General features: G+C 42.6%; 6 protein-coding genes across 11 annotated transcripts in view; 2 read left to right on the top strand and 4 right to left on the bottom strand.

Annotated features, from left to right (window-relative positions):
- Nucleotides 1–93,957: 93,957 nt before the first annotated feature.
- On the bottom strand, nt 93,958–176,219 carry XYLB (xylulokinase). Of its 5 annotated transcripts, none has more exons than XM_021555296.3 (19): nt 176,084–176,207; nt 173,424–173,506; nt 172,558–172,627; nt 170,677–170,757; nt 169,360–169,446; nt 168,106–168,234; nt 166,782–166,847; nt 163,862–163,934; nt 158,487–158,605; nt 157,269–157,350; nt 156,302–156,342; nt 155,780–155,895; nt 153,720–153,835; nt 151,366–151,439; nt 149,940–150,036; nt 108,115–108,173; nt 104,215–104,302; nt 101,956–102,050; nt 93,958–94,242 (listed from the first exon to the last, which is right to left on the bottom strand). In XM_021555296.3, the coding sequence occupies exons 1-19, from the start codon at nt 176,126–176,128 to the stop codon at nt 94,159–94,161; spliced, it is 1,605 nt and encodes a 534-aa protein (XP_021410971.2). In that variant the 5' UTR covers nt 176,129–176,207; the 3' UTR covers nt 93,958–94,158. The 5 variants fall into 5 exon arrangements, 4 of the variants coding, with proteins under 4 accessions (XP_021410971.2, XP_021410974.2, XP_077645553.1 ...); XM_021555299.2 differs by lacking the exon at nt 176,084–176,207 and adding an exon at nt 175,069–175,097; XR_013341327.1 differs by having other exon boundaries at nt 94,231–94,242; nt 104,215–104,314; nt 108,116–108,173; nt 176,084–176,219.
- A 13,325-nt stretch (nt 176,220–189,544) lies between these two features.
- On the top strand, nt 189,545–195,333 carry C1H9orf152 (chromosome 1 C9orf152 homolog). The gene is made up of 2 exons (XM_021555303.3): nt 189,545–189,915; nt 194,624–195,333. Exons 1-2 carry the CDS (start codon nt 189,687–189,689, stop codon nt 195,193–195,195), a joined length of 801 nt encoding a protein of 266 aa, XP_021410978.1. The 5' UTR covers nt 189,545–189,686; the 3' UTR covers nt 195,196–195,333.
- Nucleotides 195,334–198,467: 3,134 nt separating this feature from the next.
- On the top strand, nt 198,468–212,064 carry NUB1 (negative regulator of ubiquitin like proteins 1). Its single transcript, XM_021555291.3, has 15 exons — nt 198,468–198,615; nt 200,694–200,811; nt 200,898–201,059; nt 202,304–202,362; nt 202,901–202,971; nt 203,712–203,894; nt 205,407–205,495; nt 206,516–206,622; nt 207,493–207,679; nt 208,021–208,128; nt 208,287–208,439; nt 209,310–209,456; nt 209,740–209,835; nt 210,578–210,770; nt 211,395–212,064. Exons 2-15 carry the CDS (start codon nt 200,695–200,697, stop codon nt 211,556–211,558), a joined length of 1,836 nt encoding a protein of 611 aa, XP_021410966.1. The 5' UTR covers nt 198,468–198,615; nt 200,694; the 3' UTR covers nt 211,559–212,064.
- A 2,046-nt stretch (nt 212,065–214,110) lies between these two features.
- Nucleotides 214,111–235,657, bottom strand: WDR86 (WD repeat domain 86). 2 transcript variants are annotated; one of them, XM_021555293.2, is made up of 7 exons: nt 235,490–235,657; nt 234,842–235,126; nt 232,058–232,199; nt 230,172–230,604; nt 221,508–221,643; nt 217,154–217,257; nt 214,111–215,244 (listed from the first exon to the last, which is right to left on the bottom strand). In XM_021555293.2, the coding sequence occupies exons 2-7, from the start codon at nt 235,002–235,004 to the stop codon at nt 215,026–215,028; spliced, it is 1,197 nt and encodes a 398-aa protein (XP_021410968.1). In that variant the 5' UTR covers nt 235,005–235,126; nt 235,490–235,657; the 3' UTR covers nt 214,111–215,025. The 2 variants fall into 2 exon arrangements, with proteins under 2 accessions (XP_021410968.1, XP_021410969.1); XM_021555294.2 differs by lacking the exon at nt 235,490–235,657 and adding an exon at nt 235,326–235,457.
- A 15,841-nt stretch (nt 235,658–251,498) lies between these two features.
- Nucleotides 251,499–259,471, bottom strand: CRYGN (crystallin gamma N). The gene is made up of 4 exons (XM_021555301.2): nt 259,451–259,471; nt 258,745–258,993; nt 256,878–257,023; nt 251,499–251,725 (listed from the first exon to the last, which is right to left on the bottom strand). The coding sequence occupies exons 1-4, from the start codon at nt 259,469–259,471 to the stop codon at nt 251,590–251,592; spliced, it is 552 nt and encodes a 183-aa protein (XP_021410976.1). The 3' UTR covers nt 251,499–251,589.
- A 6,931-nt stretch (nt 259,472–266,402) lies between these two features.
- Nucleotides 266,403–288,358, bottom strand: part of RHEB (Ras homolog, mTORC1 binding) — a 38,431-nt gene continuing 16,475 nt past the window's right edge. Inside the window, exons 2-8 of the mRNA XM_021555255.2 lie at nt 286,791–286,862; nt 280,501–280,568; nt 277,427–277,509; nt 273,185–273,241; nt 273,037–273,084; nt 272,427–272,508; nt 266,403–267,408 (exon numbers count right to left, since the gene is read on the bottom strand). Coding sequence (XP_021410930.1) covers nt 267,316–267,408; nt 272,427–272,508; nt 273,037–273,084; nt 273,185–273,241; nt 277,427–277,509; nt 280,501–280,568; nt 286,791–286,862 — 503 coding nt within the window. The 3' untranslated portion in view covers nt 266,403–267,315. The remainder of the gene's footprint in view (nt 267,409–272,426; nt 272,509–273,036; nt 273,085–273,184; nt 273,242–277,426; nt 277,510–280,500; nt 280,569–286,790; nt 286,863–288,358) is intronic.

Below are 288,358 nucleotides of genomic sequence, written 5' to 3'. Positions count from 1 at the left end.
CCTAAGTGCTTTTCCTCTCAAGAGCCTTCCCCTGAGTATCCTTTCCTTTCTGAAGTTAGGCTTACTACCATGTGAGGTCACCTGAGTTTGGAGTTTTTCAATGCAGTTTCAGGTGAAACTCAGGACAACATAGTCCCCCTCAATACCCAAGTGGTGTGGACAAAGACTTCTCTAAACAGCTCTATCTACCTCCTTTCTCCGTGGTTAAAGACATATAATGCCCTACCTGTGCAGAAATCAGAAGACAGTGTCCACACCTCTCAAGAGAGAGACAACAGAATTCAAATAGGAATAGAGGGACAAATTACCTGCATACTTCCAAGCTGATGCATGATCCATTCTACAGAAGAATTTGCATTCCTTGCTGAATATTTGATGAGTGAAACCTGTTCTCAGTTGCCTGTGAGAATCTACAATTTAAATTTCCCATCCTGTCCTTTAGTTCCCATCAAAGCTGGTCATCTCAGGTACCCCAGGCTACTTGGATAGCTGCCATTCAGACTTCCCATGCTTCCCATAGCTAATTTTGGTCAATATTTCAAAATAATAAGGCCTACCAAAGCTGCAGAGAAAGTTACAGGTCCAGAGACATGGTTTTATATTGAGCATGAGCCCATTAAGGGCTGTATTGGTACCAAAAGCAACATCACCCACAGTCCCCATGTCTCCTTGCCCAGCCATCCTCTTCCTCTGCTTCACCAACTGCTTTACAAACATGAGGTTCACCCCTGTGTTCTCAGCCAGGTCATGAACTGGGGCTTGCCTTCACCTGGCAGTGCAATTACAGCTGTCAGGGCAAAGGAGGAGGCAAAAGCACATGGCCCAGGATGGTGAGAGGGGCAGATGCCTTTCCAGCTGATGGAACAGTCTTCAAGCTGCTCAGGGAGCAGTACCTGTAAAGGTGCTGCATTCTGACAGGGCTGTTCTCTCACATGAGATGTGAAAACAGAAGCCCTGACCTCTTGTGGTCATTAAACACCACAAAAACAGTAAATTGCAATTTTCTTAATTCCTTAATCTCCTGTCTGAGCATTTTGTACCATACATGGTCAAAACTCCAGCGGCTGGATTTACACCAGGCAAATCTTGCTGGGATGGCACCAACCACAATTATTAGCACTTTCTCCAGCCCTCTAGAAATCTTGTCTCATAGGTAGTTCTGCCCAAGAGTAGAACCAAACTTCCCTCTGCAAGTATTAGAGAGCTGCCTGGGCTACAACATCATTTACAATTTCAATTGTTTTACAGACAGATAGCAAACCACGTAAGTAATTCATGGCACGTTTGGGAAAAGTTAAAGATGAACTTACATTTAAAAGATTCATACCTGCTTCAGATGCCTGGGGCTGGAACCAAATAAAATACAGTCTCCTGGCTTATTGTACATGGTGAATGATGAATGGTTGTTTCAATGGTAAGGAACTCATTGGGACAGAAAGCAAACCAGCAGTGCCAGAGTGTGAGGTTAATACATATCAAGAGGCTGCTGCATTCCCTGAGGTCAGAAAAATGCTTAAACTGGAAGATTGCTCCACCTGGGCAGGTGCAGAGAGCAGATAGAATGCAAAGGGAAGCCTACAAGCACCTGTACCACTCCAAAATTACCTAAAAATTTCCTGATGGTTAAATGCACCACATTCTTTCCCCTTGCTATATGCTGATTCCCTTGGTGCAAGAAGTGAACAGCCAAAATAGCAGAGAGCATCATTAGGAGCATCTTGCTGCACCTCCTGCAGCCAGAGCAGCCTCCTCAGGGCAACCTCCCATCACAGGCTATTGCTGAGATAATTATTATTGGTGACAGAGTGGGAAACCACACTGTGTCCCTCCAGAGAGGTGGAATAAGCTGTAATGGCAGAGTGAACGCGTGCTGCATGCACAGGAGCCCTCTGTGCCTCTGCAGCACACACTCTGCCTCCCTCCTCACCCCGTGGCACCAGAGGGGCTGGAGTCCCAGAGAGCCAAAATGGGAATTAGCCAAGGCTCCTGTCAGCATATACCCACCCAGTTTCAGCCACTCTTCAGCCATTTAGGTTGATGCTTGTGCAGAGCCACAAAGGGGCCTGAGCCAGGATGAGGCCTTGTTCTCCAGGAGCAGCAGAGAAATCTTAAAACCACAAAACATAGTAACGCTTATTTTACTTCTGCAAACACTGCAAAGAGCCTTGATGACAGTACATTTCATTACCAAGCTATTAGATAACATAAACACATTTTGGAAGCATCTAATTTTGCATGTTACTCATTAAAAGTCTTTCTTTCCACATGGCTTTTCCTCCTAAAGAACATAGAGTGTATTTACGAATAAATCGCATTTCAGCTGTTTTCCCTGAGAATAACAAAAGCTGCAGTTGTGTTGTGATGCTCCCCTCATCAAGCAGGGTGGAAGGAGCAGGATGGAGCCTTCATCCCCCGAGCTGCTCCTCTCTGCCCAAATACCCTCTGCCTCTGCACCACCCAGCCTCAGGCAGGGCACAGAAATCCACACATTTCTGCCTCTCCCAAGCACTTGTGTTCCCTTGTTGGCTGTTTTCAAGCACTCACAAAGCCCTTTCTCTTCACAAAAAATAAAGAGAAAAGGCGTGAGAAAGAAAGAGCCTCCAGACCCCCCAGATCTGGGGCAGTGGCCTTGCCTGTGTTAACGCTCAATTCCCACCCAGATTTATTTTTGTGCTGTAATTCTTGAGGAGACCCATCGTTTCAGATATGGGGACACTGAGGCACAGAGTTGGGAAAGTGTGGAGCAATGGTCATTTAGGTGGGACTGCACTGAGTTCTTCCACTCACACAGCTACATTGTTGGAGCTAAATGAGCTTTAAGGACCCTTCCAACCCAAACCATTCAAAGATTTTCTGCTGGCAAAGCTGCAATGGAAGTGCAGGTGATTTTATTAAGGATTTTCCCATGGCAAACATGTCAGTGTTGTTACAAGCCACATGAAGGTGACCCCTGTCAGTGGAGTAACAGAAATCTTCACAGGGAAATAACCACAGATCCTCCCAAAAATCTTCAGAAAAAAAAAACAAACAAACAAACAAACAAAAAAAAAAAAAAAAAAAAAAAAACAAAAAAACAACCTCTCCTGTGTCTGTTTGGGTTTTTTTTCCCCTGATTTCTCATAATGTTTGACCAAACACAAATCCCCTATTAATATCCCAAAGATCTCTTGCAGAGTAGGGTCCATTGCAGGTTTGTATTAAGCATTTTTTGATGTTTACAAAACCCAAATAATTTTATGCATTTGTGAAGGCCACGTGGCACAGCTCACAAGACCCCTAATTAATGCCAATTACTTTTCCCATTGAGCTGCCTTGACTCTGTCCTTACTGTGGAATGAAACAGGAGATGTCATAGGGGACAACCTCATTGGCATGGACCAAGCCCATGTCACCAAGCCTGGTACAATGCTGGATGACAGGAGGCTGTGGGCACCCCTGGACCTCATTTTGAACCCCATGCTCAAAGGAAAGACATGTGTGTTACAGCTTGAATCCATGCTCTAACACAGACCGAGGTGCTGAAGAGCTTTTCCCACTGTTGTAGGAGGAGGTAAATGCACACAGGCACCCAAGGAAGAGCAGGATGCACGTGTGTGGGTGCGTGTGTGCACAAGCACATGCAAAAAGACAAAAGCAACACAAATCTCACACTGAAAATTAAAGTCAAGTAATTTTCTGGAGGCATTTCTGCCCTGTCCTCTGCTGTGGGAGGAGAAGTGGGGCTGGTGCTCCAGACAACCAGTGTGCACAGCATGGGAGATGTGGTCCTGTCAGAATCTGTGGCAGTGATGATTCCGAGATTGTAGAAAGTCTCTGTCTGTCAGCCCCTCTGCCAAAGCAGAAGCCATAATTGGTCTGTGCTGATTTCAAGGTTGTTTATTCTGTTTATCTCTCACATGTTCTGCTGCCCTGCCCAGCTCTGTCCTGCAGGGCAGCGTGTGGGGCTCTGCCCTCAGTGGGATGTTACAAACATTAAATACCAGAAACTCCCTGGGCTGGATTTACAATAACGTGCCAATATCTGTCACCTACGTTGGACAGTGTGTCCCCAGCCTGAACCAACAGAAAAATGCCAACACCACAGTGAGACATGGAGGGCATGAAGAAGGAGAAAAAGGACAAGGCACACCCAATTTCCTCCATCTTGTTCCCTTTGGACCCCTAATCTAGAATCCTAAATTTTTACTTGTGCACCTGTGCCACACTTAATTATTACTTATATCAAACAGAGCTGGTAATTAATCCTGTAAGATTGAAAACTCTTTTGCATGGACAGAGATCACAGACAGTGTCTCTGGGGGCTCTGTCCAGGGGGGTTCCTGACCCCTGCCAGAGTCCCAGACCTTCCAGGGCAGCCAGAGGGAAGCCCTGGATTCCCACGTGCTCCCACACACCAAACCACCCAACCATTCTCTGCAACGTTCTCCCCCTGGCAGAAGGGCAAGGCTCCAGCATTCCAGCTTCTGCTCTGCGATGCTGGGCTCTCACCAGGATCTCTCTTTCCCAAACATATGATGCACTAATGATGCCACCCAGGAATGACAAGTGGCTTAAGAGCTGGCTCTACCCTCTGGACACCTGGCATGCTAAACCATGTAGCAAGTGGCATGTGCTGGCTTGGGAAAAAGCCATCCCCACTTTGGAAGCCACCGGGCCCAACTGCTAATGCAGTGCCTTCATCTCCCCTACTGTCAATAACATAAGAAAATAAAGGAAAAAATCCAGGAGGAACAAATGACTTGACCACTGAAGTTGTACATTACTGTTTCAAGCTTCAGATGATGAACCATGATAGGACAGCATAAAATAATGGTGAATTAAATCAGGGAAAGCTCATGTAATATTTTTTTATGGTAGAATAGTCATATCCACCTTCAAATCAGATCAGATTTTATTTTCTGACACTTAAAGGTCAAAACTTGCCATAATGTGTAGGAAAATGTGTTGTTTCTCCCAGGTAGCAAGTGTTAGGACAACAGAAAAATGGCTCCAAGTTGCACCAGGGGAGGTTTATTTTGGGTATTAGAAAAAGTTTCTTCACAGTGGAATGAACTACCCAGAAAAGTGGTGGAATCACTGTCTCTGAAGATATTTAAAAACCATGTAGATGTGGTGTTTAGGCACAGTTTAGTGGTTGTCCTGGTAGTGCTGGGTCAGGAATTGGACTAGATAATCTTAGAGGCTTTTTCCAACTTTAATGGTTTTGTGAGTCTTTAAAAGGTTGACACACAGCACCCAAAACTGGACTCTGGTGCTGAGGAGCTGCTGCAAGAGGAAAGTGCTGGGTCTGCCAGCCTGAGCACTGCCAGGGCAGAGGGACCCAGCTATGCCAGAGGCTGTCCCCAAGGAAGCTCTTCTTGGCTCCCACCAGGGCTGGAATTGTGTTCCCCCCTCACAAATGTCATTGCCCTTATTTTCACAGTCTTAATTTAGTGTTCAATTTGGCATTGCAACAAAAGCTTTCCAGGAGAGTACAAAATCTAGACAAGGGTCAAGAAGAGCTGTTAGGAAGCCCTTCCTTCAACTCTGAGGGTCAGGAATTTATATTAGCTTAAACATTGACTTTTCCTGTTCCTCTAGTGAGGGCAGCTTAATCCTTTGTTATTTCCAAAGAAGACTAACACCTGCACATTGCACCACCTCACCTACAGGGAGAATTGGCTCCTGCAGAATTTCAGGACTGCAGAAAAGATTAAAAGGAAAAGTCACAAGATCTGAACAGGCAGAACAGGGTGATGGAGGACAATCCTTACACTGTTTTCTCCATGAAACAGAGGCAGAGGGCCCTGGAACATCTCTTTTTCTTAAACATACAGCTATCCCTCCTCCTGCTGTGTTGGCATTCAGCATGCCTCTGCAGAGCCACCCAGAGACACCGCACACTGAAGTGATAAAGAGCAAAGGCTGCATATTCATCAGAGGCATAATAGCAAGGACCATCAGCTTTTATATTTAGGTTCTACCTGTGCACAGAGAGTGCAGGTAACTGTTCCATGCAGCTCCTCAGGTCAGGCACAAAGCAAATCCTCTTATATCACCAAAGTCATCCATGATGGTGCAGACTGTTCTGTCTTGTTCTGTCCATGAGTTATCAGGAGTCTAAAATAAAGTTCAACTACATACCATGTAAAAATAAATAAAACAAAGCCCTTTTCTAATTAAATAAATTATGAAAGGAAAAGCTAAGTAGCAGTGCAGCTGGAAATCCTTTGAAATAATTAGATCTACCTACTTTGCTCCAAAGTTTTTTTACTATCAGGAACAACAAGAAAGGTGTCAGCAAAAGACCTTCTCATTTCTTAGGTGAACAACACTGAGGGATTTAAAACCTATTGAGAGAAGCCTGGGATTCTTTAAGTTCACTGAAGCCAAAGTAATTCACCCTGAATGCAGGCCCTGAAGGTGACTGTGGAGCTTAGAATAAGGATGTCAACATGGTGCTTTCATCATTTGCTAGTGGAGCTGGTACTGCACATGGAGCTTGCCTTGACCATTTAATTAATAAAGGGACCCACGCAGCTGGAACTAATGTGAACTTTCAAAGCATCAAAAAGTCTAGCAAAGGATCAAGCTGATATTTTCATTTATATATATTAGCTTATTCTGGGCCATTGTTGTTCTCCTCATTCACATGATACAGCAGCCTCTTACTCACACACACACCCTTACATACTTCCTTTCATTTTACCTCCACTGTTCTTCTGTGTGATGGGGGCTATCACCAATTAACACTGACAATGGCAGCTGGAAGAGAATTTTAGCAAGCACAGCAGGGTTTTTTTCTCCCCAAAATCTTTGAGGAAAGGGATTATTTCCCCCCTGCCCTCCTCCCTCCAAAAACGGTGAGCTCCATGCCAATGTTTTTCTCTGATCCTTTTTTTCTATTCTTGATTTTATTCTGTCTCTTTTCCTTTTTCTTTCATTTAACACCAAACTATAGCAAGGACAATCCTTCAAAAACATTTTCATTGTAGTGTGTTGAACAGAACTGGCTTCAACCCTGCCAGGTCAATATGGTCACTCCACTCCTCAGCTCTCCACAGGGTCCTATAAATTAGCCTGTGAGAATCCAGAATTTGTGCTTCCCCCAGTCAATGTAAATACTGCCTTTCCTGTTCTTCCTATGCCAAGAGGCAAAGGTTTCAATCAATATTATCACAAAATAATATTTGATAGAATGTTGGTCTGTTTGCAGACTCATTACTTCCTTTTTCACTCCAGTAATTCTCAAGCAAGGTGGGACTTCTGGTTAAATCAGTCCACAAACAGGGGTGATGGGGATTTTGAGTCAACACAGATGGTCTGATCAAGCATAAGACCTTGGGCTTGGTGCAGGCACCACTAGATGACTTTTTCTACTTTGTATGTTCATGAGAAAAGAACATAATAATCTAATTATCACTTCTGGTCTTGTATCCTACTGATTTTTGGTATCACGAGTCCATCAACTATGGTGGCTTCATGGTTAAGCTCTGCAGATAATCACCATCAAAGCCCCAGTGGATCACTATCCCAGATACTGAGGAAGCATGAGCTTTAATCTGCCACAAATCTTCTAGTTAGGTGGCAAAGCAAGGAGAAATGGCTTCATATAAGCCCTTTGTTCTAAGGAATGTTACCTCTTTAAAATTGATATCATGTCCAGTTTTTAATTAAGCACCCACTGAGGCCATTGCAATTATTCCCTGTGGTGGCCTCAGTTTACAGAGCAAGAAATTGCCTCCCAAGCAATGCCTGTCCTTTGGATGAGACACAAAGCTGAGATTGTGAGCAACACTGAGCACAGCAGAACAGTTTCTCAAGAGCAGGACAGCAGTCTTTAGTGTCCTCAGCAGTCTGCTTGCACTGAGCTCCTCTCAGCTTTCCAGGTGGCTGTCATTTGTGCTTTCCAAAGCCATCAGCCAAAGCCCCACCTCAAGGCCAGGCCATGCCACATCACTGCTGCTGCCTGTGTGCTCACCAGAGCTGCTGTGCTCCAGCACAGAGTCGTGGATTCATAGGTAGTCAATAGCCTTTTGTGCAGTAGCCTCATTTTTGGGAATCATCCTAAACATTAGGATAGTGGGGGAGTTACAGAAAGATCCATTTACTGGCAAGCAGTTGACACCAAGAGCTCTGGGGGAGGTAGGAAAAATGTGATGTCTGTGGTATGTGAGTGTGGTAGCAACTGTCTGTGAGTGACAGAGGGAGCAACTGTCAGGATACCTCCCAGTGACATCTTTCCAAAGGGGAAACACAAGGAAATTTCTGGATTTAACACTACTCAGTGTTGAATGCCACTTCGGTGTCTTTTAGCAGAAACCCAATGTCTCTCGGAACGCCTCGGTTAAATATTTTGGTAGCTCCTCTGGCTGTTCCTCTCTACAGCCTGACAAACATTTCACACTGGTTGCACAGCTTTTGGTTGGAAGGAATCCCAGCTTTGTTGACACTGACTTTAGTCAGCTTCAGAGGGCCTCTTAACTCTGCTTTGGGGCTTGTCAACACACAGCGGACTGAGACACAATTCCAGCAGGCAGCTCCTCCTAGAAAACATTATTTGAATCCAAATTGTCTTCCCGGCACTTTTTAAAAAAATTCTTATTGTGTGAGTTACATGCTCATCAGAAGAAAAATCTGTGTTCACCCCTCATTGTTTAAATTTACAGAAGGGCATCTTCCCATTGCTGCACCAGCAACCCCAAAAATATCACACCCTGATCAGTCAAATGTCTTTCTTATGGCAATGTACAACCAAACACAACTCAGTGCTCCCAAATAATAACCATATCTGAGGAGAGACAATCACAAAAGCACTTGGACATTACTTATACTTAGGAAAATACTTCATGAGAGGTAATTTTTAACTTCTTTTACATGTATGATCATTTACCATTATGTGAAAAGCTTCCACTATCCATTCTACCTGTGATCTCCTTCAGCAAAAAAACACCTCTGCTCTGACATGGATATTGTTATATTTAGTTCAGTTCAATCAATGCACTCCTGGGGTTCACAGAATCACAGAATCATTGTTGGGATTGGAAGTGGCCTTTAAGATTGTCCAGTTCCAACTCCCACTCTGGCAAGGACACCTTCCACTATCCCAGGTTGTTCCAAGCTCCATCCAACCTGGCCTTGGACACTCCCAGGGATGGGGCAGCCACACCTTCTGTGGGCAACCTGTGCCAGGGGCTCACCACCCTCATAGTGAAGAATTTCTTTGTAACATCTATTGTCTTTCAGTTCACCCTATTTCCTATCTCAATAGGCCATGATAAAAAGACCCTCTCCATCTTTTTTGACCTTCTCATCAACAAACACTCCTAAGTCCTTCCCTGCAAGGCTGCTCTCAACCCATTCTCCACCCAGCCTTTCCTTGAGCTTGGGATTTCCCCAGTCTGGGTGCAGGACCTTGCATTTGGCCTTACTGGACTTCATGAAGTCCCCACAGCCCCACCTCTCCACCCTGTCCAGGTCCCACTGGATGCCATCCCTTCCCTGCAGTGTGTGACTGCACCACACATTTTGGTTCTCAACTCAGATGTCTTTAAAAACACTCCACCACCTGGAAAACAATCAACCTGCACAGGAAGCAGCCCTTGTACTTTTCCCACTTTATTCCAAGGAGAAAACAGAGAAATAGCATCAAAGAGAGAACTTTTTTCGTGACTCAGTAAGATCAAAGAGCTGTTTTATTACAAGCCCTGTTTTACTAGAAGATATTTATGAAGACATAACTGAAAATGCTGTAGTTTATAGAAATTAGAATTATTTACTTGTATTAAGGAAGAACCTAGAAACCTTTAGAAGGTTAAAATTCTCTTACACTGGTCTTGGTGCTAACAGTTGAAGACATCTAGAATTTTTAAGAGGTTCTGCTCCAAACAGTCGAGATGAAAAAAATTTCTTTTCGCCTCCAACATAGGTGAGAAAAGAAAGTAACCAGAGAAAGTAATCAAATCCAAGAAATAATTTAATCCAAGTGCTTAGAGAAGTCAAGAATAAAATTACTCTTTCTGCCACAGCACTTGGTGCACTCACAGGGTGGATAATTGTGAAGGAAGACTTTGGTTTTGATCAGCAGTTTAAATTTACCTCCTGATTCAGTTAATTCAACCTCAAATTTTAATTAACAAATTCTAAGTCCAGCTGGGCTGGGGAATGGTATGTTGGTAAGAAAGAGCCACCAAGCTCCAACATGGGAAAGATCCATCCTATCATTAAAAATAAAGGTAGGAGAAGGAGAAAGGTTGTACAAAACAGACTAACCTGATCTTATCCCTCCACCCTCTGTCAGGTGGCAGCTCAAGTCTTCCTGAGCTGGAAGTTGGGTGTGAACCATCATGTCTAAGTCATCAGTAACGACATTTTTCAACACTTAAGCATTTCAAGAATGCTTAAACATTTGGTTTCTATAGCACCCAGAGGCAACAAGTTTCACAGGTTTCCTTAGATGAAAAATATTTGTTTGTTTCAGGTGTACCACCTGATTATTTCACTGGATGAAGGTGGGTCCTGCATTCTGAGAAAATGTAATTGTTTACTTATTGCTTCCTCATTTCCAGTCCTGATTTTGATGCCTCCTAATTTTTTCCCTCATCTGCTTCCCAAACTGAAAAGCCTGGCTTATTCCACCCACTTTTCCTTGTGAGGGAGAACAGGGCACATGCAGGAGTTGTCATCTCCTTCCATCATTCAGCTCTGTTTCACCAGTAACTTCAAGCACTGCCTTTAGTTCTGAGCACACCCAAGGAGGATGGAGGTCATGAAGGTAAATGTCAACCAGGCTGGGGGAGCAGGATAAGAAGAATTAGAAAGAATGCAGAGCTCTGAATATTGTCTGCTTCAGATGAAAAAGCCCTTCAAGTTATTAAATGAAGAAAAAAAAGATTTTAAAAAGTAAGCATTCCTTACTTTTATCATAAAAACCCAAAGCTTCGAGGCTTTCGTCCATCATGAATGAACAGAAAATGGGATTTCAGTTTGCAGAGTGTTTTGAAATTTTCTAATTATTTTTCATTAAACAAGGTCTGGAATAAACTGCTGTGGTTTCTCCCCACACTTCAATTTCCCTTATGTCAGCTTCGTTTTTGTCTCCCTTTTTCCCAGCCATTTCAAAAATATCTGGAGATCAAGCAGCTGAAATTGAAAATGAAAAGGATAGGATGAAAGAGAAAAGAAGAAAAAGGAGAAAAGAAGGGAATAAGGGAAAGCTTGAAAAGACTTTCTCCAGAATGCAGATCATGGGTATTTTCAGTGCTCTTTGGAAAGGTCCCATCAGGTTCTCATCTCAGCCCCCATGGCTGTGCTCTGGGAGCTCTTTCCTTTTCCCCTTTGTTTGCAGCCCGCCAGACTCAAAGCACCATATGGAAATGACTCAGGTAGCTCTGGCCACAGATTTGGGCCATGACCACACTTCCCTGAGCCTCTTCAGAGACCTGCAGAAAGCTTCTTCCTGTGAGTGCCAGCAGGTCCCTACCTACAAAGCAAACAGCAGATGCTGCAACCATGGGCAAACATCCAGGTACGTAAGACAACACTAATTAAAAGATGTTTTCTCATGAAAAGCTGGAGGTTTTTAAAAAAGAGAAATGCTTAGCTGGGAAAAAACCTCCATGCTGCTGTGCTGAGTGTACTGTATTACACCAGTAAGAAATGCAGATGTACTTTTAAGTTGCCTAATGGCAAGGTTACAGCATAATCTGTGATTACTTGCTTCATGTTGTCAGAGGCTATCAGTCACTCCAGAAGAAATCTGATTTCTGCCTCTTGTCCTGTGTCTGGCAAAGTGTCATGTCAGGAGGCTGTTCCCATCCCAAACAGCCTTCAAATCTCCAGTTCCTCCCAGAAGGATTTTGGGACCCTGGATCCAGTGTGTGCAAAGACAATATCTATCTAGTTCTGCAACTTTTCTGCTAGGAAAAATGTAGTTTAAAATGTGCAATTTGTTATTTACTCATTGAAAACAGCTCCCCCAGCTCTTAGAGATCTCTGCTGAAATGGATTTTTTGCTCCAGTGGACTCCATTATCTTTTTTCCATGATTTTGCTCACCTCTGCTAATGGACATGGTTTTTCACTGTAATTATTCAGTATGCAGGATGTGCTGATGACTGCTTTCTGTCTCAGGACATTTCCTTCCTAATTTGGAGTCAGTCAGGGCCTGAAGATATCAATAAATGTCTGGGGACAGAAACCAGGGTATTTGAAAATTCAGTGCAAGACAAACTTCTGTGCTACCAGGTATGATGATGCAATATTGCAAAGATCTCCATCAGCACCTTCTAGCCTTCACATGGGAGAAGTGAGTGACCTAAATGTGCCCAGTTTAAACATCAGACCTGCACTGACACTGGGAGCATTTTTAAAGAGCAAGTATTTTTCACAGCACAAAAAATCTCCCTGAAAATACAAAACACCTTTTACAAGCTTCAGGCTGGTATTGTACAGACATAGATGATTCAGTAAGTTACCCTTTGGAGTGATTCAGTGATGAGAGGAGAGGGCTGGGAGTCAAGACTTCCCCATTTCTTCTTCCATTTACCTTTAAACAAATCCCTAGTGGGATTTCTGCTTTACATAGACATCAAACATCCACAGCTCCTCCACACGTCAATCCAAAATGCACTTTTTTAGCATCTCCACAGTGTAGACCTTCTGTCTCTCTGGACATTAAATTAGTCAGTGTCAAGATAGGGTTAATGCTACTGACTTTTGGTGCATTTTGCACTTTTGTTTGCAGAGCAATTTGAGATCTTCAAATTGGCTGTTCCAGAGGTGCAAATATATTGCAGTGACCCTCCTAAACAAACCCTGTGATTGTCATTATGCAGAGAGTGCTGCCAGCTCCAGAGCTGGGGGAACAAAGGTGTCCACAGCCATGGCGACAGGCAGCCTGGAAGGTGAGCTGGAAACACAAGCAGGAAAGCTTTTTTAGCACTGTTTTACCCCAAAATCAGTGATAAATTTTAAAATGACAGTTGGAGAGGCTCAGCCCATTGCTCTGTCTCTGTGCACTCACTGCTCTCTGCGCCAGTGGAAGCAGAGCCTGTGCTCCCATAAGCAGGTGACAGAAGAACAGAGATTTGATTTGAGCCACAAAATGTCAAACCTAGAGGGTTCTAGAACCAACAGCAAAAGGGTTCTGCAGTTTCCTGTGGGGCAGAAAAACTGGGGAAAATTATCAGCAAGCCAAATGCAGCAATGGTGCAGAGGCAGGGCTAAGAGTTCTCTAGAGAAAATGAATGTGAATGGAGAGGGTGGGGGGACAGACAACAAGAAATTTTAGACTATTGCCTTTCATTGGCCTAACTAGCAATAAAAAACATTGGGCCAGCTCCAGAGAATTGCTCTTGGACAATCAATCAGAGATAACAGAATTAAGCAGAGGCACCAAGCAAGTGACAGGATGTTAATTCAAGTTAGATTTTTAACAGCCCTGGGTGAATAATTCTCAACAAAGCATTTCTAGCTGAAGTTTATGTACTTTTCTATTTTTCTAGGCCTTTTCTTGCCACGTGGCCAAGTGCAGAATACAGTCATCTCCAAAATTATTCCATGCTAGGGATTCTACATTTCTTTTGTCTCATATTCAGGACAGCTAACATTTCAGCAAGGACATCTGCTGTCAGGTCTGGTGCTCACCTCCTGCAGTGAGGTTCACAGTGTGGCTGAAGGAGGTTGAGAGTTCTGCAGAAAGAGCAGTGCAAGCAGAACAGCTCCTCATAAATATTACTAAATTCAAATATCCAATGTTTTAATCCCTGCTGCAAACTTATTCCAACAGATCCTGGTGGAAATAGTGTGATAGCAAACTCCTTTCTCTGTGCAGTCCATGCCATAAAGGCAGTGCATTCACCACACTGGCCAAAAACCCTCTCACACAGATTTTTCCCAAACCTCACTCTTTGTGTACTCGCTCAAAAGCATCCTGCTCCTGGCACGCTTCTAGCAGTGCTCCTGTAAAACCACAGCTCACAAACACTGTTGTACTCACACTAATATTTCTTCTTCACAGCTGGAGAAAGTCTGATCTTAAAACTAGTTATCCGCTGGGAATAAAAATAGTGGCTCTGAATATTCAGTGTTTGTTTATATCTCGCTGCTTCCACTAACATTCCTGCCATTTAATTTGTTTGGAAGACGATTCAGAGGAAACTAATAAGTGGTGTGAAGACAAGAAGAACTATAAACCACTGAAATCTGAGAACGCGCTCAGTGACGTTATCCACATTATTTGCCTGGCTCTGTTATTTAAAGTTCAAGTCAAAGGGGAAGTTTTGTTTTTAAAAACAAAGACTTGCACACGTATGGACCAAATCTCTTTTCCTGAGAAGCTCTGCCTGGATCAGACAGGATCAGCAATCTGCATAAAAATAAAGAGCAGCAATATTGCACCTGCAATTAGGCAGATTTAGCCCTGATGCAAGGACAGAGAGCACAATTCCCTGACTTCAGTGGGAGTTGCTCCAGGTTTGAAGACGCTTGTAACTTTGCTAGCCTGTGTTATCGATTTCTATTCTTTTTTAATAGCTGCTTATAGAAACACCGACTTGCATTTGAAGTCTTCAGGTTCTGAGATTTTAGGCAGGCAGCATTTTCAAATATAAAATCACCCCTTTAATATATGACACAGAACAAAGTCAAGTTTTGACTCAAGTCAAATGTAAAAATGACAGTAGAAATACTAGAAAAGAGAATTTATGTACCAGTGGTCGTACATGATACAGAATCACAGAAAAAGCTGAGTTGTAAGGGAGAAACACATCTTGAGCTCTGTCAGGCTGGTGCTTCAACCACTGCCCTGGGGAGCCTGTTCAGTGCCCAACCACCCCATGGGTGAAGAACCTTCTTTAATATCCAACTTAAACCTCCCCTGACACAACTCCAGGCCATTCCCTCAGGTCCTGTCACTGTCACCACAGAGCAGAGATCAGTGACTGCCCCTCCTCTTCCCCTCCCCAGGAATTGTGACTGCAGTGAGGTCTCCCCTCAGCCTCCTCCAGGCTGAACAGACCGAGTGCCCTCAGCCACTCCTCACATGGCTTCTCCTCAAGACCCCTTCATCATCTTCATTGCCTTCCTTTGGATGGCCTCTAATGGTTTAATGTCTCTCTTGTCATGTGGTTCCCAAAACTGTCCCCAGGACTCGAGGTGAGGCCGTCCCAGCCCGGAGCAGAGTGGGACAATCCCTCCCTGCCCAGCTGGCACTGCTGGCCCTGCTGCTCCCCGTGACTCTGGTGCCCTCCTGGCTCCAGGGCACTGCTGATCATATGGAACTTGCTGTCAACCAGGAGCCCCAGGTCCCTTCCCAAAGCCCTGCTCTCCAATATCTCATTCCCCAGTCTGTTCCCACACCCAGGGTTGCCCCATCCCAGGTGCAGAATCCAGCACTTTCCCTTTTTAGACACTTTGCTGTCCTGCACCCAAGTTATTTATGAGGATGCTGAAGAGCACAGGACTGACCCTATGGAGCCCCACTGTGGGTCTCAGACCTCAACAGCAACACCCCACTAGTGATAGTGTATGTCACCCCAAACTGATGTCACCCCAGTCACTTTGTGCCCAACCTGTCACCCATCCCATGAGAGATTTATCCTGGACATTGTGTCCAGGAGGATGCTGTGAGGGACAGTACTGGGTGCTTTACTGAAATCCAGATGACACCAGCTGGCTTCCCTTGGTAACCGGGTTTGTCACTTTGATATAAAAGGCAATCAGGTTTGATAGGCAGGACTTTCCTCTCACGAAGCTGTGCTGGCTGTGAACAATAACTGTGTTGTCCTCCAGGTGTTTTTTCATATCCCCCAAGACAATCTTCTCCATAACTTTACCAGGCACAGAAGTGAGACTGATGGGCCTGTAGCTGCCAGGATCCTCCTTCTTGATCTTCTTGAAAATCAGGATAACATTCACCAGCTTCCAGTCAGCTGGGAGCTCTCCAAATTCCCAAGATCGCTCAAAAATTGTCCAGAGAGGTTTTGGATGACATCAGCCAGCTGCCTTAAATTACAATTCTGAGTTGGACACAGTGGTTCCTGAGGATTATTTGCAACATTAAAATATATAACATTAATATTGCATGACCTTTCTTTGGAGAGAATAAACAAACAGAGCATCTGAGCTTCAAGTATCTATTATCTCTGATTGGCTTGTAATAAAAATTCCCTTTTAAAACTGAAACAGACAAATCAAAGCAACTTTGCTAAGAATGTGTGTTAACAAAAAAAAAAAAAAAAAAAAAAAAAAAAAGATTCCCTAGATAGTGTATACATAAATACAAGAGATTTTAGCATTTTAGCTTAACCTTCTGGTCTCAACTTTTGTATCTCTCTAGTGGCTGCTCAGAATGGGCATTCTATTGTGTGTATTAACTGGAGTGGCTAAGGCAGGCCCAGGGCTGATAATTATAGTTTGGTCGCCCGGATGATTGAGAAGCCTTACAGAAGACTGCACAGTGCAACTTTAACAGCCCTTCCCGATGCCTAACTAGAAAATCTGTTTCAAAGGGGCTCCGTGAATTGTAGGGTACAGTCAATTAACTTGAATATTAATTATCTATAATGAATGTACCCTTCTTCGGGGCTTGAAAAGAAGCAAATTACTTGGAGAGGGACTAATTAAGATGATGTAATCTTGACCATGAAGAATAATTCCTTCCTGGTGACAGAAATGATCTAATTGAAGTATCTCATTAATTAATGTCTCATGAAATTGACTGATAAAATGCCTCTATGAATGCCTCCTGAACTCGGGGCCGGCAGAGCATTGTCGCGCATCCACTCCCGCTCCAGACCCTATCGCTGACAATATAATTAGACCTTGGAAGCATGCTGTGCTCAGAAGGATTTATAACTCTGCAGTGTGGATAATCTACAAATGCAAAGTTAAGACAATGCAGCTTGCCACCGTGAGATTTCTGAAGTCAATGAGTGAAGCCATAAATCAGGTATAATCCAGCAGATGACAAGTGAATCCCCCTCCTGCCAGCTCTGCCAGCCTGCATCAAGACCAGCCCCACAACCCGCTGATAACCCTGTACCAGCCCCAGGTAAATAAAATCAGAATAAAGGCATTTTATTCTCCCTTTTCCACTAGATTCACACCTGTGGATTTTAGCTATCAGTTCTTCAAGCCCCTCAGAGTGAGGGGCAGTAGGAATACTCTTTCCTTGCTACACTCCTCTTGCTGAGGAGATCACTCTGTGTGATCAGCAGAGCTTTATCAAGAAGAAAGGCTTTGAGGTGCTGGAGTGTGTCCAGAGAAGACCAGTGAAACTGCTGAAGGGTCTGGAGCCTTTTGACAGGTGGCTGAGGCTGGGGGTGTTTGCTCTGGGGAAAAGGAGACTCGGGGGGAACTTCCTTTCCTCCATAACCTCTGAAAGGAGGTTGTATCCAGGTGGAGGTTGTTCTCTTTTCCCTAGTAATAAGCAATAGGACAATAGGGAATGGCCTCAAGTTGCACCAGGGGAAGTTTAGATTGGGTAATAGGGAATCTTATTTCACCAAAAGGGTTGTCAAGCATTGGAACAGGCTTGCCCAGAGAAGTGGTGGAATCCCCATTCCTGGAAGTGTTCAAAAAAACATGTGGCACTTGGGTCATGGTTTAGTGGTAAACATTGGATTAATGGTTGGACTCAAAGTTCTTACAGGTTTGTTTTTTTTTTTTCCCAATCTAAACAATTCTATGATTCTAAATTTTGGGGTTATTTATTCTGGCCAGATGACATAATTTGTCTTAATCCAAGTTCTAGATGCTTTATTTTGATTGCCAAACTACATCCTTTCAAAGCTTTGACAATAGTATTTTTCCAATTTTTCCTGTCCCACACTTCTTAAAATCTTGAGCAAGGTACTCCAAAACTGGCAGAGAGTTCCTAGGTTCCAGTGAAACACGTTAAGTGGTAATAAATGGACTGTGGCTGGTATAAAGGGAAATTTGAATCTCAGAACTAACAATGATCAATTTATGACAAGCCTGTGGGAGCTAAAAATCATATAAGGAAACTGTAGAAACACAGAAGCCAGGCAGGCAAGCAAGATGAAACTAGGACAGTCCAAGGATGCAATATTGTTATTTGTTTACAGCTTTTCTGTTAAAGTGAATTAAATGGCCACAGCTGATAAAAGGTTCATCTACCAGCACAGAAGCTCCTGAGTATCTCACACTATTCCAGCACTAATTACATTTCATAAAGCTACCAAATACACCATAACTAACATTTATTGGCCAATGAAATGTTGCTCTAAAATAATAATTACAGATATATGTAGACAATAAAAAGTGAAGCATCAGCCTGGACGCAGGAGGGGAGATTAAATGCTTCTGCTTTTACTTAGTGCTGCTGAGAGGCCAAATTTATGATCAGAGGCAAGAGTACCCCAGGAAAGCCTGCAGGAATAGAGGAAAAAACACCTTAACTGGAGAATTATGCAAGAGAGGAATATTTATTGAACCTATTTCAGATTTTCCCAACACTCTGATACCAGGGGTCCCTTTTTACTTCTAAAAAGAAGCTCAAATGGAGGTAGAGTCTTGTGCTTACACCCACAAACTCCTGCAGCCCTAATGACAGCTGCAAGCACACAACTCCAAACTCCTTCCAGAGCCTATACAGAGTTTGTGCACAGAACCAACATTTCTCTCCTGCATTCCCAGTGCTCCCCTTCCACCTCTACTGGTTCCACAGAGATGGGTGGTCTCCTGTCTCAGGGCAGGTTGGGAATGGAAAGGAGCCTGGCCAAGCAGAGCTGCCATTCCTCCTGTAACAGAAAAAAATGTCAGATCTGCTGCAAATTTTGCCAGGAGCCAAACCAGCCTTCAGCAGTTCCCCAGCAGAAACCAGGAGGTCACCTCCTCTCTGGTGTTCCACCAGGACAAGGATGAATTTGCTTCTCAAAGCTCGTTCAGGAAAAAGCCCAGGAGTCAGAGTCTGATTGTTCCATTACTTTTCTTTACTCAGATGAATTGGGGAAAAGAATGATTAAACCAAAAGGGAAGCAGAGGGAAGAATCAGCCTCATCCTAAGTCTTTTTGTCACTTGGCTGCCAGGTCACATCTTCACTCCTCTTGATTCCCATGTAGCCAATAACCAGATCGTGGGGGTTTTCACCCTACAGTGCTTAGAGCTTTATCTGAGCTGGGCTGCTTGGGCACAGATTCTCCCTCTAAGGCTCTTACTTTCTTATGTAATGAGATTAAAGCAGACTTAAAAGAGCAGTAAGGAGATGGGGAAGGTCAAAGATGCCATTCACTATAAATAAACGCTCTGTCAGTTTGAAGGCACAGCACCATCATGGTTTGGGCAAAGCTTCACCTGGCTGAAGGTGCAGTACTGAGCAGCTGCCACTCCTTGCAGACATGTCACTGTGGATGGGAGGGCAGGCTGGGAGCAGAGGGACAGATCTCCAGGGTACAAATAGTGCAGGATGAGGTTTTCCTGCTCCAGCAGCTGAGTAGCAGACCAGGCTTGATTATTACTCCTGCAACCTTCATGGTTTTGAATAGAGAAGATAAATGTTCTTACCACCTGTTCTCACTAGAGAACTAACAAATTCCAGCCAAAGGCAATTTGGATGGTGCATGCAACATACATGGTGCAACATACTATGGTAATACAAACATAAAATTCATGGACATATTCAGACTTAAAGAGACACACCCATGAACCTAGTGACCCAAATGAGTTTTTCTGGGACAAAAATGAGCTCAGGAGAACACAAAAAAAAAAAATAGATTAAAAAATGTTTGGGGAACAGCACTTAAGAATTACAAGAAACCACCCTGTTTTCACCAACATTGTCCACTGTTAGAGCAGCAGATTGTTCAGGCCTCTGTCTAGAGCTGTAATGATGATGTAGAAAGGATACAAAGTGGGTATTTAAAAATTGAACTATTACACAGCTACAGCTGAACACTTTCATATGCCTAATAGTAGAAATATTTGGTACATCCACACCATCAGCCTGACTGAGGCTGGGCCAAGGCTTGCTCTGCCACCTGCTTTGTGGGGGACACTCTCTTTAGGACAATCTGCAAGTCTTCATCCTGGATATGCTTCTCCCAGGTAACAGCAGGATGGTCCAGACTCAGGACAAAATAAAAACTATATGTAAGCCCTCTGGGGCACAAATCAATTCCAGCTGCATATCCATGCAATTATGGTTGCAGGAGCAATCTGAGAGCAGATTCACCAAGTCCTACTCTTATACTGTGTCTCAGGGCCTACCACTTCTGCCCAGGGGCACCTCAATTTTTCCCACTGTGTTCATCTGAATTGTTTTGCTTCTGTCCAACTGCCTGTCCAGAGTCAATGAAGCTACAAGACCTCAGCATCCTGGAGGAAAGGAAGACATTGGTCACTGATCTGTGTTATTCTTGCTCATAGCATGGACATATTCATGCCTGCTTGGTAGGGCAGTTCCATTACCCACAACCCACGTCTCTTTCAGTAAGAAGGAGGGCACACAGAGATGACAGAGGGCTGATTCATCATGAGAAGGCTCCCATCCTTTTCAGATCCTACCCTACTTCTGCTGAGGCAAGTCCTTTCAAGAGCCTTCCATCTTTGTGCACATATGAATTTCCAAAGTGGCAAGATTAGAGACTGTTCCAATGGCTGAGAAATGCAACAGTATAAAACATAATCTAATATCCAAACCAAACTCCCCCCTCCCCATTGATTTTATCAAATTACTCCTCATTAATCCCCTTTGCAGCAATTACTCTTTTTCCCTGGCATGTATGATTGCTGGTGGCTGCCATAGGGCCAATTCCCTTTCACGTAAGGTTGGCATAAATATATTCTATGCAGGTGTCAGAGTTTGAGAGGTTAAGTTTTGTCTTATTTCAATTCCATGGGGAAAACATTGCAAAACTATCCAGAAGGTGCCCTACTAGCAGTGAGAGAACAGAGATGTCGTGGGCCAGGCAATGTTTTCGTGTAAGGGAGAGGGGATCTCCAGTCCATGTAACCATGGCACCACTCCGGTGTCCCAACATTTGCTTCAATCACTACATCCCCTACAATTTGCAGGTAATTTCAGTACCATAAATGATAAAACAAGATGTCAGGCATTGGGGAACTGCCTCCTGTGAATGAAAGCACATAACCCCCATTAATGTGAACGGGGGTTATGCACAGGCAATGTGCTGAGGATGTACTCTCTCCTCTGCAGAGCACACTTGGCAAGTCTGAGTAATCTGTGGTTGATCTTAGTTTTCTCCCCAGAGCTCCCAGTGAAGGGGGAGGCATGAGAAAGTTGGTGTGCAAGGCATTAGCATCAAGGCACAAGTGAAAGAACACTCAATGGGATTATCAGTGCTTACCCAACACATTAATGGATGCTGTCCTGTAGGAATACTTCACATTTCAGTGTAAATGAGGAGTGGTGGTTAAAGCAAAGGGGAACAAAGTTGACATCAGAGGAAGAACTTTTTTATTTCCCTTTTTGTATCCAGGAGAGGCTGTTCCTTGCTCCTGTCTTCACTGAACCACTGGTTGAGGTTTACCTATGTGCTCTGAGCACTCACACCCTTTTAGGTTGACAAACCACCCCCCTGCACCCTTGCTGCCAATCCAACTCACCATCAGTGCTCTAAGAGGATCTGGTCATGGAGAAACAAGAGACCCATGCAGCAAAGAGGGAGAGAACCACTGGAGATTAATCCCCACCTGCGTGGGATGAGCTGTCACAGCAGAGGATGATTGAAGCATTGAATTGACACTGGGACATACAGGGAAATTAATTCATTTTCTGTTCACACTTTAAATTAATTTGGATTATTTAATCCGCATTAGGCTCCTTTATGCACACTCTCATTCAGAATTAGAGTGCCACTAATTCAGTTTACAAAGTAAATTAAGCTCAGCCAAATTATGCTATGTTAAACTTGAATGAGGGCCGATGAAGAGATTTAATGTGTTTTAATTATCCACTTTACATATCAAAAAAGACATAAAATAACACATTAAATGACAGAAACAGTCCCTGGAGTAGAAGGGAATGGAAGCTGGGGCTCCTCCTCCCAGAAAGGACCACTGGATAACAGTAAAATGCCTTCTCCTTGGCCTGGGATAACTCCTCACTAAACAGGAAGAGTGGAAGCCTTTGAGCAGCTGGAACAGAGAAGGTAAACTTCTTTGCCCTGCCCTTTGTCATGACTGTGAGATAATTCTGGGTACATCCAGAATTGATGTGAATCAACAGGGTTGTGCTGAAAACAGCAAACACCATGCTGTGGCATGCAAAGAGCACCACCATGTTTGAGATGTGTGAAGAATACCTTCTGCTCTGTTTGCTGCTGGTAAAGGCTTCACTGGAGAACTTCTCCTTGTTTTGGCCGCTGTATGTCAGAAGTTGGATTAATGGGAGAGGAGATACAAATTTTAAATTAAAAAAAAAAATAAAAAGAAGAATTAGAAAGAAGAGAAAACAAAATCCAATCCATTACAAGAAAGACAAATATCATGACTTGTGTAGAACAAGAACAGGGAAGACCAGAGAAAAGAACATGGAAAAGTAGCAACCAGTAGTATTTGAAATTATTACCACTGGAGTGTTTAAAAAAAATTATATACAAAAGGTTTTATTTGAATTGAAGAAACATATGGATTGAGGAACTGATTAGATCACTGGCTGGTCCCTCACAGTCTTTTTACACCAAGAATTTTTAGATTTGCTCCCATTTTGGTGGGACAGTGTGACTTTGGTCAGATCACTACATTTGTCTCCTTATCAATGTTCCCATATATTCTGTAAATATACAGAAACAAACTACTTATCAATTTCCAGGAAAACAAAAAAGTAACACACCTAGAAAATTGTCTGCTCATGGATCTGCCAGGATGGAGCTGACTTCCAAAACCAGGAGCTGATCCACCCTACTATGGATAGTGACAGCACAGATCAGGGTCCTCCAACTCATTTTGTATATCTGCAGTAATGAGAGAAGAAAGGTTTTGCAGTTCAAAGCATTGTCTAGATTTCACCTTAAAGTCTCAATTCCTCAGAGAAAACGGTTGAACACATACAGTTCCTATAAAAATCCCACCCATTTGCAGCAAAGCAAGAACAGTTTCAAGACCACAGGAGTGTAGAGCAGCCACCAAGGGTAGGCACCACTGTAACATTGAATCTGCACCCGACTCTTTTTTGCTCAAAGGACAGAGAAAAAATGACTGTAAACACAATAAAAGGAATATATGTGCCACCCTCATACTAACAACCATGAACTCTGGCTGATTTTGCTTATCATCCATTAAGTGAAACAGCTATAGGTCATCTCTGTGATTACCTAACACTCAGGAGAAGCAATAAAGCTCAGCTGGAGGTGTCACACTGCAGCAAAAAGGAAAGGAAGCCCAACTCTCATTTTTGTTTTTCACTACATTACTTCAGTTAACATAGTGCACTGTTAACATTAACTCCTGGCCATATATTGCTTTATAGATAGACAATCAATACTGCAACTGAAATATGATTTTGTTAAAACATCTAGGGGGCTGTATGCATTTAGCTTTCACACTATTTTCAGAAAATGAACATCAATATAAAAATAATGAGCCTCATAAAATAAAGCCTCGTTCATGTGGCTGAGCTGGCTTTTAAGAAAGAGGGCAGAGATTTATACTAAAGGCGCCACAAAAGAAACAGCTTAGAACAACATTCAGCATCTCTATCAACCCCTCAAAGGACATTCAAGGCCAGCACTGAAACACAGTTTGCCTTTGCTCACTAGGGCATCCAGTGGGATGGCAACACTTGGCAGAAGCAGTTGGAAACACCAGCAAGAGAAAATGGCAGCAAAGCCTTGGACAGCAGTATTAAATTACCTCTTTTTTTCCAGATCATCATAATAAGTCACAAGTTTCATTTTTGTATTCAAGCTGGTTTTGGTTACAAAAAAACCCCAAAAGTTCAGGAGAGGACAGCCTGGACCCTGCAGGGCCAGCAAAGAGGAGAGGGAAGCCCATGGGACTGCAAGGGAGCTGGTACGAGTGATGGCAAAGGAGTCCTCCTCCCCCTAAGTGAATGAGATTCTTGGACAGTGGTAAACACTTTTGTCTTATCATCTGCAATTTTTCATTTTCCCTAGCGCAAAACTAGCGAGGCAGGGTTGGTTTTGAAATGTGGCAAAAAGGAGTATTTAATCTCTTTGATAGACAAGTGGTATAACATGAAACTTCACATGCTGCACCTCAAAAATTAAGGAATGTGGTCATGAAAGTGTGAGTGCCACATGTGTAAGACAGTCTGTGCTAAACTCCTTAACACATGAGCTATACATCAAAGCCAAGAGGAGTTAGGACATGCACATTGAAAATGACACTCTCTTCTTCCCATCCTTATAATTGTCAGGATTTCATACTCCTACTTTTTTTAAACCTTCCTGAAACATTTGCAGTGAATGATGAGGTGACAGAATTCCAGGAAGTAATGTTGAAAGGGAAACCTGTAAAACAGCTGAATGACAGCAACCTGAATCAAATCTGATGAGGGACAGGTCCCTTTAGGATCAGATCTCTTTTAATTTATCTGAAGCAAGTCTCCCTCCATTCCATCAAGCTCTTTTCACAGGATGTCTTCATTCAGAAATGAAGGTTTCAAAACACTTTCCTAAGACACGAACAATCATCTGTTCAAGGCTTTCCCTTTCCATTCATGGGACATCAGAGGTTGGGATGTCCCCATGGAAAAGATGATCAAATGTTCAGTTCAGTTCAGTTGTGCCATTTCCAAGTTTCACCTCCTCTGCAGCAAACTCTGACCAGCAGGAAGCAGCACAAGAAGCTCTGCTCAAGATCAGATCTGAATGGATATCAGCCCATCAGTGTTTCCCTGAGCAGCAAAACTGAGGTTAAATATGGACCCATGCCAAGAATGAGAAGAAGATACTTCAGATCAGAAAAGCTTGAAGAAAACTGATCATATCTTGTATATTGTAAATGCTCACCTGCGTTTGGTTTGTCTTTTTTCTTCTTTTTATGTGGATGGCTGATATGAATTTATGGAAACTTTAATTTGTTTCAAACGCAATAAGACATGCTATGGTATTTTAAAAAAACAATTAATCATCTTGAGTTTTCAATTAAGGATGTGCATAGACTGAACAACTTGCCACCCCAGCAAGGCAGGAGGAGATGATTAAAAACCTCCCATTCTTTTCAGGTGTTGTACAGTACCAGCTGCTTTCTTCTTGCCTCAGGGAAAGTCCTTTCATCTATCACATGTTGTGTTATGAGTGGATTATGTCATATCAAAGCCAATTACCTCATGTTATGGCAGCTCCTGACATAATGTAACAGAACATTCTTTGGGCGTGCAGCTCGATGCAGGAAGATGCAGATCTGTAACACCAAACAGGCACAGCACGGCCTGCACTGTGGGCTGGCTTTGGGTGCCAAAACACCTCCTAGCAACTCTCTGCCTTGTGTCCTTTGCAGCACACTCACTGCCCAGCCTCTGCATGGGCTCCAAAGCTGCTCTGAATAATCAAACATCACCTCCAAATCCATTTGGAGGGGAACTCTTAGCAGCAAAAGTCCCACTCAAAAATTTCAATTTTCTGTTCAGGCACAAGGAGAAGCAGCGATGGTACAGAGATAAGGGTGGAGGGAGGGAAAATGGGAGTTAGCCCAGGAACACAGGCACAAACACCTCCTTCAGAAGGCAAGCCAAGCAACAGCCTGAAGCCTGATGAAATCTGGGAGGCTGCTCTGTCTAATATTTGTTTACATGTTTCCTTTCCTTGTTTCATTTGCCCCAGAAAGGCAAGCTCCCAGGGAAGGAATTTAATCACTATCTTACTTAAGAGCATGTCAGGGGAAAAAAACTCCTGAGAGGAAGACAAGGTTTCTATCCTTTCCTGCTGTGAGCACAAGGAGTGGATTCTCTCTAATCCTCATTTTTGCACTGTGTTCTCCACCAGGCGCACGGGGACTGTGAATGTGAATCTCAGCCTCTTTCCCTTCCATAGGTCTGCCAGCTCAAAAATTATCTTTTCTTCCAGTCTGAAATCAGACTCTCTCCATGTTTCTTCTCCACACAAAAAGGTGTTAACTAAGCAGGACTAAGAAGGACTAAGTAGGACTGCACAGACCTCAGCCTGACTCCAGTGGTATCCAACTCAACACGTATCTTCCATTTTTCCTCTTCATCTTCCAGAGCTGGGTCCAGGGAGCAAGTCACTGTCTCCTTCCGAGCTCAGAGGAAGATCCTAGCTAGATCCTGGCCAGCCAATCTGCTTGTAGATTTGGGCATCACCAGAGTTTGTAGGACATTAGTGGTCTTCAACCAAAGACCCAAGGGATCAGCTCTTGGCTTGGGTGAGTTTACAATGGTAGGAGAGTAATAGTCAAGGCAGGAGTAGGTTAGAAAAAGGCATGCACCATTTTGGAGCAATCACAGGGCACTTTATCCCTCACCCCTTTGGTATTTTACTTCAATGGTCTTTAACTCATCTTATCTGAAAGGATCCTTCTGTGTTGGTCTGGAACCAGAGATGACATATCAGCTCCTTCTCATTGCCCATACAAATTCCCATAAAGTAATTCTTATTCCCTTAAAAATTACTCAAAAATTTCTTTAGTTGTTCTGCCCATGTAGGGATCTGAGGAAAGTGCCCAGAGATTGGAAAACATAATAGTTTTCCATGCAGGTTTTTCCTCCCAAGGCAGCAACCTTTGCCATGCCTTACACACCCTACACATTTTATAAATTCCCCTGGGGCTGGAGATGTGGTTCCACGTATTTGTGCAGTATATAGCCCAACATGGTACAATTGTTCCTAATTTATTCTGCAACATAAATATTAAGTAGTAATGTTATGACCTTTAGTTGATAACAATGCCAGGGTGATGAGGATTTTGGCACAGGATGAGCAATGTGTCCTGGGAGATTTTCATTATACCCTAGATATTTAAATCACTCTACACATGGCCAGCTGAAGGAATCTGATAATTTTGAAGGCCTGGACCCTTATCAAAGAAACTGAGTCTCCTTCCTCACATACCTTATACACTCATGTCCTGTTCTGGCTGTTTTACAGCCACCACTGGCACAGCTCCAGGGAGGGAACTTCAGCCCCTCAGCAAGGACTCAACTGTGCTGCCAAAGCCAATCTCTAAGTCAGTGCTGCTGGGTAAAATCTCACCAGGCAGAGGCTGGGCTGTGATGAGAACAAAGGGACAGGAGAATAACAGTCCATCTTGGTTAGAAGGTGATGTTACTGTGCAAAGATTAATAACAAAGCTCCTCCCCACAGGTTGTACAAAGACACACAAAGGTTCTGAAATGCCTTGAGGTGTATCTTTGGTCCAACATAAGATGCAAGGCAGATTTATGCAAAATTTCAAGAACAATCCATGGAAGAAGAACAGTGTAGTGAGGTTAGCATGAGACTATTTCTAATTCATTAACTGAGACACAGGTAATGACTTTCTTTAACATACCTGACTCCCATTGTTCTCTATATAGGGACATGAAGAAATAGTCTGAGTGCAGAGATTCACAAGATTTACAATCCCATAAATCACATCCTCTGTGGCATACATTGGTTTATTGAAGTTTTTGTAAATTTTGGCCAGCAGGATGCCAAAATGGGTGACTTTAGGGGAAAAGCTGAACTGGAGGTGGAGCACACCAGAAGCACACACAGGTGTTGGCAGATCTAGGGATAATGGTGAGAATACAGCAAGCTCAGAAGATTTACAGATTTGGCCTGATATCCCAAACTCATCTGACCTTGCTAATCTTCTGCATTTCCACTATCACTTATGATAAAGGGGACCATGAATTAGATGGAATAGTTTTACACACCTTTCAGTAGCAAAAGGTTCTGTAATTTACGGAGTCTTTTCCTTCTAGTGGAACAGTAAGTGGCAAAAGTATGGGGCCTTGACAGGTTCCATATAACATTAAAGCAAACAGTGAGATAATAGAAATCACATTTAACTGCCAATGAAGAAGAGAAAAGCCCAGCAGTTCTTATCTCAGCTTTATTGGTCCCTGTGCAATGCTGATAGCTTTTACTGTTGTTGATACACACAATGTCCATTCTCATAATTTGTGCTGCATCACCCAAATGAGAACATGAGAGGCATTTAGGTGCACCCAAGGCACAGGAATTAAGGCAGATGGAGAGAAAGCATCACTGCAGGAAAGCTCTTGCTGTGCATTAGAGCTGGAGAAAATTCTAGTGCTATGCTTACCTGGAAAGCAGAGTCCCTTGATCTTGATTTTGGGTACATATGTAAAAAAACCTCTGGTGAGCACTGACTGAGCCACCTCAGAGCCAGAAGCCAAAGCTGGACCATCAGGAGTGTGTGAAATAATCCTGATGAGAAATGAGATTTGTTAGATTGGGCACAGCACCACATCAAAGTGCTCTTGGATACCAGTCGGACCCCAAAGGTGCTCCAATTATTGAATCAACCTGCACATATCAGACCATGCTGTTCTGCTCAAAGGAAAAACTAAACCAGGTAAATGGGACAGGCAGAATGAAAGGAGCAAATATATCTGCAATGGCCCTCTGTTCCTGAAGGGACACAAGTGTCATGGGGGCAACTGAAGTAAGTTTTGAGTCCTCACGTAACAAAACCAACTAAACCCACCACATTAGCAGAATGAGTAGGATATTTAGGGTAAAGACAATCCTGCCCATCTGACAGGGCTAACATATCTCCACAAGGCCCTTTTTAACCTCTGCTGCAACTGGCATTGTTCAAATGGTAATTTTGCAATGGTCTCCTGAGGAGTCCCAGCTGATGGACTCATTTCCATTTAGATGCCAAAACAGAAGAGCATCTATGAACTTCATAATCTTGATCAGCTTCAGCCCAGGGAGCCAGAGACAACTGTTTCCATTCAAGCAAGAAAAACATTTGAAACACCAACCTGGGGAAAAAACTTAACTCCTTAAACTCCCAGAAAATGCCCAGTGGCATCTGTCATGTTTCACACTCTCTATTTTTAGAAATTATAGGTTGAAAAGTACTTTTTACTGTAGGAACAACTGGAAGTGCTGAAGCACTGAAACGAGAAATCTTCATTGTCATGCATACAGGACATGGAAGAAAAACAGACTGTAAGTGTTCATTTGATAGTCATTACAAAAAGCTGAAATAACCTTCCATGATATGGAAGTCTTTCTATGTCCCCACCTTTCCCCAGATCATACACAACTGTGTGGTGAGGTGGGAGCAGCTTTAATGCTTGCAGAAAATTCATGTTAAGCCACACCATGTTTTGTATTCCATGCTGTGCATTACTTACAGCATGGCACATCAGCCATTATTACAAAGTGAATGAAGTTTCTGAAAACTTAATTAAATCCATATTTGGGATCCAGAGGATTCTTACTTGCCAGGAACCATTCCAACCAACAGCCTTCAGCTAAACAGGCCCACTCTTCTACATATAAATGAGAACTAAGGCAACTGCATGGCCATTCCTGAGACTGAAGCCTGAGCCCAGGATTAAAATCCCAGCTGTGCTCCTTCACCACAGGATTCTTCTCTCTGCCTATCTCTCCTTTACCCACAGATGCTATAACCCAGCTAGTTGTGCTGGAATGTGCCACAACAGCATTTGGCACAAGGATTCAGTTTTGTGGATTAGCAAAGAGTTGGCTGTGTGTGACAGAAACCAGTACAGACCTGGAGTGTCATCCTTGGGTATTTTTTCTAGGCACAGTTGTCAGACAAATTTTTAAAAGACTAAAGAGTCAATGTGGACAGCACCTATGTGCACATTTTTGGTACTAATAAAAAGGGAGCTTGAAAGCTCCCTTGAAAAGGGAGCTGTGCTGTCTCAGTCCTCATCAGTGTTTAAGGCTTTGAAAAATCAAGTGGAAGTTGCAGGGATGCTTGAACAGCTGATTTCTGTCTCCAAGTTTACACTCCAGGGTGCTTGGATTTAGAAGTAGGTGTAGAGCAGGATTCACCAACATAAGGCACTTCTGTAATATCTCAGCACCTCTTTGCCCTGTCCCTAACCCATAGCACCATGCAACTCGTCATCTAAAGCTTTGCCAAGGCATTTGGAACAGCTACCTTCGGGTTAGCAGGAGCATACCAGCTCTGTATTGATCACCTGTCAAATATCATGCACATGTGTCTGCAACTGGTTAAGAAGCATTTCCTCTAGAAGTCAATATTTATTCATTAACAACCTTTTAGCTGGTTAATTGAAAGTGACAGGATGCATTTTGCCTAACAGATTGCATTTTACTGAGCAATTTCTAATTTACAGTAAATATGATTGAAAATAAAACTTCATTTCTGGTATCAGTTTAAAAATGGTTTGTGCTTCCAACAATTGTACCACAGGGAATGGTTTGGATTTATTTGTATGTGTGTGTGTCTGAGTTTTTTGGATTGCAGCAACTTAGTTGAGTCTGTGTCTTAATTTTGGGTATGAGAGAAAAGGTACCTTGTGGTGAAGGTGACAGCAAATTGTGTTAAAGAGTGATTAATCTGCTATTTCACCTTCTGGTCCTTTTTAAAGCAGGATTACATATTTTCTTTTTCCTTCTTCCTCCCTGTGGCATCTCTTATCCATTTAAAACCCTAAGCACCTAGGGGTTAATATGCTCCAGATAATAGTACAACAGAGATTTAAAAAACAAAAGTCAGATGCAGTGAACTCTGAACACTGTTTGTATTGTAGAAACACTTATAAATAGGCACAGAAAGGAATAGCTAGTGAAAAGAGTTTTTATTCCCTCAGTAACAAAAGCATGAGGCTTGTTACTGTGATGAGCTCCTGCCTTCCCCTCAGCTCCTCTCACTCTGGCAGGTGAAGAGCATGATCCCTTTTGCTTGAAGTGTTTGCTACAGAGCAGGAGAGAGATTGAAACCTCCCAAGCTACATTCCCAGCTCAGACAGACTCTTGTAGGGAGTGGGAGCTGCTCTGGAGGCTGACTCAGTTGGGGTACCCCCATGAACTCCATGTTATTGTCCTCTGCGGGGACACTGGGCTCCAGGATGGTTTGGGTGGATGGAGACGAGAGATCTCTGAAGGCTGCTGATAGAATATCTGGTTTATTAGAGAGGGTGAGCTGATAGAATATCTGGTTTATTAAAGAGGGTGAAAGGCCCTGCCTGGACTCACCAGACGTGACCTGTGACAGGCCCTAGGGAGTGGGGGAAGGGAGAGGCAAGGGGTAGAGGGAGATAAGGGAGGATCCCAAGAGGATGTTCCAGGAGAGGGTGGAAGTTCCAAGAGGGTGTCTGGCTCCTCAGGGACCCCTTATCAGGGGGCTTCAAGGTGGGCTGGAACAAGACTTAGGCCAATGGGGTCACAGACTCCTGATGCTTCAGGGGAGGGTTACAGGTGTGGGATGAACCATACATTGGGGTGAGATTGAACAGTCCATTTGACCCTTGGACCTACCTGTAGGTAAGGGCATTGTTCAACCAGAAGGGGGATTGTCTTCATCCTGGCTGTACTATTGTTTTCTAGTTGTTCAGTAACTAAGATTTGGTATGTCAAAACTTGTTACCATCTCAATCTCTGTATTTCCTAAGTCTTTTTCCAGGCAATCATATTTATAAGGCTTTCCTATTTCATCTTCCCCAACAGTCCTCCAACAAGATTATATCAAATGTGCTCCATTTCCAAATAAATGGAAAAGGAAGGACCTCCCCTGCACCCTGCCACCTACCTTGCAAATTCATCCTCAATTTTGGGTTTTCTATGGCTCATATATTGACAAACTAGGCCAGGCTGGATGGGGCTTTGAGCAACCTTGCCTGGTGGAAGGCGACTCTGCCCCATGGCCAGGGGGTTGGAACAAAACTATCTTTAAGGTCCTTTCCAACCCACACAATTCTGTGATTTTATGATTCTAAGAAGAAATTGTCCAGTGTTTGAGCTCAGGAAAAAATCTGCTGAGGAGGGCAGCAGTGGCCAAGAGGCTGCTCACCCTTCATATGGGGGCAGGGGAGTCCCATGGCCCAATTGACCTGAAGGAACATGGCAGGGAGCAGTCCATCTATCCTAATTTAAGTACCCAAATGTCCAACTAAGACATATTCACCCTTAGCCTCATTTACAGCCAACAGTGAAATGGAAGTGATCTCATCCTAAAATAAGTATCTAAGACAGGTCAGAAAAACCATCCTCTAGAAAGGGTCATTTATCCCCACCGAGAAAATGTGAAAGGATACTGGAGTGATTTTTCCAATGAATATAAAAAACACCCACAATTGCCAACTTTAAACTTCAGCACCACTAAACTCTGCCATTGAAAGTGTACTGAGAGCAGATAAAATGACTCCAGCTTTTAAAGAATTGATTATCCCAGGGAAGTCCTTTGAACCTGAGCCTAAATCCACCAGGCAGCTCTGGTGTGGCACTGAGCTGCAGAGGCAGCACCTGCCCCAGCTGAGGGAGGAGGCAGGTGAAGCTCTGATGACAGGTAGCACAATAAAAAGATTATATTTTTCAATGGAGATATTCCTCAGAGTCAGAGCCATGCTTTTTGTTCTCTGTAGGAATGGATAATGAACTATGAAAATAATGCATGCACAACATTTAAGTACCAGGCAGAATTTTTATGTAATTTAATTAATCACTTTGTGGGGTAATATGGAAGATATAATATAATTGCAACAGCTTTACATTTCAGTCGAGATTGATTAAAAATCACTTTTTTACACTCTTACTCATGCTAGGACAGCAAACAGGGATGTACTAGGGAACTCGATGGAAGTTGTCTATTACAGGACACTTCGTCACCTGTTTTCTGGACAGGTTTCTAGGAGTTCCCCTTCTTCCAAATGGAGAAAGTTCTGCTAACAAATCCTGGGAGCATTTTACCCTTTCACATCCCTATCACATGATCACTAATATCAGGAGTGTACCACAGCAAATACTTTCCATGTGTCAGTCCTACAAAAGGGTAAAATTCTTCAAGCTAAGTTTCCTCTTTCTCTATCGAGGTCTTACTAATTTTCACCACAAATTCCATTGACTTTTATGGTGGATTTGTCAATAAGTGAATGACAAAAATAAATATTTTCTTCCTTCCTTCCTTCCTTCCTTCCTTCCTTCCTTCCTTCCTTCCTTCCTTCCTTCCTTCCTTCCTTCCTTCCTTCCTTCTCTTTCTCTCTTTCTCTCTCTTTTTGCTCTTCCACAGACATCCAGAAGACACCTTCTGTAATTTCACCAGATCTACCTATCCTAAGGTCAATACCAAGACCTGTCCTGCCAGGCAGCAAGGGATATATGTCAGCTTTTGGGGTTGACAGTGGGTGCCATGGGATTGCTTCCACTGTGTGAATCCTTGAGATGGGCAAGGAAATCCTTCCCCATCCTGGACATCCAACCCTCTCAATTCACCTCAACTTTATGATCCTACCTAATATACTACTGAGACAGCAAGAGGGATAAATATGTCAGCCCTTTAACAAATTTATCAGCAGCTTTCCATGGCTTTTGCTTTGAAAATAAGAGGCTCCATTTCAACAGTTTGCTTCCTGAATATCTCCCCTGAAATCCTGGTCATGCTAACAGCACAAGGCCCTGCGTGGACCAATAACCTCATGCAAGGGCACTGGTAGCTTGAATAGCTCATCTTTCGGGATTGGGAGCCCAGAAATGCCATCAGTCCAGTGTGACATTACAGAGAGGGGAGCAGTATGCTAAAACAGCACACTGGGCTCCGTGGAGAGTAGTATTTCTGCCAAGTACCACAGCTCAGCCTGGAGACAGACCGCTTTTGTTTTAAATCTCTCTGGCTACACTTCCGTCGGGATGATGCAATCCTCGAGGCAAATTAGTGTACACAGGAATCTCCATTGGGCTGGAATATGTCATTAGAAATAACTGGTTTTAATGATGTTTTATCAGGGCTATGACAGAGTCAGAGAGTAATCTGAATACAAAATGTTGGTCCTCTGCAGTAGCTCAGGCTGTGCCAGAAATCCAGACCCTGTGATTAGTCTTTGAGTCTTTGTTGTTCTTTAAATGTCCTCAATATAGAAGGGGGGAAAGAAAGGGGTCAAGCTGGGAAAGTCTGTTCTGATTGCAGACCAACTTGGGCTGAAGGTTAATATTATTTTTGCACTGTTTATATTGGTTCCATTGCAGAAAAAAAAAATGCAGTTTCCCAGCCTTTAAAGAGGTTTCAATAATAGAGAAGAGTTGTTTTTTTCCTTTGAGATCTCTACACCTTCTTGCTCCAAGTCCTACAAAAAGGATTAATGATAAACCACTGTTTAGGACATGGGCTTGGAACAGGGGAGAGCAGACTTCAGTGGTTACTGTCACAGATACCCCGATGATCTTTGGCAAGTCATTTAGGCTGGCTTTTTAAGGCTGATTTCAACAGGAGGACATGCCTGGAGACCTGAGCTTCAGCTCTTGTCTCAGCTGGTCATCTCCAAATGGATTCTAATTCACCTGGTGTAAAAAAGCCACATCACAGTGCAAAAAAATGTCATGTGGTGGTCCTCCACAGGAATCTCAGCAGCCAGGTGAGAAGCAACCCCAGTGGAGATGCTCATAGCTCACACAGACTTTGAAAAAATCAGTGCAAGGAAAACTGTAGACATGTAAGTTGTGAGCTCGTGAGAGGTGGTAATTCACTCTGGTTTGTGTCTCACAGACCATCTCCAGAGTTTCCTTAAACAAGACAAACTGCTTCCCCTGCAAGCAGCCAAAAATGCTGGTTTTCCTCATGACATTGATTAGTCTCTCTAGAGCTAGGAGAGGCATCAACATATCCAGAGGAAATTAGAGGGAGGTGGCAATGTGTTGCCAACAGAGCTGTAAGAAATTAGGAAAAACTGCCTGGGGAAACAAGCTGACTTGTGTTTCTTCTTTGAAAGGTCATCAAGACTAGGAGTCTTGGGAAAGCTTCACTGAAGTCAGTAGAAAAAAGTTACAAGTAGGGAAATTAATTTGGGCAGCAAGAAATTAAACACACAAAGAAAGAAACCTCGAAGTCAGTCAAAAAGGCTCCAAGAGGAAGATGCTGGTACCATTAACCCAGCTGCAGGGGTGTGAGGACTCAGGGTCAGGGAGGGTCTCCATTTTGTGGAATAATGATGTGGAATAACATCTCCATTGTGTGGCAAGGCTACAGGATTGCTTGGAAGCAGAGCTGAAGCAAGATGGTCAAGGTACAAGCCATACCAAGTGAAACTCACTGATGAGCTGACACAGTGAAAGCCCCATGCTCAGGCTGGTGAATATATAAACATTTAACTTGGGAAAAAACTTCCTGCACTGAATGATGAGACAGGAGGTTGTTTAAAAGTCAGACAGACCAAAGAAATGCTGACTGACTTGCTCTGCTTCATCAAACTACTGAAAAAGCCATAGGTTAGGATACTGGGCTTGTGACATCTCACAGCTCAGTACAAGGTCTTGAATGTAACCCTTGCACTTCCAAGAAAAGTGTTTTATATATATGATTTCTTCGTTGGCAGGAGTCAGTATCTTCACATCCCTTTCTTATTTTCTATCATTACCTTAGGAAGCTCACCTTTCAAAAGTCTCACTAAAGTATATTTGTTCCAGGGAAGAAATTTCTTTTGAACAATGGTTGTTTCCTGAGTGGTAATTTCTTTGGAAGATTCCCATTAGGACCAAATTGTAACAGAAGTGGAGAAGAAACTGCATTTTCAAAGTGCAGACCCACTGTGTGCTTTCAAAGAGAACCCTGGAAGACAGAATTTTCTCCAGGGCTTTCACTGGACAGAGTGACCCAGGACAGAAACCTTGGAGCAATGCATCACTGCATGGTCCAAGGGTCCATTCCAGCTGGACTTCAGCTTTGCTCCCTAAGCCTACAGCAGCTCCATTACCCTATGTGGAGCTTAAAGCATCAAAAATCATAAGAATAGAAAATGACCTTAAGCTGTTCTGATTGTTTTCTCAGGAGATTGTCAGTTATAAAGGGATCATCCCTACTAGGAAATACCAGAGACCCCTTCTCCCCAAGAAGGGCAGAAGAAAACTTTCTGCTCATCCCAGGGCAGCTCCAGGTTGGAGCAGGGTGACTGACACCGCTGGAGCTGGATTTTACCAGCTTGTGAGCCACAACCATGTGATGCTCTAAGAAAAGGCACAGGTCAGACGTCTCCCCTCTTTTCATCTTTCTGATTTCTAGCACTACCTAAAAAAGAATTTGACACCAAAGAGGTGTGAGACAGCATGTCAGAAGAGAGGTTAATTTAGGACAATTTGGGCTGGATTTCTGCATATTCAGAAAAAAAATAAAGGGATTTAAAAAAAAAAATTCAAAATAAAAAAGTTGAGCTTGGTCTGTTAAAGTTTGTAGGTAGCTTTGCTCTGTCAGGGACTGTAAATCAGCCAGCAACCAAGTGCAAGGAGTGGAAAGCTCTGGCATCTCAACACCCTCTCCACCACTCAGCAGGATCAAAGAGCCATGTGCTCTGTGACCTCCATTTCCAGATCCATGTACCCAGAAATGGATGGAGCAAGCCTGGCAGAATAAATAAGAGGTTTCAATGTGTACAACAGACTTGATGCCTTCTTGTGAAGAGATGTCAGCTCTCTTCTTGGGCAACTCAAATTACCTTCTCAAATGCTTTTTGCACATCACTGTCACCCGTATGCATGAAAAATGATGCCTATGAGTACACACAGGTGGGAGCAGGGAGCAGACAGTAGAAGACTTTCCCTCCAGAGCTCAGATATTGTAACATTTCCTTGGCCTGACTCCTACCTGCCCTGAACTCTCTGGCCAGTTCTTGCCTCTGGGTACTTGCAGGAAAGTTGCCAGGCAGATCCTCTGTCTGCACAGCACCTCCAGCTCTGGTCCAGGGTATGTACAAGGGACAGGAAACTCCACATTCTGTTGTTTAGGGCATTGAGAAACCCCTGCATGCAGATCTGGGTGGCATGGTTACTTGCCATCTTCTCCTCACAAGGCTGCTGTGTGCTATAGAGTGATTAGGGAGACAAAAGTCCAGGTACCTTTGTTTAAAAAAAAGAGAACAAACAAGCAAAACTGTTTGCAAAAGCTACTTTTGTCATCAAAGAGGAACATAATTAAAATCCCTTTTATGTCTCACTAAATATGGGGAGTAAATGAGCACCTTCTGATCTCCAGACTTCTGTGTTTATTTCTCTATTTTGCTATTGCTGGGGGACAAAAGTTGCTTTTCCCAACAAGCAGGGCCTCTCACAATAGCAGGCAATTAGTCAAGGGGCCCGAAGGGATCGAATCTTGTCAAGGGAAACTCATTTATACAGTCAGGTGATTAAGGCACATGATTGTGGCTGAGCACTGCAGTGGCCTATTGAGATACAATTGCACGCTTGTCACATGCAATCGGTGGCACTGGGAAATCATTATTTTAACACAGGCATCTCCTTTTCCCTTCAGAAAACCAGAAAGTGCAGCAAATCAGTTTGTGGGGGTTGTGTTGTTGTGTTTGGGCTGGGATGGGGAGACTGGCCCTCTCCAGCTGTAGGAGAGTGATGTTGCATGCTCTGACTGGGAAGGGGAAAAGGATTTGTCAGTGATGCTCCCTGTGATGGCTCTCAGAGTAATCACCATAATGTCTCACTTTAAGAGACCTTTTCCTGGGAAGACTGAGGGTCTGTTTATAAATATTACCTATAAATAAGCCATGCTACACCATGTGAGCTGCCCAGGAGCTATAATTAGGGCTGTGATGAATCTACATTGTTATGGACGTTCCTGACACCAAATATCGGGCCTTAAATTTCCATGAGTGCCAAATGCAAACATGGCAGAGCAGACACCCTATCCCATTTGTTGAAAATAAATGTCTTATTTACGTCGTCCTGGTTGTAATCTCTATCCCCAAGCTGCTATTATTAACTACCATGAGTTTTCTCTCTGAGCTCCATTGGACAGCCAAGCAGGAGACAAAGATCTTGAGGGAGGCAAGAATGTCATGGGAGAGGCAGGATTAGGAGCACGCTTTACTTAGAGAATTATTTTCAAAGCCTGTGGATGTTTAGGCCTTTATTATCTCCCTAAGAGCAGCACGATTTCTCTCTGCCTCCAGACACTGAGGTGTGACCAGCTGCTTTTGAAGACTTAATTCCCCATGCACAGAAAGCCCAGGCAGTTCTCATGTGATCAGAGATGACATTCTGCATGTTATGTCATGACTGCTATAACTCTGCTCCCCCCATGCTGTCCATCTCCACCTCTGAGCCCACCCTCCACCCAGGCTGTCCCAGCATCGTTCTGGGTTCAATGCAGTCCTGCACTTAATCTTTGCTCCAGAGGGTTTGGCAAGGGAAGAGAGTGGACCCAAAACCCTATTCATGCAGCCTGGACAAAGGAAACCCAAGTTCAGCTCACCCTAAAAACCATGGAAGTGTCCAACTTAAGCCACCTACCCCTGGTGAAACAGCCTGAAGTTGGAGGAGACAGGAGTGCTGTCACAGCTTGTACTGCCCATGGGTCTGAGCATCGTCTCACAACGCAGACACCAGGCCTGAGCTTTGCCCTGGGGCACAAGTGAAGGTTATTTGGAGCATCTCCTAAAAGCCACTCTGAGCTTTTACCTGCTGACATTGGGAGCTGAAGCTGCAGCATCAAATGAAGAGTAAGAAATCATGCTGGAGGCACCTTCCCACCATGTGCCAAACAGACTTTCCTCCGGGGTAATTTAAAACTCAAGGCTTATTATCCTTTGCTTAGGGAACCACCCCAATTAAAACAGTCTATCAATGCAAGTTATGAGCTTCAATATTTTCCATCAGGGGACATGGCATGAGTTCTTCCTTGAAAACATTGATCCCAGGGAAGCGTTCCTGGCAAGGAGAGAGTACTGCTAAGTAAAGTCATAAAGATGGAGGAATGCAGGGTTTGAACTCGCCTTCGCCCCTGCAAAACCTCTAGCTGCATGCATAAGCACCTTGTTTGTGCAGGCAAATATGGGCTTAACATGCACAGCCAGGCACAATGAAGTAATTTTACAGTCAGTATGTACGTTCCAACCTCTGAAAATCTGTCCTCAAACACCCTTTAGATTCCAGAGTACATCTGTCCAGAAGTCAAAGCAACTTCTGTATTTGCTCTTGTCATTAAATGCCTCCTCAGCAGAAATGATGCAGAACCATTTTTTGTCTTTCCCTTCCTACTTGGCTGGATTGGGAGAAGCTTAGAGCTGCAAGTGGTGGCCACCCAGCATCTCTGAGCAGCCCTCCAGCATTGGGATGAAATGCTGCTCCAACACCAGGCACACAGATGACAGATGAGTAGCTTTGAGAAGCTGACCTAAAACCTGCCTCCACAGCCCGGGGCCCTGTCTGCTGCTGGAGGCATGCAGGTATTCCAGTGGGACGTGCAGAAATGTAGGGTATCACTGGCCTGGGGTTGGCAGGTCAGGCTGAGGGCATGGAGAAGGCTTTCTCCACAGCTCATTTTTAAAATCCCTTGTCATGCACAAACCCCTTTAGCTGTCATAGTAAGTCCCCAGAGGCCATGAGAGGCCAGGGCGGCAGGTGGGTGTTTAGGTTAAACCTATATGGCATGTTTCCATATAGTCTGTACTTTGCCTGTTCTCTCCTTTCCTTCCCACGAGCTTCCTCCTGCTCCCATCATCCTCCATCCTACTGCACTCACTGGAGAGGTTCAAGAGACTACAGTATGTCTCACCTCCTACCTTCTAAACCTCCTCAAAGAGTCACAGACAAAGAAAAATGGAGCTCAAGCTACCCTTGAAATAATGCTGCTGAGCCAAAGGCAGAAGTCTCATGGTGGAGGCTGTCAGGCAACAAAAGCCCAGCCAGCCCTGGCGACCAGCGGTTCAGGTCATGGTTAATGTAGTGCATGTCCACTGACTTTTGTGCAAGTCTTCAGCTTCTGTGCATGGTCTTCAATGTCAAAGTCACACAATATTCTCCCGTGCTCAAAAAGAAGAGGAAGAGACAGCTGATCTCGTATTGATGACCACTTATTGACCCTGAGACACTGACATCATCAGAGCATGTTATTCAGGATATTTGAGCTCCAGATAAGTAGCAAAAGGGATGGTAATAGTCCATTCTGAATTGATAAAGTCTGTCCAGTCAATGCTAACTTAGAGCTAAATACAATAAAGCTGTTTTCTTCAGCATGACTATAGCTGACATCAGGCAAGGTATTAAACACTGAGGAGTAAAACACCCAGGATACAAAGGGTACGTAAATTTGCCTGGCCCGAGTTGTTACTTTGAGACACTGGGTATGCTGCTCTGAATATGGCATGGCTTCAAATCCCAGCTGAAGACCAGAGTCAGACAAGGGGACAGAGTCAGGCAGCTCAGGGAAGTCCTCACCCCACTGCAGTCAGTGGCACATGTACTATTAACGCTGGTGGAGGCAGAATTCCACCCTTCTTCTAAGGGTTGCACTAATTATTTACAACCAGCCTTGGAAGCCCATTCATATAGATTTATTTTCTCAATTGCTGGAGTCAGAGAAATCCAGCCTGAAGCATCTAGAGATGTTTTGATCTCCATAAAACGCAAAACACCTCTCCTGGGATAGGGTCTTTAGCAGACCATCCTAAAATTAACACCACTCTGAAATTACTTCCCACCATGTCCTGCATTTTCCATAACTCTCCTCAGATCAACAACCCAATTCTCAGCAAATAGTCCAGCTCCAGAGGAAGCCAGCACATTTTTCTCCTTCCCCCGAGGATCACGCAGTCCGTGTTCAGACTGCGGCTGGTGGGAGTTTTCGCGTTTAAAAATACCCGTCCCCATCGTCGCTCACGCAGGCACGGCTTGCGCGTGATGATCATTTATTAAAGCTCCTGGCTCGGAGGCAGTGGCTGTTCCAGGCTGTTCCTGCTGATGGAGGAGGTGAGCGTGTACCCACGCCACCGTTGGAGGTGTCTGCAGAGCCGTGCCTGGCGGCTGGGCTTCCGCTCCCTCCTGGGTTCCCATTCCTTGGAGTAGCAACAAGAGGAACCTCACTGGGGTCCTGTGGTTGTCCTTGGGTTCTCTCTCCCAGTTGTCATTTTGTTTGCTGGTGTTATTCCACCTCTGAGTTAATGACGAGCCCTGACGTGGTTAAACACTGACCCAGACAGGAGTACTCACTACAGTGATTTATTTTTATTATTTCTTTTGCACGGCGCTTCATTTACAGTGGTTCGTATTATACCAGGAATCAGTTTTAAACACACTCCAGGGTCTCTTCTTCCTATTCAGTGCATCCTATTAATGCATCCTGAAAGGGATTCTCACATGCACACACTTGATGTGGTTGCTATTTTTTTTCCCTTTCTTCCCTTTACCAATCTGCATCTCTCCATCCTGCCAGGGGATTAGGGCCATTGTTGCTATTTAAAACAGCTTTGCTTTGGTCTGTGCTCTGAAGGCTGGATGCTGGCCTGTCACTTTCCCACCTGCTTGGATAGTCTCTGCTTGGGCCTGAAATCCCTCATTATGTCCTTCACTTCAATGACATGGATCTGCCGTGGAATCAGGGCCATAAATAATAGGCATCCCGTGTGGTCCTGCCTCTGTAAGTACTAAATCAGTGCAGCTTTTGAACTGATCCAGTTGGCCCACTGAAATTGAGAAATTAAGACTTTATCTCCACCAATGTACAGAGGGTGGGCTTTGTTTCTTCTCTAACTTACAGCATCAGTCCCAAACCACACACGTACCAAGAGATGCAACTTCATTGTTTGAGCCACATCTCCTCTTCCAGCTGTGCTCACCCTGCTGCAAGATCTAGGATGGGAATTCAGAGGTTGAGACTTAAGAAAACAGCAATCAAGGGAGAAGTTTAGTGCTTCTTCTATATCTGTATATCATATAGATATAAGATATGGGGAGGAAAACAACTTCTGTGCAAGTTCAGCAAGTCCAAACCCCACCAGCTGTGACTCCTCTCGCATTCAGCTCCCTCCAGCCTGCACAAAGAGGAGATGCAAATAGGATCTGCCTCATCTTTATGCCACCTGAACATTAAGATGACAAGGCAATCTCTAATTGTAAGACTAAAGCATCTCTCCATCCTTTTTAGTGTTGTAGGAGCAGTTTAGGAGACAGATCTGGGTGCTTGGGTCCAGCCCATTATGTTCAATGGAGCTGCATCCATTTGTAGCTGTGCTACATTTGACTCTTGTAAAACACATAGACATGGGGAATAAATGAGTTTATATAGGTCTTGGAGTTGTACACAAATGCACAATGATCTCAGATCCATCTGCTCCCCAAGGCCTCAAAGTGAAATCTGCTTCCAATCTTATGTTTTATGCTTATTGCTGTCATGCTGTTTATACCCCTGAATGCTGCACATTCTCGTTTTGTTTAACATAAACAACAACTATGCACCGTCTGCTGAAACTTTGTCAACTGCCTCTTCCTTCTGTCTGGATAATGAAAAGACACAATCTAACAAATGCATCTTATTCTAACTCTTTGCTTCCAGACATAATACATCAAGCCTGAAGGTAAGAAGCAAGGGGAGAAAATTAGATGGATTTGGTTTCAGTAGATGTAATTCAGCTTAGCTTCATGGAAGCCAGTAGAATGACACCAAGCAAGCATGAACCGACAACCTAAACTAGTTCTGTACCCTTTTTAATCCCATTCCCCAGCATGACAGTATGCCAAGCAGAGAGGTGCACTCCCAGGTTTATAACTCGTGTACAGACATTGGATTCAATGGGAAAATGTTCACTTTTGAGAAGCTAAAGCAAGACCTACCTGTGAGGCAACCTTCCCACATCTGCAGTGTTAAGACTTCAAACAGACATATCCTCCTGTCCAATGCAGAAATACAGGATATTGTGAACCTTTAGCTACGGGATGTTGGAAGATTTGAATGCACGTGGATTTTCTGCCCTGTGATATATCCAGTCAACACATCTGCAGTGGCCAGCACATCTGGGGAAGCTGAAGTTAGTGTTTTTCAGAATCTCTGTTATATCCAAATATTCCATGAGCCACCCTAGGCATTTTGCTCTGCTTAATTAGACTTAGCTGTGTAAATTCCTCTCTTAAAATATTTTTTTTTTTCTAAATAAATGCTCTTATGACCACAGACAGGATTTGAGAAATGATGTGGAGGAAAAAACCTTGATGATTGTCATTTTCTCTTGGCCATCTGAACTGCAACAATGTCAGTCCCATCCAAACAAAATCTCATTGCTGTTCCCTCAACAAAATGACATCCAGTTCCTCAGCTGAGGCTGCAGAACTTTTTCATGAAGAGTAACAGCAAATACAGAGAACAAGAAAAGAGAGAAGGGAGAAGAGACATTGACAAACTGGTTTTAAACTCACAATGTGAGCTACAGTTATAAAACATATGTATCATCTGAGCTTCTGTCATGCTAACTGTGCCAAATTCAGGGGGAAAAAAAATCTACTAAAAAGCTCAGCAAAGCCCCATCCAAAAATATAGAGCCTGAAAACTTTTGATTTGCCTTTTTTTCCCCTTTCCATAACTCGCTCAGCTGTGTAGCTGCAACAAACCTAGTTGCCAAAAATGATTTCCACCCTGCATTTCCCCAGCTTCCAATGGCTAAAATTAGGCAAAAGGAGATGGATTTATGCAGGTCCCTTCCCTTATTTACCCACACCTTCTTTCCCACAGAACTTTTCCCTGAAGTAGCCCTCTGTTGTCAACAACCATCCCTCAGGTCTCAGTTTCCCCCTGCTAGAACCTGCCAATCAAGCTCTGCTGCATTCCTGAGTCTCAGCATCCCCCAAAAATCAGAATATCTCTGTGACCAGATATTCACCTAAAGGACTTTCAGGTGCTCCCTGGAAGCAAATCATCAGTAAAATGCACAATTCTACAGAAGCAGGGTAAGAGAAAGCAGCATACCCAGTGTCACCTCAGTGCAGGGATCTGGATTCCTGCTCTGCCAGTGCACTGCACAAACCACTGTCTTTGGCTTGCCACAGCCTCTAGACAGATTGCAGCAGTTTAAAACACCCTCAACAGGTGGAAAACAAACAGAAATGAGCTTTCAAAATGTTTCACAAACTTAGAAAAACTCAGGAGTGATGGGAAAAGTAACAGCAGAAAGAGTCACAGTAAAAATAATTACTGCTATTGTATCAACTAAATAATCAGTAAAACATAAACCATTTACACATAGATCTTGTCTCAGCTGTTTGATCATTTCATTTCCATTTTTGAATAAAGAAAAACTTGTTTTGCTATTTCAGCTCCTGAACCAATCCAAAACATATGCAGGGATGCCACACACACAAAATAAAACTAGCACACACATCCTCCACCAGAGACAACCCGACATTTTCAAACCTAAAAAAAAAACAAAATAAACTGTGAGCTTATCCTGAATGTGGGTGAGTTCTCATTTCACTAAGACAACTTTCTGGTGAAAATGGCTAAATAATCAGCTGGGAAGCTAAAGAAATAAAGTCACTAAAAATCAGCTTGCTGAAGGGTTTCTGCCCCAAATTTGACATAATGTATAATTTTCCTGTGCATTTCACTGCACTAGTACACCTCTACAAGCCACACATTCAGGGCAGGTATGGACATTCCAATAATAAGAATGATCTAGGTGAAGATGTCCCTGCTCATTGCAGGGGGGTTGGACTAGATGACCTTTAAAAGTCCCTTATAGCCCAAACTCTTCTATGATTCTATGAACTGCAGGAGTAATAAAAGCAAGGAGTCAAAAAAGCCCTAGCAGGTCATCAGAGATATAGAACTCCTTGCTTGGAGGGATGGGGGAATAAGAAAAAAAGCAAAACAAGGATTTTGTAGAAAAGTTTCTCTGTGATTAAGTTGTTCTGTAACAGCAGGGTTTTTTGCATCTGCCCTGGATAAGAAGAACTGGTCAGGATGTGGGATGGGAATTAAGGTGGACTGGAGGACAGTCCAGCTTGATACCTTCCACAAGAAGCCTATTCATCTCAAAAGAGAAAAGAAATACAGTTTGAAGCCAGGAGCCTGACCCTCAGTCCTTCCATTTCTATTTTCTGTGTGTAAGAGTGACCCTTATTTTGGCTAAAACCTGTGATTGCTGAGAACACCCGGGAAGCTCATGGTCCCTGACACAGGATATTGCTTTGGGAGTGCAGGGACAGGCTGATGAAAGGTTACACACAGGATGAGCTCACCAGGCTACCAAGGTTCCACAGCAATCAGTGCTGTGCACGTTTGTGCCCCGTGCCCCAAATTTTGAGCTCAAAATCAGGAAACGATGAGGTCAGTTCCTGAGACAGCACCACGGGGCTGGATAAGTGGCAAGAGCTGAGGTGATATTGTCATAAAAGCTCCTGCTGGGGGCTGTGTTTGCTGGCAGCAGCACAGTTGCATTGCTCATGTCTGGGAGTGTTGAGAATGAGAAAATTTTTGTAACAAAATCCCAGCCTGAGCCAAGGTGCAGAAGGAAGAGAGAGGCTATAGGTCCAGTCTGGCAGCTGACCCACCTGGTGAAGACCTCAACTCAAAGCCAGAGGCCACAGAAGAGAGTGTGGAATGTAAGAATCAGGCCCCCACGACACAAAAATAGAAGCATTTGTGGGGATGGATGCACTAAGAAAATGCAGCCATGAGAAAGACGAGCCCAGCTCGATCTTTCCCTGTTCATTACAAGGAACAAGAGGCTGAGCAAGGTGAGCAGTGAGTGTGGAGGGAGGAAGGAAATGCATCGTAGGAGCCCCATGGAGTGAGCCAGTGTAGGTTCATTAGCTGGAGTGAAGCAATTGCTGGAAAGTCTCCTGTGTTTGTGGTGTTTTGTCACAATGAATATTTAATTAGGCCAAGGCATGCCTGGCACTTTGCAGACACATTCTTGCTGTTTCAGAGCCTCCATTGAGATGGGGGATGCACAAAGGAGTTTACAACCTCAGGCCACTGCTTCCACCCAGGTCACTCCCACAGGCAGCTAAACCCTTGACCACTCCCTTAAAAATCTGATTTACAGATGATAAATACAAGCACCAAGTAAGCAACCAAAAAGAGAGTTTCCTTAAGCCTAAGTCTTGCCAAGACTGAGAAATACTTTTTTTTTTTTTTTTTTTTTCCTGAAACAAGACACCTGTTATATCTGTGAATGTATGGCTGTAAGTATGAAGTTGGGCAAACTGCTTGCCCTTGAAGAAAACCCTCAAGAAGCTTCATTACACTGAAAACCTCATTAGTCCTTTTGCTTCCACAGTGGGAAATGTGACATCCCCGTGCAGAGCCAAGGTTAATGCTGTCCTGCACAACTAGATGTGGCTATGGGGATCAAATATCAATAGTCCCAGTAATCAGAATTCAAATCTGGCCATGGAGGCTGGTTTGGCCTCCAATGCATTCATTCCAACTTTTCACATTCACCAGCCTTTTCACATCAGGATCTTCAGAAACATGAGTGTCTCATTGTCCCCCTGGTACCCTGAAACACATTCAGCCCTGAACCTTGCAAGAGCAAGCAGCACAGGTCTGCAGCCAGCAAAATGGCATCTGGCAGCACCAAGGAGGCTGAATCCTCTGCCAAGGGCAGCTGCCAGCCCAGGGATGGTGCACTTCAAGACTCTGATGGGACATGAACATTGTCCAGGCTCCCTGAGAAACTTACTCCTGGCAAAAACAGCAGTGCAGGATAAATAACTTTACTCTCAAGGGATCAATACCTTCAGAGCAGCTCCCACAGAGGCGTAAATTTCAGACTGTCCTTTTGCTTTCTCTTATCACATTTTTGGTGTTAGAGGTGAAGGGAAGTATCTTCTTCAAGCAAAAAAAATATTAAAAATAGTCCTGATGTCGTTCTCTTGGGCTCACATCTTTCCTGTGAGCACATATACCTCAGTCATTCTGTCATTTTCATTGACCCCAATGAAAGGACGAATTAAAAACTGATCATTAATTCACAGGCTCACTCAGTCCCTCTCCCACAGAGAAACATTTGCTTATTTACTTAAATATTCCCTTTTTTTGCTACATCCTCCAACATGCCATTACACCTTAGAAGTTGAAAAAAACCTTCCAAAATCTGGGGATTTTTTTTCAAAAATAACCTGTACTGCTCCAGCTCTTGCTGGAGGCCTCCCCTCAAACCACCCCATGATCACCCTCACAGTGGGTTTCTGCTTTTCCAAACACTCAGCCCTATGATGCCCCTTCATGCCAGTTTGGCTCAGTTTTGAATTCACAGCAGGTCTTTGAAGGACAAAATTAACCTTAAGACCCTTTAACACGGGTTTGCCCATTGAGATTTAACTTCTTTTTCTGTGGACGAGCCATTGGCTTGCAACCACCTTGTGCAAAACAGCTTCCCTGCAGCATTAGACCTGGCAGAGGAATGTCTTGAAAACTGCCTTTGCTCCAAATAATCATCAGGGGAAGAGACCTCAGCCTAGCTGGGGCTTCAATGCATGGATGTGCAGCCACACTGAAACAACTCCCATAAATGTTTGCAGTAAATTTGGATCCTGACACTGACAACAGTTCACGCTTCAAAATGTCTTGCTACCTGTAGGTTAACTGCTTCCCAAGTCTTCCCTTGGCCAACAAGGGGGAAAAAGGCTGAAGTGGGGAAAATTCCCAATTTGTTTGGCCTTGGAGGCTGCATCTGCTTGTGCACAGCCTCTCACATGCTCCAACACTCTGTCAAAATGCTGTCTGAACTCTTCCACCAATACTTCATCTGGACTAACAAAGAGCATCTTCCCTCCCACCTCAGACCTCAAATATCTGCTCATCCCTCTGCTTTTCCATGGGTTTTCCAGGCAGAAAACATGGGGTGTGCTAAAGGACCTACAGGAGGAGCAGGAGGTGGTCAAATAAATGAGACAAAGTCACAGAAGAAGAGCAGCAAAGAGAAGCCACGGTCCATCTGAGGCCTCCCAGCCCTGTGCATTAACCACAGTAAGCCTTCCACTTACATCTTGTTTTATCCTCTAAATGCTGGAGGCTGTTTTGTGTCTTTTTTTTTTTTTTTTTTTTTTTTTTTTTTTTTTTTACTTTTCTTTTTTTATTTTCTGTTCAAATATTTCGCCAGCTACACTGAAAAGAGAGCTACAAACAGTAGGGGAGAATCTCTCATGGCCAGAATACAATGAAGTGCATAAGTGAGGGGGATTGCTCCTTACAATGCTTGAATCAAAGATAAACATGAAAAGAGCTACCTCCTTAGAGCAAAAAACAGAGCAAGACACCATTCCCATGGGGGGCAGTGATGTCTTTAAAAAATAAATCAGCCATCTCAGAGGTCAGAGCAATGTTGGGAAGAATATTTTTTCATCCAACATCTCACCTGAATTTCAAATCCAGGTAATTTGCTGGCAAACAGCATTTGAGAAAAACATTGGGGTGTAGGACTCACTGCAGAAAAAGTCTCTATTCCAAGGACCCCAAAACACTCCCCAAAACACTCCACAGTCCCTAAGCAAGGAAACCTCATAATACCCCCCACTACTGGCTGCAAAGCTCTTGCTCTTAAAATGATGCCATGCCTATTTTGGGCTGACAGACCACTACAAGACAACCACTGGCACAGTGTGCTCCTCAACTCCTGTTTTCCAGCCCAGAGCTGCCTTCCCTCTGGACTCTTTGGGGGCACTGTGGCATCCAGCACTGGCTGTATCCCAGAGAAGTGAGCAGATTCTTTCCCAAAAGCAAGGTACATCTGCCTTGAGTGCTTCCTGGCAGACCTGGAGGGTACAAACATACCCTATGTCCATAAAACATCCAGTCTTATGAAATTAAGAGACACAGAGACAAGGACAGGCACTCTTAAATCACTAAGGCCAAAGGTAAATCTCCCTTGATGCCCTCCAAGGGACCCCATTGTCCCATGTGGATGTTGCCAAAGCCTCCACAGCAGCACTGTGAAGCATCTGACTGAGTCTAAATCCACTTCTACAAGCCCCGCGAGCTCTTCCCCTCAACTGGGATCCACATCAGCAGCCACAGGTCCCAGGGTCAGCAGCACAAAAGTCACCCTTCAGCCCTTGGGTTGGGGTGGATCATTCCTGGAGAGCTTGGAGGGCTTCAGGAGGGGACTGCAGATCAGAGCTCAAGAGGCTGAGATCATTGCTCCACTTGGATTTTCCAGCCAAGTTATCCAAGTGGTGAGGCACTGGCATGAAGAAAAAAGAAAAGTAAGCTTGAAGTGTCTTCAAAATGAATCCCCTCTTCTTCTGCCCACCTGCAGGGAAAGAGCAGCATGTCTGACACAATTCTGTCTGATAAACCCATGCAACACCCCAAAATATGAGAGTTTTTATCTGGTCATGGGGTAAAAGAAAAAGCATCATAATAAGGGTTAAACCCCAGGCTGAGATGGAGTTGCACTACATGAAAACCAGAACAGTGCCCTGAAATCTTCAGGATACTTTTGGAGCCAATCTTGTTCAATTGCTTGTTCAAGAAGATGGAGGGCTAAATATTTACTGTCCTTTGATAAAAGCTTCCCATTGCTGACTGGTCCTGTTCACCGTGTCATCTGCCACCATCGGTTGTATATGTCAAAATTTTGACACTTACATACAGTGAAACTTCCCTCCGGCAGTCTCTAGGCACATGGGTTCTGCTGCTGCTTCCAATAATTTTATTTTAATGGGGGAATCAACACAGCAGAGGTGAGGCAGGGCCAGACTGCCCAGGACAGATACTGGGGTGGGCTCAGCTGCTACAGGCACAGCCCAGGCAGCACCAGCTCTTGCTGAAGAAAAGGATGATTTGGGGGAAAAAAAAAAAAATCTATCAGAGAGGAAGGAAGCATGAGAAATAAAATGAGCATGCATAGAAGGACTGAAACAAAGCAGAGCTCCTTCCAATGGTATTCCCCTAGCATGCAGAGGCAGTCACAATTAAGGGGAAATTGGGTGGTCGTGCCTTTCAGTGATTTATCCTTTGAGGGAGAAAATCAAATTGATGTATTTCCCAGGGAAAGGAGAAGCCTACCATCAGCACCAGAGGAATTTGATCGTAGGAAGGCTAAGAGAAGAAAACGCTTTTATTTTTTTCACTTGATTTGAGGACGTGTCTTTTCCTGAAAAGGGAAGGGAGATCATGTTGTTAAGTTACACCAATGCTCTCCTGGGGTCCAGTAAAACTTTCTGCTGGCACCCATGACCTGAGAATGGGTCATTTGGGATGCATCACAGCCCAGGGGAGCTCCCCTAGCTGGGTACAGGCCAGACACATTTGGGTACCCCATGGGACCCTTGAGCTTTGCATTTTGAGTCTGAGGAGACTCAGCCTGTGTGATTACTTTGCAGGGCTTTTTTGGACAATCTGATGTCTTTCTGTGGAAATGGAAACTTTATGTCTTGCTTCCAGAACCGGAGCAGCCTTCACTCTTTGACACTGGTTGCCTTGGTGCTTTTCTCAGAGCTCTGTCCTTGTGTGTGCTACAAATTACTGTTTATATTTCCTCTGATTTGTGGTGGACAAGGTGAGCAACACTCAGATTTCACCAAGGTGTGTAACAGAGCCGGGTTAGCACAAGAAAACTCTTCTTTTAACAACAGCAAGAAAACATCTCTCTTCTATTTTCACCTGCCTCCAATTTAGCTTTTCAAACACTAGGCAGACAAGAAAAGGCCTCTAGCAGAGGCTGGCCTGCCTCAAAAACAACTCGATTTCTGCCAGCAGTGGAAAGCTGCTTCTGAACCTTGCATTTGCAATGCAGACAAGTAACACAACAGAACTCTGAACCACCACTGAAATATGGTAAAAGGGATAAGGTCCAACATGTGCTCAAGAAGGTGTAAAAGAGTGTTTAGGTCCCAGTATAACTGGACATTGAGTCTGTGGGAATGGCTGCAAAGATAATTCAGCCAAACCACCAGGCTACCTCTTCCCCCATGCTTTCTTACCTTCAAGAAATAGAGAAAGAGAAAACAGTTTAAGTATATTTATGGCAAATTCATGGCTCTCATTAGATAAAAATCTAATGAGAGCCATACATGGGCAATTCTTACCCCATGGCTAAAACAGAAAGCTGCTGCGGGTCAGGCTGGCTTCTCATGGAAGAGTTCTGCTGAATTTGGTCCCAAAAAGGATTAAATTGCCTTTGTGCTCATTCCATGTGGATACACCCTGCTGGGGTGGAGAGAGACACTGGGCCAGAAATTTTCATATTCTGCCTTGAAATTCAGTTTTGCTTAAATGGGCCAATTTTAGAGGCAACCTGGGACCGAGCGCATGTCAGAGGCACAATTTTAGCAATGTCATCGTTTGCAAAGAGCGCTGGGGAGGCTCAGCCACAAAACACACGTTGACCCAATGTCAAGGATGCCCAACACGAAAAGCAAAGCAGCTCCCAGAAGACACCAACCTCACTTGCCTGAGGCCACCCATTCGGGCTGCTGCAGGCGGCCGGGTCCCCAAACGAGCACGGGGCTGAGGGAGCAGAAAGGATTTTGCACGGTTCACGTGTCAGCCACGGCTCGGAAAGGTCAATCAGTTTTTCAGTGGGACTCGAAGGAGAGAGAGAAAACTGCAGCTGATTAGGTGGAAGGGGGGGAAAGGGAGAAGGAATCTGCAGCCATGCCAAGACCTTTGTAAACAAACTTCGCTGCAGTGTTGCAGATGAAAGAGCAACGCCTGGCGAGCGGGATCCAGCTCCCAGGCGTAAATCAGGAGCTGCTCCAGCAATATCAAGGCAGTCACGCTGGCAGAAGCAGGAGAAGAATCACCCCCTCCTGATGCTGAACAATAGCCCTGGTCCCCCAAACACCATTCCCCCTCCGTGGTGGCACGGCTGAGTGCTGCGGGGCTGGAGCAGCCAAGGCCCCGAATGCCAGCCTGGCTTTGGGAAGCGAGGTTGCATCCATGGAGCAGCGGCCAGCTCAGGAGGAGGGGGCAGTGGATTCACCTCCAGCTTCTGGATTTCCTCTGTTCCTCCTCTCAAACAAATCCCCTGCACACCCAGGGATAGGGATGGAGACAGGGAAAGGGCGGTCGTTCCACGAGGAGAGCTCGCTGACAGCACGCTGAGGCGCAAGCCACTTTTTTACACCCTTTCCAATAAATATTAGCTGGAGGGGGCTCTGCTTTTCCCACTCTCCTGCCAGCGTGGCCTCTTATTGTTTACTCTCCCCCAGCAGTCCAGGCGTTCTTGTTAATGTGCTGTGATTGAGTGCTTGGGAGAGGATGGGGTTTGGAGCTGGCTCCTGGCTCCCTTTGGAGAGCTGTTTACTCTTCGTGGTGCCCATGGCCCGCTGAAGACAGCGCTCCTTCCCTCGCCCCTGCTGCGTCCATCTGCTTTGTCTGCCTGTTTTCCTGCTGCCACCGGCAGGCAGCTGGCCTGCGCATTTCAGCTGGCTGTTCCTAAACCCCTGGAGGAAAAAATAAAATTAACCCCGTAAAGAAGGAGGCTGGGAAGAATGGGGAGGAAGGAGAGAGGAGCGACTCTGCTGCCCAGCACTGCTCCCCTTCCACAGCTGCCTGCAAGGACTGGTGCCAGCACAGGGCTGAGCCTCAGCTGCTGACATCAGGATGCTGCTGGCACCAGGTGAGGATTTGGCTGGGGGTTTTTTGTCTTGTTTTGCATTTTCTACCTCCAGGAGACAGCATGAAAGCACAAGGTTTTAGCTCTTTCTGAGTCCTGATGCTGGTGCTCTGCAGCAGAGGGTTTCAGGCTCCATTTCTCCTGGTCTTGCTGTCGTGCTGTGGGTCTCTGCTGATTCCCTGGCTGAAGACAGCCCTCAGCCACACCAGCCCAAGTCACCAGCAGGCACATTCCCCATCCTTCCCCACCAGGAACACAAAACAAGAACATGACAATCAGACGCCATGGGGCCAGGGCTGCTCCCCCACATTCTCACCTCCACTGTACTTCTGTCAATTCCCTACCAAAATCCTTCACATTGGTGCAGCCAATTTGGTCTCAGGGACCCCCAAAGTTTTTTCAGGAGAGCTTTGACCAGAGTTAGTCAGTACAAGCCATGGGGTGGCAGTCTGTGAGAACAGAGATATCCTGATTGATGCCTTTTTAAAGCCTGTTTCTGCATCCCCCTGGAAACCAGACCCTTGGAGTTCAAGTGAGGGCCACGGTGTCTCTGTGGTTTGCAGCATCACTGGACACACCAGGGCTCCCCAGACTGTCAAGGACTGTGCTCTGCCAGCAGCCACAGAGGTTGGCTTCTGACCCATGGGGACATTTTGTGGCAAAGCCAAAGATCATATGGAGTCTCTGACTACCTGCTGACCCTGCAGGGAAGGGAGGAGACATCTGGCATAAAGATGGAGCAGTGCCTGGAGAGCCCAGTGAGGGTCCTGACTTTTGGGTACCACAAGGAGCCAGGATTTCAGCTTGTCTTTCATCAGAGCCAGAGTATACAAAACCTACAAAACCCTTTGGTCTATCCCAAAACCCTCTCAAACACAGCTTATTTCTGCACAGCCTGACCTGATCTGGGAAGTATTTAACCACTAAAGGGTAGAACTGATAAGCGAGCTAACATGATAACCTGCTGGGTGCCCACAGGCAGGTGCAAATACATACCTGTGTCCATGCTCCCACCAGGCAAACACAGCAGCTCTGGGCATAAATACATGTGTGACACATACAGAAATCCCCACAGCACTCTCCAGCTGAGGGTTACTCACACAGAGCTTTCCCCACATCTCCCTCCTCAAGCTGAGTGGCAACCGGGGCCATTCACAGCTTGCATTAGACCTCCCTCAGCTCTGCAGACATAAACGAGGGCTGCTCCTCTTTGCACACAACACTCCCAGCTAACAGGAAAAGCAAGTGGAACCAGAAGTTAGCTATAGTTGTCAAGCCAATATTATATGCTGGGGAAACCAGAAGAAGTTGCAAATCTCCAGGGAAAACTGTAAGCCCTCTTGCCCACAGACTCCTATGGATAAGTAGATATCCAGGATTGAGCATCCCCCAGGGACCTCAGCTACTAAATCTGCTCCCTGGGGATTCTTCAAAGCACATTTTCTTCTCCTTCACACCCTAAACCTGTGGGAGGCAGCAGTTTTAGTCCCTGCTCACACCTCTGCTGCTCCACGAGCCAGCCCTGGCAGAGGTTGTGCTTGGCACAGGTAAAGCAGATGCCAGGTGCACATCAGCAGGGAATTGCACCTCAGGATCTCACATGTGCTCGCTGGAGCTGCAACCAAAACCCTCTGCAAGACGTGCCCTCCCACTCCCCACCCATCTCTGCAGCAGCAGCTGGGAGAGCAAAGCTGCATCGCCTGTCTGGCACGTTTGCCCTCATATCCCTCTCTCCAGGTGTGCACAGCTTTTTTTAGCATTAAAGAGAGATGCTCTGGTGCCTCCAGAAAATAGATACCCCTCATTGTTTGAGACTATAGTCATAAAAGTCAAAGTCTCTGTAAATAATAATTTCATGGATGTTCTGCTGTTGGTCTGGGTCCATTAGAGACGCTTCTTTTTCTTATCTTCATTTCCTCCCTGTTCTTCCAAGTAATAGGCTTTGCTGGTGCTGATTCCATGCTGCTGCCCCTTGAGAATAGATGTAGGTGAGAGAGGATGAAGATGTTCACTCTCCAAAGCCTTTGACTGTACAACAAGGAGAGAAAATGCCACCTGCTACCTGATAGGGACTAATTTCCTACTAGGAAAAATGGTTGCTAAACATCTGGCCTGACAGCTGACTTCCAGCAGAGCTATAGGAGGCAGCAGAATATGCTGGACTGGAGACCCTGGCTACAGTTCAGCAGTACCAGGCTGCCCACAGCGATAGCAACAACAAAAAACTGATTTATCTTATGCCTCTGGATACCAGAATCCTCTGTAAATAACATGCAGGGAGCACAACAGGGCCTGTATGTAGAGGAACACAGCACCCACAACAATGAGGATTTTATGCAAGCCAGGACCTCAAGCAGATCTGATGGATTTTAGCCCCATCCCACTACCAGGTGCAGGATCTTCCAGTATTACCCCAAAGCTAACACCATAATAGCCACTCATATCCTGACTGCAGTGCAGTAACTCCTGAGCTGAGGAGAAGGTGCCCTGAATTTTCCTTTTTCTCTCCAGAGCCCTTTGAGTGCTAGCAAGTTAGCAGTGTTACTGGTTCCCTTCCAGGATGGCATTTGGAGTCCTACTTTCACCCCAGGCTCTATTCAGGTTGTTTATGGGAGCCCTGGCCAGTCTGATCCCAAATACCAAAGGGCACCCAAGCACCCCAGGATCTGTGAGCTGTGTTAGTGAAATAACCTAGAAAGAAAATACACCTTTTGCATTCTGGGAAACCCACCACATTTCCAAAAATGAGTCCAAAACTTAGCTATGGGATCTTTCACAGAAGAGAGCTGGAAGTAGACCTGGATGCTAGAACTCTTTCTTCCTGGAAGAAAGAAGAGAAACTTCAGTTTTGAAGTGGAAATGTCCAGGGAGCAGAAGCACCAGCAGTGAAGGGAAAGCCTCAGGGCAGAGCTGCTGTGCAGGGCAGTCTGTATTTTGCAATGTGGCTTCACTCTGAGAAATGAATTATCTTGAATTATGAATCATTTCTGGTAAGCAGTATGTTGTGAGGAGGTACTTTAGGAGAGAGGGAAGATAAGGGAGCCCTGTGCATGGCCACAGAAGAAATACAGCAGGAGAACATCTTGGAGTTCAGCCTCCTGCTTTTGCTCCTTCTTCTAAGGCACACATCAGAACAAGATACAAACTCCATCCCAACTGCAGAGACTGAGCTGATTTTGCTCATTTCTTTGGTAGTTGGGGGAAACTAAATGAGTTTTTTTAGCAGCCTGACAACAGAGACTTGGCATTGTCATCATGAAGCATGAGAAAAACCATGAGCCAGGTTTGGAAATTGTGAGATTGGCTTGAAAAGCAGAAGATCTTTTATTATTGTTATTTTTGCATCTGTTTAGAAACAATGGACATTCTTTGTCTTCAGTTACAGTTCACTGAAATGTCAGGGTTTGGCTTTTAAGGAAATCTATCTTTTTCAGCCAGAAGGAATAAGAACATTTTTTTTTCTCATTAGTGATTTTTGTGCAGTTGTATGACACTGAACTCCAGGCTTTGGGGCAGAAAGCTCCCAGCACCTTTCACGGGGCTTGCTGTCAAATTAATCAGTGAATTGACTGGTCATTGACATGCATATAAATGCAGGCCTGACTCGTGCATGTCCACTCATAGAGTTCACCTCCCATGCTGCACAAGTACATGAGCCAAAAGCAGCCCCTCAGCTGCCAGAACAAGAGACAGCAGATGTAAAATTTGGGGTCTGCCTTCTCATCTGTCTTCAGCTGTCACTAAGCAAAGTTATCCCCCTTCCCACTCCAAATTTCTAAGGTTTGACTTGAGCCTTTGGACAGAGCACACAGCCAGGGTGTTCAAGTGTCAAACACTAGGTGGTAAAACCTTTCTGTTTTGAGATAAGTCTCATGGCTTAGAGTCCTCATAACGAAATGCAAAGAATTAACCCCAAACATTTTTCTGCATGAGGAAAGCCTATCCCCTGATGCCTCCTCTTGCATGTCTGGTGCAAGCAAGACTGGAATCAGGCCATTTATCAAAGAAATGGGCAATTTCCCCCCAGTATTGCAGTGGAAAAATGGCCATCGGTTTGCATTAAAAAGAAACCACAAACTTGGTACAAAGCACTCAGCCATGGAAACGTGCTTATGTGGCTCCCATTCTCTGTCAGAATTCACACGAAAAGCTCTCTCGCTGCTTTCCGTGTCAGCATTAACTCTTCCAAAATGATTGGCATCAAAGGTAGCAAACACTCCCCGCTGACAAAAGCCCCCCTCTGCCTGCCTGCAGCAGCCCCCTGCCCCGCTCCCCAGTGCTGACAGGTCCCATTGTGCCACTGTCCCACAGCAGCTGCACAGGGAACAAAGACATCAAGGCACAGGGGCTGGGGCTTGTTGGACTTGTGGGAGGAAACACAAGCAAAGGAGAAAAGTGAGGCTGAAGGGAAGGGATCAACAGTTGGTGACTTACCAGCGCGCTCGGAACACATGAGAAGCAGCTAAAACCTAAAGGCTTTCTGCAAATGTACCTGCACAGGCATTTCTGCCTCTCATTATCCACTGCTCTGGCTTCTAACAGCACCAGAATCACTCAGCTAATTGCACTGTAAAGGTAACAGCCTATGAAATTTTTAATGGAGCAGATTGCACTCATAATTTTTTTTCCCCCTCTGTGGTTCAATATACCTCAATATCTTTTCTCTCTTCCAGCACTTGATTCAGGATGACAGTGGATTTATACATTGCCATTCTCCTCGCCATAAAGCCTGAACTGCAAGGCAGGTCCTTTTTCCAGTAGGATCCAGGTAGCTGAGGGCCACAGCTGGGTGATCAAATGTTCTGAGGAGCATTTGAAAATATGTCCTCATCACCAAATCACCAATAGATGCATGGAGCAATCACTTACCAGCAGTAACAGAGCTTGGTCATCCCTCTGCTGTGGCATAGCACAGGGTGAGGACAAAAGGCAGTGATCCTTGCTCAGGAAGACATGGCTGCTGGGCTTCTACTGCTCCTCCAGGGAAAATAGAACTGGTAAAAGGAAAAGGAGAAAATATTTGAAGAGTTAATGCCAGAGATGGAAGTAAAGCAGTATTTGAAGCAGGATGGGGGTAAATTCTAAAGGTAACATGGACCACTGTGATAGGATGCAGCAATAAGAGTACCAGTGGGGGCCAAACTCAAGGGAAGACTGTAACACCTTCCTGCAGAGCATTTAGGTCCAAAACTGCCACATCTCACATCCACTGCCAGCCCCCAAAGCTGACAACAGCCATTGGCTGGTGGGTGGCTGCACCTCTTGAGCAGAAATGAATCCTCCTGTGCTGATGCTGATGTCCAAAAGCATACAAAACATCCAGCTACAATCAGATCCTACAGACCCATTTTACCCACCCTTATTCTCAATCCCATGAAGTGCCACCTTCGTGGGATCGAGGATATAAGCACCCATCTTTCCAAGCCCACCACTCATCCATTGCCTGAGGGACACACTTGGGGCTCATTTCTTGCTTAGTGACAAAAACTCCTGCACAAAGCACAGGATCACACAAGTACACAGACATGGCGGAAGGAGGAGAAGAAGGAAAGGGATAATGTGATGCATTGGAGCTCTGCATATGGAGCAGGAGGAGCCAAGAAGCTCAGGGATCCACAGATGTTTTTCATAAGACATCAAAATGAAACATCCTCTCAGCTGTTTCATATCAATATTGTGAAATTCCTATTCCCTCTGAGATAACAAAATGGTCCATTTTCCACACTGCCTCAAAAAATTCCTGGGTGAAAAATTCCAGCACCAGTCAGTCCTAAATATTAGCAGACAGGCTGGGAATCATCTACAGACCACAGCCCCACTGGGCTAAATCCTCCTAGAAGAGATGGAATCCCCTTAGTGGACTATATAACATGAGAAAAAGAGCACAGAGAAAAAACAAGCAGAAAAAATGGAGGAAGAGCTCACACCCCAAAATTAACAAGCACCCCAAGGTGCCATAACCAACTTGGTTTCCTGACTGAGCCCACCCTGACAGTGATCACCCATGGTTTGCACCAAGCAGATCATCATCAGATGAACAACCAGTACTGCATAGATGCCACCCCCTGTCACATCTGCAGAAAGTATCAATTTTACAATGTTAGTGGGAAGCTTTGCTTAGCATTGCTAACTCACACAAACACACACACACGATTCAGATATATCCTAATAGACAGCTCTGGCCCATGACATTCCTGCAGGTCAAAATGAAAATAAAAGGCAGAGACTCGGCATGCACCTCTGGTTAGACTGCTGGCTTGCTCAACGCAGAGGCTGCCTGCAGTTAATCAGCCTTCTTTCTCCACTAACTGTCACTGCAAACAAAGGAATTAGCAGAAGGTCTTTAGGGAGCATTGAGATAATTTGGCTGGCTGAAGAAAAGAGAAAGAAAAGAGAAAGAAAAGCAAAACGAAATTACTGAGAAATTTACTTGCACTGACCTCTCCATAAATATTTAGATATAATCATCATTACCTTGGAGTAAATTAAGTTATAAACAGTCTCCACAATTGCACATGATGAATGCGTATCGGCATCAGAGAGCACTTTATTGCAAGTTAATGTGGAAACAGAACACCTCAATCAATCAGGATGCAGAAGAGCTGTCTGATCATATCAGCCCATCTCAACCTATTCATACAGGACACCGTACACTCGCTCACCCACACACGTCCACCCCCCGTTCTTATTATATTAACAAATACATATGGAGCCCCAGAAGATGGTAAGATGTATGTGTGTGGAGCTGGCTGGAATAACGAGGGATGCTCAGTACGTGCCCTCAGTCGTGGTGGTATTATTTATATCACAGTAACATCCACGGTGACTGAGGATACGGCCCCCCTGTGCTGAGCTCTGTGTACAAACACAGCCAAAAGCCATCTGGGTAGGATTCATCTGACTAGACACAGATATCCTCAACAGGGATGTTGAGCTAATCACCGTCATCTCCTTTCACAGCCAGCCGGGGGAAATCGGCACTTCCCGAGCACAACTTTCCAGACCTATTTTAGACATCCAGTTTAAGAAGAGATGAATCATGCCCTGGACTCCTTCAGCTGCCTTGGCTCCATCCCTGTAAAGCCTTTGGGAGCCCCGGGTGGCTGCTGCTGAAGTCAGCACCAACACTGCGGATGCCAGTTTGATGAGACGAGTCCCATCCGCTCCGACCGAGACTTGAGGGTTTAGGAAAAGCAGACAAACACGTGGCAGGCGAAACGGAATCGCATCTGAGCTACATTTTTGGATGTGAAACCATGTAGCCTCCCAGGGCTGATGACTTCTCTGGCTTTAGAGATGGGCTGCTGAAGAGCAGAGCAGAAGGGGGAACGTGTTGCAGAGGCCTGTGCTGCTCACGCCTCGCCTGCCCCTTCACTTTCAGTGTGAGAGCTGAGATTCAACAGTCCCTGAGCTTTGCCTTCCCTTCAAGCCACAGAGGCTCATTTCCCTGGCCCTGTCTGACCCCTTCTCTCCAGCTCCTGCCCACACCAAGCTGGGGCAGTTGTGAGTGCAGAGAACATTATCCAGTGAGCACTGCCAAACAAGGACAGGCTTTAGGAATTGACTTCTTCATGTCACCTTCCTGTCACACGTTCTATTGCCACCTCCCAGCACTCCAAAACCCAGATGTGCCACACACACAAGACTAACAAGGGGTTTTCATCCTGCAAAGAAGAAAGGGAGTTGGTCTAATGAGACAACTGATGATGAAAGCGTTTTTCAAGAGAGGAGAATGATTAGAGATTATTAAGGCTCACAGTTTCAGCTGGGTCTTTCAAGAGGACAAAGATTTTAACTGGAGGGTACAAGTGCCTAAACCTCTTGAGAAAGTCACTGAAATAGGTCCTAACACTGTAAAGTGGTGGATTCAGGTCAATTCAAGATATCAGTGCATCATTCTGTGCCAGTGGACTTAGGAAAAACTGGCTTCATTCAGTTTTCACTTTAGGGTTTTCCCTTATGAGGAAAACTTTCATATGCATTTTCCAACATGAGATGGTATGTTCACAGTTCATGTCCAGTGACAGTTATGTCCAGTTCACAGTGATGCTCAGCTTTTATCTGCCTTTACAAAACATCAACAACAATAGACAGCTCAACAGGTAAAAAGTGCCAGACAGAGAAAATAATTAAAATGCAAACCAAGTGGGCTGAGAAGATCCTTCTCGCAGGAAGGTATTTATAGCAAGAGGTGAAAGTGAGACAACATAGCAGTGACTGTCTCTACATTGTTACAAGGTGAAATAAAAATAAATAAAAATATTTCTCTTCTTTCCCTCCTTGTTTATAGCCTAAATAGAGTAAAGTAAATGTTGGTCTGTAGCTGCCTTGTTCCCCACGCTGTGTGACCTTTTAAGAAGAGGTACCACAGATGCCTTTGCTGCTTTTGCACTAGCCCTGCCAGCTCCTTCTTGGGACAAGACCCCTTGTTCTGTCAGTGCCTTCCCTCAGTGCTGCAGCACTGACCCTTAATCCGATAATTAGCTGGCCCAGTAAATTATTGCAATTAAGGCCAGTTCCCAGCTGCAGCCGAGGACAGCCTCCCGGCAGGGCTCCCAGCACAGCCCAGCAGAGAGGCCAAGCCCATTTTGCCAAACAGCATCTCATCCCTACTGAGACTTAGTCTGAAGGGAGAGAAGGAAATTGCTAAATCTTTCAGCACAAGGCCAAGATTTCTATAGATACCAAAATCTATTGACAGGCTGAGATCAAGGGCTTTTTAATTGGGTGAAGAACGTTAACTAGTAAATTTACTGACTTCTAAACACAGCAAGACCGAGGGCTTTAGATTGCCATTGTGCAAGGACAAAGCAGCTTTTAAGGTCTAGAGAGCTTTTTCCCTTTTTTTGCCTTACCCTCAACACCAAAAACTATCTCAGTAATTGTGGAGATACATGGATGGTGCAGTGGCAATCAGACACTTCTCTTTAGCTGAGGGAAGCATTCAAAGGAGTCATCAGGGATGATTATCTCTGAAAGGTGAAGAGGTCTGAAAAAATTACGAGGTGTTGCTAGAAAACAGAAAGATCAAAGTTAAAAGCATTTGGATGGATAAAGCGGTTGCAAAGATTATTACTTCTTAATATATAAATTACTCAAATCATTTCCATTTATCTGCCTTCATGACCATATGAAAGAGGAGACCAAAGGCTTAGGTCCCAAGACGTTAAATTCTGAAAAATCCACCCATGTTTTAAGTTGTAATACATGAAGCATTTTTCCTGGAAAAACTGTCTGCAGACCAGCAGCAAAGGCTTTAAAACATGTTTGTTGTGGAATCAGAAAGAGATCAAACTGCAGCAGCTCAGCAGAGAAGGATTGCTGGAAAAGCAGAAACTAAAAATGTAATAACAGGAAGATGAAGACAAGAGGAAACAGCTCACCAAAGGGAATGGCCTTGCCAGGGAAAGGCAGCAGAGTTTATGGCCCTGCTCTTTATTAGCTGAGGAAGTCAACGCGTGCTTCTGGAGGAGGAAAAAAAAATAGGAAAGGAAATAAAAAGGAGTTTAAGATTATTTTGATGGCTTGAGGCCAGATTCATAGCAGACCTGAGCTGTGTCTGGGGATCTCTACTCTCCGTCTAACATTCCCTGATGTTTTCCCATCAAATGATGGCTTGGAGGCTGGCGAGCACCATGTTTATGGTGTACCACTCTGCATCCTTTGCTGTGCACCTGCCATCCTGCCAGCCCACAAGGTCTATCCAGCAGCACTCACCAAATGTCCAAACCATCCTTAACTTTCACAGTTCCTAAACCCCTTTCCAGAGATGTGGGCAGGCCTTTCCCCAGCTGGTCACTGACACACCACGGCCACATTTGCCTACCCAGAGACAACACTTTGGCCAAACTGTGGTGTCTTTGTGGAGCACGGACAGTGCACCTTAGAAGCCAGCTGCAATTTTTGACCAGAAGTGCAAAACATGAGAAGGCTGGGAGTGCAAGGAGCCCAGGGAGGGAGAACAGGGGCTTTAGCTACAATGACACACATGCACACCACCCAGAGAGCTCTGTTCCTGGGAACAACAAGATGATATTTTGAAAGGTTTTAGAACACAGGAAAAGCTACAAATTATCCACTATCAATAGGCAGCTTTTGGACAAGTGCAGCAGCATCCTGCGCACCCAGTTTTCCCACATCTGATCAGGACAAGCCAGAATATCTTGACATGAAACTTGTGTGGGGATGTAGATAGGTGGGGGTTATGTTTCTAACTGTGTTAGGCTCTAACAGGATGGCAGCTTGAAAATCTTTAATGGCCTCAGACGGGGAGAAAAACTTTGCATTTCACTTTGTAGAGCAGTCACAGAGCAGGGAACTTAGAAAGATCTGCACGTTTGCACATTTTTGCCTGGCTACAACACATTATGCCCCTGGCCCCTGCAAGGTCAGCCTTTACAGAGAGCAGTGAACAAGGTGACAGTCCCACAGTGCTGCCTGTCCTACATGTAGTGCTTACAGCCATCCTTTTTTGCCTTGGCAAAGTAAAGCCCAAGGTGAGTCAAGATATCTCCTAAGTTAGGGACAATTTTCAGCCTCTTATTGGCAGGGTGGCACATCACTGAGACACACAGGCATTTTTTTTATTTAAATCTTTCTTAATGGGGTTTATTGTGCTGTCCAGAAGGACAGACCCTGGTGCAGCAAAAGGTTCTGCTGGCCTGTTTAGCATAACCTGGAGTTTAAATAGAGAGGCAGCATTTCCTGCGTCAGCTCACTGCTTCAAATCTCACCTGAATTCTGCATCATGTATGAGACATCTGTGCTGCACGCTGCTGGAACAAATCTGTCAGCAGAACAAACGTGCAGGGACAAGTCTATCCCTGTTCCAACAGCAACAGTGTTAAGGCAAGGGACCCTTTTTGACCTGCCAGAGTCAAATGGGACTCAGAACAAGTAGGTCCCTATATGCATCTTGGAAGACAAATGAATGACTGAAATAGCATTGGAGGAAGCAGGAGTGCCTGTTCAGTGTGCTGAGATACACTGGCTTGGCCGTGGCAGTCACACTGCATTTGGATTCAAATTACCACCAATCAGTTATGCCCTATACAAATCCATCCCTTAGTTAAAAAAAAAGAAAAAAAAACAGCAAAAACAAACCTTCTTAAAACCTATCTTGTGTTATGCCTTCAGGGCAAATTTGCTTTTATGAGCATGAATAATTCATGCATGTTCATTTATTATTAATTAATATTCCATGAACATGCATGGTTTATTCACCCAAACAAAGCGCTGTGCCCCAACACTCTCCCTGCAGCCTGGAATTAGCTATGCACCACAGCCCAGCTGACCAAGGCCTTCAACCAGTACCATTTATCACCTCTTTCTCCCTAGAATCCACCAAGAATATTTTGATCCTTCTTGTTAGTCACTTATTTTCTCCTTATCCAGGGCTGGAATAGGACAATTCAACTCTCCTGAGCTTAAATACTGGGAGAAATTGAAAACGCAAGCAAGAGAGAGGCAAGAAGAGGAGTTTGATTTTTGGGTGTGCTGTGCCAGACTGTAGCCATTTCCATTTTGGAGAAGCAATGCCATACTTGCCAGGTCATCACAGGGTCACTGGTCAGCTGGACTGTTTGGGAGGAATTATTCCTCATTCTGTGCTGTGTCACCAACAGCCACAGCAGCATTTCCCACATGGAATTGTCTTCTGTCAGAGATACCTCATTGCTGATATGGCAGAAATGCCATAAGCCATATGCCCATGCCAACCACATTTTCCTGCTGTGCTGAGAGCACACAGGGATCCCCAGCAAAGCCAAGAAACTAATGAAAGTCTCTTCCATTTCAATATAGATCCTCATGTGCATTGACTCTGGCATCAGTCTGCACCATGAAGGGGCAGCTGGATTTTTCTTCTCAGCATCCATCCTCTGAAGAGCCCAGAGTTACTGGATTTTCTCCCAGTGCTGGATCTGCACCCCAACACATGAGCAAGGCCTGCAGAGCCAGCACAAATCACAATCCATTGCTGTCCAGAGGAGCCCCAGCTGAGCCCCTTCAAGCCTGGTCAGACCTGACACTCACAGCTCTCTGCAACCATCACCATCTACAGACTAGCAATCCACATTTTTATGGGACAGGCAGAGCAGGACTACTAATTGCCTCATAAAAAATATCACCTGCAGATATCACCCACCATCATTGTCTCCACACCAGATCCAGGAGGACTTCAAGTGCAAGCAGACAATTGGGTCAAATCACACCTTGATCTTTCTTTCCCTCCCAGACAGTGCTCACAAGACACCCCATCAAGGGACATTTAGCTCTTGAATCTTCACCTGATAGGAGCAGCCCTGTCACAAAACACTCCTGGAAGCTCTGTTCATGTTCCAGGTCTCAGAACCATCCCTACACCTGCATCCTCTGCGTTATAGCCATAAGAGTGCAGGACCAGGAGCTGGATTTCCTTTATTTGGGCTAAACCATTGCAATTTCTTTATATGGTCCTATGTGAGTCTCTTCAAATCAAGAGTTAGCTGAAGCAAACAGGAGAGACACGATTTCAGCACTTATTAAAAGCAGAAGTGCAGCACAAAAAGAGGGAGAGGAGAAAGCTTTGCTTACAGGAGATGCTCACATGGTACTCAGCACCGTGGGGTACCAACCAGAAAAATTGACAGTCCCTTGGTATTTCTGGAGTGGCACATGGGAGAAGAGAGGAATTAAAAAAAACCAACCTAATCAGTTGTAAATAGTGCTGAGTCCAAACCACATGTCCAAAGCCAGATAAAGCCATTTTTGAGAGCCTGGAGCTGGGAATGGAGAACAGGCATGAAGCACCCCATTTCTCTTACTTCTCTGTAATGATTGGAAGGAAAGAACTAGGTCCAAATTCTCCTCCAATTGTGGTCATGTTTTAGACCTGGACATGAAGTGCTTGACTGTAGTGAATACCCCGGGCACTCTCCTATTGCCTCAGATTGTTTTACCAATATAGATAAGTTCAGAAACACTCTGACAGTTACAGACAATTTAACACGCAGGGGCTGCTCGGGGAAAACTTAAAACTGTCATAATTCATCCTCCCCTTCCCCCGGTCCAGAAATGAAAGTTTAAACCTAGGAAGATTTATAAAACTGACATTTTAATAGAATTTTTAGACTTTCCTTGTTAATAGTTTAAATATAATTGAATTCCATGAAAGGGAGGAATACAGGATGGAGCCAGTGTCCCCCAACAATAAGAATGTTTTAAACACTGGGGCATATCACTAATGCATAATTTAGTCCTATTTGCATGGCCCTTAGAACTGGGAGTAGCGAAAACACAAATCTAATTAACAGAGTGAAAGAAATGCCTCCACCAGCAAACTTCATCACAAGCTCCACTACCACACACCCACCCTCTGCAAGTTACAAACATGAAACAGATGGCAAGGAGGAGGAAAAAAAATAAAAGACATCACACATCAGCTCTTGGAGAGGAAGAGGGGAGAAAAAAAGAGAGAAAGCAGAAGGAATAGGATGGATAACCATGCTACTTGACGATGCAGCAATTAACTGCTGAGGGTGGAATAATTCTTGAATTCTTGCAGTGTCTCTTGGTTGGAGCACTCTCCCAACTTAGCTAAGTAGATGTACTGAGTGCAGTGGAGAGTAAACCAGTTTCCATAAATCCCAGCAGGAGTCTGTTTCACTTTATAAGGTTCATGTGAAAAATTGAAAATTCACGTTTTTCCTAATGCATCCGTAATCAGCAGGCTGAGCCCCCGTGGGTCCCCAGAGGGAACTGATCACAGCACAAAGTTGGGTTTCACAGTCATGCTGAGATTCTCCACTGCATTTTCAAAGGTTAGACATTAATTCCTGATCAATACAAGGAACAGCAGGCTGCCCCCTACCCCCACTCCCAGAATTGTCTTACATTATTACTGAGCCTTGGCTTTGTCCTGGAATTACTTAAAATCACAACTCAGAGCTGTAAGACACAGTCCCCCCAGATCCAGAGCAGAGGGGGGTGAGAAAGACCTTCCCCAGCACCTTCTTCCCCTATGCAGAGACAAATCCACCCTGTCCTAGGTCTGACAGCTGAAGGTAAACAAGAATCATCGTGCTTAGCACGACACATTCAAAAATAAACACCAGAGTCTGAAGTTTCTCCAGGTCTAATTGAACTCTGTAGAAACAGGTCATTCCAAATTAATCTTCATGATAAAGTCTCCCTCCTTTAGCAATGTGCCACACTTATTTTTGCTGGGTTTCTCTGTGCCATCACCATTACAGATTTCACTGACATCAAGACATCTCCCTTTAGAGCTGAAAACAAACTCAGTGTGTCCTAAGCATCAAGTTTTCCAACAGAGTTAAAAATAAGGACAAAAAAAAAAAAAAAAGTAAAATCCAGGCTACTCAACAGCTTTTGGTCATCAAAAATATTCTGGTCTCCTCCAGAAATGCATGTTGATCTGCTATTTGCTCTCCATTCAGGTAATAGGTGGTGGCTGCTGGTTTTGGTGCTGCAGTTTGACATGGACTAGGTCAGGGGCAGGATGCAAGCTGGTCCATCAATGAGATCTAGAACCAGTTTTTGATTACTGGTCATGCTGGTTCTTACCCTGTTTCTCTTTCCCTCTTGGTAACACTCCTGCAGATTTGAAGGCTTCAGCTGCTAACTGTAAGAGGTTCTTGGACTTCAGGCAGCATTTTGGGGAGGTTTTGGATACCTTCACAGTTAGGTTCATTATCATGTGCTCATGGTCTCATATTTTTACTGCCTCTCTGCAGGGCTCATTTATTCCAGTGAAATCAAACACAAGAATTCCCCCAAGGCATCCTTGTCAGATATGAAGTGACTGGGCTGCACGACACACTCTTTCCAGGTACTGCAGCAGGTACAGGGAAGCTTACAATGGTTTTTGGTGTCGTATCCATTCATTATTAAAGGGGAAATTGATTAATATCCACTTTTGCTGAGTTAGACTCTCCTGATGGCTAATGAGCGTGAATAAAATGTTATGCAAATTAGTGGCTGAGAAGGGAATTCAGAACTGAACTTGAATATGAAATAGGTCATTAGTACAACACATCTTTAACATCTGTTGATTGTTTCTAATGTTACATTTGCGGCAAAACTGTCCATGTTGAGATTTAGTGAGAACTTAATATGACTCCATGCTGCATGCGTGTACCCTCTGAACTCTGTGCCACACATGATGTTGGGAAGCAGGAGTGATTCTGGGCAAACAAACAGGTCCTCATTTCTGAAAAAAAACCAGTTTGTGGCCCAGATTGCTATCTGATCACCTGCTTGAGACACCTCTGTATTATGTGTGCCTAGGTGGCTGTGCAGAGTGTCTCATAAAATATGAATATTTCTTCCAGATAGGATGGTGCTTAATGTGCATTTACTGTATGAACACTTATAGGTTTCTATTATTATTTATAAGTCTACAGTGTGAGAAGCTTTTCTCTAATGCTCAAGAAGTGGCAGTTTCCCTCTTGCCAAGGACAGGCAGAGAAGAGGACACATCAAGAGAAAGGCAAACGGCAAACACCACGTATAGACAAGGAAAACCAGATTTTCTCTAAGCTATATAGGCTGTCTAGGTGCTTAAAAGGAATTAAAATTGGAATGGATTTGAGTTTTATGGGCTTGGTAGTGTAAGGTACAGTTTGTGTCTTGTCCTTTTGGTACAATCCAGTTTTTCTGGGCTCCTGCACGTGGGCTTGTTTAGGGCTTGGGGGGTTTTTTCCCAGGTTGAAGGAGGAGTGATGAAAGTCCTCAAGTAAAACAGGAAAAACCGATAATCTTTGAAGATAAGCTGCCCCAAAGGGTCTCAAACACATCACAGGAGAGGAGTGGCAAGTTAATGTTGGATATGGTGTGTCAGCGGTCTTTAAAAATGAAAAACTAATCATGTGACCAAAAAAATTACCAAAAACAAAAAAAGTGTCAAAATAAAGGAATGTTTCTTTGTGGGAAGCAGGCACTGGGATCCACAGATGTATTCATGTCCCTCACCTCCCTTGGGACAGGATAAAGATGTCCCAGGAGGGCTCAGTCTCATAGGAAACAGTCATTACAGGGTATTTTTAAATCTGGTTCTGCAAAGAAACCTTCCAGTCTTGTGACATTCAAGGGGGAGATAGAAGGGGGGACAAAAAAGAAAATTCCTTTCCTACCTTCCTCCTGCTCAGTAGTTCATGAGCTATCCATATAAAGTGGGAAAGGTGCAAGAGGAGAAAAGCAATATGTGCAACAAGCAATAAACTGTGAGCAAGGCAAGAAGTGCAGGGTGCAGCAGAGTTTCAAGCCGTGGTATTGTTGTGAGCTTCAGTTTCTCGTCTCTGGGGTGACCACCAAACTTATCCCATCTTCAGGTACTCCAGATGAGGATATTTCTCTCTAACCAGAAATTCTGCCCTTCCAACATGAACTTCCAGCTTCCATGACCTACTTTTTTGACAATCCTGTCAGAAGTTTCTACACAAAGTCTGCATAGGACAGCAACAGGCACCCCCATTCAAAGGAGGTCCATCCTCAGGAGAGGAAGTGGTAAAAAAGGTGGTTTGTTTTCCCATTATTGCTTCAGATCCAGCACTTCATTTGTAGCCCCTGTTTATAAAAGAAAAAAACAAAGGCTTGTAGCAACAGATGATCAAAGCTGACACAAGTGGCCCACCCAAGCCATTGTCTGGAATTTTAATAAGCAGTAGGAGAGCAAAATGCAAAGGTTACTTCTAGATGAGATGCATAACCAAGGAGAACACAGTCAGAGAAACTGTCCAAGCACAGAACAGACCATGCTGCTTCAGAGACAAGGCATGGAGTAGCAGGGAGACAGGGGTACTGTCTAAAATTTCAGTGAGCAGAAAGGATATAGCACAACACTTTCTGCTGAAGGGCTCTGCCCACCCCAGCCATTCTCTGGGTAGTGTCTGCACTTGCTTTTTAGGTATAAAAAGTCACTCAGTGCCTGATGTAGGAGCTTTGAAACAAGAGACTGGTGTCTCAGGACATGCCAAAGCCTGCTGTCTCACAAGACAGGGACCACAGAGCATGCCCTTTATCAGAGCAAGCCAAGGCAAAAAAGGAGCAATGCAAGTACACAGGGCTTGGAGTTCTCCAAGCAGAGGACTCAGGGTGTAGAGATCCTCATCAATGCCAGGGTGGTGATTTCAGACTTGCTCCAGATCAGAGCCACCTCTATAAACAAGGGGCAAGGAAAGACAGCAGGAGTTACATGATCCAGTGTGCACTGCAACCTTCTGAACTGGAACTCAGAGCTGGTGTAAGGAAAGACAAACCACAGTGGGGTAAAGAAACCTGGAAGCCATGCAGCTTAACCTCAGCTCAGGGACTGGAGGTGCTTCAACATCAGGACATCAAGAGCCACCAGATTTACTGAATGAGGACCCCCAGCCCTTTTCCAGACCCCTACATCCCCCATTCATTGCCTGCTCATAAGTGCTAAAACTCACCCAAACATCTTCACCTCCCTTCTGCAAACCACACTGGTGGGCTGCTACATTTATTATCCCATCACAATTAACCACTTCTGATTAGTTCAACTAATTACTGGGTGCTAGCAATTACTCACTGACAGGCTCCTCAGAGCCTTTAACAGCTGTTCCCACAAGAGCAAACAGGTGAAGGCCAAAAGCAAAAAGCAAAACAACTAAACAAGGGGGAAATGAGGGAAAGAATTAAGAAATCCCTGGGCAGACCCAGGTCCTTTGAGATCCAGAGCAGCAAACAGCCCAGCTAATTAACATGCCTGTTGCATTGCCAGCATGCACTGAAATTTTCCCTCCAGCCCTTTTTCTTGCAGAAGCTCATGATTTGGGATTTGTCCACAATACAAGCTCTAGACAGGATATGTTTGCACATTGTCGTTTCAACACTGCAATGTCTATCAAAAACGCTAAATCATGTCTGGGTAATTTTGTTCAGAGGGTGAATTTTGGATCCTAAGCCACCAAATGGAGGCATTTTCATCACTGCTGACTGGAGACCTCTGACAACAGGAGGATTAGGGGAGAATGGAAAATATGACAAAAGGGTAGCCTTAACTGATTTGGAGCACACTTCTTTTATGGATGATAGAGGAAAAAAATCCTTAGAAGGTTGCTTTACATGTTGCAATAGCAACTGTATGTTTTCTGTTTCAGACCCTGACAACAGAACTTAACAGAAAATAAGTTGTTAATGACACTCACAGAAACAATCTTTATATGTATCAAATTCTACAGTATACAGGAAAAAAAAAACAACATAGCTTTTTATCTGATGCTTAGAGAATGCTCTTGCTCCTATTGTCATTGAATTTTATGGGGTTTCCATAAACAGGAGAGCATCCAAATAGTGTCTTTTTTTCCAGGTGCTGCATGCTTCACCCCCATGGCTGCAGCAGCTGGAAGGTGTCTGCTTCCAGACATCCAAACTCTTTTGAATTTAACAATACTGACCTAACCAGCTTTAAGGGAGGATTTCAATGAGTCCAAAAAGCACTTGTGTTGACTTCCAGGTGGCTTTTTAACCAGAAGCCGGTCGGCCACAGACAACATGACCACAGATCCTGAAGTATCTCAGCATCTCAGAGACAGTCTCCAAGCACAGCTGAGACCTTATCAGGAGTCTGTAATCCTGGGGAAGCTGCTGGAGAGCAGACATTAAGCAGCCTGACAACAATAAGCCTGATTCAGTGGCTTATCCCTCCCTTGCTCAAAACATGATTTTCCAAAATGATGAATTATTGTTTTCCAAGTAATGGTTTTGCACTGGAAATGCTCACTATTTCCCAAATTGCCCTTTCAGTCTGGAATGACTGCAGTGAACACAGGGGAATGAATCCAACACTTTGAGCCTTGCTGTGCCACAAGTGATGATGGGGGGACTGGGCATGCTTGTGTGGAGACTGGTGGAAAACGATTCCCACGGTGGAAAAGTTTCCTGAGCACAACACCTTGTCCCTGGGGTGTTTGGTATCTGGGTGGGGTGGGGTGAATCTCCCTCAAAGCCCACAGATCCAGACAGGATCACCTGGACACCACAGATGGAAGGAACACCCATGCCACATGTGCATGAAATTATTACCCTAGTGCATTCCCTGCTTGAGCAGGAAAGGACAATGAGCATGGTCAGGAGACCTCTCCCACCCTGACAGACAGCATCATGCAGGTCCTTTCCCCTCCCAAAGAAAAACAGGGCAGGGAAGAGGGAGAGGGCACAGCTAAAGTTAAATTGTGCCATAAAACTTTTTTCTACAAAAAAGCAACTAACATCTGACTCTGCTATAGAACTCGAACAATGCTAAAAGCTGCAAAACGCTGTCTGAAAAGGCAATAAAAAAACAATGGTCACACAAAGAGCCCTCCCAAGGCAGGAAGGGCCCCCAGCCAGCCTCTGCCCAGTGTGGGGTGCTGTCATGCTCATGCTGAAAAGGTGCAGGGAAGGTGTTTTGTTGCAAAGTGAAATCTTTCTGAACGAAGTGAGCACTGCAGAAAGGCAAGGCATGCTATGGCATCCCCTTGTACAGGAATTACAAGAGCCCTTTGCTCAGAAACCCACCCCAGGTTCTGCTTTCTGCCCTAAAGGTGCTCTCTGCTCTCAGCTCAGCCTGGGATTCCCTCCTGTTGTGCTGCTGTGGAGGTGGGAAGCTCATGAACATGTGTGCAGCCACCTCCTGAGCTCAGCCAAGCTCCTGGACCTCTGGTTCTGCTGCATTTCTGCAGCTACGTTCAAGATATGCAACTTCCATTCTTCTATGGTTCTGGATGAGTTTTCCAGACCTCAGGAGATAATCCTGTGAACTGCATAGCAAAAGAGTAACTTTTAACTTATGCTTTTGCTAATACATTCACTGCTGTAAATCAGCTGAAGTTCAAGCAGCCCATGAATATCTGTAAGGTTAGATTTGATACTTCTAGTCAGCAATAATTTTTCCTACAGACACACATGCACATAACACTGGTTTGTTTGGGTTTTTTTTCTTTAGAAGTCCTCATACATTTTCTTCACCTTTTTGTTCTTTTCTGCTTGCTTTCTATGATTGGAGCAGACAGAACATCTCACACAAAGCCTTTTGGAGATTTCAAGAGACATGGAGCTCCTGGAGCAGCTCCAGTAGAGAGCCACTAATTTTGTCAAGGGTCTGGAGAACCTCTCTTATGATTAAATGCTGAGGGAGCTGTTCAGTCTCAAGAAGAGGTGACTGAAAGGGCACCTCATAAATGTGTACAAATATCTAAAGGATGGGTGCCAAGAAGACAGACCAGGCTTGTCTTGGTGGTGCCAGCAATAGAAAAAGAGCCAACAGGCAGAAACTGATACTGAGAAAGCTCCACCTGAAGATGAGGAAGAATTTCTTTACTATGCAGTGACCAAGCACTGGAACAGATTAACCAGAGAGTGTGGAGGTTTCCTCACTGGGAGTATTTCAGAACCATCTGGACACAATCCTATGCCCTGTGCTTTGGGATGACCCTGCTTGAGCTGGGACATTGTACCAGGTGACCACCGTGGTCCTTCCAACCTGACCTTCTGTGTTCTTGCCCACTCTCCAAAGTACAAGAGGACCAAACCTCTTGTACTTCGGAGACACCAAAAGTCCCAGGCTCAAAGAGAATTGACAATTGGACTTGATGATCCTGAGGATCTTTTCCAACCTTAATGATTCTGATTGTATGAGCAGGGCTGGCATCCAGGAGCAGCAGGCCATGACCTGGAAAAGCTGGGTGCAGGAATATCCAGAGAGTCTGCTGTCAGAAAATCAACATCAGGAAGGAGCCTCTAGGAAGGGGAAATGTCAGACCAGCTTGTCAGTCAGTAGGGAATGGCTGACAAAGACAAGGATCCTGCCATGTCTTACAGGGGCTTTATTTTTTACCTGCAAGAAGAAATTCTGGCTCTCCCACACTCACAAGAAGGCACCTACAAAGCATCTTCCACACTCCACCAGGCAGCAAACCAGTGGTCAGGTGTAACCAGCCTTGCAAGAGCCACCAAAAACAACCTCCAGCCATTGTGGGCAGGTCAAGCAGTGCAGGACAGGGTCCATGTTTGGGGCTGTGAGCCTGCAGAGGTGGGACTTTTTTTGGAAGGGATGTGCCCAAAGGAAGCCCCACTGCTCCTCTGCACCAGCCCTGAGGAGCAGGTGGCCATGGCATGAACATCCATGCTGGTCTGGGATGTTTAATATCAAATCAAGAGGGAATTCAGGTGGGTCTGTGACTGCTTTACACTAATTCTGGATGGTATGGAAATGTAATCCGCTGGTTTTGCCTTTATGAGCAATACTTGGCTTGTTCTGTTCCCGAGCTTGTTTCCTGTGCAGTGTATTTCTTGTGCTGATAAATATTTATGCTCCGTGATTTTGATTTATACAAGGGGTTTAAATATTGTAAAGCTGGATATAACCAGCATAAAACAACATAAAACAAAGCACCAGTACCTAGAATGGGGTGGACTAAAAAGGGATGGCTCCTGCAGCAACCAAATTTTACCCCAGAAATGACCTCTTCCCCTCCCAGGAGCAGCACAAATTGGCAGCATCCCCCTCTTTGCTTTACAATTGAGATTCCCAACCTGTGTGTATCAAACAGGAGAGCTGTTTGCAGTATTGCCAAGGTTACTAGAGTGAAAACATTGCAAATGGCATTTGCATGATTGTACTTTCAAATCCTAACTTGTAGCAACAGTGCATTTTAAATGAAGGGGATTTATAACTCAAACCAGAACACTAATCATATTCTGGAGTAATAGGATTTATTTGTTGGTTGTTTGGTGGTTGTGGGGTTTTTTTAAGCTCAGAGACAACAAGCTGTATGTTCATGAAAAAGGGGCTGGCTGGGTTTAAACCCTACTCCAACCACATTTTGAAAGGATTAGGAAAGAAACACGAATGTGCTCCATTTGCAATATGTGGTTCAGAGCCTATGTAATCTTTAATGTTTCCCTGCTATGAGAACATCCTAAATTGCTAAACAAGTTCAGACAATTACCATTTTAAATGTGAAACTCAGATCAGCACAAAAAAAAAGAAGGAGTCATCTGAGGATCTAGAATGGATGTTTAACAGCACCCAGATGTTCCCCAGCTATGAAATTCCTTACCCAAAGCACACTGGGCACATTCTGAAGCAATGCTCAGTCCTCCACCAAGGCTAGGATTTACAGCCCAATATCAAGACAAGCTAAAGCTGGAGGCAGCTGTCATGTTCCCCACAACACTGCATTTCTGGGACAGGCTGGAGCACCTGACTTAAAATCATGCAATATTTATGGGATAAAGTTCATTTAGGCTGTAATTTAGGAGGTGCACTAAATCTCATGGCCCATATCCTTACATGGAATAAGTGGATTAAGTCAATGCACACCACCCAAAGAGCTTGATTTTAATCTCCATGCCCGGCACACACCAGACTTACGGGAACAAAGGTGCTCCAAGAGGGTTTGGTGATTACCAGAAATAGCTCCAGAAAATTCCCTGGATTTTTGTCAAAAAGAAACTTTTCCAGACATTTCTGAAATATCTCTGTAAAACACATATTAAGGCCACCTTACAGGGCTTATTTTAATATAAAAATTTTTAGTGGTGGGCTGTTAAGCTGTCCTGTCAGACATGGAAAACCAGGAGTGCTGTGTGGTCTGTTTCTGCAGCCATCTGAAGAGATAATAAACCTCATCTGGCCACTGAGAACTTCATATAACATGTCACTTAAATTGCATGATCATAGACTTGCTGGCAATTGATTTTAGACTAGTCAAAGAGTGTCAATTTAGGCAGCTAAAACCACCACCTAAAATCTCCAGTTGTGCTTGGAAATTCTGGCCTTCAGTATATTCAGGCACACACTGATTTTATACAGTGTGTGTATATATATATATACATGTATAATTTCACACACACACATACGTACATCTATAAATGAAAAAATTAATCTGAAATATGTCACCCCACAATCTGTCAAATAAAGCTGATATAATAAATATGTCACTTTATTTAACAACTGGTGCTGAAGAGAACTAGGCAGAATGAAAGAAATGAAGACAGGGCTTAGTAAAAACACTGAGGAAGGCAGAAATTAAAGCAATCAATCACATTCTCGTGGAATGTCTACACCACTCGAAATAATATTTTATTGTCTGCTATTGATTGGATGCCACTGAACAAAATTACAAACAATGAATCTGGTGTTATAAACAAGAATCACAATAAGAATAACTTATTTCAAAGCTTTGGCCATACACTTTGTAGACTGCAGGGTACTGGGCATCTGCTTCCTATACCACCACAACCTAAGAGACATCCCTGCTCACTCACAATGGGGAGGCCAGGCTGCAAGGGTGCTGAAATAAGGGAATACTCCTATTTTGCCCTCCTTTGCATTTTAAGCATGAATGTTTAAGGCTTGCAAAATTTGGTAGGATTAGAGGACCCCATTAATCAAGACATCATAGCAGTGACACTGTTTTTTTCAAACATTGAGGTCTCAGTTTAGGAAGGAGAATACCTTGAATTTTATTCTGATGCAATCATAAGAAAAATTAAAGAAATCATGCTAAAGTTGTGGTACTCAGCAGCCAGTCCCAGGCATCATTTTGGAAAATGAAAGAAAATTTCAATGGGCCCTCCATCAGCCAGCAACCCCAAGTCTCTTGGCAGGTTCTTTGCCCTTGCTCCAGTGGGATGCTGCCACTCTGATCCATGCAGGGACAAGGGACATGGGTCAGGACACAAGCTGAGCCTGATGGAGAGAGCACAGGCCATGGTGCATCCTCTTGCTGCTCACCAAGCCACAAGGTACTCATCAAACACCTTCACTGACAGCACCAGGACAACCTGGGGAGAAAGGTGTTTATGTCTGAAAGATTCACCTCCAGAGAGGATGAGCTGACACAGCAGTGAGAAGTAGGACCCACAGCTGCTTCAAAAACCCCTCTGAGCCAGGCTTGTTGTAAGGAACAATGAATATATGGCTGGGGTTTTTGAAGCAGCTGGGGGAAAATCCTTTCTCACCTCTCTGAAGCTCAGAGGATGATAAAACAGCATTACTAAAACCTCTAGGAAAATCAAATGAGATGTTTAGGTAAGCCAGTCATTCCTGATACTATCCACACTCTAAAATAAAAGTGGGCAAATATAAAAGCAAAATGCTGGATGAAGGAGCAAGCAGAGAGGATGGGATAAAAAACACATCTCCCCTTCCTGCATTGTTCTGTGATGCCACTTGGTTTGTCAACATTAGCCATTTACAGACACATGCAAATGGCATGAAAACACTGGGCCAAATCCATCCCCAGTGAAATTCATTGAGTTCCAGCAGATCTATACTGGGTTCTAATTAGGCTTATTATGTATAACCAAACATAATTCTAATTGGCAGCTTTGATTACACCCCACATCATTTCTGCTCTAATTTACCCACATGGGGCAAGAAAAAGGTAACAGACAGGTCTGGCTCCAATGGTGACAGCAACAGGAGGAAGAGGGAAAGCCATGCCTTGAACTGTGCACAATGGCTAGGAATGGAGCTGGAGGTATTCCCACTAAAGAAACATTTATCCTGCTGCTATGCAGGAATCAGGCTGTGTGTAATTTACCTTTATGCAGCTTTACCTACCCAATAGTTTGCCACTCACCCCTGCAATACCCAACCTCTATTACTAGAGATTTTATAGAGTGGAAGTCCTTACAGCCATTTGGGGAGTAAAAATTCTGCTTGGAATGTGAGGAAGAGTGTTTGTGCATGGGTGAGACTGCAGTTCAAGGGATTTGAAGTTAATTATTTCCTCCCATCTGCCTCATATACTTCCCCTTCTTTTATAAATTTTACAAGTGTCAAATTCGGAAACAATCTCAAGCCTACAGGGAATAGCAATTCCAACTCCACTTTTCTGGGAAGGAGATGGGTTTCCAATTAATGTGGATGAGAGTTGTGTACACTCAACACACCCATCAACCAATTTGGAAGGAAAAGCTGCTGTCCTCATGAATTATAGTCACTTCAGAAAGCTTGGCCTAGATCCCCACCAGGGTGAGGTTGTCCTTGCAGGGATGGGACTGCTCAATAGTCCATAGACAGATCCATGGGTCTTGGTTAATTGATCCTGTGGATGCTTTGGGCCCAGAAAGATGATGGCCCAAAGTTGCACAAAAGCTATGGAGGTAAAGGCACAAGTGGTTGAAAGACAAGATCCAAAATGATTAGTGATGGCTCACTCCCAAACCTCCAGAAGTTTGCCCCAGATTTGGGTCTGGTCAGCGTCTTGATTGATGCCTTTGATGAAGGGTGAAGAACTTGCTTGTAAAATGCCTGGTTGGATCAAGTCCTAAAAGGCTGCAAATGTTGAAAAGGACAGGAGCAGAATTCAGACAGGCCTCAGCCTGAAATGCATCTGAAACCAGCAAGAAGGAAATCAGAGGAATGAGTCCAACCTCCTGCCCTCAGGAGGGACATCCCCAGAGCACAGGAACAAGAGGTGCTTGTTTATGGTCTGGGGGACAGGGGAAAGGGCCACAAAGAGGCAGGAATGACAGCAGCATCCCATCAGAGCTATGATCTACTGACTGCAGGGGATCCATAGGGAAGTACATGAGCCTGCCATGGCATAATGGGGGATAATCCCCAGCTGCCCTGTTGTGAATCACTATCCAAGACCAGGGCAGCCTCTGGGCCCCCTGGTGAAGACCAGGGATGCTTCCTGCTATCAGCTCAATCCCCTCCCCACAATCAGACCAATTTGCTCTTTGGCCGCTGCTGAGTTTCAAGATGCAGCTCTGGCTTTGTGACCAAGCGAGGCTGTACAGAGGAGGACACCACATGTCCACACAGTTTTCGGGGTGGCAAACAGTGCTCTGCACCTGTCTAGCAGCAGTGCTGTGTGCACACAATGAGCATTTAAGGGGTGGAAGGAGCCTTCAAGGTGCACAAAGCCAAATGTGTCCACACGAGAGTGAGGGAAGGCAGCAGGTGGAGGAAAGCCATCTGGCACCCTCTAGTGTGATGCTCTGAGAAAAGCTCCCAGCGCTGCTCCTCAGCAGCCTCTTTCCTCACCCCACACCGACCACCCGTGCCCGCAGGCTCTGTCTCATCACCCCCCTTTAATTACCATCCACTGTAGCAAGACAAAACTCATTAGTGCGAGCGGCACCTCCCCGTGATGAGCCTGTGGTGTCCCAAGGCATCCAGCGCGTGTGAGCCCGATCAGAAGGAGATGCACAGCCCAAAGAGGCTTTAAAGGAGATTTTCACAGCTCTGGGCACCAGGTGTAGCTGAGGGTGAAGAAGTGCCAATGCCAGGGCATCAGGGCCACCATCACTCGCAGCACCACATGTGCAGGGCTGGGCATGAAAACAGATGTGTCCCAGGGCACATGCTGGGAAATCAGATACGTTGCTGTTGGACAGCATTAAGCTGGGAGAGAGCAGATTCAGCTGACTGTGTGACATCTGGGGTGGGACATTTGTATTAAGAGAGTCTAAATTACAAAAACAAAACTGCCAAGGACGGGCCAGGGTGTCCCAGTCCAGCCTGTACCCAGCAGTGTAGGCACAGCTACAGCCACCCAATCACATTTCACTTTTTATGATTTGGCTCTCAAGTCGCTGGAAGGAAAAACAGCTTTCTTCCGTTCCTAATCACCTTCACTGTCCTCCAGTGAATTTTTGGGTAATGTATGCTGTGTGCATTGCTCCATGAATGGCAAACAGGCACCCTTGTATTTCTCAGGATGATGATTCCCAACCAAGGAACCAACACAGAGTACAGGCAAGAGGAGATCAAACAGCCCACCCCAGAGTGCACTGTCCCCTCCCGGGCACTGAGACAACCTCCACAAACACTTCTGAACAAAATGTCCTTCTCTCCCAGGGCTTTGAAAGCAAAAGGGTTTTGGGGTGAGGCCACATGACAATGGGACACTGGTTGGTGGCCTGACCTTCAGCACCTGTGATGGTATGGGTGGGATGTAGGTCCTAGGAGCAACTGCAGCCGTCAGAGACAGGGCAGGGCCAGGTCCCAAAAGGCCATAGGAGTGGTACAGCAATGACATTATTGTAAATGTCCCTGTTGACCTTGAAGACCTGGAATCTAACCAACCTTTGTGCCAGTGAAGGTCACCCCTGCCTGACACATCGCTACGGACATTTTGGGGTGTTGGAGGTTTCTATGGTCTTCATAGAGTTTTGTGTTTGGTTGAGGGGCAGCTTGTCACCTCAAAACAGCCCTGTGTCCTCATCCCTCATGGAATCATTTGGGTTGGAAAGTACTTCTAAGATCATCAAGCCTAAACCTCAACCCAGCACCACCAGTTCCACCACTAAACCATGTCCCTCAGTGCCACATCTACACATCTGTTAAACCCCTCCCAGGATGGTGACTCCACCACTGCCCTGGGCAGCCTTTTCCAATCCTTGACAGCCTTTTCAGGGAAGAAATTTTTACCAATATTCAATTAAAACCTTTCCTAGCAGAAATTCAGGACATTTCCTCTGGTCCCCTCAAAGACACCAACCGTCACCTCTCTACAAGCTCATGCTCTTCCTTGTCCTGTTAGTCCAACACCAAAGGACTCTACTTGGGTAGGGGTAAACCAGGGCCACGTGTCTCCTGCATCACCTCTTGCATCCTCACCGCCCTCCTCCGTGTCCTGTGCTCCTCTGAACCAGGAGGATATTTCCCATGAAAACCAGCTGCCAGTAATGCAAGCCATGGATCTGGCTCAGCGCTGGGTAAAGCTGGATCCAATATTACAAAACCCATCTCACAAGCAAGTTCATCTCCTATAAATAAACACAAAACCTGGAACATTTGCCTGGCCCCTGAAACAAAAGTAATTTTGCTACACAGCTTAAATTTTTATTGCTAGTTAGTGTAGGAGATGCAGAAACACAAAAACACAGCCTGAGCCAGGATCTGTGCAAGCTCTCACAGGCAGATCAGCCACTGTATCCCCTTAATAACCTTTAAAAAGGCTCTTGCCTGTCATGCTAAATTGTACTGCCATTTTATGATGTGGACACATGTTCACAGAACCCACCCATGGGACAGACTGATCTCAACTGATCAACATATTTTAAAAGGAGTGATTTTCCCCCTCCACCTCTTAGAGACATAAGATTTCTTCTTAAAATCAACGATAATTTTCAAACCAAAGACTCACCAGAAATGAGGATACTGAATTCAGCAAGCTAAAGGTATCAGAGGTGACTCAGGCCATGTTCAAGGCTTTTTGGGAGGCAGGGCAGGAGGATAAATATGAAAACAACTCCCTTATGTCAGCCCTTCCACTTGCAAACCACAGCTCCCTTGACATGTGTGATGCTTGAATCTTTCTGGGAACCCACAGAAAGAGAATCTTGACATAGAAACCTGACAGAAGCACTGCTTCAGAGGACATCACTTTGAAAACAGGTCTTGGTGACTCTCTATCTTGCCTGCCACAGGAAGAACCTAAAGAAGAGTAGCAAACAAGCAACTCAGTGTGTAAAATTGGATTGCATTTTCTTGTGTCCAAACCTGATACTTGATCTATGTTAGTGCAATGTCACAGTGATCCACACCCACAGCTGTTCAGTGCTGCTGCAATAGGAGAACTAATACAGTGATACCCAAATCAAATGGGGCATCTTTCATCTTCCCTCTGCCCTCCCCAGAAGTCTTGAATAAGAGCCATTAAAGGAAAACTGGAGGGTAAGCCATTGCTCAAGGTCAGTCAATGCATCTCCCTTGTGGAAATTGCTTCTGGCAAGGGTTTGGCCACAGGACCTGAGGAAGGCAACAAGGAAGGGGCTGTGTTGGTGAGAGCAGAGTGAAATCAGTGATGATGAGAGAAACAGCCTGACTGTTGTAAAACTGAGGGGCTGGAACAGTGAATGGAAAGTAAGAAAGAAAGAGAAAAGATGAGGGAGAGGGAGAGGGAGAGGGAGAGGGAGAGGGAGAGGGAGAGGGAGAGGGAGAGGGAGAGGGAGAGGGAGAGGGAGAGGGAGAGGGAGAGGGAGAGGGAGAGGGAGAGGGAGAGGGAGAGGGAGAGGGAGAGGGAGAGGGAGAGGGAGAGGGAGAGGGAGAGGGAGAGGGAGAGGAGAGGAGAGGAGAGGAGAGGAGAGGAGAGGAGAGGAGAGGAGAGGAGAGGAGAGGAGAGGAGAGGAGAGGAGAGGACACATTCAAAGACCTTCATACCCTTCTGAAATTGCAGGGCCCAGAACTGCCTACAGTGCTCCAGATGAGGCCACACCAACACTGAGTAGAGCAGGACCATCACCTCTTCTGACCAGCTGGTCCTGATGTGTTTGAGGCACCACAGAATGGATTTCATCTTTTTGGCTGCCCAGGCTCACTGCTGACTCATAGTCCACTCCCAAGCAGCATTTCACCATCCCCACATCTCAGCTGGGAAAAGAGAGGAGTGCTCAAGCAATGGCACTTACCTGTGTTTGTCCCATTAGGGAAAAAGATTTAAACACACATTATTTATTTGTTTCAATAACTAAAACAGAGATAGCTTTTTTTTTCCTCCTTTTCCCTATTATCTTATTCTTCTTGCTTTTTCTTTAGCCATTATTTAGTTCAACTCAAAGTTACTGTTAAGTGTACTCCCATCAATGCTGGTCAACAAAGCATTTAAGCACATGCTTAACTCAAAGCAGATAATTAAGGGACATTCAGCAAAACTTACCCGTTTACCTCACTTTTTTTTTCTCTGAAAGGGGCCTTCCATCATTTTAAAAGCTGTATTTCTTTTCAGCATAAAGCACCACAGCCACAAAAATCAATCCACTATGCTCCATCAGTGTGCATCTGTCACTGAGCTCCCAGCACAGGGAAAAGCAGAGACACACACAGAAAACACTCACCCAGTCCCTTTCCTTTAAGAACAGCCAAGAGTTAAAAGATGCATAATTTAGCAGAACAGTTTTATTTGTGAATCAGGTTGTTTTAAATGTCAGCTGAGGTTACATTCTTGTCTTCAGTTGCTGCTGGGTGTTGCTTTAAAGTCATTCTGAGTCAGTGCTCTCCATCTTCATCTGCTGATGGGCCCCCAGGTAGTGATGGAAACATAACTTCCCTTGACATGGATAACCTCCAATAAAGGAGCGACTTCCCTTTTGACACACTGATTAGAATGAACGAGGGGAGGCAGAAGGGAAGAGGAAGGTGACTGTAGCTCTTGAAAAGCAAAGACAATGGGCCACATCCTGCTCCCTGACTCTGTGCCATCAGATTCACTGCAAGTGATTTGCAAAACGGCAAGAAACTCATTAGGTTGCTGCTAGGACTATTGATGGAAATGCAAATCTTTACCTACAGGACCTTATTCCACAACAAATTAACAGCAGGCTGGAGAAAACCAAAAGTCAGTAGTCTCAGGGCTGAGAATCTGTCAGAACAAGTATAATCTCTATTTTTCAGATAGCAGTCCAAAAAAAAAAAAAGATAAGGTCTGACTTCCTCCAGATTTTCAATTATTTGCATCAACATTGACTTGAAAGAAATTCTTCCATGTTTCCATGAGCCTGAATAAGGTGAGGATCAGAGCCTGAGAGTTCCATAAATTGGCCTGGCACAATATGAAAGGGCTGTGCTCACAGAGACACAGCCTGGCTGGCAATTTACAAGACCAAGGGAAGTCTCCTCCAGAGTCGAGTTTTGTTTTGGCTTGACACAAGATTCTACCTGAGCCATTAATTCTTTCCATTATCTTCCATGGGCTTAGGATTAGGCTCCTTATAGGGAATTCAGCTTTGGCTGCCCAATGTGGTACCTCAAGATATCATCTAGCTGAGAAACCAGGTAGAAGGTTTTCAGAAAAATCTTGCCCTGGTCTGCCAAGGGATCCTACTGGGATGGCAACTGAGCCTTTGCATGGTTCCCAGTAAGGCTACCTGCAACCAGATCACACAGCCAGAGGCTTCAGCTCTCTAAGAAAGAGCATCAACACCTCCACCCCTCCGTAGGGCCTGCACTCACTGTCACAAGCTCATTTTCCACAGAGAGCCAAACATTGTCATTTACACCAATAAAAAGCTGAATTCAGCACTCTTTCCATAAAACGGATCGTGAACCCTTAACACCACTTGCCTCTCCTTGGAATAATAAATTATGAGGACAAATGGCAGAATCATTATCAGTTTCAATATCCAGTCATAAATAGTCTTGTAAGAACACTCAAATGATGGTGTTTTATTGCATTAGATATCACTTGCCATTAATTACAGCATGAAACTTTTGTACTTTGATGAAAAGCATTTTAGCCAGCTCAGTTATAAATTTAAAACAGTCTTAAAACAAAAGTCACCCCAAGTTGTGGTGTGGAGATTTTTTTAATCTATAGATCTGAACACCAAATAGCATTTTTGTCTTGGAATGACACAAAAGACAGGTCTTATAAAAGCTATTTTATTGCCCACTCATTCAGCCTCAGTGCTTTCAGCAAACTAACAGTACCCATGACTGTGTTTTACAATAACATTGTTGGCAGCCAGATTTCACTGCTACAGATACTTCATAGTTCATTTGGTTTAGTGGGGATTTTCTTCCTAATGATCAAGTGGTGTCATGAATCAACGTGATCTAGTTTACATTTCTGCCCTGTTTCTTTTGTTTGGATCATTTCTCCCTCCTGTTGCCATAACTTACCACGCAGGACAGAATCACAGCTGGCTGTAGAGCAAGCCTGGCACCACCAGCAGCTGCTGGATCAGTCCCCATAAAATCTGGGATACACACAAAACCTCACAGAGAGAGAAAAACCTCACAACTTCAGCCTGAGAGCTAAATTTTCAAGCAATTGTGGGATCTGTCTTCAGGTTTCCATTTCAGAGGGATTCAGGCTGAAGCAATTTACATTGCTGCTCCACGGCATCGATCACAATTTGCATTCGTTTGCAAAAGGGATTAAAGGGATTATCCCAACCCCAATCTGAGCATAGCAACCTTGCAGCCACCACAGCCAAATTCCCCAGAGACCAGGATTCAGAGCCTTTGCTCAGGTGAAGAACAGTTTATGTGTTATAGCAACACCTCTGCATTCAAACAACCATTCATGAATGCACAGTCCCAAACCCAGGTGCACTGCAGTAGTTGCACTGGATCCCATACATTCATCAGTAGATATGGAGAACACACATTGTTTTCCTTTCCCAAACCTCTAGGAGGAATTATGGGTTGACCAGTATTTAAATTATTCTCATGAGACCTGGGAGACCAAGGTTTGACTCTTGTCCTATCAAAGGTTCCCGTTTTGGCCAGGAACACGGGAAAAACACCCAGTTTCTCAGAGGTATGGTGGGAATCTGCTCAAGCTTCAGAGAGCTAAACTAAAGAGTCAAAATCCTGTGACAGTCAATGGAGATCAGGTCCCTGCATTCCACAGTGACTTCTTGGCCTTCCCATGCCTAGAAATGGTCCCCAAGAAGATTTTCTCTGTGACCTTCGTGGAGAAAATGGTGAAGCTGACCAGTCTGCAGTTTCTTAGGCCCACCTTGCTTGAGGATGACCTTCAACATCAGCCTCTTCCCCAGTCTTTGGGGACCTTCCATAATCACACCCACCTTTCACAGATCATACTGACCAGTCTTGCAATGCCATCAACCATGAACACATCCCACCTGGTCCCATGCACCCATGTATGCCCCTTTTGCTTCACCAGTCCTTAAACTGATCCTCCCCTGTGACAGGTGGCACCTGCCTCTCCTAAATCCTAGGCACAAAAATGAAGAGGTTTGGTTGCAGACCTTGCCAGTAATGACAAAGGCAAAGAGCACCTCAGCTTTCCCCACGCCCTTTGTCACTAGGTTCCAACACATTCAGCAGCAAATCAATATGTTCCCATTTTTTTCCTGGTGATTTACATATAGAAATCCTTATTCCTGCCCTTCACACCCTCACCAGTTTCATTTCACTTTTGGCTTTTTGAATTTCATCCATGTTAGATCTCATATCTGAGATCTGAGGACAAGTGACATTGGCCAAGACTCATCAGCACCTGTAAAAACAGATGTCATGGTTGCAACTTGACTGTTTCTTGAAAGGGAAAGAAACATTTGCTTTTTGACACAAAAGTGAGAAATTGAAGAAAAACAGTCTAACTGCTCATTTAAGGCAGCCTGTTCTTCCCCTTCTGCTTAGCCAGTTAAAACCTCATTTGACAATCTGAGAGTTTAGCTCCCAGTGCTCTTGCTTAAAATATAACAGATGGCCTCTAATAAGTAAATTGAAAAGTGCAAATAAGGTTAAAACAATTTTTCTTTATTGAATATCATTAACTTCAAGGCTGTCCACTTTAAATTGCTAATTAAACCTCACTTCCTTTTGCAGGGTTCTAGTGAAGAAAGATTGCCGTGAGGTAAATTCCTCTTGTTTGTAGAGGACCAGCCCAACAAATTGATATCAAACTGGGCTATTACATGTCCCAATATTAAGAAGTAGAGTTGGAAGTTTTCCATTACTTGTCCCTTCCTTACTTTTTCCTTCCCACAAACCAAACACAGTCAAGAAGGAAGAGGTCAAGTGTGAAGCCCTGTTCTGTCCACACAGCAAACACTTCCTCTAAAGGTCACTATTGGTCCAAACCAGTTTTCACACAGGATTTCTAGCACCTTTTTACACCCTACAGCATGTTGTGCTGCAGGTGTGGGGCTCTGTATTCCTGGCACTACACAGAGAACAAGAGGTCACCCCCACCTCACTCCTAATTTCCAGGGCAAATTAATTTCCAATCAGTGTGTGTCACTTGCTCATGTGCCAACACTGTTCTTTGGCTTGAAGAGCTTTCTCCACCCCCAATCTGAAGGACTTTTACTGAGTAACGCAGCAAATAAGTTTTACTGAATAACCTAACTTCTTCATGCTTCTGGCAAAGCAAGTTAAACTTTCAGCCTCCTCTCCTAGGACAGCCCTTCCCTTCCCTTCCCTTCCCTTCCCTTCCCTTCCCTTCCCTTCCCTTCCCTTCCCTTCCCTTCCCTTCCCTTCCCTTCCCTTCCCTTCCCTTCCCTTCCCTTCCCTTCCCTTCCCTTCCCTTCCCTTCCCTGATCAAGGTACCAGCCCCTCCTTCACCTATTCCAGTTTTAATTCTACTTTCTTCAGCACAAGAGAGTAAATCTGGCTGGGTCTTACCAAAGTTCTGCATGAGGCAATGCTCCATCTCAACTGGAAAGACACACAGGTGAAGTCCAGGATAACATTCACCTTCTTCATGGCCAGGTCATACTCACAGCTCTTAGTCATCTTGTGAAAATAATAGCATTTTTTTACCTTTCACCTCCTTTACTCCTGCTGAAGGTTGAACTCTAGTATAAGGCAGATCCAAGAGGGACCATGACTCAGCCCCCAAAGAGAGCCTTGTGTCTAACTGATGCAAAGCAGGCAACATTTTGGACAACAGCCTGAGGATGACAGTCTATCACTGTGAGCAGGGAGCTCTGGGTGCTCCCCCTGCCTGGTGGATTTGACTCCAGGTACCAGTTTGCAGAACACCTTTGGTAGGCTGAAGAAAGCTCAGGGAGGGAGAAAGTTCCATGTCTGCTGTGAACCTGATCTGCTGTAGAGGAAAAAGTCAGGATACATCAGGCCAGAAAAAAGAGAGCTTCTGAGTGCCAGTGTCTCCTCACCAAGAATCCTGAGTACAGATGAATTCTCCCTACCCATGTAAACATGGTTCTCAGTCATCTGAGCAAGTTAATTTACTTTGTCATTTAAAGATTCAGAGTATAAATTACAAAATGCAGAACCTGATACAAATTGCCTGTCCAGTCTCAGCTCAGTGATTTCTCATCCAGACAATCTGGCTGAACATTAGCATCCTTCACTTCAAACCACTCATACCATAGATAATCCAGCACTGCCTGATAACCCAACTCAGCAAACCTGAGTTACAAAAAAGTTTCTGGGCCAAGAGGGAAGGGAAAAGAGCCTTCTAACATTTACTCTAGTCTTCATGGGAAGCCTTTTGTCCCACAGAGGCTCATCTTTCTTTCTGTGGAAGGCCATGAACAAGGAGGGTTTACAACAGGCAGGGGCAGTTGTAGCAACACTGGTTTAACCGGTCCATTAATAAATCATGCCAAAACCCCACACAACACAGACCAACACAAAAAAAATTTGTATTCACTGGACAAACAGCAAAACGAATCTGTGCTGAAAGGTTTTTGGGAGAGCCTGCCAAACACAGAATCACAGAATGATTTGGGTAAGAAGGGACCTTAAGATCATCTAGTTCCAGTCCCCATGCCATGAGCAGGGACACCTTCCACAAATGAAAAACAGCTGTGAGCCAAGAATCACTCTAAGGAAAATAAAATACTTTCACAGCAAGGCAGGGATTGAAATGCAGGTTATTTGCTTATTCATTCAGTTGAAGTCTCTGGCTAAATCACATATTGGATTAGCTGCATTCAATGTCTTCTCTTTCCTCTGCTTGGGTAGGTGTTTCTTCTAAGGGACAGCAATTGCAGGGACCCAAATAATTTAACTTGAGAAATGAAAATTGGGAAAACATATTGTTGCCTTTCAAAAACATCTTTCTTGATCAAAAGGGTGTTTCTGCTATATGCAACTGTCCTCAAGCAGAGCAGCAACCCAGCAAAGAAATTATTCCAGGAATGACAGGAGAATGTCCCATACTAACCTAACAAGCTGTGACAGCCACGTGAAGAAATGCTCCCAGGTGGTATAAGCTGTGATAGCAAAGTCGTTACACAGCATGGCTTGGATGACTTTTTAAGGAGAATTCCATCTTCCAAAACACCAGTATTTATCAGACCTGGAAGAGAGCTGAGGTTTCAGGAGGGTAGTGCATACATGTCAATCAGAGAGTAAATAGTGTCCTCAAACAGCAAGTGGAGCAGACTTTTGTTTTCCTTTGTTTTCCTGTGCAAAGTTTGTCTCAGTCTTGAGGGAGCTGTCTTTCACTGAACCAGGGTTCTGAGCTTGCAGGCATAACACAAATGCCTGGGAGAGTCCAGCCTGAAGGAAAAAACACAAGCAAGGGCATGCAAATAAAGGAAAAAAGCAAAAATGTGAGTACCAAAGCTCTCAAACTGTGTCTGCTGGATACCTCCATGAAGTCTGAGAGGAATTGGAGAGGTCAGTCTCACGGATTTGACAGTAAAGACAGGGCAGTCCTGGAACAAGAAAGCTTTCCAGCTGTAGAGTGGTAAATTGGGACAAATCCTGTCTCCAAAGCTCAGAGAAGTTTTCAATCAAGTCTTCAGGAGTTTTGGCACAAGATAAACCAGTTTTTTTTCTGTCATATTCTCCACACCACTGCCTTTCTACTCAGTAGGGAGAAACTGCTCACTCGGGAGACGAATCACCTGATCTGTTGTAGACATCTGCCACAAGGTAAGATGAACGACAGCCAGAAACTCCTCTCCCTCGTGGTCCTCTCCTTTGATTGCTAAAGGACCCCATATGACAGCAATCAGAGATGTCTACACTGATCAGATGAATCCCACACCTCAATGACCAGACTCCTGTTTGGCTGATGAGGTGCTAAAAGTGGAATGACAACCAGATGGATGCACTACAGAGTACTCTGCCAACATATACTAAATAAAAGCATCTCAAGAATGTGTCATAAATACCTGTCATCTAAAGATATTAGAGCAAAAAACATCTCACACAATTAATAATATCCCCAGAGTAGTCAGGCTGGTGACTGAACATCATGTCTAATGGGCAAGCTCATCAGTGGATGAGGTAGCTCAGGGAAAGACTGGAGTCAGAGATTGTAGCACTGTCCATAGGCAGCGATAGCTGCTTCTTCACCCTTCCCTTAGAGTCTGTCCTTCCAGAACACTGAACCAAGTCACTGAGTTCCCACATGGGTAGAGACGTTCTCAGAAGCCTGGGATCACCACAGAAACATTGTTCTTTTTGTCAAGGCCGACTTTTAGAAGCAGCAGAGAAGAAGAACAAGAAAAGCAAAATAACTCTTGGGGCTGGAATTCAGCAAAGCGTCACATAAGAGAAGTTCTCAGCATCCCCCAGAAGTGGAAACAGCCAACAAGGTAAATCATCTACAAGAAAAGGTAATTATCTGCTGTGAAAGAGGGAAAAAAATGGTTCTAGGGGGGAAAAAGAATCTAAAACTACTACATTCTAGCAATGTAAGCTGTGATGGCTGAAAGCTAAACCACTGAATGGACCAAGCAAAGAGGTTTGATCCAGACCGCAAAGTATGGAAGGTGAGCAGGGGTTACCCAAAGAATTCATTCAGACTTCTTTCACCTTGCACATCACATAGTGCTTTTGACCTGCACAAAATGCACTGAAGGTAATGAAAAGGTAAGATTCTTTGGTGCAGACATGATTTTGTACCCAATTTGCCCAGGAGTATAAAATTTCAAGCCACATGGAATTCAGGACTACAGTCACCTTCAGAGAAGCTTCTGAGGGAAATGCTCCTCACAGAACAGTGATGCCCTGGTATCAGATGAGTGAATGTTCTACCTATTTTCCTTTGCCATTTGTTTGGCAATTTCAATTTGCATTGAAATGAAAATTTAACATGAGGGTCAAGATTTCACCAAAACCAAAATCAGAGAAGTTACATGAAAAATCCAAATTAGAAGAAAAATCCAAATTAGTCCCTTTCTCTTAAAGAGGAGATTCTAAAGTGGTCTGGCACTGATGACAACACCAAGACCAGACAGTTTAGATCTCAAAAATTTTGGTCTTTTTTTCCCCTCAGCCCCTAACCTGCATGCAGTGGTCTGGGGACAAAGGTAATAGAAATGAGGATAAAACAAAGTATTTGTTCAAAGTCCTGCTTTGGCTTTTTGTGGCTTTAGATACACATCCCTCACTGCACTGTTCTGTGATCTGTAGTGGTAGCTCGACTCCAAAGGAAAAGCAAGCTGAAAAACAAAAAGGTCCCCCTGGGATCACACACGGCAGCATTCAGCTCAATTACTTATTAAAGCACCGACACAGCATAGATTTTTTTTTCAGTACATCACTTATTCAATCAGAGCTCCAACTCTCAGACTAATCCCTTAAGAAAAAGCAAACATCTTGTTTCCAGCTGCATCACAGACTTTTAAGACTTCAGGCTGCAAAGAAAACTGTCTTTGGGTTGTTGTACAGCAAGAGCTTGTGGGTGAATCCAGTGAAGCTCTGATTGACTGGCAAGAGCACAGGGCCATTAGCTGGGAAAGGTGCTTGGATTTCTCCATGTAAATCCATGACCCACATCCAATCTAGAGAAGCTTTGCCTGTGTGGGACAGGAGCTGCAGACAAGACAGCAGTGAACAATCTCTTTGTGGCAATCAAGGGTTTGCTTTTTTCTACAGGAGGTGAGATCATTTTTCCATCAAGTTATTCTAGACTGGGAATAGTTCATCAGATATTTAGACACAGAAGCTGAACTTTCATCTAGGCAAGATGGGCATGCCATGTTGCTCACCTTGAAGAACAGTAAGGTGCCCAGTGGAGGAGGGAGGGAATCAACCTCTATCAAATATTTAGAGGTAGAAGCTGTTGCCTTGCCTTTAGATTTCTCTTGGCTAAGCTGTTGATTAAGTCATGGAATCACTGACGTTGAAAAAGAGCTCCAAGATAATTGAATTCAAGCTGATACCATAACACCACCTCTGCTCTAGACAACCAGAGTACCATAAGGTAGAGAAGCTGGCAAAAAGCCCACATGGTTTTGGAAACCAAAGGGCACCAAATCCTTCCATCACTTTTTTAAAGGGATGTGAGAGCATGATCCTGTTTCCTTGGTGAGCTACTGTACTTCCCTAGAAGGACAAAAATAAAAGAGTAGTAGAAGTCTTACAGCAGAATTTCTTCAAAGGACCTTTCAAGCAGAAGATTTATTGAGTCTTATTCTATCAGACACTAGTCAGTGAACATGTGCAACTTGGGTGAGCTAGAAAAAAAAAGAGCTTGTCTATAAATTCTTGTACTCCAGACTCTGTTCCTCAGAGGCCAGCCCTAATAAACCCAACACCACAGCAATACTATAATTCAGTGGTGGCTCACTCTTCAGAGCCCTGCATCTGAGTCTTTTCTCAGGGGCTCCTACAGCCAACACACCATGCATCAGCTGCCCTGAGGACACAGTGCTTTAGTGCTAGTGTGGGACATGTCAGAGAGCCCCAGCCCAGCAGACAAGGAAGCTTCTCCTCTCCTTATCCAGAGAAGAGCTCAGGCCCAGAAAGTAGTTAAATCATCCAGACAATATCCTACCAGCACCACATAATACTTTGCTAGGAGCCAAGATATTAACTAGAAATGTTCTATAATGTGCTATGAGCTGGGAAATGTGGGCTTTAATCTTCCTCAGCTGAGTAAGAAACTGATCTTGAGCCTCCCATTTCACAAGCAAATAAAGCCAGAAAGCTACGGGAGACAATAATCACCTCACCCTGACAAAACTAATGCGCTACTCGAGAAATTGTCACCAAAACTGCACAAAGCTGAGAGATGTAGAGAAGGCAGAGTTACTGAATGCCTTCCTTTCATCTGTCTTCACCAACAAGACCAGAGCTCAGGAATCTCTGGCCCAGGAGACCAGGGTAAACGAATGTCAAGAGGAAGACCTTCCTTTGGTCATCAAGGGTCTGGAGAATCTCATATGAGGACAGGGTGAGGAGCTGGGGCTGTTCAGCCTTGACATGGCCCAGGCTCTCCTCAGTGGCACCCGGCAATGGGACAAGAGGAATGGGCAGAAACTGATGCTCAGAAAGTTCCACCTGAACATGAGGAAGAAACTCTACTGGGCAGTGACCAAGCACTGGAACAGATCACTCAGAGAGGGTGTAGAGTCTCCCTCACTGGGGATATTCCAGAGCCATCTGGACACAATCCTGAGCTGTGTGCTCTGGGTTAACCCTCTTGGAGCAGGGAGGTGGGACCAGATGAGCCCTGTGGTCCCTTCCAACCTGACCCATTCTTTGATTGTGACCTCCCCAAACCCTTTTCCCATGTGGTTAGCTTTGACATCAAAGCAACCAGGAACCTGGCAGAACTTCAGGCTAATGATGATGGCAATGCAGCTCAAACTAGCGGGCATTGTTTAACTTGCATTAATTAATCCTTCTGCATTTCTCTATAGCCTTGCTCAATGACAAAGCAACTGCTGACAGTGGAGGCCTGCAAGAAATATTATATGTTTTAGCATTGCACCTTTGGACCCAGAATAATAAGCACATAAAAGAGATAGATGTGTATTTCTAATGCCACCTTTTAAAGCAATTGCTTAAAAGAAGCCTGCTTTAGCAACTCAGAAATGTAATTCTTGACCTTCCTGAGTAATCATGCTAATATCAGGAGAAGTTGTGATTATTCAGTCATAAAAAAAAAAAAAAGTACTGTTTGTACTCAAAAGTGGAGCAATTAAATATAAAAGAGAGACCAAAGGAGGATTGTGAGTATTCCCTGGCCACTCCAGAGGTGAGTCATGGCAAGGGGTTCCCACTCTCAACAGGATGTGGCAGGGACAGAGAGAGTGCTCCTATGCCTCCACAATGTGAAGAATATGAATTTGAGTCATCCAGCTCCAGCAGAGGCACAATCCAGCTCCCAGTCAATAAAGAGATCCTCTACTCTCTACAATTCCCTGGCTTATTCCCAAGACACATTACAGCTTCTACAGAATGGGAAGAAAGGCTTCAGCCACTTTTATTAAACAATCTGCTTTATTCCCAGGAGAAATTTTATCCTAAGAGAAAGATACCAGCTCCACAGAATGCAGTAAAGTGTTCCCACTTGCACAGGGATGTTCATTCAAATTCTGCAACTTGCACACATCTTTGCAGAAAGATCTCCTGGCTCACATTTTCTAAGATTTTCTCAGCTAGAAGCTACTTAATCTGGACTAAAACATTTGAAGTGAAACAATAGCAACAGAGCAAGACCATCAAGCTATTCTATTCAAGATCTCCAAGAAAGAAATGGGATATTGGCATTGTAAGAAAAAAAAATTATCTCCCTGCCCTGTCGAGAGCAGAGCATGACACAGAATTTCACAGCCATGAGGAGGAAGAAGGAGCCAAAGAGGAGGAAGAAAGAGAATAACCCCAAGCTGGTGTGCAGATGGACTAACTCTGCTTTCTGAAGCAGAAAGGAGGTGTATGAAACTTCCCATGTTTGGTCTCTTATTTTCTTTTTTACAAAACTGATGTCAAGTCAAACATTGCACAGTGGTGTCTGTATCACACAAGATCTCTGTGCTTTCCACAATCTATAAACCCCTGCCATATCATGTGTTATCACACAACAGGCTTTCCATAGTATCATGTGACAAGAATTTCCCTTCTCAGAGGATCCCAGGGAGTCTTTAAAGACTTTAATCAGCCTCCTCCACATATTAAAGAAAGATGAGATTAAGTCGATGTGCTTATGCTTTTTGTGTAGGCAAAGATGTAAACATCTCCAAGTTACAGATGAACAGAAAGATAGTCTCAAAACATTTAAGCAAGAGAAATTGAGGAATTAAGATACTTTGCTAGACAGGTATGCAGAGGTTGGCATGCCAAACACATGGAATCAAAGCTGACAGAGATGGGTAGAGTGACTCACATACACAAGGAACTTGACTTTGTCACCCAGCTCTTCTGAAACAGCAAGCACAGTCTGAAAAGTACCTAAGATAAATTGAGGCCACAACCACACAGAGCAATATGATGCTTTTTTAATCAGGTTTTCAATCACAATGTAATTTTTTCCCCACCAACACACTCAAACACAGACGTTTAAAAATTATTTGTCTACAAAGAGGAACAAAATGATTTAAACAGCTCCAGTAAATTCTGAGCAAATCTCTTCTGATCTTCTCCTTGGGAGTCCACTCAGACAACAAATAAATTTTATTTGCTTCTATTTCACAAGACAAGAAGAGGCTGAGTTGTAGATAACCTTCTGTTCAAGCTCAGCATATCTTTTCAAAAGTGGACGATAGAGCTAAAAAGGAAAAAGAAATAAATATGTCTCATTGAAAAATTAGATTTTTAAATTACACTGCAGTTAAAAAGCATCTTCAGACATGAAAAATGCAGCATCTTCACAGGTACCTGAAGGTTTGGGCTGGTTTTTCCCTAATTTGTTCATGAAAGTGCTGCAGAGTTTTCCCTCTTTAAATGTCACAGTCCTTTTTACCATCACCTTTACAGCTTAATTTTATGACACGCACAGCTTGTTCTTATTGTGACTGGATTCTTGCTATAAGCAGAAGTCATTACTTCCAGCAGAAGCAGCTCAGCTAAAGTCACCTCTCCCAGTGTGACATGCCCCCTCAGTAATAGCTGTGCTAATCACCCAGGCAGAACTCCTGTCCTTGCCTCCCTCCACTGCCCCAGGATGGATCACTGCCTGTCCCCTCCTCCTCTGCCTCACTAATCACCCCACTGCACCCTCCAGCTCAGTCAGGTCCTCCTTGGCCAATGTGCTGACCAGCCCTTCCAAAATGCACTTCCCACTCCCTCTCAGACTCCTGTACCTGTCTGAGCTGCTCCTCTAATACACATCTTTACAGCCACAACCTTGCCCATCCACAGTCTGCTCCATGGCCATGTTCCTTGCTCCCCAGGCCCACGGGGACAAATGCAGACCCAGCTTCTATCCACAGCAAAACCAACTATCTGAGTAGCTTGTTTGTGTTTTCCTAGCTAGAATTTTCCAGGAGTTTTTAGGTACAGTATTGTTGCAACCATAAAAAGAAGAATCAAGACTCAAATGTGTTCAAAACCCCAGGCTCAGACACATCCTGCACGTTCAGATATGGGTGAGATCCATGAGATGAGAAACCCTGAATAAATCCCTGCTCTGGCTCCAACCAAAAACTGTACTTCACCTAGATCTTGGAGATGAACCTTTCTCCTTATCTCCTCCCTCTGGTGTTAATAAAATCAGTGCTGTGACAAGCCATAGCAGCACAGCTTTGCACATTTGCTGGCTCCAGCACAAAGAAGGGAATGCCAGGAGCCAGTGCAGGGTCTGCTACAGGCTTGAGCAGTCCCTAGGAGGATTCCACAAGGTCATATCCCTGCCACAGTGAATCCTAGAGGCTGCCAGTCTGGTCCACAAGCCCCCTGCACTGACTCATAATCAGGGCAGCCTCGCTCCTGGCTCCAGGTTCAGAGAGGTTATAGAGCCATAATGAATCATGCCCAGCAAACTGAATTACTGCTCTCATCAGTAAGACAGATCTAGCATTTCAATGCACTATATCCTTTTCAGGAGAGCCAACAACAGTGTGTGCACATGTATGAAAAATTCAGGAGGAAAATGTTTCAGGTGTAAACTATGGGGATGTAGTAGGAGACCAGCTTCTTCTTGGGCAGATCTCTGTACAGTCCTGCAGTAGCCTCAGTGTCTGTAACAGCCACACTTTCCCAGATTAAAAGAAAAAGTAGAAATCACAAAGTTTTCTCTTCTAGGAAATAAAAAATGGTGGGGTTTTGTTTTCTCTTTCAAATGATGGCAAAATACCCAGTTTTTATGTTTCCCTTCTGCTAAATAATAGTTGAAGATAAACTAGTGAAAATTGGATTTCTCCCTTCATTCCCATTTCCACCTTCCACAATAGCAGGTGGAAGTGATTTAATGGACACATTCTGCAGATGGATCTAGTTTTGACCAACTCCTTCCTTTTTGCAAACCAGATGTTATAGAAATTTAAGTTTCGTTTCTACATTTCTATAACAGATTAAGTATATGAAGGGGTAGAAGAAAAGAAGCATCCACAGCAAGTGGAAAAAGACACTGTTTGTTAGCCAAGACATCAGAAAATGGTTTTTAAAGCCAACTCACAGTGACTGAGTCTTACAGTGTCTTTCTCTGATTAAAGCAGAGTCCTACTCACTCCTGCCTCTGCAACAGACTCACTCAGTGACCCCAGGTCAGGCATTTAACACGTGTGGGCCCCAGCTCCTCTTCTCCACAGGACAGTGATACTGAGATTACTGAGATCCTGGAGGTTTATGCAGATTTATGGGGTTAGGAAATAAAATGCACCACTATTATGAAATGTCACATTACTCAGCATGGTATTTTTAAGTAACTACATGAGGGCCTGGAGGGCTCAGAGAAGTATATGTATATATATATATATATTCTTTTCATGTTCCCAAAGAACATGAAAATATTGCTCCCATTTCTGGTAAATATGCACATCAGAGTAAACAAAACATTGAGCAGGCAACCATGGATAAAGTGGGAGTATCAGCATTTCAAACAAAACCAGCTCCTCTATTCACTGAAGCAACTGTAATGAAGACTGGCTATTTCTTACTTCACTATTCTGTAAATTTGGTAAGTGCTAAGTGCTTCTCAGCAAAGATTCAGCACAGCAAAGCTGCATTGGTAAGTGAGCTCAGGCACTGAGAAAGCAGGCTCCATATCACTTGCCCATCAGTATTTTTACAAAATACACACAATGCATTTACCAGAAGGCTGGGAAGTATTATTGTTAATACATCACTCTAAAGTAAAATGTGTCAAAACAAATGAACAACTACATTTACTGACACAGTTTCTTTCCCTGTTTATTGGACTTGAGCACTTAGTTTGCTAATTGAGAAAATTCAGGCATTTGCAATAAGCTTCTCAGCCATTAGTGTAAATGAATCCTGCATTATGGACCACATGAAAAAAAAATGCAAACAAATAGTTAAGAATATTTCCTGTACTCTATTCCTATTCTTTGGGGTAAAAAGCTGCACAGCTCAGAGGGATAAGCAAAGCCTTAAATTCCTCCTCCTCAGGGAATTTGGCTGTAATACCACCAGTACATCATAGCTGATAAGTGCAGCAGTACCACAGGCTTTTCACAAGCAGTATTTTTCATGCCAGCTGAGGTTTGGGGCTGGGGCAGTGCAGCTCCCATGAAACACAGAGAAGAAAACCAAAGAGCACCAACCCAGAGCATGGCCTGGTGTGCAGCCAGGTGTGTCTGTGGAAGGTGATTCTCCACATCTGTCATGACTGAAGTGCTTCCACAGAACCTTGGGCAACTCCTCCTGTGCAATTCTGGGAGTCTCTTTCCTGAGGCAATTATATAGATGTATTTTTATAATTGAGGTCCAAAGGGAATAAAGGACTCTCAATAATGCATAAAAACCCAAGGACATAAATTCCCTCTCTGCCGTAGCCTCAAACCTAATCTATCAAACCATGATATTTAATAAAAGTAATTACATGTATCACAACACAAACCTTATTATTGACCATAATTTAATTGTCCTTGCTTAATTATGGTCCTTTCTCCAGCTTATCTTTATAGCCTACTCTACAACACTGACAGTACTCTGACTGTTTCATTTACAAACCCTAAACTTCTCTCCTGGGACAATTTGGTCACATTCTGACAGTCCCACAACTAAAGAAAATGCTAATGATTAATAATACATTATAACAGGGAATAATTTAACTTGCCCTGTCTGAAAAATGCAATTGTACAATGCTGTCTTGTTCTCCAGAACAAATCAAATGTGTCATCCTGTTACTACACCTCATCACATTACCAGCCTATGTACTCAACTGGGCTTTTACTGTTTAGATTGTCCCTGCCACCTTCTAAGAGCAAAAGCAGCTACAAATTATTACCACAAGTGAAAATCCACATGGATCCTCCTATCTCCTACAATGCTCTGTTAGCCAATCACTGGAGCAATTCAAAATTTACAAATCACAAAGATGATGCTGATGATTATCTAATTTTAATCTACCCAAGTACATTTAATCTACCCTGAATAGATTAAAATTAATCAGTCTCTCACAAACACTTGCTACTTTTGATAGATTCACTTTTTTTTAAAGCAAAGTCCAATTACCCAGAGATTTGCTTAAGAAATCAAGGGTTGTTTTTATTTTTCAAATCATAGCAGTTCACTGTTCTTAACAGAGAAAGAATACTCATAAAGCATAAACAATAAAAGTGTTCAAAAAATACTCTCAAGGCTTCTCCAAGGAACCACACCTGAAACAGTTACATTCTTTACTTCAGATATCCATTCTGCAAGCCTATCTTAATCAGTTAAAAAAAACTATTGGCTACACAAATCACCTTAATCAAACTTCTATCAATACCTATTATATTTTTGTGGTTGTATTATTATTACCTACTTTGCACTAAATAACCAACCTAAACCAATTCTAGAAAACAACCTTCCCCTCCAAAATCTAACTCAACAAAATATAATTATTTTAAATCAATAAATAAGTCATTATAACCTTCCTGGGTAATAGGGTCATTTCTATAAATCCACCCACTTACAAGGCAATTCACCAAAGTCAAGAAAACCTGTTAGGTTTACATTTTCCCTTCCTGAATTTTTGCAAGATTAATACATCTCAGCAGAGTCAATAATGCAATCAAAAATCACACATCCAGAGGTAGTGAGCTGCTCTATGTCTTCTCCCTACAAAACCTCACAGGACAATATCACAACCAATCTTGCACTCTGTCACACAGCTTGCATAAACACAAGTGACCAGCTCCCAGACAATCATGTTCTCTCTCATGTTTTATGTTTGCTTAATTAACCAACTAGCCAACCATCCCTGTTTTAATAGATTACTAAAATAGATCTGAATTCTAATGCTAAAATAACAGATTATTTCTGTCTGTTAACATCTATTTATTTCTCAAGAATCTCCTGGTTATTTTTGTCATGCTCAGCGGTTCTGATTAATCATTTTCCTCAGGGAAGAGAAGAGGCCCCATAGAGGTGAAATGACTCTTTAATTTTTTGCTATTTTGAAATAAAAGGAAGAAGGATTCATCAGATTAACCCACAGATGACTGACTTGAGCTAGTGTGGTTGTGTGAGTGACCAAGGACTATCACCACAGTGGTTCCCACCAGAACACCTCATGACCTGTTCAGGCATTGACAGAATTAGAAACAAGCTCAGATTAATACCCCAGTCCTACAAAAATACTGGAAATCAGGTTCAGCTAAGAGACCTGGGGTCATGCCCACAGAGAGGGATTCATCCTCTTTGAAATGGTCTCTTCAAGGCACCATGGTCTGCTGCAGGACAAAGTCACATTGTTGCCAGGCAAGTTGGAACTTTTGAGACTTCAGTTTCCACTAACTACTGATTCATCGCCCACCACAAGCTCTGTGTTCCCCATCTTGTGACTTTATTCCATTTTACCTGCCCATCAGTTTAATTGAACCAGAAGAGCTGCTTTGTGTGCCCTGCCCTTGCTTTTTAAAATCACATTCATTATCACAAATGATCCCTCAGAAATCAAAGAAACGCTTTTTGCATTTTTGGTTCCTGGAAACCCCTGCTGTGGGCACAGGCCTTGGCAAGGAAGGAGAAGCTACATCAAACTGTCCCATCTGACCTCTGTCTATAGGAGGTTTTCCTCTCTCCAATGATCTAACACATTGTCTCCAACCTATACCAGGAAGAAAGGATGAAACCAGAGCAGATTGCTGTGTTATGACCTGTTTTTTCTCCACCCTGCCAAGATTTAGCTGTAGCTGTCCAAAAAATGTAAAGAAGCGGTTGGGGGAATTTCACATTGGTGAGCCAGACTTTTTCAGAAAAGCTCCTCAGCAAGACAGGACTTAACCTCAGGATGACTTTGAAGTTTATAAAAAGAACTATCATTTAAGTGAAAGGCTCTAACCTCAACAGAATGAAATTGGATGGACAGGGAGATGCAGCTCTGTATGAAACAGAATCAAACTGACTCGTTGCATTATGAATTTTTACTGCACTGTTCATGCTAGCACACTGTATTACTGACAGCCCCTCTGGCTTTCTGCAGTTTCACAGCTATGAAACTAGCCAGGGAATCCACCATCAACTGCAAAATTATAAGGCAGGAAGAAAAAAGAAATGGTGTGGAATATGTAATTGCAAGAAGCTGATTTTAATGGAATGAAGCTGGAAAGCTAAGCTAAAGAGCAGGAATGGTTATTCCTTCCCATGCTGTTTGGCCACTGCCTTTCTGTCATTCATTCCTATCTACTAGGGCAACAATTCACTACTGTACATCATTTAAAACCAATAAAAAAAGATGTGTAAGGAGAGCCAGGTCTAACCATGTGGAAAAGGGAAGTATTGAGAAGGAGATAATTAACTCTTTTAGCTTCCAGGCCATTTTATGAAGAGAGCAAAATAGAAAGAGGTGGCTGCATTCCCCAGTGATCTCTCCAGTCAGGTTTGCTTGGCCCCTGCAGGGGTACAAGGTGCTTGCAAGGCCCCTGTGAGTGACAGCTGTATTCTGTGCCCTTGAGTTTTATAGCTGAAGCAGCACCCAGGGGTCAAAAGCAGGTCTCTGAGCACTCCCCACCTCCACCCCAGCCAGGCTGGCAGCTTTTCAGCACACAGCATTTTTTGGGGGGAACAGAGCAGCCACGTGAGGTTGAATCAGACACCAGGGAGCTGCTCCTGCAGTGTGTTCCCTGCAGAGAGCTTTAGCTGCAACACACGTGGCACAGGCCACTGCTGTTAATTATTTTATCTTTTAAAATGAGGGGGGAAGGTTGGGTAAATGAGATCAGATCAATCAAGTTTAAATTATTCAATGTCTTAATATTTCTGAAGGGGACTTCTATTCGATTACTGAACTCCTCCATCTCAGTTAATAATTAAATAATACGCTGGCATGCACAATGCAGCATGATCATTTCTATTATTACTCATCGTGATATCTGGTGCTCCTCTACACATGTAGCTGGGAGTTAGTAGTTTTGGCAGATCATTAATTTCCCAGTTTAAATAAAAGCTTTAAAACCTTGTTGCCTGTAGTTAGGCCCCTTCCAAATCTCATAAATGGTGCAGTGTGTAAGGCTGTGCTGATGTAAAAAAGCTTTTGCACAGCTGAAGACCTTGGTGAGATTCACCTTTGTTATTTAAACATGTGTTCTCCAGGAATCTTGCAATATAGTATTGTTTATTTCTTACTGCACATTATATTTCAAAAGATGTCATAAACTAAAGCCTTTGGCTGGGAGTGAGACGTGCAGGGCTGCACTGGAGAGCCTGGGACAATGATTCCTTCCTTGGTTTTACAAGGGCTGGAATCACATAGTTACCAACAATGACCATCTCTTCTGCTTTGTCTACGTGGGCCATAAAGCACAAGCCTCACTTTCAGACATGCCAAAATTCACAGGATGGGCACAGAACCAAAGACCTGTGCCCACTGAATCCTCCCAGCTGCCATGGTTTCCAGGTAGGAGCTACCAGTGATTATATACAATTGCTGACCACTCTTTACAGACAGGAAGGATTTTTGGAGACGTTTTCCAAGAAGCCAGAAGGCACAATCACCACCCTTTTTTCCATGCTGCTTGCTGCAAACAAGTCCAGATTATTTTGTCAAGATTCTCAGTTACAACCTGACTGACCTGTATCCAAATTCAATCTATTTTATAACTTCTTCTGTCCCTTAAGGAAGACATTTTGCTGTCTGATCACACCTTGTTAGGAAAATTTATTCCTCACAGACCTGGATGGTGGGATCAGATTATTGTATCATTACAACACCAAATAACCTCTCAAAATCAAATCTGTCTTTACAACAAGGAATAAGAATCATGGAACAAAGTGTTTCCTAAATTAATCTATTTTACCAGAAGAATTAGCAAACCACTACATTTTGAGGCAGACAGGAAATGAAAAGGGAAATGGTATGGCCAAACTTGCTCACCTCCTCAGCCCCTGGGGTGGGTGTGACAGCCAATCTAGGCTCGGGTGCTAATTTCACAACATCAGCCAAGGACACATTCCTCTCTGCTACAAGCCCTGCAATGAGAATCACAATCCTGATCAATGCAAAAAAACACCATGAGGGATGTGCCTTGACTCCCTGGCAAATTAATACATTATATTGATCTTCCCTGGTCAGGTCAGCATTCAGGATTGAAGGATAAATGGCAGAAGATTTTACATTCCTATGAGCTAGCCTGGGAAGTGGGGACTCTGTGATTGAGTTTTTGCCAATCACTCAATTTGTACCCTGGGGAACAGGTAAGCAGCAGAAATGCTGCTCAACAATATCAGTAATTATTTATGGTTACAACAGTAAACAGCAATGAAAATACATGGAAGCTAGGAATTCAAGGACATAATGTGACTAAACATAAAAAAGAAGGGAAATGAAAACACTTTCAAGAAAATATGCTACAAATTATTAAATATATTTATATGTAAGGAAGCAGAATAATTGGGGAGTTCTGCTACCAGAGCATTTTGCTTTGTGAGCAAGTCACAGCATTTCATGAGCTCCCTGCACACCTGCTAAGAACCCCAGGCTAACTGGGAAACACCCCAGATGCACATTGTAATATTATTCAAGAGCTCTTGCTATCAGTATTTCATTTATATTAGCAAGTCCTCAGTTTTCCTCAATTCCTTTGCCTGGCCAAGAGTGAGGCAGCTGAAAGCATCAATCAAAAATGCCATTTGGGAACACACACAGCAAACCCCCTGGGGCTTGGCTGGCAGAGGACGTGAGCCCAGGCGTCCCTCCATCAGCACAGCATCCGAAATCCTCAAACACTCTGTCAGCCAAGCCTCCACATCTCATCTGCCAAACTGGCAGAGGGAATCCACCTCTCCCCCTACACACAGAATATCTGCACGATCTTTAGTGGCTCCACATTTCACGTGCATTCAAGGATAAGGAGCTTGCCTGCAGCATTAGGTGCTTGGAGGCTTCTGAAGCAGAAGGCAAAGTTTGAGTATAAAGAAAAACAGTTGGAAACTTGATCCACAAGGTGCAAAAATGGCTTCCAATATAAAGATAATCCAAGTGTTTCCACTGTCCTGCAAAAGCCTACTTGGCCTGACAGAACCCTTGTGCCTTTTCTGGAAATAAAGAGGAGAGAATGCTGGGTGCATTAAACACATCAGTTCAGGTTTTGGTTGTGCAATTTTCTCTGCTGTTTTCAAATGCAAGAGATTGTGTAGTCTTTAGATGCTATAATGTGACAGCAGAATTTGCTTCTAAAATTACAACTTGGCTGATTTCTTCTAATGGTTGGTGCTATCTTTTCAATGCTTGTTGCAATCCCATGGTGTTACATGAACTTGTAGAAAAGTTACATATGTCTTAAGGCCCAAATCCTAAAGATTCAAATTAAAATACTGAGGCTAACTGAAGCTGACCTAAACAAGGACTTCCACACTCCTTGAATTGTCTAGTTGTAAGTTATTAAAAACCATTTTAAAATACTTGTATAAAAATTAATCGTTGGGATTCAAGTCTTAAATAGCTGATGGCCCACCCTTAACACACACCCACGTGTATTAATTATAAGTTAATAAACATGTAAATCCTGGGGCTTGGACTGTTATATTACAGTGAGTGATGTAGTACAGCAAGCAAAATGACTGGTGAACCCAAGATTCATGCTTTTACAAGAAAAAGTGCATGGAGCTCAGGACACCTTGCATATCTTTCAACCTGATATTTAAAAGCTGGAAGATAATTATAGGTTTTATATTGGCCAGCAGTATTCTAGGTCTTGTTGTCCCTGCCCTCATTGATCTTCTTTGCTGGGATCAACCTTTTGTTTGGTTTGGCCATTTCAGCAATCCAGTTTACAGCCCAGCCCACAGACTGGGGCAGCAGGCTGCACCAGCACCTTCAGCTGGCTGTGTTCTTCCATGGATGCAACAACTCAGCACGTGAAGGTACTAGACCTTCCCCAGACAGCACCACCACTCCCCACACCCCATCCCTTGGTTGAGAAGCAGCCACCAGGTTTGGAATTACAATGTAAATTATATTCTCTGGCCTAATCTGAGCGTACTAAGAGCAAAAATCCCTCTTTGACCTGTGCGACCTTCCAGTCGGATGTGCACAGCTTTACTCCCCCCTCATGCCCAGTAACATTAATCCCAAGTATTAACCAAGTGAAATTAAATTCTCTGACTGCTCACAGGCATCTCCTGGCAGCCTTACCATGGATTGCTCTGTAAGCACTTCCCAGACAGGCAGAGTTGGCCGTGTCGATGGTGAACACGGGCGCGTTGAACACGTCAGACAGGACCTGGGAGGCATCAAAACATCCATGAAACACAAAGGGGAAAGAAATCCTTCATCACTGCTCAGGAAAACAAGCAGCTGTCCCAAGCCCCAACCAAGACTCAGGAACCCATGGAATGAAGCACTGCAGGCAGCAGTGAGACCTGAACTTGTCACACCACAGGATATGGATAATTCTGAGCTACAAATGTAAGTAGCCAGGAAATAAAGTCCTATTTCTCTCCAGATCTCTTGGTTACAGTTCAGAGGAGCCCTGGTTGAAGCATCATCCCTCAAAATCTGACACAATCAGCCCATGCTAAAGGCTCTTGTCAGGGCAAGGAGACCTGCTCAGGAACCCATGACTGGAGCCTGTTTGCCTCCATCATGGTAAGGCTGATTCCAGGGAAGGAAAGACAGAAGAACCAGCCATGGCTCCTCAGCTCTAAACTTGGGTAAAAATAAACCTTCAGCAGTATGAAGGCCTGCTGAGCCCTTCTTCTTCATCTCCACCATTCCCATCCTATTAGGATCAGCAGGGAGAACGACACAGGAGCTGATTACATAGTCTTTAAATTTACCAGTTTTCCTGTTTTTAAGGGAACCTTAGCTACGAAGATATATCAATACATTTGGCTTGAGTAATACAAATAAAACTTTACAGGCAAAGAAATTACTATGGTATCCAACAGATACTTAAAGTTATTCGACCACACATCATTCTGCATTGAAATCAACACCATCAGCACCTCATATCCACTGAATACATCTGCTCTTCCCCACAGTTTAGGTTTAGAAAAACAACACAGAATGCAAAAAATTAAGACATATTTGGATAGGGGCATAGGAGGTTTAATAACTCCTTTCCAAAAACATTGTCAACAAATGCTTTCCATTTTGGTTTCATTACTTCTAGGACTGCAAGTGCCCCTCAGGCTGAGCAATGCAAGAACCAGGAAACAATTCAGATATAACCTGTGCTGGTTTTATTACTTTTGCCAAAGGGAAGAGTGTCTCACCTGACTTAAATCCATGGAATTGAGTCTAAAATAAAGCCAGAGTGTTCAGCATTCCAAACCATTTGGATTAGTGCAAGGCAACTCTGATCCTGGAATTTATAACCCTGCTGTAGTTATAATTTCTTAGTCATCTTTTATGAAGCCCCAGGGCTTCAGAAAAGATGACTAAGAAATTCAATCCATATCACCTATAGAAACATACAGTACATGGAATTTCATAAAGGATTTTTCTTTCTCTGAAATTTTCTGGAGGATCTTCAAACAAAAACCTTTAAAAAATTACCAATTTTCACTATTTAAATGAAAGTGGCTGTTTGCTAACTAGAACCCAGTGGGAGCCTGAGCTTATACATTTAAAACTGTCTTCTGGTAAGATAAAAAAGTCAGGATTGGATAATTTCATTTGCAAGCAAGCATTGAGCAGCACATAAGCTTCAGTGCTAGAGAACAAATTAAAAATAAATCATGGTCATCTATTAAACAGTACTCTGGAAATTGTAAGGTCACAGAGTCCTAGTCCCACTGCCCATCCTACCAGCAAATGCTACCACTTTGTTTCAACACATTCCCCATCTACATCTTCACCTCATCTCCAGCAGGCATTTCTTAAGTTTAAATTGTACAATCTTTTGGGCAACAATATTTTTTTTTTGCATCTCTTAGGAGCCTCACACAATGCAGCTCTACTCTTTACTGATTGCTAAGAAGTGTTGTAACATTAAAAATAAATTTTAACAATTTAGCAAATAACATTTTTTACTACAATTATAAAATAAAAATTATTCAAAGTGCATATATTTGGTAAGTCATTTGGAACTGTGGTATCTCTCCCAAATAATTTAAAAAGCAACCATTAGAGGTTCTACTGCTTAAGAAAATTCACTGTGTTCCATGTGGTCATTAATCAAGCACCACATATGTTATAAAAAGCTTCCTGGAACTGTGAAGAAAGCTGCCCTACTAAATTTTTTTTAACAGATTTTCCTAAGTTGTCTCCTTTGTGGTATAAAATATAGGAGTTCCTGAACGTTGATTAATTAAATGATAGTCTTTTGTAGCCCTGGAACAAATTATCCAAAATTGACCATGATAAGGGTGGAAGCTGTTATTCTTTATGCAACTGATATGGTTTCTGAGGTTTAGATTAAATTAAAAAGAAAGATCCAATTAACCAGTGATTGAATTAAGTGAATGACACTGTATTGATCATATTATTTTAAGGCACTTGTAATGAGTTTTAAAACCAGCTGAATTGTTATACGTGAAGAGCAAGCACCCCAGCCACCACTCTCCCAGTCCCATGATTTTTCAGCTGTGTATGTTACAAATTATGCATTTTAAGAACATTTGTTTCTCTGCCATCATTGCACAGCAAGGAGACCCTCCTGGCACCCAAACTGGAAATACAGCTTTAAAAACAAACTCATCTGTGAATCCAATCTTTCCTGATGTACCCTTAGCAGAATTCCTCCTGTAAGGACCAATGTTTTAGGCAATTAACCAATCAGTTAATTTTCCAATGTCACATTCTTAGGCAAAGTAACCAAAGCAGATGAAGAGAAGTGACATCTGCAGGCAAAACATGCCAAATTTGCTGCTCCCCAATCAGCTGTACAAGCAGCAGTTACACACACACGTGGTTTAGCTGCCTTAGGAGAAAACAGCTTTTTGCTTTTTTGCTTTTCGACCTCCATTTAATCCAGCTCAGGTTTTGTGAAGCAGACAATTGACTGCAATTGTCAAAGAGAATGGTGTGCAGCTGAGGCTGGCCTTGACTTTCTGCAGCTTATGGGAAGGGATTGGAATCTCCAGAAAACATTTCTGGATGAAGTGATGAGACCTGGAAATCACCTGTGTTCACTCTGAGATAGATGAGCAATGTCATGGTTGACTCTCACCATTAAAAGGCAAATATTATGTGTAAGTTTTATACATTTACAGTTATGTTTTACCCCTCCTTGCATTGTTATCACAGGGTGACCTGGGTGGTCAGGGCATTTGGGAGGGTCAGCTTGATATTTTGGCAACAGCTGACCTGCAGTCAAGATGTAAGAAAATTATTTCCACCACTCAGCAGCGAAGAAGGATTGACAAGATTTTGGGAGGGGCTAAAGGGTTAAAAGGTGGAAGATCCATTGTGTGGACAAGCACATGGTGAGAAAAAATCCTTTGCTCCCAGCACGGTATGATTTTCTCTATTCAGTCTTCTGTTGTATTTTTTTATCAAGTTTTAATAAACCTTTTAAATTTTTGGAAGTATCATTTCGCACAGTTATCGCCAGTGATAAGACCTGGCCCAAGATTAGGACTTCTGGTGTACATGTCTACCTCCAGGTCAGTGTTGGAGCCTGTGGTTAAAGGGGAGCTTGTCAAGGCAGCCCCTGGAGCCCAGTAAGCTCCTGGGATTGCCCAGAAGGAGACATTACATTTGTTAAATTCAAGCACCATCCGCTTTCCTCTGTGCTGAAACAGACCAAAAAAAAAAAAAAAAAAAAAAACCTCAGATATTACGTAAGAAGTTTCTTTATTATTTCTTTGCTGATTGATTTAAGTGATGAGACCTGGAAATCACCAGTGCTTCAGATACTCATTCATAAAACCAGTCAAATGTGAAAAAAACTCTTAAGTTCAATGTAAAATTAGAACTGGTCTTAAAGGTTTTCACACTAAACATGAAGAAAACTCCAAAGACCTGCAGCAGATTCACAATTCCATATCCACACCTTCCTGTGCAGCTGCAGTGATTTGGATTCAGTACAGCAAAATAAAAATGGAGATTTAATTGCAAGCTCAGTTCAGGACTTAATTTTCTACTTACCTGTAAGATCTTCTTATTGTGGGATGCACCACCAGTAGCCAAAATCCTTGTTCTAGGCACTGCAATGGAATAAAAAGTGCAAATCAGACTGACAGTGCATATGGTCAAGATCTGTGCTACTGAACCAAGTACATTGAGAACAAGGAGGTGGGAATAAGGGTTCTCTAATTTACCTTCTGTAAAAAAGGAGGTAGCACTAATTACCCACTTTTCCAAGGCACATTAGAGCACTTCCTTAGAAGAGGCAACATAAATATTGCAGATCAATTATTATTGTAGTGCTATCAATGTCAGGGAGATTTTCAAAGGAGATACAGAGTAAGAAAGGCAGTGTTATTATATTACAGCTCTGGTTTGAGGTCAGGTTGGTTTGGCTCATAGCTGTATATATACAAACTGACAGATAACCTTTAAAATCAGCAGTATTTTCCAAACTTATCTCCTCATGACGTTCACAGCCAGAGTTCACTGAAACCTGGGCAATCCCTATGTGCTTGAATGACAAGGAGGTGTGTCAAAAGGCAATTAGAGATGGTCTAAATCACTCCACTAAAATTAAAAAAAAAAAATCTGAATCTTCACCCAGTGCAAATCCACAGCTTTGGGGGAGTTAAAAATATATCCTGTGTTCTTTAGGCTTAAAGAAACCCATCCTTTCTTCTACATTCCTGAATGTCTGCCTCACCATTTATTTGTGTGCGTGCTCCTCAGGAGCATGGCATGCAACAAGACACACAGTTATCCATAAGCACAATGCAGCTAGGCATTGCAAACATAAATAGTCCAAACATTCTCACTGAAGTTCTTCAAAGGCTTAAAACAAAATAAATGCATAAACACTTTGATGTAATACATTTTTTAAAAAAGCTAAACACTTAATTACCTTGATTTATGACAATAATGAGTGATACCATCATGTGTACCCTCCCAAAAGGGAAATTTCACTGTGGTTATTGTTTTGTTACCTTAACTTCCTTTTTAATAAAAGCTAAAGATAATTTATTTCTCGCAAGGCAAAGTTGGGCAACTTACACTGATGCCCTAAATAACTTATTGTAATTTATCCTTTCAAGTATCTTAATGACAAAAGCCCCAAAGACAGAATCAGAAATAATCAGAAGATGCAGCTCACCACACCATTTTCAGAACCCCATCTGGGTGCTCAGGTGGAGCCCAAGACCGACACAAAGCATTGCATGGGGGACCCTATTTTACTGATAAATTTAATTTTATTTTCCTCTTTGGAGGATATTCAGTGATGCACAAATTGGGTTTTAAAAGCCATTAAGATCTCTGTCAATGTCAGTAAACAAATAAAACAAACAACAGAGTGATTCCTCAGGGAAAACGAGTTTCAATTATACCAATACAGAGTGACAGATTCCTGCCAAGATTATCACAACAACATAATAGCACAGAAACCAGCAAAAAATAACTAGTAAGCCTCTGTTCCTAGAAACCAAACCACACTCTAAATTATTTGCCTGGTAGTCACAATTCTGTCTTGCTAAACCTTGTTGAGAATATAAGTTCTTCCAGAGCTACCACATCCAAGATGAAAACACCACATTTCAGAGACAGGCAGCAGGACAGGATGAGAAACAAACACACTGGCCACACTTCCCAGCAGCTCAAACCACAGAATAAGTCAGGCTTGCTCTCCAGTGCCTCTGGAAAGGGGCAGAACTCACTGCTGGGCTCCCACCATCAGGAAAGAGCAGTGGGCATCATCCAAGTGCCAAAGCCAAACAGCAACCACCCCTGTGAGCAGCAAACACAGCTCAGCTGCTTCCTGCACTGCCATCTGCACACCAGCTCTGTCCCAGGGCTTCTGTCCACAACCCCCCAGATGTTTCCATTTGAAATCCAGGAATGGATGAGAGACTTATTCTTTGCTAGGTCACAGAATCACAGAATAATGAGGTTGGAAGAGACCTCTAAGATCATCAAGTCCAACCTATGCCCTAACACCACAACTAGACTATAGCACCAAGTGCCAAGTCCAGTCTTTTTGTAAACATATCCAGAGATGGTGATTCCACCACCTCCCTAGGAAGACAATTCCAGTATTTTATTATTCTTTCAGTGAAAATTTTTTACTAATATCCAACCTAAACCTTCCCTGATGTAGCTTGAGACTGTGACCTCCTGTTCTGCCAGTTGCTGCCCAGAACAAGAGGAGAAGGTCAGAACCTTCAGGTTTTGGCTACATTATAAATTAATGCCATCACCAAAATTCAACCCACTCCTATATCAATAAGTTATCAGAAACTTAGGGGCAAATTTACAGTGCATTTGCTACTTAATACAGACCACACCCAAGTAAGCATTTACCCCACTATCAGTTGCATTAGGTGCCTTCCAAGAGGCCAAGCCAGATATCAATCATCTAAAATTATTTAACATGCTGCTATCTGCACACCCACATTAATCCAGACTAATTCTTTTGTAGCAAAATACTAAGAATTATTTCAGAATATACCTAAACTACTAGATAAAAGAAACCAGCTTAATTTACACTGTGAAGTTTCTAACATTGGTTAGACAGCTCATGTTCTAAATTGGATCCACTCATGAGTACAAACACCCAGAGACACACAGTAAAAGCACCCAAAAACCTATGATGCAGCTACATGGAGGGAAAACCATTCATTCTCCTCCTCTTTGAGTCAAATAAGATGGCTCACTGCACTGAAACACATCCCAGCAGGTTACAGCCAAGCCAGCCTTAGCCATGACTGTGGGATGACAAACTCTGAGCAGCTCTACAGGTGGGACTGACCCATCCAAACCCCATGGAAGCAAAATCTCAGGTGAATGTGGTGCTCTGCAAGTGGCCAGAGCAGAGACAAGATCATTCCTCGTTGAGTTTCAGTCACTTCTTCCAGGCAATGATTAGATCCCTAAAGAACTACTGGAATTTGCTGAATTTTAGGCTTACTTCTTATTTCAGTCTCTCTCCACCACAGAACAAGGAAAATACATTGATCACTGATTTCAGGGATTGTCTTTTTAATGCCAATATTGTGTGCTTTTCTGAAGAGTGGACATTTGCTCTGAGATGTGTAATTGGATACATCTTATAAATAAATAAAGCAAGCCCATCATTTATGTATAAAAGGCATTAACAGAGACATCGTTCATCCATCACCAGCAGTGTTCTCAGCCAGCTGTGTTTGAATCTGTCAGGAGCTACCATCCATCCCCTACAGCACTGCACAAAGAGAACTTCACAGTGTTTCTAAAAATCCCCAACAACAACTGTAGCAAACATAATTCAAGAATTAAATTCTTTAACAGTTGAGAGAATCAGATTTAAACATCTTTTAATTAAAAACTCACTGCATAGCACCTAACCAACCAGTTTATTTCCTTCTTATTGAAAAACTAATTATTTTTTAGAGAGCTGATGCTGAATTTTAACCCTATCTAGAAAGTGCTTGCAGCTGCACATGGCACAGTGTTGTTCTGCCATATGCACATCTTCTGGAGACCTGTTCTCTTCTGTGGAACGTGGTGATTGACCTAACAATATAAAATTAAAATAATGGCTCCCACTGGACAGGAGGAGGGAGGAAGACCCAAGTAAGGAAGTTTGTTTATGTGGGAAGTCTGAGCAAAAGGCACTTTCCCACAAGGCTGAGAAGGCACCACACTCTGTGCATGTTACTATGCACACAAAAATTCTCATTGTGCCTTCCACAGAGATCCAGCAAGAACTGAGTGATGTTAAAGTTCATCCCCTGTCTCTTGCTTTCAGCCAAAATATTGCTTTTATTAAAAGGTACATAGGGAAAAGATAAAAATCTGTCACTGAGAATAGAATAGAAATTGCAATGATATGTATTCAGCATTGTCAGTGGTCCCAAAAATACTGCAGTCCTGCATCACTGTATATTTACAACCACAGAGGAGGGGCAGGCACTGATCTCTGCTCTGTGGTGACAGTGACAGGACCTGAGGGAATGGCCTGGAGTTGTGTCAGGGGAGGTTTAAGTTGGATATTAAAGAAGGTTCTTCACCCACGGGGTGGTTGGGCACTGAACAGGCTCCCCAGGGCAGTGGTCAGAGCACCAAACCTGATGGAGTTTAAGAAATGTTTGGACAATGCTCTCAGGCACAGGGTGAGACTCTTGGGGATGTCCTGTGCAGAACCAGGAGTTGGACTGTGATCCTTGTGGATCCCTTCCAACTGAGGGCATTCTGTGATGAAAGATGTAGATATTAAGAAAAATAATTATATTGGCAAAAGCACGCCGGTCAGAAGGGTGACACTAAAAATTATCACCAAAATCTTCTGCCACATTATTCATACAAGGAGACTGGAGGTGGAAATTCAGCCTCCTGTCCCACCAGGAGTGGGTGAGATCAGACTGATAACAGATCCAGATGCTGGAATTGGTGGGATGACTCCTGACCTCAGGGCTTTTGGATCTCGCTGTATTTCAGCTGGACAAGAACGGTGTGTCTGTGTCACTACAGAATTTTGCTGGTTCATGCACCTCAAAGTCCAAAACCAGAATTTGACTCTATATTTTGAGGCTGAAAACCCTTCAACTTTTTAATCGAAATTTTAAGTGCTATCCAGAATCCTGGTTTGTACCCCAAACACACTGACTTTCAAAACACTTAAAAGACAATTCCAAGAATTCATCCAAACAGCTTCATAACATCTTTCTCATCACAACTGAATCCATAAATAAAACAGAACAATAGAACATGTATTCAAAAAGCAGCTGATTATGCACATGAATCCATGCCAGTTATAAGCATGATTGCAAATAACTGCAATTTACAATTTGCAAGCAACAAGAAAAGCCCCTCCTTTATTTCTCTGATTAACTTCAAATACTATAATTTTTTTTAAAAAAGTATTTGCTAGCTTTTCATTCAAGAAAAATAAAACAAAACAAAAATATATGGGTTTTTTGTCCCATTTATCAAACAAATATTCCAAAATCATCCTCCTTGCTTATTAACGCTTCCAAAATTCATGCTAATTTTCTTTATTCCTATAAAGATGCTGAAATTTAACTCTCACTATGGTAAAAGATTTCTCTTATCTAAACCCTTTTAAATATGGCCTTTTATGTCTCTGAGACTTCTAGGACTGGATCTTAAACATCTACATGAATGAGGCAAAAGTAATGGAAAATGGAATACACCCTTTTTCTCCTTTTCCTTTTTTTTTTATTTAGACAAATAAAACTGCCCAAGTAAAAGCCATTCAAAAACCATTTCTTAGAAGTGTTTCTGGCTTTCACTTTGAAGCATCAGCAAATTTATTACTGACAAAAGAAAGCCAGGTTTGCCATAGAGGATGGTTTCTTTCTAACTGGCAAGTGAAGAAGTTTTCATATATTTTGTAACATGCTTCAATTTCACTGAGGGTGGCTCAAATGCTTGTCAGGAATTTTCCAGACATGATATTTAGTCTTATTTTTTAAATGCAGTGCCCAGGGAAGAAAAACAACTTTTACAGATAGAATTTATCATCAGCCTCTAAGGCCACTGTTGTAGAGCTACCATTAAATCAGCTGTAATTCAACAGAGGGGGAAAAAAAAAACGTGGATTTTCTCACCAGCAATGACAAATATGCCTAATATTCTCAACATTTATGCTACTTACATAGATAAAGTCTCTACAATGATGTGGGGGAGACCAGGCATGATTCTTCTTGCTCACACTGCTGCAAGGCAAGAATAACACCACTAAAATGAGCAGAGGAGCAACAACAAAGTTGAATCAGAGTAGGAACAGTTTGGTAACCAAGGCTCATGTACCAATGATAGTCACAGGCCACCTTATGTTCTCAAGAAATTGTTCTTCATGAAGATGTCAAATTTGGCTTTCCTAAGACCTTATTTCAATCAAGACAAACCTGAGGATTTCAGAACCTGAATCTTGAAGACACCAAAACATTTATTGAAAATCCTCCTAGTCTAGCTCAGCTCAGAGACTAATTTAAAATTTAATGTTGACCCAAAGCCTTCTCCTTCTTGATGGATTTCACAAAGAAATAAACAAAGAAAAACATGCACATAAATTATCTCTTAAGAGCAGTTTAAATTACTGCAGATCACCCCCAAAAAAAACCACACAGCCCAAGAGATACTACTCCAGAGGAAACAAAATCTACTCAAGGTACAATTCAACTTCATTGACTGCAGCAGAATTATACTGCAGGGAAAAATTTGGTACATGAGTGGTAAAGACTTCTTTGGGAACAAGCAGATCAATAGTCATAACATTGTTATAACATATACATTGACACGCTCGCAACAAGGTTTCTGAAATATTTGCAATTCTTGTAGAAATACTGCAGAGCTGCAATTGCTTATCAATTCACAGTGATTTTTAATTTTTTTTTTTTTTTTTTTTTTTAGACACAGATCTCTATTTGGCAGAATCTTATGATGAAGCCTGGGACAAATTCCAAAGGTAAGGCATTAAAAAAAATTCCACAACTCAGCACTAGAGTTTACAGCAAAGGGGAAAAAAGAGCAGCAGAATCAGACAAAATTTGTAGATAAAGGTAGGATACTTTGGAAAAATATTTCTCTGAAGCTTTTAAGGAAAGGGATGTAAGAAATGATAGAGGGGTTGGAACTAGAAGATCTTTAAGGTCACTTCCACCCAAGTCTTTCTGTGATTCTATGAACACTTAAAATCTATTTGGACAACAATGACAAGGTATTGGGGGAAGTCCTCTCCTGAAATCATTATTACTAGAACAATTTAATGAACTTTGCTCTCTCTTGCTTGTCCAATTTCTAGGTCCTGAATCAATTAATTTAAAAAAATAAGTAACATATTTCATGAAGTAGTAAGGTAAAAAGGATTCATGTACCAATGTAACTGCTTACATCAATTTAGTTTTTTTCGTTTTTGGCCACTCAGTTTTTCCCTTTTGTTATCCAAAGTCTGGATATGATAAGAATTGTGTGTTGGGGAAAAATACTGATAACCACAAAAACTATTCAGCAGTTGTTCAAACATCTATAAAGTAGCCAAGGCTCCAGTTAAAGGCTTAACCTAACAAAGAATAACCTGCTTTGATTTACCCTGTGTTGCCAGAGTTTTTCATAAGACTTGGCAGCACCTCCACCTTCCACTTCAGAATTCCTGTCATTCAGCAAATAAACAAGAGATCTGGAGCCAATGTGACAAATTAACGATTCTCAAGAAATGTTCTGAGGCAGGTGGTACTAGTCTGTAAACAAAACCTAGAGGAGATGCAAACCAGGCATTTTAAATCTGGCCATCACATCCAGTTTTTTAATAACATACCTGCAGACAGCTCCAAAATAGTAAAAGATCAGAGTGGACTATTTGCCTAAATGAGATCACACAACTTCCACAGAGTGATCCCAGAGTCCAGATCTGTACTCACTGAACTACAGGGACCTTAAAAAGACACAGAACCTCACCTAAAAGTGACTGAAAATTTGCTGTGTCTACTGACTGTTTTCATGTTGAATACCTTTAAATAGTTGCACTCTTCCCATAATTTATGTTTTTATTCTTTAAACTTCTAGTCAATATTTGTGGCTTCAGCCTTCCAGTTAAAATGTTATTATTAAAATTAGGTTTCCCCTTCACATGTTGGCACTTTACAGACCACAATTAAATTACATCTTGTATTTTTTTTTTAGTAAGCTAAGGATATTACGTTCTGCCACTCATTAAAAGGCTTAATTTCAAGACCACAAACCACTGGTGCTTAGTGCTGCTAGTCCAATACCTTGGTCTTCACCTCTGAAACCACTATCAAAGAGAAGAGCAGAGTTGGTCAGAGCACTGAAAACGTCTGTCCCAGAAGTGTGACTGCATGTTGTCAGACTGCCTGATATTCACCAGCTTATAAAAACTCCTGATAAATCACAGAGGACCTTGCACTGGAAAACCTCCTGGGAGAAGTTTTTGGAGGGAATGTTCTGGCTCTGAATGTCTGTGGCTCCAACAGTGCCATGTGAGAGGAGTGTCCTGTGCTCCCCATCACAGTGAGCTCTGCACTGAGCTACATCCCAGTGCCTCTGGCAACCCTGACCATTCCTGCTGCTCACCTCCCAGGCTAAGGAGAGACATTCACCCAGGGACAGGCACATGCAAAATATGCTCATAAATTAGTTTTAATAAAAACTGCTGCTACCTTAGGCATTCTCCACTGATTAAAACCAACTTTTCAATACAGTCTGTAGGCAGCATTGCAGCACAGTTCAGTATCTCCTCAAAGTATTCTGACACATGAGAAACTTGTGCTTGAAACTCAGCAAAATGCACACCCACCCACGCCTATGGCAGTTCTGATGTGTGTAATGCCACATGTGGCTTTACAGATCACACTTCAGTAAATAATGCTTGTTACTGAGTTATTTTGGAAGACAAAGAACACTGTTTTTAATAAAGATTTGTCCTCATACACCAATATTCAGCCTTGAAAATCTTCTAAGGGAAATAGAAAATTACATTGGCAAATCAGCATATGACACCATCCATCGAAGGTTAAAATGAGAACAGCAAGCAAGGAGATAAATGAGCCACCCAAGGTCACCCAAAATCAGAAGAACAAGCAAGAATAGAACAAAGGCCTCCTCATTACTTAGATTACAAATGCATTCAATTCTGCATTAGTTAATCTGCAGAGTATGAACATCAGTAGCAAGACATGTCCACAGGAGAAAATATAATAATAATGAGCTGCAAGTTCAGCATTACCTAAAGCCACAGGATATAATTAAAAGGCACAGGGTGCAATGACCTGACCTTGAATGCCACTCAAGTGATGAGAAAAAAGAATGTGCTATGAAGTATTTTGATTCTAGAGAAACCCAAAGCACAACAACCCTGGGGGAAAAATCAGTTTGGGATCTAGATTTGCAAAGCAGATCTCAGATCTGCTCTGCTTCCTTCCACACCAGCCTTTGTGTCTTACCAACAACAACAACAAAAACCTCTGGAAATGCAGCAGAAAAGAGACAAGCCCAAGCAATATTTTATTTTTGCAAAGAATAAGCCTGATAAAAACCAGAAAAGGACTCCCAAAACAAGGCAATTTGGGTGCTTTCTTTAAACATTTTTTCAAAAGAATTATTACAACTCTTTTGGCATCCACAAATATTGCCTGTAGCTTTTCATCTTCTAGTCCAGGAAGGCTGGTTTGTGTTCATTCAGTGCCTGCTGAAGAATTTTTCTTCTTAATTTTTGTCTTTCATACCTCCTACTCCTCTCAATAGAAACAACCTACAGGTTGAAAAGTACTTCACAAAAATAAAATTAATTGATAGAGTGTAACCGCTCGCCAAACACAAGCTGAGGTAGCAGAAAATCTGTTTACTTTGTTTGTTCAGTTAAGTTCCATACATCAAGAAGAGAAGAAAATAAATTGAGGCAGTAACATTTTTCTCCCTAAAAACGACACCAGACCTACTCACAGAAAAAAAAAAAAATCACACTGACCTGCTCTATGTGACTGTGCTGAGTTACTTCACTCCTCTGAACTCATTCTTCCTGTACCTAAAGAACACAGCACTGGGGACCACTTGTACCAGTTGGGTCTCTGAGCAGCACTAAAGCCTTCTGTTATTAATAAATCTCCCCCTTTCCAAGTGGATTATTTATAAATGAATTCTGTGACCTCTGGCAGGCCAGAACTAAACAGAGAATACAGTTTGTTCCCATTTAACTGAAAAACAAAGGCTATGGAAAGATGAATAGAGAGAAGCAATTAATATTTCCTAATAATTGTCAGGGTGAATGGGAGAGCTGCTACGTTTCTCAGGGTTTCTGCTCAGGAAGGTTCCAGGTAACTATTCATTCACGGGACTGGGTTCATGTAAATCAGATGTTGTTGCCAAGCAACTATAGGTGCTAAGGAATGAAATACAGTCTGCAGAAACCTAATAGCCTGGAGAGAAAAAGGACTACAATCAGAGATTTATGGCATATATAAAAGGGAAAGAGTCATTCTCCCACACACAAAGAACACAGATACTTTATTATAAATGTCCTTAGCATGTTTTTCTAAGGCATAATTAAGCAATAAAATTCCCACTACACCCCAAATCAAACAGGTAAATTCTTTCTTTTTTTTAATGTTTTGCTCATTAAACTTCCTAGAAATAGATCTTGAGAAATTAGCTACCAAGACAAAAGGTAAAATTTAACCCAAAGATCTTTCTTTTGCCCAAGAAAAGTGTTAGGCATACAGATAGCACTGCAACTGCCAATCAGCTTTTCACTTTACCTTCTTATGTTTTTATACCATGCTCATTAACATTGCATCTGATCATCAGAAACTCTCTTTAAGCTTATTAAGATTTTAAAATATTTTTAGCAAGTTAATTAGAATACATTAACAGAGCTCATCTGTGTTCACCCATCATGCATATTTTATTTCATTCAGGCAAATTGCTTTTAAATGAAATATTAGATCTAGGAAGGGTACACTGTTGAGTACTGAACAATACAACCCCTCAGTACAAACATACTCCAACACACACCCTAATAGCTTCATGCCACTGAAAAGTGGGGACTTTCTGATGACAAAGGGCTATTTAAATTCCTATTCCTATTACAAACCCCTGCAGCTGTGCATCCATGGACCTGGTGCATCATCCTTGTACCTGAACCACCTTCTGCTGCCCTCACATTCCTGTACAATCAATAAAAGTTAAAGCTGAGTCCATTGCAATGGGAACCAAAGGTCCAGCTATGGAGAAGGAAAGAACATTTTCAGCCCTTCACACTGTAATTTTTACAAATTCATGTTTGATGGGTTTGTTTTTCTCCTGCTGATGGTGTCTGAGGATCTCACTTGATGTAGAGTCAGAGGCTCAAGCACAGGTTTTTGGCAGGCAGGGGTCCACATGGGCTTGGCATCACAAAGGATGAACCTGAAATACCTGAACCCTTTGCTTTAGCAATCATTGGAAATGCCTCCCTCTAATGTGCACTCAATGTCACCAAGTATAATTAAATAATCATTTCTGAGGAAAAAGGAGACAACAAAAATGCCTTGGCATGTTTTTGGCATGCAGAATTTTATTCAAGTCAGATGAAGTCCATCACTGGCCACTGAAACTTAACTACAACTCTACTAATAATAAGATGTTCCTCAAGCTCCTGATATATAGCTTCACGCAATCCAGCCAAATCAGACATCTTTGAAATTATTCCTTTGTGGCCCAAATACTTCCTATCTGAGGAAGGATGTAAAAATCACACTAATTTCACCAACAGTTCTCAAGTTAAGCAGTTACTTTTAGAGATCTGCAAAAATAAAAGGATAAACAAAGTTTGCCAACCTCATGCTTGATTCAGATTTTGCACTCTCACTGCATTTCAATTAACCTGCCACAGATTGCAGAGCTGACATATTTGATTCAGATAGTAAAGAAAACACTCTTGAAAAAACCCAGGTCTGAATCCTTTGATGAGTGATCATACAATCCATATCAAAATACACATTTAAGTCTCAGTCACCGCACATTTCATGATCTGCATCATTAACACTGTCTGGTTTGAGGGATTTTGATAATCTCTTTGACAATCCATAGCAGTTCTTTATCTCCAAGGCACTGATGCCTTTTAACCAATGATCATTATTTAGGTATGCTTTGTGCCTGTAGCCTTCCCTGAGATGCTAATCTCTGTAATTCAAGAGGCTGCTCTTTTATAAGCTGCTGCCACGTTCCCCATGTTTCCTTCCACTGACGAACCCCAAAATCAGGCATGTTTCATTTAGCATTTGGCTGAACACATCAGCCATGCTGACATGGGGATATTTTAAGCACAGCTGAGCAATTCTATGGAAAGTTCTTCCAAAGGCCAGGAGAAGAGAACTGTCTCAATGGATGGAGTCCCTTTTCTCTGGATAAATCACTATTGATTGCACTGAACCCAAACCCACCCTGCCACAATCTCTTCCTCCTATTCCTGCCTTTATTAATCAACTCACACATCAAAAGCATAAAACACACTCTGCACCTTTTTCTCAAGCTTGACCAAGCAGTTTTATGTTTTAAAGGAATTCTCAGCCTTTCACAGCTGGAGAAGAGATTTCACCTCCCTGCCATGGAGCTGGAGTCCAGCAGCTGCCTTGGCCACAGGGATCAGCTGGGATCTCTCCCCAGATCTCTCTGCATGCTGAGTAATGAGCCACACAATGCCAAAAACCTATTTGTTGGCATTTAAAAGCAAAAACCGCCTTGGTTTATTTTGTAGCATTTAAGCAGAGATATGTCCTATCCTAAGAAAAGAAAAAACGCACACAGAAATCAATATAAATTTCTAGTAGCGCCCTAATTGCAAAGAGTAGAGCTTGAATGAGCAATGAAGGCAAACCAACATTTAAATGTCATTTAGAGTTACCAAAGACACTGAAATATGTATACAATTAAGAGTATTCTCTAGATAAAGGAGGGGATATAGTAAAGTATGACTACCAGACAATAGTAAAAAAATGCAATTTAGCAAACCATGTTTTGTCATTGGCCTACCCTGGCACACACTCCGGGTTCCTACAACAGAAAAAGCGACTCATCTATCCAAGCCAGCACAATTTAAAAAAAAAAAACCTACAAAATCACTGCTAGAGCTGCATCTGGAGCACACCTATGCTCCACCTCACCTGGCTCAGGATTTTAATTTTAATGATTGGAACTCTCCACTGCTTTCAGAAACTTCTGTTAGCCCAGCCTTCCCCAGAGCAGCTCAGAGTGTGGTATCCACCCCAATCCCCACCTGCCTCTGCATCCTCCAGAGAAGTCTCAGCTATCTTCATTAAAAAGCTGAATAATTCCTCCTGTCCATTCCCTCTCTCCTCCCCTTCTCCCAAAAACACAACACAGAGGACTCATGACCAATTTTTTTCTTTGAATTTTCTTCTGCAAAGTCCAAAATCTTGCACTACCTAAAACCCAGCCTCAGCTAAGCATGAGACACCACTGAATAGCCACTATAAAATTTCATTTTTAATTTTTTTTATTATTATCATTATTGTTGTTAAAGTAAGAGGGTGCTCACATTTTCTTTTCAAATGCAAAAGGATTAGATTTTCCACTCTGAGTACATGAGATGTGGTTCACCAAAATGCAGGATACTCTGAGTCCCTTTCAACTACACCACTTCCAGCCCTCATATAAAACAGCAGTCAACAAAAATGTACAACATCTTTTCCCAGTTCCTTACAGTTAACACATTAAGTGGCAATAAAGGGTGCAATGACTTTCCAAGGGCATGTACCTGTTTAATTATTCAAAAGAAAATTGACTCAGGCACCATGGTATGAAACACTGCAATATGCAAATGAAGTAAATTATGGGGGAAAGCAACAAAAGAGGGGAAAAAAGGGATTATGGTGAGAGGAACATATGGGGGCAGATTCTGATCATCTTGTGTCTATGAGTTTCTCTGTATGCATATGTATAAGAAAGAAAGCTTGGGAAATGACAGAGAAATTATTATTTACTCATCTCAGTACTCTGACCAGGTCTTGAAACAATCTAACCATGCCTAGAATTTCCTAAGAGAGTGTTATTTTCACCTATATACATGAAGCAATTTCAGAAAAAGGAATGTTTACACCTTTCTAGACAATCAAATCTTACTGCTGGGAAAACACTTGTTTCAACACAGGCTGTAGAGAACAGAAGAAAAGATTCAGGACCTGATCCATGAGTAGGTCTCATTTATTCTAAATTAAGGGTCTGAAAAACTCACTAAAGTAATAAGACCAGGTTAACAGAAAGGTATCATAACACCAATTCTAGCTATTTGTCCATAAAATATGAATATCCCATTAAAACGGAGATCATTTGATTTTACTTTGGACCAGAGCAAATGTCTTTCCAATCAAGACATCCAGTGAATTGAATGTCTCTTGTAAGCAGGTGCTACTGTGTTATATTTTCATCCAAACTGCTGAGAATAAGCCAGAAGAAAATAACAAAGTAAATTGAACAAGAAAGTGTCTGATCTTGATGAATAATTCAATGATGCAATGCAACAAATACTGATATTTTTTTTCCTTGTAAAGGCAGTTTACAACTGTCCTTTGCTTAGAAAAATGACCTTCTGATGGTAATTATACTTTTGTCTTTAGGCACTGGATGACAGTAATGTTCATGATTCCAGTTCACAGTTCTGCTGTGGAACTCAAAGCCCTCCCTTCCTGCTGTATCATCAAATCCTTTTTTAATAACATAATCCAACTGCTGAAGAACTTCAACTATAATATCAGGCACACTGGTCACTGACCATTCTGTAACTAATCTGGTTACTTTTCTGAAGTCCTAAAAGGCAGCAGAGAGCCCCAGAGCCACAACCACAATTCCCAGAATGACCAGGTTGGAAGAGACCTTCAAGATCATTGAGTCCAACCCAGCCCCAACACCTCAACTCAACCCTGGCACCCAGTGCCACATCCAGGCTTTGTTAAACACACCCAGGGATGGGGACTCCACCACCTCCCCGGGCAGCCACTCCAGAACTTTTTCACTCTTTCCATGAAAGCTTTTTCCTTATGTCCAACCTAAACTTTCCTTGGTGGAGCTTGAGGCTGTGTGCTCTGGTTCTGTCAGTTCCTGGAGAAAGAGCCCAGCCCCAGCTGAGCACAGCCACCTTTCAGGAGCTGTGGGGAGTGCTAAGGTCACCCCTGAGTCTCCTTTTCTCCAGGCTGAGCACCCCCAGCTCCCTCAGGAGCTCCTCAAAGGATTTGTGTTCCCAGCCCCTCTCCAGCCTCGTTGCCTCCTCTAAGATGCTCTTGAGCATCTCAACATCCTTCCCAAACTGAGGGGCCAGAACTGGACACTCCCATTCCCTGAGGAACTGTTTGACTGCATGGATAAAAACAGACAGAAAAAGCCATCACTGCCACTCCACAGCCAGCACAGACAGGAGGAAGCCTGGCAGTATTAGGCTGTGACACACCAAAGTTGGACTTGTTGCAAGAAAAGGTTTTGATAGCCAGGATAGCAAGACATAGGAACACGTTAACCACCATTCCCATTCCCTGAGGAACTCCTTGACTGTGTGGATGACAATGGTGCAGACACAGAAAACCTTCCCTCTGCCACAACAGAAAAGTCACTCTGCAGCCAGGACTGCCAGAGCCACAGGTCCAGAACAACCATGGACATACAGTCTCATGAAAACAGAATTCACCAGGAAAGGGCTGAGCTGGATGCCGGTCTCTGTTCCCAGAAGTATGGATTTTTATTACCAACAATTTAAAATGGCAAGTAAGAATTCACCTGTAGCATCCAGTGATGCCTTGTGAAGGGTGACCTAGAACAGAGACTAGACAGAGCTAAAGAATAAATTTGGGATTTATTAAAAGGCCTCAATGGATCCACCTTGGGCAGCACAAGAGCCCAGCCAGGGCTGCACCCAAGATGAACCAAAATGGTCACAAAATGCTCAGCCAGTCATGAGGTCTCTCACTTTTATAAGTTCTGCTCCATTTGCATATTGGAGTTTATAGTCCCATTCCAGCTTTAGCCTAGGCAGTCCCATCCTTCTTGTTTTTCTCTCTTCAGCTGTGTGTGCTCCTGGGCCTGAGGTTTGGATCATTTGTCCTTGGTCCCCAGCTAGGGAAGGAATTGTTTTGTCTCCCTGCTCTGTGAAGAGAGCTCAACATCCCCTAATATGAAGCCTAGACTTACACACTAAAGCAGCACAGAATCTGAAAATATAAAAGCTAAAACCTGAGGCATTACCAGAATAAAGACTATGTTGGAAGATTCCCATCACTGGGGAGATGAGCTCAGCCTGGTGATAAACCAGAGAAATTTTGCCTAGGGCTGTGGCACAGCAAAGTGTACTCAGGTCTTTCTGTAAGCCATTCATGTATCAATATTAAAACAGGGACTTGTTCACTAGAAGATTGTGACTGAGAAGGGCTCATTTTACCTTTTCACATTTATTCTTCACTCACTGGGCTGTACATCTCTTCCTTGGTGCACAATCTTATGACAAAAACATACAGCAAATAATACAATCTGCAGTAGGTTATCAATACAGGCAGAAAAACAACAAAATTAAGAAAAAATTAACCCTACTAAAATCTGTCACACTTGACAAAACCCGGACTGTCTTAAACACCAGTAAGGACACAGGCACTCAGGTGCCTCTTTTCTGTCCCCTGCAATATTTCAGAATTTCTTGCTCATGAATACTCAGATTACATTGGCAAGTTGGCAGCACTTCTTAGCACCTAACGATCTAATAAAAGTGTTTTTTTTCTCTGTGCTAGACAAATCTGCCCACCTTCAACCTCTGCTACCCATAAAACAATTTATTCAAGTACCTTTACTCTGAGCACAGTTAACCTTTGCAATGTACAGAAGCTTCTGTGCCTCATAAATGAGCAAAGAGCTCCTAATGAACAAAAAATACTTTCCTGACTAAAAGTTTAATACTAATTCTGGGAATACAAAGTATAATGTTACTACCCATATATTGTACATAATACAGAATATATAGCTCATGCATCTTCTTTTAAAAGGTTTCTGTTTTCAAATTACCATTGTATAAAATTTCTATATACCACAAGGATACTTTCGGTTGCTGTGGATTTACATTGGGAAACAGAAAAAGAATGAGCATGAAAAAGAAAACTCACACTCACACTAGTTAAAAAGCCAAGGGATGAATGTCAGAGGAACACAAGATTAATTTTGTTTTCTTCGTTTCAAGGTTAAACCTCGAAGAACCTTAACATCTCACACATGGGTGTAAGATTTCAGTGCATGGTCCATGAACTCCTGGCAGCCCATAATGCAAGAGAAACACATTGGTTGCCAAGGAGACCATGCAAGAAGTCCAGTCCCACACTGAAAAATTTAGGGACCCTAGAAATTTTAAGCCTTAAAATCAATGATCAAGAGGAAAGAAAGTGGCATGTGAGTGGTTTTCATCCTCCTTTTCCCAGTTTCTTACAGGGATGAGGGATCAGTACTGGACTGGAAGGCTTGAATTCACCAGTGTCACACTTCTCTGTGAAGACATTTTACATTAAAGCAAATGCTGTCTTTAGTTCTGTATTTTAAATGAAAAACTGCACTGAATTCTACAGTAACACAACTGTTGATCACACTCTATTTTGTAACAGAAGTCCTGTCAGATATTTAGCCTTAGTTACTAAAAACTATCTTCAGGGAGTACAAACATTTCCCCTCTGGCATCCTGTCAGTCACAGCAAATCTGTAAATAAACTGTCAAACTCCATTCCAATCATTCCTGAATCTGCAAGGGAAAAAAAATAGTAAAATTGGTGCAGCTGGTTGTAGTCCCTGTAGAGAAGGGCTGATTTCACAGCTTTAATATGGTTCACTACTTCACAGCCAGTCCGATCTGATATACAGCATGCAGAAATGAGTGACACCTTTGCTAATCATTTTCTTAAACTTATCACATGTGGAGGTAATAACAGATGCAATGACTTTTCAAGGGCATGGACTGGTTAATTTTTCAACAGCAAATCGACTCAAGTTCTGCAAAATTAAAAATCCACTAAGACACACTGTCAAGCTATCTAAATTATGGAAAAATCACACAAAAAGGGAAAAACAAAGGTCTGGTCATGAGAAATACAGTGTTAGACCCTCTCCTTACACGGTCTCATGCAAAGTAGGGATATAACAGCAGCAAACAAGCCAAAAATATAAAGAGTTATTTAGTCAGTCTTCAGCAAAGACTGACTAAATAAAATGGAAAACCCTATGTACAATTACCTGGAACATATTAGCACCTTTATTCTGTAATTCATAATTTATCAAGTAATCCTGAAGGAGTTCCTCAAGATTTTTCTGCCAGATATGTTTTGTTGGACCAGAACAGCTGAGGAATTTTTCAAGGCCACATTGGAAATGTGCTACTAAGGAAAGATCATAAAGACAGTAAATAAACACTATCACCTTGTTACTTATGAACTCAGGACATAAACTCCTGATTTAGAGCAGGCATAGAACCTGAATCTGGATCTGCTTTACCCTGCAGATCTTCCTTCACTATCAAGTTAAACCAAGTCACACTGTCCCTCTGGATTGGTGAATATTTCATAAGTGGCAGAATAGCCTCCAGCTGAAGACAGACAGACTCAAAACCCAATAGCAAAGACACTGGCTTGATTTATGTTAAATTTAGGTTCAAGAATCATTTCTGTTATCACTCAAAAAAGGGATCTCAGCCTCCTAAAGGAGATGCATCCTTCACGTTTCCTCACAAAAGGCACCTAAAATGTGACTTTAACTATGAGACAGTTTGAACAGAGATCTTGAAAGCAGATAATTTCTTATGGAACAAGACCACACATGTTTGATTGCAAATTCTCCCTCAGTCTCCCTGCTCAGGAAAGCAAACTTTTCATGCTGAAATGCACCATAGGAAAGCAAAGAGCACTGAGGTCACCCTGACTGCATTAAGTTTGAAGGCAGAAAAAACTAACATCACCCCCTTAATTAGGGTTGCCATATGTTCAGATTTCTGCTTTCATGTTTCCTTTCTTAAGCTCAAATTTTGACTGGCTGGCAAGGGAGGAATACAAAATGCATCGAGGTTTACCATATGGGCCTTGGTCTCCTGTGCATCACATGTGTCAGAGATGTGACATATCAAAGACACCATGCCCACCATGCAAAGGCTACATGGCCTATCAGCTACTATTTCCTTCCACAAATTCCCAGAAGAAACCATGGGAACCCTACCAAGCATCTTCCATTTTCCTACCACATAGAAATGCAAACCATATGCTTCAAAGTTTGCAGAAGCAACAACTGCTGCTCTCCAGAACTGAGTGTCAACCTGGTTGACTCTCCTCTGCTTGTACACAAACATCTCAGCCAAGCTGCAAATAACCCTCTTTGAACCTGAAAACTTCAGTGATCCAGGCCTGGACCCTTGCACATGTTGGTGTTCAGGGTCCTTAGCAGATCTTTCATCTGAGAATTAAGCACCAAAAAAAGAAGTTGCCGGGTCTGAATCTCATTTCCCATTTAACAACTGAGGGAGTTGATAATCCCAGTCTAAAAATAGGCAATTTGTGCTCAGAACACCCTTGACAGATAGGAATTATCAGCATCCTGATTTCAAATGTGAGAAAAATAGAAGATACTCATCTAGATGAACTAGGACTGCAGGCCAAGTCTCCTGAGGGTCAAAGCAGCACTGAAATCCCCTCATGTTTTCACTGTGAGCTGCAGCCATGGCTCAGCTTGACAATCAATGAGACATAAAAATCCAGCCTCTACACTTCTTTCCATCCAAAAAAAGCAACATTATTTCAATTTCCAATAAGAAAGAAAATTGGTTTATTGGATTGTCCTTCCAGTATTCAAAAAAATATTATTTTGCATATAGAAGTTTCAGCCCTAGAGACATCCACAGTGAAATGCATCCCCCTCTGGCAGGCAGCACAAGACAGCAACTCTTGACATGAAATGAACTCTAAGATAACACCTGACAAAAAGTGGACTTTAAGTAAAAATAATGCAATTATCCCAATGGGAGTTGCTCCAGGGCACCTGTGTTAACACCCCTGCCAAAAGTATTTTGAACTCTTTAATGGTTACAGATGATAAGAAAAGTTATAATGAGAGAAAGTCTGTGAGGCAACACCTGCAAAGTGAAATATTTTTAAGCAAAATGCTTCAGATACAGAGACGGAAGTAATTAAAAACCCAAACAAAAACGTGCACCACTGTCTTTGTTTTCACCCAAGCTGAACTTCCCCTGCAATTGAATCACTGGCTCACTGGGGCAGCTGGCTGACATCCTGAGCCACGAACAGGAAAAGCTTGTCTGGGAAATCTGCACAAAACTCAGGCTTGTTTGTTTGGAAAGGAGCCACAAGTAAACAGACACACGGAGACACAGACCAAGGTCTGCAGCACAGACAGCTAGGGAATAGGACTGGGTGAAAAAGGTCCAAAATCCTCCTGCTGATTTTGCCTCAGTCAGGAATGGCAGGTCCATGAGGCCAGGAGGGAAATCCAGAGCAGAGAAAATTCTCAATGGGACAGACCAGGTTAGGGAACATTTTTATAAACAGAATGCACAGAAGTCCCTGGATGCTGAGGCAGTTGGCTTACATAATTGTGAGACCACTCTTGTATCTTTGAAAGGTCATGGCAATTCAGGGAGGCTCCTCAGGACTGGAGGAAAGCAAATGTGGCTTCTGTCTCCAATAATGGCAAAGAAGAGGACACCAGGAATTACAGGTCACTCTGCCTCACCTTGATCTTTGGGAAGATGCAGCAAAATCTCCTGGAAACCATTTCCAAACATACAAAGGATAGAAATGTGACTGGCATGAGTCAGCACATCCTTCTAAGTGAGATGACTGGTTTGATGGATGAGGGGAAAGCAGGGGATCTGTTTATCTTTTTTTTAGCAAGCCTTTTGACACTGTCTCCCACAAGATCTTCGCTGACAAGCTGATGAAGTACAGACTAGATACATGGGCAGCAAGGTGGACTGAAAATTGTCTGAACTGCTGGACTTAAAGGTTGTGAACAGTGGTACGAAGTCCAGCTGGAGGCAACTCACTCGGGGTGTATCCCAAGGGTCAGCACTGGTCTGATTCTGTTCAATATTAACAACCTAGAAGATGGGACAAAGTGAATCCTCAGCAAGTTTGCAGATGACACAAAGCTGAGGGGAGCTCTGATACACAAGAGGGCTGTGCTGCCATCAGCAGGTTGAAGGAATGGACCAGGAACCTCAACAGGAGCTTCATCCAGTTTAATAAATGGAAAAGTCCTTCAGCCAGGGAGGAAACACCCCATGCACCAACTGGCTGAAGATCAGCTGGAAAGCAGCTTAGCAGAAAAAGATCTGAGGATCCTGGAGAACAGCAAGGCAAACAAGACCCAGCTATGTGTCCTTGCAGCTCCTGGAAAGAACAACAGGATAAGGAGCTGCCCAGCACATGGGACACACATCAGCAGTACTGGGTCCAGGCTGGGCAGGAGAGTGCAAGGACATGGACACAGAGTGAGCCCAGTGGAGGAATGTGCAGATGATTCAGGGACTTGAACATCTGGCATCCGAGGAAAGGCTGAGAGAGCTGGGACTGCTCAGCCTGGAGAAGACTCACAGGGAATCTTATCAGTGAACATAAATATTTGATGAGAGACAGTAAGACAAGAGATTCTTCTCTGTACTGTCCAGTGATAGAACAAGAGGCAAAGGGCACAAAATGAAATAGAAAAAAAATCCTTTCAAACAAACTTTTTTTTTCAATTGTACAGGTGGTCAAATACTGCAGCAGGTTTCCCAGAGAGGCTCTGGAACCTCCACCCTTTGAGACTAAGGGTAGGTTTAGATTATCTATGAAGAAAAAAAATGCTTTACTGTGAGGGAGTGAAGACACCCTCTGGTTGCCCAGAAGACTTGTGAGTACCACATCCCTGGAAGTGCTCAAGGCCAGGTTGGCTGGGGTTTGGAGCAACCTGGGATAGTAGAAGGTGTCCCTGCCCATGGCAGAGAGGTGGAATGAAATTATCTTTAAGATCCCTTCCAACCCAAACCATTCTGTGATTCAAACCCAAACTGGACACAGTCCTGGGCCATCTCCTCCAACTGGCCCTGCTCTGACTAGGTAAGCTCCTAAGGTAATTTCCATCCTCTTCTACACAGCAGATTTGAATTACTCTTAGTATAACACAACACGTAACTGCAAACAGTGCAAAATATCCTAAAAGACTACTTTGCAAAATCAGTCTGGGTGGAATGTTAATGTACAAAGATACATTTTTCATCATCATATGTATCAGTCTGTACAGAAAAAAATACTAAGCTGCATGTAAGGCTCTACTTTGAAATATACAGAAACTAAATATCTGGGGAGCAAGGAGTTAGAGCAAAACAGAAATGTGATCATTTACCTCTAATTTAAAGTGCATCTTCAGTAGACTTAATGATATCAGGACAGAACAAGCTCAAGATGACAAAATTACTTAAGAAAGCACCATTATGAAGGTAATGTTTTTGACTAGTAAGTAATGACACTCTTGAGAACATCATAGCTATTTTGGAGAGTGAAAGTTTGTGAAAGTAGCCATCTCTGCTCTGCAGGAGCCTTTGACTCCAACCAAGTCACTTGATTTCAGTAAGAATTGGATGGGACCACAGCAACACAGTGCAACTTTGCAAGCTGTGATGATCTAGTCCTAAAGACTTCAACAAGAGCCAAATACTTTTAGAACTGAAGACCTTGAAGACAGCTAATTTACATTTTGAGATTGTACAATTGAGATAACTTTCTATCCCCTGTTATAAGCAGGGAACTCTTCATCATTTTCAAGGTCCTCGTGCATTTCATCAGAAAAACAAGTGGCGCATCCCAGCATGCATAATACTATGGTTTTTAAGTGAGTAAGAAGGACAGAATATGCATAAAGGACATGACTAAATTAATTTTCAGAATCTCCTGACTTCCACGTGCCTGGTATTTAACACTGTGGTAACTCCAGGGGTGGGGGAGTGGTCTGTAACTTTGTGAGGAGGAAACAAAAGGGAGCGCTTGGATGCGGCACGGAAAGAGACGGACGGACACATTTACTTGACACGCTCCCTAGAAACCCTGCAGGCTTCATCAGCTCTACTTGTAAGGCCTTTGAAGTGTGGCTGTTGCACAGCTTGTAAGTCCCTTCCTCTGGAGCTCAGGAGCTTGTGGTGTTATAAGCTACTTAAGCTCCTTAGTCCAGATCTAAGCAAACAGCTTGACGCACTTACAAGCTTCACTCCCTCTTATTCTGAAGATGTTAAGCTGCTTAGCTTACTGTCTTCAACTTTCAAATTCCTACAACCAAATCCTACCCATATACCATGAATCTGCCTTTTTTAGCCTGATTCTCCTCTCTGCTCAGGATTCTCTATGTTTTTTGCCAAGTCACTGGCAGAACAAAGTGTTCTTTTATAGCTTAGTTCTTCCAAAGTCATAGCCAATACCTGAATGCCCATTGCTTGGGTAACTACCACTCTGCATTTTCAGTATCCACAGATTACTGTATATCAACCATATTCACCTGTTCTAACAAATCTCTTTCTATTAATAAGGTCTGTCAAATATTGGTATTTTTTTTAAAACCCTCCATTCTGGTGTAACTCTCTCTTAATTTTCACTACAAACTTCTGTTTCAGTAGGAGCTGCAGAAACTCTTGGAAGAAACTCTACTTCTACATAAAAGATGTTTTCAATCCATATCAAACTGGTACCAAGCTACCAGGATTTACAATTAATAATCTTACTAGAGAATCCTTAAACTTAGAAGTAAAGTAAGGCTGGCACAAATGGACATGACACATTTTCTAGGTCTGAAATCATTAAAACTTTGTGTCTATAAATAAAAGATAGGACAGACATTAATAAATCTTAACAAGTAACCACAAAGAAGATACAATTCCATTTTAATCATAGCACGAAAATAAGCTACTGAGCCAAGTGTGGAAGTGCTGTTATATTGACACTAGAAATGTAAAAAAATAGGATAGAAAGGCTTAAAATGCCTAGTTTCCACTGAGGATATTGATAGAAGCAACACACTGGTGAAAGGCAGGCAATCATTACATGCTGTAAAATAAAAGAACAAATTATATTGCAAAGATATAGGAAAACCACAGCAGTGAGTGTTGCTATACACTAATGAAAACCTGCAGCCAGAGCAGACAAAGCAGTTATTTGTACTGACTTGTAACATAATCCATATGGTCAGAATATCACACCAATACCAGGATCATACAACAGGCTCCTTGCCCAGGATGATGGCAATCATCAAAACTCACACAAAGAGATCTCACTGACTGCCTGGACAGGCAACACAGGAACCACAGCACACTACAGTTATCCCTATATTAGGATAAACTAAGAAACTAATAAATGTTAGGCTAAACATCATGCTCACATCTGCTTTATGCCACAACTTCTCAAGAACCCTAGGGAAAAAAAAAAACCCAAGCAACTCAACTTAAGCACAAAATCCATGGGTTCAGGAGGTCAACAAGGGATGTTTAAAACAAATCATGTTACCCAAGCAAAAGTTGTGTGCAAATTGATTGCCCAATTTGTATAATGTTACCTGTGGAAAATATAAATGCTTTACACAAGCATAAATTTCCAACAGGTATTTAGATGAGGTCCTTCACCAAAGTTTCTTGTAGAAAGAAGGCTGCCACAGGACAAGAATGGAAGTGGTCTCACAAATTAATGATTGTTTTTTTAAAAGACATGACACAAAAGGTAGAAGTAAGTGATCAGTTTTCACAGCAGCTAGTGAAAAGTAACTTGGGAAAAAGCAGAGAATTAGACAACAAACCCAACACTGAAGAGACCTAAATTTGCACACCCAACAAGCTCTGAAGTATTATCTTTGAATAAAGCATGGTAAGTTTTTAAAATTTCATGCAAATACCAAATCAATACTCAAAAATGGAAAAAGCAAGTACATTAAAAACTTTTATAAAAGGAATAAAGCTAGAAACAGCAGTTTGCCACCAGTTAACTAAAAGTTGAGTCTCTGAATACTCAGTGCAGCACCACTCTTACATCTCAAAAAGAATGTAGGAGAAATGGAAACAATATAGAGAGACACAAAAAGGCTGATCAAAGGTGGGACACAGCTTCCAACCAGACTTAAGTCCTGATGACAATTATTCAGCCAAGAAAAGAATGGCTGGGGGGATACCAGGAGGCAGCCAGCAGAGCACAGGAAGTCAGAGAGGATAAATACAGAATAACTATTCTCTGTTTCTCACAGTACAAATCCTACCAAGGTGCAAATCAAGTTATCAGGTGACATGCTTAACACAAAAAAAACCAGGGACATCTCACACAAAGCACAGCTCAGGTGAAGCTCTCAATGCTGTAGGATACCATGGGTGCCAAAAACCTACATGCTTTTAAAAAGTAATTAAAGAAATCATGGGGGGAAGGTCCATCAACAAAGGTTACATAAAAAAACTGAGCTTTAGGAAGTTGTTAAGCTTCAGACCAGGAGGATGTTCAAACCTTGCATGTGTGGTAGAGACTGACCACCGTCAAAGGAAGACTTTGGCTTAGCTGTGCCTTCAGTCTGACTCAGAATAACTATTTTTGTCAGAAACAGCAGCAAAACGATTTCATCTCCAAGCACTCTTGAAAGAGCCTCTCCTTAATTATCTTTGAACAAAAGCCTGCAAATCAGGTCAAGCCAGAGGTGATCCAAAAGACTTTTCAGCTGGGAAGACACAGCTTGCACAATTTTCCTTTCCCTGTCACAAAATACATTGCAGTATTTTACATTGGATGTTTAACAAATTCACTATCAAACCAACAAATAAGGCACCTTCAAATCTTGCAAAGAAATATTTGAATCTACCAGCCCCAAAAGTCCAAGTGCAGCCATTCCCCTCCTCAATAATTTTGTTTTAAAAGCTATAAAAAGACAAAAGTCTTACAACCTTAATTATATTTATCATAATTCTGGAGATTGCAACAATCTTGACCTTTTTACCCACGTGCTAATGCAACTTCACATTAATCTTCTCTGTTTAGCAGGAGTTATCAAATGCCATATAGCATGTAAACTACATCTTGATTGCTGAGAAAACATCTCTTTGCCAAACATTATTTAGGCAGGCACTGAAGTTTCATTGACTTGACAAGTGCCTAAGCACCTTCTTGCATCAGAAATATCTGATCCTGACAGCACTGAGCCAGCTGGAGTCAAAACTCTGGACTTCAACCCCAAAACTTCAGTCCATAATAACCCACCCAAAGGGTGGCTGGTCAAGATGCTGCTTTGCCTTCTTCCACTATCATGAAGAGTAGAACACAGTGCAGATAGAAGAGAAAGCATTCTCTGCTTGTCAGAAACAATTAAACTTGTCACTGGCTTTCTGTAAAACTCAAAAGCCATCTGGGAAAAGAGCAGCATGTCTCCACATCTTGTGAGTGACAAGGTCAGAGCACCCCTCACTCCCTTGGTTGCATCTCCATCACTGACTCTGTTCATCATGCTGTAAATTAATCCATAAAAATTTGGAAGGAGTACCTACTGTAATTAGCTCTATCTGTCCAAAGAAGGCAAAATGAGGTGGGGTGGCAGCTGAGGGATCCAATTGGCTCACAGCTGCAGAGTGACAGAACTAGGTCAATACACCAACTTTATTCAGGAGGAGGACAACATAAAATTAGCCTTGTCGTGTTACATTTCCCAGACAAGGTTTCAAGACCTTCAGTTAACAAGAGCTCACTAATAAAATGTTTTATAGTTATACTCCTCCCTGTGATTTTTTTTTTTTTATATGTCCCATCAGAAACTCTCCTCTATCAGTTTATGGACATTGTTTCACCTTTTTCTGCTGTGTACTTCAGACAAGAACACATCAACAAGCTGCCATTAGCCCCCTGCTCTTCAGGCTGAGCAAGCCCAGCTCCTCCAGCCACAAGGCATTTTGGTGGCTTCCCACTGCACTTGATCCAATTTGACGATAAATTTCTTACATTAAGGGGCCCCAAACAAGGCACAGCTCTCCAGATGTCATCTGCTGGGCTGCTGAATAAAGGACAATAATTCTTCTCCCTCACAACTGCCTGGCTGTGCTTCTGTTGGTACAGCCTGCATGTTCTCAGCCTTCCTTGCTGCAAGAACACACTGCTGGCTCATTTTTAGCTAGAACTCCCACATCCTTTTCAACTGAGCTTCCCCCCAGATTCTTATCAAGGCAGGGAGTCTATGTGCCCCAGGTGCAAGACTTGACATTTTTCCTTGTTGAATTTGATGAGGCTCCCAACAGACCATTCCTCTGTTTAACATGCAACTTGCATGATTTATTCAAGTCACAAGCATGAGCTTCTCATCACCACAGCAGAGGATAAGCCTGGAGCTAGAGCTGAATGTGTAAGACAGGATTAGGTGTACACTGGATAGAGAAGTGTGTTGCACAGTTCACCTCTTTGGCCTTTTCTCATTATACCACAAGACCTCTCTCAGTGTTTGTACTCACAGTGACTGACACACTGGAGGTCTCACTGCTGAAACTTCTCTGTTCTGAGAGATTCACCTCCCTGTTTGAGGGATTTCAGCCAGGAATTGCTAAGCACACACTGGCTCACAAATGACACAACTCCGTTTTCTCAGTGGCTTTCAGGAGGAGGTGAAAATTTCAAGTTAGGAACTTAGGAAACTGCTTTAGAACATGCTTAAACCCAAGTAGCATCTTTAGTATCAACAAGTCGATGAGATGACAATGTCTTTATTTAAGTCTAGGTTCACAATAAATATTTTTTTTAATTGGACAGAATAGAGGTAAAGTCCATTTTTATAGAGATATGTACATTTCTTCTAAAGGTGCTTTCTTAAGTCACAGCTGCAATTGAAGTGTAGGGAAGCTTACACAGCTATTGACTGCACAGAACCTATTCTGCAACTAAAAAAGCAGCTGAATTTCCACCAGCAATCCTGCAGGAAGCGTGTTCCCTCTTGGTTTTGTTTGCCTTCTAGATTTTCTGTGAACTTTGAAAACATCTCAGGACTGGCTGTCTGAACTTGTAATGGCAAATGAAAGAATACAGGAGACCCATACAAGTGTGAGAGAGAAGCTGCCACTACACGGACAAGTCAAGAACTGCATTTGTTTGTATTCATGTAAACCCATGGATATTTATGGGTACCAACCAAATGTGTCTCAAGGTAAAGTAATTTCTGCTGCCAAGATCAGAATAGCAGGGATACATGTATAATTTTAAAAGCAGTTTCAGAATATTTGAAGACTGCCTTTCCACCAAAATAGACATCCCCAAATAACTTCCAGTGACTGTTTACTAAAATTATTGGTAACATTCATACACCTGGGGCATTTCCTTTGCAACATTGTCAAGACTAACACATCAGATAACTGCTGTGCTTGCAACCTAGAAGCACTTGGGCATTTCATGCATGAGCAGCACTAGGTCAGGAAGAGGTTAATGTGTGGAAACACAAAATGGATTTGGCAAGAAGGAAGAGGAAGAAACAGTGCACTTCAGCAGAAGAATGTGACATTTCAGCACATGAGGATGTGAAAACATCAGCTATTTTCTTTCTGGGCAACAAGGGATGTGCACCGCTATATGCTCCATATCTTGGCAAACTGAGCATTACAATTTCAGAGAACATGAAAGGGAACAACAGAATAATTTCTCAATACAGTGTGAGATTTGGATGAGCTGGTATCCACTAAGGATCTGGAAATGTCCTTTTTATCTCAGTCACAAAATAATATGAAACATTGCAGGGAGGAAACAGTTATTCCATTCCAGCTCTGTAGCTGAACCTAAATCAAGACCTGAAGTGTCAATTTACCCTCTAGAATCTTTTGTTGCAGTTTAATTTACTTTTCCTCCAATGTAATCCTGGTGTCACCTTACTGTTTAATATTGAAAGCTATTGACAAAGGAAATGCTGATTCATGAAAGTGAGATTTTGCTTTAATGTATTCATGTGAAAACAAATGAGCCTCTACTGCTACATGGTTCTTCCTCTTGCTCACATTTCATTTCAGCCCTGATAGAATTTCAGATGGGGTGAGTGAATCCTTCACAAATGTTGCAGTAAGTTTTTCTCAGCTGTGGGCCAACAGAGCAGAGCACTGGAACAGCTGCCCAGGGAGGTCATGGAGTCTCTCTCCCTGGAGACACTCCAAACCCACCTGGACACATTCCTGTGTCACCTGCTCCAGGTGACCCTGTCTTGGCAGGGGAGTCAGACTGGGTGATCTCCAGAGGTCCCTTCCAACCCAAACAGTTGTGCAATTTTGTGAACAAATTTTATTTCAAAGAAAAGCCTCACATCTAGTGCAATACGAATACTCCTTGTAGTATAAAAGGGCACAACCATTTACAGACTAAAGCAGAGCTGTCTCTGAACCTACAGAAGCTGTTTATCTTGCTTCTTCCTTATTCATACAGCACGTTCTGCTTCATAGATACATATTTGCTGAGGCTTAATCCTGATTAAGATTTATATTCTAATCCAGCACTACTTATCCTCACTATTCATAGCAGCTGCACTATTCATAACCCAGTGCTTTCATTGATACTGATTTGCAGGAGAAAGCAGCACAAGCTCCTGTTGTGCACCATGGTCAAACCTTAAAGGTCAACACCAACCACATTTCCTCTCTGCCAATGCTTCCAGGGTTTCTCCATAACTGATTCCCATTTAACAGTTTGCATTGAAAATAACCACTTCTTGCTCTGCCTGGGTGCTGAGATTCTCATTTTTTGCAGGTCACTGCTACCACACCATTCAATTCAATTCAAGTACAAGATGATGCCATGGAAACATGGTCCTAGAAGGCCAGAGGATCATTCTGGAAGTCTAGTTATCCTCTGACAGCAGTGTGGCAAAAAGACTCCTGAGCCTGGGAGAAGAACCTAAAAATATCTATGTGAGAGCATATTCAAAAATTTTCAAGATGAATAAGCTAAGCAATGTCAACCTCAAAACCAGAAGAGATCTCCTGGAAGACAAAGATCTTTCTCCAACCCAGAAACTCCCCTCTACACACCACCACTGTGAGGAGACACTCACTCTCCAGCTGCCACCACCCTCAGCAGCAATGCCAGCATAACATCCAGGAGGTTTTCCAGCCAGAATGGTCACATTTCTATTCCCAAGACAGATCAGGGATGACCATGGGAATCGAGTGGGATGAACATGCTACACTGAAAGATAAAAGCATTTCAGAGACTCATTCTGCAGCCACACTCCATGGATTTGTGCAATGAGGAGCATTGGAGGAAACCAAGAAAGGGAAGCATATTGCTAATTGTATGGTAGCAGTTATTGAGCATTCAAATGCACAAAACAAAGCAACATGGCAAAATATCCTTAGGGTCCTCACCATGATAGAGAAAACAGGGGATTTTAATTCTTTCCAGTAGTAAAACATTATGGTGTCTTTTAGTGACTTCACAGAACCCTTTGAATGGCTCTGGATGCAGGATGATTCAGAATTCTGAGAAATTGAAACAAGAGGAGGACAGAGACAATATGGGAAAAGGACTGAGTTTCAGTATTTGGAGTACAGTGGGCAACAATTTCTCTGGTAACTGGGAAGAAGGCTCACAAAACATCCTCAGTTCTCAATGTCTTGTCCTACTCTGCCACACGCTCCTGGTGTAGACATGAACATAACAAACAACCAAATTCCAGCACTGGAATCCCATCTCCCCAAGCCATTTAGAACTTTGAACACTCTAGCTATACCCACCACATTAGGCTAAAATACAGCAGCAACCACCTCACAAGCCTCTATCACTTCAATTCCAACAGTTATTCTGCCAGAAAAAGATTAACCATGGACTGAAAGTGAATCAGTTGTACCTGCATGGTTGTGGAGCTATTTGCACTGCTTACCTCATACACTGAGAGAAGGAAAAGATCTATGTACAGAGAAACCAGAGCAACTGCTGCAAACATCAGCTGTCATCACTGCTCTGCCAGCATCCTGCCTGCATGCATTCCCAAATGCAACAGTGCTTTCCAGAAGGTTGAAAAGCAGTCATGAGGTCTCATGGTTTTTGTCTCCACACCCTGCTGCCAATGCAGAGCAGAGGCAGTGTGGCAAGCACATTTCTCTCTCTCTCATGATTTTTCATAGCGGTGCACAGAGAGACAAAGAGAAAACAATTTCTATTTCTGCTCCTTGTTTTTCTCATGTGGAATGTGCTTGGAGAATTGTTTACCTGGGGCAATTGCTTGATTAGATTCTGGTGAGGATTGTTTGAGCCTGATGGCCAATCCAATCCACCTGTGGCTGGATTCTTGAGAGAGGGTCACAAATTGTGTTAGAGATACAGTTAGAACAAGTAGGTTTGTAGTTTTTAGTATCTTCCTTTATCTAGTATATTAATGTATTTTAGCATAATTATAATAAATAAATCATTCAGCCTTCTGAATTGACTCAGACATCCTCATCTCTTCCCATTGGATTTGCCTGCATTTACACAAAGCAGCTCCTCCACTTGGGCTGGACACGTGCCTTGACACCACCAGAATAAATTGAACTGAGCAGCACACTGAGCTGAAAGGATTTTTTTATCACTAATACTGACAAAGCTAAAGAGCACTTCTGCATGGGGGCTCAACAGGACAGGCAAGTTCTTTCACAGTGTATAATAATGATTCTTCTCTCAGCTCTGGAGAGCACCTGAGAAGCCCCAGCACCTGATGCAGAGGCACAAACCTGGCACAGCTCAGGAATGTGGGTCCCACCACACGTGCCCTGCTTGCCCAGTCATGCAGCCAGACCTGCCCCTGGCTATGCTGTCCTCTCCCCACGTGGGACTGTCACAGGGTAGCCACGGGAAGGTCTGGCAGCTGGTGTGCTCCATTTCATCTTCCTGAACAGCTTCTGAGGAAAACAGCAGCTTAAAAATGAAAAATGAGCTTTTGCACAGGCAAGTGCCTTGGCTGTGCACAAAGCAGGCAAGCCCAAAATGGCACACACACTTTCCTCTTTCCTCTCTGGATTTCTACTGATTCCTGTCAGTGTTTTATAAATACAAAAATTATTTAAGAAGTATAAACCAAAGGATAAAGGACAACTTGGATCAATCCAGTTCTGATATGTGGAGGCATGCTTCATTTATTTTGGATGTTTTAATCACAGAGAGAGATATATCATGTGAAACAAGCATTTTCCTCGCTAGCTACCAGTATTTAAAGTTAGCAAAACAGAAGCCACTGAACATTTATTCAGGTGAACTCATGTATGTAATGGAGTTGCCTTCAGCAGCTCTCCCTCGCTCCTGGGCCTCCTGTGACTGTGCTACCTACATTTATCTTCCTCTGATGATCACAGCTGGGCAGGATTTTCCAACTTTAAACCAGAAAGCCTTGAAGCCTGTATTGTACACAGTGCTAACAGCCCAAACAAAGAGGCAAGAACAGCAAGAGGTTTATTGTAATAGTGGTATTTTCCAAGCTCTTATCGAAAAAAGCATTTAATCTAATGTATTACACTTAATGAAGAGTCAGGAACTTGTACTGCAAATAACAGATCAGATATAATTGGAATTTGCTCCGCACCACTAGCCTACATATATCAATAAAAACAATAACCACATTGGATTTTGGGCTCACTTCATTTGCATTTCTTAATTTAGTGTTTAACTAATTTAACAATAGTAATGATTTAATTCAAATTACAATCTAAGGAAAATAATTTTAAAAACCCATTAAAGATTTCATTAAGTTCCATCTAAATTAATATTAGGTTTCTTCATATTTTCAGTAAATGATTTTTTTCTCTCACCACTGAAACAAACATGAAGTTTCCTTTGTGCAGTGAAGCTTTAGACAAACCTTGTTAGATTTATTGGTATTATTTCAAGCAATTAATTAATATACATTAGAGTTATTTAGAGGAAAAGCACAAAAAAAGGCAGGAAAATGGATGAAGCTGTTTTTAAAACACTGCACTCAACTTAGGTAATTGTTCTTTGAGCCTTTTATGTGAAGCTCTTAAGTGCATGCCATCCCTTAGATCACTTTTTTCATCATTTTTTGGCATTGCTCCAAAGCATCAGATGCACGTGATTATTAAAGGAGTTACTATATGCAGTTTACTTATAAACAGTTCCACGTTTTCTAATAGCTATGCCAGCAATTTCTTATTCTAATTTATCATACTTAAAAACAATGGTTTCAGATGTTCACCTACATTTCAGTGGGTACCAAGCCTTTGTGTTCACAAAATTAAGTACCCCATATGAGCTTTGTATCACTTTCTCTGCAGTAAAACTGTTCATTTTGCAGGTAACCTTAAGTCATTTAACTAGAAGTGCACTTAATTTGAAGAGATTAGTCAAGCAGCTCTTCACTTCTACATTTCTATTGCTATTATAATTAGAACTACTTCAAAATAACAAAAAGTTCATTTTTGACCAGGATAAACACAGGGAAAAAAATATCAAGAGTACCTTAAATGAAGTGAATGGATGTTTTTGAAAATAGCCTTCAAAATTCCTCAAGCTCCTTGACCAGTGACCACCTTCATTCCAATACTACTCAAAGGGCTCCTGCCACACAGGATAAAATATATAGCATTTCTGTATGTTTTAAGCTTCCCACCAAGAAAATGGCTATGTGCAGATAAATTCTGACATCTACCCTGCTCAGTAACAGATGTTGGCAAGGGAGAGGGAAGGAGCTGAGTGACCACTCCTGGAAACACAAAGAAGGCAGCCAGGGATGTGCTGAAATGGAGTCCCCAGCACGTGGATACCTCCAGGGTACAAAGCCCTCTACCAACAAAGCCCATAGTTAAAACGCAACAAAAGTGATAGTAAGCTGCTGAAAATAAGATAAGAACAACCTGAGAGAAGATGCTAAACAATGGAGTACTTTGGCAAGACAGACAAACACACTGAAACTTTGTCCAACAAACTTAGAAACTGAATGTGTTCACAAGTCAGTTCATTTGTTAGTGTTACTGCAAAAGTGGAAATAGAAAAAGTTTACATTTGAGAAAGATGCAGCTGATTTTTACAAACAGGAGCTAATTGAGCTTTCTTACACCAGAACTTCTGAAAATGTCTAACGAGTATGCGTTTCAGAAGAATCCACGGAAATAGGCACAACCAGAGGTGAAGCATGAGGTGCTAAGACACAGTTTAGGAACATTTCAGATAAATACCGACAAGTGAAATTATCTGCAGTAGAGGTATCCTCTAAAGAACTAATTCACTTTGAGACACTATGAAAAATAAAACCATTACAAACCTACCCTCTGCTCGTATGTATATTCATACTTTTTTCATTTCAAATTTCCAGCTTTCAGAGATTTCTTGGCTTTTCTTATTAATCTTCAGACATTATCAAATGGAACACAAATACTTAAAAACCAACAGAAGTGGTAGAGAAGTGGCTGTTTTTAAACTCACTTTCTACTTGTGTAGTAATTGATGTACAATGCTCAGCAGGTACTCCTGAGTTTAGTTTTACTTTGTCAGATGCTGTACAATCACTAACTGCAGTCAGAAAAAGAATTTCAGATTCAAACAAACTTGCTTTGTGTTCTTTTATCCATTCTTTGGGTTTTCCAGATAGGAAAGTTATAGCACTGACAAGCTGGAGGCCACTGCAAGACACTGTCAAGTCCAGTCTTTTGAACATCAAAGAGAAAAGTTATATCACTGTCCAGAAGCTGGGATCTTAATTCTGTGACTGCTCTAATCTCTTCCACACACCCAATTTTCTTCCTTGGGTTGGTCCTGTCACTGATCCCAAATTCCAGCCTCCAAGTGCAAAGGTAACACATTTCTGTTCTTACCTCAGAACTGGAGAAAAATACACTGCACTTGAAGGTTATTTTCCATTAACTTTCCACCTTTTATACTTGGACTAAACTGAGGTTTTACACTTGGACTAAACTGAAGTTGTGAAAGCCTTGAGGCTGAGACCTGTCATGTTACATGCCCCACACACATCTGTGCTAGTGCATAAGTTAGACACACCACATGCAGGTTAAATAACATTATAGTTTAAATAATACCCTTCATGTGTGTTCTGGAAAGCCACAGGCCAGAAATAAGAAAAATAAAAAAGTTGCCCAAATTAATTTCTCATGTTTGAAGAGAATTGAAGTTATGCAAGTAGAAAGCAAAATAACCCTTGTCCACAATTGTGTGAACTTTACTTGGCTCTTACTTAAGCAAGAAATGTGGGAGGTGGTTGGCTATTTTTTTCTTGAGATAAACTGGGTAAGCACTGAGTAGCTGTCCTCTGGAAATCAAAGTCTGGATGGAAACAAAGCTATAGATATGCAAAATTGTTTTTGAATTTTAGGCAGTAATCTCCTTTTAAGTAAGGGAAAATTACCTTGCCTAATTTCATACAGCAATCACAGCTAAAAATCACTATGTGCAGGCAAGTAGAGGAAGCAGGGAAAGAATGGCTTGTCTAGTAGGAACCTCTGCTAACACTGAAAACTTCAAGTGTGGGTCAATGCAGCTGAAAGCATTGAGACACTCAATGCTCAGGAGTGATACATAACCTGAGATGTGTAAAAGAAGCTGAATAACCTTAAACCAGGAAAAAAAAGGAAAAACAGCTGGAAAGACTAAGAAAGTCTTGGAACAGCTGATTAGAGTTCACTAACAGGACTGTCACATTTGAACAACAAAAATGAAAATACAGGAGCACCAGGAGAAAGATTTTAAAGTAATAAATATGTAGCATTTCACTAAGTGTCAACTAAGGTAAATGTAGTATTTTACAATATGAATGATTGTGAAAACAGAGCTTCATTTATAGTGATACCAGAAGCTGCTATGGGTATAAATTATTACTACACAGCAATGTTATATAGCTGTGAATCAGATTAACTTCTTTTTCTTACAGATACCCATGTGTCTGAGGTGGAATGGACAACTCTCATCTTTTAAACTCACTCTTCTGTAACATAAATGATCTCTTTAGACCAATACACCTGGTTTTAGGGGGGAAAAAAAATCCTGTTCTTAAAACTGCCAGTGCTAAAGAATTCACTACACCACTGTCAATTGCTGCAGTTTGATTTCAGTTTCTGTTAAAAATCTGCACCTTCCTTGTCATTTGAGGTTTGCCTGCTTTCAGCTTCCAGTTATTGAACCATAATGTTTCTGTCTGTAAGGCCCAAGAGTCCCATACTATCAAGTTTCCTTTCCCCAAGAAGGCAGTTATAGACTGCAGTCATGTCATTCCCTTGCTAATCTAATTGGATTTAAAACTGTAGATCAGTCTCAAAAAACAAGCAATAAAAGGAGATTTAGTAGATAACCCAAGTGATCTCCAGGCCCCCAGCTTCCAGAGATCCACAAAGCTCTAACAAACCCAGCAAACTGACAGCTTGACTATTTTTCTGAGTACTGCCTGAACAGTACAGCCACTGACAGAGCCATAAACAATCTCTCCTAACATCAGGGCACAGGAATTGAACCATTTACATACTTGGTCTTTTGCTGACCAAACATTAAAAGCAATTGTTCAAAGAATGACAACATTTCATCATTCTGTCAGAAAAGAAAGACAGATAGTACCCTTCCCAATCTTTTTATTAACTCTTCAGATTTTCTGCCTTCATTGTGTTTCCTGTATATGTATGACAACAATAAAGCAAAATAAAAGCAAGACAATAGCCACTGCATGAAAGATTCTAGAGCACGTAAGCAGCTTCCTTATAGCACATGAGGCAATTTCCTTGAGAGACATTTTATCTAACCCTTTAAAAAATTAGTTAAACTAATATTTTACTCTCCTGAGCCAAGTAATAATAAAAAGTCATTTTTTTTGTGAAATACTTGGTCAGGGAATTGGTAATGAGCTAACCAACCTTTGCAGATCACTGGCTTAAAACCAAGCCTTGCTTGATCATGCCTTGAAGGCTTAGCTACATGATAAAAGTCTGATGCTCTGTGAAAAATAAAAGTGGATAGAGTCAAGTTCTTGGCAAGCTATTTCCCATCTCACATTGGCACCCTTATCAGGCAGAAGTTTCGTCAGAAAATACAAATATCCTCTGTAGCAGAATGACTGGCTTATCTGGGAAGATCCTGCCTCTGATGAATTTCAAAGTACTTTTTGAGCCAACACTCCTCCCTCAAAAATATAGGTTTAAGATGTAATGGCAAGGCATTTCTGTTTGTACTGCATGCCAAGCAGCACACTCTGCCCCATCTCTGTTCCACATTTCAATCTGGCTGTTACTGCTATTCTCTATTGTTTCTAAAAGAAAACTTCAACCTGTCACTGTCCTTTAATAATTTTTAAAGTGTTTTCACAAGCTTGCTGAAGCAAAAGGTCCCTAACAAAGCCAGCACCCTCATGCTGCTGCTGAAACACCATCGGCACTCTCAGCAGCAAACAGCAAGAGACAAGCACGAAGCCAACACAACATTTTAGTATTGATTTCTCTAAGAAATTTAAATCCCACAGGGCATAAACATCAATTTAATCTGTATGCAACTACAAAATGGCCTCGCTCCCAGTGTTCCTTATTTCAGCCAAAACACTGCTACAACTGGAGTAAACACACACTCAGCAGTGCAGGCAAAGGCTGACAGAACGAATATCCCCACACTCCCAATAATTCACAAGAGTTTTAGAGAGCAAATCACAAAGGCCAGACAGTCAAGGACAACCACAAGAAGGAAAATCTCTCATAGCTAGACACAAAGGCATCCCTGAAGCATCCCAAGAACCTGTGGCATCCTGCCTTGCTAAGCAGGAGAGCCAATTCATCCTCCAATCCAACATTTGTTGTGGAGTAGCAGCCTCAGGTCTCACCTTTGGGTTTCTGTGTCTCCATGTGACAACAGGAACAATGAAACACAACTGGTCCATGTTGTACTGACTGATAGTTTGGAACAAGGGAAGTGGTGGAGTCACTGTCCCTGGAAGTGGACAGGCATTTCATGAGATGTCTTAGTGGGCATAGTGGCGTTAGGTCAAATGTTGGATGTGATGATCTTGGAGGTCTTTTCCAACCTCAATGATTCCTTGATTCTATTTTCTGAGCATCCCTGACTCCATCAGACTGCCTTCCCTGCAGGAAAAAAGCCACACATTACTGCTACCTCCAGCCTGCTGAGAGGAGCATCAGAAGAAAACACCACCTGAAGAAAAAGAAAATTTGTCACCTTGGAGTTTACCCTCGTATAATCTTAAACTGAGTTCTTCAGAAATGTAAATCCCACCTCTAATCCCTGAGAAATCAGGCCCAGCATGCTCTGACATTCCTCTTTTTCTTCTTAGCACCTCAGGACTGCTATTTTATTTCAAGAATGCACCCCACTGAAAGAGATCATACTTGCAGCAGTGCAAGGCCCCAGGTCTGGCAGTGTCACCCCAGCCAGCACTTAAGGACCAATACAGTCTCTAGAATTCAAGGCACCAACATTATTTGTGAGTGATAGATTTATGTATGTAAGAAAATATAAATTACACAATCACAGACACAGGGTTTTATGGACAAAGCCTGCACTCATAAAATCTGCCACCTTCTATCCACCTGCCCCTGCTGAGGACAGTTAGGTGGCACAGTCAGATTCCTAAAGGTATGAAGGTGACAGAGCAGCACATTGGGCAATTGGAGTATTTTGGACTTGCTGATAGGCACAAAAACAACACAAAGCCCTGTCTAAATTTAACAGCTTCAACACAGACCCCACCCCAGATAATCAGCCTTCATACAAGGCAGGATTTATTAATTGCTGCTGCAGTCCCACAAAAGTTTACTTTACACAACTCTAGCACACACCTGATCCAACCTGTATTGACTCAGGGTTCAGATTGCCATTGTCATGAAGGTTCCTACACTCTAAAGCAGAATGTAATTTAAATATCTATTGACTACATGGGTGATCAACACAGAGCCCTTACCTGTGGGCTATTTTCCTTCAGCATATGTAACATACATCATGGCATATTTACTTCACCTATCAGTAAGGTGGGGATGGACTTTGCTCCCAAAATTAGTCTTTTTTGGGTCTTCACCAGGACAGCTTCACTAGGTCCAAGCAAGGACCATGGCAACATTCTCCAGTCAGTATCAACTTTAGGATGAACTTTAGGATTGCTTGGTCAGGAACAGAAGCAACTCTCAAGTGATCATCAAGATTATTGAAGTATATACTGGCAGATCAGTCTGTACCACTGACAGCTTTATAGCTGCTGTGGTCACCTCTGTCACTGAGCTGTAGGCACTGGCATTTCTCCACTAAGTTACCATGGTTTTGACTTCAGAGAGTCCCCTAACCCAGCAGCAAGAACAGCTGTGAGTCCAGCCTCTGAACTGCAGTTGTGAGCTTGGCTTTCCAAGGGTGGGTGGCTGCAAGCAGTAAAAGGAAGTGAAAAAATAGGTGTTTATGATACAATCAAAATTCAGGAAAATAAAGGCAGAACAGTAAGCCCTCTCCTTATCTTCAGGAATCTCTGAATGGGAGGATGTAAACAACAGGCACAGACCAAACTTCACTTGTTTGTTTCTAGATTCAACACTCAGTCCACCCCTTAAGCACATAAGCAAAACAGGATACAGGGTGTTACTGAATGATTTCCTCTGAAACCTGATTGAGAAAGATTAGAGCAATTAGAACAGAGTGACACACACTTTGAAAGCCCTTAAAACACAATTAATATAAGGTTTAACCTTTCTCCTAAGGATCAGTTGGTGACTGTGTGCCATTTTCAGAACAAGGCTGATATGTCCCAGCCTCAGAGACAAAAATTCATGAGACAGAATCCCCTGCCCTCTACTGGCATCAAAGCCACACTGAAATCTGAGCTCACGTCACAGGCAGCACACACAGCACCTGAGAAGCTGCTTTAAGGGGTATTTTAAACTATTATTTGTCATTTATATCAGATCCATAATGTGCTGGACACATCCAACTGGAAACAAAAGCCCACATATAAAAAAACTCTTTCAGCATCGTTGCACTCCTTCCCACAGCACCAGCTAGACTGAGGACTCAAAACACTGCTCCTTGCAAGATAATATATTCATTAACTGGAAGCTAATTCTAAGGGATTATCTAATGTTTGTCATGTTCACAGTGCATAACCAAGAACTGTATATGGCAGGTTTTTATTTGTTTGTTTTTTACAAAATTCTCTCACGTACGCTGTTGCTTTTCTGATTGCAGCCATCCAAACTGCATTTGGCCCAAGAACAGAAAGGCAGGTTCATAGCTGCCAAAATCATTTTCCACCACCTTGGTGCCAGAGCTAGGGAAATTCTTAGCCAGGTTTCTGACTCATATGCACCACTGTGACAGCACCACACAAACCTCAGGGCAGCCCAGCAAGGCATTTGATGTGACTGACCATGTCATGTTTATTTTTCACACATTGATTTAATGGGTGTCATCATAGAACCTTCCAGATCTTGTGAGCACTTCTTACTGTATTCTCCCATCAGTGCAAACAACAGCAACAACAACAAAAAGCCAAGATTTATCCTGCTGTGATTATATTTCTGAATGTAAATCAGCTTGATTCCTGGAAATATCAAAGTAAATCCCCCATGTAGGCAAGGCCTAAGAGGAATTGAATAAACACAAGGGTCCCAATTGCATATTTAATCAAAAAAATAAATAAGCTTTTAAATCACATTAAAAGGAAGCAGAAAAAAAAAAAAAAAAGGAAAAAAAAAAAGCAGCCTGAAAACCAGCAGCTATTAAACCAGAGAAATCCTGGCAATGCTGGAGTAATTCCCACAATACTCATCCATGCCCTGAAACACATTGTGAACACACCCTGTTTTCAGAGCTGTCACACAACAAATGCAGATGTGAGCCTGCCATCACCACACAAACAACAGAGTATGACATTCAAATAATACCACTAAGGAGAAGTGGGAGATGCACACAGCCCACATTATGTACAGCAGCTCTTTTTTGAAGCAACTCATCTGCTAAGTTACCAAATAGCTAAAAGGCCCTAGGGATGCAACAAAACAAAAGGATCTAATATTCCAAAGAATCCACAGGAATATAATACAATCACACCTGTCTCCTCTTCATTGTAGGCATCTACAGCATTTAAAAAAATACTAATGAAGAATTCTTAAAACTTATTAAGCCACATCCTAAAACTATTTGGATTTTTGGCTGTCCCACTCAGCCTAAATATATTTACAGATAATTTATCCCCATTTGTTCCTGTGTCAGGGTTGTCTGATATCTCAAATAGTTCTTCTCACACTCCGGTGCTTGTCTAACCCCTGACATTTACAGACTGCAAAAGTGTCCTCAGCCATGAGGTTCCTAGGCTATATTAGCCAAGATTTTGGTGCAGCAGAATCTAAGAATGAAGGATAAACAGGCATTTTAAACACAGTCTATTTGAAACTCCACCTATCTCCATAAATAACCTCCTCAAATAAATACAGTTTCAACTATATAAGAAAATATATAACACAGAAACCTTTACAGTGTAAATTTATGAGGTGGTGTTGACAAGCCTTATGATTTGTTCCAGTATTTCTGCATTTTCTCAGCTTTCAGCTCCTGGAGTTCTCTTAAAAATAAAAATATTCTGTCCTTCATGATTATTGATAAAAGCCTGGGGGCAGGAGTTAAGCAATGACTTGTAAAGGAGGAGGTCAGGATGTAAATAAAAATATTATGATTAAAAAAAATAAAATATTTATTAAAAGTCCTCCAGATGAGTTAATTCAGCATGTTTAAGATACCACTGGCTGATACACTGACAGAAAACATCAATAAAAATCTTACAGGCTTGCCTGTATTATTTTGTAGAATTATACACGTAGTAATGATCTGAACCCACTTCACTAGGAAAAATACTGGCTGACTTTGCTGTTCCAATGTGCTAAAAACTATTCATACCATAAATTCTAGGAAGCCAGAACTCTGGCTTTCTAAATCACAAGACAGAGTAAGGGCTTCTGCCTTATTAACAGAAAACAGAGGTAAAGAAGTGTGTGACCAGCTTATGGCAGATGCAAGAACAGAACATAGATTTCAGATTTTTGAGTTACAGTCTTGTGCTTCAGGCAGAAGTCTGGTTTTCTTTCCACTTCACAAGCTAAGGCCAAACTCTTACTGGACAATGCAGTTCAAACAATGAAACAACAAGAATACATGAAAAATAAGTCTTTTAAAGATAAACCTCCTTGGTCCTTCTAATGCTAAAATCTACAAAAACTTGCACCCAACACACCATCAATAATTTTTCCAAGAGACCAAATTCAGAATTCACACCAGTTTCTGTATCCATCAGGCAGGACAGAGATCACAGCAGTGCCATTACTGCCTTTGGCCTCCAGTGCCATCAGCTCTCATACTTACAGACTTTATATCCCAGCTTTTCAGCATGAATCCTCTTGGCCATGAACTGCCCTTCAATCAATGCTCTTATTTCTACCTCCTTTGGAAACCTTGAAACCTGTACCAAAGAGGGAATGAATTAACAACAAGCTGCAGAGTGGCTAAAAACACAAGACAGATTTATAGTTGATTATCTTTGCCTTCACCCTGAATTCTGCTCTCCTCTAGGCCCAGTTCTTCACTCATACACACAAGATGGACCTAAAGACTCATTACAGAGATAATAGCCCATACCCTCAATGCTGTTGGCAAATACATCAAACTTGAAGTTGATGCACAATGGGAAGAAGTTTGGGGCAAGCTGCAAACTTTTCCCTAAGCATTTCCCATCACCAAGAGCTGCTTAGGAATCAATATCTGAAAAATATAAAATTAAAGCTACTATATAAAATTCATATGAATTAAGCAATGTCACAGAAGTCTATTTCTGTCTGCACAAAATTTAACCCATGTAATCTTTTCATTAATTTATTTAGTTTCTATCTATAACATTTTCCTGTCCTTTCATCAAGTGAGGCAAGAGAAGAAGAATATTGAACTGCAAACAAATAGGGGGAATCCTTCACATGAAGCTGAGTTTCTCCATGAGCTGCAGTAAGTGCCTACATTTGTGAAACAGCTAGAAGTGATTAAGCATTCACTTAACAGCCAACACTTGAGAGTAGAGCTGCACTGCAAACACCAGATAGCATCAATCTCTGTTCACCTACGTGAGGTCTAATTGACTGGGAGTCATGATTGATCAAAGACATCTCCTGAGTTTCAGTAATACCCAGAAAGCCAGGCATTTAAACAAGATACATTCCTCAAAAAAAAAAAAAAAAAAAAGGAAAAATATACAAGAACTTCCCACTTCCCATAAGTTAATATCTATTTCATTCCACCTGGATTTGAGCCTGTGCTTACTTAAACACCACTATGTGGCTTGTAGGTTACTCCAAGTCATGCAGGACAGCAAAATTAGGTCTTTCAGTCCACACATATATAGACAAAATATAACAGCCCAAAGTTTCAACACACCCTTATCTATGTGTCTAAAATTAAAAAAATAAGGACTAAGTCATGTACATTTACTAAGTTCTCAGTAAGCTTAAAGTTAATCCTGTCTCAAAGATGGTGTTGGTTTCAGTAAATCCACATTTTCCCGTAAAGAAAGTATATAATAAAAAAAATACCATATAAGTCCTAGTTCAGATATTGCTCTGTAGATGCTGTCAAGCTACAGACCAAATACTTCCTTATGAAAATCATCCCAGGGACTTGCATCGATAAATAAAACTGGAAAGCAAATATTTCAGACAGAAAGAAAAAAAATATATAATGGCAAAGATTTGAAGTCTTGACAGCACTCCTTCAAAGTTTGAGACATTAATCATATTATTACTACCTTTTGGTTGTCTCTGTTGAATCTGTGAATCCCAACTGCTTCAGGAGTAATTTCCATCACATCAAAATAGAAACCTGCATCAAGGAACATTAGAGAGTGTCATGTTTGCTCCCAGGCCCAAAGTTGTAATCTTATTTTTGCACACAGCTAAAATGATAATAGATGTTTATCAGGTATTTGGACATACAAGTCACCACACAGCCTGTTTCTTTACTAATTTCAATCCATTTATCCACTTCTTAACAATATTCTGAGCCATGTGGTGAGATTCTTTGGGTTCTCCTGTGCAGAACCAGGATTTGGATTTTAATGATCCCAGTAGGTCCCTTCCAACTCAGTATATATATTCCATGATTCTCTCAGTTTACAAAATGTGGATCTTTAACATGCCAAACAATGTAAAAAACACCAAGCCTACAAGAGAGGATACATCCACCATAATACACACATTTGTAAGTAACACAGCTAATAAATGACACATACTAGAAATAGTCTGAGTATGGTCACATGCAAGGGTCAAAGAAGAAAAAAAAACACACAGAAAAAATGGCAATTTGGTAAGAAGAGTACAGGAATATTGGAACATTTCATACCCTGGATTAGATTTCATGAGCCTATTAGAGAACATCAGATATTTTAAGTCACGAAGCAGAGCTGGTCTCCGAGTAGTTTTGATGAGATCTGAGGAAATGCTGTAATGCTTTGTAGACAGCTAGACAAAGATTTCTTTGGGTTGGTCAGAAGAGATATTCAAGAAAGAGACCAGTAAAAATGAGGACAGAAAAACTGAACAGAATAGCTAAGAAACTAAGGAGAGTTTCTGAGGTTGTAACCTTGGAACAAAACTGTGCTGCCCTAGCAGACCTGTGATTACTGGCAAAATAAAACACAAAATACTGTGCTTTAGCACACATAACCTTTCTGGTTAAACATTCTGCAAAGCTGCCAGTAAACAGCTCTGTGTGCCACAGATCTGCAGGCCCTGGCAGGGGAAGCACATCCCAACATTCCAATCCTGACCTCCAAACCTCTGCAGAGACACCTCCCCACACAACAGGGAATGAGGAATAAAAGGGGGTTTTTTTAACCAGCTATGCCTTTGCTTTGCTTCCCCCAGGCACTCAAGTTATGGAGATTACTGCATTTTTTACAGATATACCCAGAGGTTATTCTAGTACATAGATTATTGAGGATTACTTCCATGAAACACCCATTTTATAGAGGAGCGAGATATTCAAGTGAATATACTATAACACAAACTTTAAAACTTTAAGGCACTGTCCTGATTTAGTAACAATATTTTCATCAACTTCCAATTTTTTTAATATTGTCTAAACTGGCTGACTTTGGGGTTTTAGAATAATTTCTTCCCATTTTCTAAAACACTAGAATTGACTTGTCTTCTAATAAAAAGAGATTCCTGGTCATTTTAATACCCCACAGAGACTGGATTTGACAGACAACATAACAGAGCTTCTAAAAATGAAAAATCTAATCTCACAGTGTCAAGAGGCTCCATCTTAAATTCACTTTGCTAAGGAGTAAAGCCTTTTATAGCTTAAATATCTACATTTTAAAACTTTGCTGCCTATAATTTTTACATTAATTTTACTTATATCAGTTCACACCTGAGATGATGCTGATGATTTCATACCCTGCTCTGTAATGGGTCCTTTTTAATCTTGATTAGACATGTGCTCACTTTTCAACAGCTTATTTCAGAGCTATATATTAGAATTGTAAAATGTTAAACTGTGGGAGAGAAAATAATGAAAAACTTCAAATCCATGAGTTTAATAGTATTTTTAAAATATTTCCATCATCAGAATTTTGTTACATTTCATTCACTAACCATAACATGGGGGAAGAAAAACAGAGATGAAGTGATTCTGTGTCACACACCAGGGAAAATGCAGGAAATCCAGGCATCCCTTGACATCATTGCTTCATACACATGCATGAATAAGATTCTAAAGTAATGACTGAGAAAGAAATAATATGGAGGTACTTAATTCACTTGGTTTGAGTCTTCAGAAAAAGAAATAAACTTTAATGAAAGCCTACTTCAGAAATTACTAGTTTCAAACACTCTACCGCTAAGATGTTACTAACACCCAATGACCAGAGGAGATCCATAAATATAATTTTCTTAGTCAGTGAATACTGAAGGAAAACACTGTGATGACACTTAGGCTGTCAACAGAGCTTTTCCAAGTACACATCAGGAATTTCTCTTGCTCTAGTTAACTTAATTCTTGACCCTTATGATGACCCAAGTAGAAAGGAGATACAACACCTACTGCAGTAGGCGTCTAAGCAAACCCTCAAAGTCCCAGCCCTGCTAAGGTTCATACCCAAATTTCCACTGTTTCCAGCAACAGTTGATGATAAGGCTTTGGAGAACTCATCCCAGGAGCCTGAAGCACAGTCATCTCTGATCCTCTCCCTCATCAGAGAGCCATTCTTAAAACTGAAACACACAAACACACCATATGCATTTTCTAAAATGTTTAATTCTAGATTTTTTAAGCATTTTGTTCCTTTATATTGTTACTTAGTTTATCAGCTGAATTAAAGCTGGGCAAGTTAAAAGATGTAAACACTTCATTATGGAAAGAGATAGAGAAGGAAGAGCAAGACAAGAGAAAGCAAGTTTTACAGGAGGTGCTGGGGAGCACAGTGCAGAGTACACATTTCTCCAGTCAGTCAGGTTAGATCCATGGCAGGCCATGCCAAACCCAGGTTAGCTCTGCACAGCTGGGACATCTCCTCAGAGAAGTGCCCTGCCACCACTCACTGTGAGAGGACTCTGCAAGGAGCAGCAGGAGTGTCCCCACGTTGCATTTATGGCTTCAGGAGCATGGTACCTGTATGGAACCAGCCTGGGTCCAACAAGAATTATGATGAGGTCTAGCTCTGTGCCAGGATCTGGCAAAGGAAAGCACCACAGCCAGTTAAGAAGTCATGCAGTAAAATATGCACCTCTTCATTTTTTATGGCCTTTGCACGCTTCATGCTGTCACCTTCTCTGTGAATATCACACTCCTGCAAAATACTGCAGCACTGGCCTTGCATCCAGGGGAAAGCAGTTTGAACTCTCCAGCACAGTTATCAAAGCAGCTCAGCAGAAGAGGCACAGAAATATCAAAAATGAGGGCAAGGAATCACTGAACTTGCTCAGTAGCACCAGCTGAAGCTATTTGAGTTTTCTATACAAATACCCTGTCTGGTAGCTCAGGCATTCATTTTTTACTGAGAGTCTCCTGTTAACTCTAATATTCTAGAAATAAAGAGGCCTTGGTGCCAAAGGGGCAGGGTCAGCTCAGAAATTACAACACAGAAGGAGCAGGAAGGATTAACTCAGCACTGCCAAGGCCACCACCAAACTGCATGTTAAGCTGCAGTGAAAGAACAGCAGTGTAACATCTATTCAGAAAAATGCCTCAGTGTCTGCTTTCCTATTATGAACAGGTTGTTTATATAGCTCTTTTACACAGCAAAAATAAAGAAAACATTGGGTAGAAGGAAAACTCAAATGTAAATTAAAAACAAAGCAAGCAAACAAAACCTGCTGGGAAATCACAAATCAAAATTCAGTAACTTTCAATTGACATCGTGTTTTTGAACTCAGCTTCATGAACACTGTTCCCACTGTCATCTACTACTGTGCAGGTGGGATTCAACATGACAGCTTCAGGGCAGTCTTGAGTTTTGCTGAAGTTCTGAGTTTCAAGCATCTACAATCCAGGGCATTTAGACACAAAATTTATCTGCATATTACTTGCAAAACACTATGCCCTGGATTGGAAATTTTAATCCAAAATACAGCGATTCAATGAGGGCAAACACAGCTCCAGTCCATCTCCTTGGCTGGCAAGGGGCCAAACAGCTCCCAAATCACAACAGCCAAAAGCTACCAGGAGGCAGGATCTTGAGATCTCAGTATTTTCCTCAAGCACAGCCCTAATACATCCCTGAACAGCACTGATTATGTTCCTCTCTGGAAAGGGAATCTTCACCTACTCCATTATGACCCCACTGAGGAGCACAGAAGTTACACAGCCTGGTCAGGCTTCAGACATTTCACATTCTATCTCAGCAGCTTTGTTATTCCTGCACATTAAATGAATTACCTGAGATACACAGAACTGGCTCTATCCATACACTGAAATAATTTCAGCTTTTTATTGCCATGAGAATTTATCCTCCACAACTCTGCAGTTTCAGTTCCTCAGATTAAACAATAGGAATGCTATAACGTTGATGGAAATGTTTCAGCAGTAGATTGCCATATACCGTAGAGAATGCTGAATGTTCTATTCATTATCATTTCACAAAAGAAATAAAAAGCGCTAACACAGAGAAAGAAATATATGTTATCGATCCCAGATGTAAAAAAAATAAATGCTATTACCATAAAAGTGCCATATATGTTTGAGAATCAACAGGATTGCACAGAATATGACCTTCTAAGGCAGGAGTTGGCTCTTGGATCCACAGGAACAATGTGTCACTTGTGCCAAGGCTAATCTGGAGGGGAAAAAGATAATTGAAGCCTTATCACAATGTGCATGGAAAGCACTACAGAAATTAAATTAAAACCATTTGTTATTGCCACTAATTGTTTTTAAATTACACATTAAGTCAATTGGATTCGTGTTGAAGCTAGCTCTGACTTAGGCTGTCATGCCAGTGAAATACATACTAGATGGAAACTTAGATTTTAATGTCTGAAGTGTTAGTTAAAAATAGTCGCAAGAGTTTACTTAAAATCTTTCAGGCAGCTTATAGATTGATAGAAATAGAACAAGTATAAATCCAATAAGCAGCAAATCAACACTAACAGGTATATTTAACTGGCAACCTGCAGCTATTTACATTTCAAGTATTTCAAGCATCCAAGGACACAGATTTTCAGGAGAGTGTTTTGACTTACTGCAATGTCTCCTTCTTGAAGTCTCATCCCTGCCAGTGATGCTGAAAGCAAAAAGAATTCCAGGTGCTTTAGAGAGAGTTCTTTGACTCAATTACAGCCTGTTACCCGAGACATAACACATCGCAAACACCAACTCAAAGTACAAAATAAATGGCAAATAGCTCCTGGTGGCCTTGGGCTATCCACCACAAAAAATGGGCAAAACTTTTGGGTGAGGATGTGATTTTTGTTTTAATAAACTCAAAATGCTCAAGACAAAAAACTACAGAACAGCATGATTTTTCTAATGGCTTATGCAGCCAGGTTTTACATACAGTGGACCCTTAGTTAACAACACACTTTAGAGGAGGAACATTCCTACTTCCATCACATTATTCACATATTTATTGGACTAAATTGAATTTGGGTCTGTAGAAGAAAAATTGGATTTTTGGGAAATGCAGAGATTTAAACCTGCGTAAGCTACTGTAATATATGTAATTTTCTTTACACTGAAAAAGCCTCCAGGATTCAAAAAACTGACCCTGAATTAATGCCTTCCCTTGTACTGAGATTATCAGTCTGACAAAAAGACAGCTCTAATTCTTAAAGAAAGCCAACAAGATCTATCTCCACCTTTTTGCTTGAAAAGATATAAGAGCATTTTTAAAATTCATGTTCTCTAAGCTAATATGTTAGCAGCTCATAGTACAGATAGTTTCTCATAACAAAAACTGAAGTTATCAAGAGGCAAATGAATTCACCTCTGATTACTTGGCAAAAGAGAATAATTCTTCATACACAGCCTATCTGAGATATCTCTATCAAAAGAATCAGTGATGGAAGGGTGTTGGAAAGAGGAATTAATGCTGATAAAAACAATATTCTTTCATTTTGTAGGCAGCATCTGAGAACCAGCAAGATAGATTTAGAATTTCAGTACATACATAATCATATCCACTGAATCTTGCACAGTTAATCATCTCACCTGGATTGTCTCCTGTAAATGCTACTATTTTACAGTCTGGACTAAACCCATAACGTTGACTATAATATGGAGAAATGGGCCCCTAAGGAAAGAAAGAGAAGAAAAAAAAAGCTCAAAAAAATGGAATGCAATCCAGCAATATATGACAATGTATTGTAACATGGAACTAAAAAACCCTAGAGCAGCTACAAGAATAATTTCTGAACATTTAAGGTATAAATGAATATTTTAAAATTTTTAATGCACTTTTTTCATTGTAGTTGTTGAGACCCTCACAAGAATACCCTCAGATTAGATTTGAAAGCAGGCTATTAAATAGGAGCATTTTAGCTTTGGGTCTTTCTTCAGTTATTCACATCAAGTACCACAAACACATCTATCTGTTTTGCACATATACATGAATATTAATAGCTAGAAATTAGAAATTCAATGCAAACATAAGAGGAAACAGAACATTAATATACATCACAGCATCAAATGCTGGAGTATGACCCCTATTATTTTAGAGGTCAAGAACCATATTTTTTTAAGCCACATTTGATAGCCATTGAGAAAAAAACAGAAGAAAACTATCAATAAAAAAAAACACAAGGACATCTATAAGGATTTTTTTATATGTTCCATTACAGATCAGCAGTGAATTCAGAGTGCTCAGGTGATGGGGATCTCCACTGCCTCACATGTGCACAACTAAAGAATAGCTGGTTTTGTGCTGGGTAGTAAGACTAAACTCATTTACTCAGGAGATGTGAGGCTTGATTTGATTTCACCATTATGCTACATGATCTGAGGAGCTTTAAATATCCCAAATTATTCACAAAGATTACCTCATTAAGTCTACAAACAGCTTAAAACAAGATCTCTGTCTAGAAATGCAAATGTTGGGTTCTGTTTCTGCAGCAATAAACACCCATGCACAGCTCTGCAGTGACCAGGTGCTCTGGGGCATGGGAAAGGACCCCAAAAATTCTTATAATTGGAACACCTACTAAAAAGTCTCTCACACAGCCCAGGGCATGCAAGAACCCAAGGAGACCAAAGGTATGATGGGTGCCAGTTTCCAAAGATGTCTGTATTTGCTTCATAAAACACCTTCACAACACAGCTGGAACTATAAAACCAGCAGCACTGCATACACAAATACACTCCAAGTGCCTTTAGCACAACTCCCAGCAAAGCTCCACTTGTTTCTTACAACTCTTCTGGCCAGGGACATACCAGGACTGAGTGGGATGGTACAGGGCATCCTAGTCTCTCCTCTAATCCAGGGGCACAAGCATCAAGGCAGGGCTTTGACCATGCCTTTTCCCAAATCTGCAGCAAGTTCATACCAGAACCTACAAGACAGATCAAAAGAGGAAGTGCACAGGATTAAGCAAAGACCAAAAAATTCCAACAACAAAAAATTTAAAGATTTAAGTTTTTCATTTAAAGGTAACTGTTCCAGCTCCTCTAAGAATAAAGGATATTGATAATTTAGCCTCTGGAGAGCTTTCACCTGCAAAAGTAGCAGAAAATGCTTCTCTGATGTACAATGCACCACACAATTCAGTCATTCACAAATTATGAGCAAAGACAAGAATATCAATGCCTCCCCATCAGCTCCCCCCCAGATCTTCCACCTTGGCCAAGGACTTCATATGAGTAAAAGTGATGGAGCAATGTCCCTTGAAGATGTGTTGTGCTCTGCAGAGACCTGAAAATAAAGAAACTCCCCCTCAGTAGGATGGCTTTACATTATTCCTACCTTTGAGCAGAGTATCCTATAAGCACCTAAATCCATGCTGGCTAATCTTCCTCCATATCAATGTTTCCCTTTTAAATTTTTCAAATAAAGCCTCTAATTTTGAGGATAATTTGGTATCCAGATTTGAATACCAAAGCCATGATTTTCAGGAGAGCTGAGCAGCCCAACTGAAATCTGTGACACCTGCAAGTGTGCAAACCTCTTGAGGCCAGATTCTGTGAAATTATTTTAGGGCTGCTACAAACCTAAATAACTGATTTGGTCACCTGTTTTCTCACCAGAACTATCACTAGCTCTGAGAAAGGCCTTTGAAGTTTTGGTTTGGTTTCTCATTGCTCTTTCCTCACTGTTTTATTGCTGGTTTAAAAGTTAATTGAAGTTGGTTAGTGGCCAGATCTATATAACATACTCCACACCCCTGGCTTATGATTCTAAGATGCCTTTAATTGCACATTTCATTAGACTTGAAAATCTGCATTTCTGGTTACTGCTGCTCCAGGACATAGTCTTTATCTAGATTAATGCCAATTTTATTCCAAAGACTGTTTAGCCCACAATTTATCTCAGAAACACAGCCACATCCTCAGTTGAGCACAGTGGAAAAACCTGGTATTTCCTTCTGTTCAATACATTTTTAAGCTCTTTATATCAAATGTGGTGAGGTTGATGCCCCATGCAGTGCCTGTAGAACAAGACTTTGCTTGCAGTGTTGGGATGCAGAGGAAAAAAAGGATTCAAAACCCATCTCTGGCAGCACATCACAAGGCTCCAGCAGTGCTTCTACTCTGAAAAAGGGCCTTCAACACACCCCACACACACTCTGCTGCTGGTTACACAACACAAGTGAGCCCACCCTATCAACTCCCAGCAGACTTTTTCATACAGGCTTAAAAATGGGTTTAATAGCACTCGTAAACAAACTTTCTATTTATCAGTACAATCCTAAGCACCCCCAGTGTTGTCTGGACTTAGTGCTCCGCACGGTGTTGTAAATAAAGCGCTGCACACTGGAATAACCCAAGCCCAACAGCAGCATGTTTGGATTATACTTATCATAAAAATAGAATTAATTTTATCCAAATCAATCAATGCCAGCTCAGGCAAATTAAACAGATTTAAAAGATTTGGCCTATGATGAAACAGCAGGAATTTGACAAAGCACAAAATGCAACAACCCTCCCACGGGCAAAGGATTCCTTTTATGCCATCAAAATCACTACTTCACACCCAGAAAAGCAAAGATGGCAAGATTTACTGCATCATTTCACAGGTGTCTCTGAGAGATCACTCTTCAATCCAGCCATCTCCTCCTTCCCAGGGTAAAATATGTCCTGACAAGGAAAACTCAGCCCAGAGTCACCACCTGTACTTTTCAGAGGTGCAGGGTATGAGCAGCCACAGGTTCCATGCTTTCAGGCATAACACACCTTTCTACACAAATCTATAAACTTTCCAGGAAAACTCCATGATTTAAAAGGCCAAGAATCTCTTCACTAAACTAAAGCAGTGAGGAACAGAATCTTTAAATAAATAGGATTTTTCTACAGAAAGATTAGCTGTTTTCTGCAGTTTTTTGGGGTTTTTTAAACCATCTTGTCGACACCCCACAAGCCTAGAGAAACATTTCACCAGAATCCTCCAATGAAATTTTACAAGACATTAGGGCAGCCTTCAATTTTTCTGCATAAAAGAGAGAAGCCTCTAATCTTTAAAACTGAGTGTTTACATTATACAATATACATATGACATTATACTTCAGTTTATTGACTGGTAGATGCAGTGACATAAACATTCACATGCCCTGAGAAAAGAAAGGTGAGGCAATTTGCCCCAAATTTAGAACCTCATTTTAAAAATGTGAAACTGTTTTAGAAGAACTATTAATTTGATGGGCTGGATTCATCCTGTCCAGCTGTGGGCATGGGAGTCTCAGTGGAAAATAAAAAACAGAGCTGAATGCTCCTGATTATGCAAGGAGTGATTCACACCAAGTTCCTGACTCTAGCACCTCTGCTCGTGATCTACATCACTAAGTTTAACATACAAAATCAGTCATAATCTGAGGAGTAAGGGGAGAAAAAAAGCAAAAATCAAAGGCAGCCCAGTGAAGGTCAACAGCCAAGGCCATGGCACAGTAAGAACTGAGGAAAGGGTCAAAACATGGATTAATAGATTTCTATATTTCACTGCACACATCACTGACTTTTAGCACAGAATGACCAGGAGCACAAGCAGGACTTGCTAATATTTACTACAAATACAGAAGTGCTTGAACACTTGGGGGGAAAGGAGAGAATACAAACACTTTCATTACAATGACCCAGCAATGCAGACTAACTGGTTTTATTAATCAACGAAGTAAAGATCAATATTTGCATACATTTATAAGCAGTTAAGTGCATCTGTTTCTGCATCACAGCCCTCTGCATTGCCTTTTCAGGAGCTAAAGCCATGGGAAGTGTAACTGCTGACACCACACAAGCTACAGGAGGACCAAATTCAGCCCACCACACCCCTTTTGAAAAGGCTTCAGTCCAACACATCCTTTTTTTTTTGGTAGAACAGCAAAAAACAAGTATGCTAAGCTACAATTTGCCTAAGGCTCTTAGAAAAGCATTTCAAAAGATAAAGCTTCACTAGGTCAAGAGCTGAATTGCTGTTCTTTAAGATATCTTCTGAAAGAAATAATGCCCCAAGTCTTCAATTTCTTTAGGTCCCAGATGTATCTTTACTTTTAACATCTGCACAATATAAATAAAAATAATTCTTCATTCCACTAGAAGGTGATTTCATTTTTTTTTTAAATCAATCACTCAGGGTGCTCAGCCATTCATAAGTGATTTGAACCTTAAAAGATTGGGCCTTTAAGAAGAAAAAGAAAAAATCCTGGAACTGAATAGCACATTTCCCACAATAACCTGCCAATTTGGAGATAAGTTATTGTGTAGAGCTAAACAATTTGACAGGGTCTTTTAAAGATATGACCTGAAGTTAAACCTACAGAAATGAAGAATAGGTCTATTATCTGAATATTATTTTGAGAGATGCATTTTAAACTACAATACATAGGTGCTAAGTAAAAGATCAAGTGAATTGCAAGAATTTGTAAATGACAAGAAAACAATTTTTCAGCTGCATCCAAATAACTACTGCATCCACTATACTTATATTTTATTACTGGAATTAGAATTCTTGCATTGTATTAACAGAAGAAAGGAATGAATGAAGCAAAATACAGCTTACAATGCCAAAAAAACTTTTGTCTTGTAAAGAGAACTGTAACATCCTGTTTAGTTCTCTTATCTTTTTTCACACAAAGATTTAATAATCCTACATGCTCTGAATAGCACATAACATGGACTCAGGGTCTCTAAATACCCACAGGTGTAACAGGCTCTCCTGGAGCTGTTTGAAAAATGTGATTGCCTAAGAAAATTTTCCAATTAAGGAAATTATATTTTTTTTTTTAACTTTAAGATATTTTGTTTTCCAATTTTTCATGTTCTGGAATTGGAGAAGCATGGCTTTCCTCCACTTGCTTCCAAGCAGAAAAGGTAAAGCAATATTACCAAAAAATAAAAATACCCAAACATGAAATATTTTTAGTGCTTATAGTTTTAAACATTAGAATTAAAATTAACACTCCACTCTCATTGAAAAATAAAAACCAATATGTTTCTTTATCAGAAAAAGCACCTAAATATCTCGCTATCTTTCTTTGAAATACAGTAAGTGGCTGAACAGCCCAAATGCTCAGTATTTGGACCTGCTGAGGAACAAAGTGCAGACCTCCAAGAAGTTATTGTTGCAAATAATACACAAAAACGTAACTCAACTGTAAATTTTGGCTAAAAGGACAGAACCAGAAAACAGATATTATAATCTCACAAGTGATATGAAATAAGCATGGATTGCTTTGCCATTTCTGAGGTCTCAAGTATAACTGGAAGCTCTGATAGCAAGTAAGTTGTCCATTATCTAAAATTGAGGTGTCTTGTCTTTTCCTGTAAGATTTGATGGAATAACAAAGGAGAAAAAAATGAATTGGTCTTAACACATGGGTGTCAACCATGTCTCTATAATGCAAAAATTCTGTAGAGAGCCTTGTTATATAACCCTTCAGCTCTGAAATATATCCTCTTAGTTTCAGAGCAGAAATCAGAAATGCTTTTTAGAAATAACAGCAGAGCTCCCAGGAAAATGCTTTCCTTTGTGATTGCCATTTTAAATTGCCATTTAAAAGCTGGATAACTGAGATAACACACATCAAAAAAGAGAGACAGTATTCTTGTCACTTTTTTGTCTTTGTTATGATGAATGAAGAGATATGGAAGATTTCCTTTTTTAACTGGGTTTAGTACATTTAGCTTTATTTATGCTTTTTTCCCTGGTTCATTTTGAAAATATACTTCTCTTCTAGAGCCATACTCCAGTTAGGTGGGGAAGAAATCATCAGAATATACATCATGTTCACATCCTGTGCACCTCTGAGCTAAACCAAAGAGCAAATACCAGAACTCTGAAGTTTAGTTTAAGATTCCACAACTTTCTGATGCCTCTAGAGGATCTTTCACCACTCCTTTATGCATCACAAAATAATGAAAAAAATTACATTTAAGAATCTTTTCTGTGGATCAATTTGATAGAAGTGAGAATCAGTACAATGAGGAGAGATAAGCATAACAAACTGAAAGGCATAACGTAGCTTCAAAATCTAATATACTTGTCATTAAAATTTAAAGATTGAAAACAAATATCAGACACCTTGTCCTCCATCTATGTAATGTGGAGATGGGAAGGAAAATTTCCTTGTTAAACTGTTACTATGAATAAAGCCCACACTTACCATCACTGTAATCAATGGGTGCATAAGCTCCTAGGAAAAGGGAAGCTGCAAAGCTACTGACCAAAGAGATTCTCTGAAAAAAAGAAGTGAGAAATAGTGAGTCACATCAGTATTCACTTCAAAGAAAGTAATTGGAAAGCAAATAAAATAATTGGAAGAAGCAAATGTTAATAGATGCCTAAGGTTAGGCCCAGAAAGCACACAAAAATACATCTAGAAGGATTATTCAGTTCTGACCATCACAGTAATACAGCACATATCAATCTGAAAGTAACCCCATGATAAAAGTTGTTAATAGCTCTGCCTTCTGAAACATGCAAAACACACCTTGTATGTTATCATACTGTGTTAGCATGAATCCACAACTTCAGTCTATTACAGAACCTCGTTTTCGAAGAAAAACAAAGATAAAAACCACAAAAAAAAAAAAAAAAAACACCAAAAAAACCCCCAAAAAAAAACACAAAAACAGCTGCTTGTTATGACAGGGGAAATGCTCAGGACCCTGCTCTGCCCTACCTACAGCACAGGTCTGTAAAGTTTTAGAAGCTCTGGCAATGTTCTATGAGCACCTTTAGCACCCGTGCACGACCCTCTGCCTTCCTTCCAGCTGAGACCCCAGACCTCCCAGGAGTTACTCCCAGGAGCTGGTAAAAATCAGCTTTGAACTGAGCCCCTGCCTGCAGCTCTGCCTCAGGGCATGCTCCAGCTGCACGAAATCCAGCTGTAGGGCTGGCCAAAAAATGCCCTATATGACACAGGACACTGATCCACCAGGAACCTTCCTCCTCTGTGAGCTAGCAGGTTAACCAGCCACCAGCAGGCTTTCTGCATGATCAAGTATTGCCTGATCCCAAGAAGCTGGCACAAAAGCAGACAAATTCCTCATTCTGTGCTGTGATTCACTCAGAAGAAATGTGGCTGTCACCCAATAACTAAACAGAATCAAACCTCTACTGGTGGAGTGAGGCAGAAATGGCAGGTTTTTATTAATGATCACAAAACCACTGCTTCACAGCATTCAAGAGCAGCCTATAGCCAGAGATCTAAGAGGTGGTTGTAATGGCCAGGAAATTTAATGATGCACTTGCTCTTTGTGCATCTCTCCCCAAGAATACATCACATTGTGCTCGGATAACAAAGGCCTACCTTCTGTGCTGCCCCAGTGGGCACTAGCTGCCTGAAATGGAAGGAAAAAAAGGATGAAGTTAAACTGTGAATCAGCCAGCCAGTTTAGCAAGCTGACCTACAGAAGCAAAAACATCCACCTTCCACGTGTCATTGAGACTGCCAAGCTGTTAAGTGCTCCTTGAGGGTCCCCAGGAGCAGCTCTGGCAGAGATGTTTTGTGCTTGAATGCATCTTGCATAAGCTTTATTGCTAAAAGTTGCCATCAGTTCAAACAGCCCTCAAAGTCTGAAATTGGTTTAACCAGTTCTCAGCCCCACTTCCCCCCAGTAACATATCCTTCTCTAAATTTAGTCTCAAGCTTATGACCAGACCATATCAGTGTTCTGTTTCAACTCATACCTCACTAGTTACAATGAGAATAAAATAAATAAAAAAAAAGAAACTAAAACAAGGGAGAATAATTAAAAATTAAGCATTCTTCAACAAAACACAGAGTCAACACTGCAATTCACTTTCTCATTAAATTAACTGCTTCATACAAGGGTGAGATTTAAAAAAAAACAAAACATTTAGTGTTACCAAGAACTGAAGTAATGGAAAGCCTGGTCTTCCTTACTCCCCTTTATAAAAATGGGGTCTATGTTTCTCCTTTTCCAGCCAATAGGAACTTCACCAGACTGTCACAACTTCTCAAATATGATAAATGGTGGCTTAGCCACTTCATCCACCAGTTCCCTCAGGACCTATGAAAGTATTTCATCAGGTCCTTGTGCAGCTTCCTGTTCCTTGGATGGTCTTGAACTCAATCTTCTCCTACACTGGGTGGTTCTTCATCACCCCAGTCCCTGCCTTTGCCTGCTGTGACTCAGTTGATGTGGCTGGAACTCTTGCCATTGAAAGTCAAGGCAGAAAAGTCCTTGAGTACCCGGCCTTCTTCACAGCCTGGGTAACCAGGTCTCCCACTTCCTTTGGAGAGAGCCTACAGTTTTCAAAATCTTCCTTTTATCACCAACATAGCTATAAACACTTTTCTTGTTGCCCTTGATGTCCCTGGCCAGATTTAATTTTGTCAGGATTTTACCTTTACCTGATCCCTAACTGCTCAGAGAGCCTCTCTGCATTCCTGCCAGGCTACTGCCTTTACTTCCACCTTCTGGAGGTTTCCTTCTTGTGTTTGAGTTTGTCCAGGAGCAATTTGTTCATCCACACAGGCCTCCCAATGTTTTTACCTGACTTAATCATAGTTGGGGTGCATCTCTTCAGAGCTTGGAGGAAGTGATCCTTGAATAAGAACCAGTTTAGGAGAACCTGTATCCTTCCATTCCAACACTCCAGCAGGCATCCCACCATGTCTCCATGATGCCAAGAGGATCATAACCCTCTAAAGTCCTGTTTATTCTCTGTGCCACTAATGAAAGTGACTTTACTGGCTGCTGCTGTCCTTCAGGTGCTCCTCTGCCATCCCTCTCCAGACTCTGGGTATCTCCTGGCACCAGCCTGATAGGAGTGGGATGGATTGGGGTTCTCCTCCCCCAACAACTTCAGTTTAAAGCTCTATTCAACAGCTTGAGAAATAACACTTAAAGTAGAACTGATGTCTGATTTTTATCTGCCTAACCACTAATAATTTAACAAAACTAAAAAAAAAAAATTTCAATTTTCATCTTAAATTCAAACACAAGAATCAGAATAATCTTTAGCAAAAAGGTCTGTAAAAACATCTGCACAAAATAAATCTTAAAAGATTTTCAACCATGTTTTCCAATAAGGGAAATTGAAGTTAAGCCAACCTCAGTTTGCTTGTAGACCTCAGGATTCTGGCTGTAAATCTTTGCTATCTGGTTTCCTGTAAAACGCTGAGAAAGAAATGCAAATGCTTAGAAACACAAACCCTAAATGGAGTCAATAATCATTAACTCTGTGTAATGAGTTCAGAACATTGCACTTTGGATATTTAATTTGCCTGATGCATGATGAAAGTCAGTGCACAGCAGGCAATCTGCACTAAACAGGGATAACACATAGTCTCATTATGAGAATTTTGTTCACCTTTTGAAAAAAAGGCATGTGGAAAAGAATTACTATCCATAATTTACATTTCAGAAATGACAGTTCAATGGAATGAATCACACTTATTCTGTGCACAGGAACCAGCACATTTCAAATGGTGCCTTCAAATCCTTGAAAAGGTTTAAGCTACACAATCTATGTACCTGCCTGTGAGGCAGGTGAATTGAAATTAAAGCAGGAAGTTCCACACTCAAAGCAGAATCTCCAGCACAGGCTAAAAACAGCTGTGAGAATATTTATTTTTCATCCTTGTATTATGTCAGATAAAAAAACCTAACACTGAAACCTTAACATTTAGCAAGTGAAAAATAAACTGTTAGTGGTATGCAGAGTCTGATTTCAACACTGACCATAAAGCTTGCATGATGATTCAGAAACAGAATCAGTTTGGGAGGTTGAAGCCTTATTCTGTTGAACCAAGAGTGTGAGTAGCCAGGTGCTGAGGTGCCTGGAGGGCAGATCTGCTCCCACTCCATAACTCACTGTCACACTTACAAGGAGGGAAGAGTCAGGAAGAGGAGACAAGTGACAGCATATCTCTGACAGAGTCCCAAGCCTCTGAAACACTTCTCTTAGGTCAACAGCTGCTTGTCAGCCTCCAGGGAATATTAAAAGGCCAATCTTTTAATTGCAGAAAAAACCTAGAGCATGATTCACAAATAGCTAGATGGATTTACCCTAAACAAGCCTGTAACACAAATTGGGTTTCCATCCCAATAGAAATGTGGCCACACAGGATGATCCCAGGGACAACCAGGCTCTGAGACTTTAAGCATGGCCACCCAACACTGTATTTGGGAACCACTGGCCAAATGCTCCAACTGCCTCCTGCAGCAAAATTCCCAGTGTTTGATTCATTTCACTGTAAAATTTCCATATCTTCCTTTGTGACACTAATGCAAAGCACAGTATGGTTGGAGTTTCTTCAAAAGCTCTGTCTGTCCTAGTTAATGGCTGGTGGTTACCTGCTGCAGCTCCCTGGGATGACAGAATTGTTTCCAGCACAGGATTCTGCTGGGAACTTCCTCCCCTTCCATTCCTTACCTCATATGCCCGGGAGCCAGTGACACTGGCCAGGTGCTGGGCTCCCCCCAGGGCTTTCTCCAATGCTCTGCACTGGGAGGCTGTGCTGGAATCCATCCAGATGGGACTGTTACTGACTGCAAAGCAGCCCTGTAATGAAGAACACCCTTTATTAGCAAGTCTGATCTCTGACAAGTAAGTCCCTGCTGGAGTAATAAAAATACAGCAGCTGTATGTATCAGCTCACAGCTCAGTTCTCTGACATGCCTTCTGCCCTTCTCTCAGCAATTACAGAAAGCAGATATTGGGTAGAAGGTTGGCCAGTGATGAAAAGTTCAACCCAAACTTTGCATCAGAGGGAAGCAACATTCTTTTTTCTGCTGTCACTTCACAGACCCTGCAGCACATCCTCTGGTAGCCAAAACCTCAGCCCCTTTTAGAACCCCTCAGCAAACCATCAGATTATCTTCCCACAGCTCTGCTAACACATTTCTCCTTAATATATGCCATAACCACCTGGAACTACAACTGTGGTTTTACACCATTTAGTCCAGCATTTTAATGCCATTTCCATGAGTTTTGCACAGATGAGACAGTTACAAAACTAATGATGTAGCACATTTAACACAAAAGTCCCTCCTTTCAACATATATCTGTCCTGTCTGAGACTGAAGTAAGGGAAAAAGGATCTTTCAGAGGAAAGCTGAGTCCTCCCGATTTTTATTTCTAAATAAAAGCTTGTCAAGTCTGTGTTCAAAGCTCACCAATCACACACATACAAAATGTTGTACCAACAAGGTACTTGTTTAGGATTTTAAGTCCACACATTATACTTACATCCTTTTGGAGAAAAGTATAAACTGGTCTTTTTAAATAGATATATTTTCTTATGAAATCACTTGCCCATCCTGCAAGAAAACTCAGGTACAGCAGTCCTTTTCACCACAGTTTTTTGTTACTATAAATATATTAAAACCAAAATATTTACAGATTGCTTACAAAAATATTACATTTTCTAGAAGAACAAAGAGGCTGTTACTCTGACACAGAAAGATTCTGGGACACCTGCTGGCACCTGTAAGCTTTTAAAGCAGAACACACTATCACTCAGGAGAAAATGAAATGTCAAAAGTCCTGCAACAGAAGGAATAACTACTACATTTCATTTATGCTGCAGGAGCCTGCAACCCAGCCAAAAAAGAGGATGAAGAACAATGTGTAAGGACCAGAAAAAGGATAGCGTGGCCCTCCCTTCAGAGCTTTTGTACACCTTACCTTTAGTAATTGATGTAAAGGAAGTTCAGATGATGCATCCTTTAAAATCTGGATGCTTCCTTTTTTCCAGTACACACTCCCATGTTGCTGTAAGAAATATAGAAACAGGAGTTGGAGATGCCCTCCCAAACTTCAAATTTCATATCCTGATCTTACATTCTAAGGAACAAAAGAACTCACTCCAAACTAGGACCAAAAATGGTCCATTTTAAATCAAGGGTCTCATAAAAAATTTCTTATTCAAGACAGAGCAAATCAGAGCATTATTTTGAATTCAAGAATTTCCTAGTGGGGACAATTATTGTATTGCTAATAGCATTAAATACTTATTTGAGAGCTCTTTGAGCTGTAGCCAGGGCTCCACAATCAAGATATAGTTCTGTGCTATTTCAGCACAGCCCCCTGATCCATCAGTTACAAGTCTGTCCCCCTTGCTGGAGGGGGCAAAATAAGAGGCATATGGGCAGTCTGGAATTCACTCCCTTTTTTTAACTTGAGTGAGGTGGAGTTACTTGGCAGTCCCCCAACTTGTGCTCCACTGAAGAATTCATAAGAGAGCCTTGATACCAGCTCTGATTTTCAGACACTTTGCTCAGACTTTCAACTGCAATCAATGAAAGATGGAGATGAAAGCAAGGGTTTTGATTAATTAGTCCCAGATACATCAAGATGAATAACCTAAACCTTGCATGTCAGAATTAGCTATTGCTTTGGTGCTGTCCTCACCCTGAATATCATCTGTGAAAGTTATAAAAGCCTCTGCTGATTCATTAGAATACTAGGAGGAGACTGGCTAACTGACTAACTGTGAGGGTGGGTTTTATAAATTTAAACAAAAAAGGCATTATGCACTACAGGCTAAACCACAGCAGCATTTTTGTCATTTTTGCATTATTTGGGTTTTGTTGTTTCTGTGCAGATCCCTGTCCAAACCAACAAAAAACTGCTCAGTGGGATGTTACTGTGCTTTTAGCAAACTGTGCTCATTGCTGTTTATCCTATGCCATTTTCCACAAGTACCTGGATCTGCTGAAATTCAAAATGAACAGAATTAAAACACTGTAAAGCCAAACAGTTCTGCACTATGCTATCTAAACAACTGCACTGCAAACCTCATCCTCCACTCCCACCATCTCCTGGTGATTGCTCTGCATGCTTCAGGTGTCCACTCCCTCCAAAGAATGTCTGTGGATGCTTATGCAGATCTTATTTTATGCCATTACAATCTTCTGCCATTCAATTGTTTAAATTTATCACTCCACCTTCAACTCCATCAAAGAAACACAGTAAAGCTGAACTTTTTTTGTATAAACTAACCTGGCCAGCACCAGACATAGCTCTGACTTGAGAGAAGTTAAAGCCCGAAGACTTCATCTTTTCCAAGATCACATCCAGAGCCTACAACAAACAGAATCAGGAATGACAGTAACGAGCTATGAAATTATGCATACTCACAATCTGGAATTAAACAGTAAATTTATGTCATCACTGATAAGAGTTCATTGGCAGATAATGAAAAATTAGTTAATGACTATGGACTTTTCAAAAATCTGTATAAATTAATTTATTAAGTGAGAGTCCATAAAAGAAAAGTTGAGTCACACAGGGGAAAAATAAGATCTTTAAAGCAGCTGAATCACAAAGATCTGTTCTTTGAATTCTAAGTAAGAGGCAAAAATTAAAGAATTCCTGTTCATTAAAAAGCACTTTAAGAGTGCTAGACACAAAGCAACATTATCTTGTCTGGTCTTACTTTTGAAAATCTATGAAATCTTAATAGTGCATACCCTACAGCCCATCCTACAAGACATTTAGGTAACCACAATACCATTGTCCCCAATGTCAATAAAATCACAGATTCTTTAACAAAGGATAATTCAAGTGATTTTAGCATTTCAAGCATCTAGGTAAATTTTGTTCTTGACATATTTTCCTGAAGTTTAAAACCAAAAATTAATCTAGCCATAAGTAGTTTAATTTAGATCAGCATTTCCCAAACTCTCTTGATAAATTGGACCACTGCAAGGCTTCCAAAGGAACATCATATATACCTACATAGTCATTTTATCAATTTAATAATTACAACAGTGCCTCTTCATTATGGTTCAAAAACCAACTGCAAGCAAATTTACCAAACCTTTGTCAGCTACTAGGGATCATCAGGGGGGTTTTGTGACCTTTCTAATATTTTAACTAGCCAAGTATCTCTAATAAGAAAAATTTACAGAGTACCACATAAGTGTCACAGCTTATGCCACAGCTGAGATGGCCACGACACACAGAGAGCATCACCACAGAATTTCAGAAGGCTTTAAGCATTTGTCCATACACAACAACACCTTACTCAACAAAAGGCTTCAGATGTCTGCCTATACAGCATAACATCCTCCCACTTCAGAAGGCTGCAAGCATCTACCCTTCTTGTTCTTTAGCCCAACCTTTTATCCCCTCATGTTGATGCAGTGCCCCTGAGTGCTCTCTGTTCCCTTTGGTGCTTGCTCAGTGCTCCTGGGCACTCCCTGGCTCATTGCTGTCAGTGCTGCTCACCTGCTGCTCACAGCTGAGCCCACTGGGGATGAGGCTCAGCTACAGCCCCACCCCAATCACCACAAACTGTGTGCCTACATCTAAGTATTGCAGAATCTGCACAGAAGTAAGAAAGGCCTTATTTTAAAAAAGGAAAAAAAAAATATGCTGTACTTCAAAATAAACATCAGTCAAAGTTACTGGGAACCAGTGAATAAATTGCCCTTTCACCACTTACCAGTTGCAACATCAATTGGTAAGCAGAGCTTATTGTAAATGAAATAGTTTAAGTCACTTGGGTGCTACAAAAACAGATTTAAACAAGGCAAAGTGACAGCTGCCCCATTTGTGTATGAGAGGGGGAAAAAAAGAGTCATTTTTTCAAATGAAGGAAAGTCAGGAAGGAATTTCTCACACCCAGAATGCTGTAATAGTAGAATGTGAAGAAACAAACAAAAAAAAAAAACCATCAAAATGATAGCAATGTTCTACTATGTTTGTTGATAGCATTACTATTTGCATACCAAAGACACAGAACAACACTTCAAAGAAACAGAATGTAAGAAAAAGGACTATGTTGATTTGAGTGATGGGTTCCACTATTGCTCACAATAAATTTTCATTTCTGTAACAGCAAGGAAAAAGTTGATCCATAAAAAAGTTTGTTCATACCTTGACCCACATAAGCACTGGTGAAGTGACTGTCAGTCTGTCACTGTGAATGTAGACTCCACCTTGAGTCCTAGAGAAAAACAGGATTTTCTCTTGGTAAATTCAGTAATTTTTTTTTTTTTCTCTGCCAAGAAGAGTTCTTCAAGTTTATTAATGACTAAAGAGAATTTACAATGCTTTTATCTTAAGAGCTAGGATTGGAGTTTGAGACATGAAAAAGTAAAAGCCAACTCCTAGGAAATGACATATTTGACACAACTGTAAAAGAAGTGCTTTTCAAGGAAAGGCCCTGATCCTGAAGTAAGATCTGTGATAGAATCCATTGCTGATATTGCTCATTGGCTGCATGTGATTCATAATTATTTCTGTAACAATTAGTGATTTAAACCTCAAATATGAAGTTCAATTCTGCTATTAAACCATCAAGTAAATAAATGTGTTTTACTGAAACTTGTGACTGGAGGATGACACTTGTCAATTCTAGTCTATTGTTTAAGCAAATACTGTCATCCTACATCTTAACAACTGAATTTATCTCCAAATGCCTTTTAGATGTTCTCCTCATGTAATTTACATGCTGTTCTGAGAGCATCCCACCCCATCATGTCCACAAGTCTAAAGTTCCAAAAGAAAAAGTATGTTTTATTTATAGGTTACCTATTACCTATTTATAGGTAATATTTTGGGGTATATTTCTTAATTTCTTTATACTACCCTTGCAGAGTGGAAAACATGAACATGGCATGATTTTTTCTATGCCTCCATAAATATCAGTGAGACCAAATAGGGCAACAGCTCCCTCACCCCAATCTCCAAAGCTTTAAATTACATTATCCAAATAAAATATAAAATAGAAAAAGCCTTACTTAAATTCCGGAAGGTCCTTATCAAAATGAACATTATCCTCATAAATGACCCTCAGCTGTTCATCAATAGCAATGACTTTCAACTAGAAGATATAAAACAGGAAGTTAACAAAATCTAGCAATAATTGAATAGCACTGACAACTCATTTATAATAATTTCATTCCCACAGATAAAATGAAAAAAAAAAAATCACCCCAATCCATACAACTCACTGAATGTAGGGCATAATTTTACTTTAGACAAGTTATTATGTGAATTTCTAAACTGTTACCTATTCAGCAACATGTGGGTTTGTTTGTTTGTATTTTCTTTCTCCTGTAATGCACAAGATGGGGCTACAGGCATGTGCTAAAGAACAGTAAACATGTTACCAGGTTCATAGCTTGCATCACAGTAGCCAGTTTTGCCAATTCCTCCAAAGAATACAGTATCTTAAAGATGTCATATCCCTTCTTTTTATGTCACCTACTTTTTTTTGCCTCATCTTACCAAGGAACCTCACAGACCCTCTAGGGTACCTTGAACACCTTTCCTGCTCTCCAGATGATGAGCAAATTTAACTCTGCCCATTACATAAGTGTATTTTGAGCTACTGTAACAGAAAGCAACATCCCCAACTCCATAAAGCTGAGCCTTCTTGTAAGCACAAATTAGAAGGGTACCACAACCTTTCCTCATCTATCTTCACTCAAGTTCACCTAGTTCTGAAGAAAGACAGTAAGAGCTGAGAAGAAAAGCAAGAAGGAAGCTCACATTCTGTGCCTATTTCAATCAGGGGGAGAGTGCAAACTGCTGCTAAAGGAACTGATTTTTTAAAAAACCTGCAAAGATTGTCATCTCAAGGAGCTGCATTCAAATAACAAGGCCATCCCCATTTTTACCATAGTAGTGTAGAGCCATTATCTATGCCCTGGCACAACTCATTACCAACCTGCACTAGCTTAAAAATGGCTCTGACCCACTGCAGCTTAATTGGCTCTCTGCTTGCAGCTTGTCCCTTAAAAACACTTGATCAACCTAACCTGGATGTGTCTTTTCAAGCTCCCAAACTTCAGCACAACCATAATGGTGATTTATGCTCGAACACCTATTTTTAACATGTTCAGGCCTCTGCACAACTTGGGCAGAGTTTCTATTTGCAGTGGAGCAATACCCGGCCGTGCCGACAAAGTAGAATTTCAAGCATAAACCTGAACATCCAGGTTCAGAGTTTTGATTCACACAAAGACACAGGGAAGCCAGGTTTGGGTGCAAATCCCAGCTCCTACAGGAGCAGGTAGGGGGGTCTATATGCAGCCTGCATATAAAGAAGGACCACAGCACTCCTCCAGGATTTAACCCATCCCTAGCAGGATGGGGAAACAGGACACATTTGGACATACAGCCTACTGCTCCAGATGGGGCAAACAGAAAGGGATGAAGGTGAAGGGGATATGAGAACAACCAGGTACATGCACTGTGTGCAGGCCATAGACATCTTAAAACACAAAAGTCACTCAGAATTATTACAGCCATAAGCTAAAACACAGGAAGTTCTGCTTCAAAATGAGGAAGAACTTTGTTACATTGACTGTGGCTGAGACTGGAACAGGATGCTCAGGGAGGACATGGATTCTCCCTTCTCTGGAAACATTTCAAACCCACCTGGATACATTCCTGTGTCCAGGTGACCCTATCTTGGCAGGAGGTTTGAACTGGATGATCTCCAGAGGTCCCTTCCACACACTCACAGAATCGGTCAGGTTAGAGGGACCGTAGCGGATCATCCGGTCCAACCTCCCTGCTTTAGGAAATTCGTCCTTAAGCACATGATTCTGTGTAGACATCTGTGTGACTGCCTCCAGTGACGGAGACTCCACAACCTCTCCGGGCAATCCAGCCCTAAGGATTGTGTGATTCCGTGAATAATTTGGCGTCAGCCGTGTCGGGCTGCAGCGGGTGCGAGCCCCGGGCAGGGAGCCCCGGCGGGCCCGGGGACCGCGAGCAGCCCCGCACGGCAAACCAAACCCGCCGGGGGAAGGCGGAGAGCGGGGACGGAAGGCGCGGGGAGGGGACGGAAGCGGCGAGACAGGGAAGGCCTGGCCCCGAGCTTGCTCGGCAGCCGCGGTGGCGGCGGGGAGCGCCGAGTTCATCCCCCGCATCCCTCCGGGGCAGCCCCCGCTGCCCGCAGCCCGGGCCCGCCTTCGGAGCCGTGCCGGGCAGCGCAGCCCCGCAGCGGGCAGCACCCACAGCGGCCAGGGCAGCACCCACAGCGGCCAGGGCAGCCCCACAGCGGCCAGGGCAGCACCCACAGCGGCCAGGGCAGCCCCACAGCGGCCAGGGCAGCCCCACAGCGGCCAGGGCAGCCCCACAGCGGCCAGGGCAGCCCCACAGCGGCTAGGGCAGCGCCACAGCGGCCAGGGCAGCACCCACAGCGGCCAGGGCAGCCCCACAGCGGCCAGGGAAGCCCCACAGCGGCCAGGGCAGCCCCACAGCGGCCAGGGCAGCCCCACAGCGGCTAGGGCAGCGCCACAGCGGCCAGGGCAGCACCCACAGCGGCCAGGGCAGCCCCACAGCAGCCAGGGCAGCCCCACAGCGGCCAGGGCAGCACCCACAGCGGCCAGGGCAGCGCCCGCAGGAAGGGGAGGGCAGGGCAGGGGCGGGGGAGGCGGCGCGGTACCTGCTGCGTGCTGAAATCCCAGCCCAGGTAGCAGGGAGCGGCCATGGCACGGCACGGCCCTGGTCCTCAGCCGGGAGCCGGGGCAGGGACCGGGAAGGGGGCGGCTCTGCTGGCCCGGCCTCCCCGGGCAGCACCGCGGTTAATGAGTGCTCGGGGACAGGCAGCGGGACGAGCGCTCCATCCCTCGCACGGAGCGGCCGGGCAGAGCTCGGGGGGTGATGCGTGGTGGATCCAGGCCGTGGTGGGGTGATGCCGTGGTGGGATTGTCCCGAACACAGACTCGTTCCCCTCTGTGCAGCCCCAATTCACACACCGGGGCGAGGTGATGCTGCTCCTTCATTCCAGATTGCGCAAAGCAGGGAGCTGGGGGGTAACCCACAAAAGGCTGGCGCGCAGGTCATCAAAACTTTACACTGTTTATACATTATAACAAAGGCGCCAGCTTTTATTGGTTACAAATTACATGATTTATACCCGCATTTGAGTCCGTTTTGAGTAGGCGGTCCATGAGTTGGTCGAGATTACCTACTGCTGCAATCACATTGCCCTCAGTTCTGCTGAATTCACTCTTGGTGGCTTTTGTCCAGCACATTCATCTGGGGACCGTCTTCCCTTTTCCTTAAAACAAGAGATTAACCAAGCATATGGAATTCACAATGCAGTTGCTTAATCCTAACTATCCAGCTACAGCTACTGGTTAGAAACCAAAAAAAAAACACCTGCAAAGTTTGGCACAGACCCTTGTTCAAATCTTATGGGGTTTGGGATCAGGATGATGGGATGGTGGGATGATGTGATGGTGGGTGTGAAAAATGCATATTTTATGATTGGCTTTTCGCAAATGTTACAATGAATATTATATGGGTAATGTTAGAAAGTTATGCTGTATTAATTCTCTTATGTAGTGTGTTTAATAAAGTTTTAGGTTACAACATAATCTTGTAATAGAAACCTGTGATGTAGGATTATTTTCTAGCTCAAGCAAGAGATGAGATAACCAAAAAGCTCTTCACACAGAGATGACAGTGACTTGGGGCCCATGAAGAGCTACTGCCTCCATATTAGAAAAGACAAACATTCTTCCACCTTCGTTCCGTCTTTATGGAACCACCAGGATTAAGGGGAGGAAGTTGACAAAAACCAGAAAAGTTCTTAATTTGCAAGGAATTTATGCATAATGTATGAGATATATGAATTTGCAACAGGCTATTGCTTTTAAGATTATTCCTTTGTTCACAAGGTATGTTTTTTGTGACTTGGTGTCTGAGAGCATCCGGATGTCCGTAATTCTTTGCTTTTTATTGTCTTGTAATTGCCCTAACTCTAAATTTTATTACTCTAATTGTATTATTATTATTATAATCATTTTATTATTGTTAAAATTTTAAAATTTTTAAAACTGAGTGATTGGTATTTTTCACAGTGGGTCACACTGTGCCAGGGTGGTACATGGGACAGCTGAGCACTGATAACCAGACCCATACACAGGGATCCCCAGGGGCAGCACCCAGGCCAGTGAGAGAACACCAGAGTTGCCATGCAGGAGCCACCCAGGGTCCACAATCAAATCAAAATGAGGCAACCTCAAGCCACAGACCCAAATATTTACATAAATTTTAATAACCTGTTGCTGCAATTATTATCCCAGAACCCTGTTATGGTATCACACTCTAAACAACACAAACACACAGCATTCCATTTTAAAACCCACTATTGTTAGTTTGGCTGAATTATTGTTTTCTAGTTTCCCTTTTTTCACTTGGGAGGGCTGGGAAGGTTTTAGGGTTTTGCATTATCTGCCTGTGACAAGAAAAGTGGTATTCCTTAATCAAAAGAAGACTCATTTAAAATACTTCCATTCTGCAATCAAGGCAGTATCTCAGCAGAGCTTTAATGAAGTCAAATAGGTTTTGCATGCCCAGGATCTTAAAATATTTTTACAGTACAAACACTTAATTTGAGATAGTTCAGCTGGTCAGAGCATGGTGCTAATAATGCCAAGGTTGTGGCTTTGATCCCTGTATGGGCCATTCACTTAAATCTGGACTTGATGATGTATGTGGGTTTCTTCCAGCTCAGAACAGTCTGTGATTCTAACTCTAAAATATTATGAAATTCTGTCACAGATTGAGCATTTAAAAATATATCCAGTGATTTCTCAAAGCCTTAACACCCATAGGTTTATACTTTCAGTATTTCTAGTTTTTGTTATAAAGAACAACCTTTAGAACAATGGCCACCAGGAAGTGATGGAATTTGCCTGCCCCTGAAGAGTTTATGCTGGATTAACCTGTCCTGAAGAAAGGTCTCACTTAACCAGAGGCTGTGAAGGAAATAATGTTTTTGAAATGTTACCAAGAACTGTTTCCTCAGTGTAATTTACACCAGAAAACAAAGGATCAAATAACACACAGAGGCTGGGTTTTTTATTAATGCAGAATGTGGCTAGTGAGCTACAGAGGACAGGTTTGTTCAGCCCTTTCTTTGGCTGCATAGTCCCTGTAAACCATGACAAAGGCTGGGGCTTGAAGCACTGCAATTTTCAAAAGATTTGATAAACATGAGAAGAAACTGAAGTCTGTAAGTCTGACTGTAAGAAGGATGAATGACTTCTGAAAAGGAGAAATTAGTAGATTTTAATTTTTTAAAGGAGGTATTGGCTAATAGAAAGGGAACCAGAGTTTATAAATAAAAAAATTTAAAAAAAGAAATTAAAAAAAACATCTAGTGAGGATGTAAGAATCAGTTATATTCTTCAGCAATCAGGTCAGAATAATCTCAAAAAAAAAAAAAAACCCAAGAAATTACTTGACTTAAACAGTACAGAAAAGCTGGGACTGGAATAACCTCCCTTGTATTATCAATCTCCTTAATTAGGAATAAGGAGCCAAGACAAGTCAGGAGGAGACTCCATCAAAGGACAAAGTGGGAATGTTATTGTTGCTACTTACACTGTTCATGTTTCTCAAAGGAAAGGAAGGATGTTTGTAGCATCAATGCCTCACCCAGTTACTCTGTTGCCCATCTTTTCATCAAGTGTTGTCTCAAATTTATTGTTTAAGGATGGAAAATGTGTATTGCTGCTGTTCTTTCTGGACTCAAATTCATGTTTAGAGATACTGCCACAGCCTCCAAAAATGTTTCCTGAAAGCAAAGAAGGTTTAGCTGTGCATTTATCAGTGAAGTTGCATTCATGTACTGGTGAGGTTTTAGCACTGACAAATCCAGAATTTCCAGAGGGAATGGACAAAATGCCGTTTATAATTGAAATGTCACCACTGCAGATTAACAGCTTGAGGCAAAACACAGATTAATCACTCAAGACATGTGGAGCAGAGTAAAGGGAAAAGCAAGTTTATTCCCCTTTTCCTATTAACTAGTTTCTGACCTGATGGAGAAGCAATACTTCCATGCTTTCCTAGGCCCCTGGCTGTTTAGATAAGTTACAACTAGGATGCCAATTAAAGCTATATTTTCTTACCCCACTGTCAGTTAACTGCAACTGCACATTTGTATCAATTCATTGCAAAATGTAAATTAACTGTATTCCACATTCCTACATACTGAGATTTTTCACTTTTTATTCTCACTTCCAGTACCAAAACCTGCCTCTGATCTCAGCTGTGCCCTGATGCGAACTTAGATTTAACAGCCCTCTTCAGCTTTGCACAGAGGAACTCCTTCGAAAACAGTGATAGCCTAAATTCCAGGCTTCATTATCACCACATCATCTGAGACATGCCAAGCTAGAGAGCAGATAGACCAGACCTTTGCTCTAAATTAGGGTGACTGTATTGACAGCAGTCCAGCTAACCTGATTTATACCAGCTACATAATTTAATGGGATGTGGAAGGACTCACACCTCTACAGGAAACCCATGGGGAACTACAAAGCTAACAATCCTCCTGCTCCCAGAAGCAGATTTTGGGCACCTAACTAGTTATTTTAAGTAGCAGGCAGCCAAGAGTTTCTAAGCCCCAAGCAGGTATTCTACATTGCATAGGTGGGCCCAGCAGAAGCAATGGGACAGCAAAAAAAGACTTAAGTTACAAACAGGCAATAAACTGCAGCAGCCCCTGTTAGTACAGGCATTGTTAAGTCTGCTGGCACAATTATCCCAGTAAGAAATCTTGTGGCTCTTTAATTAGCCTCAGAAACATTAAACATAGTAAGCTGGGTCAGATGCAAGCCAACCTTTCTGCCAAGGAACCTTGGTCAGGCGCGCTGCTGCTAATGAGGTAGGAGATGTTTACAATGTTAAGCTCCAAGTAACACAACAGTAACACATTAACACATCACCTTAAAATAAGAAATAGTCTCAGCCTGAGCACTGACCTACCTGCTAGAACAATATCTGAACCATGGCAATGCCCTAAAGGTCATTCCCTTTCTACTCGGCATGGTAAGTACTCTTATCACAAAATCTCCAGCAATGTTTAACTCAGTACTGAAAATATAAAATACCACAGTACCATAAATTAAAAGATGAAGTTTCTGTTCTTTTTCTTGAGATGGCATTATAATACCAAAAGTGTTTTTCTTTCCCTAAATATGTGCTTATCTGTTGAAGTTATTTTTCCAAATGATCTTGTGGTAACCATTATGTTTGTCCATACCTCCAAAAAAAAATCTTCACTCTGTAGGAATAAGAACTTGATGTTTAAATGGATTGAGGTGCCTGGTTTTTTTACTGACTGTGCTGTGAACACTTGAGTGTGAAGAAGAACTTTGATGCTGTGCTGGCTGCCCAGAGTGGTTGTGGAATTGTGGACTCTCCCTCACTGGAGACATTCCAGGACCATCTGAACACAATTTAATGCAACATGCCCTAGGACAACCCTTGCCCAGGGATGCTGGCCCAGGTGACCCACTGTGCTCCCTTCCAACCTGACCCACCCTGGGATTCCATAAAGGCACATACAAAGATCCAGCGAAATCCCTGTGAATGAGTACCACAAGAGGAAGCCCAAAGCACAGTTGTTGCATAGAGACTAAAAATGTAGATTATTTAAGTATAGTAATTATTCCACAAACTTACTGGCTGAGTTAATTTTTTGACATGTGCATATTCAATATGCCAGGTGTGGTACTGCATTAACCAGTTAAGGCCCTTTACAGAGAACTCATGAGGAATTGGTGCAGGAATCCATACAAAAGCACACACAAGCACACAAATAATGAGTACAAGAAAAGAGTTTAAATGATGGCTCAACTACACAATCTCAACTATACCATCAGTTTTATGGGTACTGGTCTGTTTGCAGCTTTTATTTGATCATGCACATAAAATCCTCCAATTTCACTTCTATTGAAACCAGTAGAAGATGTTTTGACTTCAGTGGGTACTGAATCAGGCACTGTGGAATTTTATCTGGTTTTATATACTCTAGTTTATATACTCTAGTTTTACAGTTGTAATTTCCTTGACTCAATTAGGCTACCAGAGATTATGAAGTGCAGTACAAAGTCCTCATGAGATTTCTGCATGGAAGTGAAGGATGCTTCTGAATAACAAATTACTTTTAGGATACTTTCCTCCCCTGCATAGACTTCAAGTCCACGTTCATTCTCACAATAGAAGCAGTACTTAACCATTCTTTTTGGAGGACTACCCTAACTACAGCCATTTGCAAGGCTCATAAAAGTTACCTTATGCACCAGCAGGGTTTCTTGAAGATGAATACCAAACTGGTTTGTGTTCTAGTGCTCAAAAGCAAACATCTCAGAAGCAAGATTGTGTCATCCAGATAAAATTTTCATTAACAACACATTAACCAGTTCTTCCACACTGTACTTGATTCATATCAAACTTCACTTACAGATAAGTACATCTTATTGATTAAAAGCAATCAAAGATAAACTCATTCCTACTCAAACAATGCCTGAACTGGACACTAATAAGGGACAAACCTTGCTCTTTTCAGCACCATCCAGGAAGGACCAAAAATCCTGCAATCAAGAGTAAGTCAAAATCCTGTCATTTTTAAGTGGAAAAATCAAGGCAGACTTTTAGGTGGGAAAGTTACATAGCTTATACAATTTGTTTTAGACCCTGCTTGAAATTTCCACAGAATTCCTATATGCCTGTTTTGTCTCCTGGGAGAACAAATAATCACAGGCCGTTGTCACCTCCCAGAACTGTAGCCTTCATAGCTCCATGGAGAGGAAACAGCCAGAAAAGTAGTTGGTACAGAAGAGAAGGAGGCCAGGGGAACTGTGAAGGAAGGTGTTAAAAGTTAATTCATTTAAAATCTCTAACTGGTAAATATGTTCAGTTTCTTCTTAGACTTTCCTCTGTACATTGTCACTTCTAAAAGGGAATTTCAGAAGTTCTTGGTGGGCAGGGATAGCAGAGTTAAAAAATGAACAATTCCTGACCCTCAGTTTTTGAGGATTGTTGTTTGCCTAGAATTCCAGTCCTACCAACGAGACGACCAACAGAGGGAGCAGCTTTCTAACAAAGCACATTTCAGCATTTTAATTTACTTTTTGTAGCAACTCCAAAGGAATATGATTTAATCCTCAACAAGTCAAGACAGAAGAACAGAGGTTTTTAAATGCTGCTTATGTCAGGCCCATACATACAGAACATCTGCTGCATTTAGCTCCTCAAGAGCAGCATTGAATTTGACATGCAGCAACACAATAACTTCTGTTTGACCACTTTACCATCTACAAAAAGAAAAAAAAAAGACCAAAAAAACCCAAAAAAAAAGCAAACAAAAAAAAAAAAAGAATGTGGTTCTGCAAAGGACACTGGATAGCACTGAGCTCCTGACTTCCTGACTCCTGCAAAGCCAGATGAGTGAGTACTAAATCATAGAATCACAGGATACCAGGTTGGACTGGACCTCAAGGATCAGCTGGTCCAACCTTTCTCAAAAAGCATGTAAAACACAAGATATTTGGTATGAAAGCCTCAGTGCTGACTTGGTGTGTTTGATTTAAGCCTTCAGATAGACTCAGGCAGAGTGCAGGATCAGAGATGTTTGGTATATGCCTACCTACACACACTACCTAATTATATTTACCTAAAGACACAAGGAATAAAATGGGTATTTTCACAAGGAAATGTGAAGAGGGACTACATGCAACCCAAGCTCACCAAACCTTCAGAGGAGCCTGAAGGGCAGCTGGTCCCTTCCATACTTGAACCCTTTAGTTCTGAAAGCACAGGAAAGATCAGATTGGAGAAAACATCTCGAGATCATTTTGAAAACTTCCATCATAGGATCCTTCACCCCATTAGCAAGGACACACAGAGGGCACCAGAAATAATCTTGCACCATCAGAAAGTCCTGTGCTCTACTCACAACACGCCATAGCTGGGGCATGCTCTAAGGTTGTGCTTTCAAACAATAGAAATGTGTGTGCTCTTATCAAAAATCTCACTAAGAAGTAAACAATTACTATTGATTTGACTAATACTGCCTGAAATCCAAATCATAGAAGCCATCTTGTTTCTATCTTTCTTTGTGCTGTTACATTTTCTTATAATAAAATACTCACTTTCTTACACTTCAAGACTGCTCTTCAATAAAAATTTTAAAAGCACTATAGAAAGCTAGAGAAAGGGGATTATCACAGTAACTTTGATTTTCCTTCTCAGTGCCAGTTAAAATCTACAGACATTTGTATTCTGCCTTTTTAACCTCTATGAACAGTGCTGAACATGTCTATAATTCAGCACACGAATATCATGAACAATATACCTCTAGTCTCAGGTGTGCAGTAAAACTCAGTGTTACAGGAAGTGCATTCAGTCAGTTAACCATTATGAGCATTTTTAATTATCTTTAAATCAACAATTACTCCTAAAAGGTCCTCCAAACAATTTTTAATAAAAAACTAATTTACTACACACAAATTAATTAGTTGAAGATAAAATTAGTGGCATCTTTTTAAATGAGATTTTGCAACCAAGGTCAAGGGCAGTAAACATCTACTTCAGGTTCTAAAAGACACAGCTTGTGGACTATGAAATATTCTCTTTTCTTTTTTTTTTTTTTTTTTTTTTTGCCTCAAGGAAATGAAGAATTGGTTCCATTGTGATGGAAGAAAAGACTTAAGGGAAATAGGGCACTTCAGACTTCAGTGGATAATCAAGTGAAAACCACTCAGATGATGTTTTGATCAGGAATTTGTTCAATTAAAAAAGAACAAGTTTTGACACAAATCTAATCATGGCAATAAATTTTCAGAACCTGTAATGCTGTTCAGAGATACATGTGCCAGTGCTAGAAAATGGCTTGGCTGCTGATACTCCTCTGCAACCTAGAGCAACCCAAATGGAGATCTCTAAGGTGTCGGTCTCAGGCAAACACAGTCATGCCTCTCCAACAGTGCCACCTGCTGCACACTGGGAAAGTGTACAGGGCTCTGGAGCTCCAGGTAATTCGATTTATAGACTGATTGACTGATTTACAAAGAAATCACATGGTGTGCATGTATGATCATGCCCACTGTGTTATTTTTATTTATTAGGAATGCCTAAACAGGTAATACCTAAAAGGAAATTGTTCCACTATGATGTAAGAAGAGAACCTGTGGGTAATCTGTTTTCAAGTTTGTCCCAGTGGCATAACAAGGATTAGCTACATCAGCTCACTACACATCAAAGTCACAATTAGCCTCATGTACTTTCTGATGTCATGGGGATTAGAGCTGCAATTTATTTTATTAATCATATCCTAGTTGCAAATTATTCACAAAAAAACACACACACATGCATATATATGTGTGTGTGTGTATATACAGAAACAGAGAGATGCCTTGATGGCAAAGTTTACCTGCACAAACACACACACACATACCCATACACACCACCACAGACTGATTCAATCACATCTCAAATCCTGTGTGTAGTTTTGGGCCTGTCATGACAAGAAAGACATTGCTGGAGTGTGTCCAGAGAAGAGCAACTGAGCTGGGAATGGGCCTGAAGCACAAGTCTGATGAGGAGCAGCTGATGGAGCTGTGGGGGCTCAGTCTGGACAAAAAGAGGCTCAGGGGGGACCTTCTCACTCTCTACAGCTCCTGACAGGAGGTCATAGTGAGGTGGGGGTTGGTCTCTTCTCCTGGGTAACAAGTGGCAGGATGAGAGGAAATGGCCTCACATTGCACCAGGCAGATTCAGATCAGATTTTAGGAACATTTTTTCATGGAAACAGTTATAAAGCCCTTGGGGAATGGCACCTGAGAACATGGTTTAATGGTGACCATGGTGGTGCTGGGTTGACTTGCTGATCTTAAAGGCTTCTTCTGGGCTTAACAATTCTATGCAGACTCTGTTCACAAGTTTTCCCTGAGAAGCAAACAAACTGCAATGTATATGGGATTGGCTGAGCTAATCCTGTTTGCAGTTCCTCCTCTCTGCTGTACCACCTGGAACCATTCCCTTTGTCTCACTGGCCATCTGGCTCCTTTACCTGCTTTGTGGTTCTGTTGCTTACCCGTGGAACTGCCTGGGAGGGGACTGACCTGTATAAACCATTCACACGACTACGTGTGATGGCTTGTCTGTGATCCTGAGGGAAGGGTGAAGCACAAATAATTTATAATCATTTCCGATCAGATACAAACTCATTACATGTTAAATGCTCTTCTAATGAGAGGTGAAGCTCACATCTCTGAAGACAGACCCTGTGTTTCTGGATTAAGGATGCTATCCCAGTAATTCCTCCTGCCACACACAGGCAGGCTGCACAAGTCACTTTTACAGGAGGTCAGAGAGTCAAATAGTGTGACTGGAATTTTAAAAAGGTTTATGGCCATTAATAATGTTTGTATTGAATACCAGCTCAAACTGTAATGAGGTTAATTAAATCTCCTGTCCCAATGTATAAGCCAGCTGCCTGAAGGTCCAGAGGCAGATTCCATGTGACAACAACTCAGAACACTGGACAATCAAGGCAATTGAGGCACTGCTTGCTAGAGAGCACCAGGTGTTTGTCACTGCTGTAGGCAGGGTACTAAAGTAGATCTAACAAAGCCATGATACATCAGAACAATTCCAACATGACATGTGCTTTTTCTGAGGTAGAGAGAAGCCAACTTCAAGAGTATCCACAGTGTCTGACAGAGTATTGTATTTACTGTTCTCTCCCTGGCTAAGGCAAGAAAGGACTACAGCTGAGGTAGAAAACACAACTGTAAGACACACACATATTGGGAAGGCAGGAGTAATTATTAACAAGTCAGCTACAGCAGACTTACACATGTGAGACTGTTGAGCCTTCCCAGAACTCTGTGCATGGCATATCTAGAGTCTTGTCACCTGCAGGCACAGAACTTCCAAGGGGATTCCCAAGATCTGCAGGATTTCAGCCTGATTCAATCAATCATTTATGTGCAACCCAAGGAATCATCTGGAACAAGTGAAATGTCTGAGCTCAGGCAGCTGGGAAGTGCAAGCGAGTTGAACAGTCTCAGCAAAGAGAATGACTGCAACGTTTCAAGCTCCTGCCAAAAGCCTCCTCTGAAATCACCCACTGCAGAACTTTGGGCACAGCAGCAGATTTCTGCTACAAAATGCATGCCAGCCTGCAACAAACTGAACTTTTACCCTTTCCCAAATAGGAAAGGGCCCAGAATTTCTGAAGCTGCAAGGAGGCTTGGGTTGTATGTCTTATGATATTCAGTAATACCTAAAACTTAGTCAAAAAATTGACTAAAACTTAAAATAGCAAAGTAGTCCTTCTAGTTAGACAGATCAACCTGCTAAGGGTTTACTACTTTTACTAGCTACAGAAGATCATGACTACATAATCTTTAATATATTTAGAACTTTTAAAATCAATGAATACAACCTCTGCTCATTTGTGTTCTTGTTTAATAGGTCTTAGTAAATGGCATTTTTACTTATATATCAATTTTATAAGAACATATTGTTGCTTCCTAACTACCCCCAGTATTTTGTTAGGAAACAAAACTTAAAATTTATTACTCAGTTCCCTGATACTATGTAACAACACACCTTCCTGACCAGAGCATAACATCTTCCTGTTCTTACCATGTGTGCACAAAGGGAATGTAACCATTCCAACTACACAGATGTAACTGTTGTAGCACAACTGATTTTTATAGAGATGATTTAACATCCTGCCTGGTGAAGAGAAGGTTGTGTGGAGCCCTCATTGCAACCTTCCAGTATCTGAAGGGAGCCGACAGGGAAGCTGGAGAGGGACCCTTCATCAGGATTTGTAGTGACAGGACAAGGAGTAGTGGGTACAAATTGATAGAGGGGAAGTTTAGGCTGGATATTTGGAAGAAATTCTTTACTGTGGGGGTGGTGAGATATTGGAACAAGTTGCCCAGGGAGGCTGTGGATTCCCCAACCCTGGCAGTGTTAAAAGCCAGGTTGGACAATTCCTTGAGCAGCCTGATCTAGTGGGAAGTGTCCCAGCCCATGGCAGGGGGAGTTGGGACAAGATGGTCCTTAAGGTCCCTTTCAACCCTTAACATTCCATGATTCTATGAAATTGTCTTGTGCCACAATAGCACCACAAACCTGTGCAAGTTTTTATAAGTCAGTGGTTATTACCAGTCTAACAGTTTGTGTCCTTCTAGACACAAACTCTTCCAGACAGAAAAATAAAACAACTCCTCACAAGGTATCTTGAAAAGAGACCAATGGATAAATAAAAGCGACGGGAGTGTTATCCATTTCTAAGAGAAACTACCATTTTCTTTCACTCAAGGCAATGTCAAACCATTAATCTTCCCTACAATTCCAATGACTTTAACTCAGTGGGTTAGAGCATGGTGCTAATAACACTAAGGTTGTGGGTTTGATCCCTGTATGGACCATTCACTTCAGACTTGATGATCCCTGTGGGGTCCCTCACAACTCAGGATATTCTGTGATTTTGCAACTTCTGTTGTGCCTGATGGAGCCTACCACATCTGGAGATGTTTACACAGACCCACTTGAGCCTACACTTCCAGCACAGTTCTAAGCAGGACTTGAAGCCCATACAAAACCATGGTGGAACCCACTGCTGTTTCCTCTGGCCACACATCACATTGTCCATTGTGACGAGTGCCCACCTGGCTCCTGTGTCCCCAGGGCCCAGGTTCCATGGGAACCTGATGCTGCTGCTGCTGCACCCACAGCCCTGCCCTGGTCACTCCAGAGCCTTGGCCTCAAGGCCAGCAGCTCTCGCCTTGCTCCTGGGAAGGAGCTCAGGGAGCAGCCAGCTGGATCCCCCAGCATCCCCCGGAGGCTGTGCCCATCCTGTGGGGTGCAGGTGGGTACCTGGAGCTGCAGTGGTGTGATCCCAGCTCAGGGGGATGCTCAGGATGCTGCTCTGGTGCCTCCACTCCCCCAGGCACGAGGGATGTCTCAGCTGTGCCCAGTGCCTTTCCTTCTTGTCTTTATCAAAATCCTGTATTTATTAGCCAACCGTTCTGACAATTCTCTGCCCCTTCCATCAACAGTTTGGCTTTCAAGCCTTATTTCTCTGCTTGGTTTATACCACACAAAAGGTAAATTGTCTGTAGAGGATGGCATTTTAGTTACAAAACCTCAGTCTTGCATTCAAAGTGGCTCTTAGGAAATACCCAACTGTTTACTCAAATTAGTTTTGAGATAGTCCCTTTAAACTCTTACCAAAAATGTGTCACTGCATGAGAATGAGCAGATGCACAATTGTATTAAAACTACAGTTTAACTGCATAATTTTTTCACATACTGCTGTCTTGGGCCCTTGATGGACCTATTTCAGGGATAATAACTTGCAGTACACAACCGAGGCAAAGCATTATACTTTACCTGATATGATCAAAAGCCTCATGTTTTTCAATTTTTTGTAAATTTTGCCTCATTGTGAGATTGTAATGTTAACATTAAGTTTTAAAATTTAGTTTACCATGCATTTTAAAAGTTTGCTCAGCTCTCTTCAACAAAATTATTTCTGTAGTTTATTTCATTTTACAGAACAGCAGAAGTCCTGAATGAGTCAGAATAAGGCGTTCCTGTCTCCAGCCTCCCAATTCCAAGTGTTGTTGGCCCATATTTTTTTGACTCTGCACCCAAGCCTGAATATTTTTAATATATTATTTGAAAGACAACAATAAACACAAAAATATGAAAGCTTGATAAATCCTCCCCTCCCACCCCACTGCCCTAAGAAGCATCAGCAAGAATGCAACTGAAAGTGAAGGAAGGGAGAGTGGAGGGAGAAAGACACAAAATACACAGGAAAAAAGAAAAATATTTCCCAGGTGGAACTCCTGGCCTGGGGATGCCTCCACAACAGCATGTCTTTAAGAATTAGCATTGCTACATAAACCAGTATTACCCAGCATTTTCTGCAGTTGGCTGTGTTCAATGAGGGTTTCTACTTCACTGTTTTTTTTGGCAAAGGTTCATATGCTCACAGCCTTAAGTAAACATTAAATCCAGCTCTGCAGTCCTGATCCTGAACTCTTGTACACAGGAGCTCCGGGGAACTCGGCATGAAAAGAACCTGAGTGACATCCACAGCTCCAGCGCAGACCAGGCAGCTCCTGACACAAGTCACCGTGCCTGGAAGAAAGTTACTCCTTCATTTAGGAAGACTTCAGATGCTTCACACTTGATTTGTTTTTTTTGCCAGCACAATGAAGGAAATGTCCTGCTTCTGCTTGACTTTTTCTTCCTTGTTGGAACAGATGGGGAAGGCTTACAAATACGTGACTGGTATTTTTTCAGTGACTCATAGCTCAGAGCCACAGGTTTCAGATGGTGATAAGAAGCTCACCAGGATGGATGTAAGCACACTTGAGGAGCAGTATGACCATATAAAACAGAAGCAAAAACTGCAACAACACATTATTGTATATAAAACAGGTATGCTTCTATTTGTAGGAAAAAAATGCATATGTAATGTAAAGATTATCTCTTTAAATCTTTAATAACATCTAGTTTGCTGTTTTCGTGCTCAGCTTCAAGAGACGTAGAAGTAAATTCCTTTCTGTCATTTTGGGGTTTTATTCGTTTTGCTGAAGGTTGTTTTTATATTTATATCAATAAGCTTCACGTCAGTGAAATATTATTATGTATTTGAAACAGATGAACATATTTGAGGTAAGGTTTTACAAGTTTTATATCAGTAAAATAAAGTTCTAAACATAAATAGTAACCCTTACAGTAACCATGTTCTTCATATCTATGATAAGTGTATTTGTGCAATGTATTCTGTAATATTTCTGCTCTCTTGAATGTTTCCATCAGAACCAGCAATTCTGGGTCATCTTTCTCTTTTTCCCTTTTCTATCTGTGTAAAGAAAGACTACAGGCAATGGCAAATATCAAGTAACAAGCACAAGCTGGGGTTTTGTTAAAATATAACTTTAATTAAAAGTCATAGTGGGTAACTAAGATAGGAGCTTTGAACAAAAAATCCTGTTTTGAAAGTATTTTAAGTGCATATTGCTTGGAAAGTGCATAAATAGAAAAACAAGTAAGAAGAATATGTGTCACTCATCTACCTGCTATGTCAAGCAGATTTTATATAAAAAATTTGCAATTATTTAAAAGTTTTTTGTTAGACTACTGTTGACAATACTACACTGATGCATTAGCTTTCCAAGTTAAAGTGATATTGAGAATACTAAGACAACAAATGAAGTTGTCTTCTGAATTTAATTTTAATATAAATCCCATGCTTCATTCACCTCTCATTTTACTATTTAGCTCAACAAGTGTAGAACTTAGGTTATTTAATTCTTTACATTTTCCTCTACATTTTTCAGCAGTTCTAGCATTTGGCTGTGTCAGGATTCATGATCAAAACAATCAGGAAAAAAAAAAGTAATTATGAACAACAGATTTGCTTCTTCAATATTCTTTCATCCAAATGTTTCAAAATTCTCATTTTAAAAGAATTAAAATCTCTGTGAGGAAGAAAAAAATATATATACAAGCTTATTTTATCTCAGGTATCAAAAAGCAGGTAACTTGAAGACAAACTAGCCCATCTAATCAGTTAAAGCAAAAATATGTTAGTTAAAGAAAGGGAGCAGAAGCCTTTATTCAGATTAATTAAAATGAAGTTTCAAATATAATGAATGTTATTAGAGCAGATTTTTTTGCAAGCCCATTTGAATATTAAAATATGTAAGAAAGTAAAACTGCACAGATTTTGGGGAGTTTAAAATGCAGTAGGGCTAAAAATCCACATATAAATATTTTCATACACGTGCACATTCCCCAAAACATTCACAAAACCACATAACCTGCTGCACTTAAGTTCTGTCTTCAAACAACCTGTGTGGAAAGAATTCATACCACTGTTAGGAGCAGTCAGAATTTGGGCATTTTTTGTTATACTGAGTTCTCAAGGTCCTAAAAGTTTATCTTATACAATCCTGTGGAAGCTGGGAAAACCTATTTGCACCTGTTACATGCATCAGTTTTCAGGACTATGTGGAGCAGAAATGAACATTGCTATATCAGGACTGCCCTACACTATCCTGAAATTCCAGGTAGTTCCAAAAGGCACTCCATGTATGTAGCACTGATTTGAACAGTCATTTTCTAGGAAATTGTTTCCCTACCTGGAGGGTAAAATTATGGCTGTGCTGGGAAAGGGGTGAACAACAACAGCACCACCACAAACCCTTCACATACACACAAAACCTCAAAGGCCAGACACACAAACCCTCAAGGAAGGACAGCACTTCCACTCCCTTGTAGTCTTAAAAAGTCCCTGCCAAAGGTCTTTGTTCTCACCAGTGAAACCTTGCTTTGCTCCTGCCTGGCAGAGCAGCTGTCCTTCCATGGAACCACAGGGAGTTTGAACACTGTAGGTTTGTTGCACCACAGTTGGAATGGTAACTCCAAGTTTTCCAGAGGACTTTTAGCTTTGTATGTCACTTTCTATCTGCAGGAGTTGTAAAATCGTGGACTTTTAAAGAGAATTCAAGACCCTCTAACTTCCCTTTTGTTTGGACAGAGGGGTTAGTGACCAAGAAGATACCTGAAAAACACTTTGTTCTGTTTCTTCCCTAGTATACACAGCCACATTCATGCTTCTGCCCACTCCTGATTATTTGAGAACAAAGACCATGACAAGATTTGAAAGGCACCAGTTAGAGGATAATACAGCAGTGCATTCATTACTTATTGGCTAAGAAGCTGGAAAACAGTATTTACTTTAGGAATTAAGTGGGAGTATTCAGCACATGCAGTCACAACAGAATAAATAGTGAGGCTCTGACTGCAGAAATCTCTTCCAAGTATTTCCCAATCTAACTTGACATAAAATTAACTTTTGCCACTCTGGAACCTTAAAAGTATCTATTGATGATGACAGCACATGGCCGGATGGCAAACAACTGTGCAACAAGGTTATAATACACAATTTACATGGAGAAAAAAAAAAAAAAAAAAGACAGAAAACAGAAAGAAAGGTCTGTATAATTGCAGCTTTCTTGAGAAGTTTGGACAGTGCCAGAGGCGTGGTAATTCAGTGCCCAGTGGTTCAGGACTATCGCATTTCCATCCAAGGTCATTGCTCAATTTTGTGTGCTGCACCTGTAGCCAAGCAAGGAATCAAATCAACCTTGAACTCAAAACCAGTGTACACTATTAAAATTGGACTAGATTTGTCACTCTGAGCTTTCTGATCAACTCAAGACAGACCATAATTATTCTGATGGCAAGTTCATAAGGCTCTAGATGTTCTGATGATGACTATCAATGTCAGTTCAGCCAAGAGCACAGTTAACACCACAAAAACATGCAAAGGTGCTTCACCTCAGTCTCTCAGTTCCATTCTCTCTTGGATTTTCTCTCTCACACAGAGAACAAGCCTTGGTTTTCACAGCTTGGTGCTACACTGTGCTGTTTTGCAGAACCCACAGGGCCCTGATTTGCACGTGGACCTTTCTGTAGCCAGCCAAGCTCAGCGTTATTTCTTGGCTAAGAAACAGGCATTCAGCTTTATTTCTTGGATGAGGCCCAGTCATAACTTTGATTCTCACTGTTGCATGGTGGAGAACTGTGTATTCTTGTGTCTCTGAGTGTTGTCACCCTAAGAAAATCTATCAACACAACTCACTGTACAGATGGATGCACAAACACCTGTATCTCAAAGCTCTGCACGTGCCTCAGTCTCCTTTCTCCCAGTAACGTGGCATGAGAGCCAATGTGGTCTGACATGGTTCTCCCTCCCAGCCATGCTGAAAAACAGCTCTTATCAGATCAACTCTTCATGGCCAAGGAGCAGAAATAGTTCTGTGATACTATGCTGGGGTTGTTGTTTCAGCAGTGGGAGAGAAAGGCAGCAGAGAAAGCCCTTGCCTAGCAAAATCCCAGTTGTACAGGTTCATTTACTGCCAGTACATCAGCTGGGTCTCACATCTCCCACTACTTATTTGTAAAGATGACACAAAAGGCAGCTATAAAGCAGAGGTTGTGCTGTTGGGTTTTTATGCAGGCAAAAAACTGCCTAGTCCTATACAAACTAGCTTCATTTCAAATTCAGGGTTACAATCCTTTTAAAACAGTTGTTTAGAGACACTCAGAATATAATCAGCACTCTTTTGTGCCTACTTTTCTCCCTTTCATGTGTTTCAGAACTTAGATTGCAACAGACACAGTCACTATAAGTCAACCCTGTAAATAAGGCCAGCATTCTGTACAACTCTTACTTTTATTTATACCAACTGAAGGATATTTAAGTAGTGTCAATGAATTATCTTTAGCATAATAGATCCATTTCTGTTCATTTTCAAGACACAGGAAACCAGTCATGTCCAGCAATTTGATGACTCCCATATGCAATTAAAGTAGCATTAGCATTTCTGTCCCTAATATCTTAAATATTTTTAACAGGAACTTTCATTTAGAAATTAAGCTATAGGGGTAGAAGAATAAAAACAAGGAGATGAGAATTTCTCCAGCTGTTACAGCTACTCTAAACCATTCACAGAGGAAGCAGATTCCTCTAAGTTATCATTCAGGCAATGCTAGTGTGATAAGCTATTTACACCATTTATACTGACTGGAATAGTAAAATTGCAGTAAAATATTAAAATACAAGCCTATCATTTTAATGATCCCTCATTAAGAAAAAAAAGGCATTCATATCTTGTTTCATCTGGAAATACAATATTACTAAGCTGTGAATACAAACTTCAAACAGTATCAAACAGAACATTTTTGTCTTTCAAATTACAGCACTTGCCAACACACTGAGCAAGTCCCTACTCACCTCAAGAAGTTTTGCTTACAAGCAATTAATTACTGAAAGTCGATTCTCAATCTGTGCTGTTAATGAGTCTTAGAGTACCAGTTAGATCAATATTGTCTTGATAAATTTCCATTTCCATTTGACTAAAACTAGGATACCATTTATGCCCTCAGAACTGCAAAAGCAAGCATGAAGTAGTTCTAAACCTGGCATCAAAAGAACTTGCACTTCTCTCAGCCACTAAAAGAAAGAGCACAGCTAAAACTCATGTCAAAGCTTTTCAGATGAGCTAATGCTGCTGAAATCATACCCTTGCTTTTTGCCACCATAGTAATGTGCACAAATGCATTTCTCCTGCAGGTGGACATGAATCTCCCCTGCCAGAATCAATGATCAACCCTGTGCTAATTAATAAGAAAGTTAAAAGATCAAAGTCATGTAGTGGAGACGTTCCTGTCAGAAAGGTCACACTGGCGACAGTGAACGGTGGCGGCTCAGAAGATGAGTTGCTATGGCGCGTCCACCTGGGAAGGCACCGCCTGGGACAGCCCATGGGACAAGGAGATTCCTGGCATCTCTCCCACTGCAACAGCCCACCATGGAGTTGTGACAACCAGAGACTGATTTCAAAGGGAAATGACACACCACAGGTGAAGGAACCAGCAGGAGCAAGTGAAATGTCTGAGCTCAGGCAGCTGGGAAGTGCAAGCGAGTTGAACAGTCTCAGCAAAGAGAACGACTGCAACGTTTCAAGCTCCTGCCAAAAGCCTCCTCTGAAATCACCCACTGCAGAACTTTGGGCACAGCAGCAGATTTCTGCTACAAAATGCATGCCAGCCTGCAACAAACTGAACTTTTACCCTTTCCCAAATAGGAAAGGGCCCAGAATTTCTGAAGCTGCAAGGAGGCTTGGGTTGTATGTCTCACAATGAGGACATTCAGTAATACCTAAAACTTAGTCCAAAATGTGACTAAAACTTAAAATAGAAAAGTAGTCCTTCTAGTTAGAAAGATCAACCTGCTAAGGGTTTACTACTATTATTAGCCACAGAAGATTCTGACTATATAATCTTTAATATCTTTAAAAATTTTAACATATGATTACATCATTCACTTTAAAGATATTCAAGATAATTTCTGATGTATTTTTAAATCACTTAATAAAACCTCTGCTCATTTCTATTGCTGTAATGAGACTTAGTAAATATAATTCCTTTCTGATACATAAATTTTATCATAATATATTTTTGGTTCTCATCTATCCCCAGTGTTTCATTAGAAAACTAATGAGGTCTCTCCTTCTACAAAATAAAACTAATGAGGTTTCTCCTTCTACAAAATCTTTAGAGGGAGGAGACCCTCTCTTGCAGGTGCTTTTTAATGACACAAACAGGATCTTTGTATCACCCACTTCTGGCTGCAAGTGTTCAGACAGGCCTCTTTTTCAACTGTAGTCTTCACAAAAATTGAAGATGGGAAATGTCTCCTTATTTCATAATAGGTAGCCATGGGACATCATAGTAACTGGGTTTTTTTCTTCACAGTAGTTAAAGTACTTAAAGAAGGATTAGGAAGGGGAAAAAATAAGATAAAGCATATAGATAAAACAGGGAAAAATACTAGATAACAATTAGCCCACATGAAACAAGAAATTACCTGGAAGGAAATAATTCAAAAACTTCATTGTCCTTTGATTGATTTAGTTATCTTAATTAAACATGGACCATGAAAACCCTGGTTTTAAAGTCAGTGCAGGTTTATGCATGGACTAAGTAACTAACTCCTTTGTAAACTCTTTCATACACTTTGTCCTTTCCTCAGGCTTCTCCAGCATATCACTGTGCTTTGTACTGACTGGAACTAATTTAGAAAAGATATTTTTCCTTTGGAGAATCTTTCAATTTAATTCCCAAAGACATTATGAAAGAGCATTTTCAGAAAGTTATCATTTGTTAGTGGAGCAGCTTCAGTTATGAGAAAAGTTGCTATACTAACATTTCAAGAGACTGGAATATTCACACACACAACTGTTTAATGAGAAAATTACAGGGGTTTTCCTAAAGCAGCTGTAGTGAAAATGAAACAGAAAAATAAGAAAAAAGCCTAAAACTTTAAATACTAGAAAGTCCCACTTCTGAAAGGCACTTGACCTGCAAAACCTCTCCTGTTAACTTCCTCATGTTTGGCCATCATGGGCAGGAGCTTTCATCACTTACCACAGATTTAGTCAAGTTTCAAGCACTGAACACTGCCATAAATCAAATTTACTCTACCAGTAGGCAAGCCTTACTGATTTATGCACATGGGGGAACACAGAATCCTGAAATTCTAGTTCAGTGTCTTGTCCACAAGCCCGTGATCCTTCTGAGATTCCAGCTTTGGAAATGGGACCCTTATGGTAGTCTGCCTGACTTCCCAAGAAAAATGTTAGGACAGTCCTGCAGGTCCATCCATTCCAGAATAAATCACACTGCTGAGCAATTATTTCAGTCACACCTAAATAAAATAGAGTAAGACAGAATGAAATACCTTTGATGCTGGGACAGCATGCTGCTGGTCACATAAAAGAATGAGCCCACATGAGTTACTTATAACTGGTATTACTCATGAGGAAATACAAACTCCCATGCTAAATCTCACCTGCAACACCACTGCCTTCAAAAAATACAGAAAAAACCCCAACCTGCACACCTCTGCCTCACATACACAGAGGTGACAGATGAGGGGTGGCTGCAGAACACTCACCCCCAACCCAGACCCAGCCTTTCCTGGAGGGACACTCCCTCAGGCAGCTTTGGGGACCCCCACCACATCCCAGGGATGAGCCACCAGATACTCTGGAGCCAGAAGGTCCTGCTGTTGTCACATGAACCAGTGTGCATGCAACAAGACAACAATTACACACGTGAGAGAGACATCATTTATTTCAGAGTTGTAAAAGCCTGGGTACTGGTGGTCCTCCACAAATCAAGCACACCCACTATCAAAACTTTTCGCTATTTTTATATTTTAGCAAACAAAGACATTATTGTTCCTCTGCTACAAGTTGGATAGTTCTTTTCTTAATTAGTACTCTATCTTATACTGGTTAATGAATCTCTCATTCCTTATGCTAATAAGCACTTTCTCATCTTTTGAGTCTGTGGGTTTCTTGGGTCAGTTGTGATGTTTCCCTGACAGAATTCCCTTTTACCCAGTTGGAGCTGATTTCAGCACAGTTACCGAATTGGTTTTATTTGTTTATTCCTTACCTTGGGAGTTCTGCCAAATGTCCTTGTGGCCTGTAAATTCTACCTTCTGTGTGTCCACTATCAGTAGTAGTTCCTTCTTCCCAAGCTCTGTTAATCTTCCCCAAGGTCTGAGATCACTGAAACATGTTGAGCCCTAAACCTTAACACAGCAATTCTACCAACAATTAATTAATTTTTCTAACATCTGGACGTCACTTAGAACTTGTAAGATGCTGTTTCACGGGTTATGTCTCACAGAACGGGTCAGGTTGGAAGGGGCCACAGTGGTCATCTGGTCCCACCTCCCTGCTCCAGCAGGACCATCCTAGAGCAGGTGAGACAGGATTGTGCCCAGATGGTTCTGGAGTATCTCCAGTGAGGGAAACTCCTCAGCCTCTCTGGGCAAACTGCTCAGTGCTCGGTCACTGCTCAGGGGAGAAGTTTTTCCTCATGTTCAGACAGAATTTCCTGTGCATCAGTTGCTGCCTGTTCCTCGTCCTGTTGCTGGGCACCCCAAGAAGAGCCTGGTCCATGCTCTCAGCACCCCTCTTTAGGCACTTACACAGATCAATGGGGCAAATCTCCTCAGGGACAGGATGACAGGGCATGGCCTTAAGCTGTGCCAGCTTGGAGATTTGGAGGAATTTCCTCGTGGAAAGGAAGATTAGGCACTGGAATGGCAGCCCAGGGAGGCGGCGAGGCCGCAGACCCTGGAGATGTTTAAGTCAAGACAGGACACGGCACTCAGCGCCACGGTTTGCCTGACACGGTGGCGCCCGTCACGTCACGCTCGATAACCTCAGAGCTCTTTTCCAGCCCAAGTGACGCCGTGACACTGTGATTGCTCTCTTTGTCACTCGGCTTGACAGCACACGGAGACCAAACGGCGAACAGCCAGCCAAGAGAGCCGCGCCGCGGGGCGGCCGGCCGTGAGGGCAGGCGCGGAGATGGCGGGCGGGGCGCGGCTTCCCTCACGTCACGCCCGCCTCCCGCGGCCTTCCGGCTGCTGCGGCGGCCGCTGCCGATCCTCTCCCTCGGGGACCGCGGGCCTCGCCTCCCTCCGTGCCGGGAGCCGCTCCGGGAGCAGCCGCCTCGTCCCCCGAGCTTCCCCCGGGGGCGCAGGTGGGTGCCCGGGGCCGGGCCGGCACGGTGGCAGCGGGGCGCTGGCGGCGCTCCCGGGGAGGGATGAGGATGCCCGGGCCCGCAGGGATGGGGCTGCCGCCCCTCTGTGGGTTTGCTCATGGCGCTGCTTCGGTGCTTCGGTGTTAGAGCTGTGCTTGGCTCCTTTTTAGGGGAAATGCATGTGTCCTGCTTTCTTACCAACCGTTCTGACAGTCCCCTGTTCCTTCCATCAACAATTTGCCTTTCGAAGCTGGTCGCTGCATCTCGTGTCACTGCCGCATCATACTTCTCCACTTGTTTTATCTCACGTACAACTGGCCTTAGAGGATGGCATTTCATTTACAAAAGCTGAGTCTTCCGTTCAGAGGGTTTCCGGGGAAATGCCCCCGTTGTTTACTCCAGTGAGTTTTGAGAAAGTCCCTTTAAACTCATACCGAAAGTGAAATTGCGTTTGCAGCGCTTGTGGCATTTCATAGCTGATGGAAGAGTAAGTCACAAATATTCTTGCTAAAGATTCTAATGCCATTTAGTGATGGTGTGATGGAATTTATTGTAAGTGTTAGAAATGTTACATATAAAGTCACAGGTTTTATGTTTGTGAAAGCGTAAGTTTACTTTTCAGACAGAGTGTTAGTAAGAATAAGTTTAATTGGAGACTGCAGTGATGTTTTCTGTTTTGGTGACTTAATTAGAAATCACAAACTTACCAAGCTACAATGCTGATAAACAGATGAATGAGCAGTTTATAAATGTCACCTATATTTACAATTCTTAGTCTTAAGCAGAGATTGCAATTTTAAATTTTATCTGGGTGATCCAAAACCATGAGTAACTTTTTTTGTAAATATTAAATAGAATTATGGCTATAAAAATGCTTCAGCATAACTTAAAAGTGGGAAAATGATTGTTACAGGCTGGTAATGAGCATTCCCTGGTGTGTTTTGGGAAAGGGTGAAAGCTGCATTAATAGCTACAGTGCAATGTTTTGAAAATTGAGTGGTTTTGTCACTTTTAGCTTTGTAAATGCCATTGTTTGCCTTGGCTCTAAAATAATAGCAGCGGCATCCTAGCAGGAAAAAGAATGTGTGTTTGTCTCTGCTGGTTTTGACAGACACTGTGCAAATTACAGCAATCCAGCTGGAAGGGTTGTTAAACCATCTACTTGCCCGGTTCATCCCTCTGACTCCTGTTTAGGGGAAACTATTGTCAGTGCAGCTTGCAGGGAATTCTTTGTAGCTCAGTAAACCTGGGCTTGAGGTAAGGCTGACTGGTAAACTTACGCATAATGAATATTTGCCTGCTTTTTTCCCCCCCTCAAAGAGTGTTTTTCTGAGCCAGGGCCAATTTTTGAAACTGGGGGAACTCTTTCCTTTTCTCCTGAGAGCTGTGTGCCAATGAACAAGAATAAAAGATGGAAACCACTCTGAAAGAAAAGTGAAACTGATTAATTAAATTCCATAGCCACCTTAGTGCATCAATGCCAACATTGTAAATGCTTTTCTGTCTCATTTGAAGGGCATTTTCCATATGAATCCCAGTGTCCAAGAGTCACAAATCTCCCATGCTTTATCATGCACCTAGAGTTTGGGGTTTTTTTGTTGAGATCTCTGCACCCACCTTCCCTTGCCCTCTGTGTGCCTTCCCTGCTTTTTGGGGTGTTTGGTTTTTTCCCCAGGGACATGCTGATTAACTCAGAGTTTCTGAGCTGAATCAAAAGTGGTGGATCCAGTGCAGGGCAGAACAACTGAATTGTCAATTTTGATGTATTGACTAATCCCAGTTCACATGAGGGGATAGGAAGAGGTTTAATTTGTCTTGAAATGGCAAGGCCCTTGTAAGTTATCCCTATTCTGATCCAAATTTTACCCTCCTCAATTATTTTTCCCCCAGTTTTTCTCATAGTTTGGCTTCAGTTTCCCTTCCCCACCAACATAATAATCATCATTTATTGCAGAATTCCAAAATGTCACTCAGACTTCTTGAAAAGCAGATTATCTTACTACAGGAAAACTATATTAAAGGAATGTTTATTTTTCTCTCTTTTCCCTTCCAACTGTTCCCTTCTTCTATTTTAAAAGAATGGCACAAAAGAAGTATTTGATAGCAAAACTGACAAGCTGCTTAAGAGAGGACAAAATTCAGCTATGGAAACCACCATATACAAATGAAAATAAAGAAGCTGGTGAAGAGATGAAGGTAAATATTTTCTCTGAGTTGATGTCCTGCATCTTCTATATCATACTGCCGGTGCATTTTCCCAGTTTTTCTTGTCATTTTCTCAGGAGCTTGTACAAAAATATTCATCCAAGCTGAATATCAATAAGAATGATACAGAGAATATGCTTGAGGAAATACGGTGTAAAGCAATTGAGCGTGGGACAGGAAATGAGAATTTTAAAGTGACTGGGATTGCAAGACTTGATATTTATCTGCCTCGTAGAAAAGTGAGTAACACTGCAGAAAAGTGTGCATAAGTAGCTTTACTTTGGGGTTTGGGTTCTAGATCTGTGTCTATGCAGATATTTCCACTACAACTTTTTCAGGTGTTTAGTATGAGTGATCTGTGTCAGGTATAAAAAAATGGACTGGGGGAAATTGCATATTTTAGTTTCCCAGGTATATGGAAATACCATGGCAAAGGAATATAATATTGAGGAGATGAGTAATTTTTCCCTTTAGGATTTAATGGCAAATAATCTTTCAGTTAAGAAAAGTAAATTAGATTTAATTGTCTGTTTCAGTTTGATTCCTTATGATATAACTGCTTGTATTAGCAATAAAGAACAGATGTATTTTTTCAGCTGTAGAATACCTAAAGTTGATTCAGCATATTGGTATTACTTGAACTTGGAAATGAGAAGGAGGATTTTCTGTTGTGATGGCACTCAGCTGTTCCCTTCATAGAATTGCAGAGTCACAGAATCATTAGGTTGGAAAAGAGCCCCAAGATCGAGTCCAGTCTGTTCCACCACCTTGTCAACTGAACCATGGCACTCACTGCTTCTTCCAGATGTTTCTTGAACACTTCCAGGGATGGAGATTCCACCATCTCCCTCAGCAGCTCATTCCTCTGCCTTCTAGAGCAGGCTCCTAAAAGCTTCTCCAACAGAGAACTCAATTAAGTTCTGCCCTTTTACAGTCAGGTTTCAACTCCTATTTTCATGCATAAAATAATCCTGTAGTGAAAAATAATTACCTGGGCTAAAGGGTAGAGAGTTTTAAGTGATTGCCATGCAGTTAAAACAACCAAATAGTTTTATAATTCTGCTTTATAATGCTGCTGGGCAAATAGGGGAATGAATTAATTTAAAATTCCAGTTTATCTAATCTGGGACCAGAGACACTAATAGGAATTAATCATAACTTAGCCAGTCACAGGTGAGTGGAATAATTGCAAAGCACAGTTAAGATTGGAGGTGCATAATTAAATTAATTTAAATTGTTTGGTTCTGAATTTAGATTTATTTAATTCTGAATATCCTGCTGTTATAATGTTATTTTTAGCACTATAGTAAGTACAGAACTGGAAATTATTACTATGTATGTCCAGCCATAACCCTCTAAATATGATTGTTATTTGGAAAATAAATGTTATTGTGGAACAGTTAATTGAGAAAATGTCCAAAGTATCCTGATATCATGCTTTTCCTTCCCTCTTTCTTTTCCCCACCCAATATAATTACTACAGAGCAGGAAAATCCCACTGGAGACCAGTCTGTTCATCACAGGCAAAGAGCTCAGATCCCAGTAAGTGCAATCATCCTTTGTGCTTCTCTCATGAGACACCACCCTGTCACAGAGCATTTTTTAAAAAAGCAAACAAACCCACTTTTTATTTTATTTAAGCTTTTCCTTAGCATGTATTCTCTGAACAGGATGTCCAGTGTCCCTGTAGGGCAGTTCTTCATGGGAACAGCTGTGGTTTAACAGATGGAAAACAGGAAAAAGATAATTCTGTGTGAATCCCCAGCAAGTACCAGTGTTCCAAGCCTGTAACCAGGCAGATCCTCTGAACAGTGAACGTGACCTTCTCTTTCTTTTGTGTTTTTAAGCTTAAAAAAAATCAAATTCTATTCTGTTTTGCTTTTTCCCTTTTTGTATCCCAGGTTTTCTCTATGTAGTACATAAAGCTCTCTGATGATGTTATTTTACTTCTAGCAGTCTTTTCTAGCAAAAACTTTAAGCCATTTATAAGCACTTGTTTTTAGGTTTTATTGCTATTGAAACAACAATATTATATAACCTTAAAAAATTATGTTCACAGATGAAATTATTTATTTCACAGGATAGCACAGGAATATGCATTACAAGAGAATGCTGTCAAAATAATCATAAATAAGAAACAGCTTGATCTGGGTATGTATCTCTAGTTAAAGATACTTTTATGATAATTTTCTAGTTTACTGCTTCTCAGAAAGAAAAATTGCATTGCAACTCTATTAATTTCAGAGATTTCAAAAAACAGCTGTTATATTTGTCAGTTTCTGATTTATGGGAAATGTATTAAATTATAATAATCCAAATTCTTAAATAGAATTAGATCAATTAAAGGAATACTGTAATGAATTTAGAAAATCCCCTTTTCTAATGTTGAAACACTGAAAATGCACATTTAAGAGAAACTCTAAATTCCTTCAAAAACCTTATTGTATAAGAGCATTTTCAAAGACTTTTTGTAATGCTTTGCCCATGCTCAACCTGCCAGACATGTGGGAAGTGATGATACAGCTTTTTCTTAGCTGATGGCCCTATCAGAGTTAGAACCACAGAACTGACAGAAAGAACCTGGATTAGTTCCCAATTCCTCTGTCCTGTACTCTTATGGTGTATGATCCATGGACATGTTTTTATTGCAGTTTTTGCCTGAAAAGCAATAAACTGAAATAGAAATAATGATATTTTTTGAATGTTTGGGGAAAAAAAAAAAAAGGGAAAGAAACATACCAGTCACTTCAAAAGCACTTTTAAGACACAAGTGTGATTCTAAATTTTGCTGACTGTGTCAGTAATTTTTAGGGGCTCTGATTGAGTCCTCAAGTCTTGCAATTTCAGTAGTTCCAGTAGTTAAATTGTATTAATCACACTCTATTTTGCAGGTAAAACCCTTGAAGACCAGGGTGTCACACACAATGCAAAAGTGATGGTGCTTCAACTGGAACAGAGTGATGAGGAAACCAAAAGAAAAGTTCAGGAGGAAGAGCTTCAGTGTAAGAAAGAAAAAGAAATAAATGACAAGATGCAGAGAACTAAGAAGGGTTTGGAAATTCTGGCAGAGAGAGGTAAGTGGGCTTGTTGGGTTGACGGGGGAGATGGGTGCTCATTCATTTTTGTGCATCAAAAATTGCATTCTCAGAGGCCTTTCAACATGGAAGAATGCTGAATTTCAATTCACATCTTTCTAGGTATCTGCCTACTTGATAAAACTGGATTTTAAGCTGGCTGAAACTTTTTTTTCCACCATTTTTACACAACTAGAATGCTACAAAAAACTTTGGCACTTTGAGAAGGATATAATATGAATGAATTATTTAATTAGCACTTGGCAGTTAAGGGACTGATGACTTGTGAGAAACCTTAGATTTATTGCAGACAAAAGCACAGTGCATAATGTGTTTTAAGTCATTAAACACTTTTTTTTTGTAGTTTAGCTATGGCTGTGTGTAACCATGGTTTCGTTGTGCAGAGCAGCTCATTTGTCACTGTCATCTGCAACACGGCTGTGGTGTTCTCATTCCCTTGGGATGTTGATTCCTGGCAACTGTGGATTAAGTTAAAGGGATATAGTTAATTTAACAGTAATAATTCTTCAAAATGAGGTTGTGTTTGTGAGCTGCAGTGCTTAGTGGTGAGTTTAAATCACTTCTCCATTCCATTGTTTCACAAATCACAAAATTCCTTGCTTGTGAAGCAAGGAACTGTGGAACTGAGCAGATCACAAATTCCTGCCAAATGCAGAAACACCTGAACAAAGCTTCAAAGCCGGTGGCTTCTGCTTTCTTACCACCATATCAGTTTTTGAACACATGACAGAAGTGTTTGCATTTTTGGATTTAAGGAGTGGTTTAGACCCCAGATTTTGAATCCTGAGTTGGGTCTCTTTCAGGTTTTTGCCACTGTCAGTTACAGCCAATGCCAGAGTACAGAGCAGTCTGTAATGGGCTCCCAGGCTGAAGGTTCTGTGAGAAATGCAGTAAGGGTTTAACAGTTCCTTTGTTTCATGTGACAGAAACCACAGGGCAGAAGCTTTTAATCTCAACAAACTCTTCCTTAACTGTCTTTTGTCTACAAGAAAATCATCTTTTCATTGTAAATCAAATGGAAGTAAAAACAAAATTGGTAGTTTGATAACAAGGATTAAAGATGTGGGCAAGAAAAATACTGAGCTGTATTTTTTCCCAGCTTTATCAACTATGCTCGGTTGTATTTTTTAAATATTCCAGCTTCAGTTGATAAATCATTTCAAATGCTGTGTTGTGTAAAACGTAGGTGTTTCGTCTTCTGCAAAAAAAAAAACTTATTTAAAGTTCATGGAACTTTTGATATTGTGTCTAAATTTCTGCATGCACAAGGCCTTTTCCACAGTGACCTTTCTAGAAGTTCCTCATATTTACCTGGCCAGAGCTACTGTTGGTTGGTACATCCAGAAAAACACACATGCAGCCTTTATATGTAGTTATGATTTTTTTCGTTGTTTGCTGTTTTGTTTAACAACATTACTAAAATAATCTTATGGCAGCAGAGTTGCTCTGTTGAAGGTGGTGTTTAAATTTAAACTTTTTTGTATCTTTCAGAGGAGTACTTGGATGCAGACTCTGTCCCATACCTAGATATTGCTAATCAAACTGGAAGGTCAATTCAGATTCCTCCTCAAGCTAAAAAGGTAGGTGAAAGCATCTTACAGTGCCACTAAGATGGCTCTTTAAAGTTGTGAATAATTTAAAATACAGGACTGAAATACAGCCAGACTTTCTGGGTTGTAACTCTGGGCACATTAAATGCTTGTTTAATACAAGTAATTTTGAAATACAATTGTCTGTACTGGGGAATATCTCAGTCATCTGAAGACAACCTCTGATTCCTGATCTCATTGCAAGTCTGATCTGGCACTGACCCCTGTGTGGTCCATATCTTACTTTGGGGTTTAAGACAAGCTTTAATTTTGTTGATCTTAGTACCTATTAAAAATTTTGGGTGTCCTAGAAAGGCATAAAAGTAATTTGTTTCTTAGGCCTTATTTCCATTTGTAAACTTGATGAGTCTGCATGCTGTTCTCATGCAGACTCATAAAGTTTACAAATGGAAATATTTGTAAACTTCATCATGAGTCTGGAAGAAGTGTTGAACATAATAATTCACCTGAAGACTTAAAGCATCCAGTGTTCAAATGAATAAGATTTCATCAGTATTGATCAAGGATCAGAGGAAATATTGCAGGTTGTTTTACCCAGAATTATTATTACATCTTCATTTGTTGTACTGCAGGAGTGTTTTCCTGACACGTTCAAAATTTAATTTTCAGTTCTGGGGTTTTTCAGGAGGTGAATTCTTAGGTTTTGCAAGATAATTGTGATAGCAAAGCAAAACAAGTTTGGTGCTTCAGCACTCAGAAATATGCAGAGCTTTTTATCACTCACCATCAAAAATCTTTCTGGGGTTGCATATTTAAAGTAAACTTGGTGCAGCATTTCATGCGCCAGTAACATTCGTTGCTTTTGACTAGACAATATCTGACATTATCATATGGAGCAAAAGTGTGAAGCAGTGTGAGCACTGGTCTTACGGAACTGATACAGTGGTGTTTTTCTAGGAAGAACAAGGATTCTGGTGGATTACCTGGATATTTCCTTTTAGCTCTTTGATTTGGGAAGGTGCAGTCAAAAGTCTCAATCTGTTTTTCTAGGCACTTGTGCTGGCTATGGCTTACCATGAGAAAGGCAGAGCATTAATGAAGAAGAAAGAATATGAAATAGCACTGCCATATTTGTTGGATGCTGATAAACACTTCTGGTAAGAACATTTTGAGTCCTTGTGTCTGTGTTTACTGTCAGCCCATAAAGGAACAGCACAGCCTCTACCTGTACATATAAATCAGAGCCAGTTTTGCCTGGGTTGCTCCACACCCCCTTTTGCAGATGGGAAGGAGCAGATAAAGCTCTGACTTGCAGTGACAGGTGGCTTCATGTAGAACAGCTGAAACAGATACTGCCACTGGGCAAGTTAATCTTTCATAACAACATAAACAGAAACTGTCAATATTCATGTACCAGGTTATAAATCGCATTAGCTTGAGAGACAGTTACAGATATTTATTTGCAGTTGCTCCTGTGAAGTAATAATTTCTTGTAAAAGATGGAGCATATAGCTGAGGTCAGTAACTATACCAGGGCTTCTGCAAGAAAATTCATTTGCTATCAGCTGTCAGAGCCCCAAATTGTTCTTTTGAGATCCCAAAAGTAATACTGTTCCTGTCTGTTTCTCATCTGTGTGGGTGTGCAAGGACACTGGCACGCTTTTCAGCATGTTCATGTGCACTGAGGCAGTTTCTCAGTCTTCCCAAAGATTACACAGGGTTTAATTCCATTGTGCTTTTAGAGATGCCATATTAAACAGTAGGCACAGCTCATTTTGTTACTGTAGTGCTTTAAGATGTAGCATTGGGATCAGTCCTGTGTGTGAGTGAATGGAATGGGGTTCAGCATTTGATTCCCGTTCCCCTGGCATCAGTTTGCTGCCTCAGATACGGACAGTGTGCTTTCTCCAGAATGAGTGTGCATGCTTCTAATGTTGTTTTATGAATGTTAAAGAGTTGTGTGGGGGAGGGGAAATAAACAACCCCCTTTCAGGAAAAAAAAAAAAAATAATTGTTTTATTTTCCAGTGAGTGTAGCACGGAGCTGCTGAACACGGTTGATAATTACGCAGTGCTGCAGCTGGATATAGTGTGGTGCTACTTCCGTCTGGAGCAGCTGGACTGCCTGGATGATGCAGAGAAAAAGCTGTCCACAGCACAGAGATGCTTCCAGAGGTGCTATGGGGAGAACCACGAAAGGCTTATTGACATCAAAGTATGCTGGGTTTGACTTAATAAGGGTGGGATTTTTTCCTACATGTATTCAGTTACTGTTCCAAGTATTGCAAGATTGGCTTTTAGAAGCTTCAAGTTTTCCTGTGTATCATCAGCCCAGGAAAAACATTGGGCCTGGCAAAAAGGTCATGGCAAACCTGTGTTTGTATGAACAGACATCATCAGGGGTTTAGGTGTGGTGCTTTATCTGCACACTGAGTGTCACAAAGCCCTGACTGTGTCTTCTCTAAATGTGTAGAGTGTTCTGTTGATAATGAACTGGTGTTCTACCACATGCTTCTATCTATATTATTACCCCTCCTTCTTTAAACAATTCCTTAGGGAAACTATGGTCGGGAGAAGGTTTTATTTCTACGGCTTTACCTCCTCCAAGGGATTGGGCACTACCACAGTGGCAGAGAAAAGGAGGCTGCAGAGTACATTCAGAAGGTAAGACACCTTTAGGAAACTCTGGAGTCCTTCACTCCAGCCCCTCAGTGTGGGTTCCATCTTGAACCTGTTCTTTGCATACTCAGAGAAACAGGGAGGCATTTTTTGTTTATAGTTTAACAGTATAAGTGGTGTCCTTTTGTTCTTCCCATATCCAGGCATCCTCTTTGTACGGAGAGCTGTCCATAGATCCTGACAAAGTGGATCGCCTGTCACTCCTGGGATTCTCGGAGCAGGAAGCTCGCCTTGCCCTGCGGGCGTGCCATGGGAATGTGGAACATGCTGCCAATCTAATCACCAACAGGAGAGAGGTGAGGGCAGTGAAAGCATTAAATCACAGATCACCTGAGTTGGGGTGTCCATGAGATAGGTGTTGTGTGGCCAGGGCAGTGTGGTGCTGACTTAAGGATCTGGGTTATCCTGCTCTGGCACTGTTGGCACAAGTTTGAAACCAAAACTTAATGCACTAACAGGGGAAGCTCTGTCTCAAACAGATGGGACAAAACATCCACGTGGCTTCCCAAAGACCTTTGGTTGTACTACAGAGCCACAAGGAAAGGCTTTGCACCAGTGTTTGCTACTCAGCAGTGACATGGGAATAAACCACCAGGACTAAGCATGGGACCTGTCACTCCCAGGCTTTGCTGCTCCATATTGTGACTTTGTACTTGGAAGATCCAGGAGGGAAAAAGGATTTTTTTCACGCTAGAGTGAGTGAAGACAGTGCTGTCCAGATCTGAAGTGATGTTTGGTAAGCTGAGGAGGCACTTCTAGACTTCAGACAGTGAAGTGTGGACAGAAAAGCCAACTGGCTCAGGGAAGACTGAACAGAACTCCCTGGCTCCCTGCCTGGTTCTGACTGTCTGTCCTTGGCAAGTCTTGTCTGTGGGCCCATCTGCCAAATGGGTTTGTCACTTACCACACAGGGTCTGGAATAGCAGTGATAGCACCAGATCTGACTGCAGAGCGGAAGTGTGGCAACAGGGCTGGCTCATGGAAATGCAGCTTTATTTAGGAACGAGTGTCTGGCAGCACAGTCTGTATTTACAAAAAAAAAAAAAAGTCTTTTCCTCAAGAGATTCAAACTTGATGCAAAAAAATCCAAGAACCCCTATATGCACAGGCTATGTGTTAAAGCATTCCCATGCACAGTGGGCTTTGCAGTGTCTGTGCTCTTGCAGGAAAAGGCACAGATCAGGAGGGAGGAGAGAGCTAAAAGGCGGCGGCGACTGGAGGACATCAATACCCTGAAAAGTATGGGCTACCCAGAGAGAGCTGCTCAGATAGCTCTTCAGAAGACACAAGGAAACCTGGACAAAGCCTTTAAGGTGAGTGATTTTTCAGTAGAAGTAGTGTTGTACAAAATATATCTGGTTAGTTTTTTTTTTTATTGTTTAGCAGATTCTTATTTTTTTGTAGTCTACATTTTTTAGTTCATAGTTACCTTTTCTGAACTGTAATGACTGAACTTGCACTTCCTGACCAGTAAATCAGATATCACTTAAGTTGGCTGAGGTTTGCTTATATCAACCATTGGGCTGCATACACAACTGTGCTGAGGACTGTTGTAGCTCTGTTGCTCTATTCTGATCTCTCTCTGTTTTCTTGCAGTTTATTCTTGACAATCCTGAGTTACTTTTGGAAGATGATGATGATGATTCTGTGGCCATGGATCAGTTTCAGGTTTCCCAAGAAAGTATTGAGCAAGTAAGCTAGACCACTTGGTTTCTTGTGAGTTGGTTGTCTTGCTTCTGAGTTGTGCTTGCAAAGACAGCAGATTTCCCTGAAGTAGAGTTGTACAAGTATTCTTGGACCCATGTTCACTCAGGCTGTCACACTCCAGGGTCTGGCATCTATTCAGTCTCCATGATGAAGTCACTGGGGGCTAACATGTAATTTGTGTGTCCTTCCTGCCCATTGCACCAACCTGCCGTGCGTGGATGTGGAGGGAAAGTGTGTGCACTGTAATGCTCTATCCCAAAAGAGACAGCAAATAAGAAATTTATTCAAGTCTCTAAACTGCAGTGCACAAGGGAAAGAGTTGGAATGTGTATTTCTCATGACAGGCTGTCTGACAAGCCAGTAGTTAGAGTGGCTGTGTAATTGATGTCAGGCAAGAAAACTGTATTGCCTAGGAAAAACACATAAACCCCCCTGATACACTGGAGTGCTTTGAAGTTTTCTTTTGAAAACAGCAAAAGAATTGGTCTGGTGCTAGACAAGAGCCTCTTGATCCTGCTCGACATCCCCATGCCTTTAATAGGTCACTGCCCTGTTGTTAACTGTTCCAGTAAACCAGAGTCAGTGTCCTGGAATTCCTGGCATGCAGCATTTCTCTCTGCGTGAGAGGATGACTGTCAGAGGCAGAGTTGGATTCCTGTCAGACCCTGGTGTCAGATGAGCTTGGATTTCCCGATTTTCTGCATTATTCCTTTTTCCCCTCCTGCAGCTGACATACATGGGTTTCAGCCGTGAGTCAGCAGAGCAAGCTTTAAAGGTCTTCAAAGGGAACATCCACGTGGCTTCCCAAATCCTTGCTCATTATGGGGGAGTTCTTCCCCCTTCACTGCTGCTGTCCTCAGAAGGATCCAGTCCATCAGAGGAATCCACTTCTTCCAAGGACCTACTCACAGAGTCTGCAGGTGAGAATGTTGCATCCAGCAGGGTGGGTAGGGAAGGCTGTTCTGGCTTTTGTAGGAAATAATTAAGCAATTTCTGCTGAAGTAGTGGCACAGGGCTGCAGTAATGCTCCAGGCTGGTTTTACTGGGAACACAGGAAATTACAGGAAGGCAGCTGTTGTTCCCTGCAGTGACAGCCACAAAGGAACCAGAGGAGACAGGTACCAGCTGCAGGCAGGTGCAGCCCAGGAGGAAAGGTGGCACTCAGGGTGTCCTGGGCAGGGCTAAGGAGTTTATTCCAGCCCTGTGCTCTGCAGGTGGCTGACCTGCCTCCATACTCCTTCATCATGTCCCTTACAGAATAGAACCGTAATTGATAACTTTCCTCTTAACAAAGAAGAAACTTGCACATACTTCTTCTCTCGTTATTTGTCAGAGCTGTAGTAATCCCTGGTGTATAATTAAAGGCTTTCCTACAGCACATTTAAATAACAAGGACAAATGGCCATCCTGCCTCTGTCCTTTGCAGAGTAATTGTAAGAGGTGGTTGTGCAGGAAGGAGCTGGCAGAGCAGCCACGCTGGGGAAACAGGGAGAGCAGCAGCTTCTTTCATTGGTGAATTCACTGCTGCTGCTTTTTATTGGAAGGTTCCTCTAGTTCACCAACAGATGAAGACATGGAGACTGATGCAGTCAACGAAATCCTAGAGGATATTCCTGAGCATGAAGAGGATTATCTGGATTTAACACTCGAGGAAGAAGAGCAGATAATTCATGAATACTTATCCTATATACAAGTACCGCAGCACTAAATCCCATTAAATCAACTTTAGTTATATGTATTTACCTTGTCAAATTGAGTTTGGATTATAAATGCACCTTCAGCTTATCTCTTACTAAGGGCCTTGAATTTGGTTAAACTATAGTTGGAATACTTAATTCCTGCTTATTTGTAACTCTGCTTAAAGCCTACATTTGTGATACATTGTAATTTTTTGTCATAGAAAAATAGAAACATTTATTTTCAGAAGAAAATTTAATAGAACTAAACTATATTTTTATTGTGAAATAAGTTAACTCAGTAAAGAAGCATTTCTATGCATTTTAAAATACCAGCTTTAAAAGAAAAGCATGAGTTTGTAAATGAGAAACCTTAACTCATGAGGCTGTAGAGGTATATCATCTTTCCAACTTTTCTTCTGAAAGATTTCTAAGAGGCATTAATGTATCTGTTGTGCATGAGTTTATACTGTGTTCTGCTTGTCCCTTCCTACAGGTGTTACACAGGCAATAAAGGTAACTCTGTGCTGCTTCTGCCTTTGGTGAGAGACCTCTGTGCTTTGTTAAAAAAGTGGGAGCTACCTGTCAGGGCCTGTCCTGGGACTGGGGGAGTGATGTACTGGCATTTCCTTTTATAACCAAATAGCCACTTTCCCCAAGCAGCTCTGTTTAACAAACTCTGCAGGTGTGTGGTTTAAGGTTGATGGGTTTCCAGGGGATTGCAGATATTCTGCAGTCAGTGCTGAACAGAGCTTGGTTCAGGTGCTGTGGCAGTAGCTGTGTCCAGCTCCAGCGTTCTGAAGAAGTATTTGGGGGTTTCTGTGGTTTATACCATCCCATTCCCTGCCGTGTAAGCACTGCTCCGCGCCGGGAGCAGACATTCCTCTGCCTGGCAGCTTTGCTTGGACCTGGTTTATTCATGTTTTCAGTTTTCCATGTCTCCACGCTCTCGGTAGAGGGAGCCCAGGCCCCGTCTGGAGCCGCCGGGAGCAGGGAAGTGGCCGCGCTCTGCGCTTCCAGCCAGAACATCGACCCTGGTGTGACAGTGACAGCGTCGCCTTAGCCGGCACTTAGCGCCGGGAAATGAGGGCGTGAACTGCGGGGAGCGGGGCCTTGGCCTGCGGAACGGCTGTCAGCTCCAGCGCGGGCACTGAGCGGGCTTTTGCACCGATTCCCTCAGCAAACAGCAAAAACCAGGCAGTGATTACACTGCTGAGGAATTACTTGTATTTCATTCTTCTCTGTAAAAATTGAATGGCTTTGTATCTCTACCCTGAAAGCTGAAGGATTTCCAAAGCCAGCAGTATGAGCTTCTGAGGGAAAACCAGCTCCAGCACCCATTATATCCTGTTTTCTTTACAGGCCAACACTGAGGAACCCCTGGACAAAATGCAGAGCAAAAACAGAATAAAGAATTTAGAATTGAAAACATACAAGTCATGGATGTAGTTTTAACAAAAAGGAGGTGGAAACACAAATTTACTCTTCCCTTCCCAAACCTCCTGACATTGGTTGCCAGCCCTGGGCACGCACTGAAGGCAGCACTGAGCTGCACATGCAGCAGTTCTCCTCTTTGAAGTGGCTTGCACAGCAAACTGGCAACGACAACTTCAGAAGGGAAGGTTTGTCCTTGGGGAATTTAAAATTAGCATCATAACATGCAGTGCTTGTCAGAGCAGCCATTCATCAATGATGTACCTCTGCCAGCACAGTTGTAAGTGATCAGCAGAGCAGGAGGCAGTGGCTGAAAGCTGTAAGTTAATTTTGACCATGCATTTGGAGGCACTGTGATATGTTTAGCAACAGGCAGAAGTGGTAATGACTCATTAATTCCATTTCTTGAGATCTCTCTGCTGGCTGCATGTGCAGCTGCTGTGTGCCCAGATAGGCTCTTGTGTCTCATGTACTGTGTGTGAAGTTTTAAACACAAAATACAGCCCAGGTGCTCTGGGGAACTCTGTCCAGCTCCTAAAGGCCTCCTACTTGGTGTTGTCCTCAGAAGCAAAATACAAACAGTCAGCAGCATGTGCCAATGAGCCACAATGACCAGCCTGAAAGGTTTAATTGGAATTAAGTCTGCACGATGCAGATACCTCCCAAATTAGTCTCTGGGTAGTCATTTCACAAAATTTAAATGCTGTTTCCTACTAGATGTGGACTCCTGCCAGGTAAGAACTACCAAAGCTGCTCAGCAGGAGAGGAGAGCAGGGTCTATGATGTGTGTGACCCACTAACACAGTGTTAAGGTGTCGGAACAGGAGGCTTTGGTGTCACCAGGGCAGTGCTGAGTGGGGGCTTGTAGCTCTTTGTCATCCCTGCTTTCCCTTCAGTCTGTGCTTTTGTGTCTGGTCCCTCCTTCCCCTGATATGGGAACTGAGCTTTGGCACTTTGGTGCCTGGTGGCAGGCATGATAACTTCACACACATCCAACTCCAACCCCAGCATTGAGGGAAAGGCAAAAAATGTTCCCAAAAGTGTATGTAGGGGTTTTTCCCCCTAGTCCATCCATTCTGAACTTCTGTGCTTCTGCAGCCAGGCCACACCCCCCCCATATAAAAGACAAAAATAAAAACTAGACAGTCAATTGTCTGGAGATGCCACATGTTTATTAATCCATTCTAAAAAAGGATTACAGCATTTTTATCTTGCTGTAGTACAGAATAAATAAAGCCATAAAAATAAAAACATGTGTTAGATATTTTTGTACTGGTTCTACAAAGAGCTATATCTGCAAATAGAAAAATATAAGAACCCTTGTTAATTCATGGCTCAGTGGTTATCAGAGAAGAATGAACCTGGAAAAAGACTGGGAAAACTCTTGAGTTTGACTGCTACTGGCAACCTAGCAAGACACAACTTTGGGAGGAGGAAAGAACACAAAGTCAGCAAATAGGTGACCTTGGCACAAAAGGGCTGAGGTTTAGCTTGCTCTGTGGCTTATGTTCTGTTAAAAATACCATTTAATTTCTGTCCTATAACTTCCAGCTTCCCAGAGAGATGTCCAGTCTGCTTTAAACTCCTGTTGCAGAACCAAACCCTCCTGCGCTGGCCTTGTCAGCCAACGACTGACCCGAAGGTCAGCTGTGAAAATGGAATTCAAGGTCACCTTTCACTGCCACACTGGGCTGGACAGGGATCATGGGGCAACAGGAACAGGAAAACATCTCGTTAGACACTGGGCAGCCAGAGGTGCAACACCTCTGTGCCCCAGGGCAGCAGTCTCAAGAAAAGTTCCTCTTTGCACCTGCACAGTGGTACCTCACCTGAACCATGCTGCCTCCCCTCCCGACCCCAGAGCTGCTCAGCTGAGCCACCACAGCCACAGGATCTGACCTGAGTCCATCTGGCAGCCACAGAGAATCCTGGCTCCTCACACAGAGACAGACGTTCAGGCACAGCCACTTCCCATCTCTTTCCAAGTTCTGGTTTACATGGACACAGTGGTGCAGAAAATAAAAGGTTCAGCTTTGGTCACTGACATAAAGCCTGCTCTGGACAGTCACATCAGTTCAACAGCCTCATGTTCCCCATCCTCTTGCTGTATCATACAGCCAACTTTATTGTTGAAAAGACGAGACAGACTCCCCTTCTGGGAGCTCCTGCCCTGCACAGACCTCTCCTTCTTCAAGCGCCGCTTATTTCTCTTGCATATCCCCCGGATGTCCCAGATCCGCAGCGTGCCATCGTGGGAAGCCGTGTAAAGCAGCTCGTTGTGGATCTGGAACAACAGGGTCACAGCACAATCAAACTGTCAAAAATCAGAGCAAACACAGCTTGATCCCAACACTTAAGGCCTGAGCTCCTTGCAAGAGCCGGTATAAATTATCACAAAAGCTGCTGAAGTGGGATGAGACATTACCAAGTCAGGACTCATTTCCCAGCCACTTCAGAGCCATAAACAGCAAGAGTTATTAATAACCCAGACCCTCTAGAAAACCAATGGAGAACTAAACCCAATGTCAGAGCAGGCTGGGAATTTCTACTGGGAACTGTTTTCAGACTGCTGGTTTTGATGTGAAACTTAAGGAGGCACCAAAATCATCATCAGTGAGCAACAAGAGGCTCAGAAACGCTTCCTTTCTCACTTCCCTTCTTCCTTTGCACTAAATTATAGTGCAAATATAAATATATTAATTCCTCCTTCAAACTCCATTGTTCTTCAAAACCTGCAGTAATTTAACCTGGATTCACTGCTGTGGTTTCATTTCCTTTATGAACCATTTGCTGCTGCTGGTAATGTTTCCAATTGCCCTTGTCCTGCCCTGGAAGCCAGACATCAGTCTTGGTGATCTTCCTGTTCCTGTGTCAGTCTGTCCACCCATGGGTGCCTGTCCATGTTGTGACAGTGAGCATCTCCCTGGCTTACATGAAGTACCACACAAGCACCACACCTCTCATCTCACCTTCATTATTATACCTAAGATCATCTTAAGGTTGCCACTTCTCAGTCTTCTCTTTTCCCGTTGTATTTTTTTTTTTTTTTTTGCCCCTGTACAGTTGAAAATTCAATTACAAAGAAGAACATAAAGTCATGCTTTGGTCTTGTCAATACTTGGGGCTGCCCAGCGTGGTTCTATCAGGTATTCCCCAAACACATCCAGATGCCCACATGCTGCACAACAACTGCCCAGTACCAGGAGGCTGCAGTTTAAGATCATCCAGCCACGTGCTCCTTCAGAAGAATATACAAGAGAAAACTATATTTACAATTTCATGTGCTTGGGATCAACTCCAAAAGGAATTTTATCTCCTCTCTTTTTCTTTTGACTGTCAGCCTGCCAGAATTACCAACAATATTTGACATTGTTAATGAAAATCTTCATCCTGCACACAGCTTACACTGAGATCCCAATGAAGGGAGATGCAGATTCTTAGAGTGGCTGCCCCATCCATGGAGGTGTTCAAGGCCAGATTGGAAGGGGCCTGGAGCAACCCATGGCAAGGGGGTGTTGGAATGAGGTCCCTTCCAATGCAAACCCCTCTATGATTCCATGGTATTTGCATGGCCACCAAGGATTACTAATTCCTCCTATTTTAACTATTAAATGCCAGTCTCATTTGAGCCTAGACATTATGCAAACAACATTAACTTTCAGTTTTAAGCCAGTGAAAGAAACTCCTCCATTTTCCTGGCAGGATGTGGGGCAGATATCACTACTGAGCTGCTTCAGACTGTTTGGGGATGCCATGCCCCCAGGTGGTTTGGGGGACAATGCTATAATTATTCTGCCTGCATAAGGCAGGAACTTCTTTTCCCCTTTAGAGCACTGCAAACACTTATCATTAGTGTCTTATAATGGAAAGGGTCTCATGAGGCTGGAGTCCATTCTGTGCCCCACACAGCATCAGTTCATCTGTCTCAGTTCTCACAGCTGCTTATCCAACCTGACCTGAAAAAACCCCAATCCCGGACACGGGGCTGTCCCTGGGGACTTGTTCCGTGGTTTCACTTATCCTTATTATTATTATTAACAAGCTTTTCTAAAATTACATACAGAATATTCAAGTATTATGCTAGAACAACATCCAATCCAAGACACACAGAACAGTCAGCCACACCAGTTCCCACAAAATAAATGAGGGAGCAACCAAAAGGAAGAAACCCCACCAAGAAATGCCTTCCTGACCTGAATACAGTTGATGATGAACTTGTGTCCTCGGAAGATCTTCTGCAGGACTCCACTCCTGGAATTGAAAGCTCTTGCACAGGCATCACCACTTCCTGTGAACACTGACACACAACCACACAGCACAGCCAGATATGAGCAGCCACACGAGGATAGTTCACAAAAGTTCAAAAGTACACCTAAAACCAGCTCTCAGGGGGGCATGACATATCATTTTGATTCTCTCCTCAGACAAACCAGATCATTTTGCTGACCCCAGCATGCTTGTTTTGAGTTTTTTGTTTTGAAACACTGAACTGATTTAAACCTGAAGTTCCTACACACACCAGCATTTCACTCTGCACATGTTTCAAGCGTCTATTTCTGCTCTTCTCTTCCACAGCTATTTCCCTGCCTATAATAATTCCAAGCAGGCAATTTATCCCAAGTCTGGTTTTAAGGATTTCCACTCAACCTTTCATTTGTTTTACCAGAGTTATTTACAGCTTTCCATTCAGTACTCCAGTGTTTCCATTACTTCTGCTGCTGCAAGAGGGGCAGGGCTGGGGTAACTAAATGGAGCATGACCAGGAATTTTGTCTATTCATCAGGTTTCCTTAGAGCACCTTACATGTTCAAAGAACAATTTCTCAACACATCAGGATATTCACATCAGATCCCCACACTGCTGCATCCAGGAACTCTAAAGCAGTGTTAATATTTAGATTTTGTACTTAGCAATATGCCCAAAAAGGAGCCCATTTGTGTGCTTTAAGGGTTACAAACTCTCTTGATAAACACTTCCCTTCAGTTAACCCAAACTCCTCAAGTTTATCTAGACATAAATATTTCAGAGCTGCAAAAAGCAATATATTCACTGCTCTGTGCATTTAATGTCTTTGCAAAAGACATTAGCATGGAAAGATTTTTACAAAACTGGTGTGCCTGAAGCCAACAGATTCCTTATCTTTTGGGAGAAGTCAGAACCTGAATCTCTAAAGAGAGGTGAAAAAATTATCATGGTTGTAAATTCAGGACTACAGTAACAGATGAGAGAACTGACTATGTCCTGCTATGAGCTTTTTAAATTCAAATGAAACAGCAGGGAGCTGGGCACCCCCTGGGTGCACCTCCAAGAAACACCTGGATGTGGAAAATCAATGTCACTTTATATGGGCCACTATCATTCAACTTCCAGCAGAGTCCTGAAAAATCAGCATGTCCCACACTGCAAATGAGTAGCAACAAAGTAAAGCAGGAAACAGGTACTGATTTTTTCCTAGTGAATAAAAATCACTTAATTCTGTTACAGACAAGCAGAGAGTAGGAACCAATTAAGAGCTGTTTTCACTATGCAACTGCCAGTTTACTTCAGCTGTTGCCATCAGAACTTTGCTTTTGACAGACATCCTTTATATCCTTTGAACTGTCATACTCTGGATTTAGGAAGTCTCCCTCCACCTCTGAATTTCAAAGAGCTGTTGATCTAACCCAGATTTAGCATTTAAATACATACTTATATATACCACCTGTGAAATAAACAGCAACAACAAAATAAAACTAATTTTCATTTTTTACTTAATTTTCACAGACCCTTGGGAGAACAGTTTTGAAACGTTCCCCTAAACCCATTAAATTTTAAAAGACTGTGCACATACTTTAAGAGAAAAATAATCAACATATCATTAAATAAATTAGATTGAGAACCAGCTGTAATATTCCCCATGCTATTAATTACACAAGCAGGCTGAAGAAAGCAACTGGAAACACATTCTGATGATTCAATGCTTAGTTTTCACGTTGTTCTGGACTCCCTGTATACTATAAAGTGATTTTGGAAACAGACATGTATTTTTCCTCTCTTTCTTCCGCTCTATTTTCTTATTTAGACCACAAACCCTTTCAGGCAATGAGCCTGTGGGCTCTGATCAAGAGAGAAAGCATCAGAATTTTAATCTTCTAACAGAAAATTACCACTTGATGGCTGAGATGTTTTTTCATGTTCTTGCACTGGTGCAAATGTGACATAAACCACAACAAACATAATTTAAATAATTTTTCCACATTTTTGAGAGACAGTTCTGATCTGTCCCAGGTGAACAAATTGTATTTTAAGCTACACTAGTTCCAACACTGGTATCCAGTTAGCATGTCTTTATAATTCTAATTCTAACAAAATTATTAGATACTGTGGAAATAAGTGATGAATGCACCACAATAATGCAAGCAATCATAGTATATAAATTAATTCTTAGTAGGAAATCTTTTTCCAGAGCTTTTTCTTCAACCCTTAAAGTGGAATAATTTGATACTCCCTGTTTGACACTTTTAGTATTTTTGTATTTGATTTAAAACAAGATCTTAAATAACTCTGTGAACTCTTCTATCACACTATCAGGATGTTCTTTGCAGGTCTGACTAAATGCAGCAATATTGTCTGCATTTTAGTTCAAAAAAAAAGTGCTGTGGAAAAATAATGTATGTGCATGGCAGGGACAAGGTGGTAGAATGAGGGGGAAGAGAGCTGCAGAGCTGATGGAGGTGGCATCAGATAATGAAATTTTGTTTAAGCTAAAACTTCCTTTTCTTTACAGTTTGGTCAAGTCTCTACAGGTTGCATGAACAGTAGGATCACCACTGAAAAACTGCAGCTCTGGAGGTGTCATTAATGAAGGAGACAATCCCTGTCTCCCACCCAGACATGCACATTCATCACAGGATCAGGCAAACATCAGCTTAGCACAGATCGCTCACCTTTGGCTGGTCTTCACAAAATCAATGTTTTGGTTTGTGTCTTTAGAATTAAAAGGGGGGAAACACACACACAAAATCATCAGTACTTTGTCCACCAGATCATCCCAGATTTCAATTTATGGTTCATTTCCCTTGCTCTATCTGCCTGCATCTTGGAGCAATAATAACTTGAAGGTAGAGTGTAGGTCCAGACCCTCTCCCCTTCCATTTCAGCCTTAGCCAACTGTGGAAGCTGAAACCAGCAGAAATTACAACCTCCAGGTAGGGGAGAATAGGGTAATTCTGCCATAGAAGTGAGGAGAGCTGAAATAACCACAAATTATAAATAGGTATTTTACTGGAGAAAAGCAGTAATGTGGGATTCATGCTGAAAGGAAGACCAAAAACAACATTTCCTGGCTAAAATTCTACCTCTGGGCCTGGCTACATGCTAAGTTTCCAAACATAATTAAGAAATCAGTTCAATTTCTGGGTTATAAATGTAGTCAGGCAAGCATGGTGCCAGACAACTGCCACTAAACTGTGCAGGTACAAATCTGCCAACGTGCACCATCTTGCACCTGTCAGCTGTTTATCACCATCACACTGAGGAGCTGCCAAAAGAGAGATCAAGGCCCAGATAGCAACCACTCATTTAGTGTGATGTGTTCACTTCAAAGCTAAAGTGAAGAAATCAAAATTAGGAAAGAGCTGTGAATGTCTAGGTTAGCTTAAGACAGCCATGGCCATCTCCCTCAGGGTAGGAGAGGAGAGGAGAGAAATTCTTTTTTGGGAAGCAAGTGAAGGTACATCAAGGCAAATACCAGAAGTAGGATAAGACCAGGAAGACACAGAGAGGTTCACTGATCAAAACAGAGGTGTAATCTGGCAACCCAAACCCAGACATGCAGAAGGAAAGCCAGCACAGAGAGGGATTTAAAGAGGGAGGTTTGATGGTCAGCAATAGACTCTGATAGACAGAAACTACTGTAAAAAGGAGGACTGAAAGTAGGAGAGCTGAATCCTGAGCATTAGTAAGGCAAGCACTGCTTGCCACTGGAGGAAAGTGATTTGGGGAATAAATCCATGAATTATAACAGACAATTTCCACAGGTCAAGAACTCGTGGAAAATGAGTCTAGGAGATGGTCAGAGCCTCAACAGGAAGCCTAACAGTTAGAAAGGAGCAGTGAGCATCTGATGTGTGATTCTGGTTTAGGACAGGGTGTTACACAGGGCCTACACGGCAGCAGAGAGAGGCACAGGGCTGTGTGTCCAGCAGCAGCACTTGCTGTCCCCAGCATGCAGCAGCAGCAGGTGACAGACACCAGACTAGCTGAGGTTAAACCACAGCTACACAAACAACCCCCAGACAGCTCAGGATTTAAGCCACTTCCCTTGGTAACAGAAACAAAACTGCCTCTTCATTTGTGAGAAGAGGGAGGTGGAAAATGGAGGGAAGACCTAAACTTCCCACATGGAGTGGTGCAGCAGTTTGGTACTGAACGTAAACATGCCGGAGTTGAAAAAACCTGAAAGCTTCACAAGTGATCAAAATTATTCTCCATTAATAACCTTAAATCAAACACAAACGTTGAAAAGGAGACTGGAAGGGGCTGGAGAGCACAGGAAAGGCAACTTACAGATGCCAGCGTGGTATTTCAAAGTGCTAACGCTGTGCTTGTGAGCCTTGTAGGTCTGGATCCGCTCCCCAGTGTCTACAAACCAGCACTTCACGGTCCTGTCCGCGCTCCCCGAGTACAGGTGACGATTCACCAGCTGAGGGGAGACAAAAACACATCAGCAATGGCCCCTCAGGCACCTTCAGGAAAGAACTGCACTGAAGGGACCCATCCCAAGTCACATTTTCCAACTCAGAGAGCAACAAGCTGCACCTACTTTGAAACGGAGGAGTGGTGAGCAAACCAACCTTGAGTTCTTCATAGTTGCATCTCCCACTGACTTCTGGGTCTTAAAAACAGCCCCAGCTTTCAGAACATAAAAGTTTAGCCCATCTGCTTGTGCCAGCAGGCAGGATTCCAGGGAGCTTAACAATGCTAACCCTACATCCATAATCAGCTATATTACCAAAGCCTCAAAAAAAACCCCAGCAGTGTTGTTTCTGCAATGCATATTTGACAAGAACTCTTGCTAGATTGTTAAGATTTAATTACAAAAAAATTCAGAACAATTCTGAGTAACAAAAATTTTTTAAAAAGGTAAATTAAAATTAAAATCCTACACACCATAAATCAGGGTTTGTGTTTAGTATGATCACTCTGCACAAGGTCAGTATTCAGAAACAGTAACTCTTCCTTGAAACTGTTCTGTATCTGCATTTCCACAAGACTTTTTAGACTGTTATTGAATGAATAAATAAGTAACTATCCTAACACAGGTTTTTAAACATCTTCAAGCAGATTGTCTTCTGCTGTGTGTTACCTCTCATTGCTCCAGTCATCCTACACATTGTGAAAACTCACTGGGGTGGAGGATGGGGTTTGTTCCACATAGACAGGACAGAAAATGAGAAAAGGAAGGATTGCATCTGGGGAACAGAGACAGAGAGAAAATAACTGACCTGTGAAACACTAGAAAAATGAACCAGTTCACAATAAACAAACTACACAAAGCCTGGAAGCTCAGCAAGGAAAAATTCCATAGCGCATAGAAAAATCTGGCATTCTCTGTCTGTGTAGAGACATCAAACTGAAGGTTTTCACAGCCATAGTTATGTAGAGCCCAACTCCTGTGGCTTGAGGGAAGTTTTATGGACTTGCAGCAATCTTTGTATCAGAGGGATGGAGAGACAGGAGGAAGAACCCTGAGCCCCCACCAAGAAGTGGAATTTCCCCAAGGAGTAATGAATGGCACCTTGTTTGTCCACCAGACACACATATCAGAAGGTCTGAATGACCAGCAGTGCACAAACCCCTGATACTTCACCAGTATCTCCAGGAAACCAGCAAATGACAAATTAACCTGTGGTTTTACTCACAGAGCATGTTTAAGGGTTGGTGTTCCTGCCACCTTAGATTTGGTCCCCACTCTTTGCACACTGTATCTGTAAGGCTGGAATGTTGTTCGTGCTCTTCCATCGCCACTCCCAATCCAAAAAGGAATAATTCCATTCCCAAAAGGCATCAGAAATGAGCTTTGTACTAAACAGCATTGTGCTGTGTTACAACATGAAGCAAAAGGTATTTTAAGATATGAAGCACTACAGAGATGGGACTGTGAGAACCTAGACCAAGAGGCTCCCTTGCCACAGCTCCCACCAGCTCAGCTGGAATAGGACATGCCATGCTTCCTCCCAGCAGAACCTGGCCCTTGGGAGAGATTTCACAGCTGAATGCCAGGAGCTTGCAAAGCACAAACCACTGTAAGAAGCCAGCAGTACTTTGAAATGTCACTTCCTATTACTTTTAAGCTGTTTTAGCAATAGCATTAATGCTACATCTCCATGAGAAGAGAGAACGAATGGCCAGCAGCACTAACAAAACCAAGAACCACAAGTTAGCCTGAGGAAGGATTTTTAAATTTCGGTCTCTCCCTGAACAGGCATGAAAAGAATTGTCATGTGCACCTGCTAAATGGAGAAGGATGCATTGAGTTGGGATCCTACTGCATGGTTTGTGGCCAGGTTGTTGCATTTCTTTTTTAGATGTCTTGCTAGCAGCATCAACCCACCCACTGAGCAAGGAAAAACACTAAATTATAACCTCCCACAGGTAAATGCCATTCTGCATTAATGGTACATTAGGTTATACACTTCATTTCTACATTTAAGTGGAACAGGAAAGCTGCAGCTTACCTAGATTTGCTAGGTACAGTTTGTTAGATACAAAAATGTTTCAAGTTATGTAGATTTATTCAGGTAATGTATAGCATCAGGATTTTGAGAGCCTTAGAATCATAGAATGGTTTGGGTTGGAACAGACCTTCAAGATCATCTTGTTCAAAACCCCTGCCATGGGCAGGGACATCTTCCACTACCCCAGGTTGTTCCAAGCCCCTTCCAACCTGGCCTTGAACACTTCCAAAGACGGGGCAGTCAAAACTTCTCCAGGGAACCTGTGCCAGTGCCTCAGCACCCCCACAGGAAAGAATTTCTTCCCTATCTAAATCCACCCTCTTTAAGTTTATAACCATTTCCCCTTGTCCCATCACTCCACAGCCTTGTCCAAAGTCCCTCCCCAGCTCTCTTGGAGCTCCTTTAGGCACTGGAAGGGGCTCTAAGGTTCCCTGGAGCCTTCTCTTCTCCAAGCTGAACAACCCCAACTCTCTGTGCTTGTCTCTATAGCAGAAGTGCTCCATCCTTCTTCATCATCTTCACAACCTCCTCTGGACATGCTCCAACAAATCCATATCTTTCCTGTACTGAAGACTCTAGAGCTGGATGCAGCACTTCAGGGGGAGTCTTACAAGAGAAGAACAAAGAAGAATCTCTCCCTTAACTGCTGCCAGCACTGGTTTTGGTGCAGCCCTGGATAGGGCTGGCTTTCCAATGTCTGAGATCTGGTGAGGTGGTTGGCACAGCAACCAGCCCAATGAAATTCAAAGCCTCTGTGCTGCCCCATGAAACACTTGCATGCACTTTCCTTCCCCTCACCAATTTAAGCAGTGAGCACAGTAGCACAGGATTCTCAGTCTTGCACAGGAAAGGAAATATTAACATGTTAAACAATTCACCAGATGCCACAGACTGAGCCTGCATCAGCGCCAACAGCAAAACCCAGGGCAGGCTCTGACTGTCACACAGCCCCTCATTCCCATGGCAATTTTATAAAACAGCAGGAAGTGGCTGTTAGTGAAGAAAGCCTTCAAGAGCTCTCAGCAAAGGCTGAAGTTGCAAATCAGATCTGTCTTGAGTGTTATGACGGGCATAATCTCATCTAAATTGGTTCACATCTCCACAGCTAAGGATAGCCCCCTTGCAGTCACTGTGGTCTAGGGCACAATTCCTCTCATCCTGAGGCACATCTGAAACAGATCATGCCTTAGAACTCACTATTTCCCATCCCCAACAAGGACAACCTTCTCAGCTGTGGCCAGAACTCAGGTGAGAACACTCCTTCACTTGACTAAATATAGGTCTAGCTTGCAACTCCAGCCTAAGCTGCAACACTTCAGATATCTGCATTTAATCTGTATTTAAAATAATAATTATCATCACTTACTGTTCCCCCAGCAAAAGCACCTTACAAGCTGGCCCCATACTCTGTGGTTTCAAAATGTTTAGCAGACACAGTTGCATATTTCAGTCTGTGTCTGCCCACAGAAGAGGTGACATCTCTAAAGCTGTATTTTCCTTGGCTGGCTTTTGAGCCCTTGGTTCACTTTGGCCAACTGCTCAAGAAGGCTCCTGACCACAGAACACCATGACCAGGCAAGGACACCTGTAGCAGACTGGACAACACAGAACAGATTTGCAGCTCAGATACCAGCCACAGAGTGGACATTTCAAACCCATTTAACTTCAAAAACATTAAAAACCTGACAACAGTTTGTTACCCAGTTCTAAAGCCTCAGCCAGACAGCATAAAAAAAACATTCCATTGATATTCACAATTCTGGATTGTTAATTTTTCTCATGAGAAATTTTGCTTTGAACCAGATGAAACACTGACATGTGAATGGAGCAAATTTGTCTTAATCCTCAACCCAAAGTACTGGAGATGTAACTATTTCTTGAAAAAGGTCAGTCAAACTGCTTGTGAGTTGCAGAGTAATAAGTAGCAAAAGACTAGTTGTGAACACTTTAGTAGTTACAGGTATCATTAATAAGAAAAAACCTTGGTTGTAACACACCAGAATTTTAACAAAGAACAAATTATCACATCCAGGGTTGGTCTCTCAAGACAATCACAACCCTATTGCTTCGCAAGCTTGGCTGAACTGCATAAATACAACAGCTTAAGCCAATTTCTACCTGTAAAAATGCCAAAAAATATCTGCAAAAGAGCTGTTTAGCAGATATTTCAGCCTTATAGGAATGGACTTTGCCCTCACAATTAACCTTTGCTGTGAGAAACAATTTTTGGAGAGCCAAGGAGAGGCAATTGATTCTCCAAAGAGATCTGGACACATCATTTAGCTGAGGGTCACTGCACTCAGGAACTTCAGGATGAGTTCACATGAGCTACCACATACCCCATCACCAGCTTATTCTTCTCGTGGGGGTCAGTGTTCCTACCATCTGGAATTTGGGTCTTCTGTTCACTGCGACTTCTAAGTCAAAAATCACCACGCTAGACCAAGCTCAAGATACAACTTATATGTAAGCCTTGGGCTGAGTTAAGAGTTTCAGGATCCCATTCAAACCATATCCATTTTAATGAGCTAACAAACTCCCTGTGGGCAAGAAATATTTTTTTTTTTTTTTTCTGAGAATCCATCTAGAATGAGCTCTCTGGGCTGGCTGTTAAGAGAAGGTTTTTCAACTTTTTTACTGCAGTGCAAAGTGATGGCCCCATGTTTTGCTCTTACAGGTGTGCACCTTCACATTCTGCTCATTCACATCTTCATCCTCTGATGCAACAAACACAAACACAAGTTGCAAAAAATATGTGCACTTAATTTAGCTGGTGTGGCAAGAAGACGTTTCTGTCCCCGTGATCACAACAGTTCAAGCACATAAACAGAGTTCAGGCAGTGGCTTTGTTCAAAGCGCTCTTTTCTTCTAGGCAGTTTTAAAAGGCGACTAAAGGGAATGGTCCAAACAAAGGAATTCTTGCAGGAAAACCAGAAGCAAGTCCTTGCCCACTCATGTTCATGTTCTTCAAAAGGGAGTTTTCTTGCAGGAACGTTTGCAGTAGGATCCAAGCTAAATTCCAAGCTGGATCATTTCTCTCTGCCAGCTTTTGGCAGCACAATTTTGATAAATACTCAGAGGCAGAACAATCAGCAAAGAACAAAGCAATCCTTGTGAACAGTTTGCAAAGCTACTTAGGAGAGACATTTAGAAAAACACACACAAGTAAATATTTAAGTCAGGGTTATTCCGCCTATTGCAGGCAGACACATTAACAAAAATGCATATTTGATTATTAATTACAAATATTGGTCTCAAGCCAGGCCTGAAATTTTAAGTGGAAGAATGAGCATTAGCTATATGGTTACACTCAGCCCACCCTTGCTTTTTCCCATCACTTCCTATAAAATCTCATTATTGGCTCTTATATGAAGAGGGAGCTCCCAAAACAGCTGCTGTACTTTGTCTGCCAAGCTATCAACACACTACAGGAGGAGGAGAGTGAAGAGTTCTGGCTGCTCCACTGTGAGTTACCTTGCCTGACTGGGAAAGTCAAGTAATCAGTGCTGCCAAAGCACCTAACATGGACACAATTCCCACAGCAAATAGAAAAGTCTCCCAGCAAAACCTCCCTCAGCCCAATTTAAATGGTGGAAGGAGGAGAAAAGTGGCATTATCACAAGCTGCAGAAGTCCTTTGTCAGCAGAGCACACAGCAGGATGAGCCTGGAGAATAGGGCAGCTCAGCCTCATCACTCCCTTGCCCAGAGCCACCAAGGACAGGGCACAAGGAAAACCCCAAAGCTCACCAACACTTTCTGTCCTGCCACGCTTGATGAGAGTTATTTCCAGGCTTCTCTACTACCTGGCAACAACACTTTAAAGGATCTTAGAGCAACTAGGGAATGTTCAAAATCTGAACCTCTGCTTTCCACACACCACCACTGCAGGAAGCAGGGTGGAAAACATGGGTGTGCTTTATGGCTATCTACCCAGAAAACGCCTTCAAGAAGCTCCAGGAATTTCCATTCACTGCTACAGAAACACTATTGGTGTTTACTGCAAAGCAATGGGAGATGACTGGAACAGGCCAGACCTAATTTGCAGCAGTTCAGAACATCCTGGGGCATTCCCATCAATAACAGCTTTTTAAAGTTGGGGAAAATATGGTCTCAATATCCAAATTTTTCCTGATCTGTGTCCAGGATGAGAAATTACACTGAGCATTTCTCAAACTTTTTGAAAGGTCATCCTCCCTTAGGGATCTTTATTTTAATAAATAAAATGAAAAGAAGTTCTTTCTTTTTCTTTCCCTTTTTTTCCTCCCCACACAAGCTTTGTACCACCCAGAGAACAGGTAACTGCCTTCAATTGCTGGCACCAACTCAGCTCCTCCAGGACAGCAGAGTGAAAATCTGATGTAATTAGCAGCTCACTGCTGCACTGAAGAAAATGAATTACTGTCAATTAAAACTTCTGGCTACTGTGGGCAACTCGTAACTACCTCCCAGTCTTTCCAGAGGCAGGGTTTGAAAAATACCATCCCAGCTCATTGCCACAGATTCCAACACTGTCACTAGGAAGCCTGAGGCAAAAAAGGCCCCAAATGCTTTCTGAGAACAAAACAAAAATAATAATAAAAAACACACCTCTATTCAGGAAGTTTCCATTCTGTTGAAACATCTTTGTATAGATTCCGATGATTGACCCCTTTCTAAAAGAATGAAAATACCATGTGGGCTGTGCTGAGTGGCAGCCAAGTGGAACAGAAGGGAGAGTGTTGAACCCAGAAAGGCAGAGGGAGGAATTAGGAAAGATCGACAGCCTAAAGCTATTCAACAGCAGTGACTGCTTAAGCTGGGATAAGTTTGAGAGGCCTGGACACTAAATGCTCTCTGCAGGGGCTGTTTGTACCTCAGCTGGACCCTCCCAGCCCCAAACATTAACTGGTGATGAGAGAAGAGAGGGGCTACCAGTCACTCAAGAAAATTTGGCCAGGACTGCTGCCAACACAGTCTTGGCAGCAGCAGCAGTCTTGTGTACTCTGAATTGTTCAGGTTTTCCAAATAGATGTATTGGTTTTGCTTTTCTTCCCCCCTACTAGAAGTTCTGTTTGTTTAAAGCCATTGCTTAACTCTGCTCACAGGCATTGCTCATTCCTGAGCATTCAAAGGGCATAATTGAATTTCCCAGGCTTCTGGGAGAGGGTCAAGCCAGCTTTGTGTAACAATTTTAGCAAGAACCCAATTAAATTAAGGCAAGTTCTGTTGTTGCCAATCTGTGCCTTGGAGAAGAGTTACCATTAAACAACAAAACATAGTGTGACACTAAGGACAGCAACAGATTTACTTCAGCATCCTCAGAGTACATTACCACAATATCATAAAAACAAGATTTAACACTGAGAATTTACCCAAGCAAGACAAACATTTCTCCAGGGCAATATGATATTGTGTGTTTGTTTTTTTTTTTTTTTTTTCCTTTTCTAAAAGTGAAGGAAAACAGAATTCCTTTAGTATTCCCAGGTTTTTAGTCTTCTAGTGTCATCTGTGACTACCTTATTTAGAAACAAAGGCAACTTTTATTAAACAGCTCTTAAAGATACATCCTCTGTAATGGAAAAACACTTATGCATAACAAACACAAACAGGGAGAAAAACTACTGTCATTAACTTCAGTCAGACACATCCATGTATAAATATTTATGACCTGAAACTGAGTGACAGACCATCATGTACTCTCTTTAAATACACTATTAGCATTTTCTGGTGGATAATGAGCACATGGATAACTATCATTCCCCTCTTGCTTCATCTGCCTGACCTCCTCCTTTCCCCTGCAATGTTAACAAAGCTGGCATCATTCAACAGAAAAATACTGCAAACAGAAACACAGAAAACAGTTTTTCACATCTCTTATATTTCTTCCCTTTCTCCTCTGTCATATCCTGATTTCTCTCCCCTGTGCTCTGCTTCTCTTTTCCATTTTTCTTGACTGTTTTCTTGTCTTGGCTGTCTGTTTCTCCCTTTTTTCCCCTCACATCTTGTCTGTGTGGTCTTTAATGTAGGATTTCTATAAGCTTTGTGCTTTCCTATTATCTTTTTCCCATAGTTTTGGGTTGGGTTTTTTGAAGTTATCTGGTTTACTGAATGTTTTTCCCCTCCCCTTTTTAAATTACCTAACCCTGTGTTACTTACTCAGGTAATTTTCTTCAAAGTTTGGTGAGCCTGATGACACAATCCCACTCAGATGAACAGTGCTCTCAGCACACCTACCCATGAGTTCCATGACCTAGTGGAATTTAATAGATATTGAGCTAGAATATCTAGCTCAGGGCAGCCACAAGAAGCTAAAAGGAGATCACTAAGTGTTTTAGAGAAAGAGAGTTTGTCTCAAGACCAAAGAGCACTATTATTTTGTTACTACACAAATATTTAAGCTCACCGTTTACAACCTGTCTCAGAAGAGCTTCTTTATGAAGGAAAAGACAACTGAGACCCACATGAGTTAAGACACGGACACGCAAAGGCCCTCGAGGAAGCTTCTGCCCTTACCTCTAAGCAAATTACTGATCCTTGGTGCTCTTTGAAGACTTTCAGCTGCTCCCCAGTGACAATATTCCAGGTCCTGATGGTGTAATCCGTGCTGCCAGAAAAGAGCTCCCTGTTTGGTGCATCAAGTATAAGGCATAATACGGCCCCAGTGTGTCCCAGCAGGGTCTGGTAGCAGCGCCCACTGGACACCCACCAGACCTTCACAGTGCAGTCCGTGCTCCCTGTCACCAGCAGGTCCCTGCTCACTTTCTCCTCCTCCTCCTCTTCCTCCTCCTCTTCTTCCAGCACATCCCTGGAGGAATAGTGAGCTAGAGTCAGGACACAGTTCCGATGGCCCCGGAATTCCTGGATTTGTTTCTCCTTGTCCACGCTCCAGCAGCGGGCTGTCCTGTCATAGGAGCCACTGAAGAGATAGTCCTTAGCAACCAGGATTCTGCAAAAAAACAAAGTTTGTGTATGTGAAAAGTATTGTTCTTTTTTCATAACCATCTTTTGTCACAATTTCAGTACCAAGTAACCCAAAGTATGAAAGAGCAGCATGAACATAACATCTTTGGCATTTTTAAAAATCAAACACTTCCCTGTTTCTACTTTTAAAATTGAGATCCCTCATTCAGGTACATTGATGAAGATATTTTTACATTATAGCATTGTAACTTTGTGCATTTTGTTTTGCTAAAATTCCTTCCAGCAAGCAATATGAACTTTCATAAGTTATATATAATACCTAGAAATTTGTTTTGTTGTTTGGTTTGCGTTTGTTGGGTTTTTTTTTAATTAGCTAATTCTTGTTAATTATTCATTAATACTTCTTTATAAAAATTATTTAAAAACAGACCTGTAACAATCAAAACAACAGAGCAACAAAACAACATTCCAGGAATCTGAACTGTAACTGACAGTGTGCAAAATAACTATCTTTCCATCATCAACTGAGAGTGCAAGAAAAAAAAGTACACTTAATTTCACTTAGCTCAGGATCTCAAAAAAGGTAAAGCATGAGCAGCCCAATTATTACATAATTTAAGAGCAAACCAGAGATTGCACCTCAGGAATTCAGCTTCCTGGGCCTTCAAAATAATGAGTTGTAGCTGCACAAACATACAAAACCAGAAAAAATTCTACAGTTCATATTTCCAAACCAGAGATAGGAAACATCCATAACCTGCCTTCTTTGTCAGCTAAGCTTGGTCTTCTGGAACCTTTCAAACAGGCAACAAAGTCATATGAATGGGGAACACATTTCCTATTTGCTGATTCCAGCAGAAATCAGGCCTGTGCCGACACACAGAACCAGCCTTCCTGGTTCTATAACTATTTACAGAATCTCACTACACATCATATGTGTTTTGAGTTTAGAAAGGAACTAAAAAGCCCACACACCCACCAGAAAAGAAATGTTAAAAAAATACCAATCTTTGACTGCTCTATTTGCCATTAATTAAATCCAGTCCAACTATTAATAGGCACTTTAAATGGAAAGGCCAATCAGCCACACACAGTAAGTTTATTATTAAACTTCATTTGCCCAAATAGGAATAATAACTAAAGAAAAATTCCCTGACTTTATCCCTCTTTCTGACACAAAAGCTCAACAGGATGTTTTAAAACCTATTTATCAGCAGCATCTGTTATCAATTGGATAATTTCTTCTGGAATTTCATTCCTTGCCCTGGATTCCATTCCCCTGCTGTGTGCCTTTCATTTCTCTCCTATCTGTGTCAGCAGTGTTGCTAGAAAAACTAATCATTGCAGCACAGAACACAAACTCAGAGGTTTACACAGCCCCTTTTATGAGTGCAGCAATGGGGAACTGCAGGGAGATGATAAAGTGTGTGATAACAGATGTGATAACAGATGACAGGAGCACGAGGGGAGAACCCCACCTGTTGACAATTGATGTGTGGCCTCGGTAAATGGCCAAGCACTGCCCGGTCACCACGTCCCACTTGCGAATGGTGTGGTCAGCGCTGCACGTGAAGGCAGCCTCGTTCTCCAAGTGGCAAAAGGTGATGTAACTTTCATGTCCTAGGAATAACAAAGGAAATCAGTCACTGTGCATGCAGAAAGGACAGATTAGTCCAGCTCTTCACCTTAACCAAAAGAAAACTACAAACAAATGTAGCAAAACTCCGGTTTTAAATGCACCGCTGTGCTTGTCATGTTTAAAGATTCGTGTAAAACACAACCATTTCAATCACAGCAGAAAACTTCACAGATATCAGGATTAAGTGAAAGAGTAAAATAGAGTAAAACACTACAGTTCCACCAAGCAGGTAAATCAAACAGTATTATAAAAATGTAATGAGATAGACTAATAAAGTTTGAAACCAATAAAAAGCAATCATATTTTTAAGTAAAAATACTTTTGCTTCCTTCTTCAGGGAGAAAAGGGCAGCATTTCAACCCAGCCCATCGATTGACAGGACACAAACAATCATAAATCAAAGCATGAAACTCTGAAAAAATTACCTGAGACTTACCAGCAAGTTTGATTTGTCCAGGCAGAATAAAAAGCAAACAAAAAAAATATACCAGGTAAATAGTCAGCCAATACTTTCCCCTACATGACTAAACCCCACCATTTTCTAAGTATATCTTTAAGGAAAAGAAAGGGGGGGAGGGAGGGAGGGAGGACTGGAGCACAATTGTTTACACAATATGTAGAGTACACAGGGACTCTACAGTTACAATAAAAACAGACACAACCACTGCTTTAAAAATGTCACACTGACAAACAAGGCAACACCAAAAAAGAGGAATCAATATTACCACCTCAAGCTTTTGTTGCTGCTTAGCAAGATGTGTCATTTTTCTATTGCAATATTAAATGCACCACATGTAAAAATCACTTTAGGATACAAGTCCCAGCTTCATCCAAGACCTCTTGTGTGAAATTGCTGTCACCTATCTAATAATTGGACACTACTATTACCTTGCACTCTTCTGTTTTAACATTTAGACTAAACTTTTAGGAGCAGAACTGTTTCCACTTCAGTCACTATTATAAGAGTGACAGTTAATGGCTGAAGTTGGTGGGCCCTACTGTGACTTAAATACTACTCTTTGAGGAAAAAAGATAAATTAAAGAAGGACAGTTGTAATTAAAGAGAGATAGATGGACAAAGGTATTAGAAAAACAATGTTATAAAATAAAGAGATGGTAAAAAAACTGAGGGAAAGCAGACTGCCCAGTAAAACACTGTTTCACTGACTACAAAAAACCATATTTCAGTACAATTCCTGAAGTTCAAAAGCCTTGTTGCAGTTCAAAAGCAAACCAGAACCATGTTACAAACATATGGCTTGTTTCCTCTAAAACAAATTCATCAGATGCCAAAAACCAAACAGATCACCAGGGCTATAAGCAAAACTACACTCCTTCTCCCATATTTGTGAAACTTCTTGCAAAGCAGCCTGAACAGATCAGGTTTCAATCACTGGGATTTTTCTCACAGCATCATGTAATCCAGCTCTGGGATCAAAACAGCAACTTGGTTACTGCACCGAAGTCTGCCAGGCAGATTTTAACCATCAGTAATGCTCGACCCACACACAGGGTGCCAAAACCCCATGTGGCAGACAAGGTCTGGTGCTGGTCTGGCCAAAAGCAGCCACCATGCAAGTCTGCTGGTTCTGCTGTGGTGGAGCTTGAAACTGTATTAGAGATATAGATTTATCAGTAATTATAGCTTGTAAAATTAAAATTGACACGACAACTGCGTGCATGCATAATTATAAAATACATACAATTATCTGATTCGACTGACAGTTCACAAACCACCCAGCCCAACCTTCCTCAGAGATTACCCCAGACACTGATTATGGCAGATTCCATAATAATGAATGCTATCCAATACATTTCTCTTTCTAGTTTAAAGTGATTTCTAAGCCTAAAGCAAATGCAGCAAGTTTTCCAGAAGTTAGAACCATGGCAGGATGTGGGGAAAAAAGACAATACTCCATAGTGAAAAACAAGCAAGCAAGCAAACAAACAAGGAAATCACAGCAATGTGATTTCTTCTTTGGAAGAAAAAAACATTAGAAATTCCAAATCTAACAGCCTTTTTTTTTTTTTTTGTATGAAAAGAACATGAGTGGGAATACAAACATCTTTAGCCCACATCTAGACTCTTGCATGTCCACTGTCTACAGTTTTTTTTTTTTCTTTTCAATTACTGACATGCCAGTCTAAGGAAAATAATTTGTTTAAGATGAAAAATTAATTTCTATTGAAAAAGCCCAGCAATTAACATTTCTGTGCATCAGATGAGGAGGGAAAACAGAAGTAACCTATTTAGCAAGGTTTCTTTCCAGACTTCTGGGCCAAGAGGTTCTAAATAAAGAAAAGTAAGTAAATCACCTGGAAAAAAGATGATTAAAAGGACCAAAAAAAAAAAAAGAGAATAACAAAAAGTTTTTTTTTTTTTCACAGAATAAAACAGGGCTTCCAGAAAGTGACATAAGTTAAACTTCACACACCCTGAGAAAAGCATCCGTGCATTCGATAACATGATTTTGTTGAAACAGCTCCTGCTTAACGCTGCTGCAATAAACACCAAAACGAGCACGATTTCGGCTGCCCGGCAGGGACTGAAAGAGACCAGAACACGCAGTGTGGCCTGTGCCATCCCGCAGACCCAAAGCCGCGGCGACAAGCAGCTCCGTACCTTGGAAGTGCCCGTGGCACTGGCTGTCGGCGGTGCTCCAGAGCCGCGCCGTGCCGTCCTCGCTGCCCGTCAGCAGCCGCTGCCCGTCGGGGCTCAGGCTCAGCCAGTTGATGCCGCCCTGGTGATCCGCGCAGACCTTCACGGCCGAGCCGCCGTTCCCCATCCCGGCGCAGATCACGGGCGCTCGGCAGCCCGCAGCCCGCGCTCCGCACCTCCGGCCGTGCCCCGCACACCGATTTCTGCCATTACCTCAGCTCCCAGACATCAGCACGGCCGTGCGGGCTCCTGCACACAGACACAAAGGGGGAACGGGGGAGAGCGCGTTCGGTCATTTCATCTCCCCGTGGCGGTGTGAGCTGAAGCCACTGAGCGCCTGTTCCCCCAGCCCCGCGGCGGCAGAGCGGCGCCCACGCTGCCCGCTGTGCCCTCTCCACGGGCATCGGGGCACATCCAGCCGCTTGAGCCCGGGCGGCGGTACCGCTACCTGGTGCCCTCGCCGAGGCTGCTGCTTTTTAAGCAATCTTAGGGTGAACTTCGGGCACGCCGAGGAGGCGACACCTCCGAGAGGGGAGCTTGGGCTCAGGCGGCCCGCAAAGCCCCGGGCTGCCGCCATCCCTCCCGCTCGGTCCCCGGCATCTCGGCACTCACCGCCCCGGGCGCGGCTCCGGCGGAGCGATCCCGCACACGCTCTGCGGGCAGGGGGAACCTCCTCCCGCCGGGGCACCGCAGCCGCCGCGGGGCCGAGCACAGGGTCCCCCCGGCCGCCTCCGCCCTGCGGGGAGGCGGGAGGGGCTCCCGCCGTGCGCCCTCAGCCCACCCCGGGGCGGGCCCTCACCCCCCGCCCCAGCGCTGCCTCCATTGCCTCCCGCTCCGCGCTCCAGCCGCTTCCCCCCGCGGCGGCCGCCTCGCCCCGCCCGCGCAGCTCCCCCGCTGTGGCCGCTCTGCGCCGCGTCCTCCGCTCCAGAGGTGCCGGGCAGCGCTGCCCCTCCGGGCCGGCCTCCGCCCGCAGCGACCCCGTCCCGGGGCAGCCCCTCCGCCCCTCCCGGGGCTGCGGCCGCCCCCACCGCGGCTCAGCGTCCCGGCGGGGTGGGAGGGTGTCTCCCGCTCGTCCCGTTCACAGCCGCGCCCGCGGTGTACCCCCAGGGCTCGTCCCGGGGGAGGCGGCGCTTCCTGCGGCACCTTCGCCCCTCAGGACGCCCCAGGGCAGCGGCATTCCCTCCCCGGCGTCTGCGGTGCCTCCCGGGGGACGCAGAGCCTTGTGCTGGCAGCTGGGTTGAGGGAAGCCATCGCCTTTTGTTCCCCTGATCGCCCCTCTCCTTGGGCGAGCTCCTGCCACGTTTCTCCTCCCCACAGGAGCCCCGAAGCCGCTGTCTCGCTTTTCCCCCACCCGAAGGTTTTAGGGCTCTTTCTAATCAGTGCAGCCCCTTGCCCTTCCACCCCCTGCCCGCCGTGGGCACGGCTTTGGTGGTGGGCTTTGTGCTGCCGCAGCCCGCCTGGCCGAGGGCTCTGACCACATGGGCTAAAGGGTTCTGTCCCACCGTGCTGTAATTAAACGTAGGAAGGCTAAATCTCCTGGGCAAGATAATGTGGAGAGGCTGAGAGCTCGCAGCGAGGCAGCAGCAGGGTCTAACGTGGATCTCCCCCAACAAGAAAAGGGAGCTGCTGCTTATTGTAGCCAAAAACATGCTGGCAGGGGTGGGATAGATAAATCACAAAACTTATTCTCCTACCTTCTGCCCCACTGGGTCAGAAAAGCACCTTTTTGTGTCAAATCCACACCCCCTGGCTCTATTTCACCCCCTCAGTGCAGTATTGGGGTTCAGCAGGCGCTCGCTGACATTAAGGAGGCTCCAGCCCTGCTCTGGCACGAGGTGCCCCAGTGTGCTGGGGGACAGAAATGCTTGTGTTCAATGGATAATTCCCGGGATGTGGTATTTTGCAAAGCGCGTTCTGGCAGAGGCCAAACGGGACTAATATGTCACACCCAATGTAAACAAGGAGGTGATCCCCATTCAGCTGCCACTTATAGCCATGCAGCCATGGAGAAACTTGCCAGACGGAGCTGTCGGGCTGCAAATGTGGGTTTTGTGAGGGTCAGGTCGAGCCCTGTGGTTTATGGGCCCAAGCCAGCTCTTTTCTGAAGACAAACGTTTCCACACAGCCTTTGTGCATTCAAGAAATGACCGAGAAGTTCTAGTGTGAGATGTAAATTCTGTATTTCTTCCCTCTGAAAATCCCATTATCCGTGAAAAGATATTTTTTTGGACATAGAGGCCTGGGAATCGACTGCTCTCAGGGAGTGTCCCTCACCATCTGCTCCTACATCTGTCAAATCCACTCACAAACCTCTGCCCAGAGTCCTTGCTTGGGAAACTGTAGGATAGATTAGCACTCCTTTTTATTTTCCTGTGTTTCTGTGGTGTGAATAAAAGGAAAAACTCAGAGGGAAGGGATACTATGTTAAGTTTGAAGCAGGTCTGCGCATTTTAAACCCACACATTTAAATCTCAAGGGGAGGCTGAGCTAGGGGGGAAACCCTTGGCCACAGCTCAGCCATACATCAGCTGTGGGAGCAGAGGGTGTGCTGTTCCTCCCCTTACTCTTTTTAAAGTCTTTTCAAGGTTTTATATTATTATTTTGAATTAATATTTCCCTCCTGTGGTGGCTAATGAAAACATCTGAGCTTTTGAATATTTTAATGAATATTTATTCATTTTCTTGAGGGCTTTTTAAAATCTTTTTTCAGTTGTTTTTATCTGCCTGAATTTTAGGTTAAGTTTTCTTTCTTGTATTCGCGTGCTTGTGGTGGGTTTTTAATTGTAGGACAATGAAGAAAGTAAAAGAAAGTTACTTGCTCCTTGATTTTGCTCCTCAGGGCCAAAATCCTGCAGTTAATCCTCCTTCATTGAGACAGACATGTACTTACACAGATGCCTGAGCTACTCCTAGAACATCCAGGCAGTGAAAAAAACTTAAGAAAGCTTCTAGATGTTTATGGCTGGATTCATAATACATGATTTGCAGGATCCAGTGGCTGTTGCTAAGTTTGGAGCCAGGTTTAGAGTCTTTAGGCAGTTATCAGAAGCAAAGGAAGGATGCAGAGTTTAGATCAGCTACACTGTATTTTGGAAGGGGAGAGGGATGCCTGTGCCCTTCACCATGGATTATAAAGATTCCAAATTCTCCACAATTAAGTAGAACAAATTGAGGCTTTTATCTTCAAATCCTACCTTCATTCCACTGAAGGGTCAACCTGTTCTCACATCTCTGACTCAGCAACAACACAGTACAGGAAGACACTTTAGTTTCCACATACAGAAGACAGTAATGATCAGATGCAAAATCCTCTGTGAACAACATCATCCCAAATTATCTGTGCTTAGACTCACTTGCCAGATCTTCAGAAACACAGCATAGGCTCCCAGGCCTTAGCAGTATTTACATCACTATCTGCACTGATATAAATACTGAAGAACATTTCCCTTGAAAATATTTCAGTAATGCTGCAAATGCATCCAATAATTTTATTGCTGTTGTTTGTGGAGGAAGGAACACGGGCAGCTCCTCCATGTCCACCTCCCCCTCCTGGGCCCTTGGGTATCTGGATGGGCTGCAATGGTCTTTGATGGACAACAAAGGTCTTTTGTTCAGTCAAAGAAGCACAGCCAATAACACCCCAAAGAAGTCAGCACAGAGAGCTCGACCAAAAACAAAAGAATAAAGTGTGCAGCAATGCAAATTATCTTTCTTAGAGAATTAACCCCTTCCATCATCCCAGCCCCTCCTCCTTCTCTAAAGAAGGGCCTTTCCAGCTGCCAGGGTCTTTTTCATCTATTGCTCTGCTTCAGGCTGTCAACCTCAATCACTTTCAAAATTGCTGATAATTAAGTATTACCTCCTCCTTCACTTTGGAAAATTGCAAAAGCCAACTAACCCTCTTAAAATTACTGTCAGGGACCTGAAATATTTATAGTGGCACATCCTGCATGGACATCCAGCCTTGGTTGTTTTTTTTGATTCAGCCACATCATTTTAGTCAATGAGAACTACAAACAAAAGCAAGTTACATGGTGTCTCCAGAGGCAAGCTCCTTCACTGAGCAAACTACTCTAAGAAAATTTCCCTGCTAAAGTTAAATTTGATTTAAAAATCAATCCAGTTACACTGGTACAATGTAAATAAAATTTAACCATAAATAGATTTAAATGTAGCTTCTACTGGTTTGATTTAATCCAAAATATTATCAACATCTAAGTGGTTTCACTTTGCTGTAGAAGTTGACATTGGTGAAGGCAAATTAAGTTTACATGGGTTCAATTATCACCATGGAGCAGATGCAGCCTTACTCTGAAGTGAGGATGGAAGAGCAAACTGCAGACTTTCAGACTGCAGACCCAAGATGCACAGCTGAACTCAGCATTGCAGCTCCTTCTGACCCCTCTGCAACTGGCCTCTTTTACAGCCAATACAGTTCTTTCCCTCCCTCTTAAAATGCAGCTTTAAATGCCCCAGGGTGCTCAGAAATCTAGTTTGGGTATAAACATTTAGCAAATTCCTCTACAGGACAAAAGATGCTTGGAAACTGTAATTTACACTAGAGTCTCCTGTAATTATATGTAACATTATTTTGGTTTTTAACCAGATCTGAAACTGTATTTCCAAAACATTTATTTCCGAAAATACTGGTTTTACGAGTTTCCTAACAAGAACACCCATCTGCAAAACCCATGTACATCCCTGACCACTACTGCTTCACCTGGGTGCCCCTAATCAATGCCAGGAGTCCGAAAGCCTGGGATCTGGAGAACCAGCTGGTATCCAATGACCTAATGAATGGTTAAGTGACAGTAATGCTGCACAAATGGGCTCTTAGCTGGCTCCAATGTCAGGCCCTGGTAGCAATGGGAATTTAGCTGGGAACTTGGAATAGGCAGAGAGAGGGTTGCATTAACTTTCTGCTGTGATGAAGCAATGGCTTAAAAGCACTGCTGCTGCAAAGGCATCTTATCTCTCTGGCTAAGAAAGCAGCTGCTATTTCCTAGAAATTTTTGAGCTGTGACATGCCAGGAAGTGTAAGATGTCACGGCAGCTGTTTCAAAGATCACTGTAAATAGGTTTCTCCCCACACAGTCTGTAGATGACAAGGCCCCTCCATCATGTCACAGCATAGTGGAAACTTTACTGAATAATTCAAAATCACAAATATTTACAAAATTACAAAATAATAGTCAAAAGCTCATTTTACCCCATTCACTATTTTGATGGGAGCCCTGCTGTTTCTTCCAGACGGTAAGTTGGCCTCTTGCCCAGACCATATATCTCTTATGACAGGCTCCTTAAGGACCAAATCTAAGTGGAAGCCAAAAGAAATATATCTTACTAAGTGACACAAGGGTAACTTTCTGAGTCTGATTCTGAGCCCATTTTAACTGCTTTTGCACGGATACAACTCTGCTGGCTTTAACTGCATTAATCCAGATTTGTACTGATGCAAGCAGAGAGCCCCAGTGCCTTTGACATTGGTACAAAAACAAATTTCCAAAAATGCTGAAGCTGCAGCCAGTGACCCAGGCAGTATTTTAACAATTGCATTCACATCTGGCCTCTGGAAGATTTCTCAGTTGTTTGTCTGCCTCATTATTAGCAGAGCCAAACCTTGGGTAAGGGGGGAGCAGTCACGATCTCTTACACCTCATTTTTGTGGAGAAAGTTATAGGAACAACTGATACCAAACCCACTGACCACAGAATAATCTTCTGCAGCCTTGACTGAGCTTTGTAAAAGACTTCCAGGGCCAGACTGCCCCTGTTTCTGACACAGCTGCCACAAGAAGTGCACAGCTCTTCCAGGTGTCTGAGAAAGGCCAGGAAAGTCTTAGATGGCTGTAGTTGGTGGTAGGAGTAAAGGGATTCCTACCCTTTGACCTTTGACATTCCAAGGGATGTCAAAGCTTCTGCCCTGCTCTATGCCTCTGCCAGAGCATGTTTACAGCCAATGCTGTTCTTAATTGTCTCCACCAAATATGAGAGTGGTCCTTGGTAAAGAGAAGGACACCAGGGTGAACATTCAGCCCACCATGAGGTTTACAAGCACCTCCAAATCTTGAATTGCTCAGCTGTAATATCTCAAGTTGGATTCATAGAGAAAATTTTCTCATGATGCACCTATTCTTTTTTGGTACTTCATGTTCTTTCGTGCATTTCTCACCTCACAGGATACGTGGCTTTTCCTTCTCAAACACTCTCACCCTTAGGACTGGATTTTACTTCTGTCTGATCTAATATAGGTTTGCTCAGGGAAGCTGTGCTGTTACAACCTCCACGTCTGTTTGTGTGAGTTTGGGCTCACCAGTGCAGTCTGTCTTTCATGTTCCTCTTGGGATGAATAGAACTGGGACAGCAGCAGCATCATTGGGCCCACAGTGCCAGTGCCTGGCAAAATCCTATGGAAATCAATGGCACAATCCAAGAGCAAAACACAGATAGTGACTGATGGTGTATTGAGAGGGGACATAAAGGAAACCTGATGCTGTGCACTGATGCCAGCATTACAAATCAAGTGTCAGGATGTCACCTCACTCCTCAGTAATAGCCCACATATCTCCTGGTGAATAAATCTTTCTTTGTGTCTGCTCTCCTTTTTATCTCCCCCCAGAGTTCCCAGTAGTGTTCATCCCACTCTTGTTTTGGAAAGGCACCCTAACTGGAGTCCTCTCTTGCTGAGAGGAGAGATTGCAATTTAGCTGGTCTGTAACCGTCTGTTTCCATTCATTCCTGAGGTTTTCCAGCTGCCCACAAAAACAATGCACTGATACAGTCTGTGCAGACTTGAACCACGTCCAGAACAAAGGGTTAGGTGGGGCTGGGAGATTCGGGGAGTGTTCTTTGTCCTGGAAAATGGAGCAGATACTGGCATGACATGATGAAAAAGATGATGGTGAAGGAGCAATGTGCTGATACCCCAGCCCACACATGGCCCAGCACCAGACTTTGGGCTCATGCATCCAGCTCCTCACTGAGCAAGTGTCAGGAATACCAAACTCAGGCATCTAAGCACTGAGAGGAAAAACAAACTGAATTCCAAGGGGGGCTGATGTTGCACTTTCACGGATGCAGAGTAGACAGATTTCATCAGAAAGGTTGTAATATTTCATTTTTCAGTTAAACTCTCTCCCTCTCCTTTTATCTTCCCTTCTTTTTCACAAAGAGGCATAAAGTGAGTAATAAAAATTGCTAACAGCAGAACTTCATGATTTATACCGCCAGATCTCAGGCAGAACTCCCTGTTGAGTTTGAGGGAATGGCCTGATTAAACATTGATGCCACAATATGGTCTGTCTTAGCAACAACACTCACAAATTAAATTCATCGAGGGTATAAACCGTGACATTTAAAATGCCTGTTGGGTTAAACTTGACCAAAAAAAAAAATAATAATGGTTGTGCGTGACTCTGGAAAAGAAAGGCAATTGCCGTGCCACTTCATGGAATATTGTGTGTGAATCACTGAAGCTATTACATCTTCTGTTGCTTTTTTCCTGGCCTCAAGAGGTTAACTTCTTCCCAGAGCCATTCTCTGGGGGGAAATAAGAACCACGTGCGTGTGCCACAGAGCTGTGTCTGGTCTGGGGATGCTGGTGATCCCGGTTCTGTGTTGTTTGCCTGAGAGACCCACTGGAGAGAATAATGAGGGGGTTCAAAAGAGGAATATTCTTCCTGCCAGAAGTGGTCATTTAACCAGCCCTTCACTTATTTGTTGGGGGAGATTATTCACGGGGTCACCTGGCAAAAATGACTGGAAGTTAGGAAAGAAAGGGCCTCCTGCCAACTATTTAAGAGAGAGAGAAATGGAGAAGAAACGGGAGAAAGAGCAGTGAGTTGGCTGCAGGGAAAGGGACATTTTGTGACTCAGAGAAGAAGCCAAGAACTAAGGCTGTAAAGGGAGAGAGAGAGAGGGCCCTGGGCTCCTTAGAAGGCTTGGTGCTACATTCTGGTGGCATTCTAGAATAAATTGGCACAAAGAAAAGTCGCAGGCACTCACACATGGCTTGTGAAGCCCTAGCAGCAGAGGTGGAGCTCTGGGAAAAGGTGAGCAAAAGGCACCAGCGTACCCTGGGGCTCAGCCCTGGTTCTGGAGCTGTAGGGCAGCTGGGCTCCCCCACTGCACCTCCAAAGAGGGACAAGGAGAGCCTGTGCTAGGAAACCAAGGCCAGGAGGCTCAGCCAAGTCACCCACGGGTTGTTAGTTGTTCATTGTGCCCAAAGGGGTGTTTTGGGAAGCTGTTTCTGAGATACCCCCATAAATCTCAGCCTGGGCTGTTGTCACACCAGTAGGGACCTTCTGGGGGTCTGAGGCAGGGTGGACTCACACGGAATTTGCCCTTGATCATGCCAACAAAGGAAGCTGTCACAAGGCAGCAGCAATGCACCCACTGAGATCCAAGGACAAAGGAAATGCACAGACCCAGCACAGCTCCCTGCTGCTCACACCACTTCAGCAAAACATCTGCTCACCCGGAATAAAAGCCCTCCCCTGTTCTGAGCAGATCAGTTCCCTCTGAAATAGCAATAGGAGCTGCTGCATCTGCTCACACCATGGCCAGGCTTCAGCCCCAGGAGGATAAGGCCTTGGTTCAATCAGGCTGAGCTGCCTGCTTTATCTTACATTCTCCTGTGAGTAATTTTTCTTATTACACCTCTTTACACAAGCACCAAACCCCAAGCAGGCAGAAAAGACATCCAAAATGCAGAAAAATTATGACAGAGGCTCCAGCATCATGGGGTTTTGGAAATGTTTTTCATTTAGCAAAGAAGTAACTGTGCAAATCAGACTCTCTGGCAGCATTTGTGTGATGATAATCACGTTGATTAAGTGTTTGAGCCTTGGGATACACTGGGAAAGGCACTAGGACCTAGGAAATAACCATCCCCTGCTTTTGGAAGGCAGCTGAGGGCTCTTCCTGTTCTGCTCTGTGAGTGATCCATCTCTTCTCACAGATCTGTTCATTGTGGATGCAATTGCTCAAAATATGCATTACTTATGGTCATAGAGATATATACTAAGGAGACCAGCAGTTGTGCTGTTAACCCTTGGGCTCCCTGTTAGGCTGAGCCATGCAATGAGGAAAAGATTCAGAGCCCAGTTCTACAACTGACTTCAATTAAGACAAATCAGTTGCATTAGCTAAGGTTATTAACTTAGGGAATATACTTTTTGTCTCCCCACTCTAAATCTGATTTGGTGTCCATTACTCTTTGTTAATGAGGAAGGTCCTTTCTACTCTGATTTTTGTGTTGGTGAAGAAAAAGAGAAGCTGATTAGACAAATGGCCTTGACTCACTTCCAGCCTTAAATTTGACATACTGTTTTCATCTAATCAGCACTCTACAAGGGTGTCAGCAAATGTCTGATGTTTAAGGCATGGAGATGGATTCTCAGGGAGTTGCAAAGGCACAGAAGTGACAGAAGAAAATAATTAGGACAGAGGAAATGCTATTTACCTCGGTCGGCTGTTCTGGGACTTTCCTCCACCCCTTCTCCAAGCATGAATTTCACAACTAAACCACTGAAAAGATAAAAACAATAGCTACTTTCCAGAGGCACTACTGAAATATGCAGCCTTGGAGCACTTGAACAGGAAGGGAAATGTGAACAGTGACTTTTAACCACCTAGGAACATGTGCACGCTGTGGGCCAGCTATTCAGCTGCGGTAAATCGGTGCAGTCATGCTAAATAAATGTGATTGAACTCTCTGGCTTGCTTGATGAGCCAGTTCTGCACCAGGCTCCTAAAGCAGCTGGTGTCCCTCTGGGACAGGCTGCAGGAGCCAAGGCACAGCTCTGGGCCTGCCCTAATTCCCACTAATTGCACTGAGTGCCCTCAGTGCTGGGTAATCACCCCGTGCTGCCGGGAAATCGGAGCGTCCCCATCGCTACTGCTCCCAGCAGAAGGCAAGAACACCAGAGGTCTGGGAGTGACAACTCCTGACACAGTTTTGGGTCTTTTCCACTGTGTCTTTCAAGAGGTGATTTGAACCTTAATGGAAAAATCACTGATTAGAATGTTTTTATTGTTGTTGTTGTTGTTACTGTTATTCATACTATTGTTATTCTGTCTTACTTGGGAGGTTGGGGAAGGAAAAACTCCTGCAAGAAATCAGTGCAAGCTTTGAGAAGTTGGTAACCTCTGTCCTCCCCTGGAGCTTCCATCATCTTGATGGCAGGTTTGTGCTGAGGAGTCAAATACCAAATTAAAAGAAAAAGGAAAAAAAAATAAACAAAGAACTAGAACAAGGGAAACTCTGTCTGGTACTTCTTTCCAGCCAAAGAACCCTTTAACAGCAAGCTATTAGACAAATCCCAGGCCTAGGGGGTTGTTGCAGAAATTTTGGATTCCTACCAGAATTTTTTTTGTGTTTCCAAACCTGTATTGTCTAATGCAGCTGAAAAGAAGAATCATTCAATATAAACAGAAGTATTTCCAGTGTTGTGGAAGCCCCTGGTTCTGATGGGGTGTGTGGTGTTTAATTGGGAAGGAAGCTGACTATTAAATATCATTTATTAATAAGTTCTAAGAAAGTCTCAAACCTTTGAAATACTAGTTGTCAACTCTATAGAGAGACCTGAACACAAATGATAAATTCCAGAAGTTAAAATTGCATTTGCCTGGGTTTTTTCCTCTCTTTTTAGAAGGGAGATGACAAATTAATCTGGCCCCAACCCTCAGTGAAAAAAAAAGAGGCTCTATTATTTTCAGAAGAATAATTTTGAAGGGCAAGTCAATAACAGCAAGACTCACACAAAATAAAACCTTTGAAATCCTATTATTATTATTATTATTACTATTATTATTATTATTGGTTCATATGACTCAAATGTTATTGTTTTCTTCTTGCATTACCAGCCAAGAAAACCAAAGACAACCACACAAAGTATTGCAAATCTCAGCAGTTTTGATTCCCACTTACATTGCTGGAGCAGCTGTTGCACTCAGAGTTTAGCAGGTCAGCTCTGTGTGTGGAGTGGCCCACACTGTGCTTTGTCTTCCTGAAAACTTGGTTTAAAAGCAGGATTTCTGTACAGCCTGCCCTGCAGAACTTAAGGAGGCTCATAGTGTTTGGTGTGTTTCCATGTCACAGTTGTGTGCAGGTGCCTTTTGGCTTCTGTAGCACTGGTTCCTGTGCATGTAAGGGACTGGTTTTAGTGGTGGTCTCCTTCAGCAAAGCATGCAAGGAAGAGGTCTGTCACATGAACAGTTTTTTGCTATTTCTCTCTAAGGTCTTGGTTTCTAACAGCCCAAAAAAAAAAAAAAAAAAAAAAAAAAAAAAGGGGGTAAGGTCAGCTGAAACCACAGAGTTTGAGTTTTGCCCATCTATGAGTCAGGATCATTCACCCACCTCCTCACCACCAGGATCCCAGGGCAGCAATGTCAATGCTTAAAAGCACCTCTCCCAAAGCATGAACAAACCTGTGCTGACCATGAGCCTTGCCCGGTGTGGTGTCTTGCAGGGAAGGAGTTGCACTGCTTGCTTACCCCACCACAGATGATGAGCAGCACTGGTGGCCACCAGTAAATACTTACATGAGAAAAGAGCTTAGTTTATATCAGGCTAAACAAACTGAGTGGCAGCATGCCAAAATTGCTGCAATGAATTAACTAAATATTTTTTAAATTGCATTTTTTTCCATGGAATAGCAGGACTGATCCTTCACCATCCCAAACTCCCTAGCAGGAGCACATTAAACCATTCTGGCTGAGAGGCAGCATTCAGTGCTTTTTGGACTGTGTGAGTGCAGGTGCAAATGCCTACAGGACATGTGGATTTACTGCAATCCACTAGAGATCATCATATTCAAAGCAGGAATTTGCATTAACAATTTCTGTACAATTTCATGTTTACTTCACGGGCAATTTGACTGAATACACTGGTACATTCCTCCATATGTTTGCATGCTGGAACCAGGACAGCTTGACTTGATTACAAACTGTCTCATTCTGAATCATGTAAAGATGGTCATCTGCCCATGGAAAACCTGGTACACCACTTGCTCTTTCTTCAGTGCTCCCGTTGCTCCATGGAAAATTAATATTTGTTTTATTTCCGTCCTTTTCCACTCTTTTCCATGTGTGTTTGGTTTCTGTCACAGCCACCAGTAAATGGGGGAATAGCTCAAATTGTGTGGGATGTTATTGCACCTCCTCTGCTGATTGAAAGGTGACTCTTGGAAGAAAAAAAGGACACCAAGCTACATGAGCCTCAGCCATTGAAGTTGATTTAACTGAGTTTAACCTCTGCAATAAACCAGATTATTTAAAATTTAAACACCCCCGAAAAATCACCATTTACAATGTTGATGATGCTGATCACATTACACAGATATTATCTGGTTCAGATGTTCTTAACTATAGCAGATTTACTCCTGGACAAGGGTTTGAGCCCATGGGTAGTAAAAATTTCAATGTGTTTTCACCCGAGTTGATTTTCCTTTGGCTTCAATACAAGATTGAAGAAAATGTGTAAAGAAAAGAAAATTACATCCAAACTAGATGAAGCATGGGAGCCAGAATATCTGTCAATGGTCCCAAGTATCATAGAATCACAGAATGGTTGAGGCTGAAAGGAATCACTGAAGGTCATCTGCTCAAGCAGGGTCCTCTGGCACACATTATTCAGGACTGTGTCCAAAGAGCTTTTGAATATCTACAGGGAAATAGCCTCCACAACCTCTCTGGGCAACCTCTTCCAGAGCCCAGTCACTATGCTCTCTTTGCATTTTTACCCTGCCATTGCTTAGGCATTAACAATGACCAGGGGTCTCCTCCTGGTGCCAGACATTGGAGAGACCTTTTGAAGCTCTTCATTTCCTTTCTGCACTCAGTCAAAGAGGTCACTGTTGAGCCAGACTTTCTACTTGAAGAAGTAATAAAACGGCTCTTGCAGACACCAAGGAGTGAATTCATTTCTACCAGGTCCAGAGAGGTGTCTCTGGAGGAGGAGAGAAAAAAGCACAGGAAGGTGTGAGCGTGGGGCTCGATAGCAGGGTAACACCTCTTGGATTCTGCAGGGAAGGGAGGTGGCTGTGCAGCCCTTTCACCTCTGTAACCAGTGAGGAAGATTCATTTGAACATGACAACATCACACATGCCAACCGTGGATCAGTAGGCACTTTCCTCCTTACCTTCACTATATGTACATGTACCAAGTAGTATAGCAAGGCAAAAGCACTGCACTTCCTCAGATATCTTCCAAGGATTCATTTGAAAGAGATATCTCATCACATTTGCACATTATCCAGCTACAAAGAAAGGACATTCATGTGTGCAGGCATTCTGGCAGGAGCTATTTGCTTTGGGGCCAGATGTAATTCAAAGTTATTCTGAATATTACACTGCAGCAGCTTAGCCAAGCACAGTAACGCTGATTATTAGGGTTTTCCTGGTTTTCCAGATGGAGCTGATTTCATTTAGTTCTCTCTCTTGCAATTAATAACTTGTCCCTTTTGTTCATTTTGAATCTTTGTTTCATCTTCAGCATTTTGTGGAACAGTTTCCAATTTCCTTAATCCATGGCTTGCCTCCTCGGTTCACGTAGCAGAGCTCGTTCAGCCATACAGTTTAATGATGTACAGCTCAAACCACTGCACAATCTCACATCGAGCTGGCATTTTTGTCATTTATCTTTTATACACTATAAACTCACAAATCATACCATTTCATATTAAAGCAATGTCAATAATATATATATATATATATATTTTTTTTTTTTTAGGGGAAAAACCACCAACGAGCCACTAGCAAGCATATGGGATCTGTACATTCTGTCCTTTGAACAAGTGCAGATTTAGCAAGGAGGGGGAGGGAAAAGGAAGAGAACGAGAGCCACGTCCCCCCACTGCCAACGCAATGCATGTTCCTGCAGCATCACTGTTTGGATTAGGCCCATGGCCACCCTACTTAGCTTTCAAATAAGCAAAAAATAGAAGGAATTCAATTCCCTGCTGCCAGTTTTTAGTGAGATTAGGCTTGTGCACACAGAGGAATTTTTTAAATAGCCTTCACATGGGACCAGCTCTTTGCACTGAGAGTGTGCTCATAAATGGGATATCAGATGTTAGTAAATGATGAGTGTTTAGGCAGGCATATTACAAACTTGTGTAAAATGTGCTATAGGTAGCTAAACACTCACTGGTTACAAACAGGGTTCCACACAACAGCAAAGATTACCCAGGTGTGTTTTTTGTGCTTTTAACTCCTAGCACAAGGTTCAGTCCAGGACTAGGATCCTAAGTGTACTTCCACAATTTAAGCAGCAAATATTAATCTACTAGAGCATATAAACAAATAATTAGTTTGAAGTGTGTAGATGAAGTGGGCTTGCACACAGTGCCTGGGTGCTGGAGTCAGCCTGTACAGCTGTGTGTACGTGCACAGTCCCACGCTGCCACTGAGGATGAGCAGGGATGTCAGTGATGCTGCCCTGCACGCAGGGGAGTTGAACCCCTGACCACTGGAAGCCACAGAGCAGAGTGTCTGTGATGTCACAGCTCTGACCCCAACGTCAGGGGGACAGTCACCTCCCCTGGCTGTGTGCACTGAGTGTTGAGAAACCCAGATGTGGGGGTGTCTGGGCTTATGCTGTTGTTCCCAGGGGAATGTGGGTGGATGGTTGCTCTCTGTTTTCTTTTCTTTTGTCCCCCAGACACTTGGAGCATCTGGGACTCCAGTTATTGTACAATTTAAAGCCTTTGTTTCTTTATCCTTCATGCTGCACTGTGACATTGAATGTGTTTCAAATGAATGAAAAGCCTCTGTTAAAGCTCATCACAATTTAGTGCTTGTCTTTCTCTGGGACCACTTTGGAGTTTTTTTAACAGATGAATGTCCACGAGGTCACAACAGAGAGCACTGCATATGACTGAATATTAACTTTTAATAGAGTGCATTTTGCTCAGGAGCCGATTACAGCCTTCATGAGGCAAGAGCAACGCTAATCCTGGAAGGACTCCTAAAATCTTTCATAAGCTGCATCTAATTAAAAGAAAATGAAATACGCAAGAGTTGATGCACGAGTTGTACATTTGTGCATCCCACTCAATAAATGAATCATTTCCCTGCCTTCTCTGACACAGAAATACCTTGCAACCCATTAAAGATCTTAAATATTTTTACACCTCTAATGGACCATGTCACCACAAGCCACCCAGGACACGGCCACTGAAGTCCAGAGCTGAGCTGGTGTAACTGTAAGTACTGCTGTAATTATTTGCATGGAGGATACATTCAGACAACAGGCTGTCTACAAGAGGACGTGATTGTCTGTATCACTGCTAAGGCAGACATCACCCAAACTCCTGTTAAATTCACAAGGTAGAAATTTTTTTTGCATTTCCATACCCCTTCATAACACATATACAGTAGAGAGCCTCAGGGAGCCAAGATCTAGGTGGAGGAGTGTGAGTTGGTGGAATGGCAGGTGGATCCAGTGTCAGACTGGGATGCAGCATGGGACCAACCATCCCCTGGCACAGAGCACAGTCCTGCTCCTCCCCATCGCTCAGGGAAGCACAGATTCCCATGGCAGACCTGCAGAGCAGAGCAGCCCCGAGGGCACCCACGCCTCACCTCCAGTGTGCTGGGGACCTGTCAGCCTCACTCACGTCCCTTCAGAGGGCTGGGGCTGGGGTTAGCTCAGCAGCCTTCCCACTGGATTTACACAGAGCTTTGCAGCTCTGCCGGCACCATGCCTGCGCCTGTCAGGATCTATCAGACAGCCAAGGCTTAACAGCTAATAGAGTAACAGAGTGAAGAGAATAAAATTGCCCCTTTCTGAGACAGCCAGAAACACCCTAGCTAATGCTGAACACAGCTTGTGATTTTACAGGAGGGAGGCTGCTGCACTATTGGGGGCTGCATGCCAGGGGAAGTACCCAGGCTGCAGTGGACAGTCCATAAGTGAAGGGGCAGAGTGGTTCCCATCCCAATTGCCAACCATGGAATGGGGTTCAGGGACACCGAAACAACTGAAGGGGCAGAAAGATGGGAAGAGGGTTGTGAAATAAATGGCAGTGCAGTGGCTGTTTTCCCTGGCTGCTGATCCCTCAAAATGTCATTGCCATGAAGGGTTGGGAACAAAGAGAAGGTTGCTCAGGTTTTGTGCCTTCAGCCTTGGGGTTTTTTTGATATATATTTTTAATGTGTACTGATCTAAAGTTAAAGTAGCTCAGGATGAATGGCTGCTTTCACCTTTTTATCAAGACCAGCACGTCATGCTCAGGCAGACCCCACAAGTCGCTCAGCTCCTGCTGTGATCCTCACGTGTGTTCTCACATGGCTCCCAATGGCTCTGCCTGTGCTCCCCACCCATGAGTGCATCCACATGACCTCCTCCAGGCACTCGGAGTCAGCCGGGGCCATCACATGGTGGCCCTGGTCGAGGCAGAAGGAACATGTGTCAGACCACAACCACGATGGCAGGCATCTTCCTACATCTGTGTGTCACCAGCAGTTCTGGCCCATCCTCCCATGGCCTCCTTATAAGCCACTGCAGATTAAGAAAGCAAACTCACGGCGTTTAAATCAAGCTTAGAAAGATTACGAGCCTCGTCTCTCACCAACTCATGTTAGTTATATAAAAAAAAAACTGCTTGGAGCCAACAGCTGGTGTTTAACAATTTATTCCAGGGGTCAGCACGTGGGGAGGAGGGTGATGCTCAGCCTCAGCAGGCCATGGCTGGCAGGGTGAAGGCTCAGCTAGAAGTAGTTGACGACTCTCCTGATGGACTGGACGCTGGAGCTGCGCGCCTGCCACTCGTCGAAGCTGCTGAACTCGCCGCGCTCCACCACGTACATGCGGCCCCGGTAGTTGGGCTCCTCGTACAGCACCCACCTGGGCACAAAGGGTGGAAAAAAACCCAAAGGAATAAAAGGAATAGCAGAAAGATGGGAGTGAAGTGTGTTGGCAGTGTAAGGTGATGAGTGAAGGACTGTGTGGCTTACTTAGCTGTTCCTTTATTGCCTAGAATTTATGTTCTCTGAGATCACTTGGGCCCCAGCACCGTGGCACAAAGCGGGGTCACCTGCGTCCCTGCTCGTGCAAAGTGGCTGCTCTGAGGGGCTGCATTCAGGCACTGCTGCACTGCAAACCTCCAGGGCCTCATTCCCAGTCCCACCCCACACATGGAGATGCTCCTGGTGGGGTTCACTGTGGGCGCTCCCCCCAGCGTGGCCTGGCAAATACCCAAAGCCAAACTGGACCTTGCCCTTGGAAGATGTTTTGGGTTACACCAGCAATAAAACCTAGGCCCAAGGGCTCCCTGCTTCCCATTACTGTAGGAATGGATGTGGCTGAGCTTCACCATGTGCAACAGAAACAATTTAATAGCATTTGATAGCGCTAAAGAAGGATATGAGTCCCCTCAGCCCCTGCATAAACCCCTTTTTAGGGGCTGTAAGAAGAAACATGCAATGCTTGATGGATGCTTTGCCTCTTTGAACTGATTCGTTAGATATGATGGGAACCATATTTAGTAATTTCTCTCTTTGTTAATAATTCCTAATGGCCTCTTTATGCTTTCCAACAGAGAGCAGGGCTTGGTTTGGTTATCTTTATCTCTACATCGAGAGTTAAGGACAACTTTCCCTTGTAATGCAGTCAAATGGATACAACATTTAATAACCTTGGTGACTTTGGCATGCCTGACTTCTTCCCCTGGCTTGGCTACACTGTCCATTGCCCTGGCTTGTGAAATGTCTTTCTCCATTTGAAGGTCAAGTCAGGAGCAATTCTGATGGTCAAAAAGCACAATTTTGCCACTTTTCTCTCCCTTCACTTCACATGATTTTACTGTGGCCACAAGTGTCACCCCTGTCCTCTATGTGAGTCTCCCATGCTTCTTAACCAAATTTTGCCATTGCTCTGACAGTTTTACAGTCAGGTTACCACCCTGTCATTGCTGAGCTGCTCATCTCTGCCTCTTTCCTCTCATCCCCATATTTTTTAAGATTTTATGAGGATCTCTGCTGCTTTTCCCATCTATTTTCTCAGCAATGACAGCAAAGCAGAAATGCAATCCTCCAAATATTTTGGTTTCTGTGGTCTGTCTTTGCAGGAATTCAGCTGGGACATTGGGGTTAGGACTTACTGTATGTGGGATTTCCAGGGAGAAACTTCTTCAAGAGCTGGAGGGGTCAAAGACTGCTGGGCCTTAAGGGTCAGACAACAGCTGGTGAACTCAGATCAGTCTAACCCAAAGCAAAAAGCTGGAGGCTTAGGAAAAATTGTTTATAAAACCAGCCACCCACAGGCATTATTTAAAAAACAAAACAAGAAAAGTTTTGGAGTTTTTTATGCAAGGCACCTTACAGGTTCCTTGACATATTTGTCTTGTGTTTCTGAGAGGACATGAGGTGGGACTGTGGTGGTTCCCTTCTCCCAGATCCCTGTGCAGGAGCAGGACCAGCATGTGGATACCAGCATGGAATGCTGTGCCTTGGTTTTGTGACAGAGCATCCAGTAGTATCAGAGCCCTGGGCATGGCATCTCTGACACGTGGCTCCTGCAAACAAACAACCTCATTCTCTGGACCTTGTTGCAGCCAGTTTATATCCAAACTGGAATTACAAAATCATCCTCAGTCTTTTGCTTTGATGCTCACTTTGCAGCACGTGGGGAAGGCTGCCCACTGCTCACCTGTGGGTGGAGTGTACTCCCACCACATATCCCAGTGTGCAGTGACAGAAAGCATTCCCAGCTTAATTAACAACAGTTTATAACATTTTTCTCCTCTTTCTTTTCAGCTCTTCTGCTCTAGGACACCTTTCAACAACAGGTGGGCCCTGGGGAATAGAGAAGGAGGAAGAGCAGCCCCTCACAGTCACTGTCTTTACCAAGATTTCTTTCCAGACACATGGTTGATGTGTCTGCACCATTATGTGGAGGGAATGGGACAGGCTTGGATGTAGATAGAAGCAGACTGAGTGACCTGGTGTGGTGATAAGAACACCCACTTGGCTTGTCCCTCTGCTTAGGGGAAGGCTGAAAAAGCCCAAAACCCAAAGGAATAAAAGGAATAGCAGAAAGATGGGAGTGAAGTGTGTTGGCAGTGTAAGGTGATGAGTGAAGGCCTGTATGGCTTACTTAGCTATTCCTTTATTGCCTAGAATTTACGTTCTCTAAGACCATCAGCAAGAGTGGAAATCAAGTCAGCCAGGAGCCCAGAAAAAAAAAAAAAATAAATGAGATGATCTTGTCCTCAAGCCCAGCATGGGAGAGTTGATCCAGGCACAGAGCACACAGCCCTCAAACATCTCAGTGCTGTGTTTCATTAGCACATAATCCCAGCAGACATGGGAATAAAATGCTCATGGAACCAACTCAAACTCTGTAAGCCAACACTGGCTGCTCAAACTGAAAAATGAGGAGGGGAATGCTGGAGCATCAGCCTGAACCAAGCAGGAGGCTTTCAGTGGAGCTCAAAGTCACTTATTCTCCATGTAGGACTTGAGCAGTGCCATGGGCAGGTATCACCTTTGCTGAGGAATTTGTGATGTTTATTGGGCAGCAGCATTTGGGTACCTGTTCTGCTTTGTATTTCACAACCTGACTGTAGAACAGCTACCAAGCACTCATGAATGCTTCAGCAGAATAAATGTTGGTCTGGTTCCTTCAAGTTATTCCACTGTAGTGTAGAAAAGCTCTTTTTGGGATATTCTCTCCTGGGCCGCCAAACAAATTCAGCTTTTTAAAATTGTTATTTCTAGGCTGTCCTCTGTGGAGTGGCTGAGGCACAAAGGAGGACAAGAGCTACACATCTTCATCTAAAATCAGATGATACCATATGTGATACTGGAGCTGGCTCTGCCCGTGGGACGGGCGAAGCCACTCACCACAAACCTGCAACAGCTCCCGAGGAGGCGGTGACACCTCAAAACTGCTCCAAAATAGCAACATTGCCAGTGTGCCTTAAACAGCTTTACCATCACCCTTCTGGCTGCCCCAGGAAGGCAGCAGGGAAGGTGCTGGACCCCCTCAGGCTCACCATGCCCCATGCCAAAGGCTGATGTTTGTCTCCATTGCCATGTTTCCAGAGGATCCATCATCACTTCCCGCGGGCACAGCCACCTCCACAAAGCGCAGGCAGCAACTTTTTATCAGCACATGACACCATCCATGGATTTGGAAATGGAAACAAATATTTCTGTATCCAACAGATGTCATGTTGTGGGAATTGAGGGTGAAAATCACAGCAAGTCTGTGGCTGAAACTCCCTTTGTCTCCACTGACCCCATCTCCTCTGCTCCCAGACATCCAAGGATGAGTCCTGGGACAGCTTTGCCAGGTTATGCCCAGCATCATCTACACCTGCAGCACCTCTGGAGGCACTTGGGTTTAGAAAGTCCATCCAAAGGAGAGAAGTGGTGCTATAGGGTCCCTTTCTCTCCCTGCTCTCACCTCTCTGCAGTGCTATCTCATCCTTCCCTCTCTCCTCCTGCAGCCTAGGACAGCAGATCCCTCTACATTGTCCTGCATTTAATTGCCTTTACAGACCTTTCCAAGCATGTCCAGCACTGATCTTCCCAGGATCTGAATGTAATGCTACAAACCTCAGTGATTTTCCTCACCATGCGCCTCTCCGTGCTTTGTTTTTTCCATTTTTTCTCACTGTTCATAGACCTTGAGAAGTCCTGTGATGTTAACACAAACGATCCAGACTCCCATGTGAGGGAGAGCAAGCTTTGTGCCCTTTATATATTTTGTAGGTGAGGGGGAAAATCAATCTGAAAAATTCAAGTGCTTGAAAGTTTCTGGGCAGCTTCCCAGTTTCTCAAGCTTAAGGCTCTGCTACAGAGACCCAAGCAGTAAATTGGCCCTAAAGCTCTTGCCAGAGTATTCACAGGCTCCCTCTTGGCTTTGCAGTGTTGGTGCTCAAATGCTCAGCACTAACAGGGTCCCTGGTGGGCTCCAGACATTTCTTCCCATCAGGAGTGGGCAGCTCTGCTCCTTAATGAACTGCCATTGCCTAATCATAAGCCTGGATTTTTGGAAGAGGAGAGGCCTTGGCTGGATCAGAAAGGCTCCTGCAGGACACTTGCTGCTGTCAGGATGTCTTGAGCTTGCATAGCAACAACCTTTCCCTATTCTTAGAAAAAAAAAATGGACACAAAGGGTCCAGCATCTCACACCATTGTGAGCTGCACAACGTCCAGTCCAGCACAGGTGAAGAACCTGTGCTCCCTCCTCTGCAGGGGCTTCCCTCTGCCCCAGGGCCTCCCTCCAGCCACCCTCTGCCTGCCTCTGGGAAGGTGTCATGGCACTCCCCAGCTCCCAGCACGCTTGCAGTGAAAACACAATTGTCAGACAGAGGAAAGGGGAGACAGACAGAAAACAACCGGTCTGACAATAAGAGGAAAAAAACACAGAAAGGACCAACACCATTGAGAAAATACAAACTGCCACCAAACATCAAGGAAAAGGCAAAAGTGACATCCTGCCCAGGCCTTCAGGAATGTCTGCAGGGGCAGAGGGTGGGGCTGAGCCTCAGTCTGGGCATCACCACTGCTGTCAGCCCTGTCTTTCAGAGGCAGGATTTAATGTAAAGGGGAGGTGCCACTGCCTCAGTTTTGCCATCATAGGAAAAGTGGTGAAGCCACTTGCAAAGCAAAAGCCCTGACATGCATCACCTGGAGCTATCCATCCAACCTCCCTGAGAGCTTCTGCATGGATTGAAAGAGGTGTGGAAGGCAGAAGGAAGGCAGGAAGGAAGGAAGGAAGGAGATGGTTTTAGGCTTCTCATTTCATACACCTTAAAAAGGTGTCTCAGAGTTCTTGTAACTCATGCTTAGCTGCCACCCTCCAAAAGTCAGACCCCTTTGAAGCAACTTGCAGTGGGCAGGCACCAACACTCACCTTTAACCAAAGGCTTAATAAACATTTTTAGGCTTTCACCAAGTGTCCTCAGTGCTGACAGGGTTTTCTATGAGGGAGGAGTGTCTGCAGCCCCCTGTCCCCTGCAGTGCCCAGGACACGTGGAATTACTTACGCGCCATCTCCGTACACTTTGAGGGCATTGATGCAGGCCTTGTCCCAGCCTTGTCCCTGCAGGAAGGAGCAATCTTCTGTCAGCTCCAGGCTGGGACCCCTAAAATTGCTCCCCTCGAATATTTCGATCCTGTAATGCTCGCCGTGCTGGGGACAAAGGGATTGGAGTCAACAGCAACACCAAAAAAGCACAACAAACTATTTCTCTGGCTTTTATAAGACAAAGAGGGAGACAGAAGGGTACTTTGGAAGAGGAATGTGAAGAGCAATCCAAGACCACTGGTGCCAGCATGAACAGAGCACGCACAAACTCATGCTGCCTCCCAGCACATCAACCATGAGAGCAGCCAAAAGTCTCCCAAACCTGTGCCTGGCTGCACCTTCCTGTGCTGCTGGCCACATGCACATCGTGGGGTGCCAGTGCTGGGGCACACACAGCCCCTCGTCCATCTGCAGATCCCCTCCACCAGCCCACACACCCTCCAAACCAAATGCAGCATCAGCTGCAGCCCCGACGCTCTGCACACCCAAACAGGAAAATGAAACATAGCCTGAATGTACAAAGATGTTGGACTATTCCCCTAAACTAATTTACACTGCCTCTGGTTTCATGCACAGCTGCTGTTCCTGGTGAGAGATGCTGTGCCTTTCTTTTAGGAAAATAAAAACGGGGGAAAAAAGGAAACTTTCCCATCATCATCATTGCTGAGCCCTTGATGGTTACGTGTCACAAATTACTCTGGGGAGATCTCTGCAGCCTGTGGCAGAGCTATGTGGGACAGAGCGAGCTCAAAGGATATTTTAAAGCCAAATTCAAAGGATACCTAAATGCATTTTTCAAACAAACAACGTCAGCACGCAAGGAGGCCGGGCTGCCACGCCAAACCCGCGGCAGGGAGCCGCCGGCAGCAGCCCAGCGGACACCGCGCCCAGCGAACATTCCTCCGGGAATCTGCGCCCACAAACGCCTCCGAGCCCTCGCTGGCATCTCACAGGGAAAATCTTGGGCCAGGAAAAGAGGAGCACATCCTTGTGCTGGCCAGGGTCCACGGCCTGGGCCAGAGCATCCCTCCACGTATGGATCATGGAGGTGCTTTAGGAATGATGTTACAGACCTGAAATAGACCCGCTGCTGAGCCAAAAGCAGTTTCAGGACCAGTGAGAAATCCCACCAGCTCCAGCTGGGCTCATTATTGCCCCAGTGGTAGGAGAATCAATGGAAAGACCCAACCCGTACTCATTTTTCTTTGCTACTTTTTAATCTTCCCATTTAAAACTTCCTCTGGACGGTGTTTTTAAAAACTTGATAAGGGGAAGGGAATTTAATGGGTTTAGTTTGGGATTATCCAGGTCAGAGAGTGGTTTGCAACAGCAGAGAATTCAACTAAAATTTGCTAGGAGCAGCCCTATGGTCTGATTGGAAAGCCCTTGGGCTGCCCTCTCCCCGTTTGGGTGCATGGGGAGATGCAGCAGCTGCAGCTCTAACTTGCCTTGGGCAATGAATCTCCTTCTGAATCCCCCTGTGAATATCTCACAGCAGCTTACATTAAAAGGAAAAGCACGTGGTACCAGCAGGACCTTGCCATCTCATCTGGAAAACCACATCCTCTTAAAGGCACTGCGTTTCACTGTGAGAGGAAGAAGATGCATCTTCCTCCTGTCTGGGGACACAGGAAACTGTCTCAGCTTTGTGGCCTGCACAGACCGCTCTGAACGGGGACAAACCCACCCAGGAAACTCCTTCCTGCTCAATGGGACACCCTATTTGTAAAGAACACACGTTTTTACGGCACTTATTCACGGGGCTCCTGTGACCAGGATAAACTCAACACCAACAGCAGAGCCAACACCAGCAGCATCCCACTCACCATCCCCACGGGCCGGCAGGAGCCCAGGTGGTCGCTGCGCCCGTTCCAGCGGTAGAAGTCGGGATACTCGCCGTGCTCCAGGATGTACTGCTGCCCTCGGAAGTCGGGGTGGTCGAAGCAGACCCAAGCTCCGCTCTGGACACAGATGGAGTTGACCCGGTTGAGGAAACCTTGGTCCTGGAAGCTGTTGCAGCTGCCACAGACGTCCAGCTTCCTGCCCGTGAAGCATTTGCCTTCATAGAAAGTGATCTGGGGGGAGGAGGAGAAAGGGCTCGCGTTGAGGAGCAGGGGCACGGCCGGACTCCCATTCCAAGCTGATGGGAATTTCCTGCAGATGCATCATTTCGGGGTGGTTTGGGTTATTTTAGCTGCTTTCCAGCAAAAGGAGCACAGCATCGCTGGCATTTTTTCCTAAGAAGAGTATTTGTTTTTCTGGGAACGCGGAGCGTCCCGCATTTATGACACTTCTCACCACCTCGTGCTCACTCACACATATTTCCAGCAGGAATGTTTAAACAGGAAATTTGGCTCCCGAAATGCAGCTCCTTCTGCCGCACCCTCCCCACCCCTGCTACCAAATTTGCTCCCGGGATCACCACTCACACCATGTCTGCTGGCTCTCTCATCTCATCAGCTCCTTCCACCCAGAGGATGCTCGGGCTCTCCGGCCCCAGGCTGAAAGGGAAGAGGTTGGGTCCTTACTTACTTTTCCTGAGTATTGAGACATTTTCTGTGGCCGTTATCCACGGCCCAGCGTGGGAGCTGGAGCAGAACCGCGATGGATGGGTCATTGGACACCCCATTATATAGGGGGGGCCGGGGCTGCCAGGGCTTTGTAACAAAGCCGCGGGAACCGGGGGCTTTGCCTTTCCTGCTTCGTAGGCAGAACCGCCGGTGACGGGGCCTGCTGAGTCCGGGCTTTTGATTTTGGGCAGATGATCTGACAAAAGATTTGCTTGGCAGGGCTTTGGTCGATTAGCAGTGCACATTTACTGCTCCTTTTTGGAGGACTTCTTTTTTTTTTATATACTTCTTTTTTTCATCTTTATTTCTATTTCACTTCTTCAATTTCTTTTCTGTTTCCTCCTATTTTTTCTTTTCCTTCCATCCTTTTTCTTTTTCCTCAGAACAGAAAACAAGTAAATGAGGAAACAGCAGCATCTCTAAGCATAGCACATAATTTCTCTATGTCAGATTTGCTTTTTCCCAGTTTCTTCCCACCTATTACAGTCTGGCAGCCAAGAAAGAGTATCCTTGAAGACTCCCCACCAACAAACATTGCACTCCATCTGGCAAACCAATGGTTTCTCATTTAACCTTTGAACCTCTCTAAATGGCATCACCAAAAGCCAAGGACCTGATCCCCTCCAAAGCACAAAGGTTGGGCTCACAAACCCACTGATGTCACTCATGAGCATCGTTCTCAGGAATGTTTTGGTCTTCCAGCACTGAAGCCCTGACTCACAGCTGTAAATCAGGATTAGAGGAACTTTTGGACCGTAAAGTTACCATATTAAAGTAACTTACCTTGCAGCTATATGGGACCATAAAGTCCTCATTGTATTATAAGAATACCCAGAGATTTTAAGTGTCATATTCCCAGGGCAAACAGCAAAGGAAGCTCCCAGCCCATAAACCCCATCAGTTCATAGTAACGAGCTAGAAAGAGGTAAAGGCAGATGTATGGGGGTGGCCTATGGACCAGCATGCAGAGACGTACCAAGGGGCCACATTAAAAGGAGATTTGTGCTTTTATGCTATTTAATATCTCTGGAAGAGGCTTCACACACAGCCCCTGCTCACTGAATCCTCCTCCTCACTCACTGGCCCCCCATTGCCTCCCCTTGCTGCTGCCTCCCTCCCTGGACCATCAGGAACACAGCTCAAATCTGAACCCTAAAACCTCCTTTCCTGGCAGGCTGCTCCCATCCTCAGGTGTGCCAGCAGCCTGGCTCGGCTGCCCCGCTCTGCTGCCTCGGCTCACCGCTTCATCTTGAGATTAAAGACTGCTTCAGGAGAGAGGATGTCATTATTAGGGCTCAAAAGAGCACCACCCTTTTGATTAAGATGTAAAAGTTAATAAGCACGTGTGCAGACACACGTAGGCTGAGCTGGAGGATGTTGCTGACTGGGATGCACTGGAGGAGGAAGGAGGGAGGTGGCTCTTTGTGCTGGGAGAGGAAACACATCCTCCAGCTGATGCAGGCAAAGCTGCCCTGGCATCGCAGGAACACGGCTCACACGTATGTGTTGTGCTGTGAGGGAGGAAACAATGAAAAAACCCTCATCTGATTAAAAAAAAACCCAACCCTGCCCAAAACCTCTTTGAAACGCCGGTGCTAATTTTAAGGTGTTAAATTAATCACCAGATGGTGCAGGGAAAACTAACAGCATGCAGAAAGTCCCACTTGGGAGAGCTGCAGCCAAGATGGGGGGCTTTAATGTTGTTCCCATTCCTGTGGCCTTGCAGTCAGTGACCTGGGACAGAAGGAGAAGTGTCCCACTTCTGGGTCATGGCTGGGAGCATGAGGACAATGGGGTGGCACTGTCACTGGCATTGGGACCCAACTCTGCATCCATTGGTGTCACACACCCTTTGCCTTGGCCATGAGCTGTTGGGTGCCTGGAGAGGAAGACCCGTGGCACCCATGGCAAACTGCCCCAAAGCACCCAGGAAAGCAAATGCTCCCTCAGGAGATTTTTATGGAACCACAAAAGCCTGGTTTCCTCTGGCTCTGTCTCATGAGGGGATTTTCCTGTTTCTCTTAAAGTGTGACATTTCATTCAATGTGCAAGAGGTTGATGAATCTGAGATTTGTGCCCATCTATCAGATTTCTTAGAAATTGCCCAACAGGTTCAAAAGCTATTTCAAGAGAGATAGAAAGAGGCTGTGGCAATTTTATCCTCATTTTTTTGACAAACCTCATTAAAGATATGAAATAAGAAAGGACTTATCTCTAGGAAAAAACAACTCGATGAGGAAAACAGAATATGGAAGAATGGCAAATGATAATTTCTGGACAAAGCCCCTTAACTCCTTGCCAAAGATGGAAAGGTTGCCAATGGAAGAGAGAAAAGAGCAGCCTGAGGAGCCTGTGGCCACTAAGAGCATTTCAGGCAAGTGGTGCTGGGGCTGACCTCACCTCCTCCTCGTGCCCAGGTCCATCTGACCATGAGCCCCCCAGCAAAAGTATTGTGGGCAGCCTTCATCCACTGTGGCTGCTTAAAGAATGAAACATTGGAAATTAACTTGTAAGTTTGAGTATTTGGCTTTAACAGCCAAAACCCCAAAATCTGAGATTCTTTTGTGGGTTTGGCTTACAGGGAGGAATTGGGTTGGATGTCCACAAGGGCAGCTCCAGGCTGTGCTATCTCTGCTGGCCTTTGCTGCCACAAGGCCGAGGAGTGAAGTGGTGAGAGACAATTTGCTCTCCAAATTGTCCAGACCAGAGGCAGGGGAGCTGAGCAGGGTGTGACTCCTGCAGGTGAATCTTTGGGAGTGACCTCACTTATGTGAATGGAATATTCCCTGTCAGAGGCTTAGCAGGATTAGCATTCTGCTCACAGGTACCTCCTAGAGCTGGCACAGCCCCACACAAATAACCAAGCAGTTGCTCCACATCCTCTGAAAGGGCCACACTTCTGGAAGAGTCTGTATTTGCAAAGCAGTGTAAGACCTGGCACAGAAAATCCCTAGCTCAGGGCCTTCAAAACACCACCTTGCTTTGAAAAGCTCATAGATTTTTCACATACCTCAGTATGAGATACTTTGAGCTCATTAAATATAAAACAGCCATGGGTCTTGCTCCTTCCCATGGAAAAATTTTTGGCTTGCTGCTGGGAATGATGAGCACATCCTGTGGGACTCCTCAGAGCAGCAACAGACCTGAGTGAGAAACCATCTCATGGCTCAAAGAAGAGATTCTGTGTGAAATACACGTTGCTTGTTGAAGACCTGGCCCACCTCAGAACAGCTGCCAAAAGTACCAATTTCTGCTGCTGATTTACCCATTCCCTGTACCAGAGTGCACCATGTGCTGCCTCCCAGAGCTGCCAGGGGGTCTGGGTACACTGACTGCAGAACATCTCTGCAAAACATTCAACCCACACCCTCCCTGGCAGAATACATCACCTGTTGCTGGAAATGGGAATCAGCTGCCAGGCAATGGTTGTGGGTTCCATGTGTTGCCTTCAGCATGGATGCACTATGACATAAAAATCTTTGGATAATCTCTACCAAGGGTGGCCACCTCACACCCTGACCCACCACCCATCCCATGTCAGCAACACCTCGTGTCTCCCATGTGTGGGAAGGACTCCAAAAAGCCTCCTCAGACTCAGCAAATCCTGTCACAAAATGATGGATCTGGCCAGGTTCCTATTAGGAAAAACAGGTCCTCACCTTGGAGAGGGGACCTGCTGGGCAGGTTTAGCCAATTAGTCTCGTTTTCAGTAATATTCTATCCAGGGATTATCACACATCTCAGCATTTGACTGAGATAGATCTGGACTTCATTTTGGAAAGCATCAGAAGGCCTGGTGGGAGAAATCTTTTCAGTCTTCACTGTATTTCAAAAAAAGTAAGTTCCAGCAGGGAAGAGGATATCCAAGGAAAAGTCAGATGCTGAGGACACCCATCACCCACACCAGTTTAGCCACATTTCTGCATACTCACAACAGCTGAAGGGATCTGTGCAAAGGTTTTCACTCCCCATCCCCAGTTGTCAAAGGGGAGCAATTTTGACCTTGTTAGATGAAGTTGTGAAGAACAGCCAGTATTAGCAAAACGCTCTGAAGATGAGCAGTCCTGATTACATAAGGGCTAATTACAAGTTGTTGATTTCTCCTTCTGGAGAGGTTCAGCAGTATTAATTAGCAGGTTAAGCCCAGCAAGCCTGGGCACACATCTGAGACATCTGCACCTCGTCCAGACACAACAGCACAGCTACTGCAGGCACACAGAGGAACAACAAAAACACTTCCCCAGCTTTTTATTTCTGCAGCATGGACTCACCAACCCTTTACAGAAGCTGGGAAGAAGCATTACAAAGAAGGCTCCACAGACCCAGAGGTGACTCCCCAAACTCCATCATGGAGTAAAACAGGCAGGGAAACAACAGGAAAAAGAAGGCTCCATTTAGCACCTGCAGTCCATCCTCCCCCTGCTGAGCTCACCTGCCCCACTGCCTTACTCATCTGCAGCATTTCCAGGCATGGCAGGCTGGGAGATGGGCAGCTCCAGCCCTGGGTCTCAGGATTATTCACACAGCAAAGCAAGGAGCTGGACAGGGGCACAAGGAAGGCAGGAGTCACTTCCAAACCAGGACATCCACACAAGTCAATGAGAACTGAACATGACTCAAGAGTAGTTGATTTTCACATAACCACAGAATGGTTGGGGTCAGCCAGGACCCCTGGAGGACACCTGGAACAACCCCTGTTCAAGCAGGGTCACCCAGAGCTGGTTGCTTGGGACCATGTCCAAGTGGCTTTTGAGTATGTGCAAGGCGGGGAACTGGTGGACTGTGCTCAACCTTACAGTGCAAAAATTTTTCTCATTTCCTCAACAGGAAAAGGATCTTTACACTCTCACCTTTGCAAATGATCATCCCTTAAGAGTAAGGCTATTACATCTATATAATTCTTTTCCTAGCCTGGATCTGATAACTTTTACAAGGCTGTAAAAATTCATCAACCCCAGGAAAGCAGCACTTTGCTACAAAGAAGTATTTTGTTTCTGTACATAACAGGACTTCCACAATTGCCCATCCCCAATTTCAGGGCTCGCAGGGTGAAGAACCCAACCTGTGCCAGCTCAGTTTGAGGAAGCACAAGGCTGCCCCAGCCTCTGTCAGACTCCAGCTGCTGAAGGTGCCATCCTGAGAAGCCAAGTGAAAGCTGTACAGCCAAGGCTGAGGAGGAATTCAAGGATCATGCTTGTCTACACTTTTCAGCAGAAGTGCAAGATTATTGCACATGGCTGGTCTTTAGATCTTATTAACAGAGAAAGGCTCGGATGAGTGGAATAATTTCCATTTTTTACTGGATGAAGCAGAAAGAGGAAGAAGGGAATAAGATACGTGGACGAGTTCAATTCTTCAGCTATTATGGAAAATGCAAGAGCACTACATACTTCTCAGTGCTGAGTGCAGGAATTGTTTGGGCTGGGAGACCCAAAAGTCCATCCAGTTCCAACCCCCCTGCTAAGGGCAGGTTCACTTTCCACCAGACCAAGTTGCTCAGAGCCCCATCCAACCTGGCTCTGTGGAGCATCCATAAACTCTGAGCAGCCTGTTCCAGTCTATCACTGCCCTGAAGAATTTCTTCCTGTTAATTCTAAACCTACTGTCCTGCAGCTTGAAGCTATTTCCCCATTCCTATCAATACACAGCCTTGTGAAATATCCTTCTCACGTCTCAGAAACTCCCACCACAAATCATCCAGAGACTCTGCACTTGCCTTTGAGCCCTTCTGGAAAGCCTCACCACTGGCAGGCAGGACCTCAGTTATCCCACACTGTTGAACTGCACATGCCCGCACACATCTCCTTTAAAACTCTTAGCAGCTGGCACGCCTCAAGAAGCAATGCAGCAGCTATTATGGGGGTTAGACTAATGCCAATACACCTGCAGCCACAGTTTGACAAAAAAATGGAGCAGCTGTGCTCACTGAGCTTTGTGTTACTCCAGAATTTCCACCCTGTGATGCAGAACACGAGATGTGTCCATGATGCCACAGCCTCGGGTCATGTAACAGCTCATCCATCCTGGGGATCAGGCACTGAAGGATCTGACACATCCTGTGCTGTGCTCCTCAGGCCATGCTCTGCATCCTCAGCCACTCCAGTGCCAGCCAAGCAACCCTCACTGCAGGTTCTTGGGCAGGGAACAGCCCCAGCTCAGTCTGGTTCCAAAATCAAAGCATGGACCCATTGCCCTGAACAAGCTCTCTGCTGAACTCCAGCAATCCATCATGCGTAACAATCATCCAGCTACTCAACCTGTGCTTGGCACAAGGTGGGAGAATTAATGGAAAATGGGTTTTCAGAAACACTGGAAATATCCTAAGTGAAGAAAAAGGGCTTTTTTTTTTTTTTTTTTTTACCAGTCACTCTCATGATGACCAAAGAAAATACCAAGCTTTCCAACATACAGCTGAGAGGTTCAGACCATTTTTATATCATATGAGGGAACAATTGCACAAAGAAAATAAAGGAACAAAATGATTCATTTGTATCTTTTAGCACAGACTGGAAGGTAAGAGGTAATTCTGATTGCAAAACCACTCCAACTTTCCCTTCCTATCTACTCATGTCAGAATTGAAATTTCCAAATGAACACAAAAATGCAGACTAAACACTTCATTTAATTAACTGTTTCCCAAATCAGCCTTGCTTGTTTTTAATGTTTTGGGTTTTGTTCTGCTTTTCAATACAAAGTAGGTCAACTGCAAACTTTTAAAATATATAGCTATAAGTAGTTTGTTTCCAGGCTTGGGAGATTATGGCTTGCTAAGCCTCCAGTCCAAAAGCCAAGGAAAAGCCTGGAGCTGGTCAGGGAAAGCTGTGCAGGATCCCTGAACTCTGCACAGCCAGGCAGCAGGAGGCTGCTCACCTCTACCAGGAGCACAGGAATTCACGACAAACAGCCCACACCGATTTGTTCAGGACGTGCAATTTATTTTAAATGACATTTTTGTTCTCTTAACAAGTCTACGCTTGTGACCTGGATAAATCCACTCCATCCTGACAGCACTGCCAGTCACAAGTCTGCATGAACAGTCCGTAGCGCAGGAACTCGGGGCGGCTCTGCTCACCCTTTACTCAATGGTTACAGAGGAAAAACACAGAGCAGGTTCTGACTGAAACCCAGGACTTCCCTTCCAAATAAAGCTGGCACTTGTCTCTCCTTCCCGTGACTGGGTACAAAGCAAAGCAGAGCTGCTTGGCCAGCCTGGAGTTCCAGTAGCAAAAACGTTTGGGATCACTCGCAAACAACTTCCCGAGCAATAGTCAAACAATCCATTGGCTCCAAGGATCTCACGCCTCCTCTTAAGGTCAGCAGGTGAACATTTTTCACAAAAAAAAAAAGTTGATATGGAGTAATCAACAAAAAATTATAAACAGAACATTTAAGGTTTGCAGCTATTTTATTTACAAGTATACATTTAACACAAAGAAACACTGATATCCAAGCCTAGTTAATAGTAGTGTAACAATATGCATCATTTTGATGATTATTCTAACCAACAAACTACACTGAAAAATTAATGCCAGTAAAATTCTTGGTCATAATATTAAGAAATACAATATATAAATTGAAAATATGATTGCTTAAAATTTGAAAATGGAAGTGAAGCCATTTGCACAGGAGTCAGAGTTTAACATAATCTGAAGGGAAAGGCTCCAAACCAACTGTTTATCTTTCAGGTTAACAGAAGAAAAAAAAATAAAATTGAAAAAAAAAGGAAAAAAAACCAAAAACGAAGTATAGTTTATCCTTAAAGATAATGGGCAGTTTTGCTTCTTCAGGTAGAATGTATTCCCAGTGTTTTCAGGTTCTGCAGTGGAATTACATTACTGAGCATGAAGACTTCCCTTGTGAAGCTGCCCCATCGATTTTTTCTGCCTCCAAAATTATCCTCTTAAAAACATCAACGGCAGTCTGCAAAGAGAGAGCACACATTTAGGAGGGAAGGCTGAAAGAATAACTAAAAAAACGTTAGCAGTTTTACCAACTACATCAGCAGATAAATGCAGATCCAATGCTTATTCTGAAAGTGAGGAGGGCAAACGCAGTAATTTGAGTTTCAAAGGGAAGTGCAAACCCCCATCCACAGCAATCCTGGTCAGGGAGGGCAGGCACAGGCTGAGCCAGATTCACAACAGAGCTAATAACTGTAATCACCTTACTTTGCATGGCCAGCCTGTCCTAAGCAACTGACAGTACAGAAAGTTTGGATGCTGTGCTGCTTTAGAGAATAAACCAATCAGTTTGCCCTCAGTAATCTTTAAGATAATGAATAATTTCAGAAGGTAGCATATTTTTCAGCTCTCAACACTGACTTCGCACAGCTCAGTATGAGGGGTGACTTTACTACTCTTGATTTTCTCACTGTCCCTGTGAATAAGATTCGTATGAGACACCAGCAGAAAGCACAAGCTGAACTGTCACTAATATTCAGCAATATCCTTTGATAAAGTCCTCCTGAGAGAAAAGGGGTTACATTTTAAATAGACTGAACTGCATGACTAGAGCTTCAGTGTGAGAATCTTCAGCTTGGAAATGGTCTCCTGACCATCTCAGACTGACATTCAATCCAACCTCTGGCCATCCACTTATGGAATTCCAAGCACAGGAAAGTATATTCATTATATAAAAGCAGTCATGCTAGAAAGAGGATAAAAGGGGGTTTTGTTGGTTTTAATCAGCAGGCTGAAGAGCACCCTGTGATTTATGGCTACATATTCTGATTTAACAGATGTTTTTCCACCTCCACAAGATATAATTCTTAACTGGATCACTTCCAAATTAATTTCCCACAGCAATCTTAACAAGATTGGACTTGATGTTAAAGTTTCCTACATTTATATTGTTTGCGCACAGTACGATTCTGGAACTATTTAAAGTACTTCGCCAGCTGGAAAATAGGGTATTCCTCCATATAATGGAGTTTCTGGAATCCCAACAGAACCTGCCAGAAGAGACTCATTTAGTTCAGTAATGATATAACATACTTCCTGGGCAAATTGAGACTTTAGAACCATGGCCAGGACTGCAGTTGCTATCAAACTGCTTCCACTAATGAAAAGCTTCCCTTAATCAAAACCTGGTGATACACTGATTTACAAATATACTGCACCACCATTTCCTTAAGAGTCAAAATTTTCAATGGTTTCATTTTAATACATGAAATCTTTTTGCCCACGTTTCACAGCGCCCATTAAAAAACCTACACAACTTACTCTGTCAACCAAAAAGCTGCACATTCTCTAAGATGAGCTGTTTGAAGCACTAAGATGTAGGAGTTCACAGGGTTTGTTAATTCATTTCACAGAAAACACGTATTCACTGGGAAGGTTTATTTACTGTCCTACAGTGATTGCCTTAGAATTTGTAATTCAGCTCAAACGTGCTGAAGAGTTTTAGACTGAGCCTTTAAACATCACAGGAAGATGTTTTGTGACAAGGAATAAAGGATGCAGCCAGACTTTATATGCATCTGCCTCCATATGGTCCAATTATGGAATGTGGGTCACACCTAACCCACAGGAAGCCATCTGGCTTTTCCCTCTACCTTTCTCCCCGAGCAAACAAAGAGAAGCCAGCCTGGGCAACACCTGCTGCCCACAGAGCCCAGCAGTGAGCAGGGCACACCAGAGGCTCAGCTGCTGCTGCAGATGTGCCCTGGTGTGAGCAGGACACGCAGCTCAGGAGGCAGATTCCCTGCACGGGCAGGGAGTTGGGAATGTGCTGCCAGGAGGCAGCAGGAAGGTGCAACCACCCAAATCCAGCCTGCAGTGCTGGAGTCACCCTTTGGCAACTGTTTTATTATTTCAAAGAGGAAACCCTCAGCTGCTCACACTACTGGTTTATCCTAGCACAGAACTGGGCGTGGGAATTTGAATAATAGCCAGGTAAAAGAGGGTTGTTTCCCCCATCCTTTGCCAGTTCAAACATGTCAGATCTCTGGATTCCAAACTACTTTGAAGCATTTACTCAGCAGAGCATCTTCTGAGCTCCAAGATGAAGCTTGGAAAAAAGCACAACCAAGCAACTGCTTTTCAAGAGAGCTCCATTTTGGTAAGAAGCAGATTTTTTTTGCTACTTCCTTGCTTCTTTTGCAATTTACCTAATGCATTTTGCATAACTGGGTGAACACCATTTAGTTGTTTGTTACTTCCTAAATTCTTCCAGTTTAAGACCACTTTGGATTCTGGCAGTATTTCCAAGAGTGATGTTACTGCACTGGGATTAAGATGAAGAACTCCACCACAGCCTAGGTGACACTGTGTAGGGAATTCCACAAGAAAGGACTTGAAGTTCCTGGAGTTAGTCAAGCAGTGCATGTCTGGTAATAATTAAGCAGCTTGAGAAGACATGACAGTAACAGCCCAGCAGTCATCTCAGAGAGGTCTTTTCCATTAAGTGTCAGGATTGCCTTCCCAAAGCCCAGGGACTTCCCCTGATGACTGATGTGCTGGTGATATGCAGGCTCCTCCCAAAGTCCTACCAGGTCACCACACTCTGGAGGAGCTGGCACATACTCAAGTCTATCTGACCTTGAGAACTGCCAGCCACTATCATTTATCATCACTGCCTCTCTCACTTTCCATCTACTTCTGGGGCATGTTATCTTTTGATAATTCTTGGCATAATAGGCATAGTTTGTTTAAGTCAATCTATAGAACTATTTTAATTGCCCAGTATAATTGGGTTATGCTCCTTGGACTCTCACAGATGCTCCAAAAAAGACTTTTTGGGGGGCTGGGAGAGGCAAAGCAGGAAGGTAGAAAAGGGTGGGGGGGAAAGCCTTTGCTATCAGGGACACCCTCTCTCCTCACCACTGTGAAGAACATCATGTACACAACCAATCTCAGACCAGATCAGCAATGGTCACATTTCTGCTCCAAATCCTCCAAACACAAATGGGCTTGGTTTCAGAGAGAATTAACAGATATACGCCCAGTCAAGAAGCTTTGAACTCTCTGCTCAAGTTCCAAATCCCTCATCCAGTTTAGCTGATGCCTTAAGCATAAACCAGCTTTCTGTTAAGCAAACAGAAGCTGAAGCACTTTTGGAAGGAGTTTGGAATTAATCTGGATAGTCAAGTTACATTTGCAGTACCAAGCCAGTACAGGTGATTATTTGGATGAGCCTCAATGCAGAAAGTGCCAACAGATTTCTTTTTCCAGTAATGTTGGCTTACGTAAAGTGAACACTCAGTACCAGGAAAATGACAACACAGCTTGTTACCACATTGAAAACAAAGCCTTTCCCCCACCCCCAGACCAGACACAGTTTCAGAGGAAGAGAAGATGCCCTGTCCTGACAGAAGTCTATGTATCAACTCTTTGATCCTGTCAGATTAGGATTTGGAGGAGAAAACCTAAGTGAGTTCAGAAGTGCTCCTGGTCCAACTCACAAGGAGGGATATTACAATGCCTGGTGTCTCCTCTTCCCCCAGAGTACCCCACAGCTCCAGACTCCACACTCGGCTCTCAAAACTCAATCTTCCACCTCTTCAGAGCTGGAGATGTGTGAGAAGACTGAGGCAGATGTGTCAGTATTGGGCTCCTTCACACTTCATTCTACACATCCCAAGCCTCCAAAGGAAACAACACCAGAGAGCCTGAAGGATGGCCACATGCTGCAGGCACCCATCTCAGAAGTGACATCTGACCTGCCAGACTTCTGAAGATGGACAAATTTACCAGTGTATCATATAGCAGGCATGAAGCAGGAATTGTGTTCAAGCACCTGCCTCTAACAACCTGCTGGTAAATGAGAGGGATGGAATTTACAGCAACCTGTGATCACTATGCTGAAGGGTCCTGCAGAAAGGAAGACCTCTGACAGCTAGAATGCACAGGACTTCTGAATTCTTCCGGTGGGATTTGTACAGGATTTTGAAAATCTGACATACAATTGCCATTTTGATTTCCCTGAAGGGTACAATGTTTGATATATAAACTCCAGCTGGCAACTTAATACAGGAGCACAAATACATGGCAGTACAGGGGATTTTGTCAGTGCAGCAAGTTAAAACACAGGACATACCAAGTGTCTTACAAAGCTTGTAGCTTCTTTACATAAATAAACATTACTTTTTTCTTCTTGGTTCAAGAGCAATACAAACTCCAAAAAAAGTTATCAGTAAGATATTCTTCTGCTGGATATGAATTGCTGTGGTGCTGCACATTGTGAACATATGCCAAATGAAAAAGAGCACAGGCAACAGCTTTGCCTAATTCAGAATTATTTAAAATAAAGGGCTGGAAAAAAAGATCAGACATTTTTAACAGGTTTATTCTTTACACTGTCAATTTAATTTCCTTTGGTATGCATTTGAAGCTGTCTAGTATACAGAGAAGATATTGAGAAATTTCATGCTTCCATCATGCCAGTTTTGACAAGGTTAATGCAGGTCTTAGCCAGAAACAGAAATACTGATAAACTAACTCCAAGTGTTCCATATCTGATGACAGAATATAATCCAAGTTTTTCTTTCAGGGTAAAAAAATCCAACTTTACTCAAGTAACTTGCAGGACTGTTGACCATAAACATCAGACAAAATGATCATTAGAGAGACTGAGCCTGCCCTGCACTTTAAAACACAAGGTTCATCCTCTTACACCAACTCACTGCTCTGGCAGCAGTGACTCCTGTTTAAGGTAACAGACCCTGTTCCACTCACTCTGTGGATGTGAGTTTTAATTTGCCACTAAGTGTTATGATATGTTCAGTGAAGCTGAACTCTCAGTTCTTCACTTCCTCCTCCCATTGACAGTTGCAGGGAAAAAACTTGTGTACATAAACCTGAGTGCAGACAGCCATTCTGCTTCCATCTACACAAAATCTCTGTACAGTGCATGCAAATATTTTAGCTTCCTTTATTGAGTGAAGCTCTGAGTCATCCATTACACTGCTATTTGAATAAAGTGACTCTTAAATCCATTACCTGATTTTCTTTAGCAGAAGATTCCAAAAAAGCTGCATTCCAGGATTCTGCTAAAGCTTTCCCTTCTTCATAGCTGATCACCCTGATCAGAGAAAGAAAAATATGTTTCTTATAACTTGCAGAAGAATTGGAATCTGATATGTCAAGAAATATCTCAAGAGTACCCAAGCACTTAAGTGCATTGTAATAGGAATGTCTTGTGAAGTCTGATCCAAAGTATTTGCTTTTGGCTGCTGTCAAATGCACTTCTGGGCCAGGTGAAACTGCTCTGTGACCCAGAAGAGCAGTTGTCCCAAAGTATTGCTTTGTTTTCATAATCTGTAATATCATCTGGCATTGCTGCTGTGACAAATACACTTCTGTTACTTACTTTGAAAAAAACCCAGAGTGTTAAATGACTGTCCCTGAAACCTCACAGCAAAAATCAACATTACAACAGAAGTTCACAGTTCGTAGTTCACATTCTGGACACAAGTCCTTTGCCAGTAACTTGTTTTAACCTCCAATTTGATTTTAGCTCTGGAAAGCCAAGAAGAACAAACCCAGCGCGTTGCAGCCACAGGAATGCAGGCTGCTGCCTTGCATTTCTCACATTCTGGAGTTCACATACCGTTCCATATGCAGGTCTTTTTTATTTCCAACCAGCATAATGGGTATTCTGTGAAAGAAAGTTCAGAACTTCAGAACAGTTACAGTATACTGAACAAAGCACTAGCAACATGCCTGCAATGAAATGAGATGAAAGTGTCACTACTTACTGGACTTTTCCCACCATATCCAATAACTTGCCATGGATAACTTTTATCACTTCAAAACTGCAAAATAAAGGGATGAAGTCACACATGCACTCTGATGTTTATCCTCAATACCCAATACACAAGCAATTAAATGCATATGTAGGTTGTGTTTAAAACTTACTCTATGTATGCACAACTACACAGATGCTGAAAGTCTTACCCGTTTGTGTAACACCACCAAACTGGTCCCAGCAGCAGCAAAGACCAGCCTAAACCTACTCTTACAGCCTTCCCAGTTATGGTATTTGCAGAAATAAATAACATTACCCAGGACTGATGCATCTACCACAGAATCACCCCAAGTCCCTCCCACCTCTCATCTGGTTTGTATATGCAGTGAGAAATTTAACTGTGCAGTCCAACAATCCTGGATGAGTATGTCAAATTAAAGCAAATTGGAAGAAAAAGTAATTAGTTAGGCAAGCTCGATCATTGTTTTTAACAAACATTTAGTTCATATATAACTATTAAGTTTTATTTATGTAAAAGCCAAAAAGAGCCAAAATTCTAATTTTCTATGGAAAGTGAGTAAACCGATCTGCAAGATGGCAGTAAAACAGTGATTACTCAGATACTCTTTGTTCCCCTACCACATAGGTGAAGTTTGGATGACAGGAGGTAAGAAGCAGTACTGCAGAATATCAAGTCAAAAACCTCAACAACAAAATCCACTGCATTTGATATTCAGTACTTTTGAGAACAAGCTATAAAGGGGGTTGAAGAGCAGATGTTGTACTCCTCTGGTTACACTATGGAAAAAATGCTGGTACATGAAGTGCACAACTTGGATTTAAGAGAGACCTAGGCTCAGGGATGAGACACACAGCTGACAGAAAAGGGACCAAAACTTTTTCAGTTTCCAAGGTTGCTAGCTGCAGGCAGTGTCTTGACTTGCACTGCATTTCAATTAGAATTGAAACTCTTAAAAATAGAGCAGCACTCAAACACACTTCCAGCTCAGAGCAATCGAAGACCTAGTGCCTAAAAACACCATTCAAAGCAATAAAACCTCTCCCTTAGAACAATAAATTCTACCACATTTAAGATGGATTTTTCTGTCAAGCAAGTCAATTTGTCTGACTCCAGCAATAATATTTGAGACTGTGTGGAACACAATGCTTCTCCATGCTCAGCTAATAGTTTCAGTGTCTCCTATGAAGAAAATGAGTTCTTTGTAAACAGAAGCATGAGTTAGTCTGGCACGAATTGCTACTGGTAACTCAAGAAAGATACTACAGATTACACCGTGGAAAACTTGGAATCAATGAAAAATGTGAAATCAATGAAAGGACTTTAGGGACATAAGGAGCTTATGCTGAAAGAGTATTAGTGAAATTCTAGTCCTGAGAACTCATCTTGAATGTTCATAACTGTTAAGAAAATAAGAGTTAAATGGAGCTTGGTTGTTACAGAATCAAGAGGCATCACTACACAAAAAACTATGTGACTCTGCAAACTGAAAGAATAAAAATGCTACCAAAAAAACCCATCTGCTACAGACCACAAAACTGTTTCTCACTCTGAAGCAACGGGAAAGATCTCAGCACCCTACCCACAGGCTAACTGAATCCCTAGAACAGTACAATCACTGTTTCCTTTCCCCTGTTAGGTGTGTTGTTTCCAGCTAAGCCAGAAAATCAGCACAGCACAGCACCCTGGCAAGTCCTTGCCTGAGGCTCCCCTGTACAATGCTGCCAGTGCTCTGGAACCTGGGCTCTCCATTGCCCCCCTTTGGGTACCTATCTGCTTGTCTGAGATTGTTCACAACCTTCCTTTCTTAGTGAAAATACTACAAATAAAAAGCTGATCCTTGTGAACAGACCAAGGTAGAAACCACAGGAGAAGTGCTATTTAAACTCCAACACAATTCTGACACAGAAACAAGTTGCTAAGAACTGCCAGGAATGAAACTGGCTTGACCAATTATGTTCTAGAAAGCTTTCCAAATTAATAATGTTGAAATGAGCAAGGACAAAAAGGAGCAAGGACTGACCAATCCAAAAATAGCACCATCACATTAAGCTGTGAAACTGTGAGATTTTGAGACTGTAAGAGGTCCCTTCCAATTCTGTCAAGCAAATGGGTTACAGCAAACAGCTCAATGTGTGAAATACAAAAAAAAAAACCAACCCATTACTAGCTATCAGATAAATGTGTTACACAAAATCATGGAACTTAGCAAGATACAAAATTGGAATTTAATTAAGCTGAACTAGAGCAAAAGCCTCCCAGTAACCTTGCTGCTGAGAGCCTGGGCATATGAAAAATGTAGGACATTAGCTTTCATTCAAGTCCTATTTAAACTTCCCACTGGAGGTTAGCAGGGAAGCTGATAACTTTAAAAAGAGCATTTCTATTAAGTCTGCTGTCAAAGCTCTCACCCAGCTGGATCAATATTTGGCTCAATATACACAGTTTGACAGAAGTCAGGACAGATGATGACTGATCTCATTGTCTGGGCAAGTCATTGAAGCCACCAGAGTACTGTGGAAGACCTCTCCTATCATCCATTGGCTTGATAAAGAACATAAGGAATTGAACAAGACAGGATCATGGACACTGAAATTTTAAAGAAGAAACAACAACAACAATAATATAAACTTGGAATAAACTCATCAAGATTAAATACTGATGAACAGACATCTAACCTACAGCCTTAACCTAGTCTGTCTTGTTTGTATTTTTACCATAACTTGGTTTAACTGATTGAATGCTACCATAGAAAACATGTTCTTCACATTTCTTCACCTGGGGAGCTCAAGACATCATGAGGCAACTGGAGTGGCTGAGAAAGAACACATCCTTTAGCTGCCAAACAGGGAACAGCACAGGTTGCAGAATTATGTACACTGGTTTCAATCAAAGGCACTTCTGTCCTCACAGCACCCATTTATCAGTGAACTTTTTTGTATTTGCTTCAGGAGTGGAGCACTGTCTACTTAGGCAGAAAATACTGACTCCTATTTCATACAAGTTACCCAGCACCAACACTGAACCTCTCACTAAAAAACCCAGACCCAGAGAGAGTTGGGTAGTTCAGTATCTCTAGACACACATAAAGCCTAACATGTGCTTGCCCTTCTTTACTTAACAACTGAAGACAAAAACCAAGAATGAAGAACTATGAAATCTGCTCAACATTAAAGACCTTGCAAGCAGCAGAAGTTTATAACCTTTATAAGACCATATCCTTCCTTTGAGAAGGAAAAAGAGCAACAGGCAAGTTGCTTTATCTGTATTTTATGACAGACTGTGAAAGAGCTTGAAATGACCAGTTTTGTTTGATTCAGAGGAAAATATATGAAACACTTCAGCACTTGTAAAAAACTCATCAACTGCCTTGAAGTAGAAGGTAAGCCTCAATGTCTCTTGTACTTGATGAGACTGAAAGGTCTAAGGTCTTAACCACTTTCTTCAAACAAAAATTTCAGAAAATTTCAGCTGACCTAATAAAGATGTACAATATTAGAAAATCAACACCTACTCAAGATTAAGCAGTATATAAACAAAGCAAGATGACCAGAGGGAGGAAAAAACAGCAGATGACAAAGCCACACAAGCTTTCTGTGTCTCACATGACTCCAGGTATGATGGACTCTGGAGAGGGAACAGCAAGGACAAGAGGGACACTCTGGGACAACCTCCAGGGAGGATTATTTGCTGCAACATGCCAAGAGAAGGTTTATAGATCAAAAGCCATCTATTGCTGTTTATATTAGTATTTCTATGGTTAATTATTATTATATTAGTATTTCTATGGTTAATCAGGACAAATTCAATACATTAAGTCATGGGAATCTCAGTACTGTAGAATGCTGCAAGGCTGAAGGAATGATTTAGCAACTAACTGGGTACTTCACATAAATGTACAGTATCCTTCAGCTTCGTATTTATGGCTGCCTTTCTATCTGATACAAGAGCAATGAACTCATTTCTGAAATGATCCTTTGTACTACTTCTTACACCTCAAAACAATATAGTTTAACAGTCTAATTTCTTACATGGTACCTTGCACATTAGTCTGCAAAGTGTCTGTGTCATTTGAGTCTGAGGGGACATTTCTGAAAAAAAACTTCTTAATATTCACTCCTACTACACTTCTAAAGGAGAAAGATTAATTGAAATAATCACACAAAATACAGCAGAGGCAGGAACTAAACCCAGACACGATTTAGAGAGAAGAACACAGACAAATTTTATTACCTTTTTATTGACGTGACTGAATAAACAAGAATGTAGCCATTGATGTCTATGGAGTACGTCTGAGGAAATATGGAGTATTCATCCTGTGGAAGGAAGTTTGCATCTATAATTAAAGGTGCCACAGTTCAGACTTGATGCCATTAGATCACCATCAGGTAAGGTGGTCATATCTCTAAGACATTTTGTGTAGGTAGTACTTTCAGAATTTTTTCATCATAACATCACAAGCAGCATCTTTACTAAACCTAGTGAAGGCTAAAAGTCCATCTGTATACTCTACAATTTAATCTACAGCTTTTATGGTTTATTCCCTCTAAGACTATGGATGAGCTGAAGCTCTTCCCAATCCTCTTATCCTGCTTAATTATCTGTTTGTATTAGTACAAAACATCCACTCTGTCCCACCACTAATTAGCAATTATGCCTCTTATCTTGCTGGTGATACATTTCAAAATCTTCATTTCAATAGCTGACAATAGGATCTAACAGCTTGTAATTTCAAATGACACTGATCACATCTAAATTACCTAAGGAATTTGGTAGGAAGTGAATAATTGTGGCCAACTTATGCTTATCAAATGCAAAAAATACAGTTATTAGTTGCTTTATGAAAACTGTGAGTTTACATTATACGACAAGTGTTTACATAAACAGAAAACCAGACAAAACCACCAGAAACTTTCTCAGTGAATTTATTGCCCCTCTAGAAAAGGGACTAACCAAATAGGCAAACAAAACAGACTGATAAATTGCAGGTAATGCAACACAAATACTATTAATCCAATGTTAAAAACCTGTTCCAACAGATTTTCCCAGGAAACATTTCCATTTTGACAAGAGCCATACTTCCTAATGTATGAGTTCTCAAATTGTTAAACCTATGCTTTTGAAGATGTTAATTTTAGCTGAAGATCAAATAACCTCTCTGTTATTGTCATGGCTGAACAGATGGAGCAGTGCAATCACATATCTTAAATCTAAGACACCCAAAAGGAATCAAACTTCCCTCACTGGCAGAAGAGGAAAAACTCTTTATAAATCAACTTCACATATTCAGCCAAAAAAAGTTTGAAAGAATAACACTTGGCAAAAGCTGCCCTTATTTGCCTTTATTGCTACACACTGAGGGCAGCCCTCCCCCATCTTCACTGAAATGCCAAAGTGCCACTCCAGTTGGATGTGAAATCCCAAAGTCAATACTCAAAAGGGATCTGAGCTAAGTCTGTGTAAAAAAGGTGAAAGTGCAACTCTATAGTGGCTTGACTTTACACGGAATTTCCCAGGACTACCCCAGCAGGAATTTGGTGTTAGGTAAGATTTCCTTTTACACCCCTCTTTTGTGACCCTGTATCAAGACCCCTGCTGGACTGAACTGCACAAAGCTCAGTAAACAACCAGGAAAGTGAAGAGACACAGGACAGAGGATGAACACCAAGAAAAGTAAGTGCTATTATCTCAACTGTTCCTAATTAATGACTTTATTTTTAGCTCATTAGGAGATGGAAGGAAACCTGCTATGCTCACTGCAACTTATGGGTCAAAATAAGAAATCTGTCAATGTTGCTACAACTTTTCAAGCCATAGCCAGGTTTTCAAAAGTATTTAACAAATCTGCAATACAATTCTTGCTGTGCTGTATACACATGAGGACTCCCTATGGGCCATTAAGCAAGACAGACTTGAGAAGGAAATCTGTCCAAGCCACACCTTCCATAACCCAACATCATCTCCCCCTTCTAACCCTGTGTGCCAAAAATCAAAGTTCAAATAGTTCCATGAAGAATTAAATCTGAAAATAACCACAGGCTGGGAAAGAAGCTATTTAGGTTCCACAATACTGTATAACATTAAATCAATCCTCAGCAATAGAGGTATGTTAGTGGTGAGTCACACTGCCTTCCCAGAAGGCAGTTTCCTCCTCAAAGGGGAATTTTTCTTTTATCACTACGCTACACAATCGGAGCTGTAATGCAAGTGCACTTACAGTAGCACTGCGTGACACCTATGGAGCTTGTTCTGCTGCTCACACTCTCCTCTGCAGAGCATTCCCCATCCAGCAATCCTGTGCCCAGTGTTGTGCTCAGACACCTCTGTGTGATTACACTGATCTGCTGATGAGCACCGAGGGCTGACACCACAAATACAGCATGGCTATTCCCCAGTCACACAGCTCTCTTCCAAGAAAGCAATCAAACATACCTAGAAAATCACAACCCCTCTGAACAGTCTCCCAGCTATGAGCAGGAATCCAGCTTTAAAGCCTTAAGTTACTGGCAGCATATTTTACAAGATTAACATTGTTTAACACTACTCATAGTTTGGAAAAACCCAAAGGCATAGTATGAGATCATGTAAGCAAAAAAAAAAAAATTTTGGATAAAAATACAGGGGTCTAATTAGTAGTCCCTGATGAGTTTTTCCCCTCACACAGAGTCTCTCAAAAGACACAGCACTCTCGTGCATGGGTTCAGCCAAGCAGCAGTGTATGATGAACCCCTGTACCTGTAAATAATGAACACCTGCACCTCCCAGAGCTCCCCAGCACGCTGCAGGACATGTGCTCCCTGTCATTACGTGGAGCTCGGATGCACATGTGAACCATCACGTTAAAATGCAGACAAACTGCAGCAGTTTATTGCTAACTCAGTAAGTGCCACCTACATGAATCTGTCTGCTCCCCATGACTGCTCCAGGGATACAAGTCATGGTGGGGTAGCTGGAGCAGACAAGTACAAAAAAGTCATGAAAAATTTCCCCATGGATACTGAAGCACCATTTTTCATCTAAAGCAAGATGAACTTTCGGGACATCAGAGTTAAGATAGTTTCCTCTTCCCTTTTTTAGGTACTCATTCAATAGAAAGGGGAAAAAAAGCCCCAACCCAGTAACAAAACAAAACCCAAAACCTTTAAATAAACACTACAGAAAAAGTTCTTTAGTGACTAAACAACAAGTCAGGGTAATTTTTGTTAACTTTCACCTCTGAATGCACAGTCACAATGAACTTAGCTCAACAGGAGTATCAATACCCGTTGTCATAACTTAGAAGAAAGATTCAAAGTATGATAACTTACCTGGCCAGCAGTGTCAACCAGCTGAAGATGATATTCTTGTCCATTTACTGTGATCAGTTTTGTAAAAGCTAGAACAAGAAATACATAAACAGATCAGAATTACACACAAGGAAGAGATCAGAAGTCACTCATCTGTGCTATCATCAGCCAAGGCACAAAGACTCCAGTTACAGGTTTTTAAGGAGCAATAAAAGGCTAATGAGATACTGTTCTTATAACTAGTCTATTGCAGGTAGCAAAACTCAGAAAATGAATTTAAGAATTCACATGTCAGATGATTCTCATTCTGGATGCAGCAGTGTATTCTTTCTTCTCTTAAGTAAAAGAAGGAGTAAGTGGCATAAAAAGGGGGATTTACATGCACTTCTACAAGATTCAGACAACTGTATTTTGTGGTAACACAAAAAACTTAAATTCAACTGGCATCAAAGCTAAGTTTGAACTTATTATAGGGTCTTCTCCTTGGTTTCCAAACAGTTTAGCAAGATCAATTTCCTAAATGGAAATACCATGAAGTAAGTGATCTAGACTGAAAAAAGGAAAAATCTTTGGGAGCTAAAACACACAGAACTTAAGATTATATTAAACCCAAATGATGACAATTAGCTAAGTTCACTATGTTACTTTCACATTTTCTGTAGCTACCAGCCTATGCAGTCCCCAGCCACAAAGTACATTCAGTCCCTGAAAGTGATGAGAATTGCTGCTCTTCCTTGGATTCATGAAATGCCAACACACTGTGAGCTGAGGAATCTTACCCAGTGTTTGTGTTATGCAACTACAAAAGCAAACAGTGTCACAGCTCCTGCAGGAATAATGTCCCAAGCAGAGCACACAAACCTGGCTCTGGAAGTCTCATGTGGCCTTAGAGATACACTCCAGACACCATTGCTGGACAGTACTGATACACTGAGTAAAGTCTGTGTTACCTTCTAGTTGGGGTGGTTTTCCCAACTAACAGTCCTCAGAAACCTCATCTGTCACTGCAGTGGTGAGCAGGGAAACAGAGTCAGATGAACAGGCCACTTAAGTGAGCTGAGCTGGCCAACAGCTTCCCAAAGCTGCACAGCTGAATGTTCCTGACCCTGCTGGGCAGTCCCCGCCCACGCCTGAAGTAGATGGAGTTGGCCAACTTTCCTCCTCCCAACCAAAGCTCATTGCTCTGTCAAGTCCCCACAATGTGAGCATTATCTTGAATAAGTGGGCTGACATAGCTGAAACTGGAGGTTTCAACCCACCTCATAATTCAATCCCTGAAAAAAAGAAGCAATTCAAACAGCAAAGCCAATCTAACAGTGTCTAAATCAACAGTGTATAGTGTACCTATAGTTTCCATTACAAAATCAGCAAATGACATTTGAAATGGAGCCTCAAAGAGAGCTCCTGCCTTAATCTGGTTATTCCCTAAGAAAGTTGCTTTAGCACATGTGCTGCCCTCAAATCAGTCTGGATGCTGATGTTATTGCTGCAAATAGCTAAAAGTTTTAGGTTATGAAACAGATCCACAATGGCTCTTTGCCTTGGATGAATGCTGTGATGGGGACAAGCTGTTTGAACAGATATTAGCAGGCAGCATTGCTATATGCAATATCACTGCTTGGGGTCAGAGGGAAAACAGACTCCTCTGGAGACACACTGCATTTACAGGTCTGCAAGTAACAGCCTCTCCAGTCTCTTGACACTTCACATACACATCAAAGCATCTGCAGTCAAAGTAACTTCAAGGGCATCATGAAGTTAATATTTAAAAAGGGACAGACAGCAGTTTTTTCAGTCTATTCTAGAAGCTTAGAAGAGACATAGCAATGATGTCATCACTGTCATTACTGAAAGCAGAGTGTGACAGAGACAGGAGAAGGAAAACAGTGAAGGAGTCAGCACAGCCTGGTGAGGAGAGCTGTTAGTACAGTGCAGAGCCTTGCAGCACTAAGCACAGCCCACGGTGTGATGACAAATCTGCTTCAATGAAGTCACAACTAATGACTTCCCTTTCTTTGCTGAAGCTTTTTCAAACCATTCCTAGTTAAGAATTTAATTTGGTAAAAAACCTGGTCCCCTTGATCCAGCCAAAGCATTCACTTCCAATTCCATCACCTATCATCCTGGGACTTCTGCTGTGCTTGTGCACAAGATAAACAACAATACAATCCCTGCACAATTTGGCACTTCCTGGTAGGCCAAGGACGCTTTTCAGCAGACTTGACCTGACATTAAATCATAATGTGAGTATCTCCAAAACACTGCTCAACAAGTGGAAAATGGATTTTAGAACAGGACGTTCTTACACCTTGCAACATGTAACTCCAGTGATCATCACTACCTGAAGATCAAGTACATTGCAATTAGACTAGAATGAATGAAATTATTTGCATGTGCAACTTAAGGGCAGCTGCTGTGGAAACAAGCCATTAAAAAACAAACGAACAAAAAACCAAAGTAAACAGAAACAGGCAAAGAAATGCAGGCCTTTAGATCAACAGTGATACTGAAGAAAGGTACCAGAGTGCTGTAACATCATTGCCATAACATGGCTGATAGCTAAATACAATCACCTCACAAGCTTTCATTGCTTACCACCTCCTGCATCTCTTTCTACTCGCCTGCATTCCAAAGTCAATGCCTGCCACTAATCTACCAGGACATCTTTCACAACACTCAGATGTGCAATGCAAGAGAGCTGTTTTCAGTTTTCCTCAGAAACCTCGCTTGCACCCCTTAGAAGGCTGCTCACCAGCAGCTCCAGAGAAGCACAGCTCACCCTTCCAGCGCAGTTGCCAAGGCATGTGCAGAAGTTTAGCCTTGAAGATTCTCTGTCAGACTCATCTAAACCTACAGGTGCCCCTTCCACTACTAGTAGGGGTCCTCCAGCCCCCTGCCTCTTTCTAATATGCTTCTACTCACATTTGTATTAAAAAACATGGGATGAGTGTAGAAAGCATGGGGCAAGATGCTTCTTTCCATATGAGGCCATTTAGGGGAGAAAGGAAGACCACAGAGCTGTGCAACAGTGCTAGAAGGCCCTCTAAAATGGCAACAAAAATCAAAAAGCAGCCAGGCAGGCTTTGAAGGGCACATTTGAGACCTGGGCAGTCAAGTCACCTTACTTGCAACACAAGACATCCCTGCAAAGATGGTGTGGGTGGAGTTAAGTGCACATCTTCATTATCTGTTCCTTCTGACCTATTTGAGTCTCAAGTTCAGGTTATAGTTTTCATTCCTGTAAAATTGTTGTGTTTTAATTTGTACTGGTCTTAGTTGATGTGAGCTGATCTGCCTGGAGAGCCCCATCCAGCCCAGTGTCCACAAAGACCCCCTGCACAGACTCCTGTCCTCCAAGGATCTTTCTTTTCTTTCCAACATTCCTTCAAAGTAGCAGTTCCACTCGTTTCTCAACCTGGCTGTCTCAAGAATAGCCACCCATTGAGATGTCACTCCTGTTGGGACATTCAGACAGGGAAAGTCTCTTCCTGAAGCAATTATCTCTCACCTTCACTGCTGCCACAAAAGGATACAAGGTACTCTTCCTGACAAGTTTGGTACAAGCAACTGAATTCAACATGCTCTTTAACTGAAATAAACTTTTCTGGTGCTGATATAATATAAGCAAAAGAAAACATAGCAGTGAAGCTGTCCTAACCTTCATAAACAATAAGCAAAATCTGATGCACCTTATTTTCCTTTTATCACTTCCAAAGGCAGAGATTTTCATACTTAAAACCTGAAATTTCTACAATATTAGGTCTTACTCCTATTCCTCAAGGCTTATAAACTATACTTGTTCCTGTAAGAGCTTGATTACAGCTTGCCTTACATACAATTTAGCTTTGCAGTCAACATTTGTGCAAGTTTTATTATTTGAGGACAAAAATTATAAAGACTGCATTACCAGCAGTACTGCAGCTTTCTACTCCTTCTTCACTGAATACCGTAACAAATTATCAAAAACAATTTTCTGGAGACAAAACAAAAATCACATAGGCCAGACTATCCTATCCCATGTATGCTATTCATTACCAAGTTTTGTTACATGCCCAACCACCAGATGAAACTGAAAAGGTTTTACAACTTATTATAATGCCCTGGAAAAATCCAACATTCTCCAAAACTGTCCCTAGTATAAGAGCCTGGACTTTTCAACCTTTTTTGCCAACACTGTCCACCAAATGTGAAATCACTAGCTAGGAAAAGTCTGAGAGCAGCTCATGTACTTTGCATCTTATGACCCTACACAGAATCGGAAACACAGCTGGGAGGGTCCAAAGACTTCACTGAACAAAGATTTCTATTTAGAAAAGAAAAAAAAATTAATGTATTATATTCTTAAGTCAAAAGAATTATTTTTTACTTAGCCCATCAAAACTAGTTTCATATATGTCTTAAAAAAATGTTCATAAAGTTTTAAATTTTAGCATTAAATTCTCTTGTCTGCTCTTCACAGAAGCATTTTTAAGAAATTGTATCTATCAGGCCTTCAGGGGCTTAAAGATGGGACAGATTTCCCACTGTTTTGAGCCCCAGGGCATAACTTTTATCTTTTCAACCTTTACTTCCCAGCAATGTTTTCTGATGTCAGAAGGGCCCTTCAATTCTCTACCTTTCAGAAAGCAAATTCCTCCAGCCATGCCACAGGATCACAAGATTTACACCAAATGAATAATGTTTATTTTCCAAACAAGATATAAATCAAGTGAAAAGGCTTTTCAAGATGCCCTCTCCCAGCAAGTCTTCATGTCCAGGACATGCTCAATGCCTAGTATTCAGATCAAGCATACAGCACAGACTAAGAGAGTCAAATAAGAGCAAAATTTATCTACAGTGTATTTTTGTATAGTTCAGAAATGCTGGAGTCGTGAGACACACAACTACAGAGTTACAAACAGCAGCTACAGACAACAGGAGAAGGATGAAACAAATCTTGTACCAACGTGTCAAAATCCTAAAACAAGACACAGATTCAGCATTTTGTAGAGACTCTGACTCCGTGTCTCTCAGTCTTTATTCATTCACATGCAGCTGCATAAAACGAAAAGATTACTTTAAATAATTTGCATTTATATGGCACAGACAGTGAAAAATAATCTGCCCCGACTGAATTAAGATTATTAAGAAACTTAAACCCCAGTATTTTGCTAGCAGCTCTAATTCAAGACATACATGACTTATAATTGAAACAAAGTAAAAAAGGATGATGGAAAGTATTAGTATTAATATCTGTATAAGAGCTAACATTAAAACCAAGGGCCAAATTGTCCACTCTGACTTGCTAAAGCAAATTTAGAGTTTCTCAAAAAGTAGGATTTTAATTTTAGTTCTAGGCAATAAAAAAATTCCAAGTAAAATATCCTGATAGCTACTGTTTTGTAATTATATACCATATATATATATATATATGTGTGTGTGTGTGTGTGTGTGTGTGTGTGTGTGTGTATTAAAAAAAACCCTTGTTTTGCTGATAGCTTCATTCAAACTTCAGGAGTACCACATAGGCTTAACATCCTACTGCAGAAGTTCAAAACACTAAAAACATGTGCTACACCACTGCAGAAGTCATTAAAGTAGAAGAACCCCAGGGCTACGATCATGAAACCACTTTTATTTGCCACATGACTAAAGTAAGCCAACATGATCAAGTTACTCAGCCCAGCACTGCAGTTGTTCAAGTACTTTATGGCCACTGCTAGCTCAGAAAGAGGTGGCTGGACTGTAATGAATGCCAGGTAACCTCTGAAATTACTTTTTCCTCTTAGCAGCATTTTTAACATTAGTGGCTTTACTCACCTGCTATGCCAGCTACTCACAAAGGTGCTAAAATTATTTTTAAAAGAACTGCTAAGAGGAAAAAAAAACACTTGAGAAGTCAAATACTCATTATTTGCAGCAAGCTGATTGTGTGGCAGCCTTGTTATCCAGCTGCTTGAATGGAGTAATTGAAAATATTATCATGCTATCATAGCCACATAGTCTACCTTTTAAGTGGTTTAATCCTGATGGGTATTGCTGACTTCCTGTTCATCTGGATATACTGACCTTATGTGAGACTCTAGGATACTTGTATTTGGTGGCACATTTTCATATAGGGTGATGTAAGGAATTTAAAGTGCCACAAGTACATTAGGGGAAGCAGATGCTCAACAACACACATAAAATAGATTTTGGGCAGATTCATTAGGTGTCTCTTCATTTAATGCTAAAAGTTCAGCTGTTTGGAGAAATAAGCACACAGTGATTTCCATGCTGCAACAATCAAGCTTGTTTGGTACAGAAGAGGAGCTTGGCAATAATTTACTTACTGTTCTCTATGGTTGGATCATATGAATCAACAAACTGTCCTTCCACAAACTGGATCGTCAGTGAAGATTTTCCTGTAAAGCAAAGGAAAGAAAAATCCAGAATGAAACAAATTCTTCTGGTTGTTATCACTTCACTGCTTACTAGTAGATGCACCAATTTTCTACCTATCTAATATGAGCTCCATGTGGTTCATTTAAACTATCTATACATGACAACTGACCTATTTTTAATTTAAGTGTCTATTTCTAGTAACTGGGTCTCCTGAACATATAAAAAGCAGTGCAAAAGCTATTCCGCATGTGTTCTGCTTTTGTTTTAACAGGGCATAATTTAAATGGCTCCTCCAGTTTAAAACAAATCTAAAAGCAGCAGTGCACAATCCTCATAGAACTAAATTTAACAAACTGATATACTTGAAACATTCTTCTGTCAAGAAGCAAGTAAAATTCAAAATAATTTTCAGTAACCACAGAGAAAACTTGGATAGAATTAGCCAAATTTTGTTTTACTAGGAGACTGGACAGACTCCCCATGACAAAAGGATGATCTCAAAATTCTTGAGACCAATATACTCTCTATATACCAATATACTCTCCTATTAATCCTCCTACTGCCACATCACAACAGGCCAGTGCATGCTGCATTTTAAGCAGTGACTGAAGTGGCATAATTGGATTTTTCTTTAGAGCAATTTAAGTGCTACTTTAGAAGACAACATTCCCCATTTCACTTAAAGAGTAATAATACAAAGCACTGAACTTAGTAGCAGACCAAAAAATGAGAACTCATTTAGTCTTGAAATATTTTATAAGACGGTGAATCACATACATCGACCATAAAAAGCACCTTTACAGCTCTGCAACTGAGGACTTCTCAAAGCATTACTGAAGCCTTAACCCAATTTCCATTACAGCACATCATCTACATTTGGGAATCTCATAGATCCTATTACATTATGTTCACTGGACAAATACCCTCTTACAAAGATTGCCAAGTGCATTAGCTGCTTTTGGACACGGGCACATTCTTCATGCTCCTTTATACTCTTTTCATCCTCAAGAAGCACAAATAAAATACAATCTCAAGTTAAAATTTTGACTGAAAACCACCCGACTCAGTGGAAACCTCTCAGTGACCTCCTAAGTAACCAACATTGTGGTGAAAATATATAGTATCATTGTTTACAAGAATAAATTGCTTTGGGTAAAAAACTGCCTACTTCCAGAACTCAGAAAATGTTCTTTCCTAAGCATTCCTTCAGGAGATATTAAAAAATAGTCTTCCATTTCATCCTCTGCCACGCTTACCCCTTTGCTGTCTCCTATCAATCATGACAATTTATTAAAAAAAAAAATACTAAAAAAACTTCAAAAGACCAACCATCACCAAGATTTTATCAAGTTGCTTTTTCTAAAATCAAGTTCTTAAGATACCATTTCCTGGTCTTATCTTCAAGCACGAAGGTGTCATGCCTACAATGCATGACTTGACAAGACATTTCACTTTTAAACCTCTGCTCCAGCAAGGCACATACACCCCACCCCCAAATCATCCTAATAAAGTCAGA

The sequence above is a fragment of the Lonchura striata genome, chromosome 1, assembly GCF_046129695.1.
Source record: "Lonchura striata isolate bLonStr1 chromosome 1, bLonStr1.mat, whole genome shotgun sequence".
Lineage (NCBI taxonomy): Eukaryota > Metazoa > Chordata > Aves > Passeriformes > Estrildidae > Lonchura > Lonchura striata.
Note: the sequence above shows the minus strand (reverse complement) of the source record. Positions and strands in the feature narration are given on the sequence as shown.

Coding starts and splice junctions, on each gene's coding strand:
- XYLB (XM_021555296.3), bottom strand. CDS start 176,128: ATGGCCGCTCCCTGCTACCTGGGCTGGGATTTCAGCACGCAGCAG. Junction 169,447..170,676: donor CTATGTCTGGTGCTGGCCAG/GTTAGTTTATAC, acceptor TATTTCTTACAG/CAACATGGGAGTGTGTACTG. Junction 158,606..163,861: donor ACCCATTGATTACAGTGATG/GTAAGTGTGGGC, acceptor TCTGTCTTGTAG/GTTCTGGTATGAACTTGCTG.
- C1H9orf152 (XM_021555303.3), top strand. CDS start 189,687: ATGAAGGAAATGTCCTGCTTCTGCTTGACTTTTTCTTCCTTGTTGGAA. Junction 189,916..194,623: donor CATTATTGTATATAAAACAG/GTATGCTTCTAT, acceptor TTTCTCCTGCAG/GTGGACATGAATCTCCCCTG.
- NUB1 (XM_021555291.3), top strand. CDS start 200,695: ATGGCACAAAAGAAGTATTTGATAGCAAAACTGACAAGCTGCTTAAGA. Junction 205,496..206,515: donor TTCCTCCTCAAGCTAAAAAG/GTAGGTGAAAGC, acceptor CTGTTTTTCTAG/GCACTTGTGCTGGCTATGGC. Junction 208,440..209,309: donor TAATCACCAACAGGAGAGAG/GTGAGGGCAGTG, acceptor GTGCTCTTGCAG/GAAAAGGCACAGATCAGGAG.
- WDR86 (XM_021555293.2), bottom strand. CDS start 235,004: ATGGGGAACGGCGGCTCGGCCGTGAAGGTCTGCGCGGATCACCAGGGC. Junction 230,605..232,057: donor CACACATCAATTGTCAACAG/GTGGGGTTCTCC, acceptor GTTTTTTTGCAG/AATCCTGGTTGCTAAGGACT. Junction 221,644..230,171: donor GATCAGTAATTTGCTTAGAG/GTAAGGGCAGAA, acceptor GTCTCCCCTCAG/CTGGTGAATCGTCACCTGTA.
- CRYGN (XM_021555301.2), bottom strand. CDS start 259,471: ATGTCTCAATACTCAGGAAAA. Junction 258,994..259,450: donor TGTCTCAATACTCAGGAAAA/GTAAGTAAGGAC, acceptor TCCTCCCCCCAG/ATCACTTTCTATGAAGGCAA. Junction 257,024..258,744: donor CCTGCCGGCCCGTGGGGATG/GTGAGTGGGATG, acceptor CTTTGTCCCCAG/CACGGCGAGCATTACAGGAT.